This window comes from Zootoca vivipara, chromosome 6 (assembly GCF_963506605.1).
Source record: "Zootoca vivipara chromosome 6, rZooViv1.1, whole genome shotgun sequence".
Classification (NCBI taxonomy): Eukaryota; Metazoa; Chordata; class Lepidosauria; order Squamata; family Lacertidae; genus Zootoca; species Zootoca vivipara.
Window position 1 is genome coordinate 44,634,731 of NC_083281.1, and position 225,686 is coordinate 44,860,416.

The 225,686-nt window shown below is 45.1% G+C and overlaps 5 protein-coding genes across 18 annotated transcripts; 4 read left to right on the top strand and 1 right to left on the bottom strand.

Moving 5' to 3' along the window:
* The first annotated feature begins 5,493 nt into the window (after positions 1-5,493).
* Positions 5,494-22,897, top strand: CETP (cholesteryl ester transfer protein). Its single transcript, XM_035118272.2, has 16 exons — positions 5,494-6,533; positions 6,720-6,834; positions 9,291-9,425; positions 9,726-9,796; positions 10,050-10,137; positions 11,887-11,956; positions 12,699-12,759; positions 13,343-13,434; positions 15,245-15,424; positions 16,499-16,549; positions 16,774-16,944; positions 18,215-18,282; positions 18,812-18,854; positions 19,608-19,677; positions 21,033-21,118; positions 22,181-22,897. Exons 1-16 carry the CDS (start codon positions 6,410-6,412, stop codon positions 22,253-22,255), a joined length of 1,500 nt encoding a protein of 499 aa, XP_034974163.1. The 5' UTR covers positions 5,494-6,409; the 3' UTR covers positions 22,256-22,897.
* Positions 22,898-23,971: 1,074 nt separating this feature from the next.
* NLRC5 (NLR family CARD domain containing 5) lies at positions 23,972-82,791 on the top strand. Of its 7 annotated transcripts, none has more exons than XM_035118264.2 (49): positions 23,972-24,259; positions 29,599-29,748; positions 30,954-31,263; positions 32,573-32,638; positions 34,033-34,107; positions 34,781-36,536; positions 37,240-37,323; positions 38,725-38,808; positions 38,903-38,986; positions 39,384-39,473; positions 42,056-42,106; positions 42,899-42,961; positions 43,335-43,418; positions 43,941-44,024; positions 45,394-45,483; positions 46,446-46,511; positions 46,844-46,915; positions 48,416-48,499; positions 48,802-48,885; positions 50,449-50,538; positions 51,119-51,166; positions 52,139-52,222; positions 53,136-53,219; positions 53,925-54,008; positions 55,417-55,506; positions 56,236-56,298; positions 56,585-56,668; positions 56,984-57,067; positions 58,326-58,415; positions 62,802-62,867; positions 64,758-64,841; positions 64,968-65,051; positions 66,514-66,600; positions 67,470-67,550; positions 68,691-68,774; positions 69,314-69,397; positions 70,399-70,482; positions 70,967-71,047; positions 73,131-73,214; positions 73,690-73,773; positions 74,197-74,280; positions 74,445-74,528; positions 75,144-75,227; positions 75,479-75,562; positions 76,081-76,167; positions 77,232-77,315; positions 78,841-78,924; positions 80,584-80,667; positions 81,534-82,791. In XM_035118264.2, exons 2-49 carry the CDS (start codon positions 29,740-29,742, stop codon positions 81,613-81,615), a joined length of 5,697 nt encoding a protein of 1,898 aa, XP_034974155.2. In that variant the 5' UTR covers positions 23,972-24,259; positions 29,599-29,739; the 3' UTR covers positions 81,616-82,791. The 7 variants fall into 7 exon arrangements, with proteins under 7 accessions (XP_034974155.2, XP_060131869.1, XP_034974157.2 ...); XM_060275886.1 differs by having other exon boundaries at positions 34,781-36,371; XM_035118266.2 differs by having other exon boundaries at positions 29,622-29,748.
* Positions 82,792-86,214: 3,423 nt separating this feature from the next.
* CPNE2 (copine 2) lies at positions 86,215-172,524 on the top strand. 2 transcript variants are annotated; one of them, XM_035117135.2, is made up of 16 exons: positions 86,215-86,884; positions 114,362-114,558; positions 130,536-130,715; positions 133,036-133,110; positions 143,327-143,398; positions 145,352-145,435; positions 147,994-148,083; positions 148,708-148,806; positions 152,233-152,319; positions 153,928-153,987; positions 156,259-156,392; positions 158,788-158,842; positions 166,831-166,882; positions 168,512-168,645; positions 170,484-170,720; positions 171,946-172,524. In XM_035117135.2, the coding sequence occupies exons 2-16, from the start codon at positions 114,391-114,393 to the stop codon at positions 172,051-172,053; spliced, it is 1,635 nt and encodes a 544-aa protein (XP_034973026.1). In that variant the 5' UTR covers positions 86,215-86,884; positions 114,362-114,390; the 3' UTR covers positions 172,054-172,524. The 2 variants fall into 2 exon arrangements, with proteins under 2 accessions (XP_034973026.1, XP_034973028.1); XM_035117137.2 differs by lacking the exon at positions 86,215-86,884 and adding an exon at positions 106,373-106,597.
* Positions 172,525-173,366: 842 nt separating this feature from the next.
* On the bottom strand, positions 173,367-185,892 carry PSME3IP1 (proteasome activator subunit 3 interacting protein 1). Of its 5 annotated transcripts, none has more exons than XM_060275888.1 (7): positions 185,802-185,892; positions 182,973-183,113; positions 180,027-180,125; positions 179,451-179,573; positions 177,292-177,424; positions 176,720-176,793; positions 173,367-174,178 (listed from the first exon to the last, which is right to left on the bottom strand). In XM_060275888.1, exons 2-7 carry the CDS (start codon positions 183,100-183,102, stop codon positions 173,958-173,960), a joined length of 780 nt encoding a protein of 259 aa, XP_060131871.1. In that variant the 5' UTR covers positions 183,103-183,113; positions 185,802-185,892; the 3' UTR covers positions 173,367-173,957. The 5 variants fall into 5 exon arrangements, with proteins under 5 accessions (XP_060131871.1, XP_060131872.1, XP_060131873.1 ...); XM_060275889.1 differs by having other exon boundaries at positions 185,691-185,810; XM_060275890.1 differs by lacking the exon at positions 185,802-185,892 and adding an exon at positions 184,760-185,000 and having other exon boundaries at positions 176,726-176,793.
* Positions 185,893-186,248: 356 nt separating this feature from the next.
* RSPRY1 (ring finger and SPRY domain containing 1) lies at positions 186,249-223,596 on the top strand. Of its 3 annotated transcripts, XM_060275892.1 has the most exons (16): positions 186,249-186,461; positions 192,023-192,100; positions 199,527-200,021; positions 204,346-204,398; positions 206,532-206,644; positions 207,191-207,317; positions 208,390-208,448; positions 209,954-210,020; positions 211,018-211,149; positions 212,181-212,296; positions 213,340-213,483; positions 214,509-214,620; positions 216,829-216,931; positions 218,642-218,794; positions 219,905-220,009; positions 221,258-223,596. In XM_060275892.1, exons 3-16 carry the CDS (start codon positions 199,675-199,677, stop codon positions 221,352-221,354), a joined length of 1,728 nt encoding a protein of 575 aa, XP_060131875.1. In that variant the 5' UTR covers positions 186,249-186,461; positions 192,023-192,100; positions 199,527-199,674; the 3' UTR covers positions 221,355-223,596. The 3 variants fall into 3 exon arrangements, with proteins under 3 accessions (XP_060131875.1, XP_034973418.1, XP_034973419.1); XM_035117527.2 differs by lacking the exon at positions 192,023-192,100; XM_035117528.2 differs by lacking the exons at positions 186,249-186,461; positions 192,023-192,100 and adding an exon at positions 194,664-196,981.
* The last annotated feature ends 2,090 nt before the right edge of the window (positions 223,597-225,686 follow it).

The window sequence follows — 225,686 nt, forward strand, 5'->3', positions numbered from 1 at the left end:
CACTCCTGTCTTGCACTGCCTCCCGCAGTTTGGTCAAACTCATGTTCGTAGCTTCGAGAACACTGTCCAAGATGGACAGGTCATAGTGGAGAGTTTTGACTAAACGTGATCCACCTGGAGAAGGAACTGGCAAGCCACTCCAGTATCCCTGCCAAGAAAACTCCATGGACAAAGACAACCTAGTAGATTAATTTATATTAAAAAAACCCATGATGTGGTTACTCACCCCACACAATTGTTGGGTAGCTTGTCTCCCACTGAAATCAGTAGACCTCCAAATGTTTGGCTATGTGGGTGTACAATATGAGAAATATTATCCTCCAGCCCTTTCTTCTGTAACTATATATATATATATATATATATATATATATATATATATATATATATACAGTGTACAGTGGTACCTCGGTTTAAGTACACAATTGGTTCCGGAAGTCTGTACTTAACCTGAAGCGTACTTAACATGAAGCAAACTTTCCCATGGAAAGTGGATTAATCCGTTCCAGAGGGTCCGTGGAGTACTTAAACTGAAGCGTACTTAACATGAAGCAAACTTTCCCATTGAAAGTAATGGAAAGTGGATTAATCCGTTGTAGACGGGCCCGCGGAGTACTCAACCTGAAGCATACTTAACCCGAAGTATGAGTGTAATTGGTTCTGGAAGTCCGTACTTAAACTGACGCGTACTTAACCTGAAGTGAACTTTCCCATTGAAAGTAATGGAAAGTGGATTAATCCGTTCCAGACAGTCCGCGGAGTACTTAAACTGAAGTGTTCATAAACTGAAGTGAACTTTCCCATTGAAAGTAATGGAAAGTGGATTAATCCGTTGTAGACGGGCCCACGGAGTACTCAACCTAAAGCATACTTAACCCGAAGTATGAGTGTAATTGGTTCTGGAAGTCCGTACTTAACCTGAAGCGTACTTAACCTGAAGTGAACTTTCCCATTGAAAGTAATGGAAAGTGGATTAATCTGTTCCAGACGGGTCCGCGGAGTACTTAAACTGAAAGTACTCAAACTGAAGCGTACTTAAACCGAGGTATGACTCTATCTATCTATCTATCTATCTATCTATCTATCTATCTATCTATCTATCTATCTATCTATCTATCTATCTATATGAAATAAAAGTAGAACCCATAACAGAATTTGCTGCATTGAATAAAATAAACTGTCCTGGGATTATAAGGACCATATGTAAACTCTGTCCTTCAAACCTCCAAATTCACTGAAAGATCGGGTCCCTTCTTTAGTGATGTGAATGTCCGGCAGTAACCCTTGAAAAAGGTATCTGAGGCCATTCACTCTTTCAACTCAGGATGTCTGCTTTCAGAAGCAGAACAAAAAGGAAAATGCTGGAAAGCATTATTGCTATTTTTAAAGCTGCAAATTTTATAGCCAGTGGCTGGAATCCAGCTAAAGTTACTCACGGTGAAGATACATCAATGGGAGAAGTTAGTAGTTGCAACCATCTCATGACCATCTTCTACAGAACCTGTAGCGAAATCCTATGCATGTTGACTTGGAAGTCTATCATAACCAAAGAAATGAGCATAGGAAAACAGCCTTTGGGTTCCTCCAGATGTTCGGTTTACTGAGTACTCATCCTGATTTCATTGACCAAAGCTTTTGTGGTGTTTAGATTAAACCTCGTCTTTATGGAGCATTCATTTAGATTTGTTTGCAAAGAGTTTGTCCAGCAGTGAGTGCTCACCCCAAATTTATGCCAATTTGCATTGGGATGGGATTATGAGACTTCTCAGTAATTGTTCATTCATTACACACTTTTTGGTGACCTTCCTATAACTTTTCCAACTGCAAAAAGTCAATATTGAGTCTGAGGTGCCTTTAATAGTGTCTCTCTAACGGCTTATCCACACTTCCATTTGGTCTGTGTTTCATTGCCTTCTCCCGTGCTTTCTCTTTTTAAAAAATTTTTCTTTAATTTTCCAAATAAACAAATTACATTTCATCTTAAATTCGCCCTTCTCAATCCTTTCGCTCTGTCGAGCTTGTGACTTCCCTCCCTCCCGCCATTCAGATTTATTGCTCCTCTCATCTCGCAGTTCCTTTTTGTAAAAATTAACAAGTTCACATCGTAGGATTTATTTCAGTCCTGCAAGTGTCTTCAAACTTCTACAGTTCTTCTCTATATAGTCAATAAATTTACTCCATTCCTTCTGGAACTCTGTCTCTCCCTGGTTTCGGATCCCGCAGGTCTACTTTGCCAGTTCAGCATAGTCCATCATCTTCGTTTGCCACTCCTCAATCGTTGGTATCTCCTGTGATTTCCACTTTTGGGCTAGTAAAGTCCTCACTGCAGTTGTAGCATACATAAACAGTCTCTGATCTCCTTTTACAATTTCTTCTCCCATTAAACCTAATAAAAATGCTTCGGGTTTTTTGGGGAAAGTATACCTAAGCTCTCCCGTGCTTTCTCAGCATAGGTCAGAGAGATTTTTCTTCTGTCCTGTCGCTTTCCCCGGGCAAACTTACTGTTTACTGCTGAATCAGAAGAAATGTCAATATGCAAAAACCCGATAGACTTTGTTCTGATTCAGAAGTAAATTTCAGGTTTTCCCAGGGAAAGTGACAGGACAAATGAAAAAGCTACAAAGCACAGAACGAGCAGAACAAGTGTGGATGAACTCTAACTTTTCTTTGACTTGGACTTGGACCCAAGGGTTAGCTTGCTTGCATTGATTAGTGCAGGGGGTAGGCAAGGCTTACCAGGCATGGGCCAGATCACTTCTGTGGAGATCCTCCATGGGCCGGGCCAGCACAGCACAACGCCGGAAATTGCATCTGCCCATGCCCAGATGCCGAAAATCGCGCCTGCGCAGAAGCAATTTCCGGCATCTGGGCATGTGCAGAAGCAATTTCTGGAGCTGCAGAAGAGAGTCCCCGTGCTGTGCCACACCGCTTTAGCGCAGTACGCAGGGACTCGCCGAGCAGGTGGCTCAGTTCAGGGGTGGCTCATGGGCCAGTTAAGCAACCCTCATGGGCCGCTTCCGGCCAACGGGCCTTAGGTTGCCAACCTCTGGATTAGTGCGTCAGTCCCCAAACTCTGTCCCAGGAAAGGCCTGCATATCTATAGTGAGATACTATTCAGTTAAATACAGTGGTACCTCCGGTTACGAACTTAATTCGTTCCAGAGGTCCATTCTTCACCCGAAACCGTTCTTAACATGAGGCATGCTTTCGCTAATGGGGCCTCCCGCTGCCACCGCGCCGGTGGCATGCAACTTCCGCTTGCATCCCGGGGCAAAGTTCACAATAAGGCACATCTATTTCCGGGTTAGCAGAGCTCGTTACCAGAAGCAATCGTAAGGAGGATGGTACGTAACCTGAGGTTCCACTGTGTTGTTGTTGTTGTTTAGTCGTTTAGTCGTGTCCGACTCTTCGTGACCCCATGGACCATAGCACGCCAGGCACTCCTGTCTTCCACTGCCTCCCGCAGTTTGGTCAAACTCATGTTCGTAGCTTCGAGAACACTGTCCAACCATCTTGTCCTCTGTCGTCCCCTTCTCCTAGTGCCCTCAATCTTTCCCAACATCAGGGTCTTTTCCAAGGATTCTTCTCTTCTCATGAGGTGGCCAAAGTATTGGAGCCTCAGCTTCACGATCTGTCCTTCCAGGGAGCACTCAGGGCTGATTTCCTTCAGAATGGATAGGTTTGATCTTCTTGCAGTCCACGGGACTCTCAAGAGTCTCCTCCAGCACCATAATTCAAAAGCATCAATTCTTCGGCGATCAGCCTTCTTTATGGTCCAGCTCTCACTTCCATACATCACTACTGGGAAAACCATAGCGTTAACTATACGGACCTTTGTTGGCAAGGTGATGTCTCTGCTTTTTAAGATGCTGTCTAGGTTTGTCATTGCTTTTCTCCCAAGAAGCAGGCGTTCCAGTACAGGTTCCACTGTACTGTACTTCAATTTCATCCAGATGCTTTCAGGGCCAGGTTATAATACCATTTCAGTCCAGGCTCCGGGCATCTTTTCCTCCACCCTTTGCTAAGCCTGAGGGAGCCAGTTTCTCCACTAAAAGGTTGCCAGGAGTCATTCACCTCTTTTGACTCCGGATATCTTAGCAGAACACAGCAACAATTGGAGCTGGATCTGCATGGAGAGCTCGTCCACCCTGGACTCCAGGGACAATGGAAAGGCTTTGCAGGAAGATGGTGGCAGATTTATAAACACCAAGCAGGGATAATCTGAAACTCTCAGTCAAGTTAGCACTCAAGAAGCCATTGATGGCAGGAAGAGAGATAAGGGTATTCTTGTGCAGGCCTTTTTTCTGCTGGAACTGAAAGTGCTTTTTGTCAAATCACATTGTTGAAATTCCTGGAAGTTCCCAATTGGATTTTTTCCAAGAGAGAAATGCTAAGCAATCCACATGGCGTGTCATTTATTTAGTGTGCTGCTTTCCATCAGAAGTGACCCCAAAACAGTTTGCATACAACAATAAAACACCACCAACAATATACATAAAATACAATTAAAAATAGCAAGAAAATAATAACAATCCATATAAGGATGTAAAGAAGGGTGAAACTGAACTAGGTTTTGCCTCCAACGCTTGAGAAACAAGTGAGTCTTCACCCTTTGAGGCAAGCCCATTAGTATTGTAACCATTAGTGTTGTAGTCGAGGGAATCCCACAACTGGGGTGCTGCCACAGAGAAGGCCCTGTTCCACGTCCCCACATGACACACAATATCCACTGGTGGAACCATAACTAGGGCCGCTTAGCTGACCTCTGCTCTAGGCTTTTGGTTCTCAAATAACTGGAGCAAACATGTTTACAGATAGAAGAGACTGGCTGCTGGATCAGACCAAGGCAGGCAAGTCCCCCCCAATGCTGGCCGGGAAGCCCTCACTCTCCCTCCTCTCTTAGCTCCTGCCTAGAAAGTGGTGTGCCAGCCCATAAATCACTGTTCCCCTCTCCTGGGTCACTCTCCTGTTTTCCTGGCACACAGTCTTCGGACTCCTATCAGTCCCTGACTGCCTAGTGGATTAACCCTTTGGGGTCCTCCTGCAAGATGCAATGAGGACTAGCTGTGGATGGGTTTGCTTTAGTGTAGGAGTGGGAAAGGGACGCGGGTGGCGCTGTGGTCTAAACCACTGAGCCTCTTGGGCTTGCTGATCAGAAGGTCGGTGGTTTGAATCCCCGCGATGGGGTGAGCTCCCATTGCTCGGTCCCAGCTCCTGCCCACCTAGCAGTTCCAAAGCACGCCAAAAAAAAAGTGCAAGTAGATAAACAGGTACCGCTCCAGCGGGAAGGTAAACGGTGTTTCTGTGCGCTGCTCTGGTTTCAGTGTTCCGTTGCACCAGAAGCGGCTTACTCATGCTGGCCACATAACCCGGAAAAACTGTCTGCGGACAAACACCGGCTCCCTCGGCCTGTAAAGCAAGATGAGCACCGCAATCCGGACCGTTACCTTTTTTGTGAGTGAGAAACTCAATTCACCTGACTTGGAAGTGGGATGTGAATTTCTGTAGAGCTGTGTCCATGGTGAAAGCATAGTTGCAGCTCACGAAATATGATTGCTGGGAAGCTGCTGATTTTGTCATTGTGTGTTATTTTGATTCATTTATTCTATACATTGAACTTTTGTTGCATTTTACTTTTGTTTTAATATGATGTCCATGACTCTGTGGGCCTTTGGACCAGAAAGCAGTAAATAAACAAACCATAGCATAACATGCACAAACGGATGTTACACAAACCATAATTTAAGAAGGAAATTGACAACCTTTGTTGCCTGTTCTAGGGACTTCTCATTGAGAGATCTGGTTGGCCACTGAGAGAACAGAGTGTTTGGCTTCCCCAACATAATGCCCTCCAGATGTTTGGGACTATAACTCCCATCCGCAGCAGCCAGCATGTTGGGTTGAGGGGAGCTGACACCCAAAACATCTGGAGCCTGCTGTAGAGACTTGGACGAGATCCACATCGTGCCTTTTAAGTACAATACTTAAGTACAAAGAATCCTGGGAGCTGTGGTTCCCTCCTACAGAGCTATCATTCCTAGCACCCTTAACAAACTACTTTTCCCAGGATTCTTTGGGGGAAGTCACATGCTCTCAATGTGTGTTGGATGTGCTTTTAAATGTATGTGGTGGATCTGCCCTTGCACAGATTTTAGTTAATTCACATTCAGCTCCAGATGTCTCTGGACAGGCAAAATCATGGTTCTGCAGGGGTTAAGTGGGCTGCAAGAACACGAGGAAAGCAAAGAGGCTGGTCTGGAGCAAGGAAGTGGGTCATGTCCTGCCTGAGGAGGAGTAGAGCCATGGGGAGTACAAGGGAGGCAGCTACCTTTCTGGTGGGGACAGTGGAAGGCAGTCGCTCTTGGGGTTTGCAGCTCGAGGGCACCCTGGCTTTGGCAAGTATCAGAAAAGGATGGCAAGAATCCTGATTATGTTAGTGAGTCTGCTCAGCCACTCATTGGCTTGCAGTGCTGAGCCGTCGTCTTTCAGGGACACGGGCGTTGTCTTCCGAATGACGAAGCCAGCTGTACTAGTGCGTAAGTCGTTTAGTTACCTTTGCTCTTGCTAAAGAGCAGCTGTCCCCAATCTGGTGCCTTTTGACCGATGACTCTCACTGGCCCCAGCCATCTCTGGAGGCACAGTGTTAGGTCTGGCATGCTGGCGCTGAATAGTGGGGCGAATTCACTTCTACTGATAGCACTGTTCTCATCCTCTCTTGGCAGTCAATGAGAAAACTGCTCATATCATACAGACAGCCTTCCAGCATGCAGACTACCCAGACATCAAAGGGGAGAAGTCGATGCGGTTTCTTGGGAAGATTGCCTATGGATTGAAAAAGTAAGTGTGGCTCTACTTAAGCTCCCTTATTTATATCTCTCCCGTCGCAAACCTGTTTAGCTCCGTTTTGCTGAGTTTCTCATTTTCTTAGTCTCAAGTTCAGTTCTCCACATAGCTGCATCTGTGTGCCATATTTTTTATTTTAAAAAGTCCAGATGATTATTTGTCAACATTTTAGTATGATTATCTTAAAACAAAATTTTATACACACTTTTGCCTTGCATACATATTTTGCAAATATTTTTTTCCAAATATAATTTATTTATAAAAATGATTTAAATAATAGAATCATAGAATTGTAGAGTTGGGAGGGACCCCAGGGTCATCTAGTCCAACCCCCTGCAATGCAGGGATCTTAACTAGATCATACAATACAGATGCCTATCCAGCCTCTGCTTAGAAACATCCAAGGAAGGAGAGTCCACCACCTCTCATGGGAGTCTGTTCCACTGTCGAACAGCTCTTACTGTCAAAGTTCTTCCTAATGTTTAGTCAGTATCACTTTTCTTGCGACTTGAATCCATTGGTTTGTGTCCTTCCCTCCAGAACAGGAGAAAACAAGCTTGTTCCATCTTCCATGTGACAGCTCTTAAGATATTTGAAGATGGCTTTCATATCTCCTCTGAGTCTCCTCTTTTCCAGGCTAAACATGCCCAGCTCCCTCAGCCATTCCTCATGAGGCTTAGTTTCCAGACCCATAATCATCTTGGTCACCTCCTCTGCACACGTTCCAGCTTCTAATATCCTTCTTAAATTGTGGTGCCCAGAACTGGACACGCAGTACTCCAGGTGTGGTGTGACCAAGACAGAATACCACTATTTTGGGGGTGGGGACAGAGCTGTTTATAACAATTATATGTAAAATAATACCATGAAAACCATTTAAAATGTTAAAATCAGAAACCAGCTCTTATGCACTTTATCATGCACTTTTATATTAAAATGCATTTTTTTTGTACGTTATTTTTACTAACGTGCAATTGTGTGTGTTTGTGTTTGCATTTTTGCTCTCACTATTTGTTTGGAGAACTGTATTGCAAAATTCGTAAAACTGCAAATCCTGAAGGATGGGTCTGGTTTCGGTTTGCATCTTGTTGCAGAAAGTGCACATTTGGTAGATTTGCCTTTAAATATGAACTAGGTCCAATTTCTCTGCCAGCCTTCACCTTGCCTTAAAATAGGGCTCTTAAAATGCCATATCCCAGGTCAGACTATTTGCCAGATAACAGTGCTGTATTTTCCAACTGGCAGCAGCCCTCCAGTTCCTCAAGCAGAGGCCTATCCCATCTGCTCCTCTTTGGTCTTCAGCTCCTAGGTTTGATCCCCTGGTTTGGATCACAACAGCAGCAGCACCTCATACAAATGGATAGTAAAAAAAGAGAGAAAGAAATGAGTCCCCAATCTCCTTCATGCACAAATACCTGGTAGCATTTTACTAGCTGATGTAGGATGGGAACTGCTGCCAAATGGAAAACTGTTCAGGTCTGCCTTTACAAAATTGGCTTGCTATGATTTGGGAGGTATCTTTAAATGTTTAACACAGCATGGCATAGTGGTAAGAGATCAAGCTACAACAAAACAAAACAAAACCCCTTTGGTGCTACCTGGTTTCTCTTCATTTCCTATGCCAATAAATCTGCATTCCCAATTAAACCACCTGCAACACAACTACCCTTACGGAGAGATTTTGTATCTTAATCTATTTTAGTACCGCATACTGAAAACTATGGTCCATGGGGTCACGAAGAGTCGGACACGACTAAATGACTAAACAACAACAACAATACTGAAAACATGTCTATTATGTGGTTGAATCATGGTACTCCACATTTTGTTTGCCTTTAATATATGTTTACTGAAATTCAATGCAACACATATTTTTTTAAAAAAGGGAGAGAGAAAAGAAATGTGCCAAGTCTGAGCTGGTTGCTTTGCTGGAAGAGAAGGTGTAATAGCTTCAGCCCCACCTATCCACATTTTGACTTATTTGACAATAAATTTCTGGATTGAGTAGAGCAGCCTGTCCTGGAAGAGTGACACCGGTGGGGTGGTGGTGGTGGTTTGCCTCTAGGGAAGAGGAAGCTCACCAAATGCAGGAGGCAAACACTTGGAAGAATGTGACACTCAGAAGCAGAAGCACTTCTTTGCTAGCTGGGTTTGATGGGAGGTGCAGTCCAAAACATCTGGAAACTCAGGGAAGGCTGATGCAGAAGGCTATGATGAGATGTGCAGGGCTCTAGATCACAACCGTGTCACTTCTATATATGATGTGTTGTGTGTGACCCACAGCTAAAGCTACCATGCAGGATTATGCTAGCAATGGGAGGGCTTGGATGTGGTCAGTGAAGGCATCTGATCCCAAGGGGACCTGGGGATGTCTATGTGCCTCTTCCAGCGAAAAAGCCCAGCCGGCTTCAATTGTACTAAGCCAGCCATTCTTTGCTTCCCTTCTGCAGCATCCATATTGGACAACTGACGATAGAAAACACCACAGTTGACCTCAAGGAGGACGACGCCATTGACATCGGAATTCAGAATGTTTCTGCTTCCTTCCAAGGAACCCTCAGCTATGGCTACGTGGGTGGCTGGGTGTGAGTATTTCCAGAGAAGTCCACACCTGCCAGTTTGGTCCTTTTTTGGGTGGGGGGGAGGTGATGCAGGTGTGAAAATGGAAACACCAGCTTTGCATTTACCACACAACCCCCGACTGCATCACATCCAAACAGCACAACATTGGCTGGCACAGAGCCTAAGGTGTGCAGCAGCGCGTGTGCTCTGTTCCAAAAATGCCATCCGTCCTGGTTGATTCCACGTGTTCCCAAAATATCACACTGACATTCTATCTAAGAGCATCTCTGCAACAGATATCATTGTTAAAAATATTGTCACAGGGTGAAGCTCATCCATTCTATTGACTTCGAAATTGAATCATCCATTGATCTGCAGATAAACGTTAAATTGTGTAAGTAGTTGTGGAATATCCTTGGCTATTGAGACTGGTTAGAACGAGGGCTTAATATACGCAAGAGGCAGCAGGTGGGTGTGATGAGATGAGATTCAGGGGGAGGGGTTAAGGAAAGCCAGTTTCTCCTGTGGTGTGAAGTCTGGTTTATTATCTCTGGTTTATTACCCCCTTCCTGGAAAACTAGGGAAGGGAGTACCCAACTGACTCCTGGTTCCTAATAACCTGAGCCATTTGCTTCTCTATTGGACAGTGATGGACGAGGGGCGTGTGATAGTGGACACCTCGGACTGTTACCTGACTTTCCACAAGCTGACCCTGCATCTACAAGGAGACAAAGAGTATGCTTTATTATTTGAAATCCACACCAGGGTTTAGTAGTGTCTGCCTTTCACTTGAAGGACTCCCATATTCATCAGGCTAGAAACATAAGAAACTGTGTTATACTGAGCCCAGACCATTGGTCCATCAAGCTCAGTGCTGTCCACCTTGACCAGCAGCTCTCAAGGGTTTCAAGCAGAGTTCTCTCCCAGCCCTACCTTGGGGACTGAATCTTGAACCTTCTGATGTGCTCTATCACCAAGGTACAGTCTTTCTGTATGTAGTCTTATGTAGCTGCTTTGCCACTATCAACATCCCATTTTGCTGACCCATGAAATCAGAAGCCTAAAAGCCAAACTTCCCATAAGGTTAAGCACATCATTGGCAGTTAGTTTCATTGAATAACCTGTGCAGAGGTGTGGGAATGTTGTGGACAGTAGGAGAGAATATACTGATGAAATATTATCCTTTCTCACTCACGCTAGTGAGTCAGTAGCAGAGTACATTCCCCAGTATATTGCAGGAAGCTAGTTGGTAGATTCGTTTGAATCTCTTTACTTAAGCAATCCAGTCTGGCTTGTCCAGATTGGGTTTATTCCTGGTAAATCCCCTTTGTTCAAGCTTAAAAAGGATAAAGACACAGCACTTCTTTCTTAAAAGTAATGATAAGAAGTTTACTTACATTCAGTTCACAGTAGGTTCCCTGAAGGCAGACTTTAGCTTGAAGTTACAGAAGAGAGTTTGAGTTCATCCCATATGGGAATGAGCCCATGTGCTGCTGGCTGAGATTCAGCACACAGCAAAATAGCATCAGTATCAGAAGAGAGCAGCAAAAGAGGAAGATGGCTGTGTGACTGGCCCTTTTACAGGGTCTCACAGGGTCACACCCATCTACCTGGTCACATGCAGGGGGAGGATGCTCCAGACAGATGTGACAGGAAGTCCTCCTGGCTGGAGTAACATCCCCCTGTGTGTCCACTCTAGGCAAACAGGAAATGTTGTATTTGACTGCTACAGTGATGTTACAGTACATCCCACAAGAGGGGCATTTTCTTCATGATCCCGTTGCATGGGAAGGGGAGGTTTCACACTTACAGGCTGGTCCTGGCTGAAATTCTGCCTCAGAATTGAGGGTTCCACATTTGCTACTTGAAAACAAAAACAGAGCTGTTCTAATTTTTTGTGTTTAGCAGTATGTCAAGTTTGGCCTTGAGCATCTTTTAAGATAAACCTTATTAAGAAGGGCAACCCAATACATTTTTCTGCCCGGAGCAAAGTACAAGATGGCAGCCCTTCCCAATCCCAAATCCAGAAGTCTACTAGACTGACAGTTGAATCTGACCTCAACACTATTGATGGGCCCGCATTCACCACCACACCTGAGGCAGCAGGCTAGTTAAGTGGGGCAGGCCCAGGTTGTGTCTCATGGGCAGCGGAATGTTTGGGAGGTGGCTTATGAGGAACCTATCCCCATAGCTTCTGTCACCTGAGGCAGGCGCCTCACTTTGCCTAATGGTAGAGCAGGCTGTACCTTGCAAGGCTTTACTTGCTTGCCCTGACTTCTAATCTCCAGGGTGAATTAGGCTTTGGAAGCTTTAAGATGAAAGGTGCTCTTAATTGTTAGCATTTTGATCATCTTTGCATTTAGAATTAATGTTTAGATTTTCTCACTTAAGAGCCCATAAGATATAGTAGGACAAAAAAATCCAAATCCAAATGTGTTGTAATAATCAACTTCTCGAGCTCACATCCAGTCTTTCTCCATGCAGCCCAGGATGGCTAAAACAGCTTTTTACAAACTTCATCTCATTTACCTTGAAGCTCGTTCTCAAAAACCAGGTAAGAGACATGGAAGGGTAATTGACACAGGACTGATGGTGTCTGTTAAATGTCAAGCATGCTGTGCAATTGATTAATCAGGCTGCCCTATGGAAAATGAAGATATGGAAATACCCAATTTACATGATCTTAATGAAGCAATCATTTATCTGGCTTTCCTTTAAAAAAAGTGACTCAGGCTTTAGCTTTCAAGTCCTTGGGAAACAACAAAAGAAGTGTTGTTTCCTCACAGACTGCAGTCTCTGCCTCAGCCTCCTTTTAAACTAGGGGTATTTTTCCAGGTGAGTTTCACAAAAATATGCATATTGCCATAGCACTGCATTTTTTGTACACATTGATTGGAGAACTGCACTGCAAAATCTTGAGAAGTGTGAATTTTGGAGGCTGTTTGTGTTTCACTTTGCATGTTGTTTTGGAAAGCGTGAATTCATAAATTCGTGTTTAGATGTGAACTGAATTTAATTCCTCCTCAACTCACGCAATACTATTCAACGGTGCTGCTTCACACATCCATCCGTGAGCCACCCAGGAAACTGCCTTATACTGAGCTAGGTAGACCATCTAGCTTAGAATTGAGCTTAGTGCTGCTTACAATGACTGGTAGCAACTTGCCAGGATTTCAGGTAGGGCTCTCTCCTAGTCCTAGCAAGAGATGCCAGAGACTGTACCTGGGATCATCTGCTTGTTGAGCTACAGTCTTTCCCCAAACAAATGTTTGAACATCTTTTCCCCTCTTTTACAGGTGTGTAAAGAAATTAACTTTATTTCTCAGCTACTGGCAGATTATGTGCTTGAGACGTCAGGTAAATCTCCAATCACTTTTGTTGCTGTTCCATTTTTAAAAATTATTATTATTATTATTATTATTATTATTATTATTATTATTATTATTATTATATTTATACCCCGCCCATCTGGCTGAGTCTCCCCAGCCACTCTGGGCGGCTCCCAATCAAATATTAAAGCAATACAGCATTAAATATTAAAAGCTTCCCTAAACAGGGCTGCCTTCAGATGTCTTTTAAAAATAGGATAGCTGCTTATTTCCTTGACATCTGCCTTCAGGAGGCAGTGATGGCAACCAACCTGGATGGCTTGAAAAGAGGATTAGACCAATTCATGGGGGAAGTGGCTACCAATGGCTACTAGCCAAGATGGCTGTGCTCTCTGCCCCCACAGTCGGAGGCAGCAATGCTTCCAAATTTCAGTTGCTGGAAACCACAGGAGGAGTGGAGAGGGCTCTTGTGCTTGGGACCTGCTTGCGGGTTTCCAACAGGCACCTGGTTGGCCACCGTGAGAACAGGACGCTGGACTAGAAGGGCCATGGCTCTAACTTAGTAGGCTCCTCAACATGTTCTAAAAGCACACTCTTTAATTTTCTGGTAGCCAACTTCCTTAAAGATGCAGATATCGGAATAGATATTTCTGTGACCTCATCTCCGGCAATCAAAGCAAATTACATAGAATCGCACCACAAGGTAAGACAATTCCCACAAAATAAACTTCCCTGTGTGAAGGAAAGGGCAATTGTTGATGACACAAACCCGGCCTCTTTATAGTTGCTGCAGGTGAGAGCCAGGTTACCTCCACACAATGGCTTCCCTCAAGAACCCTGAGAAATGTAGTTAAGGGCGCTGGAAAGTGTAGTTCTGAGGGATAAAATGAGTTCCCATAATTCTTGGGGAGGGGAGGGGAAAAGCCATGTGCTTTAAATGTAGGGTGTGAGTGTTGACTAGAGGTGTTCTTAGGCTTCTAGTTAAGGACAAATGCTGCTACTAATGGAACTTAAGTGCTCATTTTAATATAAAACACAATTGAGGACTAAGATGAGCTGGGCCAGAGGTAACAGTGGGTGGAACAATGGATATCAGAGGTTTCTACACATACACCTGTCTGCCCTCCATCAAGGCAAGCAAGAAGGAGGATTGCAGTGGAAAGGCACATCCTGGCGAGGCAGAAGTCCTGGAGGAGAGCCAGTGTGGCTTAGCAGAGACCTCCCCACCAGGCCAAACAGAGAAGCCTAGAGGGCCACATTTGTCCTCTAGGACTGCGATTCCCACCTGTGGGCTAAAGCTTCTAGCCTTCTTCTCAGTCACAAGAATGCAGGAGTTCCATGCAATTCCTCTAGAAGGTGGATAATTCCATCCTACGATTCTGAACTCGTCATTCTCCTAGTGCCTTTCTGTGTACAATGGCCCCTTTCAGCAGAAGTCCTGGTGTTTCTACCAACCAGAGCTGGCCCACCCATTGGGCCAGGGTCCACAGGGGCAGCAGATCCCAATCTAGATATTTCTTTCCCTCTTGTTCCTGGTGTCAATATTCACTCACCCCTTCTTCTCTGGCCAGGGGGGAGGACCATTTTGTGGTTTGCCGCAGGTGCCAAAATATATTGGGCTGGTCCTGTCACCAACCAATATGATGACAACAGCAAAGTTTCTTTACAGCAAACATACTTATTATGGCATAAGCTTTTCTGGACTATTGTCTGTTACTTCATCACTTGCATGAGGCATTATCCCCGGGTGCTCTAAGTACATGGGATTTTAATGAGGTGATTAGTGATCATGCTATGTGATTTTTATAAATTAAATACCAGGTGAAGAGGGAACAGTTGTTGCCAAGATTGCCCACAGGGTGCGAGGAAAGGGAGGGTTTGTACTTTGTGTGTGATTAATTTAAGTTTGTGTTCACTTCTGCTGTTTTTCTTTATATTTTTGTCCTTGCATGGTATTGAAGTGTCTTGTTTCAAATAAAAATATTTTAAAATTTCAAAACACAAGTAAATGTGTTGGATGCATTTTCCTGCATGGAGATTGTCGGTCCCTCCAGAAATCAAGGTGTTTATATGTGATTCCCATATTTCAATAACCCTTTTGCACTTACAAACATTTTTTTTGGGGGGGGCATACCAATTCAGTGCATGTCCCAACACTTTCTGCTGAAATCGCAACACTTTCTGTACTGCAAATGTTGGGGGCTGTATGTGTGTCCCCTGTTTTTGTTGCTCCACTGGAGTTACCCCTCCAGATGGTATTGATGCTGGGGAAGTATTGCAGAAGAACGAATACAGCAAAATGATGTGTGGAGGGTCCAGAATGAATCCACTGCTAATGCACTATTGTTGTGTTGGTGAACTGTTGCAGAGAAACTCCAGTCTGGAGGAGCCCTGCTCTTTGCAAGAAGCAAAGAGGCATTAGAGGCAGAGTACCTATCCTCAGAGGTACTCAAGGAACATCTGCAGTTGGTTTTCAGTTCATAAAGCCCACTCACATTTTCTTCTCTTGAAAGGGCCTCGTCGTGTACCAGAACCATTCAGGCATCTTCCATGACTCTGCATTCACACCGTCTCTGCTGACAGATTCCAAAATGGTCTATTTCTGGTTTTCAGACCAAGTCCTCAATTCTCTGGCCTTGGCAGCTTTTCTAGATAAGCGCCTGGAGTTAACACTCACAGGGGAAAAATTAAAGGTAATTTTTGCAGGTGGCCATTTGACTTGGCTTCAGTTGTGGGGTTCGGGTGGCAAGGCATGGTCATCTGCTGCTAGCGAGAAGCATCAGTTACACCCAGTTGGTTGGGCCAGGGAGCTTTTTATAGGGGCGGGGGATTCAGGGCAGAGCACCTGACCCACTCTGGCCTATCAGGGTCTCTCTTGCTAGTGTGGATGACCACCCTGTAGTTCCCCCTCTTGGTCAGGTGGTGTTGCTTGGGGTCAGTTGCTGCCTCTAATCACCCAGGTTGCCGATTTAGTCCCTTTCGCCGGCTCAAATCTAGATACTTAAAAGTGCTCGAAAGGGGCTCCCTTTTAAGGCGGGCAGAACAAACAAACAAACAAACAAACAAACAAAAGTTCATTCAACTCATTGCTTTTCCCACCCAACCTTCTATATATGTTATTCCACGTGTGTAAGACAACATACAATTTCCTCTTGTGCTTGGGACACATAAGCTGTGAATTTCCCTTTTTATTGATGTGCATTGGACATGTTCGTTGTTTAACTTTTGTTGTATGATGGAAGATTCACCTCTTCACCTTGAGCTTTCCGTATGTGTGTGTGTACCCACCCAATTCGTGATTGAATATTGTTTTCACTTATTTTAATTTTGTATTTTTATACATTGCCATAACCTACCCTGGTGGTGGTGGTGGTGGTGGTTCCATGCATAGAAGTAGAACTTAGTACAGTGGTACCTCTACTTACGAATGTTTCTACTTACGAATGGAGCTCCGTCCGCCATCTTGGATGTAGTTTAGATAGGATTTTTTTCTACTTACAAATTTTTAGATAGGGTTGCTTCGACTTACGATTTTTTTCACCCAATGCATTCCTATGGGATTAGACTTACAATTTTTTTCTACTTACGAATGTGTGTTTGGAACACATTAAATTCGTAAGTAGAGGTACCACTGTATATCAGAACTGCTGTGATTCCCACAATGCAGGGCTTGAACTAGATTGCCCTTTGCACCCTTTCCAACAGTTCTATGATGCTAGGGAATAAAAGTACATTTTCCTCCTTCATCTTTTGTGTCTTTCTTAAAGGAAATGTTTGAAATTGAAGAGCTGAAAACTCAACAGGAGATTGTGCAAAAGGTAACTTTTGACCAAATCCCAACCTATCATTTGACGAATAGATAACAGATGGTACCTGGATATTGCTTGAACTATTTTCAAGTCGCCGTCTTCTTCTTCTTCTTCTTCTTCTTCTTCTTCTTCTTCTTCTTCTTCTTCTTCTTCTTCTTCTTCTCAAGCTCTGTTGCTTGGCATCAGTGGCATCAGCAGCCACACTACTGTATGTCCTTCTTTATGTCCCCTAGATTTTTCGGGGTGCCTCCTACAATGTCTCCCTGGCTAAGGTGTGGAGCCTTGACCCTCCTCAGATTATCCTCCAGCCCGAAGGAACCATCGTGAAGTCATCTGTGGCTGTGGAGCTCAGTGTTCCTCTGCAAGGCGAAGGTCCCCCCTCTGTAGCTTTGTATTCTGAAAAGGTGAGTGAATTTGCATTTTGCATTTTGGAGACAGGAGCCCAAGACCCTCTGGTCATAAATCAGCCACCATAGGAACATAGGAAGCTGCCTTATTGAGAGCCAAACCCTTGGTCTATCCAGCTCAGTATTGTTCACACTGGTTAGCTCTCTGGGGTTTCCAGAAATAACAACAATAATTATAATAATAATAAATTTATTATTTATACCCTGCCCATCTGGCCGGGTTCCCCCAGCCACTCTGGGCGGCTTCTAACATAATATTAAAATACAGAAATCCACCAAACATTAAAAGCTTCCCTAAACAGGGCTGCCTTGAGATGCTTTCTAAAGGTCTGGTAATTGTTGTTCTCTTTGACCTCTGGTGGGAGGGCATTCCACAGGGTGGGTGCCACTGCCGAGAAGGCCCTCTGCCTCGTTCCCTGTAACTTGGTTTCTCATAGCAAGGGAACCGCCAGAAGGCCCTCGGCGCTGGACCTCAGTGTCCGGGCAGAATGATGGGGGTGGAGACGCTCCTTCAGGTATACTGGACCGAGGCCGTTTAGGGCTTTAAAGGTCAGCACCAACACTTTGAATTGTGCTCGGAAACGTACTGGGAGCCAATGTAGGTCTTTCAGGACCGGAAAAATCTCCCTCGGTCTTACTTGGAGGTGCCTTAAATTGAACCTGGGACTTCCTGGGTGCAAAGCAGATGCTCTTGCATGCAGCTATGGCTTTACAATTCTGTTAGGCTGCAGGTGGGCTCAGAGCATCAGGAAGAGAGCACTGCTGGGTCAGTCAGCTCAGGAGCTCTGCCATAAAGAGAACATCTCATAGAATCATAGAGTTGGAAGAGACCACAAGGGCCATCCAGTCCAACCCCCTGCGAGCAGGAAACATTGGGAGAGGGACAGTGGGAAAAGGGGCCCTGTGAATTCTCCTTGATTTCAACTTTTATTACTCCAGCACGTAATAAAAACCCTAAATTCTTCAATAAATCAGCTGTTGGGTTGTCTGACTTGTTCTAACTTAATAGGTCAGTTTTTAAATATCTCCTGTAAATCTGTAATCGTCCATTCATCAAGAGAGGTGATTTATTCCCTGTCCCACACACAATTCTTACTAATAAACATAAGAGCAGCTATTAATAAAATTGCCATCATTTCTCTGTCCTCTTATAAAGCAATTTCCTTGATGTAACCAAAGTTAGTAATAAAGTCATGATTTCTAATGCATTCTATGTTTCTTCAAATGCACTCACAAACCTTTCTGTTCTGCCTTTCCCTCCCTGCAGGAAGTCACCGTCACAATCCAAGCTTCGTATATGCAAAAAAACCTATACCTGCACCTCTCTGAGGCCATGTATGTATTGCGCTTCCATTGTGCAGAGAGAGGATGGGGGCTTCCAGGTGGTCACTGTTTAGAGGTGGGATCCAATCACATACTGGCAAACTCAGGTCCCACAATTAAAGTTGGTTTTGGCACCCGCAAAAGCAGACCTTTTGTGATGAGAGAAGTGCCAGGGAAATAGCCTGGGAAGCCTGGAATAACAATTGCTTGGCATAAGGGTGCCATAACCTCACAGAAAAAGCTGACTAAACAAGCCATCTGGAAGTTGCTAAGGGAGATCCACATCATGCATTTAAAGTATACCAAATGCACATTTAAAGCATGCGACCCCCGCCCCCCAAATCCTGCGAACTGTGGTTTGTTAAGGGTACTGGGAACTGTAGCTCTGTAGCTATTGTAGTTCCCTGGATTATCTGGGGAAATCATGCGCTTTAAATGTATGGGTGTGGCTTTGCCACTAGAGCTCCTACGTATGCAAAAGGGGCTGGGAAAGGCACCTGCTCATACTTCTTTACACTCTTGGCTTCTAATTCCCCTACAGGATAGAGATCAAAAAGCTTAAACGTGTTGCAGATATAGCTGTGGTGAGTATCTAGCATTCATGCTCCTGAGCTTAAAGTGTTGTTGATCTGAAACTATGGTAATCTTCCTCCTCCCACAAAGCTAATTTTTGCTCCACGAATTTCCTGTCAAATATTCCCTGGATGTGCCATCACCCCAAGATGTTGCAGTAGCATCAGTACTAAGATAAATACCGAGAGAGCTCTGTCCAATCTGGCAGGGTTGTTGTGAGAATTGCTGAAAGAATATATGGGAAGGGTTTTAGCATTTCAACGCAATGCACATGCCAAGTGTCACAATTCTTCTGCCTCCTGCTGCTGGGAAAATTGGACAGGGGTTCACTCAAGATAAGCCCAGTTTGGCAAAGTAAAATAATCTTCTGCTTTAACAACCAAATTTGTCCAGGGATTGAAGCATTGGGAGATTTTTGCATCCCCCACAGCACATAGCCTTTTGCAGAAACGCAAATCATATTTTGTTTCAGCTACTGTATTATGTTTTGTTTGTATAATTAACAGAAAGCTTCATTAAGGATATGCTTATACCTATATTTTAAAAAGCATAGGGTTGCACAGTCCATTATCTACAATCAATTGTTGGCCCTTCCTTCCTCAATCTTTACCCCAAATATTTTGCGGCACAGCTTCCATCAGCCCCAGGAAGCATGTTGCAAAAGGCCACATATATCAACGGCAGGGGTAGAAATAATGAACTAGTAATAAGAAGGTGAAAGACTTCTGCAATTCATGACTTTGCTCGCAATGTTTTCATTTCAGAATGATGAGACTCTAAAGCACATTTTGGAGAAAATCGTCTTAGCTGCCGGGATTCCAGAAGTGGTATCAAGTGAGTTTATTTGCTAAGTGTCAGTGTAGCAGCTCTGATTCCTGTGGAAAGCAAAACAAGTGTGTTGGTGAGGGAATTCACTTCAGTGGAGCTTGGCTCAGAAATGACTTTCCAGGGCTCTTAAGGAAAAAAAACCAAACCCATGTTGCAGGCTTTTGAGCCAACAACATACCCCTGTTGCTGGGTTTCTGAGATCTCTTGCGTGAACATGGATGACTTCTCCACACTTCCTCTTGTCTTGCTGCTTTCCCCTGGGGGAAACTGCTCCTTAGTGCTCAATCAGAGCAAATGGTAATTCAGGTTTTCTCTAGATGGATGTTTGCTCTGATTTAACACTGAAGAGCAGGTTTTCCCTGGGAAAAGAGAGGCAGGCTCTTCTCATGCCCCATCTGGCGATGTCAGGGACTGAATCTGAAACCTTGTGACACAAAGCATGTGCCCTTGCCCCAGTGGCAGACCTACATTTTGGGGGCCCTGAAGCTTGGCCTGTTACGAGGGCCTCTTCACAACCAGCAGTGAGGTCTAGGAAACCATTGTTCTCTTCTTTGGTGGGGTTGTTTTTACCACAACCTCTTCAACATCTGTGCTACTGACTATCAAACTTTGGGATTGTTGAAATATATACAACAACAAAAGAATCAATTTGAGACATGTGACTCAAATTGTGTCTACTAGATCCATATTTTTTTAATTAAAAAAAGCAATGTGGTCTAAAGTCACTTCTCGGGTCCCTCCAAGATTAGGGGCCCTGAAGATTAAGCTTACTTACCGTAGTTTCATAGTAGATTCCTGCCCCTGCCTTCCACTCCATTATGACCTGGCACATCTGGCCAGAACAGAAGAAGCTTCCTTATATTGAGTCAGATCAATTGGCCCATCTAGCTCAGAACTGCCCACAATGACTTGCAGCAGCTCTCCAGGGTTTTCGTAACAGAGTTTTCCCCAGCCCTTCCTGGAGGTGCTGGGGATTGAACCTGGGACCTTCTGCATGCCAAGCAGAGGCCCTACCCCTGAGCTACAGCCTTCCCCAAAAGGGATGCCACTTCTGTAAAACTAAATGGTGGTGGTAATTCCATTTCTTGCCCACCATTCACCAGGAGATTCTAGGGCAGCAATTTTAAAATACAATATTAGAATTAGTTTATTTTGAAACAAATTACAATAAAAAGACAGGCTAGGGCCTAAATTATATACATCTCAGCAGAGCATGACTTTTTTTCCTCATTATGTTGCACAAACTTCACGGGAGGCCAGAAAACTTCCCCGCCCAAAACAACAACCACTACTTACCCATTGCTGCAAACCATGGCTATTACTGTGACATCAGACAAATCTGGTTCAATTTGGTTTCACAGGATTTGAGAGGGGCATAAGTTCCCTGTTGAACAGCAGAGGACTCTACCATTTCAACATCATTGATCCTGAGATAGTAACCAAAAAGGCAAGTACAGCTTGATGTATTGGGGCTTATATATCTCCCAGCTCTATGTCAGTGACCAAAGAGCAAAAATAATTTGGGCTTGGCCCTTCCGTAGCAGTGGAAAATTCAGGGCACCCATAAAAGGGTTGATTTTATTTGGAAGACAGATTCCTGAGCCAATATTAAAGTGGGGTGCACAATCAAGTACACTGGCCATGCCAGATTTATAGTCCAAGTGTGTCAAAAATGCCTCGGCCCAGTATACCTGAAGGAGTGTCTCCACCTCCATCATTCAGCCCAGACACTGAGGTCCAGCTCTGAGGGCATTCTGGCGGTTCCCTCACTGAGAGAAGTGAGGTTACAGGGAACCAGGCAGAGGGCCTTCTCGGTAGTGGCGCCCGCCCTGTGGAACACCCTCCCACCAGATGTCAAGAAAATAAACTTTTAGAAAACATCTGAAGGCAGCCCTGTTTAGGGAAGTTTTTAATGTTTGATGTTTTATTGTGTGCTTATTATTATTATTATTATTATTATTATTATTATTATTATTATATGTCCCAGGCTGTATGTCAACTGTAGGGCTGGCCCTGGATGTTTTTCCATTAGAGGCAGAACAAAAATTGCTGCCCCTGCCGCCTCATTGCCATGTGCCCACCTGCCACACACCCACTGTTATGTGCGCACACGCCACCAGGCACACAGCACAGGAAAGTGGAGGCTGACAAGCACAGCAGGTGAAAAGCAACACACTCCTTGGAGACTGGATCTGCTGCCCCTCCCAGCCATCCAAAGCCTGCCACCCTGAGGCAGCTGCCTCACCTTGCCTCGTGGGGTGGCTGGCCCCGGCCAACTGATTTAGAAATGTTTCTTTGAGGCTTCTACACTACACTGAGTTTGACACTTTTGCACTTTTGATGTCTACAGCTTCCACAGCATTCCCTGCCTGAAAACTGGGCTGGATGTGTCTGTTGTTGCTCTACCAGTTGTTGTCCTGCTGGTAGGCAAAGATGTGTCCTGCCATCCTGTGTGTTTTCCATTGCAATTCAGTTTGCCCACTTCATCCTGCACTTTTCTTCCACCTAGGGACACTTAATTCTCCAGATGGACTTTGGCTTCCCACACCATTTGCTCGTAGAGTTTCTGAAGATTACTTTGTAGAAGGAAGAGGAGAAAGAAAATCAAAGGTGATCCAGGTGTATGAGCGATCTGGATGCCCAAGAGAGCTGGCAGCCCATTTAGTTCCATCTCCTTCCCTGCGATCCCAGATGGATTTCCTGCCAGGACTGAGGCTCTGTCTGTGAGTTTTATCCTTGTCTCCTGCAGGATAAACACTCTTGGAAAAAGCTCTGGGAATCCCTGGCTTTCAGTGTGACAAGAAGCCGAGTCTCCACAGCCGGAGCACAGTGCTTCAAAAAGGGATCGACATCCTCCCTACAAACAGTGTTGAGCCCATCTATATTGGATGTGTGATGGCTTTGATCAGCTTTCTCCAACCAGGACAACAGCTCCCATAGGGGGAAAGCATGAGCCTGGCTTGCTGGCTTCCATTTTCATGGTGCCCCCAAACCCCTTTTGGGAGTCAGTTTATGTGCATTGCTTAACTGCCACAATGACAGCAAGCTTTAGGAAATCGAGAATCGTGTCACTATGCACCTGAGTGTCTTGCCCTCTCAGACCACTCTGGGTCAGAGAAAGGACACCTTTCCACCAAATTCTGAAAAACTTTCTTTCTTTTTTCGTTTGAATGCCATGTGCTTCTTTTGCTTCCTAAAAATAAACCTGGTTTTCTGTTTTACTGCATTGCTGTGCCTGTTGTTGTCTAAACCTCCTTTTATACTTAAAACCCCCTGTAATCCCTGGTACTGACGAGGGAAATTTAGGTACCTCCAAAGGCCTAAAGGGCTGTTTAAAAAGTCCTGATTTTGGGGGGGGGGTTGGCTAGGTGAGCTTTCGGGTCCCTTGCAACTCTACAGTTCTGCGATTCTATGAGGTTACCTGACTCGTCTTGGTGAGCGCAGGATCAGCAGAGGGAATTACAGTTTTGGAGAGCTTTGGAGTTTTTTGGGGGAACTGGTTGTAGATACAAGAGGAGAAAGCTAACTGCAAAATCAAAACAAAAGCACCCCGCTACCCTGTGTAGTTCTGACTTTCCTACCAATATATCCTGCTTCAGAAAAGAAAGATTATCAGCTTTCCTTTTTCACATTTCCCCTCCCAAATCCACACAAATAACAAATACCTCAGTCCTTGGTCTTAAATAGGTCCTGCTCCAGGGAATACTTCTAGATCCCCCTACAATTTGAGAAACCCAAACTGGTGTTATTTGATACGTTTCTAGATAGAAATTTAAATATCATTCCTAAAGATCTAAGTCTGTTGAGTCATTTCCTTCTGACGGCACGAGTGGGTGCAGCTCAGAAGTGGCAGTTGCTTCAGAACATAAATATCGACCAGAGGTACCAAAAGATTTGGCAACGTGATCTTTTAGAGAAATCAACACAAATACCAAGCGGTAACCAGGGGGCAAAAGATAATGGAGCCATTCAAGAAAACATGGAAGACGTTCATTGCTTACACAAGTATAAAGGATGGTGTCTGCATTCTGCCCCAATGTAACTCTTGATTATGGAACTTTTGAGTTATTTTCTCTCTTCGTCTACAAATCTTAAAAAGAAAATCTGAAGCAGAAAGAAAGTGTTAAGATTATCAGCAAGTAGAGTGACTGAGCTGTCTTAAGCCTGTCAAGTTAATACTCACCTTTTGCATGTTTCCTATATATATACCCAACCTCAGGAAGGTGTGCTGATGCGTGCCTGGATAAGCCTACACTGATACAGCTGGTGGTTGCATTGGTGTGCATTGACTGGGCTTGCCTTAAATCATTTAGAGATGCTGAGCTGTAGGCAGCCTGGGCTGCCTTACAAACACATGATTTCCTAGCAATGCCATGCCTATTTCTGGCTAGACCTTTCAACTGTAGCCACAGTGAAGTTTCACTTTCGAATTCAAGGCTGCTCTTGCTGCCAGGCTGACACGCAGCTGGGGCTGGCTGCTTTGCAACTGCGTTGCACCTGCCGCGCCGAGGCATGGAGTAGACTGATGAGAGAAAGTGGGTGCTGCTGACCGCTCCGAAGGAGGATGACTGTCTTCTTACTGTCGAAGGTATGTAGCAGCCTCGGAGAGAGCGAAACAAGCGGACTGAGTTTCTGGTTTTTCTGCAGTGGTGGGATTTCTCTGGCCACGAGATGGCGCTTTTGTCTGATTTCCACTCGCAGGGCTCCCTGGCGGCTTTGCCTTTGCTTCTGAGCATATTGGAAAATTGCAAAGGAAAGGAGGCGCGCGGGCTCAAACCTGGAAAGTACTGTCTGTCTGAGGAGTTTAATGGGAGAAATGCAGAGGTGCAAAGGCTACTTAATGGAAGGTCCTACCGACGCAGGAGGATTTTAATTTGTAGAAAGAGCAAAAGGGGGTTGCGTGCCTTGAAATCTTTAAACTTCTAATCCTAGATATGTAAGTCTTGTACTGAGGGAAGCGTGCACGTGGTCTGCTGCTATTGAAACCGCCTTTGCCAAACATCCAGGTGTTTCCAAGTATCCTGCTAGGGCTGAGGGAAGCACAGCTGTGCTGTCTGGTACTGATGAGAACAGCGATGGGGTGCTCCGGCGCCATGGCGGGGGCACACGAAGACCCCTTACTTTTTCTGCTGCGCTGCCTGCAAGGTCTCGGTCTCCAGTGTCCTCGGGCCGCCCAAGAAGCAGAGAAGAGGAGCTTTTAGACACTGTTTATTCTCCAAAAGCTAAGAGCTGTTCGACAGTGGAACGGGACTTCCCTTCCATGGAGGTTTTTAAGCAGAGGTTGGGTGGCCATCTGAGATGGATGCTTTAATGGAGATTCCTGCATTGCAGGGGGCTGGACTAGATGATTCTATTCAATGATAGGCTGTCATCCTCTACAGCAAGCTAGTTCTCTTTATTTTCTAGGTGAAGGGACTCCCTCCCCCCTCTCTCGGTATGAACATTAGACGGGAAGTGATAGAAACCCACCACCTGGGGCTGTCTCAGGTGGCATAGTGCCCAAACAAACGCAGACATCCTCAGTGCCTTGGTTACTGCACCTGCTGCATCTTTCTCACAGGGACTCCCTTTTGTTATAGCACTTTGCACATGCCTTGGAACGTAACCACCAGAGTTCTCTGCAATCCTACATTATTATTATTATTATTATTATTTATACCCCACCCATCTGGCTTCTCCAGCCACTCTGGGAAACTCCCAACAGAATATTCAAAACACGATAAAACATCAAACATTAAAAACTTCCCTAAACAGGGCTGCGTTCACACATATAACTATTCTCAGGGCAGGCCATATGGCTGTTTTCGAAATGCTGAAATGCTGGGCCTGCCCAACATCGTAATCTTGTAGGCAAACGAAGTGGAGTGTGTGTCTGAACTGGTTTAACCCAGAGATGGAGGTGGCCCTCCAGACTTCTCTACCTGGCCTCAAGGCTCTCACTAAGGCCACACCTGTCACCTGTTCTTTGGTGCGCCCTCTTCCAATGCTTTCCTACTTCTTCTTGTATTTTTTTTTATTAAAGGTTTTATTGATTTACAGAAATATATGCAATGTCTCTCATAACATGTTTACAAATCAGTTTCGTTTGTTGAGACATTGGGAAGAAATAGGGGGATAGAAGTAGATGGGGGGTCAGGTGACGGTGTTTCTATTTAACTTAATATAGGGGGGGTTGTCAGCGTCGCTTGTGCAGGTTCTCTGCTGTTCCCTTGTGTTTTTTTGGTGGTGAGAGAGGTTGGGGTCGGCCTGATCCAACACACCCACCCACCCCACTCACGAAACAAAAACCACTACAGCCAATCACAAATGAACAACCATACTCCAATGCTTTCCTTTGGCCGGAATGTGTCCTTGAACTCTTCTGATGCCTCCATCCTGCTTGGATGGAGGAGAGGAAGATATGTGCATGGTGGGATGAGAAGGTGCATAGAAACCTTGGACTTCTCCGTGACTGGAATAGAGTCTAGTGTACAAATGCAAGACACAGATTTCTTTACCAGTGATATGGTTGTCTTCCTGAAAGGTAGGAAACAAAGTCTAGCCTCCCAAATTGCCTTGTTTTGTAATTTTTTATTTTGTGGTGGTTTTTTTTTAACCTTTCTGTGTTGCTTTGAGGGTTTAGTTTAGCTGAAAAGCAGCAAACAGATGGATAGAAATGTAATGCAATATAAAGAATATGTTTGATTATTGAGTTAACAATTATATTAAATAACATAATTCAATTCAGTTCACATTTAAAGGCAACCCCACCAAGTCCACACTTTCCAGAACACTACACAACTTGAAGCACAGCCGCCCTTTTAAAATGCATATTCTGGGATGTGCATAGAAATATGTTAAGGAAAATAAGATGCTGAATGCATTATATTACATTAGACAAAACTGCTTTGCAAAAATGTGTAAATTAGGCAAGCTTGCATGCAGAAACTTGTACGTTAGAAGAAATTCACTGATGAGGTTTCATGAGGACTTTAAAAATAAATCAAAAACTGATATAGAAATGGGAAGAGCTGAATCCACTGGAAAAATGAGAAACTGAGAGAAACCAAAATTGACAGATTGGGCCATCCCTACATTTGAAATGTACAGAGTTTCAATACTGGAACATAGCTAGTTTCAAAATATGGGTTAACAGTGATAGGAAAACAGGAAGGAGAAAGGACATTTGCATTGTTTTCAGTCAGATGGGACTCAAGGTGACAGGAGCTGGTCTCTCCTTGAACATACTGAAGGGTATGTGTTTGTTTGTTTCCTGAACTTTATACACCACTTTTTCTTTTAAAAAAATACCCTCAAGTTTATAAAAGCTAGAACAATAAAACCAGGAAATTTTTACAACCTTACTCTAAAACGTACAAACATTAAAAATGCTAAACTAGATTGAAATTACCTCAACTTTCCAAGTATCTGGGTAGGCTTGTCTAAACAGGAACGTTTTTCGCAGGGGCTGACAAGGGCATGTGTTTGAATATTGTTCCGCCCACAGGTAAAATGGAGGGTGGAAGGATCAGTCTTGAACCTGCAATTGAAGAAGCTTCTGTGTTAGTCGATCGGTCGCATTAATCTGATCTTGCAAGCTGGCAATCTAAAGATGTTTGTTTCCTTGCTGGGGAACAGCAAGGAGGGAAAGGGTTTGAATTGTAGCTGGATCTGCAACACAGGTGTTGAACTTTTCAGCACATTCAAAGCCGAGGCCATTGCTCTGTGTTGTGGGATTTTAAGGGGAAATGATGCCCCTGGGTAAAGATGGTGGTGACTTCAGAGGTTCCTGGGGCATCGCTGGCACTGACCCTCGCAGTGCCTGCTGCTTCGTGAGCTCATTTTGCCTGATTGCTTCAGTCTCTCTGCAGTTTATGGCGGTTGGTCTTTGCACAACTTTCTGTAATGAGATCGGATGTGGCGTTTGTGTTTCTGTGTGGGAGAAGAAGTTAACACACTGCCTGGCTAAAAAATTGCTCCCCTGGTTAGAAATTACCTAAAATTGCCAAGTTAGCTGTGGTGCAATGCAGCAGGACAAAGTTTTGTTTAAACTCCCATTAGTTACCCATTTCAGTCTGATAAAGTTGTTAACTTTGTGCCGTAAAGTTTGGGGAATTCCGGGCACTTTTACTTTCACTTGGTGCCAGTCCCTTGGCACAGGCAGGCATGGAGAACATTTAATTGCCATGTTTCGGAAGCTTCAAAGAGAAAAAAGATGAAAGAGGCAAGAATCAGCTCTCCTTCCCTCGTTTCCTTCTCGTTTCCGTGGTTTTGCTCTTTAATGTCTGCAGATTTCTGGTAGGTACCCAGTTCTTGGCCTGTCTGTCTTTGTTTAACGAGGTTTTATGTCCTACGTGACAAAACAGAAATCTTCCACTATACATCTCAGCAGGAACACGAGCAAAACACCGGTTGGACCTTGGTAGTGGTCTTTTGATCGCTTCCCTGCTCAACTGGTTTTATATAATTGCAGCACTGACATGTTGCAGTGCTGAGTGCCTGTGTTCAGGATCTCAGCCAGGCAAGTTTTCTTCCGGGATATTCCATTCAACTGCTCCCCCCCCCCCCGGTTTTCTATCTACCCAGCCACAAGAGACACTCCGTATTCTGTAGCCACTGAGTACACTCAGCCCTCATTGGTGTTTTGGGTGGGTCTCCCCTCTTTTAGCCTGTGTTTTTCTTGCCAAATATGTTTAAAAATGTTTATGATGCATGTTCAACAACAACCGCTATAACAGGGCGGTCCAACTTTTCATACTGAGTGGGCTGCAAGAGTACTACAACACAGAACACACACTGAGTAAAATTTCCCTATCGCAAATTTAATATTATTTATGTATAATTAAATAAACAATAAATTTAATATACTTAATTATTCAACAAATTTAATGCACAGATGAATGCGCTTTCGTTAACAACGCATGATGCAAAAAATAATTGTTTAAGGGTTTATGATGTTTTTTTCTTGAATGCTGCTGAGGGCTGCCAAAAAAGACTTTATGGGCCACATGTGGGCTGTGGGCTGTGGATTGCACCACCCTGAACTACAGTATAGCATTTACAGAGGTAAATGCATTATACATTAAACTAAATAAAAGGTAATATCAGTGGTTTTTTCTTTTAAAAAAGTGTTTAGGGGTGCTCTCATTTTGACTCAAGAGAACCACCATTTTATAGTTCAAATTGGGGGGAAATAAATACAGTAAATGGACAAAAGTACAAAGATTCACAAATGTTTAGGGGTATTCATACCGCTGCGTCCCCCCAGAAAAAAAGCACTGGGTAATATCACCAAAACTTTGGAGTGGAGGGTGGCGACTGAGAGTAGTCCCAACAAGGCATGTGGATTTATGTTTTCATGCATTGTGTTGCACTTAGTGCACAACAAAAAAGGTCCACTTTTAAATAGATTGATCACAATCCTGCCTATCATCTCTTAAATGTAAAGGGACCCCTGACCATTAGGTTCAGTCGTGACCGACTCTGGGGTTGCGGCGCTCATCCCGCGTTATTGGCCGAGGGAGCTGGCGTACAGCTTCCAGGTCATGTGGCCAGCATGGCTAAGTCGCTTCTGGTGAACCAGAGCAGCACATGGAAACACCGTTTACCTTCCCGCCGGAGCGGTACCTATTTATCTACTTGCACTTTTGGCATGCTTTCGAACTGCTAGGTTGGCAGGAGCAGGGACCGAGCAATGGGAGCTCACCCCGTCGCGGGGATTCGAACCGCCAACCTTCTCATTGGCAAGCCCTAGGCTCTGTGGTTTAACCCACAGTGCCACCTGTCTCTTACTTGAATCATATTGGTCAGTTTGCCCATACAAATACTTTAACTAGCCAGTCATCTAATGTTGGCAATCAATTCCTACCCACTCCCTGTAATGAGCAATAGATATACAGGCTGCACCCAGTAAGTAACAAACCATCTCCCTCTTGTCTTTTGGAACAGACTCTCTTCCTTTTCATCCCCAGGAAGTTTCAGCTGACAGAACATCTCTCTGCAAATGGCAAACATTACTCCCTGACACAGATAATATGAAGACCACAATGTAACATTCCTACTGAGCCCGGACACTCCAGCTTTTGCAGAATGACAACGGTAGGAGGGGCCAGCTTGCTGTGATTTTCTTAGGGGTGGTAGTTAAGAGAATCACAGGGAATGGAAGAGGGCGTAAAAGGGGCCACAAAGGCATTTTTAAAAATCTCTTCATAGAACCATAGAATTGTTGAGTTGGAAGGGGTTCTCAAGGGCCATCTAGTCCAACCCCTGCAATGCAGGAATCACAGCTGAAGAATCCCTGACAGGTGGCCACCCAACCACTGCTTCAAAACCTCCAGTGAGGGAGAGTCCGCCACCCTCTGAGGGAGTTCATTCCATGGCCAAACAGCTCTTATTGTCAGATCAGTTTTCTGATATACATATTTGCACGAATTGTTAGCTGCTCTAGATGAGTATAAATCCAATTATTTAATTACAGTTTTTCAAACCTACATTCACAGTGTTAACAAGAGGGTTTTTTTTTAAAAAACTAGAGGTTCTTTAAATTTTATTTTTTATTTGTTAAAGCAAACACTATTGTTTATTGCCTTGGGGTGCATTTGAAGGAAGGGTGGGTCTGACATTTATGGTGTTATGAGTTTGTGGGGGGCCAGATCCTCATAAATTTCTGGGTCTGATAAAAGTTAAAATTAATCAATGCTTGGAGGGTTAAACTGAAAGTTAGACTTTAAATAGCTGGACTCAGCCTTCCCTCTCCAGGAAACTGCCTGACAGAAGACCCATCAAAAGATAATAAGGAATGGCCGAGTCATTGACCAAAGACAAGACTAAGCAAGACTAAGACACTATATGCCCCAGCCTGCTCTCTGACATCAAATCAAGAAGTGGTTTTCACACAAATCTTTCACTCAACTCATTTCTGTGTAAAGATAGCTTGTGTTCAGTGTAATGTGTGAACAAGCCTTTCATTTTGGGCCTTAAAGTCATGGCAGGGCTTATGTACTAATACAGTGGTACCTCTACTTATGAATAACTATACTTACGAATGTTTCTACTTACGAACGGAGCTCCGCCCGCCATCTTGGATGCGGTTTAGATAGGATTTTTTCTACTTACGAATTTTTAGATAGGGTTACTTCGACTTACGAATTTTTTCTCCCAATGCATTCCTATGGGATTCGACTTACAATTTTTTTCGACTTACGAATGTGCGTTTGGAACGCATTAAATTCGTAAGTAGAGGTACCACTGTATTTGCTTCAGCAATTTGCAACCGTTTCATCTTTCTTCTCTTTTCCTTCTAGCCTCCAGTCTGGATGGATGATGCAGACGTCCAGAAGGCCATCAGGAATGCTTGGCCGCAGCTGGTGCACTTCCTCAGTCAGCATCCAGAGTGGGTCCTGGGAAAAGCCAAGCAGCTTCTCCCAGGGGTGGCCTTGAATGAGATTGAGGGGACAGCCAGTTCCCACGAGAAGGTCTCACTGGTCCTGGACATGTTTCTGAAGGCTGCAGATCTCAATGCTCCCGTCTTCAAAGCCTTCGTACAGAGTGTCTGCATGGAATGCAACCTCCCCATGGATCTGGAAATAGTCTTCATGAGTGTGTCAGGAGAAGGTCAGAAGAGGGGACAGAAAGTGACATCATGGGTTGTGTCTCGGTGATGCTTTGCGTGCTTTGCATTACAGAAAGCCCCAGGTTCAATCCCTGGTGGCCTCATGTGCCTTCTGGCCAAGCTTTTCAAGCTTTATCCCTGGGCATTAGACCCAACAAATTAGACATTTTTTTTATCCCCACAAAAACAAATGAATTTTCGTTCAGAACCAATGTGTCTGAATTCCCATTCATTCATTTCTTTTCCATACGTTCTTAAGGCCAATGCACACATGAGATGTGAAGCAGGAGATGTACATATTGTCTCCTCCCAGCTTTTAGTTTAAATTTAAAGCAGCTGAGAAGTCATCTCGGCCAGTAGTGGTCTGGGATCATGGAGAGTCAAACCCCCATTACTTTTTTTTGCATCAAGGTTTGTGTCTCCAGCTTCCTGGTGCCACCCAGTCTGTGGAAGGGGAGCTTTTTAGCCCCTGTGTGCTGGAAAACAAAGCATTTAGGGACATGGAAGAAAGACACAAGAAGCTTCAGTTTCAAGTCAACAGGGTGCCAGTTTTGTTACATCCAATGCAAATTCATGGGAAACACAGCTTAAGTAAAACTGCCACAAAATATTGAAGCGCTCCAAATCATTTTCTCTGGGACCCGCGCCAAAAATAGTAGATCTTGCTCAAGCTGCTTTTCTCAGTTAAAAAGACACTGGGTTCCAGATCTTCTCTCCTGCAGAGATAAAAGTGCTTGGGGGTTTCGTTCCATGCTGGATGCTCAGAGTTTTCTCAGCAGATGAGCCTCTAAACACAGATAATTTGAAAAGTACTGCAATAGTGAAAATGCCTTGTGGTTCATGCCCTACACTGAGCAGAGAGTTGGCTGGAAGACCTTCCATGTCCCTTTGATCAGCTCTCCAAATGCTTATACTGCTTTTAATTGCTGCTGCTTTTAATTGCAACTGAAAGGGAATTCATGGTGGTCCTTGGGGTCATGGTAGTCTAGCTGTGCCAAACAAGGAACGACCACCCTTTATATAAGCAATCCATCAGGTGTTGGCCTGGTGTGGTGGCTCCAGTGGTGTCTGGTGCTCATTGGTGCTGGTAGGGCGGAAGGCATGGAGCCCAACCATAGGTGGCGGCAGAGCCAGTGACAGGCAGATAATTGGGCAGGACTGAGGTAGGTTGGGCCGCGTTTCCTTTACCCTAATGGGCCAGCCCCTTCATAAATCTGGTACTAATGCATACAGACACATGTGCACAAATATACAGAATACACCTTGTTATGAAATACTGCCTCTTTCGCTGATTTAAATTGATGATTCCAGGTCATGTGACACAAGGACAAGAGGATTTGAAAGGAGCTTCAGCTTGGTTCCCGTCGACACCAACAAGTAAGATTGCTCTTGGTGAAATGCAATTGGTGGTTTGAGCTAGGAGAGCTGTCCTGGGATGGGCCCAAGTCAGCCTTGGAGCAGAATGCTTGGGCTCACTCCTCTTGAGGCTCCAGGCCCACTTCATTCCTCTGGCGGTGTTGGACTCCTGCTAAGGACCCTTTCGTTTTTGTGTTCCTTGAGAAAAGCAACTGTTCCTGGTCAAGAAACAACCACAGAGTGCACCCCAGTGTACTTTACAGTGGTGCCTCGCTTAACGAATGCCCTGCTTAACGAAATTTCCGCTTAACGAAAGGATTTTTCAAGCGGAGGTTGCCTCGCTAGACAAATTCATTTTATGAAAAATTCGTCTAGTGAATCGCGGTTTCCCATAGGAATGCATTGAAATTCAATTAATGCGTTCCTATGGGCAAAAAAAAATTCAAAAAAAATGGGATTTGCTAAACGAATTTTTCGTTATAAGAAAAGACCTGTGGAACGAATTAAATTCATCTAGCGAGGCACCACTGTACTGTATTTTATTTTATTTATTTCACTGATGGGTTTCAACAACCCTCAACTGTGGGTTCCTCCCCTGCTACAGATTAGGGAATGAGACAGAGACAGTAATTAATTTGGGAAAACTGGGGCCTTCCTAGGGGCTGATCCAAGACTTTGAAACTCCCTTCCTAGAGCAGTTAGACTGGCTCCCCTTTGTGTCCTTTGGCCAGCAGGTAAAGACTTCCTTGTTCCAACAGGCTTTGGGGAACTGACAGTTTTTAAGGAAAGGACTGGTGCTCCGATGTTTTTATTGTAATTATCTGTATTCTTAATAGATCCTCTCTCTCCCTCTCCCTCTCCCTCTCCCTCTCTCTCTCTCTCTCTCTCTCTCTCTCTCTCTCTCTCTCTCTCTGTGTGTGTGTGTGTGTGTGTTGCTTTTAAATTATTGTCTTTTCTATGGTTTTAGCTCTTTCTATTTTATCTGTAAGTCACATTGAGTCATGGGCTACGAAAAATGCAGAATATAAATTAATTGTGTGTGTGGATGCCCAATGATTACTTAGTTACAAATCAATCTGGCTTCTAAGGCTGCATACACACTCCACCCCCAAGGATCCTGGGAACTATAGTTTACTTATAGCACTATAATTCCCAACACTCTTACAAAGTAGAGTTCTCGGGATTCTTTGTGGGAGGGTTTGTGTGCTTTAAGTGTGTGCTGTGGATACATGTGCTGTCCCTTTGCACATTGATGATGTCAATGTGTTTTGCTGAAATTGTGATCGGGGCATGAGCCAGAGAGAAAGTCTCTTGCTGAAGCCCAATTCCTATGAAAGGGAGCTGGTCTCAGGCCCCTGCCATCTCCAAATATGTGATGCCGCCGTAATGTCCCTGTTGCCTTTGTCGCCCTACAGGACTTGAACGACGCCGTCCATGCAGCAGCCCTGCCAACAACAACAATGGGAAACAGTCCAAACAGCAGCGGCTAGGCAAGTTGTTATTTATTCTCATCATCATCATTAGTTATTAAATTTACAAGTCACTTTTTCTTGCTAGGGCAACCCAAAGTGACTTACACGAAAACCCCAACCCCAACCAACCAACCAAACAAGCAAACAAAAAACCCTCCACATACATACATTAAAGGGGGGGGGGCAGAAAGCATTAAGAAGTGTGCATTTTATGAAAGAAGTATGCACAAAATGTGTACTCTCAGGCAGAATGGGGTAGAACAGAACTCTGACTGAATGCCAGCAAGGCTTCAACAAGATGGAATCAGGTGCTCAACCCAACCCTTAACTCTTTGTGGGTTTTGGTCTAATTCCCAACATTCTTTGGCAGAAGCCATAGCCAGGAGCATAGGAAGATAAGGGCGGTGGGGGTGGGTCCAAGGGGCGCCATCGCGGGCACCCACCCCGACCCCAAAATACGCGCCCCACCCGCGGAACACGTGCCACGGTCCTCCGGGAGGCGCGCCACGGCCCTGGAATGCACGCCCCGCCCCTCTGGGATGTGCGCTCCGCCCCCAGAATGGGCGTCAGCCCTGCCCCCACCTCCGGTGCCGGAGCATGAAGCTCTGCCACTGGCCATAGCAACAAAATTAGTTTTTGTGTAGTGTGGATCTATATCTGCTCCTTTTCTCCCTCCTCCATGTTTTATCAGATTCTGCTGAAAGATATAGGCAACTCATTACCACCTCGATGCTTCAGAGATACGGAATGAGCAGATCAGCAGAAGCAACGGAACCCAAAGCTCAGCCGTCGCCTTTCAGCCAAACCTTCGTCAACCTGGTGATTCGTCAGAGCAAAGGTGGTCGGATGAGGGAAAGGGGGGAGAAAGCAAAGGAGGCTCCGATAGCTCCGCATGATACAGAGGAGCACAGGAACACCACCCTGAGACTGTCTGAGCTTTTTGAAAGTGTCCACATGGGGACCACCAAGGTTGTCCTTCTTCTGGGAAAACCAGGGATGGGAAAGACAAGGCTCATGCACAAGATCTGTCAACAGTGGGCAGAGGGAGACCTTCCACAATTCCAACTGATCTTCTTCTTTGAGTTCCGACAGCTGAACCTGATCCAAAGGAAACTCTCTCTCCAAGAACTTCTCTTCGACTTCTTTCTCAGGCCAGAAGATTGTCCTGATGCTGTGTTTCAGCACATCCTAGAAGACACCCAGCACACACTGGTGATATTTGATGGGCTGGACAAGTTTGTTGAGAATGTCCAGCTCCCAGGTCCTCCTCACACTTGCTTCCCAGATCCTCTCAACCCTCTCTCTGTATCAGACCTTTTTGCAAGCCTTTGCCTTGGGAAATTCTTGCCAGGCTCGACTGTGCTGGTCACGACCCGTCCAAAGATAGTCCCAGGTGCTTTATTGAAAACGGACACCCTCCTGGCAGAAATCTGGGGCTTTGACCGTGAAAAGGTGGAGGAATATGTTGGCTATTTTTTCCGCCAGCATTCCCTCAAGGAGAAAGCAATCGCTCACCTGAAAAGCAATGGCAAACTCCTGAGCATGTGTTATATCCCCGCCTTGTGTAACATCGTCTGCATTTGCCTGGAGTATCTGCTCCTCCACGATGCAGGGAGAGTCCAGCTCCCTCAAACCATGACCCAGTTCTACATCAAGATGCTCCTCACCTTCATAGGCAAGGATCAGAAGCTGAGGACTTTGAGCGAAGAAGTTGACTTGAGTCAACACGAAGCGACTCTCGTAGGCCTCTCTGAGTTGGCCTTCAAGGGCCTGGAAGGAAATAAGATGTTGTTTTATGCTGGTGAGGTCCCAGAAGACGTGAAGGATTTTGCTTGCCTGTATGGGCTCCTGGTGTCCTTTGAGGTAAAGACCAGCAATGGACACACACAGGTTGGCTACACTTTTGTCCACTTCAGCCTGCAAGAGTTCTTTGCAGCCCTCTTCCTGCTGACAAGCAAAACAGTTGATGGCAACTTCCTGAAGCAGAAGTTCTTCCTGAGGTCCAAGTGGATGATGAAGAGGGAAGCAAGGGTGCCCTTCACAGAGAACTGCCATGTCTTCCTGTCTGGCCTCTCCTCCCAAGGGTGCCAGAAGTTCCTCAGCTCTTTAGCCGGGCATTGCGAGGACCAGGTCCAGGAGCGTCAGGACATCATTGTGCAGATGCTGAAGAAACTGGGGGATGCTTCTCTCACAGGACCTAGGATAGCTGAGCTGTGCCACTGTGTGCACGAGACACAAGACCAGGAACTGGCCCGGCATGTCGGGAAGCAGCTAAACTTCAGGTATCAGTTCAGAAACTTCCGGCTGATGCCGCTGGACATGGCTGTCCTGGCTTTTGTCATCAGCAGCTGCCACCCTCACTTGGTATGCCTGGACTTTGTGGGATGCCCCATGGAAGTGGACTATCTGGATGTCTTTGGCAGCTGTGAAAATATAAAGAGCCTGAGGTAAGAAGCATAGGCCACCCTGACACGTCAGGCTCTAAAGAGGGTGAGGGATCAGGGCCTCTCCAAATGTTGCTGGACTGCAGTTCCCAGCATCCCTGACCATCGGCCACGTTGGCTGGGGCTGTTGGGAGTTGAAGTCCAACATCTGGAGGCCAACAGATTCTCCATCCTTGCATAGATGGATAGGTGCACACTAGTCTTTATTATTATTATTCACCTCACTTTTAATTTGTATACTTTCTTTCTATATTACCATACATGTGGTGGTTTACAGCCTGAAGAAACAAAATAGACAGCAAAGATTTCTTCCCCACCCACCAACACGAGCTCCCAAAGTGAGTCACATTTTAACAGTGTAAAAACGCAATGCGAAAAATCAGTTAGAAACAATTTAATAGGATGAAGTGTTCTTGCACTCAGGTCCTGCTAGCAGGTTTCCCATTGGTGCATCTGGTCAGCCACTGTTTGAACAGGATGCTGGACAAGGTGGGCCACTGGCCTGATCCAACAGGCTCTTCTTGCGTTCTTATGGATACAACTCGTTAAGTCATTTGAAGCAAGTCATTAATATGGAGCAACCATGGGGAAAGATGCTAGCCGCCTGCTGCAAGAATCAGGTGCTGAGCTCCTTATCCAGCTAGCCTGGAAGGGAAGACTGGTTGCTATTTTACTAACCACAGTTGCCTTTTGCTTTTATTCTTAGCTTTAAGAGCAGGAGATGTGGGAATGAGTTTGCTGCTGTCCTGTCCAAGACCCTGCCGAAGATCAAATGCCTGACAACTTTCCAGTAAGCATTGCCCCAATGTCACATGCCCTGTTTTTGAATCTTTTAGTGCAGTTTTTAATTCAAACCACCAGCTACATTTTGAGCAATAGCGTCTGCAAAGTAGAAGTGAAACTTCAGTGGCCCTCCATAAGCTTTAGATTGGCTCACCCAACAGAGCAGAGCTCATGTGTTGTTTCAGCAACAGCCAGTTCCAGACTGAGACTTATATAGGAGTGACAGCTTCCTTTCAGTTGCCAGCTCCGCCTTTGGTGGGAGGAGCCTCTCCATTTAAAGGGCTGCATAAGCCAGCATAGACTCTATAAGATGGTGCCTCCTCAAGGAACCTTCATATTAGCCAATTGTAGATGAGAGGGGGTGGCTATTTCTGATTTTTTCCCCTATGCTTCTCCCCCACTGAAGAGCTATTATTATTATTATTATTATTATTATTAAATTATTGTTTATTAAATTAGGAGCCCAGGGTAGTGAACTTGAAAATGTTTAAGCAGCACAATGAAAACAGCGCTTAAAAAAAAACTATTTAAAAAACCATATAAAAATATTTTTAACAGCCAGGGATGATGAAGTTTTCAGACTAGGACCTAGGAGACCTGGGTTCAAATCCCCGCTGAGCCATGAAGCTCACTGGGTGACAGACGCCAATTTGTGAGGGCGATGGGTGTGTGTGTGATATTGCCACTGAACTGGGGGCTGCTTCTCCCCCTCCCCTCTATGGTAGGAAGAGAAGGAGGCACTAGTCATTGAAACCACACTGTTGCCTCATTCCTGACTCCTCTGATTTGACATGACATTTTTAACATTTGGGGGGCTGCGCCTTCAAATAAATAAGGGGGCAAAAGGGTTCAGCCCCCAGGAGTTGGCACCCCTGCTGCGTGACCTTGCGAGCCACTAACAGGCTCTCAACGGGACCTGCCTCACAAAGTTGTTGTGGGGATTAAATGCGGAGGGAGGGGAGAACCATGTAGGCCACCTTAAGTTCCTTGACCAGAGAGTGGGGGGGGGGAAGGTGAGATACAAATGCAGTAAATAAATAAATTAATACATTTAAATGGACTCATGCACCCTCACAGTTGTTAATTTCTTGGTTGCCACAGCCAATTCCTATCAGCCATCAAATGTTTGGGAAAACAGGAATGTTTCTAAATTTCTCCTGAAAGTCAAAGTGAGGGAGATTGATGCACCTCACCGGTGAAGGTGCTCCACAAATGGGGAACCACCACTGAAAAGGCCTTGTCATGGGTCAATGCCAACTGGGCAGTACCTGGGTGGGACCACCACTGACAGGACCTCCTCTTCCAATAATGGGGCCTGAGAGGGTTGATACTGAGGGAGGTGCTCCGTTAGGTATCTCTCAAACTGTTTGTTGACATTACTATAGTGGTGTCACATTTGGTTTTTCAGGCTAGCCGGTGGAAATATTTCAACCCCAGGACTTGAAGATCTGATACGAGCTTTTCCAAACTGCCATCAGCTGGAAGACATAAAGTAATTTCACCTTTTTTTGTCAAGGAGAAAGTTGGCCTGTTTTATTAATCAGATGAACATTTGGGAGGCATATTAACCAGTTGCTGCATTTTAGCTTGCAGGACAACAGACTGAAGGGGCAGGAAATGATCAAGACTACAGAAATATTTTCCACTGTGGCGAAGCTCAAAAAGCTGGAGTAAGTACATAATAAAAAAGGAAAGGGGGAAAATGATTCTAAAAAGGAAGTTTCAAGTAATAGTAATACTGATAACAGATTAGATCAACGGACCTAGAAAACAAGTAGACCTCATAAAATTACACGTCTGGCTGGGCATCCCAACCAGTACAGTGAAGACACTTGCCTGATGTCAATAGGCAGGGAGTTCCAGAACACAGGAGCTGCCAGTCTTAAAGACTGATGCTGTAAGAGGCTTAGTGGATGAGAAAAATCATCACACCCATTGCAGACCATCTGGGTTTTAATCTCTGTGGCGGGGATGGAGGGAGGGAGGAAGAGTTAGAAACCTGTATGCCTGCATAAAAGACCTTGCTTGAGGCATAGCAACCCCAACATTGTGTTTTCTCTCAAACAGCTTAAGCTACAACGAGCTTTTAGTGAGCACCGTCCTTGCTTTTTCCAGAGCTGCTGCCGGTTGTCCAAATGTGACCGAGCTCCATATCAGGTACTGGCTGCCAAGCGCTGCAGAAGAGATTTTTCTCATGTCCACACCTTTTCAAATGCCCCTTTTCACTTCTGCAACATTGAAGCTAATCTGTTAATACTCTGCTGTAATCTGTAGAACCTATGACTAGGTAAAGGTAAAGGGACCCCTGACCATTAGGTCCAGTCGTGACCGACTCTGGGGTTGCGCGCTCATCTCACATTATTGGCCGAGGGAGCCGGCGTATAGCTTCCAGGTCATGTGGCCAGCATGACAAAGCCGCTTCTGGCAAACCAAAGCAGCACATGGAAATGCCGTTTACCTTCCCGCTATAGCGGTACCTATTTATCTACTTGCATTTTGGTGTGCTTTCGAACTGCTAGGTTGGCAGGAGCTGGGACCAAGCAACGGGAGCTCACCCCGTCACAGGGATTTGAACCGCCGACCTTCTGATCAGCAAGCCCTAGGCTCAGTGGTTTAGCCCACAGCGCCACCTGGGTCCCCTCAGAACCTATGACTAAGAAGTGAATAATCTGGGCCCATTTCAGTCTGGCTTCAGGCCCAGTTTTGACCCCCAAGAGCCTTAGCTGACTTGGTTGATGGACTTTATTGGGAGAGAGAGAGAAGGGAGAGTGTGACCCTCCTGTTTTCCCTTAGTCTCTCAGCAATTTTGGACACCACTGATTAGGGTATTCTCCTGGAGCAGTATGGTGGGTTGTGGGAATGAGGGACATAGTGAAATGGTGATTCCATTCCTACCTAACACTTGAACCAACTTCTAAGAAGAGAATGTATAATACAATGATATTGGCAATATTTCCCAACATGTAGCATTTAAAATGCTAGCTGGTTTCACCTCATGAAAGCATTGGGGAGTATAAACCATCTATTACGTTCCATTTTCCCCTGCTCTCTCCTCTTTCCACATGCCGCCCAAATCTGCTCCTCACTAGGAGTGGTGGAAGACTTTGATTCAGTTTGCATTTCACAGAATCATAAAATCTTAGAGTTGGAAGGCATCCCAAGGGTCATCTAGTCCAACCCCCTGCAATGCAGGAATCTCTAAAGCATCCATGACAGATGGCCATCCAACCTCTGTTTTAAAAACTCCAAGGACGGAGAGTGCACCACCTCTTCCCCTGCTGAACAGCTCTTACTGTCAGAAAGTCCCCCTTCCCCCCGAATGTTTAATCAGAATCATCATTATTGCAACTTGAAGCCATTGGTTCAAATCCTACCCTCCAGAGCAGGAGAAAACAAGCATGCTCCCTCTCCCATGCGGCAGCCCTTAAGATATTTGAAGATGGCTATCAGATCTCCTCTTAGTCTCCTCTTTTCCAGGCTAAACATACCCAGCTCCTTCAAGCACTCCTCATAAGGCATTGTTTCCAGACTCTTTATCATCTTGGTTGCCCTCCTCTGCACATGTTCCAGCTTGTCAACATCCTTCTTATATTGTGGTGCTCAGAATTGGACACAGTATTCCAAGTGTGGTCTGACTAGGCAGAATAGAGTGGTACTATTACTTCCCTTGATCTGGACACTGTACTTCTGTTGATGCAGCCTAGAATGGCATTCTGTTTTGCACTTTTCAAAACATCATGAGGATTGAAACACAGCCATCCTTCAAAATTCACATTTCTCCAAATTGTCCAAATCAGTTCTGCATCCGACTAAATCTGTACAAAAATGAAGAAGGTAAAATGTGCATAAAAATGTATATATTACTGGGGAAAAAATTTAGGTTTGTGAGAACTAATTGTGAGAACACATTCTAAAGCATATAGATATAAATATTATAAATATAAATATTAGGGAAAATGTGCTTCATAAAAATGGTCATATTAGGAGAAATTCCCACTAAAACACTCATGACTTTTCATGAGCTCTTTGCAGTCAGTTACAGCTGGAACAATGAGAAACTCTGAGGAACCAAAATTGACAGAGTCACCCATTGCTACTCCTGAGAGTTTGAAGCTCCTCCAGAATGACAAGTGATTTGGCACAGGGGCTATATTTTCAGGGGATGGAGAGGGAAGGAGTTGATGAAAGCAAAGATTGCAGTCAGAACTTGAGTCACTGGCAGAGAAACTGCACATTTTGGCATTGTGGTCAACTCAGTATTAATTAGAAATGGAAGGATCTGTCCATTTCAGTTCTGGTTTCTCATTTTCCCAGCTTTAAATTCAGCTCTCCACATTTTGCAGCAGTTAGTTTTTAAACTCAGTGTTTTATTGTAAAGTTAGCTTAACAAGGATATTTCCAACATGCAGACTTGACTAATGTGCACATTTTTGCAAGCTATTTCTCTTAATATATTACTGTATGTTATTTTCGGTCATATCTTCAATTTTCCCCTAACATGTGCATTTTTGTGAACATTGTTTGGCCTCCGAGCTGCATTACAAAATTCAGATAAGTGCAAATTTCGAAGGATGGTTCCATTTCGGTTTGCACATTTCACCCCCAGAATTTCTGAATTTGATAGTTTGGCTTTGAATTGATTTTCTCCTCCAATCCTATAATAAGGTTACTGCTTTCATCTGTTTTATTTGAGGGAGTTTCAAGCATTAATTTTCCATTTATTCATTATTTGTTTACAGGAAGGATGTTTTGACAGTCTCCTTCACCAGCCAATCCAGTAAAAGTCAGAGGTGAGAGAAGTGGCTTTTCAGGTGTTCCCAGAACATTCTGAATCATGCAGTGGGATTGGTTTCAGGGAAAGTTTGACTGGGGTGAACATTGCAAAGGCACAAATGAAGAGGAGACAAGAACTGCTGTGTGGGTTGCTCTGGAAACTGGAACAAAGTGGGGGTGGGTGGGGTCAGTGGAAGGAATCTCAGAAGAAGGAAGAAGAGAAAGTACTGGGATCTGGGTGAAAGAAGTTACAAATGACCCAGCAAGGTCCAAACGACATTAAATATGCCTTTGCATAAAGTTCTGGGTTTTTCTGCAATGCAAATTGCATCATGGGGGGCAACTAATGGGGATCGGAGCAAATGTGGGGGACAGGGAAACTGAAGAACATAGAAAGAGACATGCTTGGAATTTAACCTAGGCTTCATCAACCTTGGCCCTCCAGATGTTTTGAGACTACAATTCCCATCATCCCTGACCACTGGTCCTGCTAGCTAGGGATCATGGGAGTTGTAGGCAAAAAGCATCTGGAGGGCCGAGGTTGAGGAAGCCTGATTTAACCCTTCCTTCCCCTGCTGTGGTCCTCAAGAAAAATATTTCCTCTGAAGATGGTATTTGCTTTGGGGGTGGGGGGTGGGGTGTGAGTAACCCATTGGCACCACTAGGGGGGTTCCAGCAGTGCAGCCCACCTAATTCAAGATGGCAGATAAGGCAAGTCCACCTTTTATCAATCACCACCATTGTTGTTTTGACATTTTGGTGCATGCAAGACCAGGAAAACAAATTTATAAATGTGTTCTTGATTTCAGGTTGAAAAAAGAGGGAATAAAAGAAGAGGAAGATGTTCCTAAGCCTAGCACTTTAATATTACGGTAAGTAAGTAAGTAAGTAGATGAATTTAAGTTTGTGAGGAGCAACTGATACACATTGCAAAGTATAGGAAGGGAGCCTGTGGACCTCCAGATGTTTCTGAATTATTGTTATTGTTCTTTATTAAATTTCTATACTGCCCTTCATCTGAAGATCACAGGGCAGTTTGCAATACAAAAACACAACAATATATGACATAATAGCAAATGAAAGCAACAATGCTCTGCCCCAGTTTAAAAATATGGGGAGAAGTGGTCCTCAGGTGCAGTCCCTACAACTCCTATTGGCCAATGTGAGTTGGGAGTTCAGCAATGTCTGGAGGGCCAAAGGTACCCCATACCCATCTTAATGGATGTCTTATATCCATATATACAGATTGCAGGATTGCCAGTTCAATTCCCAGTGGGCAGAGGAGCTGGCTGAGGTTCTCCAGAGCTGTTCCCACCTTTCCGAAGTTGAGTAAGTTCCCTCTTCCTCCCAACTGTCTGCTAACTGAGTGAGACCTTTGGATCAACCATGTACGTTTCCGAGCACAGTTCAAAGTGTTGGTGCTGACGTTTAAAGCCCTAAACAGCCTCGGTCCAGTATACCTGAAGGAGCGTCTCCACCTCCATCATTCTGCCCGGACACTGAGGTCCAGCACCGAGGGCCTTCTGGCGGTTCCCTCGTTGCGAGAAGCCAAGTTGCAGGGAACTAGGCAGAGGGCCTTCTCGGTGGTGGCGCCTGCCCTGTGGAACGCCCTCCCAACAGATGTCAAAGAGGAAAACAACTACCAGACTTTTAGAAGACATCTGAAGGCAGCCCTGTTCAGGGAGGCTTTTAATGTTTAATAGATTATTGTGTTTTATTTTTCTGTTGGAAGCCGCCCAGAGTGGCTGGGGAAACCCAGCCAGATGGGCGGGGTATAAATAATAAATTATTATTATTATTATTATTATTATTATTATTATTATTTATTAAACTGTGGGAAACAAATGTCAGTTTGTCAGGTAACCAACTCGGTGATGAAGGATGCAGCAAGCTGATGAAGATGGTGCCCAGAATGTGCATTTCTGGCCCTTTGAAGTAAGTGTTTCCTGCGAGTTTGCTTGCACCAGGCTGGGAAAGGCTGCCTTTGTCACACAAAGTCTGTGTCCTGGGAGACATATTGAATGTAGCAAACTGCCTTAAAGCAGGTCAGATTGTTTGCCCCTAACCCTTCAGTTAGGCTGGGTCTTTTGCGTCTGCTTGCACTAAAAATGTCATCTCTGTGTCCTTGGTGAGGGAAGTGACATGACCGGCCCCAGAGAGAGAGAGAGTATCCCTCATATCTGAACGTTCTTTCATATGTGGCGGACTTGTAAAAGGGTAAAAGAGTATTGGGAAATGATCCATAATGAATTGGGAAAAAATGTTTAAAATTACGTTTCCAAAAAACCCAGAGTCCTTTCTGTTGGGGATAATTCAGACTGAAATTCCCAGGTGTCAAAAAAAGGTTACTTATGTATGCTACTACTGTGGCCCGTGTTTTGTTAGCCCAAAAATGGAAAATGAGTGAGGTCCCAACCAAAGAAGAATGGCAATGTAGGTTGACAGAATGTGCGCAGCTTACAGACTTAACTTACAGAATAAGAGAACAAGAAGAACATACGTCTAGAGAAGATTGAAAACGTTTATTGAACATATGGGATATAATTGTGTACAGCTGGAAATTCTGGCAGCATTAAGATAAATTCAACAGTGTAAATAAGATTTGATGGATCCAATAATGGAATACTAAATGGTATAGTTTTTGTAAAATATGCAGGGATTTATTATATGTAAAATGAACCATGGAGAGAGAAGAAGGGGAGCCCTTGATATCTTAAGGATGTAAAAATGAGTATTTTAAATTGTAAAACAGAAAATTTAATAAAAATTATATGAGAGAGAGAGAGAGAGAGGATTCCTCTGGCAGTCCACTCAGTGCCTCCTCTGGCCCCTCCCAGCCTGCTAGGCCCCTCCCTGGAATCCAGTTCCTCCAGTTCCACATTTTTATCCCACGCCTGCTCCCCCTCTCACCAGCCTTGCTAAGATGTCTTCACAGGACTCACCACAACTGAGAGGACTCACCACAACTCAGCACAGGACTCACCACAACTGCATTCAAAGCATGCGCCCTACCTCTAAGCTATGGAGACTCCTTGGAGCAGATGAAGCTGCATTGTATTGGCTCAAACCATTGGTCTGCCTGTCTTTCCAGGGTCACCAGCAGAGGTCCTTTAAAAAGGAAGCAGCAGCAGCAGCTCTGCTACATGCAATTATTTTAAAGTAGCAAATCAAGAGACTTAATCTAAGAACATATAGCATATTCTACCTTTATGTTATTAAGACCTCCAGTAATGTGGTATTTATTGCTGCAGGACTTTCCTGAAGCTAATGTGTTTGGGGTTTTTTGTGATTTTATTTCCTGCAGTTTAAACAACAACCAGCTGTCTCTGAAGAGCATCTTTTGTCTCCTGAATTCAATGAGTCTTTGTCCAAATATAGTGAAGCTTAAAGCCAGGTAAGCATACATTCAATCAAGAAAAAGGTGCTCATCTCTTATTGACAACACAATCTCTCTCTCTCCCCCCCCCACACCAAGTCATTGTGATATTCCATGGCATGTAGAAGCAACTTTTAGGAGGCAGGGTGTAACAGCTCTCTTCATTTCATGATATATTAAATTCTGCCAGCCTGAGTGTGCCCATTTAAAGCTCAGACCCACACACTGAATGTACTTTTGCCTGGAAGGAAAGTGTGCTTCTCCTTAAACAGATAGTCACCTTTAACCTTGCATAAACCACTACACCACACTGGCTCTCCTACTGGCTAGTTGGGGTGGAGAGATCTTTAGGGATCCTAACAGTCTTGCCAAGACCAGGGATGCTTGGTTTGCTTAAGGAGGCTGCAATGCCTTTAATGAAGCCAAGAAAACCCGGGGAATGCTGGGGGGGAGGGGAGGACGGAGTTTGTGTTTGGTCCCTCACCTTCCACCAATATCCACTGGCCATAGCCTCTGCTCATTCTGAACGATCTTGTGGCATTTCCACATGGCTGAAATTAGGGCTGTCATTCAGTTTAAAGCAATCCTGATGGATTTTATCCATTTTTGTTGTTTGATATATTACAGTGCAGTCATAACCATGTCTCCTCAGAAGTAATTCCCAGGGAATTTGGTGGGGTAAAACTTCCAGATGAGTGATGTTAGGACTACAACCTTAATTAATCCTAGAATCGTATGTCACCATAAAAGCATGGGACTTGCCCATGTTGAAGGGAACAGGGGCAGCAGCAGGCATGATCCCAAACTATCTTCCATGCAGACATCCCACCCCGATACAAACTTTGCCCAGGGCTAGGAAAGGACACCCCCCCCCCCCGGTTTTACAGTCTTTTCAGCCTCCTGTTCAGCAGGCAGATTTGGGGTTTGTGGACAATTAAACCAGGTGTGGCATTATGGAAATCTCTCTCTCCTATCTTTAGTGTTCATCACGAAACTGCAATCTTGACCCTCATTGGCAAAGACATTGCTGGCGGTGCTCAGCCCAGGTACATCATCATAAACCTTGCTTGTAGCTTTTCTGGACCGAGAAGGATCACAAGCCCAACTTCACGTAGTTCAGTAAGCCAAGCCAAGGCTTTGCACACAGCAGAGCAGGAAAAGGTCTGGAGGAAGGGCAAAGCCTCGATGATCTCTTCTCTTGCTTTCTCATTTGCAATAAACCAAGGTTTGGCTTAGTCACTCTTGCAGACTTGGTCAGTTGTGCATGTTCATATTGCCACTGTTAGACAGTTATGTCCTGTCACAAACCTGTATATTTCCTTCCTTCCCCTTCCCCATCCCCCTTTAGTAATGCTTTCCCATTTTGTCCTTGCTGCAGGAGTTCCTCATTTATCACTGCGCTGTCAAGCACAGGTGGACATCTCTTGGGGGCAACAGCAAGGAAAATATGGTACGGTGACCCCAGTTGCTTCTGCTTACAGTTTATTTCTTTTAGGGGTATAATGGCTCACTGCATGTTAACATGATTGCAAGGCAGGCACTGGGGGTCTTATATCAGGGACATTGGCAGACGGATCCAGAAGCCTTTTTCCTCTGCCTTAGCATGGTAGCTTTTCCTGAGAAGGGAGCTGTTGGCTGCTGGACTTCAGCACCACCACCGAGGATGGCCAGAAGGTGGCTTTGCAGTTCTCAGTTCAGCAGACGCCAGGTGGTACAAGGGGCCATGGTGGTTTTACCTGGCCTTATAAAACTCTTGGCTGTGATCCAACTCCTCGGTCATTCAGACATTGGAACACCTGAGACTGCCCATCTCTGCCTGCTGGTCTGTCGGGAGGGATGGACAGATCAGTTTATTTCTGGGTCCATGTCCATGTTGCATGTGTTCACTTGTAAGTTTGTTTCATTTCTGTATTAATGTGCAATTTTTAAAAAATCAGTATTGAAGTCCACATGTTTCATTTCTTTATTTTTTTTATTTAAATCATTTCAGCGCCACTTTACCTCTCCAAAGAATTCTAAAGCTGTTTACTTAATTCATCAGAACATCTGTGGGATGCTGTCCTCATGCAGACATGCCTGGAGCCAACTTTGAAAATTTTTCAGCATTTCAGTGTCAAATTCTCCCAATGAGCATATTTTTGTGTATGGTTTTGACTAATGCACACATTTTTCCAAGCAGTTTCTCTTAATGTAATGCATTTCTTTTGTTGCTTTTCACTAACTTATTCGTTTCTATGCACCTTTTCCTCCCAATACCTGCATTTTTGTAAGCACTGGTGGGTTGGAGAGCTGCATTGCAAAATTTGGATAAGTGTGGATTTGGAAAGAAGGCTGTGTTTTGGTCTTTGTAGAGATTTGAAAAGTGTGAATTTCGGTTTGGCTTTAAATGCAAATGGAATCAATTTTCACCCACATCCCTAAGCAGGGCCAGCAGTAGTTAAGGTGTGATGGGAGCTGATCTCTAACAACCTATGGAGGGAAACCAAGTTAGGCTGGGAATGTCCCCCGCCTGAAATCCTGGAGAGCAGCTGCTGGTCAGTGCCAACAGTACTAAGCTGGACGGACCAAACACTCTATGACTCTGAGGCTAGAATCATAGAATCATAGAGTTGGAAAAGACCACAAGGGCCATCCAGTCCAACCCCCTGCCAAGCAGGAAACACCATCAAAGCATTCCTGACACATGGCTGTCAAGCCTCCGCTTAAAGACCTCCAAAGAAGGAGACTCCACCACACTCCTTGGCAGCAAGTTCCACTGCCGAACAGCTCTTACTGTCAGGAAGTTCTTCCTAATGTTTAGGTGGAATCTTCTTTCTTGTAGTTTGAATCCATTGCTCCATGTCCGCTTCTCTGGAGCAGCAGAAAACAACCTTAGAGCAGCTTCCTGTGTCCCTGGTGAAAACACACCTGGTTTTAGAGCACCTGGAGAATGATTTGCCTTCTCTTCCAGCTTGACGGACAATAATTTTCAAAATGGAGATCTGAAGAACTTGTGCTTGGCCTTGAGGAGGTGTACTGGTGTAACTGAATTAGAGTAAGTTCCTTTTTTTGTAATTATGCCTTGCACTGAATAACCAGGCTTTGGTGAATGTTGACATTCACATGCCAACACAAACAATTCCATGTAAATGTCACAAATGTCTGAAAAGGGTGTACAGGCATCTCTCCTTTTGGGGTTTGTTGGTGTTCCTCTTGCTGTGAATCATTCCGTCTTCCATGAGGAATGAGGGAAATGAAAATAGATTGTACCTAATTTAATTCATCCTGCCAGAAAATCCATATTATAATGTATAAATACAAAGTGAAAAAGTAATTTTGCCTTCCTTTCAATTGCAGCTTGTCCAAAAATTCTCTGGGCGACCCAGGTGTCTTGAAGGTGGCTGAGCTCCTTCCTCATCTGAACGAATTACGTTCTTTAACGTAAGTGAAAGTCCAGATTCTCTGTATTTAATCGACTGACAGGAGACAAATTGATGCAAGAGGAAAAGGGCCTTTTTGGTGACTTCCCCCAAACTGTGGAACTCCTTGATCTGATTTATTAGATTCATATTTTGCTTTATACTAAAAGCAGAAGTCTAAAATAAATTTGCAATGTTTATAAGACAATAAAAATACTAAATAATAACAACTTATTAAACAGCACACAACTTCAGTAGAATAACAACTTGTAAAAGGACATCTGGCCATGTCTAGATTGAGTAACTGTAACCATTCAATCAAAGTTGCCCATATCTCTGGGAGAATAAAGCCATTATTACCTGGTGCTGAAATTACAGTCCAGCTGGTGCCAAGGGTGTATTCCTGGGGAGAGCGTCCCACAGATGGGAAGAGCTTTTGTGGAGGAGTCCTCAGGAGGCTCAGCTGGCCCTCATTCTTGCTATTTTTCACCAGATGGTGAAGACTTTTAAAAAATCCTGGCAGGCTTTTGTTCTGAGTACATAATGTTACTATCTCATGATTCTGTTTCATCTGCTGGGCCTGTCTGTTTTCTTTGACGTTTTATATTTGATGGAGTGTATTATATTACTGTATTAAGGTTGCTGACATAATGGTTGGTGGAGGCAGTGTGTGCCCATAGAATTCCCTGCACATAGAAACGAAGCGTTTCATGGGGAGAAGGCAAGGCTGTGAGCCTTCTCTCTGAACTGCTACTTTTCTCCCTGTGGGGTATAATTTATTTATTTATTTGGTATGGAGGACCTTTCAGTCATGTGCAACCCAAACGTCCAGGCTGAAGTGGGATGGCCCAAATTATTGCCACCTCAGTGAGAATCAGGACTCCAGGGGTACATGCAAGGTTTTTATAAGGATGGTAATGGGAACTCTTCTACCATTGAGCGATATCCTAGGTTTGCCACACTCTGAATAGCTCTAGAGTGCTGAGTATGATTAATTGGACATCACTTGTTGTGAATTGCAGGCATAGGGTTTTTTTTTGACTGGGGTTGTGGCTGGGGTGAAGTTAGTTAGTTTCTTGCATTTATATCCCAGCTTTTTCTCTCCATGAAGCTCAAGTTGGCTTACATGTTGCATTTATACTCGCAACAGCCCTATTGGGGAAAGCAAGAGCTTATCAAATAAATCCCCACCATTATCCAAGCTACAGCTTATGTAACAAGACCAACAGCACCCCATTTTAACAATCCCAAGAAAACGAGAAACTGTAGCTCATTTTGGAAATGCATCCCTTAGAACAACCTTTCTCAACCTTAATGGGTCCCCAGATGTTTTTGGACTACGACTCCCGTCATCCCTGCTGGTCTTAATGGGCACATGCCACCACTAAGTGAATCTCCAGCCACTAACAGGAGTGCTTTTGTGGAGAACTCAGCTAGCCTGGAGCAGGGGCCTTGTAACAACATCTGGGGGTTGCAGAGTGAGCTCCAAGGTCTCCCCACACAGTACTACCAACCTCTGATATGAGCACTTTCTATATAGCAGTTTTCTTCTTCTGCAGACTTGGGTCTCCTTCATACTTTCTAGGCTGGATCATAACAACATGTCTATGGACGGGGCCTTTTGCTTGGTGCAATGCTTTGCTGACTTGGAACATATGACCTCCATGGAGCTATGGTAGGTCCAGCAGCTGTTTCTCCTGCCAGAGAAGTCTGAAAAGTAAAAACATTCCTGCATTTGGTCACAGTATTGCTCATTTGATCCCCCTTCTTCTTCTTTTTTTAAAAAAGAATAATTTTATTAAATTTGTAGTAAAAAATACACATGCATTTAAGCAGAACAAGCAATAACCGTAAGCAATAACAACCACAACAATTATAGGACTACCCCTCCCCTCGGTACGCATTTTTCCTTCATATCTTCCCAACAGCTTGCAAAATATCTCCAGTAACATGAAAACATTTCTATATCATTTTAGGAAAAGGCACTATTGAATATACCTAATTGTTGACTAAAATGAAAAATGACTATATCTGTGGTACAAAACAGTAAAATTTAATCCATTCTTAAAAAAAGAAGACTACAATACAGGGGTTCCTAGGGAAATCCTGTTTGCAAAGATATTGGGGGAAAGGTAGCTTATTTAAAACAACAGCAACTGTATATCCAATTTACCAAGGTATTCTAACACATGTAGTTAAAACAGATTCAAATTCATGAATTCCAAGTTGATATTCTAATCTCTTTCTCATTACAGTTTGGGAAGCACCCAGAAAATTCTCTTAACATTTGGGGAAAGAATGAGGTAAAGGTATTGCCTGTTGGCACATCTTGGGGTGGAAGACCATTGACCAGTGGGGATTCTGTCCTGGGCCTAGTGCTGTCCAACATCTTTATAAATGACTTGGATGAAGGAAGGAATAAAGGGGCTGCTCATCACATTTGCAGATGACACCAAACTAGGACGGGTAGCTAACACCATAGAAGGTGGAATCAGGATTCAAGATGACCTTAGCAGATTGGAGAACTGGGGCAAAACTAACAAAATGAATTTCAGTTGGGACAAATGAAAAATTTTGCGCTTAGGCAGGAATAATCAGGTATACAAATATACGATTGGCAGCTATATGTGTGAAAATGATCCAGGGGAATAAGCAGACTACAAACTTAACGCGAGTTGACAGTGTGATGCAGCAGCAAGAAAGCTAGTTGTATTCTAGGCTGCATCAATGGAAGCATAGTGTCCTGATCAAGGGAAGTGATAGTACTGCTCTATTTTGCATTGGCCAGACCCCACTTGGAGTCTGGGCACCACAATTTAAGAAGGATATTGACAAGTTGGAATATGGGCAGAGGAGGATGACCAAGATGATAAAGGGTCTCGAAACCAAGCCTTACGAGGAAAAGTTGAGGAACCTGGGCCTGGTGTGTAACCTGGTGATATGGCAGTCATTTTTCAAATATCTGAAGGGCTGTCACACGGAAGATGGAGGAAGCTTCTTTTCTGCTCCCCCAGAGAGTAGGACCCCACCAAATGAATTCAAATGACAAGGAATGAAATTCCTAATCAACGTTAGGAAGAACTTTCTGCAGGTAGATGATATGCTACAAAAACCAGTGATTGACAATGGAGCGATCGAGAAGAATGAAGGATTCATAATACCAGGGCACTCAGATTTCCAGTCTTCCCCAGGGGAGAAATCCAAATGAGGAGAATATTGGAAGCATAATCCAAATGTCTCTTCAAGTTGACTAACTTGGTAGTTTTTCTTTTCAGTCCCCAAATGCTCAGTGTGACTAGTGAGCATCAAAGGGAGCTGCTGGATTCGGTACCTAACTCAATCCATGACCGCTGCTTTTGGTAAGGTGCTTCTCTGTGTGTGTGTGTGTGTGTGTGTGTGTCAGTGTGTCTGTCTGTCTCCCTATCCCTGTGTTAGGAGTGAAGCAGCAATGTAGTGTCTGCTTGATGGTAATCAGCATTTAGCCAGTTGTCTCCCTTTCTTCCTTCTCTATTGCAAAACTGTTAACATGGTGCACATTAGCAGGGAAGGTGTTGCCTCCCCCAGTCTCTACTGGATATCTCATTTGGAAACACAGGGAGAGTCCAGCTACAAGAAGACCATCTCATGACCACTGGTGCTCATTGGTTCCCACTGGACGACTTGCCAGGAACCTGACAAAGGAATAGTCAGCTAGCTGTTCATTTATACTTTCAAAAATATTAATATTTGTGTTCTGCTTTTTCCAAGAACAAATGCTGAGCTCAAAGCACCTCACAATAATCACAGTAGCATTTAAAACAACAACACTGCAATTACTGTAATATCAAATGCATTAGCATCTAAATAAAGCAAACAAACAATATTCCTGTCTTCCACTGTTGGAATCCTGCACAGACTTACAGAAAATACCTTTTTGTGTTTTTAACAAAAATAAAAAATGATGGTCTAATGCTTGGACTTCAGAAGTTAGCCTGGGTCTTAGTGAAGATGATACTGTTTCAGCATTTGTTTTTTTCTATTTTTACTTATAGGTATTTTATATTGCTTCAACATTTGATTACTACTAATAACAATAATACAATTTGTTTCAACATTTCCCCCCACAAAATAATTTAATTGCATTTTGCTGATGTTACAGGTTCCTGAATAAAGGACATGCACGATCCCTCAGTTTAACTCATCTCTTTCTCCAATAGACCTATCAAATAGAAATAAAGCTGTGGTAAACTTTGATTTAAATATTCGAAGTGCTAAACAGGCTCTGTGTTTCAGTCTCAAGGAATGTATGATGGACCTAAAGGATGTTGACCGATTGTTTAAACGTCTAAGTACATGTTCCGGACTGACCAAGATCAAGTAAGTGATCAAGGTCAAGAAGGCCTTGTGTGAATGAACCATTCCTATTCATTTAAAGCCCGTAGTCCTGCTCAGTTTATGTAGCCAGATTAACACAATAAGAACACAAAGCTAAATTCCTATTGGTATTCAGTGTTTTAATGCATAATTTTCCCATAATGCAATTTGGGAATAAGCTGCTCTTCGGGAGGAAGAAATAATGCAAGTGAGTATAGGATGAGCCTGCCTAAGTCCTCAGATTTTCTGGAGACGTCCTTCTTGCGGCTCTGTCAATTTCTAAGGCTCATTTGGCAGGGACACGAGGCAGGGCCTTCACAACGGCTGCACCCAAAGTTTGGAATTCCCTCCCTAAGAAGGCCCACCTAGCTCCTTTTATGAAGCTATTGGGCATGGCTTCCCCCCATCATACATGTTCATAGTAGACTTCCTTCTTCTAACATGTTTGTTGAACATGTGGCATAGTGATTAGAGTGTTGGCCTTGGACCTGGGAGACAAGGGCTCACGTCTATACTCAGCCATGTAGCCGAGTGACATTTGCTCAGTTGTAGTATCTCAGCCTGGCCTACCTCACATGGTTGTTGTGAGGATCAAATGGAGAAGGGGGAAACCATGTACTCCACAATGTGTTATGTGGAAGAAAAGTGGATATACCGTAAATGTTCTGGTAATAATAATGTTTTGAATTTTCCACCCTGGCTATGCAGCTTGTCCGGCAACTCACTGAATGATCAAAGTGTTGAACGACTTCTGAAATTCCTGCCCTACCTCAACAGTGTGGAGCTCTTAAGGTGAGTCTGGGAGCCTCTGCCTTTTTTTGGCAGATGGGAGCCTCTGCCTGACACGTTGGAGAACCGCTACCAGTCAGAGTGGACATTGTTGGGCTAGGTGGCCCAGCAGTCTCACTCAGCCCAAGGAAACTTCACATGACAGTGTTAGCATAAATCCTCTACATGGCACAGATGCTAACATGTGACTGTATTGTTTACTTTATGTGACTGTATTTTCCCCCACGCAGGAGCCTGGATGTAACCCGACTCCTGTCATGTGATGTTCTTTGTTCCTCACTTTGCTTTCACTTTTGACCGAGGACAGATGGCAGCTTGCATCTGTCTCTTAATAAATTAGTTTTGCAACTAATAAAAATGTGTGCTGCTTTCTGTCACGGAGGGCAGTCACATCACAAGAATACTGGGCTTTCCACTCCAGTATTCTAACAGACAGATCCCCAGGGATGACCCAAATACGATTATTGCTGTTTTTCCCTCTCACAGTCCAAGGCTGCCAGAGGCAAATAAACCCACAAACATCTTTCCTATTCCCTGGCAATAAAAATAAAATCAGTAATAATAAAAATACCTGAGAAGATTCAGAATTCACTGCTCTTTCATGACACGCAAATGCAGCTTGCTGCCTGAGGAGGCCACTGCACTCTGTCAAATGATAGGGCCTGCCCTTCTATCGTTTAAAAGGTGTTGGTTTGGGGGAAGGATGTTATGTAAATATCATGAGGATCTGTGCCTTGGAACGAGGGGTGGGGGAGAATTGGGAAAATGAGAAACTGAGGGAAACTGAAGTTGACAGATTTACTCATCCCTACTTGGTTGGAATTGATGGGAATTGTGGTCCAATTGTAGCCCACTTAGAGGACACCACATTGGTCAAGATTGCCCAGGTTTGCTACATTATATTCCCGATATTGGGAAACACTTAAGTATGGGCTGATTCACTCTAACCATTTTTACCTGGAATTTTCCGTGGTCAACCCTAACATGTTGACCCCCTTTTTTGATACACTGTCTCGTTTAGTGAGTGTTCAGTTCTTTGAGAGAGAATGACTGCAACTCAGCCAACATTTAAGAAAGCTTCTTGGAGATGTTGAGATGCCACCTTGGTGTGTCTTCTTGACACACTCACAAAACCCCCCATCATCACCTCCCCCCAAGAAGTAAATATGTTTTTAACTTGGTATCAGGCATGCTTTCAGACTTATAAGTCACTTTAAGACCTCTTTGTAGTAAGTGATAAATAAATGTAACAAATAGTAATAGAAATAATGAATTGCTGACCTTGCTGATTAACTGCCATATTTTCAATGGCTCCATATGCGCAGTTGATCTATTGCCGATTTGTATCCACGGACTGATTTTTCAACTCAACATTTGGACATTTCTGCTTCTTCCTACCTCTCTCCTACAGCATAACAGAGAGCAAGTTTTCATCACATTGTGTTTGCTTGCTGGCCAACTCAGTAAACCAATGTAAGAGAATCTGCAGAGTGGAAGTCAGGTAAGAGGGTCAAGGCCCCAGGAATTTCAGGACATGGAGAACCTTTGACCTCCTCTCCCCTTCCAACTTAATCCCCAAGAGTCAAAAGAACAGAGCCTTCACTTCTGCTGCAATTCTAGGTGAAGAAGCTCCATAATAGGTAACCCTTAGATCAGTGAAACCATCAATGGCTACCAGGCACAATGGCTATGTTCTGCTTCCAGTGTTGGCAGCAGCCTGCCTCTGAATACCAGTTGCTTGGGATCACCAGGGAGGAGAGCACTGCTGTCGTACTCAGGTCCAGGCTTCCCATACACATCTCCTTGGCCACTGTGAGAACAAGATGCTAGACTACACAGGCCATTGGCCTGATCTAGCAGGACTCTTCTTAAGTTACTATGTTCTTAATTCCATCCCTTTATTTCTACTGTTTTCCTTTTCATTTCAACCACATTGCACCCAACAGCTGCAGAAATTCAGTGTTGACTAGAATACACTGAACGGCAGATGTTCTCCTGTGCTGGGATGGGCAATTGGATGTGCATCTTACTTTTTTAGTCCCTCCAAAGAAAGTGAAGTGGGTGGAAATCAGAGATGGGGGAGGCAGGGATCTGGAATAACCTTAACTTTAATCCAATCAGCCTCAGCCAGAATAGCCAGTCACCTGGGAGGATGTGGGTTGTAGTGCAATAACGTCTGGATGAAGGCTGCCTCAGTTCCTAGTCAAGGTATTTCCTTGTGTGTTTATAGATCAAGTGAAAATGCTTTCCTGCATTTTGTGAAAAGTAAAGAAAGCCAAGAAATATGCTGCAGGTATGTGCAAACCGATAATCCTTATTTCATGGCAATTTTGCTTCCTTCAGACATGCTGGGTTTTTCCTCCTGGCCATTTGAAAATCCTCCTGGATTGTTGGCTTTGAGCATGTTGTTCTCAGTCCACCTAAATAAATAATGTTCATGCTCTTGAAGGATGGGATAAACTTCACCAGCCATTATCGTTTTCCTTTTACATTTCCATCATTTCTTTCATCATATTATTATTATTCTTAATTTTTAAAAGACTAACGTCTAGCTTTCTTACTTGTCTGCCCTCCAACAGACTAACTGATTGTGGCATCGGCAAGTGCGAGATCACAGAGCTGTGTCCCATCTTCAAGAAGTGTGACCGTCTTGCAGAACTGGAGTAAGTGTGATCTCCATTGTGGCTATGAATGCATCAACCATGATGAGCCAGGATCATGCCACACCTTTGCTGGAGGCTTTTGAACTGAGGTTGGGTGGCCATCTGTCAGGAATTTTTTTAGCTGCAATTCCTGCATTGCAGGAGGTTGGACTAGATGGCCCTTGGGGTCCTTTCCAACTCTGCAATTCTGTGATTCTGTTATTCAGGCATTGCTGGGACACTAACTTTGACTTGCCATAGAAATGTATAATGGACTGTTGTGGTGGTTTCTGTATACAAATCCAGGAGAGCTCTGTCTGCTTATTTCCTTTTCAGCCTTTCTGGAAACCATCTTGGCAATGAAGGATTACGTTGCCTCTTAGAACATTTGCCGAGGACCCACATTCCCTGCCTGATTAAGTAAGTGGGTGCAAGAGGGATAGCTATGGGATTGGGGGTGTGGGGTGGGAGGTGCCCTAAGCCCAATTCTGGCTCTTTAACTTGCACATCAGCCCTGAGTGCTCCCTGGAAGGACAGATCGTGAAGCTGAGGCTCCAATACTTTGGCCACCTCATGAAAAGAGAAGAATCCTTGGAAAAGACCCTGATGTTGAGAAAGATTGAGGACACTAGGAGAAGGGGACGTCAGAGGACAAGATGGTTGGACAGTGTTCTCGAAGCTACGAACATGAGTTTGACCAAACTGCGGGAGGCAGTGCAAGACAGGAGTGCCTGGCGTGCTCTGGTCCATGGGGTGATGAAGAGTCGGACAACGACTAAACGACTAAACAACAACAACAACTTGCACATACACACTGACAGCTACTGACATTCTCAAACCATCCCGTAATGTGCTTCCCATCATCTGGAACAAACTTTGAGCTAACAATAAACCTTGCTAAGCACCTTCAAGGGAGAGCACAGTACTTGGAAAGCTTTGCGCTTGTTTTCCATAGGTTTGAATCTCTAAGGAACATCCAGCCTGTGAGGTGAAGGGTTGCACTGTAACATGTAGCCGCCTCCTATGTTTCAGCCACCCCCCAATTTTCTGGTATCCTATCCCTGGTGGAACATCATTCCAATGTTCAGGCTGTGAGTGCCATTCCATATGCAGCCAAAATTCTACGTCATTTAGGGGGAGGTGTCTGCAGGCTTGGAGGAATAACAAGGTTCTCAGAGCATATGAAATATTTAGGGGGGGCCTAACCTAAGGGAACCCCCAAAACAGCCTAAGGAGCAATCAGTGTGTTCAAGGGCCTGGAACACTTACTGACTGTTTGCAGGGTGAAAATAGGCAGTGTGGGTGTCTAAGTATATTGACGACCCTCCATCTTCCTGTCAAGATTGAGTACCTGAATGTCATTAGGTTAATGACTGGCACCTGGGAGTCATGGGACCATTGCCCGAACAGGAGTTAGGATGGTGGATATAATCTCAGAAAGGGTATAGAAACACCATTTACATTCTGCTACGTTGTCCCCCTTTCTTTCTGCTATCCCTCTTGATCTGCTTTACAATGGGACAATGTACAAAGCAACTTTTGCCTTGGGTGGGAGGTCCAGGCTGTTGAGCAGGTATCTGACAAGTCTTGGAGTGGAATGGGAAAAAACTGCACACACTGTTGTAGACCACACTGAAAAATAATCTGCAACATTTTCCTCTCCCCCCCTTCTGCATAGAATCAACCACAACGGGGTCTCGCAAGATGGCATTCTCCATCTCGCTCATGTCTTTGCCACGTGCCAAAATGTGGCTGAAGTTCACGTGAGGTATAATTGCTTGTAATTTATCTCCCCCAAGCCCAACACATATAGCTTGTCCCTTGGAACTAAACAGGAGATGGAAAACAGAGAGAGGGAGGGAGGGATGGTTGGGGGATAACTTAATGTGAAAGGGTTTTTAATGTGGATTCAGAAAGGGGTGAACTTTCAGATATGGAGCAAAGTTTACAATTGCACCTAATGAGAGCATGGCAGAAAGCATAAAGAAATGGGTGGGAGATAGAGGGAGTGGCTTGATTGACTAGCATCTAGATCAAGGGAAGTAATAGTACCACTGTATTCCGCTCTGGTCAGACCTCACCTGGAGTACTGTGTCCAGTTCTGGGCACCACAGTTCAAGAAGGATATTGACAAGCTGGAACGTGTCCAGAAGAGGGCAACCAAAATGGTTAAGGGCTTGGAAACGATGCCTTATGAGGAATGGCTTAGGGAGCTGGGTATGTTTAACCTGGAGAAGAGAAGGTTAAGGGGTGATATGATAGCCATGTTCAAATATATGAAAGGATGTCATATGGAGGAGGGAGAAATATTGTCATATGGAGGAGGGAGCAATGGATTCAAACTTCAAGAAAGAAGATTCCACCTAAACATTAGGAAGAATTTCCTGACAGTAAGAGCTGTTCGGCAGTGGAATTTGCTACCAAGGAGTGTGGTGGAGTCTCCTTCTTTGGAGGTCTTTAAGCAGAGGCTTGACAGGCATCTGTCAGGAATGCTTTGATGATGTTTCCTGCTTGGCAGGGGGTTGGACTGGATGGCCCTTGTGGTCTCTTCCAACTCTATGATTCTATGACTGCTGTGCATGTGTGGAATGAAGAGACTGGGCGCTTTGAGGGCTGGGGCTCCCACCATTCATACCATGCATTTAAAGCATTGTGATACCGCCTAAAGCAATCATGGCTCACCTCAAAGAACTATGGGAGAGGTAGTTTGTGAAGGGTGCTGAGAGTTGCCAGGAGACACCTATTCCCTTCACAGAGCTACAATTCTCAGTGTGGTTTAACTTTTTTTATATATAAATAATTTTTATTCATTTTCCATTAACAACATAAAAGAAAAACATCGTGACCAAATTACACACATTCACATACAAAGAGAAAAGACAAAAAGAAAAGAAAGAAAGAAAAAAGATTTTGAAAAGACCAAAAAGAAAGAAAAAAAGAAATAAAATAAAATAAACAAAAACCTCTTAATTCAAACCATTATCATAACAATTTGGACTTCCCCGACTCCCCCCACTCTGGGTTCCCTATTTATTATCAATTAAGCAGTTTTCACATTATTATTTTACACCTTTTTGATACTTACAATTAACTTTTCTACTTTACACATAACAATTATATTTATCTATTTATCTATTTGTTTTTTATTCTTCCATTTCCCAAACTTAATTCAACTCTATTTTTCGATTCTTATATCTTATAATTCTTCCCTTAACTTATTATTCTTTACCAGGAATGTATTATATTTCAATTCTTGAATATTCTATCCTCCTTCCTTCTTGCTAGTTATTTAGACTCATCCCCCCTACTGCTGTAGCCAAATCTCCTAGACATTTCAATGAATTCCATTTGTCATACCCAGATCGAACCGTACATATCCATCCATTTAAAATATTCTTTAATTATTCATCCTACTCCCACCCTTTCCCAAATCCACCCCAATATTCTTTCCACAGCTTCTGCCACCCCTTCATAACTACACCTGTTGCCCAGTCCATCCCTTCTTCCTTTGCACTCTTTTTTCTCTCTATATATCGAAACCAATTCTTTACATTGTCAATCTCCACACCAATCTCTTCCCCCCCTTTTCTTTCCATTTCCCAGTGTTTACCCTGAACTCCCCCTCTCACTAGGAGTTCAGCAGTGTCCACTGTTTCTTTTTTGAGGACCCCTTGAGATATGTCTAAGTCCTGCCCCACATCTCCCACTTGTGGGGCATTATATTCTTCATGTTCCTCTTCTTCCAAGATTTGTATTTGTACATCTTTTGCACTGTCTCTATCTCTCCATAATTTGTTAGTCTCTTGCAGCTGTTCTTTATTTTCCTTTAACTCCTGTTTGATGTCCAGGAGCACTAGAAAAATCTTTTGCAAAACAAGGTCTTGTGGTGTTGCTGTGGCCACGTCCTTCTCAGGCATCTCGAATTTCATATGCATCTAGCTGCTTGAACAACCGGAAATGGCAGGGATCAAATTCCAACTCACCAATCGCCATTTTTTTTGGCTGAACTGGGTGTACTCTTCCTTCTTTATTTTTGAAGACTCCATTTTCTGCACATATCTCATAGAACCTTTCTCCATATCTTTGCAGCGCTTTTTAAATACAACCAAATTGCTAGTTTCCAGCTCCAATATATTAGTCCAATTCTTTATTGATTTATTATTCTCAAGTCCATTCACTGGGACCCGGGTCCAGCTTTCAAAGGGACTTTCTTTTACCAATGTCACTGTTTTACAGGCAATTCCATTAAAATCAGTCCTCTCCCCTGTGCCTGCTACAGAGGAGCTTTTAGGTCCACTTCCAAGTAAATTGAAAACTTCCGTTCCTTTTGACAGCTAAGGGCTAATTCACTGCCTTGCTGTCTCTCAGAGGGGGGAAATCGACTTCCTTTTTAAATTACAACCTGTTGCCAATTCTTCTAATCAGCATCATTTTTTTTTCCCAATTTCCAAATGATCAAATCCTTACTTTAGAAGAATCCGCCGCTCTCCTCCGCCGGCTCAGAGCTTCACCCCGCGAGGGTAAGCTGATGCTCAAAATGGCTCCCGCATCGCCTGTCTCTACTCTCTCCGGGGCTCTTCTCGAGCTTACCGGGGAGTAAAGGGGCTGCGGACGGAGCACTGCTGAGCTCTTCATCCCCAGAAAGCACTATCTGGGGCTCTTTCGGGGGGCCGCGTCACTCTCGTGGCTCCCCACCCCTCGCGAAGCTGGGCTGCCTCGGAGCTTTAGGCGCCAAACCGGAAGTTCCTCAGTGCAGTTTAATAGCCAGTCCCTCTTCTCAGGGAACCCTGGGAATTGTAGTTCTGTGATGGGAATCTGGGGGGCTCCTGACAGCTCTCAGCACCCATAACAGACTACAGTTCCCAGAATTCTTTGGGGGAAGAAGCCATGACTGTTTAAAGTGGCGCCATAGTGTTTTAAATGTATTGTGTGACTGCGGCCTCACACCTTGCTCTAATCCAGGGGTTCCCAACAAAAATTTCTCGAGGACCCCTCATCGAGCCGCTATTGTGACAAGGACCCCCATTAATTCCTAATCCTAAAATTAAAAAGTGAGAGCCAAATTAAGAGTCTTTTTATATTTTATATTTATACGTTTTTTTTACAGTTCTTCCTCTTCATCTGTAGGCCTTTGTCGTTTTAACGAACCACTTTTTAACCAACGGTCCATTTTTAACTACGCGAACTGTAGCTTCCACGAAAAACAACGCTTTGTTTACAAACACTACTGTTTTGCAAAGAGGCAGCGCGCGCCAGGGAGGAGGGAGGGGAATGGAGAAGACAGGGTACCTGCGCAGTAGCGCACAAATGAAGCCGACGCACGCAAAGCATCTTGGGGAGGTGAGCGTTAGTAGAATGCACGCGCTGCCTCTTTGCAAAACAGTAGTGTTTGTAAAGCGCCACCTAACGGCATACAGCAGAACTACTGCCTCTATCTAATTCTAGTTTTGCGCTAGACTCTGCTCATGCAGGAAGCGGCCAAAACAAAAAATCTGTTATCATACGAAATATATTTAATATATTTTTTTATTCTAATAGCATCTTGTGGACCCCTCTGGCATAGCTCGCAGACCCCTGGGGGTCTGTGGACCAACTGTTGGGAACCACTGTTCTAATCAAAAGCAGTGGGTAGGCTTCAAATGTGTTTTCTGATATGCAGTCTAAGGTACTACTGTATTTGATTCAGTCAACTTTGCAACGATAGTTGTCCCAGTGCACATTAATGTTGCAAATGCCTCTGCTGTTCTGCATGAACAGGGTTACAGTAAATAGTGTCAAGAGATTTGTTGTTGTTGTTTAGTCGTTTAGTTGTGTCCGACTCTTCGTGACCCCATGGACCATAGCATGCCAGGCACAAGAGATTAAAACATCATAAAAAATTTCCCTAAACAGGGCTGCCTTCAGATGTCTTCTAAACATCAGATAGTTGTTTATTTCTTTGACATCTGATGGGAGGAAAGACTCAAGGAAAGACTGGTGTGGAAAGCTACTCAGAGGTTTTGCAGAAAGGGAAGTGTTGGAATAACAGAGAGAGGAGTAAGATTGTTTCAAAAGGATGTTGAAATACCAGAGAGTAAACATTGGTGGAACAACATTTAAAGCTGCCTTCCACCCGTTTTTGTTTTTCTAAAAATGTGTGTCTTTCTCTTTGCAGTTTGTGCTCTGAGGCAACACTGCTGATCACCCTAGTGAGAGAAGATAAACCTCAAAAGATCCTGAGGTAATTATTTGAACATTATTCTACTCCCCTTGCGAGATGGAGCAGGGCAGTCTTTACAGCAGGGGCGGAGAATCTTTTTCAGCCCAAAGTCTGCATTCTATGGAGAGCTTTCTAGGGGCCACATGTCAGTGGTGGTCAGGGGCCAGAGGCATGACTAAACTGCTAGCCTGCAGCGAGAAGTAAGTTAATGAACTCCGTAAGCCCAAAGCATCCATGGAAGAGGGAGCATGCTGCTTCTCTGTGTGGTTTGCTTCTTTTGTTCTGCTATGGTTGAGTAATTTACTGTATTCTTGCATCAGATGTGTTTCAATAACCCAGTCACTTCTGATGCAGACACACAGTGGAGGTTAACTCAGATGAGGTTGCCTGTTGCCACCCTCTGTGAGTTGCTTCTCTCGGCTTTCCGCCTTAGTAGCAGGAGTCATGCTCAGAAAAGAAACTTGATTGACAAATAAACCAGCAAAAACAAGGGTGGGGGAGGCTTTTCTGAAGGCTCTTACACACATAATAACAGAGCATGAATTCAATTTTATTTATATTTATAAATGCTGCCTTCACTTGTCAGGTGCACTGTGCCATGAAGTAAAGAATCTACCATAGATGGGAAAGGGCTGTAGCTAATGCTAGATATAGAACCTGGAACAAGGGTGGAAGGACCTGCCTATTTTGGTTCTCTCAGTTTCTCATTTTTCCAATATTAAATTCAGTTCTTCAAATTTATGAAGCAATCTGCAAATTATTTTAAATCATGAAAATTCTTCAGCATTTATGGGCAATTTTTTCCTAATACAGTGGTATCTCAAAACAAAATGAAAAAATTCCTTCCAGTAGCACCTTAGAGAACAACTAAGTTTGTCATTGGTATGGGCTTTTGTGTGCCTACACACTTCTTCGGATACCTCTGAAGAGGTATGTACACAAAAGCTCATACCAATGACAAACTTAGTTGGTCTCTAAGGTGCTACTGGAAGGATTTTTTTTTTCATTTTGTTTTGACTACGGCAGACCAACATGGCTACCTACCTGTAACTAGTGGTACCTCGAGTTACAAACGCCTCAGGTTTCAAATGCTTCAGGTTACAAACTCCGCTAACCTGGAAGAGTTACTTCGAGTTGAGAACTTTGTCCCAGGATAAGAACGGAAATCGTGTGCTGGCGGTGCAGCAGCAGCAAGAGGCCCCATTAGTGAAAGCACGCCTCTAGTTAAGAAAAGTTTCAGGTTAAGAATGGACCTCCAGAACGAATTACTGTAAGTTCATAACTAGAGGTACCACTGTAATCACCTTTTTATATGCAACTTCTCAAAGCAATTTCTCCCAATAAAGTGCATATCTGTATATTTTCATCAATATATTCATTTTGATGCACACACACACACACACACACACACACACACACCAATCTATGCATTTTTGCAAACATTATTTGATTGGAGAAGTGCATAGCAAAATTTGGCGGAGTGCAAATTTTCAAAGGTGGCAGTGTTTTGTTTCTCATACTGTTTTAGAAAGTGCAAATTGTATCAATTTGCTTTTAACTATGAATTGGATTTCTCCCCTTCCCATGCCTAGGATCTTCTGTATGCAAAGCAGATACTCTTAGTGAGCTTTGGCCCTCCTTCCAAGTCATCTAGAGCAGGCATCCCCAAACTTCGGCCCTCCAGATGTTTTGGACTACAATTCCCATCTTCCCCGACCACTGGTCCTGTTAGCTAGGGATCATGGGAGTTGTAGGCCAAAACATCTGGAGGGCCGCAGTTTGGGGATGCCTGGTCTAGAGGATCTCTTTAGAAACATTGTGTTTCTAAAGATGGACTGCCTTTAGAAATCACTCTAAGTTCTTGACCTACCCCACAGGAGCTCACTTGACTCGATTCCTCCTTTCTTCCAGCATGAAGCAGTGCTGTTTCCAAGCAAAACATCTGGCGCTGCTGTCCACTTCTCTGAGCAAGTGCCTTGCTCTGAGCAACTTCACGTGAGTTTTTCTACTTCTGTCATAAATGCTAGTCCCATTCTGATTGACGTGAAACACTACTCTGGTTCCTTTAAGAACAGAGTAATAATAAGACCCCCTCAAAAGATTTGCTATCTTTGCTCTTAGGTCAGCTAATAATGGCATGATGCTCAGCAGTGCAGAAGATCTACTCAGGGCCTTAAGGAAATCAAAGGGCATGCTAAGAATAGGGTAAGCATTTCTCTTCTGTCATCCAGTTGAATTCAAGCTGTCAGAGATTCCACTCTGCTTCTAGTCTTTTGCTTAGGGTGTATCTAACAGTTACATGGGGTGCACAGTCGCTGCAGCCCCTTGTCTCCCTAGGAACCTCTTGAAAGCATGTTCTAAGATGTCGTATTTGGAATTTCTGTTGCTCTTGCAAATGTCATGCTGCATCCTATTATTCAGCATAGCTGCCAAGTCTCCCGTATTCCCCGGGAAATCCCCATTTTTCCAGCCGTTTCTCCCTGGCAGCCCGGATTTTAAAAAAAAACCGTAAATCCCCTGGATTCTTACTGGCCCGGGGAGGCTCCTTCTGTGCACGTCTGGAGTCTCTGGACATGCGCAGAAGCGATTTCTGGCACTACGGACATTTTGGAAATGGGCAGAGCATGCATAGAAGTGACTTCCGGTGCTGCTCTGCCCAGTTCCAAAATGGCATCAGCACGACTTCTGGTCGCGGCGCGACTTCCAATCCCGGATTTTTCAATCTGGGAGTTGGCACCTATGTTATTCAGCAAACACAGGTTCCCCTCAGCAGATCAGCAGACATAGTCCATTCAGTGGGATTTGCTCCCATGCAACTGTAAGGACACCAGAAGAACCTGCTGGATCAGGCCAAGGGCCCATCTGGTCCAGCATCTTCTTCTCACAGTGACCAACTAGATGCCCATGGGAAGTCCATGAGCGCAAGCCTGAGCACAACAGCATTCTGCCCACCTGGTATTTAGAACCACTACTGCCTTTGACAGGGAAGAAGGAATGTAGCTGTAGTGGCTGGTAGCCATTGATAGCCTTTTCCTTCCATGAATTTATCTAATGCACTTTTAAAGCCACCAAGCTGGTGGATGTCACTGCATCTTGTGTTTGTCTGAGTAATTGTCTTGGAGACCTAGCTCAAATCTTAGCTGGGGGCCAAATTCCACATTATGGGTGGGGATGAAGCACCCACCAAAACTGGGTTGCTTTTGCCTTTCTCCACATCCATTGTCATATCTGAGACCAAACTACCCAGTACTTACCTGGGAATAAGAACAGTCAGGTCAATCTCTTTCCAGCCTTCAACATTATTTTTGTATGAATATTTCCCACAAAACACACACTTCTACATGCATTTTTACCTAAATGCCATTTTATATGCATTGTTATACATTTTGGGGGCCAAGAACTATATTCAGAAAGTGGAAGGAAAGCTGCTTTTGTTCCATTTATTAGTCTGGGTAGTGCAAACCTAGTTGGTTTTGCTTCTAAATGCATATAAAACAAAACCCTCTGGCATCCCTGCTTGGGAATAAGCCCCACAAAACTCAGCAGGATTCACTTCTGAGTAAGTGTACATAGAAGGTTGCACTGTATTTAAACAAAAAACAAGCAAACAAAACCAGGTGAGCCAATCTTCAAACAATGCAACATATGTGTGTCCTTTACATTGCAGCATCGAAGAGCCTTGGGTGAAAGATGAAAGCATCATTATCCTTCTGAAGTTGGCTGCAGAAGTCCAGGGAAACATCACAGCCATCACGTAATTAGTTCCTCTGTGTGTCTGCCGCCTTGAGATGTTCTTTGAGGAATAAAATACATGGTTGGCAGAAAAAGATGGTGAACAAATCCTGTGAAAGCCTTAAAGGGAGATAATTTTCTCCCCAAGAACATGTTTCTGTATTTTAACATGCACCTCAAAGCAAACTCTGGATCAGGGATGGGGAACATCTGGTTGGACTCTTAACACCCAGCATCCCTGAGCACTGACCATGTTGTCTGAGGCTGATAGGAGATGTGGTCCAAAACAGGTTAGGCTGAGAATGGGGAACTTGTCGGCTGGGGCTGGTGAGAGTCCAACAACATCTGGAGGGTCCTCAGGCTCCCCGTTCCTTTGCTAGGTGCAGCCACTGTGGCATATGCTCCTCTGTGGTTGTGGTTGTGCTGGCTGGGCTCTATAGTTTAAAACCTCTGGAGCTGCCTGGCTGTCCTATGGGAAATGAATCCAGATCAAAAGGCCACACAGTGGGTTGAAAAGATCTCCCTGGGGAAGATGGAGCTGAGTGTACCATACCTCTTGTCTTACCTCCAGTCTTTGCCAGTGATTCCTGGATTGCAGGGGGTTGGACTAGATGGCCCTTGGAGCCCCTTCCAACTCTACAGTTCTGTGATTCCTTGCATTCAAGCCCATACAATGCAAAGATGTCAGAGGGAGGGGCAACTTAGGTATCCAACGTTGGAAGTGGGGTGAAAGGCCCCATTCCACTTTCTCCACACATTTCCACTTTCTTCTGCTGTAACCACAAGTAAAGCGCAAATAGCACTTTGTTCTTCAGTTTCTGTTGGGCAGCCTCTACGAGGCAGGGCAAACTTGTTTCAGCTTTCCTGATTTTTCCTTCCATTTTTGGCTAGGCTAAGGAGAGACCAGGCCCTCTTCGTAGTGGAACAGGAATTTCCTCGTCAGGAGGAGAAAGTGGAGTCTGTGGTCAGCCGGTGAGGAAGTCATTGTTCTTTGGCTGGTGTGATGGTTGCTCATTGTACTATACCATGATCCCAGCGCTCATGATGAGGCTAAACATTTGTTCATTCCAATGCACTAAAGTGGCCAAATGACTACAAAGAAACCCTACACGAAGGTGGCGGTGGTGGAAATCAATTTGCGTGGTCAGGCAGAGTCCCCCAAAGCCCCAGGCAGCCCCCGAGCGGAATGATGACACAAGACCACGTTCTATGGGATTAAAATTGGCCACAACTTTATTAAGAATTCAGATGTAGGGAGACCTTGGCTTAGGCATTGGGCATATATCCTTCCCAGCCCCCAGCCAGGGATCTGGGTAATTTCAGGGTTATCCAGCATGTGTGGGGGTTGGACTAGCTCTGGAGAACATATGTTCAAGCACATAGCCCGCCCCCCCCCCGATCGCAGCCGCTGGAGAGGGAGGGCAATGACAGCCTATTGCGTATGGTCAATGCCTCCCCCTTAGCCCCATTTACAGGAACCCTGTTATTGCCGCAATTTATGTAGATGACTAAAGGATTCCACCCAAGGCCTGCATCCGCCAAAGTTGTGACGAATTGCTATGGGAAAGGCGAAACCTGCCAATGCAGGGAAAATTCCTTTCCGGCCCTTCAACAGCAGCCTTGTCGTAGCAGCGCCTGCGTGCGTGTACGCCTGTGGAAGAAAATAACTTGTAATGCAATTATTAATTTTTTGGGGGGGAGTGGAGGGTGGGAAAGCTCTGGAGCCATCGAATGCTTCCCAGGAATGACTCTGCTTCAGCTGTGTTCAAGGTAAGGTTACCTCCTCCTACCTGGCCAATCCCCCCGGCAACGTCTCCCTGAGCTGGATTGGACAGGTAACTGCATGGGCGGAAACTACCAGTATCCAGCCCAGGAAGGCAGTGCCGGCCTCCGAACTTCAGGGCTGCCCCAGGGATCCCAGGGGGCTGCACGCGACTGCACAAAATGCACCTCCCCTTTTATGTGGGGAACGGTCATTTCAGCTTAATTTGAAAATCTTCCACTCAGGGACCCTCCCAGTTTCCACACCCTCTGTCCATGCACAGGCAACACCTGCTTAAGTTGCCCTTCTGTGTTCTCTTTGTGCGTTTTGTCTGTGTGGGGGGCCTGCAGGTTGCATCAGTGTGAACTGGAAGCCAAAGGAGTCTGCTTTCTGCCGAAGCTCATTGAGAAATGTAGACAACTCTGGGCGTTAAAGTGAGTGTGAAGAGTGGGGTGTGTGTGTCTCTCCCACAGTGGGGTTTCTTTGCTTTTTGTTTCGATCACAGAGAGCTGCTTGCTGTGGTGCTGGCCGCAGCCAGACTTGAAATCACCAGACATTGGACACATCTCCATGGGGTCTCTCTAGGGGTGGGTGGCATGGGAGGGTGTGAAGCATGGCCTTGCCTTAGCACAGGCATCCCCAAACTTCGGCCCTCCAGATGTTTCAGACTACAATTCCCATCTTCCCCGACCACTGGTTCTGTTAGCTAGGGATCATGGGAGTTGTAGGCCAAAACATCTGGAGGGCCGCAGTTTGGGGATGCCCGCCTTAGCACTTAACCCTTCACAGGATAGGGGGTGACGAAATGAGACTATTCTGATGTTGTATGGCTTCCCACTTTAAAAATATTGTTCTACATAGGCCCCCAACGACACATGCTTTAATGTAACAAGGCTGCCTTATTGATATATCGCCTTTTGCTTTCCCAGTGACTACTTGTGAATGTATCACACCTGTCCTTTTGTCGTTACAGCTGGTCTCAGGTACAGTTCACTAATGCTGAAGCAGAAACCATCTCTGACACACTGCCACATTTTCCATCACTGAAGAAACTTGGGTAGGTATGAATCACTGCGTGCTCTGGATTGTGTGCCTGTTGTGTGTCTCTGACTGGCAGCTTCCAGGATTTGAACCTCTCTAGCGTCACACGCATCCCCTCTTTATTGTGAAATGCTTTCATTTTCTATGCTGGGCTTTTCATACACAATTCTCTTTCGTGATCCAGGGACGCTTGAACGCACGTTTTTTGAGTTAAATACCAGTAGTGTAAACTTATGCAAAGTCTCTCCAGCTTGACAATTCAAAATGGGTGGAGTTACGTATTATTATGACTTTAAAACTATCAAGTAGTCACTAAATAATATATTTAGATGGAAACCTATTTATGAAAAATGGTTCAGTGTCTCTAAGGGAGGGGAATGGCACAAGTCCAAAATGGTGGGTGTAATTTACTATACACAGGCTAAACTTTGCAGCATTTCTTAAAGTTCAGCAGATTTATCAGCACCCTCATCAAACTAGATTTCCCAATATTCCTTTGGTGAAGCCATGATAGTTAAACTGATATAAAACTGGTTTAATCCAGACTCAGAGAATGAATAAGTTTCTAATGGTATATAGGAGGGGGCTGGGAACGTACGACTCACAAAAGCTGTCAAAATTGTACTTCTCGAACCATAATGTGAACCAAAACACAGCTCTCCAATTTGTGCAGGGGTTGCATTCCTGGCATCTGCACATGTCAATAAGCATGAAAAAGCCAGCCCTGCCCCGCCCCTGTTCCGCCCTCTTCCAAGTCCCAAACGACCCATGCATTGGTGGCGGCCGCACATCAGTTGGACGTGCGCAAAATGGTCATCGCTTGTGCTCTGCATTAAGATTGAGTGTTTATGTTTGTTTATGCCATGGCCTCTTGATATTTTATAGCCACGTGGTGACATTTTACATTTATGTCTCATTTGCCATCCTGTGGTTGCAAATGACTGGGCCGGGTTACATTCAGTGGAAAGAAAGCTGCTGACTACCCTAAACCTGCAATGGTTGGTTTTGAATTTCCAGGTTAACCTGTTGCAGTTTCCTTCCCCCCGGAATGGAGCACCTGGCTGAAGCATTGCATCAATGCCACACTATTGAAGACATTGAGTAAGTTTGATATCCAGTATGCGAGTGACTGTGATGGGCATCTCTTTTTACCCCTGGGTAAAATAAATCACAGGCCTTCTGAAAACTGTCTCTGGAAAGACGGCGGCAGAGGGGTCAACAAGCAAGCTAACACACCCACACCCATAAAAGGAAGGAACAAAATCAGTTTTGGCAAACTTCTGGGCAACCACGGAAATCTTAACCTGATACCAAAAAGATGGCAACATCGGTGTCAGATGCATCTCCTTAAAGAGAAAATTCCAAAGTCAGGACACCACCACAGAAAAGGCCCTTCCCTTAGTGCCTACACTAACCTGCCCCTGCTTCAAAAGGGGCTTGGAGAATGGCCTCTACAGAAGCCCTTGACCTACTGGAAGACTGGTATCTGGGCCCCAGGCTCTTATTGCATTACTTCAGGTTGCCATTTCCTCTCCCTCCTGCACAGTTAGCTGCAAACTGAATATGCAACTCTGCTCCTTTCTAGCTTTTCCAAAAGTGAAGTTGGCATGGATATCAGTGCTCTGATGAACGCTCTGGAGGGAAAACTTCACCTGAAGAGCATAAAGTAAGTGGCCTTTCAGTTGGCCTTAGGTTAGGAGTGATGTGTAATGTGATCCTGTATTCTCTGGGGATCTGGAGCTCTCCCCAGACCCAGCCTCCTTCAGTAGTTTTGCACAGCTGGAGTGGGTTCTTGAACTCTGGTTGAAGGATAGAGAGGGGCGTGTGTAGAAACTAGCCTGTTCTACCAAGGTAAAATGGCTTTGCCTACTTTTGCCTATAGCTTAGCCCACCAGTTGCACATGGCTCTCAGAAGGCTGCCCAGGTGGGGCTGTGTCCTTCATTCTCCACTTCATTGGGGTATCTTATTGCATATGAGTTACAGTGTGGCATAATGCCACGTGGATAGAGAAAAGTTTTTCTCCCTCTCTTATAACACCTGGAACTCATGGACATCCAATGAAGCCGAATAGTGGAAGAACCAGGCCAGATAAAAGAAAGTCCTTCTTCACACAGTAGAGAGTTAAATGATGGAAATCACTCCCACAGGATGGCCACCAACCTTGATGACTTTAAAAGAGGATTAGACAAATTCAGGGAGGAGGAGAGGGCTGTCCATACTCTGCCTGCATGGCCTGGAGGCAGTGATGCTTCTGAAGATCAGTTGCTGGCAACCACGGGAAAGGAGAGTGCTCTCGGGCTCAAATCCTGCTTCCTGGTTTCCCAGAGGCACCTGTTCTGCCACTGTGAAATATGTGGGCCATTGGCCTGATCCAGCAGGCTCGTCTTATATTCTTAATGTTTGTGGAGTAAAAGGTCCGGGCACAAACTGGAATTCTGGACCTTGAACAAAGACCAGGGTGTAGATTCAGGACCACGGACAGTGGTCCAGCAGGTGAGGCAGAAAATCTCACAGCAGTGCTTTGGAGCAACTTTATAGCCTGGGCTGGGTAGTCAAGATGGAAGCTCTGCCCCCTGAGGGCAGCACCTGACCAGTTAAAGAGCCAGCACTCCTTTTCTGCTGCCATTGGATTCTTTTTGGCATTGAGGTTCCAAGTACCCCCTTGGGAAAAGCCACTCCTGGGCAGCAGGCTCTGATTCCAATTGATTTGCATGGAAAGGAATGAATGATGGCTCTATCTCCTCATTGGGGAGTGCTGTGCATCGAAGGATTCCTGGGCCGGGGCTTGGCACTGTTTGTGAGAGTCAGTCTCTTTGTTGCCCAAGATGACAAAGGCCGAGTTAGCAGTATATATTATTTTCCAACACTAGTCCGTGCTTGGATGATGCTGTAACAGTATGTGGCTTATACATGGAGGGGTTCCTACTTGCGAGTTTCCAGGTTTGCCAGATTTTTTTTTTAATGATCTAACTTCCTCCCAGGATAGTTCCTGTGTTTCCAGCTGGGCTGCCCAAATAGCAGAGCTGCTCCCAGAGGGGTTCAGATATGTCATTTCTAGCACTTCCTATTCCTATACAAGACATTGCCACGGGTCCTGCAAGGTCTGCTCCTCTGGCCTCTTTCCACCTGGCCTAGGAGGGCTGGGCTGGGGGTGGGTCTTTGACTGACTGTAGCCACAAGAGCTGCTGCCGGAGGGTCCAGAGGCCCCCTTAGATGTGGGTCCTTGCAGGACCTGCTGCTCAGGATGCCTAGAGACTCTTGGGCGGGGGCTTTGTTTAGGAGTTTATGTTGCAGTCAAGATTTAACTGTGGATATGCTCGGTTTTTGCTGCTGTTGGTATTATGCTTTTGCATCTTTATTAGGAATTATGTGGAGGTTCTTTTATTGTATGCTTATTGAGATGTTTTCATTTCTTGTTTGTAACTTCTTGAGTTTTGTTAAATTTTTGTAATTATGTAAGTTTTTTGAGCATGGTTGACTATGAAAAGGTTGCATACAAATAAATAATTTGCAGCATTTGTATCAACAGGGACTAGCTACAAAGGCTATGTTCGACCTCCACAGTCAGATGCATTATGCAATATCAGTTGCTGGGAACTTTAGGTGGGCAGAATTCTGTTGCACTTCTGTCCTGCTTGTGGGCCTTGCAGAGACACCCGGCTGGCCACTGGGAGAACCAGATGCTGGACTAGACAGGCCATTGGCCTGTTCTAATGTTCTGACAATGATATTCTTATTTACATCTTAGCCTTGGCTCTCTGAATCTCAGCAACGCAGATATCCTCAATCTGACCTCCAGACTCTCAGCAATGCCTCTCCTGAAAAGACTTAGGTAAGTATGGCTATGGGTAGAGGTTCGATGCAACAACAAAAGATATTTATTTTGTCACTGTTCAGACCTGCCAGTTTCAGTGGCTGGCAATATGCAAGAGAGCTTTGATTTGCCCAGACCAAGGAATCGGGTAGCTTCTTACCTGCAGCTGGAGCGAGTGCTGGGCCAGAATCCATCATCCAATTTTTCAAAAGTTTTCTTCCCCTGTGAAAGGGGCTTCTGTTTTCTGACCTCAGTCTCAGGGTGCTTTAGAATTTATTTAGATTAAAATAATAATAATTTTGGAAGGCATGGGGTTGGTCTAAGGAATGAACACAGAAGAAATTGATGTGGATAGTACATTGATGAGGACCCATCCATTCCTGCTGTGAAGGCCACTTTTACCCAGCATGAAACAGGTGTCCTGAGAAGCTTTCGCCTTTGGGACCATTCAGAATAATTGACTCCTGTTTCATATTTTATGACTGCTTTCCAGTTTGAACAAAAACCGCCTTGGTGGTGAGTCCTGTTCACACCTTGCACAAGTTTTGAAGAATGCCGTTCACATGGAAAAAATTGAGTAAGTTCATGTTTTCTGCTCATGTCTGCCACTTTAACACATCCCCTCCCAATGTCCAGCTTCATTGTCAGAATTAATAACGAAAGGAGAACATGTCTTAATTAATTTTCTCTCTTTGTTCCAAAGCAGTGGTTCCCAAAGTGGGTGGTAGAGGGGCACTGGGGTTACCTAGGCAGCTGCTAAGAGGCAAGGGGGTGGCAGTGGGGCACTGGAGGTATAAGTGACTATCAGATGTTGAAAAGCAGGTATCACTAGATCAAGTTGCTCAATTTTGTTGCATTTGTTAAACTAAATAGATTTAATTGGGTTTTGAAACAGTGAAATGTTCTCTAAAGCTCGACATACATGAGCCCATGACACAATGCCATGAACACGGTGGATGTTTTCTTTAATCTTATGAGCTGTTGGGGTTTTTTTCCAAAGTTTGAGCCACAACAAGATTGATGATGCTGGCATGAAAGAAATCGCTATGGCCATTCCAGAAATGCAGAGCGTGAAGCAAATTGAGTGAGTTTCTTGTGTCTGTATCAACCCAGTGAGGGACTATGGATTGTAGTCTGGCCAGAGGAGGAATTTCTGGTCCTCTGCCCACCCCACCAAATCCAGCTATGACAGATTAGCTACAGTTCTGTGATATGAAGCAGCTTCCTCTGTTGTTGTTCCTCTTTCAGCCTCTCTAACAACAGCATTGGCTCTGCCGGTGGACAGTGTTTCGTGGAGGCTCTGGAGCACAGCGAGAACCTGGAGGTGCTCAAGTAAGCTCAGAACTTCTCCTGGGGATTTTCATCCATTCCCTTTCAAAATAACCAGGTTCCTCAGAAATGCATTTCCCCAGGCTGTTCACATTTGGGGCTGGCTGCTGAAGAATCCATGCCCACACCCATGAATATTCTGTGAAATGGCATGCTCCTTTCTCCTACAAATGCAGCTGGTGCCAGTTCCAGGTTTGTGGGATGGATTGGGGCAAGGAGCCCTCAGTGGGCTCCCTCCTCCTCCTCCTCCCACCCACCCCTAGCTCATGTGTGCTGTCTTTCTCTGGGCCAGAGTGCCTGAACTCTAGCAATGGTGCGCAGAAGAGCCTGCAGGACCAGGAACCACAATATCAAAATGTATCCTCGGTTTGATAATCTGATAATCCTCAATTTGATAATCTGATAATTCTTTAATTGGACTTGGTTGTTTTTTTAACCCATGTGCAACCGTTACTCACTCTACGTAGCTATTTTATAGTTCAGTTTCAGTTTTTCAACTTTTAATTTTAATATCATTGTTCATTGTTATCATTGTTCTCTCTGTTTTATATACATTATACAACTTTTTTTTTCAAAAAAAGTTTTCTCAATAATGTTTTACATTGCACTTCCTTTCAGACTATCTGGGAACAATATTGGAAATGAGACGCTGGAGAAACTGGCTCCAGTTCTGCCCAACTTGCACTGCCTGAAGGTCCTTCAGTAAGTATCCTGGTTCAGGATGGACAGATCGGACCAGTTTTCACCTGTTTCAGAGTTTGGGTTTTTTCCTGCCTTCCCTCGTTTGGTCTGCTCCATCCAGGATGTTCTCCACACTCAATTTTCAGCAAGTGTACAATCTGTGAGCCCACGTACACAAATAGTTGAGCTGTACAAAGCAACATGTGTTCACCCTTTTCACACAAACACTAGGCAAGGGCCCTCCCCACTTAACCATCCTCTTCTTTCCTCAGCCTGGCATCCTGTGGCTTTGACTCAGAGGGAGTGGTTTGTTTGGCCAGAGTCCTCTTCCATTGTCCACAAATAGAGGAAATAAGGTGAGTGCAGCTCGTAGGGAAGGAAATGAAAACAGGAAGGAAAAATCAGTAACTCATGGGCTTTTGACATAGAGTCATAGAACTGTAGAGTTGGAAGGAGTTCCCAAGAGTCATCTAGCCCAACCCCTCTGTAATGCAGGACTCCTAGCTAAAGGATCCCTGAGAGATGGCTGTCCAACATCTGTTTAAAAAACTTCTGAAGAACTTCCCACCAACTTCCAAGGGAGTCCATTCCACTGTCAAACAGCTCTTACCATCACAAAACATTTCCTAATTTTTGGTTGGGCTCTCCTTCTTTGTCATTTGAATCTATTGGTTCGGATCCTACCCCCCAGAGCAGCAGAAAGCAAGTTTGCTTTGTCTCCCATGTGACATGTTTTGGAGGTCATCTGCCAGTCAAAAAGCAATTGTGAATGTTACCCTCCAAGTATTATGTTCTTAAAACAAGCAGCATGATTTTAAAATAAAAATAATAAAATAGTTCAATCTGATCACCTTTCCTGTTTTTTACCTTGCAGTTTGTCCGAAAACAGCATTGGGCACAAGGGTGCCATGGCACTCGCAGAACACCTGCCGCAGCCCTCTTCACAACTCAGGAAGATTGAGTAGGTCCACGCCTGCTTTCATTTGGCTTAAATCTAACTAAGTCATCTGCATTGTGTTTGTGTGTGTGTGCGTGTAAGCTTTTTGTACACTACAGTTTTGTGGGTCTTTGACTGAAAAGCAGCAGATAAATAAATAGCACCATAGCGAAGGAAGCAGACTTTATATCAGGTTAGGCCATTTATCCATCTAGCCGAGTAGTATATATTCTAAGGAGCCCCTCATCCAAGCCTTTTAACTGGAGATCATGCCAAGGATTGAACCAGAGACCTCCTACATGCAGAACAGATGTCTTGCTGCTGAGCTAGTGCCCGTTTCCTATCCAGGTTTCAAATCCTTCTTTAATATGTCCTGTTTCTTTCTTTCTTTCTTTCTTTCTTTCTTTCTTTCTTTCTTTCTTTCTTTCTTTCTTTCTTTCTTTCTTTCTTTCTTTCTTTCATCTTTATTGGCATTTGTTGCCAAGTATACAAAAAAATAAAATATAAAAACCAATCAGAACACTCATAGTCCACCAAGCCAAATCAAAATGTAGACTGGATGTCTCCCCACAAACTCTGGCATTACAACAAAAGGAAGAGAGTTGGACATCGTTTTAGAGACTCAAAATAAAAATTAGTAGCACCGTTGAAGTTTAATGTGCTGTTTTTGCCTCGACGTTTATAGTTTTCAGGCCAGCAACCAACAATGCTTGGGGATTGTATCCAGCCACATCGATTTCTGAGAGGCAGGTGGATTGCAAAGGTTATGAGAGGGCATCATCAAATTTTCAGTTCGACGCCCCTCAAATGTCTGGTTCCCCCCCCCCAGCCCCATTAACTTTTGAGCTACAGCCAAACTTTGGTCCACCTGCCTTTGAAAGAAGCAGCCCTGTTTATGAATACAAAGTTGTGCTCAATGTGAACTGAGGAGCAAAGCTGATCTGTTTTAAAATAATAAGGAAGGGTGGACCAGAAGAGAAGTTTCCCCTCTCACGAATCTGCTCTTTTGAACTTTTCACCTAGGAAAGCCACAACTCTAAAATTAGTGTTAGGGAACTGGTTTCCATTTTGCAATGTGTTTTTTCTAGACTGAAGGTCTGCGGCCTCAGCGACTGCACTTTTAGGAGTCTTGCCCTTGGTGTCAGCCAGTGTCCCCTTCTGGAAGAGATTATGTAAGTACTAGGGGCTGCTGCCCCTGCTTCCTCCACTTACAAGCCACACCTGCCCTCCAATCCCTTTGCCAGCCCTCTTTCCCCCACACCTGGCCAACCCCTCCTCCCTTTGCACCTCACCCTATTTGCCTATCGCCTCCCAGGTTGTCCCAAGCTCCTCTTCATCCCTTGCAGCTTGCCACAACCATACCCTTTTTAAAAGAGGGGGGAGATGCTTCAGATGATGGTTTTCTGAAGTCCCTTTGTTAAACCTGCCTACAGCCATGTTAAAAATATATTTAGCGTCTCTCCCCCCCCCCAAGCTGCCAAATACCCCGTTTTTCACGGGAAACCCCTGGATTTTAATCCATTTTCCGCTGTTCTCCCGAATGGAGAAAAATCCCAGAAATCCCCCGGATTTCCTACCTGCCAGGGAGCCTCCATTTTGGGTGCTGCTCTGACCATGTGTGGGCACTGGAAATAGGGCAGAGCGGCACCGGAAGTTGCTTCTATGCATGCCCAGCGGCCATCTTGTTGGTGGCCACATGGTGGCGACTATCACCAAGATGGCCGCTGGGCATGCGTAGAAGCGACTTCTGGTGCTGCTCTGCCCTATTTCCGGTGCCCACACATGGTCAGAGCGGCCCCCGGAAGTGCCGCGCCACTGCTGATCCCACATTTTTTAGCGGGAGACTTGGCAGGTATGCCCCCCCTCCCATCCCAGCTCACGTGGGCCACCTGCCACAATGTCGTTATACTGGAGTTGTTGTGGCAACAGCCTTACCTTTGTTTGTATATAGAAAGATAAACAGACTTGTGGGTGTGGCTCATGGCCCAGAGTTGCCGACATGGATGCTCCTTTTCATGTTCAGCAGCATCTAGATCAGGCGTGAAGAACCCCAGCCCCAGGCCATGCCTGAATTAAACCCAAACAGATCCACCTTCAGAGGACTTTATTCACTGCTTCTCTTTGTGCCCCCTAATTGCCCAATTGATATTCACCAGGAATATCACAAAGAAAACATTTGTTTGACACAGTCTTGCCAAAACAATCAGAGAATTTATTAAACAAACGCGTTTGATTCAGGCCTTGTCTAGGGAAGAAAATATTCAACCGAATGATTAAAATTACATGTTTCAATTTAGAAAGGCATCAGAAATTGATAGGAGGCAAGGGCAGAGCAGCGGCTCATGCAGAGACAAACAGGCAGTTACCTCTGTCGGTAGATTATTCTCCTATGTTTTGGGAGTGGTAGAATGATCTGGCCACACCCAATTCAGACACATGGCAGAATGACCCACTTCTAGCAGAGCTGACTGAAGGAAGGCAAGATCAGAGCAGTGAATCATGCAGAGAAGCAGCAGGCAACTGTGATTCGGTGGAGTCACGGAGAGCCTGTGTTTACTTTATTTCTCTTGCAGTATGCTCATGTGCTGCTACAGCATCTTCAATGTGCTTGATCTTCAGGTCCCCACTGACTCAAGCACCTATTGAATTCATGCCTAGTTGGGTTTTCAGCTGTTAAATCATTTCCCCCATCTTTAGCCTGTCCTGGAACAAACTTGGTGATGAAAGTGCTTTGGAGCTGGCCAAGGTTCTCTCTCGGATGGCAAAGTTGAAAGTATTGGAGTGAGTACAAGGAATCGTCAACCCAGAATCCTTCACCAAAAACCAATTAGAGCCTAGCTGAGCTTTCTTTTTTGGGGGGGGGGATGTTGATAGTGGGATGAAAGTTTAGGAGGGGAGATTTTCCCAGGGGGCAAGAAGAAAATATTGGGTGTGGCAGTGGTCTCCAGGAGAGCAACAGTATTCTTCTTTCTTTTGAAAAGTTTTTCTTTAACTCAGTTGCTCTGCTCTCACCTGCCAGAGGCAGAATAGCACTTGTCAGAAATCTTTCAGCATGGCAGTAAATAATCTCTGGAACTCCCTGCCCCTTGATTGTTTGTTGAATAGTTTTCAACATCTGCTAGAAATGTTTTTGTATGTGCAGGTCTATCCAGATGTGTACTTTTATTATGTGCATTTGTTTTAAAAATTCATGGATTTTATCTATGTTCTGATCATTTTTATTGCCTTCCTTTTAAAATATTTTTATTGCTTTTTACTTTAAAAAATTGAATATTATCCGTAAACCACTTAGAGATTCTTTCAATTGAGCAGTGTATAAATATTGCTAAATAAGGAAGTCAATGGTGCCTATTTCTCCACCAGTCAAAGCACTTAGTGCCTAAGCCCATTCCAGATACTTTGGTATCCCAGGCACACACACACACACACACCCAAAATAAGCACTTGTCCTCTTCCCTGGCAGTAAAAATACAACAATAATAAATGAAACAACTCACACTTGACTGCCTTTTCATGACACCCCATATCTACCGTACTTCCTGGTACAGCTGCCTCACCCTGCCCTATGAGAGTGACCTGCTGTTTTCCTGATAAACTGAGAATGAGCTTTAGTAACCACCAACCCATATATTTGGGATCCTCTCCAAACTGGTGTCAAAGTTTTGTACTCATTTTGTGCCATTCTGTAATGCAAACCCTGCATTTTGTACCACCCCCCCCCAACTGAGTGATTGATACTTACAAATCTAACATGTTGGATTTGGGGGGTATTACCAGGGTTCATAGTTAACACGCAAAAACCCAACATGGTCAGATTCATAAAGCTCTGAGAATGGGCACCTGGTTGACCCGAGTGCTGGACCAGATGGACCTTTGGCCTGATCCAGCTACAGGCCTCTTCCTATGGAGGAGGAGGAAAGAGACAGAGCACCCTTTTGGTCCTGAGAGATGGGGATGCGTCTTGAGGTATATACCTTGTATAGGACAATGGCTTGAATGTTTTTTCCAAGCCAAATTGCTGGAGGTGGGGAGAGTGACCATGTGTGTATGCTGTATATGTGGGGTTCTGAGTGAGTGGCATACCCACTTTGGTCTCGGCCATACCCACTGCTGACATGCAGTCCCATCCCAGGAATTGGCCAAGAGTAAAGATGGTGAACCTGTGGTGCTTGGGATGTTGTTGGATTCCAGCTCCCACCATCCATGACTGCTGGGAATGCTGGCGGAGTCTAACAATGTCCGGAGAGCCAAAGGTTCCCCATATCTGGCTAAGAAGGGATGCAGGCATTGGGCCCAGAGGAGTTCTCCACCCCTGCCCTTAAGCGGCACTAAATAATTTCTGACTTTTTTGTTCTGTCCAAGAGAGGAGAGGCAGCAGTCAGTTTCCCATGACACGTAGCCTAGTTATATCTTTGCCTTTCTTTGGCTTCTTTTAAACAGTCTGGACAACAACTACATCACTGCTTGTGGTGCCAGAAGGCTCACAAAGGAACTTGCACAGTGTCGAGGAATCCAGATAATACGGTGAGTCCTCTGCAAAAGTTACATCAGCTTCCTAACCACTAGGAGGTGCCGTATTTATTTATTGTGAGCAAGACTAGCAGGCTCTCTGGATTAATTGCTTAAAGCTCATAGTTGGATCTGGAGACCCACCTTTAGTCCGAACAGGATTATTACTAGTGTTAGTATTGCTTTGATTTATTATCCACCTTCACAGCTAGCGATGATTTATCTCACTGGAAAGCTGCCGGAAATTGGGGAAGTGTCCAACTTTTTATTAAGTAACATTTTTATTTAACAGGGTTTATTTACGTGTTAGGGAGAGAAAGACCTCTAAGCAGATTACAACACAAAAATATTTGTTAACAACCCCCAATAAAAACAAACATTAAAAAACCAACTACATTTTAAAAAAATTAAGTGGAAATGCTAAAATTACATGTTGGTAGGGCAGCTTGCTAAGGGACACAGGTGGCGCTGTGGTCTAAACCACAGAGCCTAGGGCTTGCCGATCAGAAGGTTGGCGGTTCGAATCCCCACGACGGGGTGAGCTCCCATTGTTTGGTCCCAGCTCCTGCCCACCTAGCAGTTCGAAAGCAAATCAAAGTGTAAGTAGATAAATAGGTACCACTTCGGCGGAAAGGGAAACGGAGTTTCCGTGTGCTGCTCTGGTTTGCCAGAAGTGGCTTAGTCATGCTGACCACATGATGAGCGCCGCAACCCCAGAGTTGTCCGCGACGGGACCTAAAGGTCAGGGGTACCTTTACCTTTAGGGCAGCTAGCTAAAACAAAAAAGCTTTTATCAGGTGCCAACAGCATTCCAGCAAAGGTGCCTGCCTCCTGTCAATGTGCAGGGAGTTCCATACTTTCTCTCTCTTTGTCTTTTCTAGTCTGTGGCACAATCAGATACCGAGCGATGTTGAACAAAAGCTGAGGAAGGAAGAGCCACGGCTGCATTTTGCCTTCTTTTGATGAACCAGCAGGAAGGGAATCTGGCTCCTGCCAAGCATGGTTTTGCTGCTGGCCAAGGAAAAGAAGGAAACTCAGCAGGATTCTGGGCTAGCACATAGGTACTGCAACTTCTAAAGAAAAACAGAAACTGCATGATTATACTTCATCCTTGTGGCCAGAAATGAGCAGCTGCTCCTTCTTCCTCTGCTTCTTCGGTGACCACTCGTAGCCGAGTAAGATTGTCTTCCATGAACACGGTCTCAACAGTGAGTCCGTAAGTGACTGTGGAGGCCAATTCTGGATCCCCACGTCCTTTCACAGTGGGGACATAGGTTTCCGGGCAGGAGTTGGTCATGGTGAGGGTTTGCCGAATGTAAGCAACAGCTTACAAAAGAGTAGAGCTCTCACTTGGAAAAGCAGGATCTTTGCTTGGCCTGATTGATGGGAGCATCTTGCAAGAAATCCCAAAATTTTCATCTGTGGCAAGGCTGAGTCTGGGCTATGCTTGTTTGGCACTGAAAATACCACCGTCTTCCATCAAGGTGAATGCTGATTAAGAAAAACTGGCTCCTGCAACATGTATTGTGGACTCTTGTTTGGTTTTGCTTTATTTATTTCACTGATTTTTATTTGGCTTGCATGGAAGAAAGCTGTGGGGGGGGGCAGACTGCCCCTTCAGCTAACCTTCTGACTTTGGAGACTTCACCAGAATGAACCCAGTTTGATGACTGCTGTCACAAACATAAGGACTAGAAACTTGCATGGCATTTCAAAAATGAAAATAAAAGCAGATATCGCCAGGAAACTGGATTCTGTGCCTAATATCACCTTTTACACTTTTCCTGCACGTATGTAGAATTCCATGCCTTCTTAGTTTTCAGGACGAATAGGGAAGAAATTCAGTTCTCTGCATTTTGCAATGCAGTTCTCCAGCCAAGCAAGTTGTACGGAAATGAATATGATTAGGGTAAAGTGTGCAAGGAAATGCATAAATCGGTGAGAATGCATTTTTGCTTTGCAAAATTGTGTATGAACATGTATGTTAGGGAGAAACTGTTGATGAGTTTTCATGAAGTCTTTAAAAAAAAAAATCAAATGGATTTAGAAATGTGGAGAACCAAATTTAATACTGGAAAACTGAGGGAAGCCAGAATTGACAGTTTTCACAAATCACAACCATGACCATTCATTACTGCGACTCTTACTGCACAGTAAAATCTCTGAATGGACCCCTTCCTGTTTTAAAGATCTTGCAAACAGAGTTGATGGTGAGCAGAAATCTACAGATTCCTTCAGTCTCTTGACTCATTAACTAGATATCCCCACTAGAGGGCACTGTGTCCTTATGGAAATGCCAGAATTTTCCCAGTTGAAAGGTAGGCGTGGTCCATAGAGAAGAAAACCTCAGAACTTGATGCAGTCTCAAAATCAGCGCTGATGCTGGTGTCACTTCTTCGTAGGCAGTGGAGGTGGGAGGGCAGGTGGGGGCAACGATAAGGCGACACTTCCTGTTTCGCCTCAAGTGGCAAAACGGGACACACCGCCCCCAATTCCGATGGTTTTGAGTTCATTTCCAGCCTATCGGGTTTTGTCTGTAGTGCCTTATCTGATGTGAGCCCACCCACAGCAGGTTACACGGGGTGGCTAACCTGTGGCTCTCTAGATGTTGTTGGACTGCAACCCGCCTGCCCCAGGGGTCAAGGATGGTGGCAGGAGCTGTGGTCCGCCAGTGTCTAAAAAGCCACAGCTTTCGCACCCTGCTCTAAAACCTTTGACATGCAGGTTTCCTATAGATGCAGCTTGGGATGTGTGAGAAAACCCTGAATTCCCAGCAATGCGATTGAATCCCTGTTGCGAAATGCCAACAGCCAATAGATGTCAGATATATCCTGCGCCTTATTTCCTTTTGCCCTTTCTACTGGCTACTGGGCTACAATTCTGTACCAGTTGCTATTCTTAGTCTCCACTTTTGCCCTTTTCCTACACAAGCATCAAACACATGCTGGATGCTTGGACAGTGCCTACAGGCAGGCAAAGAGCACTGTGGGTTCTGGCCTTTCAGCCTCCGTTTTGTTTCTGATTTGCTTAGGCAAATGCTGGAACCAAACTTTGCAATACAAAGAGTTGGTGCCTGCTTGGCTACCTCAAGTAGCCGCATCTTCTAACAGTGCTCCAAGGACATGACAGGTGGGGAAGTATCATCTCTCTCTGTCTGTTGAGCTGGGAGCTGGGACATTGCATTACAAACCCTTGTTTGCATTTGTGGCCACAATTTGTGGTGCTGCATTTGTGGTGCTGCTTCTGTTCAAATGTTTCGTGCCAAGGAAAGTGGTAATCAGCACTAGAATTTTGTGCCACAGTTCCCTGCAAGAATTTCCAGATAAGTCTATTGCTTTGAATAGGTTTGGCAGAAAGATAAAAGGGGGAAATGCATCACCGTCTGGAAAGTTTACAAAGATAGGTGTCAGTAGACATCATGAAGTTGTTAAAGTAGGTGCCACATTATAACAACAAAAAGAGGTGCCAGTACTGTGTACCCCTGAGTATCCCCTAGGAAAAAAGCACTGATTATATTATGTATTTTGTGTTTTATGCTGTGAACTGCCCTGTGGGCTCTTGATGAAGGGGAGGGGAATAATTACAAATAATTCACTTACAACTGAGCTAATGCATTTGCTGAACAAATACAGTCAAACCTCAGTTCTCAAACAGCTCCATTTTCGAACGTTTCGGCTCCCAAACACCGAAAACTTGGAAGTTAATGCTCTCATTTTTAAACTGTTTTTCAGACCCTGAACGTCTAACGCAGCTTCTGCTTGAGTGCAAGAAGCTCTTGCAACCCATCGGAAGCCGTGCCTCGGTTGTCGAACGTTTTGGAAGTCAAATGGTCTTCCTGAACGGATTACGTTCGACAACCGAGGTTTAATTGTAGACATTTTTGGTGGGACTCGCTCCCTGCTGTTGTTTGCATCTATCCTGAGAGACAATGGAGTGTGCCTCGGGGTGGGGAGTGAAGTCAAACCACTGTGTTAACAGCTCTGAAGTGACCTCCCTGGGGCACAAGCCTGGGCAGTTTGTATGGAGGACCTGGGCTGCCCAGATGACAAGACCCCACTCTGGGACTCTGATGTAGTCTAAAAGGCATACTCAAACAAGTACCAGGTGTTATGACAAGAACTTCAACAAAACCAAGACCAGGCATCCCCAAACAGCGGCCCTCCAGATGTTTTGGCCCACAACTCCCATGATCCCTAGCTAACAGGACCAGTGGTCAGGGAAGATGGGAATTGTAGTCCAAAACATCTGGAGGGCCGAAGTCTGGGGATGCCTGACCAAGACCATAACACCAAACCGGCTAGCAAATGCCAAAGACAATTTACTCAAGAAACCATATTAAAGTGCAATATGCATATCAAAGCCTGCAAATGCAAACTCAAATCATTTTCAGAGTGGGCCTTCTGTTGAAAATGCTGAACTAATGGGGCATCAGTGCAAACGTTGCGTATCCTTGATCTGTGCTCTGAGATTCTAGTTCTAATAGCCCGTGTGGTGCTTCCTATGTATAAAAGCCCACATGCAGAACGAATGCAATATATGCAGTTCTTGGTTGAACAATTAGTGAAATGTTGTAAATTAATTTTTTGCCCATTAGTAGTGTTGGTGAATGATTTTACGGGAAGTGCAAATTTACAGCATATGCAGTGGCCACACCTGTAATGTCCCTTCAATGTGGTATTTGAATTATCATGATGGTGTGTCAAAAGGTCTCTAAATGATCTTGTTCGTCTCTTACCCAAGATGGGCATGTTTTCACAGCCTGGAATATGGGAAATAACATACCAATGGCATTTTATAATTCTTTCTATGGAGGAAGTCAAAACGTTGTATTCAAAAGAGCCAAAGATTATTTTTGGATTTGTTTGTTGTTGTTTAGTCGTTTAGTCGTGTCCGACTTTTCGTGACCCCATGGACCATAGCACGCCAGGCACTCCTGTCTTGCACCGCCTCCCACAGTTTGGTCAGACTCATGTTGGTAGCTTCGAGAACACTGTCCAACCATCTCGTCCTCTGTCGTCCCCTTCTCCTTGTGCCCTCAATCTTTCCCAACATCAGGGTCTTTTCCAGGGAGTCTTCTCTTCTCATGATGTGGCCAAAGTATTGGAGCCTCAGCTTCACGATCTGTCCTTCCAGTGAACACTCAGGGCTGATTTCCTTAAGAATGGATAGGTTTGATCTTCTTGCAGTCCATGGGACTCTCAAGAGTCTCCTCCAGCACCACAATTCAAAAGCATCAATTCTTCCGCGATCAGCCTTCTTTATGGTCCAGCTCTCACTTCCATACATCACTACTGGGAAAACCATAGCTTTAACTATACAGACCTTTGTAGGCAAGGTGATATCTCTGCTTTTTTGGATTTAGGTACCAGCAATTTTGATCTTGATGTTCTTTGAGCCCTTGCAAATGCTGTTTGTATGATTTCCTGTGGGTAACCCTGTTTCTTAACAAGAAAGGGATGCAGCATTATTTAGGATCAGAGTTTTCCTTCTCCTATATGGGCTACCGCTGCTTAACTGCATAGTTAAGCAAAGCAGGGGGCCCTGCGCCGAAGTTACGCGGCCTTCTGTACTCGGGAAAAGTCCGCGTCTGTTGCGCCATCAGAGGAGACGTCCCGCTCCTCTAAGGAAGGAAGCCTCTCCCCGCCAGGCTTTCCTTCCGAGTCCCGTTCCAGTTGGGCTCCGGCGGGCTGGTAACTACGAGCGCTGCTTGCGCCGCCCCGTGGGGCTGCCCTCCTGGGGCCTTGATCGGCGCAGAAGGGGAGTATCCCGAGAGGCGGAGGGAAGGCGGGACGGGCGGCACGAGATTCCGGAGATTTTGGCGCCTCCGCCCCCCGGGAGGGGCCGAGCTCCAGCCCGCCCGCCTGCTTTCCGGGTGGGCGCCGTCGACGCCGCCGCCTGGTGCACTCGGGGCTGACCGGAGCGCAGCGCCTGCACAGGGACGCGCCTCCACCTCCTACCGCTGCCGCTGCTCGCCGACGGCTCTTTCCCGAGGGCTCCTCCGCCCAGGCGAGGCAGGGCGAGGCGGGAGCCCAGCTGGGAGGAGTCGCCGATTCCGCTGTTGCTGCTGGTGGTTGGCGCTCGGAGAGGGCGACAGGCAGTGGGCGAGGGAGCGATCTGCCGGGCAGCGGCGCTGCTCTCCGCCGGGAGACTCCGCTGAAGCGCGCTCGGCTCCCCGCGCCGAGGCAAACGGCCGCTTGGGCTCGCCCTGCCCGCGGTGAGGAGCGCCCGAGCGGTGAGTACGAGGCAAGGGACGAGGGGTGGGGTGGGGGAGTGGGGACCCCCTCCCTGAGCCAGTGCACCGCGATCCCTTCCCAAGCTTGCAGGATGCCTTTTTTTGCTGGTTCTTTGCTGCTAGGAGTTCTGTTCACACGTGCCCCCGCACCAGACTCGAGTTTGCCACGGAATGGGCGCTCGTGGAGCCCCCTCCCCATGCCGTAGCTAGCTGACACACGTGTTCGGCGAACACAAGTTTTCCCCCACCTGTTGGTGTCGTGTTTCCAAGGCCAGTGTTTTAAAACACAGCTTATTGGGTTCGTTTGTTTTCTGAAGAACGGGTTGCGTGTGCGCCGAGACGCGAGAGCCGCCTCTTTTGGTTCGGGGTGAGCCTGCAATTCTTCATGCTTCTGCCTTGGGAGATGCTGGTGAGAATGGCTGAAAAGTGGGAGAGAAACGTTGGAGACAACGAAACAGAACCCTGGAGCAGAGACACGTTGGAGACAAGGAGGCAGGAATCCCAAAAAGGGCGTTTCTGTGTGAGTGCAGAGTGCCTTAAACACAGCCAGCCCACACATCGCTGGGGTCTGGGGGAATGGGCTTCCAGGTTAAAGAGAAGCAAGCAGACTGAGGAGCTAGCATCTGCCATTTTTAAAGTGGGATTTTGGGTGATCCCTCTCCCCTTTTCAAGCACACCTGGTTGGTTAGTTGATTTTTGCAGGGAAGGGGGTGCTCTCTTGGCAGACTGTGGAAGGCTGCGCTGTCTTGGGGGAACAAAAGGCAGGATAGAAATGCAATAAATATTTCAAAGAAAAATATTTCAATAATTTGTATTCCACTTAGTTACAGTCCTAATTAATTACAGCAGTTAAAAACAGCCTTCTAAAAAGCAATTAAAAACTCCCAGAAGCAATTGCTTACTCTCAAACAGTCTTCAGTCTTGTTGCCAGAATGCAGGAGCACCCTGCAATGTCCCAGATGTGGGGGGATTTTCTTTCATTCCAGGGCTGAAGCTCAGTCTAACCCAAGACTATGGCTTCAGGTGTTGTCGCTGGACTCCCATCATCCCCAGGTAGGATGGCCTGTTGTTAGGGATGGTGGGATTTGGTTCCAACAGTGCATGGAAGACCACAGGTTTGCCCCTTCCCACTTTACGACCTGATGTTGTGGCACCCTGAAGCACCTGTGCACAGTTTGCTCATTCACACCTGTTAACAGGTCTCCAACAGGTGTAAAGCTTCAAATCAGTCTGCCCCCATCTAGTTTTCTCTGCATGTTTTGGACTACAACTCCCATCAGTCCCTGTAGCCAGCAGCACCAGTGGTCAGGGATGATGGTAGTTGTAGTCCAACGGTACCCAAAGGGCCGCAGGTTCCCCACCTCTGGCCTAACCTAAAAAGGTTGTTGGGCAACCCTAAAATGCACTTCCCTCCACTTCCCTAGGCCCTCTCACCACAAGAACAATGGCAGCTGGCCTGGGGCCCCTCTTCCATTGGGTTTTCAGTGGGCTTTTATTGATATGGTGTCCTGTCTATGGGATGTAGTCACCAGTGCCACTTGTGATCCCCCCTCCCCTTTTAAAAAAAGGTACTCCACACACCTGTGCCAGCAGGTGGTTGTCAATATTTAGAACTATATCTGCTATTACCCATTGCTCTTTGGTTTTGTAGTATTGGGGGTTTGAAAACTAACTTTAGAGAGACTTTGTATTGTGGGGTTAAAAAAATTATATAAAGTGGCTTACGTAAGGCAAGATAGCTCTTTTAAAATAAGGAATATACAATTCAGTGTTGACTGCTTCATTGAGTAACTGCAGCCGAAATATAAATGGAAACTAGTGTTAAATCACACATTTCAACATCCCAATGGCTGCAGTTGTTACTTGCTTGTGTGAAAATGTTCTAATTCATCTCCTTGGAACACTACTTCATCTTTTCCTTCGTTGGAGGTTTACTATCGGAGGTCTATTATTATTATTCAGTGAAACGATAGCAAATCTAGTAACTCTGTACGTCCTGAAATGTCCCAATCAGGGAGCTTCGCACAGGAGTCTTGTGGGCCACAGTGAGAACAGGATGCTGGATGAGAGCGAACTCCTGTGTCCTGACCCTGCAAGTCTCTTTTTGTAGGTTCTTATGAAGAGCGTATTCTATTCCTTTAAAAAAAGGGAAAAGATTGGGGTGGCAGGGGAGTGTAGAAACAGCATCCACCAGAAAGAAACAAAAGTGGGGAGAGGAGGTCTACATGAGAGGAGAGGGGAGAAAATATCATAGTGTATAAAGATAAATGGTGTTCTGTTTTAATTAATTAGCTAACTGAATTATTAGGAAGAACTTTCTGGCAGTAAGCTGTTTGACAGTGGAACAGACTCCCTCCAAAGGTGGTGGACTCTTCTCCATTGGAGATTTTTCAACAGAGGTTGGGATGCCCCCTCTGTCAGGGATGCTTTAGTTGTGATTTAGTTCAAAGAGTTGGTGCTGACCTTTAAAGCCCTAAATGGCCTTGGTCCAGTATACCTGAAGGAGCGTCTCCACCCCCATCGTTCTGCCCGGACACTGAGGTCCAGCACTGAGGGCCTTCTGGCGGTTCCCTCGTTGCGAGAAGCCAAGTTGCAGGGAACCAGACAGAGGGCCTTCTCGGTAGTGGCGCCCGCCCTGTGGAATGCCCTCCCATCAGATGTCAAAGAGAAAAACAGCTACCAGATTTTTAGAAGACATCTGAAGGCAGCCCTGTTTAGAGAGGCTTTTAATCTTTAATGGATTATTTTATTCTTCTGTTGGAAGCCGCCCAGAGTGGCTGGGGATAACTAGCCAGATGGGCGGGGTATAAATAATAAATTATTATTATTGTTATTATTATTGTGATTCCTACGTTGCAGGGAGTTGGGTTAGATAACTCTTAGGTACCTTTCCAAATGGACATGGAGTGGTGACAAAAAGATGTGTCGGGGAGCTCCCACAGGGTCCACGGAAGAAGGTGGAAGGGAGATTGGGATACAGGGATCCCCGGCCCCGACTCTCCAGTAGTACCTCTTCCAGCTGGGAAAGCAGCAACGCCTCCAGTGGTGAGGAGAGGGAGGTGGTCAGCACAGGGAGGAGCCTGGAGGGCTCAGAGAGGGAGACGCCACTTCCGTCGCCCCAATTATGCAGGGGGCTCAAACGCAAAGAGGGTAGGAGAAGACTGGGGGTGCCTAAGATTTTCTGCTGGGATCGTAACCGGAAAAGGGCACTCCCGGATTCTGCTATTGACTGAGATAGACATGAACTCGTAGCTCTGCACTGTATGCACAATAAACCTGTAAATAGTCAGGTTGGAGTTTGGTGTTGTTACTTGTGAGCAGGCATCCCCAAAGTTCGGCCCTCCAGATGTTTTGGACTACAATTCCCATCATCCCTGGGAGTTGTAGGCCAAAACATCTGGAGGGCCGAACTTTGGGGATGCCTGCTCGTGAGCAACCACCACACGATCCTGACAAGATGGAATTAAATATATAAAGAAAACAACTTGAAATATTTAAAGCAATGAAAAAAAACACCCTCAAACCATTAAGAGCATCCAAAAACACTTAATTAAGATCAGTCCCATACCACCATTATCCTATGGCCGTGCTGGCCTGGGCTGGTGGGAATTTTATTTCCAAACACCCAGAGGGCACCAGACTTGGGAAGGCTGTTCTCAGCCAATAATGTCCAACCTGCAGGCCTTGGAAGAGCTGTCCATGTGCTTTGGTACAGTAGGTGAAACTCCAGTGAACTCTGAAGAGCTCATCTGTAAATGAGGATCCCCACTGCATCTCTGCATGAGTCATTGCCCTGGTAGTTTTGCTGCATCTCGGAAGAGGTTTTTTTTGTGTCACTGCATGAACTCCTGCTCGGGAGTTCAATAGTATGGGGCTCCTCTGAGCATATAGAGCTGCTACATACTAAGGCAGTTCATTGCACTGGTTTCAGAGTTTGAAGCCAGAGTCGTGGCTGTATGGCCGGGGATTGAGCCTTCTGTGTGAAGAACCGATGCTCTACCACCTTCCCTGATGGCTTCTCAGAGGACCTGTGACTTACACCTTTGGAAACATGAAGGTGAACCATAGCTATCAGAAGTTGGGACAAGCTGTTGCAGAGGTTGGTGTTCCAGTCTTCCTTGGCACTTGGCTTAGTTCTGGGAAATCCACACGCACACTGTTCTCCTCTGTGAGAACTCCCCCTGCTTTGTTCTTCTTGTTAAGTTCTGCCTGGTACTGCATTGATGTTTTGCCTGTATAAACTCAAGTTCCCGTCTTCACCTGTTCTGTGTGTGTGTGTGTGTGTGTGTGTGTGTGTGTGTGTGTGTGTGTGTGATCTCCTTTTAACCTTTGCAAAGCCATGGCAGGGAGATGGAGGCTGGCTCTGTTTGCAGCAGGTTATGCCCTGGTGCAACTCAGTGGCACTTGCGCTGTCGAATCAGGGGCTAAATGAGATCCCGTAACCCCATTAATCCATCCCGATTTTGCATTTGGTTCTGGAAAATTGCTGTAATTACTGTGTCCTACTTGTTTCACTCACTCTCTCTCTCTCTCCCCCTCCTGCTATTGAATAGATAGTGACTCGCTCTCTGCAGCAGTTATCTGAACAATATATTGGCACTTCCCCAAGATAAGTGGCTGGATCTCTGAAAATGTAGCTGTATAGAAAAAGTTCATTGCTTACAGTTGAGCTGCCTGTTCCTTTTTCTTTTTCATGCCTCCATTCAAATCAGATTCCATCTTCCCTGTCAGAATGCACTTGATCTCTACCAGCTTCTGTGGCTTACAGTACCCAGCTTAGACATTACACTTCCATAGATAAGGTTAAGGAAACCTTGGTTGGGCATGATGTCTGGATGGGGAAACTGTGGTTACTGCCTTTATTTCAAGGGAACCCTGCAGTGGAGCACTGAGCAGCAGCACCATAAGACGAAAGATTACTCGAAAGCTGCAGGTCTGGAAGCTCAACCCATTGTTTGTGTTTTTAACCATGGTTAGCCCAAACTGTGGCTTGGGATAATGTTGACCTGATGTGGCGTGGCTGATGTTCCTTGCACTCATCCACTGTCAAAGGAAGGCTGGAAAGGGCTCAGAGGTCGGTCAGCTGATCCAACCCTGGTCTGGGAGTAAGGCAAAAAGGTCTAAGGGTTAGAGACTTTTGCCTGTCCAGGCCCATTGTGAAATGAGAGCACATCCACCAGTGAGATTTAAATACTTCACTCCATTAAGTGGGTAGTTCTTCTGATTGCTTGTGTCTTGAACTGGGCGTGTTCCCTTGGCTTCTGTTTCACCTCTGCCCTTGGAGGCAAGCTCAGGCAGAGAAGGGAGGCATCACTCAAGGAGCCACTGAGGCCCCCCCCCCAGCCCAATTCCAGGTAGAAGTTCATGCTTTGCATGTAGAAAACCCCAGGTTCAACCCCCACCAGCAGCATCTCCAGGTAGGGCTGGGAATGTCCCCTGCCTGAACCCCTGGAGAGCCCCTCCCAGACAGTGCAGGCAGTTCTGAGATAGATGAACTCGTGGTCTGACTTGGTATAAGGCAGCTTCCCATATCTTTCTTTGAAGGGAGAACAAAAGTGATCAATTGAGCCTTAGAGGTCCTTTTAATGAGCAGGCATTGAACTCAGGGAGACAGCACTTGGAGCTTCTGAAAGGCCAGCTCTTTCTAACAGTTCCAGGTCAGAGTGCTAGGGCTCAGGTGTGCCGGAGATATTTGGGCAGATCTGACATTCTGTTGCTACCATGTTTGGGGGAAGCTGTAAAAGTTGTTATATGCTCAAGATTCTCTTGGCCCCTGAGAGATCTGGCAGGGGTGTGAGAGGCTCCACACCAACCCAGAACTACAGCTTGCTCCTCTGGAATTTCTGGGCTTCTGTGGTTGCATTAGGAATGCATTCAGAACGCAATGCAAAAGGCTTCGAAGCAACTGGTAGTTCCCAGTTCCTCCACTGTGCTCTCTGTCTTTCGAGAATGAGTAAGCTCTCCACTTTTAAAAGCTGTTTTTGGCAGGTTGCCCTCAATTCTTGTGGGTGAGGTTGTTGTTTTTTTACAGCAGTAAGCAGACTTCTTCCAAATGTCAGAAGTTGTCAGACTGCTTATCCTTCCAACCTGGCAGAAGCATTTGAGGCCTGGGCAAAGAGGAGAGCCTCTCTCGCCCTCTGCTCTCTGATCCTTTTAACTAGAGACCCTGAGGATTGACTCTGCGACCTTTGCATGCCAAGTGGGTGCCCTGCTACTGAACTTGAGATGTTTGCCAAGGCGCAAAAGATGAATCCTTATTAAACGATGTTTGATAAAGGTTGCTAGAGCCTCTAAGGCTCAGACCATGAGACAGGTGGAATACAGCTTGGTGGGTCTGGCTGTGCTTGGAGGCTGAGGGGGTGGAGCTTGAGCTGGGGGCGGAGCTAATAGCAAAAGCTCTCAAACTGAGCAGGACGTAAACAAACAATCGTTTCCCAGCAGGAAATAGTCTTCAGCTTATTTGGCAATAATGTGGGTCAGGAAGGTGTAACACCTTTCTAGCAAATGGATCTGTTGAACAGAGAGAAAGACCTCACCTCAGATCTGCATACCAACCTCTTATGGCCAAGTGCTGCAAGACAACTCAGTTGGACAGAAGCTCTCTCTCCTGGGGACTGACTGGGCTGGGCACGTGTGTGCTGCCTTCTTTTTACTGGCAGGCTGTTAAACATGGCCCTGCAAGCAGAAATCTAGCAGGAAAGGCTTCTTCCATCACTGTGATGCCAGTAAGCAGCTTTGCTTGCACTCCCAAGGACATGCGTGGATGGTGTAGATTTGGCTGAGGCTCCTGGATGTGCCTGAGGTGTGTTGCCAGGCACCCAGTGTGACTCTCAATCATTACAGGGGAGACCTGTGTTGAAAACACAGGATGGTTTCCCTTCCCCTTTCTTTGGCTGCAGCACTGCCCCCTCCCCTCAAACCATAGGCTATGTTCTTAATGTTGAAATTGGATTTGTTTGTGAGCTGGATTGGATTTTGCACTCACAGCTGTAATTATAAAGGTTGCCTGCTGCCACAGGAGAGAGAAGTGGGTGTGCTTGTGTATGTTTCATTCATTGATGCCCATTGAGTATACACAAAGGTACAGCTGATTGCCACTGCCAAATGGTGTTGTGATCTGCGTGAGAACAGCGGTGCCACGTTGGAGGGGGGTGTCTTTGAGCACGGCCAATCATGTATCTCTAGTCAGATGTAATGGGTTATACTTCCATTCCTGGAGGGTCTTTTCAAGACAGGCCCAGAGTGGTTTAACTGCCCATTCCTCTTCCAGGGAACATTGGGAATTGTAGCTGTGGGAGGGGAATAGGGGTCTCAGCACCATTAACAAACTACGTCTCTCAGAATTCTTTGGGGGAAAGTCATGATGGTTTAAAGTGGCATCGTGGTTCTTTAACCGTACGGTGTAACTGTGGCCTTGGATAATTTACTCTTTGTTCAGAGAACTTTGGTCTCTTTCATTCATTGGAAAGTGTAAGCAAACTGGAACTCACTTCACTTCCGGGGTGGCTGGTAGCATTAGCAGCGCTTTAGTAGTCATTTTAAAATGATTATTTAAGAAGAATTTTTATCAGAGTAGATGAGCCATGCCAGGACACTTTTTTCCTGTTTCTCCCCCACTAATCTGAGCTGTTTGACAGGCCTTGCTGCGTATTTAAGCTCTGAGCAGGATTTATTTTAGTTGTATGTTAATATTTTAATAAATTTTAAAATGCATTGGTATCCTTCTCTAGGTTCCAGGGATGGGGGTGGCAAGAAGTTTGATAAATCGTTCATGCACCCTCTTCATTTTTGCAGTCCACCCCATTGGCTCACAGCAGATAACACATTTGTTGCAAAACTCCATATTGCCTTGCTTTTTAAACTCCAGCTTGCTTGCTTTTTCCATGGCCACCAAAAGTCAATATGAATTGTGGTCAAAGTTACAGGTACCGGTAGGTAGCTGTGTTGGTCTGCCGTAGTTGAAACAAAATAAAAAAATGCCTTCCAGTAGCACCTTAGAGACCAACCTTAAGTTTGTCATTGGTATGAGCTTTCGTGTGCATGCACACTTCTTCAGTCAAAGTTTCAGTCCAAGTGGTCAAAGTTTGCTTTGTTTCTGGAAGAACCCTGTCCTTGTTCCAGGCATGCTTTGGAATAAGCCGACAGAGTCCTGACAGCACCACCTAGCCCTGGACTAAACCACCTCAGGTCAGCGGGGGAATCACATTTTTAAAGCACTATCAGTGGGAAAAAAACCCCTGTGCCCACAGGTCCAGAACAAAGACCTCCTTCCTAGTCTAAAAAACAAAACCCTGCAAACTCCTTGCAAATAGAAAAGTAGTGCAACAAAGGTCTGGGATGGATTCCTCCCCCCCCCTATTTTACTTTTGGGGAATCATGACTGATTTGTTTTGTTTTAAGCATTGGAAAACTGTATGTCCCAGTCTGCAGTCTGCAGTGGTAACGTTCATTCTGCCGCTGCAAGACTCTCCCATCTGACTCTCCTGCCCCAGAGCCTCACATGGCCTGTCCCCATCATCTGCATGTTGCTTGTGACAGGACCCTCTTGTGCACTGGATCTCCAAAAGAATGGGGACTCTGGGATTGTGCAGAGCCTGTATGTGTAGATTCCCCTTTTTACCTGTCTCACTGAATGTGAAGATCTCGCAGGTAGGGCTCATAGAGGCTGGGGGAGGCGGTTCTCTTGTCCGTTTCAGGCACTGTATGTTCACAGGGAGTGGCCCAAGTAAACATCCTTCTAGAACTTGTGCTTTGATGAGTTTCCAGGTAATGCCCTCCTGTATCCCCTTGTGGCCCCAGTTTGACGCACCAGTTACAAGCATGGCCAGGAGTGGTCTCTTAATCTCCACTGTCATGTGCTGACATAACGATGGAGGCAATCTCTTAGACCTGCTGGGTCCAGGGTGTTTGTGTTGTGTGTGTGTTTGTTTGTTTGCGTGTGTGCGCATGTTTGTGTATACACATACAATCTCTGTAATACATGCATCAAGAAGAGACTGGAGCCTGCTCTGGCTGGCCAGTGTCCTTTCCCCCCTTTCTCTGGTCCCATCTGCTGCAAACTGCCTTGTGGACGGGAACATCGGAGGTCAACCCCTCTTCCAGGAGGCCTGGCTGCTTGATCTTCCTTTTAAGTGTGTAAACTTTGGTATATCCATTGTATCTTATCAATGTTTTGGCATCAAGCCAACAAACAAGATGCAGAATGACTAAATATATGGCACAGGTAAAATATTTATTTATTTTTTGCACTTCATATGAATGGTGTCCCCATCTTTCCTCCAATCAGCTTGTGGTAGCCTGGTCCCTCCCACTTCATTCTTCCCCCTCCCAACATCCCTGGGAGGTTGGTTAGGCTGACATGGGCGTAGGCAGGGGTGGGCAGGAGGGGGCAATTGCCCCCCCTAGAAGCAAAAGCCTGAGGGGCGCAGGCGCGGCAGCCTCAGGCTCCCGCTCCCGGCGCGAAGCTCCAGAGGCGCGCGGGGAGCGTATCGGAGGAGCGCTAAGCAGGAGTGGGGAGCGTAAGCGGAGGAGGCAGCCACAGGGTCGCGTTCCCCTCGCGCGACTCTGGAGCTTTGCACCAGGAGCGGGAGCCTGGGGCCGCCTCCTCGGAAGACCGGGGAGGCGCGGAGGAGGCAGCCACAGGCTCGTGTTCCCCGTGCGCCTCTGGAGCTTCGCGCCGGGAGCGGGAGCCTGGGGCCGCCTCCTCGGAAGACCGGGGAGGCGGAGGCAATGTAGCCCCGCCCACATTCCCACTGTGGCCCCTCCCCTCCCGCCCCTTGCCCCCGCCCCTTGCCCCCCCTAATTTTTATCCTGGGTACGCCCCTGTCCAAGTCACCTAGTGAGCATCATGGCCAAGTATAAATTTGGAGCCAGGTCTCCTTGGCCTTCCTGCAGTGTTCTAGCCCAGTGGAGGTGGGGAGATGGTGCTCATCAAATGCTATTGGGTTCCCAACTCCCATCAACCCCACAAGCATGGCCAGTGGACTCAAGGATGATGGGAGGTGTAGTCCTCCAGCAACATGTGGAGGGCTAGAGGTCCCTTTCCCCTATGCTAGTCCTTACCCTAGTCCTGGCTCTAAAGTAGACCTGGAGCTCCTTTGTCTTCAGTGCTGGCTCCAGGGGATCTTGGGCAGGATGCCCTCAAAGGATTCCTTCCACCGCCATTGGTGCCAGCTGTTGCTTGCTAGGCAGAGCCAAGGAAGAAGCAGACGGTGGGCCTGCCCCTCTTTCTTGACACCCCTGCTGGTGTTTTCTTGCTCTTCCCCTCTGGGCCAGAGGGAGCAGGTTGCAGTCTTGAAGGGGAGGAGGAGGAGCTGGTCCAGGGGGCTCAGGTCAATGGGCCCCTCTGCTGGGGTGTGGGGCCATGCCAGCCCTTGGCACCAGCGCTGTTCACCTTGACCAAATGAGCATCAGATTCACTCTGGGCATCTGCCCTATTGCAGTTTTGTGAAATGGACTTCTTAAGGCCTTTGCTGCGTTCCTTTCTTGCTTTAGATTGGGGCTGTTCTTAATTAGCTTCACTCATTAGCTTTGTTTGGCTTGCTGCCTTGCATAATGGCAAAAAAATAGATGGCAAGGTGGAAAGGAGTGATCCAAGATGCATCACTGTAGAACAAGATTCCTGTCCACTCTCCAATCACCTGCTGAGGATGGGCTGAAAATCGAGGGAGATGCTTTATTTAATGGATCTGTTTAAGAAACAGCCCCAAGCTCTTCTCTTTGGTCTGGCTTTCATGAGCTGGGCTCTCTCCTTCCTGTTCTCAGCCCCTTTTGTACGGACCATGTGCATGTGGAGCAAGCTTGCTTTCTGCTGCTCCAGAGGGGAGGACCTGAACCAATGGCCTCCAATGACAAGATAGGAGATAACAACTAAAGGTCAGGAAGAACTTTCTGAGGCTAAGAGCTATTTGAGGACTGGATGGTGGAGACTCCTTCACTTGAGGCTTTTAAGCAGGGGTTGCGTGGCTTTCTGCCAGGGGTTCTCAAAGGCAGTGGTAGTGAAGGCTCCATCTTCCAAGAACTAGGGAGCTTCACAGGTACTTTTTGCTCGATGACTAAGTGTGACCCGGCAGCTCTTCACCGCTCGACAGGTGGTTGGGTCATGGCAAACAACTGAGGCAGATGCTCCATGGCTCTGATTCTGTGCCCTCTAGTAACACTTAAAGTGGCACTTGCTATTCTTCTTACCTGCAGCATGATCAATGACCTCTGGAGGCCACCTGCAGCTCCCAGATCACTCTGTGGGTGAGATTGGCAAGTGGTATTAATTGTGGGAATCAGAGGTGTGAGGTCCTTCCTATAGAGATCACTGTGTCCCACTGGTTTTCTCCATTCCACATCTATTCTACCATGCTCCCTGTATCAATGCCATCCTCTTAAGACAAAGCACTCCAGTTCGCCATATTGTCTCAGAGGCTTCTAGCATTGGTGTATAAAACACTTGCATATCATCTCTCTCCTAGTGTCTTTGGCACTTGTGGCTTGCTGTGTAGTGCTTTGGCCTCTCTCAATTGCTGTCCCGTGCGCCTGTAGCCAAAAAGCCTAGTTCTCCTCCATCCCCATTTAATTTAATCATCTTCATTTTCATACCTGGGGAGAGATTCATTCTGAACCTGATCCTCCTCGGCTCCTGATGCTGAAGCAATCAGCCCTGCATCCCTTCCTTCCTACCTCCCCTGCCTTGTGGAAATGTCCAGCCAGTTTGAATGCATGCTGTGATGTCATTGCAGCTCCTTTACTCCACATCACCGGTTGCCATTTGGAATTGGGGGTGGGAGGCACAAACCTTTGACACATTGATGTTACGTCTCCTGTAGTTGCTAGATGTTGCGGGGAGTAGGCGGCAACCCTTTGATCTTCCTAAAAAAACAACCAAGTGTCTTGTCACCCTTTAAAGATCAACAGATTTATTGTGGCATAACCTTTTCTGGGCTAGAGGCCACTTCACCAGGCCCATGCCAGAACAAATCTACCGGGCTTGTTGCTGCCACAAGACTGTGCTTGCTACCACTCTATAAATAGTTACCACTCTGCGTGTAGCATCTCATCTTTGCCATAGCGAATCATCTCTGCCTGACCTTTGCTAAAGGAAGCATCTCTTTGGGGGCGAATAAGTGTACTCAATGCACCTCTCTTTGCTGAGAAGAGATTCACTTCTCCTGGGTGAGTGTTGAGTCGTGGGAAAGATGGATGAAGACACAGCTCTTAAAACCACCAGCTCTTTATTTCAGCTCTGAGTCCTGGACTGCACAATAGCTTAGCCAGCTGGCTTATATAGTACTCAATAACTTGCAACAGTAACAGACTTCCCCTAGTTACCCAATCCATGAACAGCAGTCTCAATTCTTCATTTGCATGTTGTGGACCTGAGTGAGAACTGCAGCCACTGTGGGCAGGGTAAGAACTGCAGCCACGGTGGCCAGAATGAGTAAAGGTAAAGGACCCCTGACCATTAGGTCCAATCGTGACCGACTCTGGGGTTGCGCGCTCATCTCGCATTATTGGCCGAGGGAGCCGGCGTATAGCTTCCAGGTCATGTGGCCAGCATGACAAAGCCGCTTCTGGCAATCCAGAGCAGCACATGGAAACGCCGTTTACCTTCCCGCTGTAGCGGTTCCTATTTATCTACTTGCATTTGACATGCTTTCGAACTGCTAGGTTGGCAGGAGCTGGGACCGAGCAACGGGAGCTCACCCCGTCACAGGGATTCGAACCGCCGACCTTCTGATCAGCAAGCCCTAGGCTCAGTGGTTTAACCACAGCGCCACCTGGGTCCCATGAGAATGAGTACTGCAGTCAAACTAAATACATAATATGTAACAGTGAGCAAGTTCCTTCTTCCCAACTGTGAATAAACTCTACAGCACAGAAATAGGAATTAGCAACAGGGCAGTCCACATGTGGCTGGCTTGTGTGAGCTGGCAGTGGAGCCAGGAAAACTCTTACTAGCTGTTGCTTCTCAACTGCAGAAAGCACCTGTCTCCTTTGTGGTATTTTAAATTGTGCGAGAGAATTTGCAAAAGCGCTTATAAGCATGGCATGCGGAGGGTGGGAAATGGTCAGAAGTTCTGGATGAGTTCAAACATAACAGGAAGCTGTAGTTTCCTACACGGTGTGCCTCAGGCTTATGTGCTTTCCCCTCTGCTCCCAGGGTCTTTTATACCCTGGAAGGAGGTATAGATGGATACGTGCTTCATAACCTGAACCCTGTGCTCATCATCTATGGCCATTCTTCATGTGCCCCATCCAACGGAGGTGTGGGGTGTGTGTGTGTGTGATGTGAGAATGGGGCCTTTTCAGTGGTAGCTCCCCATTTGTCAAATTCTCTCTCCAGGCCTCTTGAAATTAACGTAAGAAGAGCCTGCTGGATCAGGCCAGTGGCCCATCGAGTCCAGTTCTCACAGGGGCCACCCAGATGCTTCTGGGAAACCAGCAAGCAGGGTTTGAGCACAAGAGGGCTCCCCCTTGCGGTTTCCAGCAACTATTAATCAGAAACACTCCTGCCTCTGCCTGGTTAGTAGTTATTGATGGTCTTCTCCTCCGTGAATTTGTCTAATCCTGTTTTAAAGTTGTCTAGGTTGGCGGCCATCACTGCCTCCTTTGGGAGGAAGTGCCATAGTTTTATCTCTGCACTGTGTAACTAAGTAGACTTTAATGGACCTAACTTAGCCATAATAAATTCATTAGGTCTACTCTGAGTAAAACGTAGTTGAGAACACCCCCTCGTTTTTAATTTGGAGGGTTGTTGGTGCCTTTTCTTGCGCTCATTGTTCAAGCTGGGTGAGCAGGACATGCCGTTTTTAAATATATAGTCAGATGAGTGTTTTAGTCTGATTTTAAGATAAAGAACCATGGGAAGGGGGGGTGGGAGCCTTGATGTTTTCACCAACACCCAGTGAGCAGACCCACAGGTCACCTGGTTGCAGCCTCCCATACGATACTGAGATGCCCTGTAATTATAGCAATTGTTTCTAAATTTGGATCTACACATATATGAATCAGCTTATGCAAATTTTGTACAAATCTCTGTCCTCATTTGTCCTTTTTTATTTTGTGTGCATGTTTCCCCCCCCCCTTCTTGACCCTAAGATACAAACTTTGACAGAGGTTTGTATATTAACCCAGGCAGCTGAATAGCACAGTCCTAATTGTGTTAGGACCCAGGTGGCGCTGTGGTTAAACCACTGAGCCTAGGGCTTGCTGATCAGAAGGTTGGCGGTTCGAATCCCTGTGACGGGGTGAGCTCCCGTTGCTTGGTCCCAGCTCCTGCCAACCTAGAAGTTCGAAAGCATGTCAAAATGCAAGTAGATAAATAGGAAGCGCTACAGTGGGAAGGTAAATGGCATTTCCATGTGCTGCTCTGGTTTTCCAGAAGCGGCTTTGTCATGCTGGCCACATGACCTGGAAACTGTACGCCGGCTCCCTCGGCCAATAATGCGAGATGAGCGCACAACCCCAGAGTCGGTCACGACTGGACCTAATGGTCAGGGGTCCCTTTACCTTTAATTGTGTGACAGTGCCCATGGCACCTCTGATTAGAAGCACAATTTCTTTCCCAAAGGTGATGCTCTTACTGACTTCAAAGGGAAAGGACTCTCCTGTGCATCCATGTACTTAAGATATTGTCTATCAAAGTTGGTGAAGCTATTCCTCACCTACAGGGTCTCTCTATTTAGTGCTTGGCAAATTTCAAATGCTGCTGGAAAGTGTCCTGGAACTCTGACTATGCCTCTTGCTTGTATGGGTGGTGGATATACAATAATGATGATAATTTATTATTAATACCCCACCCATCTGGCTGGGTTTCCGCAGCCACTCTGGGCGGCTTCCAACAGAAGTATTAAAATACAATAATCTATTAAACATTAAAAACTTCCCTAAACAGGGCTGCCTTCAGATGTCCTCTAAAAGTCTGGTAGTTGTTTTTGACATCTGGTGGGAGGGCGTTCCACAGGGTGGGAGCCACTACCAAGAAGCCCTCTGCCTGGTTCCCTGCAACTTGGCTTCTTGCAACGAGGGAACCACCAGAAGGCCCTCGGCACTGGACCTCAGTGTCCAGGCAGTACAATGGAGGTGGAGACACTCCTTCAGGTATACAGGACCGAGGCCGTTTAGGGCTTTAAAGGTCAGCACCAACACTTTGAATTGTGCTTGGAAACGTACTGGGAGCCAATGTAGGTCTTTCAAGACCTGTGTTATGTGGTCTCGGCGGCTGCTCCCAGTCACTAGTCTAGCTGCCGCATTCTGGATTAGTTGTAGTTTCCGGGTCGCCTTCAAATGTAGCCCCAGGCATGTGTGTGGAGGTAAAACGAACATTTGTTGCTCTGCCCACCTTTCCTTCTACCTCTGCCCCCTCCTTGTCCATGGCCTTCTGAAAATTGCCCAGGTAGGAATGCAGCTCCTTGGGCTGGGGAAAGTTCATTTCCGCTGACCTGCAGGAATCCTGCTTCCAAGCCTTTCTCCAGCAGCTTGAAGTGGTGCAGCCCAAGGAACGCTTTCCATTTCACCCTGCCAGTGGTCATGCGAATTGGCCCCAAGTGCTCTACAGTTGCATCTCACGTGGGGGTTCAGTTCCAAGGGTTCTCCATCTACGTGGAAATTGTGTACATCCAAACCAGTGGAACAGCCCTGTGGCTAGCAGGTAAGGAAGAGAGAGAGAACTCTCCTGTACTCCCAAGACCCATACACTGAGCGGGCCTCGTCCCTCTAACCCCCCCCCCCAAAGCAAGGCAGGGAGCTTAAAATCTCGACACTGGAAAACATTAAAAAGATCTGGCACAAAGAGAGCTTTTAAGCTTTCTGTCTTGCTTCATTTAAGTGGTGCAGTTTCAACTGGCCGGCCTTCAGCCATGTAAGTTCGAGATCACGCAGGCTAAATGAGCATAAGATGCAATTGTACTGTAGTTGCAAATAAATCTCAGCACCCCCTCCCTACATTGCTGCTGGATCCAGCTGAGCACATGACCTCTGGATTCCCCCCCCCCAAAAAAAACAAAAATCTGTCTTTAACCCTACGGTGTGTTATTAGTACAGTTGGAAACTCCGTGTTGCCCGTCCGCAAGTGGTGATTATCTACTAGAGCTCTGCAACTCAGCGTTTCCACTCCGTGAGACTCACTTTTCTTTTAATTGCACCTTTTGAATTGTCCTGTGAGTCTCCTTCCTCTTATCTCTCCCCCCCATCCATTCTGCCAGGCTCCTTAGCTTTGTGTTAGCCAGGCCTGGTTTCTCTTGCATTCCACCGACTCTCTTTCCGTTCTGTTGGCGTAAACTGATCCAAAGAATCCGCACACGAGATCAGGATGTGTTCCATCTTTAGCTTGCAGAAGTCTATTGAGATTGAAGGTGAGTATTTGGGAGCCCCTTTGACCCTCTGCTCTGTCTCCAGATTTGCCCCCCTCTCTCTGCTGGCTCGGACTTCTCTCTCTCTTTCTCTCTCTCTCTCTCTCTCCTAAAATCCCACCTCATATCTTCCCCCCAGAGGCAGACACCAAGGACTCAGTTCTAATCCCTGGTTAAGTCTACAGGTTTGTCTTTCTACAAAGCAGACACTGTGGAACTTTTTCTTTGAGTCCGCTGTACAATTTGAAGTTATTTTTTCTTGGTGCATCTGTGTTTTTATCACCGGTGATGATGATGTGAAAAATGCTTGGTATTTAAGTTGCTTTCGAAAACTGCTTTGGAGAACTGTTCACCTTCCCTTTGAAACAGCATTTCTAAAGCCAGGGCTGTTTTAAACGTATGCGGCGCCGGGGTGCAAAGATCTGCCCAGCAGCCCCCCCCCCCCGATTGTCCAGTCCCAGGCGTGCAGGAGGGCTTAGTCGCCCCCGAACTTGTGGTGCAGAGCCGCCCCCAACAGAAGAGCTCGCCGCGGCACACCAACCGACAGGAAGGCTCTTCCCCAGACTCAACTCTGGGGCCCCAGACTCTTGTCCTGGTGCCCCTGAAAGCCTGATGCCCAGGTGTCCCGCACCCCTAGTGCCTATGGGTAAGATGGCCCTGGCTAAAGTCCTGCTGATGTCATTGTATATGACAAATCTTTGCTGGATTACAACCGCTTTGAATTACAGCCACGTCAAACCCGGAACTGCATGTCCCTTTCTTTTGGATTACAACCCATTTTGGGGGGGAGGCCCCATTGGCGAAATCGCGCCTTGGGTTACAGCCTGTTTTGGTTTACAACTGGGCTTCCGGAATGGATTATTGTTGTAAACCAAGGTTCCACTGTACTAGAGAATCCACTTCGATTAATTCTTGCTAGAGAATCTCCACTGGTAGGAACTTAACTCCTCTCATGTATATGAAGCTTCTTCACATGGAGAACGTCACATTGGTTCCTCTAGAGTAGACCTTCTCTATCCAGTTGCCTCCAGAACTTTTAGACTGCAACTCCCATCATTCCCAGCTGGCAAAGCTGAGGCTGGTGGGAGTTTTGAAGCCAAGATATATGAAGGGTAGCAGGATGCTTTGCCACCTGACAACTTCAGTCCTTTTTGTCCCTCGCAGGGTTCTGCACGCAGTCGTGCTGTAAACCTAGAGTGGGGAACCTGCATCCATCCAAGTGTTTTTGGACTACAACTTCCATCATCCCTGACCATTGGCCATACTCATTGAGGCTGATAGGAGCTACAGTCCATGATTAAGCCACCTTTGTGTTAGGATTGTAGGCCCTTAAAATTGGGACATATTTGGTGTTGGCCCCACACCTGGCTGGTGCTGTTGGATAGGGGGAATATTGTTGGCCTGAACTATGGATGAGGGAGAAATTCAATTCAGTATATGGTTACCAGATTTTTTCCAAGGAATCTGGGGACACTTTTTAAAAAATAAAATAAAAAATTCATGCTTTATTATTTTAGGAAAGGGTTACCCAGAGTTCTTGATCTTTTTTGGGGGGAACCCCAAACTTGTCAGGTGCACACCTTGACACAAGGCAGGCGGAGAAGCCCATCTACAAACACACAAACGCCCCAAAAAAGAGGTTGGGGGGGCGGGGCGGAGAGATCGAGTAAAAGTGCTCACTGGTCTTGGGAAAACACACACCTGTAACTGCAATATTAATAACTTCTATTCGTGTTGACACATTAAATGATTTATAGAACTAGAAGTGAGGCACTCAGACTATATCCTTGTTCTTCCTGTGTGTGGCAATTATTCTGCCCGTGGTGTTTCTTCCTGTCCTTGTAAAATGTTATGTCTATTTTTCCCCGGTTGTCGCTGTTACCCGTCATGCCTTGGGCAGAGCTGATATCCCAGGCAGGGTCCTTTCTTCCCTAATTCTACAAGTAACTTATAAGGAGGGATGGTTGTTCAGTGGGAGAGCAGGTGTTTGTATGCAGAAAGCCCCACTATAAATTGGCAGTATAGAAAAGTGGTCCCCGACTTTTTCACACCCCTGCCTTCTTGATTCCACAAACTCGTCCCCTTTCCATCTCACCCTATAAAAAACATTATCCACACTAGCGATTTGCACGTCCCACTAAGGAAGATAATGGCACAATAAAATTCAAAGGAAGCGAAAATTAATTTCCCAATTTTTATTCAAAATCCAATTAAATCTATTTCATTCAATCAATCCAACAAAGCTGATAAACTTGATTCAGTGATGCTAGCTTTTCAAAGTCATTTAGCAAGAACGTTAGATGCCCTGCTTAGTAAATACACTTCACTGTTCAGTAAATGTTTCATGCAATGGTTGGGTTTGATGAAGTGATGCCAGTCTCCTAATGTCTTAGCAGCAGTCTTAACTCGCCACTTTCAGTGCCGCCCTTCCTCTTAGCACCCCCTAGGTAATCACCCCACCGGGGATGATATTTCCCCCTTTGGGAATGTCAGGAATAGATCAACATCTTGAGACTCTGGAGAGACTCTGCCAGGCAGTGTGTGGATCTGAGGTGTGAAACCTTAGGCCTGGGGGGGGGGGGTTGTGTGTGGCTTTCCTGGCCTTTATCCAGTCCTGAAGACCCACCCTGGCCCACACCCCCTGCCTTGCCTCTTCCCAGCCCATGACCTGCTCTGCACCGTCTTTGAGGGTTTTTAATGGCTGTATTGTGTCCTCAGACTCTGATCATGCTGTTATTTGTTTATTGCATTTATATCCCACCTTTTTTCCTCCAAGGAGATCAAGGTGACGTACCTGGTTCCTCTGCTCTCTCATTTTATCCTCACAACAACCCTGTAAAATAGGTTAGGCTGAGAGACAGTGACTGGCCCAAGGTCACCCAATGAGCTTCATGGTTGAGTGGGGATTTGAACTCTGGCCTCTTCAAGGTCCTAGACCAGGCATCCCCAAACTGTGGCCCTCCCGATGTTTTTGGCCTACAACTCCCATGATCCCTAGGTAAGAGGACCAGTGGCCAGGGATGATGGGAATTGTAGTCCAAAAACATCAGGAGGGCCGAAGTTTGGGGATGCCTGATTTATACTTTGCTCCCTGCATTTTTGCTTCTGGCCCTTCCCACCTCTAGCATGTGCCCCCCCCCCCCCCGAAACTTCCCAAGGGACAAATGCAGCCCACCCATTTCTGGTGAAGACACTGCTGGGTTTGATGGAGAAGATGGTCTGACTTTGCACTTCCTGTTTTCCCTGCATACATCCAGAGAGCTATTTTTAAGTGTGCCTGGAGGACTCGCAGGCACCCAGCAAGACTTCCACAGCCGGCCTTCATGTGAAGCGTCACTGAACCAGTTGCTGCAGAGAATATACTCCAGATGGGGTTGGTCACATTTCTCCATAGTACTCCAAAAATAACACAAATGAAGTATATATATATTAAAAAAGCAACATTGGGCTGCCTGTGGAGGGGGCTGTTTTTGTTCCTTGTGCAAAATGGTCTCACGCTACCATGGTCCAGGGAGGCTTATTATTATTACCACTATTATTTTATTATATATATGCCACCCATCTGACTGGGTCACCCCAGCCACTCTGGCTGGCTCCCAACAAAATATTAAAACCACAATAAGACATCAAACACTGAAAACTGACCTCTCTTTCTCCCTCTTCCCCCCCTGTCCAGAAACAACAGAGCCCAAACTGCTTTTGAAACTCCATGGCTTGCCATGCCTGGCCCTGGAGAATGCTGCAAGGCTTAAAGTCTTAGTGGCCTTGTGCAACTCGGAGTTTGGCTCATTGTGCCTACAGAGAAAGGACATTAAATAAAGTAACAAAATGAGCTCATCTTTCTTCCATCGGAGCAAGCGGGGTGGTTGGGGCCATGTGCGTGACTAATGGAGAGGGGCAAACCAGCAAGCTGCAAGTCTGTCATTAAAACCAGGTGCAAGTTGGAGAACCCGTCAAGCTGTGCATGGGGAAAACACTCTGCCTTGTTGTTGTTTTTAAAAGATGATGAAGGAGCAGCGCAGAAGCTTCCTGTGGCTTGCTCCTGGAAATCTGGGTGCCCCATGAGTGCCCTGGAGCCAACCCAGTGCAGATGGGTGCAGGAGCGAGTGTGGGTATCGGATCTGGTGGGCACTGGAGACCTTGGGGCTTGAAAGTCTGCATTTGACTTGCTGAAATGTGCAGGATTCCAGTGGAAAAGTAACTAGAATAGCATGGAACAGTGTGGATGAAGAAAAAGAAAGGGACCCATGAATCTGTGTCCTGCATACTGGAAAAAAATGACTTTGGGCCAGTCCAATGGACATTCCGTTTCAGCCGTATTTGGAGCTGGCCTCTTAGCTTTGGAGCAATCAGTGTTATAGTTCAGGCTGCATTGCTAGTTTCCTCCTGTACTCCTGGGGCTGTTGTGGAGTGAAACATGCCTACCTTATCACCCTCCTGGTGTGAGGGTGAACTGCTATGGATGTGTCTCCAGTGCAACCAGTGACTAAATGTCTGCAGTCTGTACTTGATCCTGCAGGTACAGGTTGAGCCACTCCTTCATTTTTATTTGTCTGCTGCTTTTCCACAAAAGAAATCGTGCTCCAAGAAGCTTAAAACAAACAAACAACAGGAGTATGTTGCAAATGAAAGCAATTTCATAATAACATAGCAAAATAACATAGCAACAGTTTCACAAAAACAGCAAGGCAATAACATCGTAACTGTTTCATAATAAGATTTGCAAATTAATAGCAAATCTAATACTACATAAATAACATGCAGCATCCTCTAGCAAAAACCAAGGGGGCTTCACGGTTTGACTGTAACCTTAGGAACACCCTCCCCCCCGCGTGATGTTGCTCACAGTCCCTTTCCTGTAGCAGCAGCTTATAAGGCTTCCAAGAGCAAGGGGTGGAGTAGTATTTCAGGTGTACATTTTGCAGGTCTGATGCCTGATGCAAGAGCATGGGGCCTGAAGGTTTATCCTCGCATGTGTGCTTTGCTTGATTTTAAAATGCCAAGATGTCAGTATCTGTTTTTACAGAAAGGCTCAGAATTTGCAGGTGTGCCAATAGCATTCTTTAGCTGTGATTCCTGCACAGCAGCTGGGTTGGGGTTCCTGCCAACTCTACAGTGCTATGATTCTAACTTAAACACTTTTTAAAGGCTTGTCTTTCCTCTGCCAGGCTTAGGCCATCTCAGCCAGCAGTAGCCCCACTCCTGAGCGGAGTTTGGATCTGGTGTAACTTTGTTGTTGTTGTTTAGTCGTGTCCGACTCTTCGTGACCCCATGGACCAGAGCACGCCAGGCACTCCTGTCTTCCACTGCCTCCCGCAGTTTGGTCAAACTCATGTTCGTAGCTTCGAGAACACTGTCCAACCATCTCATCCTCTGTCGTCCCCTTCTCCTTGTGCCCTCAATCTTTCCCAACATCAGGGTCTTTTCCAGGGAGTCTTCCCTTCTCACGAGGTGGCCAAAGTAGCCTCAGCTTCAGGATCTGTCCTTCCAGTGAGCAGCATAACTTTCCACAGGTTTAATTTACTTCAGCTTCTTTCTCCCCCAGTGGATGGGCCTTTGAACCTAACTTGCATTTTCTTCCCTCTTAGTCTATCCCTTCAGAGCTAAGGCCTGTGCCAACACAGCCGTTGCGAATTTGGTTTTGGTGTGGAAAAATGATATAAATAGAACAAGATTGCTTATTTTAAGGCTTTGGTTGTGTGGAAAGTATAATTTTATTTTTTTAAAAAAATAATGGTAGGTGGAAACACTTCATTCTAGTCTGGACTTTCTCTCTCTCCCTCCCCCCCTCCTTAAAAAAGGTTTTTAACAGGCCTGTAAAAACAGAGTTCTGAAGGTTTATCTAAATTGGAGGGAAGTGGATGATTAATAACCCTGAAGTTTATGACCTCGGGACTTTTCCCCTTCCTGTAGACTTCCCTATATAGCTAGTTTTTGTTTGGTCCAAGTCACACTCTTAACAAACCAAAACACCTTGCAGCATGGGGAAACGTGAGGCTGGATTCTAAGGCTGCCTATGCCCTAGACCTTTAAGTGCGTTCTCCACACGCTCACCCTACTGATTTTGCATTATAACAATTCAAAACATGTATGCAGTGCAACAAATAAACATTAGTTAACATGAAATAACCATAATGTGTCTGCTTATATATATACACCTTTAAAGCACATTTGAAGTACCTTCTTTCCCTCAAAGAAGTCTAGGCATAATAATAATAATAATAATAATAATAATAATAATAATAATAATATATATTTATACCCCGCCTATGTGGCTGGGTTTTCCCAGCCACTCTGGGCAGCTTCCAACCAAGTATTAAAAACACAATACAACATCAAACATTAAAAGCTTCCCTAATCAGGGCTGCCTTCTGATGTCTTTTAAAAGTAAGTTTACTATAGTTTACTCCTCACAGAGTTACAATTCACAGCAACCCTTCACAAACTACAGTGCCCAGAATTCTTTGAGGGAAAGAATGTGCTTTAAAAGTTTAGTATGTGCACAGCTTAAGGCTCAAGATATTAAGCCTTGGGTATTGGTATAATAGGGCCCGAGGCCTATGTTATGATAGATTTCCATTCCCCTCCCTCCAACCTCCCCCTCTGTCCTCCTTGGGTGCTCACATTTAGCCTAAGTGTTCTGTATAGCTCTGAGCCTCCTAGGTGGTTTTCTACTTAATGCTTGTTTACTAGTACAGTATAGGAACCATGGCACTATTAAAATGATGTCCATTATTCTAACAGAGGTGTGGTTATATTAATGTGGAAACGCCCAATCCATGCAAGCAGCTGAGACGAAGAATTGGCCTACCAAAACACAGGCATTAAAATATAAAACATCTGCCATCAAAAAATACCACAAAACAATCCCATTAAAAGATTAAAATATAAACACCCAAAGTTAAAATGTAATCATAAATGTAACTGGAAACCGTCATGTAACGGGAAATATAAATACTTTAACAAAAATATAACAATTTCAGATATTAAAAATCATATATAAAAACAATTACAACAATAAAAACAATTTCATATCCAATACAGATACAAGTGAGGATTAAAAAAAAACTCCCCTCAAAAGGTTTGTTGAAAAAGGAAGGTATTGAATAGGTGCTGAAAAGACACAGAGATAGTACCTATCTCATGTATATTAGTATTTATGTATTCAGTTTCAAAGTACTTAACACACATGATCTTAAACTACAGTCCTAAATACTTACTGAAGCATAAGCTCCACTCTGTGCAGTAAGACACACTTCAGAGCAAACATGCATATGATTGTGCTATTAATCTTTATGACAGTTCTGCAAGGCAGTATAGTAATTAACTCCATGTTGCAGTTGGGAATAAAGCTGACTGTTCTTAGACCTCCTGGAAAAGAATCTGTGGCTAGGGCAACATTTGGGGATGATAGATTTTCTCTAACTCCTCCTACTTTGCCCAAAACCCTTTTGAAATTATGATTCGGTTTCATGACAAGGATGAACACGAGGGTATGGATGCTTTCCTAAAAAAACAAAGTATGTCTTTTTTTGTCTTTCAGAACTATTGTTTTTCTTAACACGCAGTTTCATTTCAATGTAATTGACTACCCCTTAATCTATAACTAAGCCAACAAAGGTTTTTTTTTAACAGCCTGACCCTTATTTAAAGGGACCCCTGACCATTAGGTCCAGTCGTGACTGACTCTGGGGTTGCGGCGCTCATCTCGCGTTATTGGCCGAGGGAGCCGGCGTACAGCTTCCAGGTCATGTGGCCAGCATAACAAAGCCACTTCTGGCAAACCAGAGCAGCGCACGGAAACGCCGTTTACCTTCCCTCCAGAGCGGTACCTATTTATCTACTTTCACTTTGACGTGCTTTCAAACTGCTAGGTTGGCAGGAGCTGGGACCGAGCAATGAGAGCTCACCCCGTTGTGGGGATTCGAACCGCTGACCTTCTGATCGGCAAGCCCTAGACTCTGTGGTTTAAACCACAGCGCCACCCACGTCCTTATTTAAACAACTACAATTACTGCCTGAGCATGACACCCGAGGGGCTGCAAGATGTCTCCCGCCTGTCCTTCAGAGAAATTCAAAAGACTCTAGTTGTTTTTGCTGCAGCGAATGGAGTAACAAAGCTACCTGATAATTAATTTGCTCTAAAATGCCCTGTTTTGCACTGACTTCCAAAGCAGGGGCATGCTAGCAAATGAATCACGATTTTCCCCTTCCCCCAATAATAATAAAGAAAATTTAGTGAAATGCTTTGGTTGGTTGGTGCAGCTGATTGTATTTGCAGCTGCAACTCAAAAGAGAAAGTTTATTTGGGAGGGGGTACATGTTTTGTGTGCAGCGACAGTTTTCATCTGTGCACGCGGGCCTTGATGCATGTTCAGTGTTTGCGCACCCACGCACTCTTAATTCCTAATAATAATAATAATAATTTTATTATTTATACCCCGCCCATCTGGCTAGGTTTCCCCAGCCACTCTGGGCGGCTTCCAACAAAATATTAAAAATACATTAAAACATCAGTCATTAAAAACTTTCCTAAACAGGGCTGCCTTCAGATGTCTTCTAAAAGTCAGGTGTTTATTTCCTTGACACCTGAAGGGAGGGTGTTCCACAGGGCGGGTGCCACTAGGAAAGGGCCCCAGAGCTAACTTTCCTAGTAGTGGCACCCTCCCTGTGGAACACCCTCCCTTCAGATGTCAAGGGGATTAAGAATTACACAACTTTTAGAAGACATCTGGAGGCAGCTCTGTATCTGGAGGTTTGTAATGTTTAATGTTTTTATTAGGTTGGCTGGGAAAACCTAGCCAGATGGGCAGGGAATAATAATAATAATAATAATAATAATAATAATAATAATAATAATAATAATAATAAAATAATTTTCCCTCCCAACTTTTCAACTCAAAGTTTAAAATCACGGCAAAATGAAGACTGCAGGAAATAGGAACTGCGTAGGATGTATGTATGAGAGCCAGGATCTCTGCAAGCGGCTGCAAGTTTGTGAAACAAAGACTCTGAAGTTTAACACACCCTAATACCTGGTGCCCTCCAGATGTTTTGAACTACAGCTTCCATCTGCTCCAACCAGCATGGCTTTTGGGGGGCAAAACTCCTTAGAGAGATTCTGTTTCTGTAGCTGGTGTCATTGATTCTCTCTGCGTCTGCAAGCAACTTGGAGTAGAGGGGCCCCCTGAGCATGTGCAGAGCTCTTCCCAGCCAGCTGCTATGCCTCTGTATTCAGGAGCAGTGGTTGTAGGACAAGCTGTCTTTCTGCAGATTGAGCCCTCCCTCCTAACCTGGCTGATGATGTTCTGTCTCTCTTACGAACATGGCTGGCCTGCCACCTTCTGCCCAGGACTTGAAACTGTCAGGAAGATGTGACATTTCTGTTGGCGGAGAAATTGAGATGCAGCTGAAAGGGCCTGGGGCCAGGGGAGCTTGGAGAGATGGCTGACCCTGAACAGGATGAAGAACGCAGCTGTCAGCAGCTGCCCACAGGAAGAGGCAGCAGAGCCGTCACCCGTGGGCAGTCATGCCTTTTGTGAATTAAAAAAAGAGAGGGCTGTGAATTAGGTTTTAATGCTCTCCCATAGGGAAGCAGATGCGGTCCACCGAACTGGGGGGAGGATGCTGAAGCTGGAGGGAGTGGCAGTTCCAAGGATGTTCACCCAGGTGGCCCTCGTTTCAGAGACCGAGATGTTGAAAGCATTGTGTTAGTTGGGGTTGGTCACTTGTCTGTCCAGATAGCTGCACAGCCAGGGCGGGGAAGTCTGTTCAGCCCAGGGATTGCACTCCCTATTAGGGGAACCTTCTGGGCACCAGAAGGAGCCAAGGATGGGACTTAACCTTTGTACAGCTGGCTGCATTGCAGCCGTGCAAAAGCCAATTGCATCTACACACATTTAATTCCACTGCATTATAGAATTGTAGAGTTGGAAGGAACCCAAAGGGTCGTGTAGACCAGTGTGTGTGTGTGTGTGTGTGTGTGTGTGTGTGTGAGAGAGAGAGAGAGAGAGAGAGAGAGAGAGAGAGAGAGAACAAGAGGCATTATCACAGTTCAGTGGCATGTTCCAGTTAGGACAAAGCACTCAAGGAGGCTGTGGAGTCGAGGTGACGAGGGGTCTTGGGGGAGGTCCGGAGAGCCAGATTGAAATGCTTGGATGGCCACATTTGTACTCCTGTGTCATTGCGAGAGTCACACCCATTGTTCTTGCCACTTTTGCCTCTTTCAACAGCCACTGTTCCTCTCTCGCGTGGCCCCTGGAAGATTCTGCATCTGTCATATAGAGTCCCTCAAAAATCGCAATAGATCAAGCCAATAAAAACCTTCAAAATAATATTATTCAAAATAATATAGAAGCAATAAGAGAAGCAGTGAAATGGGGAATTAAGAGCAATGTGCAAATTAAGAGCAATACGAAAAGCAGTGAAATAGCAGCAAAACATATTAGCAATAAATAGCAACATCCAATTTGGCACTGTACCATTGTATTGAATGAAATAACTCATCGCTAGATCAATGAACAGCAGTGAAATATACTTGCCAAGGGAAACCAATTTGCAGCAAACCTGTCTTAAATGTTTGTTTGAAGGGACTTATGGTCCTCACTTGGAATTGAGTTCCATCAGTGTGCATCTTGGCACATCACCCTATTTTGTTCTATATTTTATTATACTTTATGTTGAATTTCTGAAATTATAGAAAAGCAAAACTTCAGGATCATTCTCACAACGACCCAAATTGGGGACACAATGAAAATGCTAAGCATAAGTGATATTAAATCAAGCTTTCAGCGGTAAGGAAAATAAAGCAAAGACCCAAAACCACACCTCTGTTAGTTTGATGAAAGAATAAAGTTGTAACAAGTTGCAGTTTAACCATAAACACAACAAAGTTAAAACTAAAAGCAATGGGGAGGGCAGCTGAAGCTGAGAAGAGGGAATCTGCAAGGGAGTGAGTACACAGGATCGATATGAATTTGAACTCAGAACTTAGCTCACGCGTTTGGCCAGTATGTTACATGGGTGGTCAAAGCACCAGAAAGACTCCTCTCTCCTTGTAGCAAATGCCTTTTTTTAAATGGGGAATTTATAAATTTCATCCCTCCCCTTGTACTAATAAACCTTTCTACCCTTGCAGATTGCCAGGAATTGTTGCTGCCTGAGCTGATGGCGTACACAACCAGCTCCAGCCCTTCCGTGCCAGTGGGGCCCCAGTACTGCGTTTGCAAAGTCGAACTGTCTGTGTGTGGCCAAAACCTTCTGGACAGAGATGTCACCTCTAAATCTGACCCCTTCTGTGTCTTATTTATGGAAGTCAACAGCAAGTGGACAGAGGTAAGGCCCAAAATGTTGCCCTGTGGATCAGGAATGGCCACCCTCCATTGGCCAGTGGGTGCGAGTTACAAAGTGGCTGCCACAGGAGCATGGCATAACACAAAGCGGTTGTTGTGGGAGAGTGGTATAATGGATTCAGTGTTGGGGAGGCTGAGACAGATGATCAGTTAACAAGAATTTTGCCATGGACTGGTTGGATGCAGAAGAGTGATGGGAGGCACTGGCTGTGGAACCCCCAAGGGAAGAAGGCTCAGAGCCCAGGGGTTTGGTGGTGGGACGACAGCGGGTGGTTGGAGAGAGAAGAGGGAGCAGACTGGGAGGAGGTGGTGTCAGAAGCTGAGGAGGCAAGAGGGTTTAGTTAGCAGGAAGAGTCTGTGGCAGAGAGAGGTCCAGAAATAGCTGCAGAAAAGGAGGTTGGAGAGGTGCGGGGCCAAGAGGCAATCTGCTCCTGGCAGAGGAGTGAAGGCAGTGAAGGTCCTGTGTGAGTGCCTGGAGGCAGTTAGAGGATGGATGGCGGCTAACAGATTGAGGTTGAATCCTGACAAGACAGAAGTACTGTTTGTGGGGGACAGGAGGCAGGCAGGTGTGGAGGATTCCCTGGTTCTGAATGGGGTAACTGTGCCCCCTGAAGGACCAGGTGCGCAGCCTGGGAGTCATTTTGGACTCACAGCTGTCCATGGAGGCGCAGGTCAATTCTGTGTCCAGGGCAGCTGTCTATCAGCTCCATCTGGTACGCAGGCTGAGACCCTACCTGCCTGCAGACTGTCTAGCCAGAGTGATGCATGCTCTAGTTATCTCCTGCTTGGACTACTGCAATGAGCTCTACGTGGGGCTACCTTTGAAGGTGACTTGGAAACTACAACTAATCCAGAATGCGGCAGCTAGACTGGTGACGGGGAGCGGCCGCCGAGACCACATAACACCGGTCTTGAAAGATCTACATTGGCTCCCAGTACGTTTCCGAGCACAATTCAAAGTGTTGGTGCTGACCTTTAAAGCCCTAAATGGCCTCAGTCCAGTATATCTGAAGGAGCGTCTCCACCTCCATCATTCTGCCCGGACACTGAGGTCCAGCATCGAGGGCCTTCTGGCGGTTCCCTCGTTGTGAGAAGCCAAGTTGCAGGGAACTAGGCAGAGGGCCTTCTCGGTGGTGGCGCCTGCCCTGTGGAATGCCCTCCCAACAGATGTCAAAGAGGAAAACAACTACCAGACTTTTAGAAGACATCTGAAGGCAGCCCTGTTCAGGGAGGCTTATTGTGTTTTATTTTTCTGTTGGAAGCCGCCCAGAGTGGCTGGGGAAACCCAGCCAGATGGGCGGGGTATAAATAAATTATTATTATTATTTATTATAAGTATATTAAAGTCCATTTAGATAGAGAACCAGATTTGACACACATTCAAGCCTTTACAAACCTAATCCCATTCAAGAGGGTGAGGGCTGGTCAGCTACAGGCATGCTTGGAGGATACAGATTCTCTATTTAAAAAATAATAATAATTTAGGTTTTCACATAATACATCTTAGGAACACGTTATATTACAATTCTGATTTTTCTGTGACTTCCCATATCACTCGCTAATACGTTATATCTCCACTTTCTGAACTGCCCATTTGTGATGATGTGGATTCTCTCTATCCATCACAATCTGGCTTGAGGTCTGGGTACTGCTCTTTGTTGGGGAAGAAACAGAGGGAGCTACATATAATCCAATATTTGTTAGCTGACCCATTGGCTTTTTTGTGTGATGCCCCCACCCTGGAAATAGTGGATTCTTGCAGTCCTGGGTGTGGTGAAAGGTGGTGGACTCTCCTTCATTGGAGGTTTTTAAGCAGAGGTTGGATAGCCAGGGATTGTCTAGCTGTGATTCCTGCGTTGCAGGGGGTTGGTCTAGATGACTCTTTGGGTCCCTTCCAACTCCACAATTCCATGCTTCTATGAAAGTCTGTGAATCTGTGGCCCAGGAATCAGTTATTCTCTGGGCAGAAACCTCAATGGCCTCCTGCTTGCTTTGGTCATACATTTCTGTTATCTCCTCTTTGCAGACGCCTATTTTGATTAAATCTGCTGGCAAATTGTTCCCTTTCATAGACTTCTTAAAACGTTGTTATAGCCTTATCAGGAAGTCCAAAGAGCAAGCAGTTAACCCGAGGAGCAACGGTCAGCAATCACTCTGCAGGGATTCCTTGTTGTCTGTTCAGCTTACCCGCAGTAGATTGTCTGCCATCCTCTTATTGACTTGTGCCAACTTCCCACAAGCTCCTGAAAAAGGAACCAAAAGGAGGAGACTGCACGCAGGCTGGCCAACAAGCCTGCGTATGAACCCTGCTGCCTCCATCTCCATCCCTGGAAGACCACTAGGTTCTAACCAGTGTCAGTCCTCCACAGACCCATGGGACATAATCATTCCAATCAGCCTACTCTGAGTATAATAATTAGGACCGCAAGTAAGGCTGATAAAGCTAATAGAGGCTAAAAGGTTAAAATAATTAAAAAATACAAAGAGGGTGAAAATAGAGGTGGGGGTTGGGTGCAGAGCAGGATTTGCCTTGCATTTGGTCTTGGAGCTCAAAACCCTGCATCAGCTTCGCCGGCCATCTTCCCCCCTTCCAACCTCATGACTGATTTCAGAGTTTTGCTCCAAATGATGTTCTTCACTGCAATAGGTTATATCCTGCAGCACCAAAGATCCTCAGGAGGACTTGACTCAAGGAGGAAGAAAGGACAAAGAGCCCTACTCTGAGTACTACTTGGATACAACCCAGAGTCTAAAACCACCCAACTGCCCCACTGTTAAGCAAGGTTTTCTATAGCAGTTGTTCACTCTCCAAACAGATACTACTGTTGGCTTTCTTTGACAAGAAAACCGCATGCTGTGTGAAATGGAGTACGGACACACACACACACTGACTTGAAAAATGGTTCCTCTCTTCTGTGCTAATATATTCAGAGAGAAGACACGTCGTACTGCCCAGCAGCTGGGATTTGCGTGCTCTTGGGGTTTATTTTGTGAATAACATTTTTTTTGCCCATAAGGAAGAATCAGCCCTGGTTTCTCAAAGCTGACGGCAATGTTGCTTTGGACGATATGGGGGGGAAGGGGTAACAACTCTGTTGTGATGAGAGGCAGATGGACACAGGAAAACAGCTGAGTTGTAGAACTGCCCAGGGAAGGAATTGGAAGCTTGTTTACACAGCTTTGTTTACATGATCAGAAGCTGCCGGAAGGTTCTGCTCTTTCCCCTTGTAGTCTGCACTGGAGTCATTTACTCTGCAATCACTTCTTCTGCCAAAAAGGTATCGGCCCTTTGGATGAAACAGTGTGGTAGGGCAAAAGCAAATCCACTGTGATGTTCGTGTGTATGCATTTACATGCATGCAAAACCAGATTGATCCATCCACCCCTATGGAAGGGAACATAACTTATTTTGGTTGTGTACACATCATACATTTAAAGTACATGCCCCCTCCCAAGAGTCATGGGAACTGTAGTTTGCTAAGGGTGCTGGGAAATGTAGCTCTGTGAAAGGCTAAAGGATTTTATCTTGGGGTTGGGTCGGGGAGGGGTGTTGTGTGCTTTGCATATATGGTGTTTTACGCAGCATGTTGAAGCGGTGAACCCTGAAGAATGACAACTCTGCCAACCTAGTCCGAGCAAATTTTGAGAAGGCCAAAGGGGGAGGTAGTGAATTTACCAAGAACCAGAAAATACAGTGCCTGTCTGGTGAAGGAGTGGGTAGTAACTTGATGCAACCAAGCAGATAGTCTGGAGTTGAAGGGGGAGCCAAAATACAGTATATTTGTGGTTCCATGTTTCTCTTCAGCTGCAGGGGACAGCGTGGTACAATTTCATGGTGAAGACTTTAGGTGCAGAAGGTTCCAGGTTCAGTCTCCAACATCTCCAGGTGGGCTGGGAAAAGACCCTGCCAGTCACTGTAGACAATACTGAGCTAGTTGGAGTAATGATTTGACTTGGTATAAAGCAGCTTCCTATATTGTTATGTTCTTCCAATGAACAGTATTGTGAGGCAGGGAGGAAAGCAGATGGGAGTAAGAAAAGTGTTGGGGCAATTGATTTTGGAGCTAAGGAAACAGGGATGGCGAACCATGCTTAGTAACATAGGCAGCTGCAGGGCTGGGACTAATGGGAGTTGTAGTTCAAAACATCTGGAGGGGGCCAGGCTGGTGAAGGTTGGTGTAATAGGCAGCTTGTTCCTGAATGAGAAAGATTCCCTTTCCTCCGTTTTGTATTCTGGTGATTTTTCACTGCCCTGTTGCTCTGAGCTCCTTCTCTGTTCCAGGGTTTTCATCAGAACTGAAGTCTATGTGTTTCTTTCTCTCCCTCCCTCTCTCTGTAATGCCAACTTTTCAGATGTGTGGTTTTTTATTTTGCCTGGGTTATTTTTGGACATTTGCTTCACAAAAACATGCGGTGCGGAATGTAAGAGAGAGGAGTCTTCAATGGGCAGTCTGTGAGATGCAGGCTGTTGCTTGCTGCTTCGATTCTGAAGGGAGGTCAGAGGATTGTCTGAGCTGGCAGCGGGTGTGGAAAAGGGGGGGGGGACATATTTTCAGCCTTCCCACCAGAACAGGGGGCAGCCTCCAGATAGATGTGAAACAAAGAACAGACACCGAATGTAAAAGTCTCCAGTGGGGAAGGCTTGCTGACACCAAGAAATCAAAATTGAGGCATTTTTAGGTCAGATAATAGTGGTTTGGGGGGAGAATGTGGCCCACTAGGGAACAAGAGGGAGGTAACAGCTTGCTGAGTGGGACCCCCAAGGTTTCTGAAAGTACAAAAAACATCTACCTGCTACAAAACCCTCATAGGGATGACAGTGCTCAGTAGCAGTGGAAAGTTGGGCGTCAGCTGGAAAACAAAAATAGAAAACTGAGATGGGATATGGAATGGAGTTTCTGAGGTGCTCTGAGCAGAAACACTTCTGTTAGGAGATGGGAATATATTGCAAAACTCTGTCGCAGGTCCCACTTGTTTGTGATCTGCAAGGGAAATGTCACAACTTTGCGCGCTCTCTCTCTCTCTTTTCCACATTCCTTTGCATGCCATACCATGGATGGTTCTATGAATCTATAAAGAAGGCAGTAAAAATGTTATTAGGCAATAATTTCTTATTACTTTTTTGCAGATGTGTGTATAGCAGCCTTTTATGGGGCAGGACACGCAAATGTGTGTGGATAAAAAATGGGCTGTGTTGGGGTGTTTATTTTTTTGCTATTTGCTACCTGTTCTTTTCTTTTTATATAGTGAAACATCAAACGTTAAAAACTTCCCTCAACAGGGCTGCCTTCAGATGTCTTCAAAAAGTCAGATAGTTATTTCCTTGACCTCTGACGGGAGGGTGTTCCACAGGGCAGGTGCCACTACCAAGAAGGCCCTCTGCCTGTAACCTAATTTTTCACAGGGAGAGAATTGCCAGAATACCCTTGGCACTGGACCTCAGTGTCTGGGCTGAACGATGGGATTGGAGACGCTCCTTCAGGTATACTGGGCCGAGGCCATTTAGGGCTTTAAAGGTCAGCAGCAACACTTTGAATTGTACTTGGAAACGAACTGAGAACCAATGAGGTCTTTCAGGACCAGTGTTATATAGTCTCGGCAGCCACTTCCATCCATGGTGGCCAGCCACCATTTTTATTTATTCAAGATGCATGGCCCTGAATATAACAAACATTGTTCCTTGACCTTCCTTGGAGCCATATTTGGATCTGCAGTGCCAGCCTTTTTGTGGGTGATGACTAAAAGCTGGAACAAGAAGCAATTAACTCTGTAGCTATGCAAAGGATGTTCAATTCCCTCTAGTTAATCAGTGTTGGTGTGTACAAATTAACTAGACATTTTTCAAAAAGATTAAAAAGATCTGCTGAAATCTGCAGTTTCCCTTAAATCTCAGCCAGGCTGGGGGGTGGGAAAATGAGCTGGGATCCTAGGTTTTAATCAGACCAAAGCCAAGAAATCGCATCTTAGATGGGTGAATCATTCCCAGACATACAGTCAAATGGACTTATTTGTACAGCCTGCAGTTAAATGGGGTTAGTAGTACAACTGCCCGTCGTGATTTAGCAGAAACATAGGTATAAATGCAACTGAAATATAAAATAAATTTACAAATGAAACAAAAAAATAGAGTGTGAAGCTACAGCATACAGTGCCACAGTGAAACATATCATTCAGTGCAGAGAGAAACCACAATCTACAATCAATTCGGAGTTTCAAGGTTGTGCTATGTAATTACTACTAATACGTAGCTGATTATTTGATTGCCATCCTCCCAAACGATCGTGTAGGAAGCTGTTTTGAGAAGATAATATTCCTTTTCTGCTCTCCCCCCCCCCCCGACAGCTGGTCCACAGTAACTCGCTGTTCCATTTCCCTTCCAACCTCCCCTTGTATTTTTAGCAAAATTACCATATTGTTGATGTGCATTTCCAAACATTTCTCCCATTTTTAAAAATACATTTCAGCAGAGCTTCTTTCCCTTTTCCCCTCTCCCATCGTGCTCACCATTTTTGACTCCCCCCCCCCAACACACACGTTGTGTACCTATTTCTAGCTTTCAAATGTTCACAGGTTTTGTTAATATCCTTTTCCTGTTTGACTCTGGCATCTATGTGCATTGGCAGGGTGGAATGTTGGTGTGCCTAAACGAAACACGAGGCGTGATGGCGGGCAGTAATTTTTGATACCTCTAAAAGGAGATTCAAAAAAATATCTGGTAAAGAAGTCTGTCAAAGGATACTAGTCATGATAGCCATATTATGAAGCTTAGGGTTGTGCAGGACAGGGCCTACTCTGTGGCAGCCCCAGAATTGTGGAATCCCTTCCCAGCAGCAATGCGCCAGGCACCTTCATGATACAGCTTTGCTGAAGTTGCACCTTTTAAGACCCTGGCCTTTTGAAACGTGTATGTTTATTGTTTTATTTATTGCATTTGTATACCGCCCTCCATCCACAGATCTCAGGGCAGTTGACAACATAAAATTACAATATAAAAAAAACGCAAAATACGGATTAAGAACAAAGAACAAATTAAGATTAAGAAAATAAGAACAAAAACAAAGCCCTCCCAGTTGAGAGAGATTTTAGGAGTTACTGTGGTTTTTATTGTTGTATTTTAAATTGTTGTGACAATTCAACCCTGGTGATGAAGGGCAAGGGAGGAGGAGAGCAACAACGACGTTAAAAGAGCCTGCTAAATCAGACCAATGGCTCATCTCGTCCAGCATCCTGTTCCCACAGTGGCCAACTAGATGCCCATTATGGGAAGCCGGCAAGCAGGAATCGAGTTTAAGAGCACCCTCCCCTCCTGCGATTCCTAGAAGCATCCTCACTTGTGTACGATCGGCACGTGTGCGACCGTGTATATGTGCAGCACCGGCAAATAAGTAAATCATTGAATTCATACCCAGAAAGGGAGGGAGAATGCTGGAGAATCCTTGTGGCTTGCGAGGAAACCCTCCCCAGAACCCAAAGAGGACTTTGGTGAGGGCAGAGAAGAGACTGGAGGTGCAGTGGGGCTTTGTTGAGGCTGCTCAGCCTCCCTGGCTAACAGCTGGTATGTAGGGTAGCACAGCCTACACTTTCCTGCCCGTCCTGCAGCCTCCTGTCAGCCCCAGAGCTTCAATACTACCGTAGTCTATATCAGGGTCCCCAAACTAAGGCCCGGGGGCCGGATGCAGCCCAAGCACTTTCTAAATCCGGCCCGCGGATGGTCCAGGAATCAGCATGTTTTTATATGAGTAAAATGTGTCCTTTTATTTAAAATGCATCTCTGGGTTATTTGTGGGGCATAGGAATTCATTCATTTTTTTCCCTTCAAAATATAGTCTGGGGACAGTGCACCGGCCCCCTGCTGAAAAAGTTTGCTGACCCCTGGTCTATATATACAGTCAAACCTCGGTTTGCAACCGCCTCTGTTTGCGACCACTTAGGTTTCCGACCACCGCGGACCCGGAAGTGTTTACATCCGGGCTCCACGGCGCTCGATTGCGCAGAAGCAATCTGTGCAGCTCGCACATGCGCAGAAGCGCTCTATCGGTGCTTTGCACATGCGCAGAAGCGTGCTTTGAGGAGCGACGAACTCGGGGTGCGACGAACTCGGGGAGCAACTGGCTCCCCAGAACCAATTGTGGTAGTAAACGAAGGTATGACTGTATAAAAATATAAACTGGGTATGTTCCTTCGTCTCCAATGTTCAACAAAACCGCTTGACCAATTGAGGTGAAATTTTGACACATCACATGTGAATGTCCAAAGGCTATAGGAAAGTTTGCTAAGACAGATGCCACACCTCCGCCAGGTGAAACCCCCCAAAACCCCTGTTCCAGAACGCACCACTCAGCTGAAAGTGCATGGTGGGAAAAGAACCAGGTTGAAAACCAGTGCCCTCTAGCGGCAGCTACACTGGTACTGCACCTATAGAACCTTCCCTCTCAACAGCACCTTGGCTGCCATTTACATACTAGGACGAAGCCTTTATAGACTAGGCCGAATGGAGGTGCTGACTCGCCTGGGTGGGGGTTGGGGGGGAGGAGGGGCTGGGATAGGTCAGGGCATGGTGGGTCCAGTCACAGGGATGACCCAGAGGTGGGGGGAAGAGGGGGCGGGATACATCGTGGATCGATACAGGGTGGTAGCAGTCACAGGGATTAGCCACGGCAACGCGTGGCAGGGCTAGCAAGTTATGTATATTTTTGGTACAGTATTTTTTATTTTTTGGAGAGGAGTATGGTAGAGAGGGCATTTATGTGATTTTCACTTTTGCTTGTGGGGCGCCAGAACGTAAACCCCCCCCCATAACTGGGGAGTCACTTGCAGTCCAGAACAGGTTGGCAAATGCTAATATAAACTCTCATCATCAGAGTTTATTTTATTTTTTTAATTTTTTTTTTGATTTAAAAAAATACTTTATTGAAACATTTAAAAATCGAATACAACATAAAATAAAACATTTCCAAAATACATAACTTTACACAAAAAGAATTATTACATTTGCATTCTTGTCTCTATTTATTATTAACTAAAATTAACTTCCCAACTTGCCCACACCGCTTAGCTATACTATACTCCAATTTCTTGCGTTCTTAATCATTCACAATCATTTCACAATTCAAACCTATAATATATTTCTTCCCCCTCTACATCACTTCCTCTAATTTTCTCCGCGCTACTTCAAAGTAAACAGATCCTTAGCTCCGTTTTAATGTCCTTTTTCTTAAAATAATCCTCTACAAGTTCCCATTTCCTACTTACTAATTGTTTCGGTTTATTCCTAATTGCTGCGGTCATTCTATCCATACTCATAATATCTATTAATTTAATCTGCCAATCTTGTAATGTAGGAACCTCTGCTTTTTTCCATTTTTGTCCTATCAACAGCCTAGCCGCTGCGCACGCGTAAAGAAAAATGCTCTCCCTATCCTCTGGAAAGTTTTCAGGAATTAGACTTAACAAAAAGTATTCTGGGTTTTTCTTAAACGTAAATTTCAGCATCTTTTTCAATTCTTCGTACACCTCCCCCCAAAATTTAAATATCTCTTCGCATCCCCACCAACAATGTAAATAGTCTCCTACCTTATTTTTGCATTTCCAGCAGTTTCTGTCTTCACTTTTATAAATTTTGCCTAGTTTTTCCGGAGTCAGGTGCCACCTATATAACATCTTCATCATGTTCTCCTTTATCCCGGTACAGGCCGTAAATCTTAATGTTTTTTTACATAATCTGTCCCATTGGACTTTATATATTGGCCTCCCCAGGTCTTGGGCCCATTTAGTCATATCATCAGAGTTTATTGTGTGTGAACAAGTTTGTTTAATCTACAAATTTTTCATGTAGAAACAATCTTTTATTATTCTTATTAGTAGTTGTTGTGGTTTCAGCAGCAGTGATTAACCACCTTTCTGCCCAACTAGTGATACAAAATACAAAATGTATACAATATTAAAAACAACAATACAGATAAAAACAATGGTTGAAGCAGAACAAAGCTGTGACGGGGCCTTGGGGGGGGGGAGCGGAATGAAATTTAAAGCCCATCAAAAATCAGGCAGAGTTTTTACTAATGGCATGCTAAAATGTTCCACTGTGTTTTCATTGAACATTGCGGATTGATTGATGAGAAAAGGAACTGCGTCTGAGAACTTTCAAATAGGAGGAAAATGTTTACTGGAAAGAAAAATAGACATAAGCACATAAGAAGAGCCCGCTGGATTAGGCCAAAAGGGCCTCATCTAATCCGGCATTCTGTTCTCACAAGGGCCAAACAAATGTACCAATGGGAAACCAGCAAGTAGGATCTCCCCTCCTGTGGTTTCCACCAACTGTGGAGACACAAAGCCCAGCCATTGTGGTTAGTAGCCATCAATAGCCCTCTCCTCCATGAATTGGTCTAATCCTCTTTTCAAGCCATTCGGGTTGGTGTCCCTCCTGTGAGAGCGAGTACCATAGTAAAACCATGCACGGCATCCCCTGCAACCTGACATCAATGGAGTCGGCTCAAAACCCCACACCCACCGAAACACTCGAGGAATTCTCAGGTGCCCTGACGAATAGACAGGGAAAATGGAAGACCCTTTCATGGGGGAAGCAAACTTCCACAAAACCATGCTAGTTTTATTCCATCTAAGGCTTTTGGTAAAGATAGGGCCAACCGACCTCCTTAGCGAGGAAGGTCCACAATTGGGACTCCTGTGCGGAGGTTTCTAGGTGAGGAAGGGCACCTGAGGTGACAGTGGCGATCTGGTGAAAGGGCAGCCTCCTTGACCCAAACTCCTTTCCGAGTTTCTGTTCTGACAGTCCCAACATTGTTTGCTGCTGGAGGCAAACCGACAGGTACAGAAGGGAAATTGTAGGGGGGAGGGAATTCTTCTTCTGAGAGGCGAGGTGTGCATTTAAGGGCTTGCACTTTCTCTCCCAGGAGTATAATTTTGCGGGGATGTGTTGCCAGGACAGCAGGCACCTCATGCCCGCCTGATTTCCATAATCCCTAACAGAAGCCCCTTTCAGAGTTAAGGAGGCATTAGCACATAAATGCTCCATTTGAGGTCGAGTGAGCCTCAGAAGTGTCAGCGTTTTCCAGGGCCTGTGGCCAAGAAAAGCGTGTCGGGGCTGGAGCCGGGCCCTGTGCACGTGCGGGCCCTGGGTTTCGGCTCCAAAGGCAGCGCCTTTAATCTGAGAAACATTGCAGGACACGCTGTGCGCCACTTGGCAGTGAATTCTCCCAAGACAACCTGTGTCTCTTCAGGTGGCTTTTAACGCTTGATACAATCACTCCTGCAATTTTGAGTGGTTTTAAAGAGCTTTATCTTGGGATAATTGGAGCTGTGTGGAAACAGGGCCTTCTTGCGTCATTTTTTCCCTCGGAGCTTTTTCTCTGTCTCTCCCCCCCCCCCCCTTTCCATGTAATTCAACAACAAGGCATGGAATCCAGGCTTAATTTGTAATTAGAAAGGTGCTGAAAAGGTGTGTTCCTCATTGAGAGCTGTGCTCTTGGACAAAAAAAGCACTGTGACTTAGGAGCAAAACCTCCCCCAGTGGTGGTATAGCGGTTAGAGTGGTATAGCGGTTAGAGTTGGACCTGGGAGACAGGGCCGTCTCAAGCATGTCGGGCGCCCTGGCGCTGTGGTGCGGAGATCGCTCCGGCACCCTCGCCCTGGTGGGCAGGCGCAGTACGGCTTCCACGCGGCGCCCCCCTGCCGGCCCGGCGCCCTGGCGCCCCGTGCCACCCAACCTACCCCTAGAGCTGGCCCTGATGGGAGACCAGGGTTCAAATCCCCACTGGGCCATGGAACTCCCAGGTGACCTTGAGCCAGTCACTCACTCTCAGCCTCACAGAGTTGTTATGTTAAATGAGACAGAGGAGAACTATGTAGGCCACATTGTGCTCCCTGGGGGAAAGGTGGGGAATTAATAAATAAATGGGCTGATAATCTGGAGACTCTCATCATCATTTCCCCTATTTCCAATGTGCAGGCAGTGAGTGTCATACACATCCCCACCCAGGTACAAGAGGAAAGTATTAGCCGGCTTTGGAAAACACCAGAGTTTGCAGAAGTAGAGGAATGTTTAGCAGTGGGGAGGGAGAGCACAGCAACAGCCCCATGCTCAGTAGCCACTGAATTTGGACTTACTGTTGGGGATGGGGGGGCAGACCAAAAACCATAAGAAGAATGTAAGAAGCTTCCTGATATTGGGTCAGGCCATTGGGTCCATCTAGCTCAGTATTGGGGTTACCAGCAGGGGTCTCCAGTGTGGTGTAGTGGTTAAGAGTGGTAGACTCATAATCTGGGGAACCGGGTTCGCGTCTCCGCTCCTCCACATGCAGCTGCTGGGTGACCTTGGGCTAGTCACACTTCTCTGAAGTCTCTCAGCCCCACTCACCTCACAGAGTGTTTGTTGTGGGGGAGGAAGGGAAAGGAGAATGTTAGCCGCTTTGAGACTCCTTCGGATAGTGATAAAGCGGGATATCAAATCCAAATTCTTCTTCCCCAGCCCCCCCTTGTGTCATGGTGCTGTCAGGCAAGGAAAGTCAAGAGTGAATAATTAACTCTTTATTGCCAAAAGTACACTTACAAGTTAGGAAAAGGCATGCCCATTAGTCCTGTGTTTCTCAGCTGCTCCCAGGTGTGAACCCGATGAGGCAGTTGCCACAACAAAGAGGCCCCGCCCCCCGCTTATGTATCTCCCCAACCTGAGCTGTGCGCAAGCAGGTGAAAACTACACCTGCATGTAACCTGTTTCTGCTCCTCCCACTTCAGTCCTCCTGGTCCAGGGAGACAGTGGAGGAAGATAGGTGGGGACACGAGGCGGAGGTGTGGAAGCCCGTGACTCTACACCAGCCTGACCTTGCCTCTCTCTCCTGCTGCACCTGTTCTTCACTCTCCGATCCTGCAGCTTCTTTGGTCTCTCACTCTCATCGCCTGGCTGTCACAAGCTCCCCCAGTTCACTGATTCCTTCTTCCATGTCAGTCTCCAATCCCACTTCTCCCCCCACCCAGTCCCTAACTCATCAGTATCCAGCCACCACTCCTCAGTGTCCAGCCAGTCCCCGGCCACTGGAGATGCTGAAGATTGTACCTGGGGCCCCCTTTTGGACCTAAAGCAGGTGTACTGCTTTTGAGCTTCCCATGTTGCTTATGGGAGTGAAGATACCTTAAAGTTGTAGTTCAGGAGACTGCTTGGATTCTTTGTGAGATAAAGGGAGAATGGAAAGGAGAGGTGGAATTCGGTGAAGAGGCTCTTATCTCGGGGTGCAGGCAGGGCGTTCACTTTCTGCTTCAGCGTGGCTACTGTTTTTTCTGTCAGGTTTCTGCACACCCACCCACAGATGTGGCCTTTTTTTGAGGGGGCGTGGCCTGGGAGAGTTCTGGGGGCCAGATAGTGTTCCCTACAGGGCCACATTCAGTCCTGTAGGCCTGGCATTCTACACCAATTTTGACGAATACTGTTGGCGATCTGGAACAGGACCGGGAAGGGTCATGTGCCCTAGAGAGTGTCCTGAGGGCCACATAGAGAGCTCTGCAGGGCTGTATTCAGCCTGCATGTCTGAGGCTCCCAACTCCCATGAAGAGTACCATTTTATGTGCACCTGCAGAGTCCTACAGTCATCTGTCCCAGGCTTCTTGCAGCTGTCTAAACCAGGGTTCCCCAAACTGGAGTTTCTATCTGTTTTTGGACTATAATTCCCGCAATCCCTGACCACTGGTCCTGCTAGCTAGGGATGATGGGAGTTGTAGTGCAACAACAGCTGGAGACCCAAGTTTGTGAAAAACTCACGTTCCGATTTTCTCTTTCCTCCTTCCGCATCGGCTCTGTCATGTATTATGACATGAAGGCCTGCACTGGCACAGGAAGCACAGCTGAGAGAGCCAAAAACCTGCCATTCTCTTCACTTGGGCTTTTTCTAGGAATGCAGATTTCATTAAAGAGCACAGCCAATTATGTGAAAGTGAAAACTTCACTGCCGCTTCCTTCACCCCTCATAAGACTTGCGAGTTTGAATGGGTGCCAGCGAGGCAGATGGAGCAAGTTACATTGGTACCAGTCCCTAGGAAGGAGGAAAAGAGGCCCCACTATTGATCCCTGCAAAATATGTTGCCATTTCAACATGGCAAGATGTGGGAGGTGTGAGGGAGTCTTTGCTCCTTCTCTTGCATCGGTTCAATTTAAAAGTGAGCATGCAAAGAGAGAGAGAGAGAGAGAGGAAGAATTCCGTCTCTTTACTGAAGCAAAGAAAACTGATTTGTGTTGAAGCACACATACAGTATATTGGCACCCAAAGCAGTGCTGGCACACCCACTCCCCAAACTGGGGATCCTTTTTCAGCTCGAGGGCCATGTTCCCCTCATGGGCAACTTTCTGGGGGCCACACACCAGTGGCAGGTATGGAAGAAGTAGGTGCTCTCTCTCTCTCTCTCTCTCTCTCTCTCTCTCTCTCTCTCTCTCTCTCTCTCTCTCTCTCTCTCTCTCTCTCTCACACACACACACACACACACACACACACACACAAAAAAAAAAAAAACACTCGCCACTCTATATTTCATCAAGGCAAGCAAGAGTTATTATCACAGATCAAGGACACATCCAGCCAAGTAAAATCACCAGAAGAGGCCACAAAGCAAGGCCAGGGAAAGCTGTGGCTCAGGTGTGTGTGTGGCCTAAGCAGTCTCTCACCCCTGTAGTGATTCTCTCACCCCTGTAGTGGATTATCTTGATGAATTCTGAGCTGAATTTTGGAATTGTGGGCTCATTACACTGGCTCCAAAAGCCTACAAAACCGCAGCACGGTGCAGTAAAACAACAGGACCCCCCCCTCCAAAAAAAACCATGGACGTGCACAGTAATCACTATTATTATATATTAAATTTTTATACTGCCCTTTATCTGTAGATCTCAGGGCAGCTCACAACATAATGTTCGGGCTGCTGCATAAGCAGGTCAGCACTGCTGTGGTCTGAGTCTTGCCTGTGCTCGATCTTCTAGGTTGATAGGCCACAACCACTGAGTGGCCCCCGAATAAGGAGTCCCAGACTTCAGGCAGTTCTGTTGCCTACACTGGTGCAAATCCATGTAGTTCCTCTTCACAGAAGTTGCTCCAGAACTGTATGGAGTGCACCTTTCGTTTTTCCCTTTGAGACTGGTTGATTTTTTTGTGGGTTGATGCGGGGAGAGGTCTTCCCTGTGCAACATGAATTTACCCATGAAATCCTCTGGATTTTGCATTTTATATATCTGGCGCCTGCCTTTTTAAGTGAACTGATGTATTGCACACTTCCTGGTCTAATCAGAGAGCATAATAATATTTTGGATGTTTCACTTCTTTGAAATTTATGATACAGAACATGGGCTTAAAAATGTACCATATGCATTAAAATACACATTTTCTGATTAAATATGTTTAGAGATCCATAAACATATTGAATAAAATATGTACTAAATATTATTTTGTATTAAAATGCTTTTTTAAATATGTGTGCCATATTTTTAGTTTTTTAATTGCAGAATGGGTTGAAAACAGAATGTAGCAGTATTATGGATAAACACATGTGAAATTGATATGGGATTGCGTCTGATGTTAGTCATACCCAGAGAAATGGACCTATGTTAGTCATGGCCATTAATTTCAATTGGTCTCCTTGTGACTATGGCTAACATTGGATACAGCAGATTGGCTGTAAATAGATGGATACCACCATCAATATTATGACCTTATCAATACATTTTTGGAATGATTTTTTTTTTAAGTGCAAAACTGCCCTGGAGAGTAGAGGGTGGCAACATCTCATGCTCTTGCCAGTCAGTGCTGTCCACAGGCTGCTTCTGCTGCAGACTTGTAGAATTGTGCCCCCAATATCCTAAAAATGTTCCACCTGTCTTCACCGTTATTTTTCAACGAGAGCTGTACTACTGTCTAAAAGACTCGTTGATCGGCTCACTTTTTCAACCTCATTCTTTATTTGTAGATCGACAGGACAGAAACAGCTGTGAACAACCTCAACCCAGCCTTCTCCAAGAAGTTTGTCATAGATTATCGCTTTGAGGAGGTTCAGAAGCTGAAATTTGCCTTGTTTGACCAAGACAAGTCGAGCATGCAGCTGTACGAACATGACTTCTTGGGAGAATTTTCCTGCACCCTGGGAACAGTGAGTGTTACTACCTCCTTAGTGGGGTCCCTAAGTTTCTGCTTCCAAAGTATTGCCAGCCATTGGCAAATTGTTGCTAGTTCTTCAGGCAGTGAAAGAGATTAGAAGGCAGGACAGGGAACAGGAGCATAAGCAGGACCCTCCAGAATTAGATCATAGCTCTGTCCAGCTGTTATGCTTTTGGAAAGCCCAGAGCAAGACATTAAAGCTAACACTGCCCCACTGTTGCTTATTCCCATCTATTCTTGTTTACCACCATTGTATGTGAAGGTCCTGTTTCACATCAAGCCTATTCCCCATTTAATAGACCAATCACCTGTGCACTGATTTATCTAATGCTTTTAAAAAGCTCACCTAAGTTGGTGGCCATTACAACATCTCGTTGCCTAAATTACGTGCTCTGTAGAGCAGTGCCAGTCTTTGTTTACTGTGCCGATATCTGAACCGCTAGGTGACCCCCTCCCCAAAAAGCCTCTGTAGGCGTCTTCCAAACATTTCCCCAAACATTTATGAGATTGCTTTTCAGATATAGGCAACCTCTCAAAGCAATTTACACTTAACAGCAGCAAAAGGTCAGGGCAGTGTTGAAACTAGGTGGTTAGACTAAAGAACTGAGAATTAGGATGGTGGCGGGGAAATCTGCCCCACAGAAAGTGTGAAGAATTTGTCGGCCTTGCCTAACCATGGGGAGAATTGCATTTCAGGAACAAATGTCCCAAGGACCATAGAGAAGCCGTTTCGGGGTGACTGTGGTTTCTTGCTCTCAGTCACATCCCTTGGATCCTCTTTCTTCTTCTTTCTCTCCTCTATATGAAGATTCTTTCCATCACCTGGTCCACTTAAAGCTAGTGATGCAAAAGGATACCGGCACTCGCAACAGGCCCCACTTTGAGTGCAGATCCCAGCTGGCCTTCTGTGAGCCCCACTCAGCCACTCAGTACTTAGCAGGAAGCCTGCTGGAATGTCCTCAAAAGTCTTCTCCTGGGCCCAACTTTTTATCCAAAGGCACGAGCAGCCCATGAATAGCTTTGGAAAGGAGCTGCCTGAATTGCATCTGAGAATGCTATTAATTTCACTTTTACGTCAGGCTTCTGCTAGCTTAGTTCGGCTAGACTGTTGCAATGCACCTGATCAACCCTGTGGTTAGATTGAATGGAAAGACTCATTCTCTTTGTGACCCCCTAGCAACCTCGCTAGCCACGTAAACTTGAAAACCAAGGAGATAAATCCCTTGGTTTTAGGCATGAGGTGCATGCATGCTGAGATCAGGAACACAAGTCAGATCCACCTGCTGAGCCGCTCTCTGCAAATGCCCTCTCCTGTTGTGCTTCCGTCTCTTTCTCTCCTCAGCAGTGCTGAGTGTTTTCCGCAGGTCCAAGGCAGGATGTGAGCAAATACGAAATTTCACCATTCAGCACGTTGTTCAAGTGCATGTTTGGACAGCGATCTTAACTCTGTCCAGTATTGGTTTTTTGGTTTTGGTTTGTTTCGGGGGTAAAGATTTTTTTGTTTCATTTTATAATATATAATATATATTTTATAATATATATAAAACAGAGAGAACAGTTACAACAACAGATGGAAATTAAAAGAGGAAAAACAAACTATAAAATAGGAACGTAGAATTAGTACAGTCACACATGGGTTATAAGTCCAAGTAGAGGATATTAGTGTTACTGTATCTGATTATCAGCTATCATTCCAGATCTGTCCAGGCCTGTGACAAGGGTTGCCTTGGAAATGATGGTGCTGTTGTATATGTAATAAGGAATGCCAAATAATATTAAAAGTATCTGGCGCTTCTGGTCCTTGTCAGAATCTCAAATTTATGCATCATTTCTTCCATTTTGACTAGATTCCAGAATGAGTGGTACCAAGTGCCCAGTGTGAGGTTTTGGGCTGTTTCCCAATGAGTTTGCAATTAATGTTCCAAATGCCAAGATAATAAACGAGGCCGATTCTTTTGGCAAGTTGGTACCATCAAAAACATTAATTTTGGGCAACAAACAATAGTTTCTTTAGTAATTTGTCAAAAGAAGTGTGTCTGAAGAAGTGTGCATGCACACGAAAGCTCATACCAAAATATAAACTTAGTTGGTCTTTAAGGTGCTACTGAAGGAATTTTTTTATTTTGCTTCGACTCAGACCAACACGGCTACCTACCTGTAACTTGTCAAAAGTAGTATCTGTCAAAATTGAATCCCTCAAATCCTGCAACAACTTAACATTCCCACCCATAATAATAATGACTACATCCAGTATTGTGCTCTGTCGGATCATTGCTACAGGCCCCTCTTTGTTTTCTGTTCTTCTCCCTTAGATTGTCTCAAGCAAGAAGATGACAAGACCACTCCTGCTGGGGAACGGGAAGCCAGCTGGAAAAGGAATGATAATGGTATGGGGGACATGAAAGCAGTGGTATGAAGAGGGCAGGGGCTTGGGTTCTGAAATTAAATCCCAGTTCTGTATTGGGGATATAGCTGGGATCCTTTTTAAGCCCTTGGTTTTTTAATGACTGATGTGGGAGCCACCCCTGCTAGTCATACCACTCCCCAAGATCTACACCCCCCCAAAAAAGAAAACACACACACACGTACTTTTCTAAGGAACTGGAGTTAAAGCTTGCTCCAGTAGAATTGATCTGACCCCTGAAAAGAACAGAATTGAAAGAAGTGGGAAAGGGAGCCACTCTTCCAGATTCCTTCCTTCTTTATAGAATAGAATAGATACTTTATTGTCATTGTACACAGTACAACGAAATTGAATGCCATCCCATAAAAAACAATATAAAAGCACAATTACAGCCACACACACACACACACACACACACACACACACACATTCCAACTCCCCGGGATCATATTATTTAGCTACAGCATTTAAGATGGTTATAGCTCTTGGATAGCAACTGTTTTTTAATCTTACACTTTTCAAGAGAGAGAAAAAGTTAACCACCCTCTCATTTAAAACAGATTCCTCTTCCATCCTTCTGTTTTACCTTATTTTTTTTTATTAGAAGAGCAAAAACAACAACCAAAGGGCACAGGGCAGCCAAACTTCCAAGTCCCGATTCATTCATTTCTATAGCAAAGCTTAAGCAGAAATTTCAGTGCGTGCTTAAACCTCTCACCCTGGAAACAAAGCTTCACTTGGACTGGATGGCATCCAGGTTTTTAAAATGTTCAGTCTTATGTCCATATGAAACCATTTGCATAAAAATGCATGTGCCATGCTCTCCTTTATTTCTTCTGCAAATCTGTGCGAAATCTGCAAACCCATAAGCGACATGCAAGATAAATCAGGATAAAAGGTTTGGTTTATGGGGATGAGTAGTGTTAGTGGTAAGAGGAACAGGGCTTACTACTTAGCAACAGGTTTCTTAGCAACAGTTTTTCCTCTCCTGCACACTTGTGCACACAGAGCAATGCCTCTCCCATTGTAGACATGTCTGGCTAGTTTTGCAAATAAAAGGAAGTGATATTGGCTTGCATTGCTCATCTATAATTATAAATTGGGATGAACTGTTTGCTGCACCCTTGATGCCTGTACATCATCATGATGTATCAAATGCATGACCCATGCTGTGCATATTATCGGGTTCACCAATGCTGGTTCCAGCTATGCTTTCAATGCCTTCAACCATGGTAAACCCACTACATATTGGGGTGTTTGTGTGGTTACATTCCAAGGAGTGTGCCTGAAGCCAAAACTGAGTATAGTCAAAACCCATTTGGTTCGATGGCAAGTGGAATTGCCAGTCATTTTTCCTGGAACCATTTTGCCCTTTCCACCCACTTTCTGCACCTTTTAATTTTTTTAAAAAATGTTTTGCCGCATGCATAAAGCTGAATGTGCAGAAGTTAAATGTGTGTAAGTTGTGGACTTATTGTATGATTCCATATTGGAAACAGGAGATAAAATGGCAAAGAGCCAGAGGTGTCTTTGAAGGGTGTTTTCCAACTTACATTTTGAAATGTAACCTGAAAAGTGGCCCCCTCTTTAGCAGCAAGAGCTGCTACAAGAGAAACCCACAAACTCTCTGCATGTTTCCTATCCCAGGAACCTTGTTCCTGCTGAGCAAAGTTGAATCTATTTTTTAAAATTGAGTTATTACAGAAACAGAAATAACAAAGAAAAAATGCACCCTTTACACCTGTACAGTACAGTACATCTGTACTGTACAGAAAATTAATATAATCATTGCAAAATCAAATACAAAACACAAATGACTTCCCATCTACTCCTTAATTCAGATATAGAAAATTTGTTGCTGATACAAACTATTATCATGATTAAACTGCGTCCTCATTAATATTGAGTCTCACATTATTCTTGAAGCTGCTACTGAAATTAAGTGGTACCTCTACTTATGAATTTAATGCGTTCCGAACACACATTTGTAAGTCAAAAAAAATTGTAAGTAGAATCCCATAGGAATGCATTGGGAGAAAAAATTCGTAAGTAGAAGCAACCCTATCTAAACATTCGTAAGTAGAAAAAATCCTATCTAAACCACATCCAAGATGGCGGACGGAGCTCCATTCGTAAGTAGAAACATTCGTAAGTAGAGTTATTCATAAGTAGAGGTACCACTGTAGTAAAATGCTGCAACAGAATTTAAACTCCTATATTTATTTTTTAATACATTTTTAAGACTTCCCATTTTGATACGAATACCTGTTTTGGTTTATTCTTTATTTTTTCAGACAAACTATCTAATTCTGCGTATTATTCAATCAATTTTTGAATCCATTCCTGCATTGATGGGAGTTTGTCAGATTTCCAATTTGCAGCAATTAACATTCTTCCTGCAACTGTGGCATATAAGAGGATATCTTCGTTTTTGGTGTAAGATCCAGACCTGTAATCCCCAGAAGATAAGCTTCTGGTTTTTTATTAAAAGAGATTTTTAGTAATTTTTGCAATTCTGTATGGATGTTATCCCAAAGCACTTCAATTCTCTTGCACTGCCACCACATGTGGTAAAAAGTACCTGGTTTTTCTGCACATCTCCAGCAATCGCCTGGGACACTTCCTTAAAAAAAAAAAAATTATTACAGTTTTTCAGAACACACAGAAAATACCGACAAAAAAGAAATACAAGAAACACTACAAACACTACAATGAAACAGAAAACATAACAAAGAAGGGGGGAAAAGAAGAAAAAATTCCTAAACTTGATTTCCTCTCACATTTTGTATATATGGACCCCCTCGGGCCCCCATCCACTGTGGTTCCTTAACATACACTATTTTAGCAATTTATATACCAATTTGTTCACCTTGTCATATCTTATTTTATAATTTACATCTTACATATTCATCATCTCCACAGTTTAATTTCAGCCTACTTCTGATCTTAATATATAACTTGTTGTTGTTGTTGTTTAGTCGTTTAGTCGTGTCCGACTCTTCGTGACCCCATGGACCATAGCACGCCAGGCACTCCTGTCTTCCACTGCCTCCCGCAGTTTGGTCAAACTCATGTTCGTAGCTTCGAGAACACTGTCCAACCATCTTGTCCTCTGTCGTCCCCTTCTCCTAGTGCCCTCAATCTTTCCCAACATCAGGGTCTTTTCCAAGGATTCTTCTCTTCTCATGAGGTGGCCAAAGTATTGGAGCCTCAGCTTCACGATCTGTCCTTCCAGGGAGCACTCAGGGCTGATTTCCTTAAGAATGGATAGGTTTGATCTTCTAGCAGTCCATGGGACTCTCAAGAGTCTCCTCCAGCACCATAATTCAAAAGCATCAATTCTTCGGCGATCAGCCTTCTTTATGGTCCAGCTCTCACTTCCATACATCACTACTGGGAAAACCATAGCTTTAACTATACGGACCTTTGTCGGCAAGGTGATGTCTCTGCTTTTTAAGATGCTGTCTAGGTTTGTCATTGCTTTTCTCCCAAGAAGCAGGCGTCTTTTAATTTCGTGACTGCTGTCACCATCTGCAGTGATCAAGGAGCCCAAGAAAGTAAAATCTCTCACTGCCTCCATTTCTTCCCCTTCTATTTGCCAGGAGGTGATGGGACCGGTGGCCATGATCTTGGTTTTTTTGATGTTGAGCTTCAGACCATATTTTGCGCTCTCCTCTTTCACCCTCATTAAAAGGTTCTTTAATTCCTCCTCGCTTTCTGCCATCAAGGTTGTGTCATCTGCATATCTGAGGTTGTTGATATTTCTTCCGGCAATCTTAATTCCGGCTTGGGATTAATCTAGTCCAGCCTTTCGCATGATGAATTCTGCATATAAGTTAAATAAGCAGGGAGACAATATACAACCTTGTTGTACTCCTTTCCCAATTTTGAACCAATCAGTTGTTCCATATCCAGTTCTAACTGTAGCTTCTTGTCCCACATAGAGATTTCTCAGGAGACAGATGAGGTGATCAGGCACTCCCATTTCTTTAAGAACTTGCCATAGTTTGCTGTGGTCGACACAGTCAAAGGCTTTTGCATAGTCAATGAAGCAGAAGTAGACGTTTTTCTGGAACTCTCTAGCTTTCTCCATAATCCAGCGCATGTTTGCTATTTGGTCTCTGGTTCCTCTGCCCTTTCGAAATCCAGCTATATAACTTACATTTTTAAAAAATTCAATTTAAAATCTTTCCACTCTTCTTCTATCGCTTCTTCCCCCCGGTTACAGATTCTTCCGGTCATCTCATAGATTCTAGAAAGCTTCCAAGGTGTTAAGTACCATCTATGTTGTATTTTTAAAAAAATCTCTCTTAGGATATAACAGGTTGTAAACTTCCAATTATTTTTCCACAAACTTTCCCATTGGGACATATTTATTGTATACCCAAAGTCTTGTGACCACTTAATCATAGCTGCGGTGACCTCCTCCTCCTTGACCTCCCAATCAAGGAGGAGTCGGTACACTTTGGAAAGGGTTTTAGTTGAATCTAAAGCAAGCAAAAGGGTGGCGCTATGGTCTAAACCACTGAGCCTAGTGCTTGATGATCAGAAGGTCAGCGGTTCGAATCCCTGCGAGGGGGTGAGCTCCCGTTGCTCGATCCCTGCTCCTGCCCACCTAGCAGTTCAAAAGCACGTCAAAGTGGAAGTAGATAAATAGGTACCGCTCCGGCAGGAAGGTAAACGGCGTTTCCGTGTGCTGCTCTGGTTCGCCAGAAGCGGCTTAGTCATGCTGGCCACATGACCTGGAAGCTGTCTGTGGACAAATGCCGGCTTCCCTCGGCCTATAGAGTGAGATGAGCACGCAACCCCAGAGTCATCTGCGACTGGACCTAATGGTCAGGGGTACCTTTACCTTAAAGCAAGCAATGTGTTGCTTGAATTGCCTTCACTGCAGTAATCTTGGTGTATGGTTACCAGTTTGCTGAGATGTGTGGGCAGAGGAGGCTGGTCTATGAGGTCAAATGGGGAATTGCCCTAAACAACCCCAGTCTGCCCACAGCCAGTCCCTGGCTACCTGCCTTCTTTCTTACAACCAGTTCAAGCTGGAGCTAAACAAGAACAGTCACACAAATTGCCCATGAATATATGGGAGAACATAAGAAGGTGCCTTCTACCAAACCAGACCATTGGTCCATCAGTACTGTTCACGGTGACTGGCACTGGTTCTCTGGGTTCGCAGACAGATGCTTCTCCTAACCTTACCCAGGGGGTGCAAAGGGGTCAACTTGGACCCTTCTGCATGCAAAACAGATGCCCTGTCACTGAGGATTCTCTAGCTGCGATTCCTGCTTTGCAGGGGATCAGTCTAGATCGCTCTTGGGGTCCCTTCCGATTCCACAGTTCTATGATTTCCTGCATGTTGACCAAGAAGGCACTCGCCAGAGAATATTTTCATCTTGAAATGGAAACAGCAGGATCCTCAGTTGTTGTGCTTCCTGAGCTTTGGTGTATGCAATTGTGCATACATTTTTCTAGTACAGGAGAGGTCACACTACTAAAGGAAGAGCTTGGATAGGATTGGCCCAGCACACTTTGTTGCTTGAGGCAAAGGGCAAGAATACACACACAAACACATTCCACACACAAAAGCTAAGCATTTGGCTCTGATTTCAGCACTGATGATGGGACAGCGTCCAAGTGAGGACAGCAGGCTAGTTCAAGAGGGTGCATGCGGTCCACACAACCTCTGCCTTCCAAGCCCTCACTGCCACTCAGAATGTGCCACCCAAGGCAGCTGTCGCACTCAGCCCAATGGTAAGGCTGGCCCTGAGTTTGGCTGCTAAATCCCTGCATGGCAAAAATTGTGAGCAGCAATTGACATAATTAAGGCTCCATTAATATTGTCTGTCCAACAGAGATAGGAAAACAGGCGTCGTCCAGCTCCTTCAAATTAAAACAGCCAGATGGACCATCATTAAAATGGGGAAAAAAAATAAATATATCGCTATTTCCTGTGTTACAGGCTGCTTTAAGCATACTCACTGATGTGGGCAGTTCCTCCCCCCACCATAGGAACAAATATATTTACATAGCTTGGCAAAATAGTTATAGGAGGAGATGCAGGATTAAATGGGTCACTGACCTGATCCAGCAGGCTCTTCTTATGTTCTTGGGAGCATTTAGCCATGCAGCTCCCACTGGTGTGCATGGGATACATTGGATATCTGTACATAAAACTCAGAAATATCTAAAAGATGCCACACCAGCCCAGATTCTGATTAAAGTTGAGTGAGAAGGAAAAGGTATTGGCAGCAGGCTTCCATGTGAAGGCACCCTCCTGCTCAGTACCCTGGGGAGATATCCCTAAGGACTTCCTAATTGTGAGACATTGACTCCCATTGATGAAATGTCTACCAGCTCTCCTGGCCCAGGAGCCAGGAGCCAGGAGACTGCAACTCCCTTCAGCCTCAGCCAGTGGTCAGCAATGGTAGGAACTGCACTCCAACAATATCTGGAGGGCATCAAGTTGGAGAAGGCTGTTCCTAGCACTCAAAACTGCCCTGGAGAAAGAGGTTGAGCTCAGAGCTTGCCTTTTCAGTTCGAAGGGCTGGTGACAGCAGCTGCTTTATGATGAAAATTGCAGTCTCCTCTGATTTGGCTGCACCATGGCGAGCTTTCACCTCCCTCGGCTGATCAGGTGTGCTTGATTTTAATGCCATAGGATCTGCTGAAGGCATCTTCATCTGTGCTTGCCCCCCCCCCCATGCACTCAGCCAGTCACCAATCAAGCAGGAAATCTGTGCAAGGAAACTGACAGTTGATTTAGAGAGGGGAACTGTGTAACTTGAACACTCTGTGTTCAAAACTGGCTGCTCACAGGGCTGTTGTGAGGATAAAACAGGGAGGAAGAAAACTAAGCACACCACTTTGAGCTCCTTGGGGGGGGGGGAGTGGGATATAAATGCAATGAATGGATAAACAAATAAAATGGTTGTAAATGGTGCTTTGCGAGGAATTAAAAGGACAGGGCCTCTAAGGGGCATACTAACTAGACACAGACCCAATATCTGTACCAGGCAGGCTAGATTTTACAGGAAATGTTAGGGGCTTAAAAAATAAAAAGAGCAGGGATACAGGTGAGACCTACACAGGCAGGAGGATGCAGCTGGAGAGAGTTTCTTGAAATGGTCACATTGGACTGGTGGTTTGGTGTTGCAGTGCCAGGAGAAAAACTGGAGTGTGGGGGGGATGTTTAACCGTTCGAGTGCAGCAAATGGCAAACTCCCTGGAGATGCTCCATGCTGGAACGAGGCAGTGGGGCTGACCGACTGCCAGCACGTGTAGGTGGCTTGAGTTGTGCATGAAGCAAGCATGGCTGAGGCCAGCCGGATGAGGCTGGCAAGGCAGCCTCCTCCTCCTCCTCCAGTGCAGGGTGCGCTTTCTGTGCTGGCAGCCACTTGCCTCTGCTCAGAGGGAGCTGTCTTCCTCCCACAGAACAAGAAACGTAGTCTTTCTTTCTCTGTGCCAGGGGAGAAGGGGAGCCTGAGGCCTGAATGTGGGCCCTCCTGGCCTTACGGGAGGCTTTTCCTCAGCCACTGCCCCTTCTCCCCAGCCCTGCCCTGGAACTCTTCCTGAGTGTTTTTGCCCAGCTGGACTGTGTGCTTGATCTGGGGGTGATGCTTCTTGCCTGGATGGATGGATGGATGGATGGATGGATGGAGTGGTGTGTGTGTGTGTGTGTGTGTGTGTGTGTGTGTGTTTTCTCTCACATAGAAACCTGTGAATTTTGTGTGTCTGAAACACAGAGAGCCACAGCTATTGCTCTTCCCATTCTTGCCACTTCCATAAACCTGGAAGAGGAAAGTGACACTCTTTCCCACTTTCCTCTCTTGACTCCATGTGCTTTTCCTGCACTGCAGGGGGTTGGACTGCATGACCCTTGGGGTCCCTTCCAACTCTACAATTCTGTGATTCTATTATCTCACATTTTTTCACTTTGTGGTTGGACCTGTGTTCCTAGAATTCTGTGCTCTAGCCTAGGCTAAATCTGCAGAATTCCTGGACCAGAAATGCCAGGGATGGAAGCTATAATCCAGAACGTGTGGAGGGCACCTAGTTTGGTGAAGTCCATGTTGCTGGGCCCTCAGCCCTTATTCTGGTGAAAATAAGGCTCCTGTGTGAAAAATTAAGATGCGGGACTCAACCTCTGTTCTGGCTGCAGCCATTGTGCTTAGGAGGAGAGAGAGGGAGAAAGAGTATGAAGAACATTTGCAAAAAAGGGGGGGGAGCAGCCTTGGCATCTTCTCTTCCACCCACAGTGCCTGGAACCGCCTCTCACTCCTATGTTCCTTTCAGCACCTGTTCATGCAAAATAAACCCCAAAGCAGAGCAGCCGCAGGGAGGCCAGTGACAGACATCTCTAGGCACCAGGCTCTGAGACAGGGATCCCCACTTGTCGCACATGGGCACCCTATTGCTTGGATTAGCAGAGCTGCTGGCTGGAGGATGGAACCACAGGCAGTTCAAACCAGGATACTCAACACTAGATCGCAGTCCCAGGAATCTGGTGACTCTGGAAAGCCAGTCCCATGCCATCGACAGCAAGGCAGTTGGGCAACCCTGTTGCTCAACTTCAAAGCTATGTACATTTGGATTTTTGAGCAAGGGCTGCGGTCACTTATCTGCTGGCTCTCCTGAATCAGCCTGCCGAAGATGCAGAAAGCACACACACACACAGTGCACTTTCCCAAGGGATATAGGGGTGGAAGCTGGACTGCATAGAATCGCAACTATAGAATCCTTGACAGATGGCCATCTAATCACCATTAAAAAACCTCCAATGAAGGATAGTCCTCCACCTTCTGAGGGAGTCCGTTCCATTGTCAAACAGCTCTTACCGACAGGACGTTCCTAATGTTTCATCGGAATCCCCTTTCTTGCCATTTGTTGGGGTCCTACCCTCTGGAGCAGCAGAAAACAAGCTTTCTCCATCTTCCATGGGACAGCTCTTTAGATAGTTGAAGTTGGCCATCACATCACTGCTCAGTCTTCTCTTCTCCAGGCTTAACATCCCCATCTCCCTCAGCCATTCCTCAAAGGGGGCCTTGATCATTAACCAACTCGTCTTGTGCTCTCGCCACCAACAAAGGCTCTTTCTGACTCACTGCTTTTTATTCAGATCATGCTGGAGAGTAAACAGCAGCCCAAAGGGAAGAGCTATTTCCAGTTGTGGTCAATGTCATTTCCCCCCCTAAGCAAGATCTGAATGGGGGGACCAGAGGAGAGACACCCCCACTGGCATGAGCAGCTGCAAGGGGGGAGCAGTTGCCCCTCCTTGGATGAACCATATCATCAAGTTCCCAGTTTTCTTTCCTTCTTTCTTTTTGAAAAGTGCATTTCTAACATTTGTAGAACCCAAGGAAGCAAAATGTGCAAGCACTCTTTTCTTTCTCTCTTTTTTTCAGAATCTACCCTCCAGATGTTTTGGACATTAGCTGGCATCAGCCTTTGCCAACATGGCCAATGGTTAGGGCTGATGGGAATTCTAATCCAAAATGTCTGCAGGGCACCAGTTTGTTCTGTTCCATTTCTCCTGCATCCAGTTTTCCAGGGGGTTTTCTGCAGCAATCTATGTCAGCATCCTGTGGACACTGAGCCAAATTCATTCCACCTTAGACTGTTTTTGGATCCCACCCCCCAAAAAAAAGTGTTTTCCCCCCTTCAAATAAAAGAGGTTTTAGCTATGGTTCCCTCAATCCTGTCAGATACCCCTCTACTCTGTATGGCTGTTGTTGTTTTGGCTACATAGGCGGCGGCAGCAGCACCCATAACTGAACATTGGGAATAAATGGAATGATTATTTAATTAAAGCATTTCTACCATGCTTTTCAGCCAGAAAAAAGACTCTCAGAGCAGCTTGCGAATGCCAGTGATAAGACAGTTCCTACCCTCAGGTTTAGAACCTAAAACATATGACACAAAAAGAAAAGAGATTGGGAGGGAGGAGGGGAAAAAAAAACCTCAGGCATGATTTCTTGGTTACAAAGATCCGATGATGAGCAGCTGGAATGGGGGAAAATATAAGGAACCGAAGCGCCAAAATGTGCTGGTTTTTCAGCAGAGCAAATGAAGTTCTGCCATCTCATCCCTCTCCCATAGCTGTGTTTTTCCACAAGCTATGTTTTTCTTCATTTTGGGGGGTTCAAACATATAATGTGTGAAGCTTGATAAGAATGACTGGAATTTTCTTTGTCTTCCAGATAGCAGCTCAAGAGCTGTCGGACAACCGTGTGATCACTCTTAGCATGGCAGGCAGGAAGCTGGATAAAAAGGTGCGTGTTTGGGGTCCTGCTTCTCCCCCCTCCCGAATAAATTCATACGGAGGCAACGTGTAGCCAGTTAGGTGATGCTACAAATGCTTGTTTTGACATTGCACTGCACAGTGTTGAATGCAAGGCAAGCGCCTGGTCTTCCAGTGTGGTGCAGCAGAGACCACGCACGGACACGAAAGGGCTTTTCAGGCAATGTTGAACAGTTGGCAACTGTGCTTGGGATGCAATAGAGGTAGGTCAAAGGAGCGTAGGAGCCAGCAATTTTAATAAGGCACACAAATTCTCCCCTTTCTCAGACCTGTTCATTTGCCTTCTAACTGTCTACCCTGCCTGCATGTTTTCATTCCATGAGGTCTAGAAACTTGCCAAAGGAAATGGAAGCAAAGAGCCTCAAATAGCCTTTTCCTTTCTCCTGGAGGGCACAAATCCTCCTTTAGTTGATTAGCCTCTGGTTCCTACCCAGTTCTACTTTCAGCATAGCTGCCAAGTTTTCCCTTTTCTCACGAGGAAGCCTATTCAGCATAAGGGAATTTCCCTTTAAAAAAGGGAGAACTTGGCAGCTATGACTTTCAGTTGCCAGAAACAGCCTTTTATTTTCCTGAGCTTTACCGATGCAACTTTAATCCTGCTGACTGTTTTATGTTGCCGGTATGATTTCATAGCTTTTATTTTACTTTTTTTAAAAAAAAGGTATTTGCTTTTTAGGGTTTTATTTTTGTAAGCCTCCCTCAGATTGTGAGTGAAGGATGATATAAAAGAGACTTTGAATTTATGCATAAACGAAAGAATCGTTCCCTGTACCAATAGAGATTCACACCCTGCATGGACTTCTGAGAAACCCCTGTGCATCTATAAATAAAGTATGTAAACGGACTGAAAACAAGCAGCCCTTGAACAGGCAAAGCTCTGAAAGGCTCGTTGAAAGAGACTCAGCCCTGGAACTCTGAGGAGAGACAGTTTGTTTTCAGGGTGGTGCAAGTCAAGGTTGATGGCTCCTTCCACAAGCGTACTGCCTGGTGCTTTTTTTTGATCTGCATTGCATATATTTTTTCCTCTGAGATGCCTCTGCTCTTCATGTATTCCCCCGCCCTCTAGTTCCCTAGGATTCATCTTGTGAATGCTCATCGATTCAAGAACACATCTCCAACTGAAGGCTGCCTGGGATGCCACTGCAGTTTCCCAGGGACAATAGTAGCAAAGGAAAAGGGTTTAATAGACCCTCTTGCCTGCTGCTCTTCCATTCCTGACTGCAGCCTCCATTGCTTCTTTTACAGCAGCTTAAACTCTAAAAGATTAGTCGTGATCTCTCAAGTATCATTTAGTTTGGGCCATGGCTGTTGGGGAGCCCTTTAAATATAAGAATGGTTCCAAGAGTTGGCCTGGTTGGGCATCTGCTGGGGTGTGTCCACTGACAAAACCCGCTACAGTGAGACGGTAGGGGGTGCAAGTCCAACCGCCAAAGTCTCCGGCAACCCTGCTAAAGTTGTTGAGGATTTGCATTTCGGTGCGAGCCCCAAGAGACCGTTTCGAGCCAATAATATTTGATGCTTTTCAGACCATCTGTGGATGCTACTGTTTACCCTCTGCTTAGATGTTTTAAGATTTACAGGCCTTCATTTCTTATTCATTCAAATTGTAGCACTGGGAGGACCCTGCAAGACACATTGGGTGCCTCTGATTTATAGCCTAGAGCAGGCATCCCCAAACTGCGGCCCTCCAGATGTTTTGGCCTACAACTCCCATGATCCCTAGCTAACAGGACCAGTGGTTGGGGAAGATGGGAATTGTAGTCCAAAACATCTGGAGGGCCAAAGTTTGGGGATGCCTGGCCTAAAGGGAAATACTTCCTCTCCCTTCCTAGTGCTACATTACCTGGTGCTGATTTGAGGCAGCTGAGCTGGGGTAATTGTATAACAATTGCAATTATTTTTTCTTCTTTCATTCCCCTTGCAGGACTTGTTTGGAAAATCAGACCCATTTTTAGAGTTTTATAAACCAGGAGACGATGGGAAATGGATGCTAGTCCATAGGACAGAGGTAAGCAGGGTGATCTGTTAGCATCAATGAACTCCCCCTTTGAGAGATGCAAATATCAGTGTTTTGCAGCAAGATCACATAGAATCATAGAATCATAGAGTTGGAAGAGACCACAAGGGCCATCCAGTCCAACCCCCTGCCAAGCAGGAAACACCATCAAAGCATTCTTGACATATGCCTGTCAAGCCTCTGCTTAAAGACCTCCAAAGAAGGAGACTCCACCACACTCCTTGGTAGCAAATTACACTGCCGAACAGCTCTTACTGTCAGGAAGTTCTTCCTAATGTTTAGGTGGAATCTTCTTTCTTGTAGTTTGAATCCATTGCTCCGTGTCCACTTCTCTGGAGCAGCAGAAAACAACCTTTCTCCCTCCTCTATATGACATCCTTTTATATATTTGAACATCCTTTTATATATTTGAACATGGCTGTCACACTCTGTCTGTGTCCCATGCTGCCAAGGACCAGATATTTTGGGTGATGTTTTTGAATAAAGTGAAGCTGAAGTGTCCCCCAAACACCTAGAAAGCCTTGAGTGGGTGTGTCTGTGTTGCAAGGGATAACAACTGGCTTTTGTGAGTTTTAAAAGCAGTTTCAAGGCAGAACTGGGGATCAACCAGAGGGCCACATTCTCTTCTGGGCAACATTCTGAGGCCCATGTGCCAGAGGTGGGTGGGGCCAGAGACAAAAATAAGTGGAACATTGAATGTAAATGTTGTGCTGTAGCCTAGTTTCTACACATGCACACACTTCAGCCCTTGATATGGACTAGCATCCAGTTCAAGGGCACCTTCCAGCCCAGAAAAATTATGTGGGGTACAAAGCAGGGCTGGTGGGGGATGTGGCTGGGGTGACTTCTGAGAGCCAGATAGGGACGTTTGGATAGCCGCATTTGGCCCCTAGCTTGAGGTTCCCGTCCCCAACACAGAATGAGTTGCATTGTAGAGGCAAAATTCAATATGGCCCAAGAAGAATTATGCAGTGCTCTTCATACTGCAACAATTAGTCTAAATGAATAATGTAGAAATCCATGTTCCAAATCCTTCTATAAGGGGACATGGTAGTGAGAAAAAGAAAAAAGACCCAAAGCAGACACAGCTCCTGTGTGGGACAGAGCAGGCAGATAGCAGTTTCTTTAAAAATATAGCTCAGTTGGTAGACATTGAGACTCTCAATCTCAGGGGCATGGGTTCAAGTCCCACATTGGGCAAACGATTCCTGCATTGTAGGGGCTTGGACTGGATGATCCTCGGGTCCCTTCTAACTTTACAGTTCTTTGATTCTACCCAAGCCCGAGCTTTTACAAACCACTGTGCCACCTTCTTTTGCAGGCCAGAAAAGAGACAGACACTCTCAAAGGAGACAGTTATCAATACAAATTGTTTTCTTCTTCTGTGCCAATCCTAAATACATTACGCAGAAACCAGTGTCATTGATTTATGAGTTCCTTAATGTTGATTTCCCTTCTTATATGATCCTTGAAATATTAAAGAGCTCTTGGCATGAAGGCAAAAAATGGCTCATTTTGGATATAATGCACCATTTAGCATTACATAAGTGACCATAAACTAGCCTTGGGCTCCCATATTCCCTGCTCCCCCTCCTCTTCTCTGGAGGGTCCACAAGGTGGAGATGGGAAGCTTTCACTTTCTGCAGGTTTTTGCTACATCTGAAATAGGGGTGGAGGAGGGAGGGAATCAGGTCACCTTAAAGCGCAGTTTCTTGACACAAGCCAGGACCAGCATCAGAAGTGTTGCACGGTGTGGGGTTCAGAAGTCCACCTTGCACCAGTGGCGGTGCACTTGTGCAGGGAGGGACAGTGTTGTGTGGAAGAGCCCTATCCTTGACAGTTGATTTGTGTTATTGTTGACTGACACATTGTGTGATTTTCTCCCGTGTTGGGTTGTAAGTGTGCATCCTTGGAGACTCCCACACAGTGCTCCAGTGTCTGACAGCTCTGCACAGGGAAGTCTCAGTTTTACATCGCGGTTTCTCTTTGATCCTTTCCACTCCTTTGCAGGGAAGCGTTTACAGTCATGTTAACATTACCACTTAATCCATGCTCTAACTGGCAATGCCAGCCCTGCCTCACTCTTCAATGCAAAGCCGATCCTCACTTACTGATGTGAGTTCAGAGACAAGGCTACCTTTTTTTTTTTTACATCAAAAAAGCAATTATATTTGTAAATCATTTAGGCTTTGCAGGTTGAATGGGGAGCATCGTTGCAGGGGTAGGAATAGGGGAAGGTAGAAGAAATGCATTTGTAAGCAAACCAATTTCTGGTACATGTTTTGAATAACCCATGCTGGTGGGGGGGTTGTCTCCTTCACCTGATGAGAGGCAATAGGACAAAGCAGGGGCCCCAGGACAGGCAGGACTTGGGAGGAGTGCCCAGGAACTGCTGCTGCTGCTTCCCACGGGCGTCTACCACCTCGAGGCAGTTGCCTTGCTCTGCCCAATAGTGGGGCCGGCCCTGGTGTCTAGCTTGGCCCTTGGTGTGTTGGCCTTGATTGTGAAATGATCTCCCCCTGTGCTTCTCCCATCTCTCCAAATTGCAGGTGATTAAATACACGCTGGATCCTGTGTGGAAGCCGTTCACTGTGCCTTTAATATCTCTGTGTGACGGAGACGTCGAAAGGCAGATAAAGGTACCAAGGGCCCAAGTCTCCCTCTATTTCAATGGCTGTAAACAATTTGGGGTGCAGGAGGGCATTTTGGAATTTTGAGATAGTGCCAAAGGTATTGTGCTAATAATGGCTGCCGCCAGGCTTGAAATCTAACAAAAAATGTATTCTTTTTGTTTGAAAACCTTCCTTTGTTTCCAGACATTGTGAAGTTGGATATGCACAGCATGTACTGGTGATTATGAAATCATGGACTCCACTCCTCCACAGAGCAATTTTACAACATTTTAACAATGGTTTTGTTTTTCTTTTAAGGTCTTCAAATGGGAATTTCTTGGAAGTTTCTGGAAATAGCGAAATTTGTTACCCTAACCTTCATCTTTATCCATTAATTGGATCTGTTCCTCTGTAATTACTATTTCTAGACAGCATCTCATTATTTCTGACACCTAGTTCTAATTCTCGGGAAAAAATAAACTATCCCATTTCTGAGAAAGATGAATTTCTTTGTCAAAAAAGTGTGCAGCTCAATTTCGGGCTTCTTGGACAGGCAGCGCAGCAATAGGCAACATGAGGACACCTGTTTGCTTTTGGGGAAAACAACAACAACCCCACTCACTGCTCTGCTTCTCCCCTTTCTCCCGCCAGATCATATGTCATGATTATGACAACGACGGAGGCCACGATTTCATCGGGGAGTTCCAGACTTCCGTTGCCAAGATGTGCGAAGCCCAAGATGCCTTTTCGGTAAGCTCTAGACTAGAGAACCACTTTGGATGTGAAGAATATGGCTCTGGCCTGAAGGCATTGTAGCTGCAGGTAGGGCTGGGAGAGATTCTCTGCCTGAAATCTTGCAGAACTGCTGCCGCTCAGTGTAGACAAGACTGAGCTAGATGGACATTACAAGGCAGATTCCTAAATTCACCTTGCTAAGCAGATTTGGGGCTTGTCAGTCCCTGCATGGGAGACCACCTGAGAATTACATGTTGGGTTCTGTGATGTAAGAAACATGGTGGGATATGTGTATTGTAATAGTAGTAATAATAAGAACAAAAATAGAAGAAGTCTCTTTATGCTGAGCCATTGGTCCACCTAGCACAGTAATGGCTTGTCTGGTAGTGGTTTTCTGATGTGTCAGCAGAGTCCTCTCCTAGAAGGACCGCCTCTCCCCATATAAACCAAACTGGACGCTGCCTTCATCATCCAAGGCCTTCTTTTGTGTGCCTCCTCCCAGCCAGGCTGATGGAAGTGATCCTTGCTCTCTCCCTGCTCTGAGGCAGGGTGGTGGTTGTGCAGGCCTGCAGCAAGGTTTCGGGAAGGGCCATAGCGCAGCGATGGGAGCATACATGCAGACACAATTGATTTGTATGGCGCTTTTCCATGGTTTAAACCATGCACAAAGCGGTTTACAGCATGAACAAATGTACATCATTACAGATGTAACAAAAGTAGCCATAAACAAGAAGGAAAACACATCAAAAAGTGCACAACCAAATAGCCAAAAAGATCACTCACGGCACCCCCCCCCCAAACAACAACACCCCCGCGTGGGAGTTCAGCATCTTCAGCTTTTGCAGCTGGAGTCAATCACAGCCCTGCCCTCCTAGGCCAGGTGGATAAAGGCCTGCAAGGCAAGAAGCAGGTCTTACAGGATTCACAGCCTTCACATGCAGAAGGCTCCGTCTCCAGGCAGCTGCCTGAAACTCTGGAGAGCCGCTGCTGCCAGTCAGTGTAGCCAGTACTGAGCTAGATGCAAGGGTTTGACTCAGTATAAGGCCACTCCCCCCTTTTGTTTTGTACTGCTATCCATGTGGATGCGTAGCAAAAATCCAACTAGATCATTAAAAAACAAAACAAAACCTGTTGCTGCCTCCATAACTCACGTTCCCCATCACTACTGCATTGCCAGGGAGGTTGGACTAGATGACCCTTTGGGTCCCTTCTGGTTCTATGATTCCATGATCCTGCTTTGTCTGGATCGATGTGCCATCTTTGTTCCTTTACTTGCACTCTCTTGGTTTGTTAGTTTCATTTCTCTCCCAACCTCTCACTCATTAGCAAGCCTTTACGTTGACAGTCAAAGAAAGTACTTCCCCCCACACACAGCGCATCGTTTGACTAATGGAATTTGTTCCCACGTGAGGTAGTGTGGATTGTTTTAAAAAAGGATTAATGGAGGAGCAAGCTATCAATGGCTATGTCAGTATGCACCTGGATATTAGTCACTAGGAATCACAAGTGGGGTGCCCAGGCCCTGCTCGGGGGCTGCCCACCAGGGCATCTGGTTGGCCACTGTGAGAACAGGATAGTGGGCTCTGCTATTATAATTTCTCCTACCTATGGCACACTCAGTTATATAAGGGATCGGGTGAGTGTTAAACTAAGAACAGGTTTTTTCCCCCTAAGGCCCAAACATTTTACCTTTTGCAGAATGGGAAAGCCAGATTAAAGGGTATCCCTAGAAGTCAAGCTGGATTTCGTAATTCTCAGACCCTTGAAGGTCTTATTCACTTCATACGTGAACGTGAAGTGCATGCAGATTTCATTTTTTAAAAAATCTACCCATTGCTACTTTTGAAGACGGACTTTCCGAGATAAGTTGCTCTTCCTGTCAGAGACACTGATAAATATGCTACATTTAGAACAGCAAAAATTCTCACTTGGGCACTACATGATCAGTGGAAATTCTGTTGATTATTATAGGGATGACAGCTTTCTTCTGCATTATAATGTGATATTTTTAAAGGGTTTATTTTATTTTATTTTATTTGTATCAGTCTCTGAAATGTTATTAAATGTGTAAGGTTTGCTTAGTTGACACCTGGCCAAATGTTTGTAATGGCAAGTAATTATATTACAATTTTTTTTAAAAAAACCCAAAACCCCTCATCTGACCTGTTTATCAACCTTGTGGGATTTATTGAAATGTTTGTGAACATTCTCATAGCTCAGAGCATGTTTTGCATGGGGAAAGTGCCTTGTTCAATCGCTGGCAGGTTCAGGCAGGGCTTAAACCCTGGAGAGCTGCTGCCAGTAAGTGTAGTCAGTACTGAGTTAGATGGCCCAATTTTCTCTCCTGGCATAAGGCAGCATCTTAGATCTCAGAGAAAGTCTATAAAAGGCCAATAAAGTGCCAGTTTTCCCCTATTATGTTCAGAGACCTATTATATTGAAGGACGAGAGAGAATTCTCTTCCGTTTCAGGTAGATCGGACTATCTAGTAGTCTAAAGCTTATGTCATTGGTGTCACCCAGAGCAAAGTGAGCAGTAGAGATTGATCTGTGAATTGATAAAGTCCCAGTAGGTCAGGTTCACAATTGTTCACAATCATTACATATTGACTTCAGAACCTTCCTTTTTGCCTCCTACGAATGCATGCATTTTTGTCGACATGCTCCAGGTGGAAAGAAAAGCTTCTTTCAGCGAGGCAGCTGGGGTGCTTCTACATAAAAGCTTAAAAATAAAATGGGAACACACGTTTGTTTACCTAATGAGTAATCAACACCCTTCACCCCCCCCAAAAAAAACCACACACACATAAAAAAGGACTTGGAATACGGCTGTGTTCATTTGCCATTTCCACTTTTGTTTCTGTCAAGTGCTGAGTGCTTCTAAATGGAGTTACCTGCTGTCAGAATCCCAGCAGCTCTTTTATTCAAAACACCGGGCTCTAAAGACCAGAAGTGAATGGCTTCCTCGGCTCCATCGTCTGGGTGCATCCATATCAGTAGCTAATGATGGTTAAGAAATTCGATTAAGGGAGCATTTTAATGCAGAAGCTACTAGGAGAGAGCATTCCTTGCCTTAAATCTTGGAGAGCTGCTGCCATTCAAGGTAGACAATGCTGAACTAGGTGGATCAGTGGTTGGTCTCGGGCAGCGTCCCGTGTTCCGATGTGGTTTGCAGTTTCCAAATTGGCAAGCAGACCCAAATGCGGCTAACCTTCCAAAGGTGGACTTTTCTGTGTTGAGTGGTGCAGTTCCCCAACCTAACAAATCGTGGCTCATTCTGGCATTTTGCTGGCATTGAGAGAATGAGAACCGGCTCCGGGCAGGATTTCTGCATGGCAGGGACACTTGTGGTCCCTTCCAACTCTACAATTCTATAATTCTATGATTCAGGATCTCTTGTGTTTATTGTGACCAGTCTTCCTTCCATTTCATTTTTAAATAGGTAGAATTTGAATGCATTAACCCCAAAAAACAGAAGAAGAAAAGGAGCTACAAGAACTCAGGAATCATCATTGTGAAATCCTGCAAAGTGAGTACTTCACACAAAGCATCTGTCACCAACCATGGTGCCCTCCAGATGTTTTGGGCTACAACTCCCATTGCTCCCTACTGAGACCGAAGGGAGAGGTATCCCATGGGCACCCCCAGACTGTTGCTTTTGTGGGGGTAGGATTCTATCACATACCAGCAAATCTGGGTCTTGCAGTTGTAACAGACTGGGAGGTCATGTGCAACAAACCCACTTCCTCAAAAAGACCAGTATTCCCCCAATAAGGCATGTGACTGGGAGGGATGGGAAATATGCTGGAAAACATTGGACAATGCTTTGATACAGCGTTGTCCAGCCTCCCTCAAGCAAATCAGGGGAATGCTCATTAAACAGGTAATCTGGAAGCGATTCCAAACATCTGGAGGGCGCTGGGTTGAGTGAGGCTGTTGCAAAATGTGTTGCTGCTCAAAACACATGTATGAAAACTCTTGCAACTGCTTCTTGGAAGGAAAAGCTGGTGGCGTTATTTTCTTAAGAGGCGGTGAATTGGAATGGGGAAATGATGGTGTGTTCTTTTCTCCCACAGATTTGAAAGCAAGGCAGGGGAAAGATTAAGCTCTCCTCCCCCCCTCCCCCCAGGTGCTTTTCCCTAGAAGACATGTATTATTGTATAATCTTTAAAGTTGCAGTTATGGTTAGTTCATCCTAACTTTAAAAACAACCGTTACTGAATTTGCATAATGTTGTGACCTAAGGAAAGGGAAGCTATCAACGCTGAGCTTGAAGGGGAGGAGAAGGGATGAGAGAGGAGGGGGATGAAGTAAGACATTGAGATTCTTGTGAGGTTCTGGAGATGCTAGAAAAAAAATGGGAAGCAGGCAGATGGTGCTTCTAGCTCAGCATTGTCTACACTGACTGCCAACAGCTCTCCAGGGTTTCAGGAAGCGGGACATTATTAGCCCAGCTTAGAGACTGAACCTGTGACCTTCTGTATGCAAAGCAGATGCTCTAATATGACCCCCTCCCCGTCCATCCAGTAGGAGTAGCCAACGTGGTGCCCTCTAGGCATTGTAGGACTACAACTCTTTTCATCCTTAACTATTTGCCATGCTCGCTGGGGCTGATGGGAGTTGTTGTAGTTTTACAGCAACAAGTGGACATCCCCTTGGCGCCCTCTGCTATAAGTTGCTATTGGCTGTGGCATCTGGTGGATGCATCTTTGCATCACACTGTGTGCTGCTTCACGTATTCTATGCAAATGTTATCATAGAAGCAGCAAACGTGCTTGCCAGGATGGTCCTGATGCAGGAGGTGTGGTGAATACATACTCAGTATTCTTGATGACTGCAGTGTTCAGCAATCTTTTGCATTTCGACTCGCCACAGATAGAACTTTGAAGGCAATGGAGTTAGTTTTTGCAGTGCACACATGGGCAGTTTCTCTTTGATGCTTACTACCAGCCATCATATTGCTTCTGAAGTTTTGATGGTCAACAGGACGTTAGTTCCATAGAGACAAACGGTCAAAAGTGCCTCATAATTTCGAAAGTTTTTCTTTCTGCTTACAAATGTTTAGGGATTTCTGAAAATGCACTTTTATTGCTTCCCTTCCTTCCCCCCTTTCTAACCATTTTAATTCCCTTTTCAGATCACCAGAGATTACACCTTCCTGGATTATATCCTTGGGGGCTGCCAGTTAATGTTTACGGTAAGGATCTTTGCCTCTTCGTACACAAAGCGCTATAATAAGCATGAAGTGAAGTGAATTCGTTTGGGAACATGCCATTCTGCATCCTCTCCTCACTTGGACTTAATCAAATGACAGGCCTAAAAAGATCCCGGGTGATCAGGGTAGCCTTGAGGAGTCTCCGACTCCGGTGTAAGCGCTGTGGATCTGAGAGCAAGCCGCCTGTATCAGCCCCTGGCTGCAATCACAAATGAGGCATGAGGTACAGCAGAATGAATGACATCAATCCAGCTCAACGGGGCACAAGGAAAGCAACATTGCAAAGCAATGAACACATTTCATTTGGCCGAAAACCCCCAATGCCGAGTGAATTTTGCAGCACACATCATCAGTTTTTGCCTCAGTTAGAATCTGTATTGGATCTGAAATTGTTACTGTTGATTCTTTTTTTTATTTTAAAAAATGGTTGATTGCTTCAAGATGCCTTCATGGGAAGAGATTCAAAAACTTAATTTAATTAATCATCAATTTCCCCATGAATCCAAGTTCATTTTGGGCCACTTTCTGCCTGGGCTCATTTTGCAGGCTTGCTTACTAACCTCATTTCTTGATCAAATGAAGACTGATGCCTCAGTCCGACAGGTCTGACCCAAGACATATTGCCTCCAGAGACAGGATATCTGAATTCTCAGTTTAAATACATGCATCTGCACACAGATACAGTGGTACCTCGACTAACGAATAACCCTACCTACGAAAAATTCTACTTACGAAAGATACAAATTGGGGCGCGCTTACAAATTTCTTCGACATCCGAAGGCCGGATCGGGCCTGCTGTCGCCACTAGCCGCCTCCGCCGCTCTGCCCAAGGCCGAATCAGGCCTCCACCGCCGCCACTAGCGGCTTCCCGCCACCTCCGGCGCTTGGCCCAAGGCTGGATCGGGCCCCGTTGTCGCCACTAGCGGCTTCCCGCTTTCCCACTGTTCTGACCTGTATTAATGTTCCTGAGACCTCTGGGTTAAATGTTCCGTGTTTCTTCACCTTAGACATTTGCTGGTGTATAGGCAATGAAAGACTTTTCATTCATTCTGCACAGGTGCGTTTGTGGAATCTTTATTTCAGGAAGAGTGGAGGGCCTTGAAATTCCACTGTTTCATCCAGTGTATCAAACACTTATCCCCCCACCCCCAGCTGCTTCAAACTCCCCCCCCCCCCAGTACAGTGTCCAAGAATGTTGTGTCTATGCACACAAACACACAAATGCAGGCTGTATTCTTTTTTCCGTATTGGTTGTTTTGGTCCAAAGGGACATAAAGAGGAAGGGAGGAGGTGTTGCCATAGGAACGGGAATGAGTACAAGCATGTTACGCACATAGCTGAACTATTGCATAAAGGTTTGCTGGCACAAAGGAGGAAATGGTTCATTTGGAAGCCAAATAAACCAGCACAGAGGGCTGGAATCATCTGTTCAGAACTTGACTAGCTGGACGGGCTTCTGGTTTTCTCCTGATGCTCGTCTAGCAGGTCTTGAGTTGTGGAATGGCACCGTCAGGATCCACCGAGTAACTGATTGCTTTCCATTGGATGTCATGGGCCAGCAGTTGGTTGTTATTCAGACAGGGCCACCAATGCGCACAGTGCTTTGCAAAATAGTAGCAGAGAGGTCCATGCCCCAATGATCTTACAATTTAAAATGCAGCACAGTAGAGACATCAGAGGAAGCTGAGGGAGGCAGAGGAGAGGATGGATGGGGAGAAGGTGGCCTTGTTCAGACGTAACGCTAAATCATGAGGACCTCAGGGTCTGGGAAGGTTCATATCAGGAGAGGTATCAGAAGGTATTGGGGGACCTGTGCAATGAAGAACCAATACTAAGAAATAGTATTGAAAATACCAGTTTTTGCCCTGGCCAATTAGCTGTGGATGGACCCAGAAGCCCTTCGAAGAAGAAATGGCCACTCTGTCGAAGTGGAGCCAAGCCACACCTTAGGCATTCCAGGTGTGGTGAACCAGTGGCTCTCCAGATGATGTTGGATTCCAACTCCCATCAGCCCCAGTCAGCATGGACAGTGGTTAGGGATTCTGGGGGTTGGAGTCCAGCAACATTGGGAGAGCCCCAGTTTCCCTGTTGTAGAAAGGGGGGGGGGGAAATAAATAACTTTTCCCCAGGGAACGCCACTTTCCCGGTCTGTTTTTTGGAACCCGTGGAGCAGAGGAGCCTTCTCCAACCCCTGTGGCCACTACTACAGGAGGGTATTGCTATAGTAAAGGTGGTGCTGATCTTCCATTGCAGGTCGGGATTGATTTCACAGCCTCCAACGGGAATCCTCGGGACCCCACGTCTTTGCACTACATCAACCCCATGGGAACAAATGAATACCTCTCAGCTATTTGGGCAGTGGGGCAGATAATACAAGATTATGACACGTAAGTGCTGCTTCCCTTCTGAGGCTGTCTTGAAGGGGTGATCTAAATATTGCTTCAAATGTGTTATGTATTTTAAAACAAAATTCGTGGAGAATAAATCAATCAAGAGCTGTTAGCCACAACAGCTAGGTGGAACCTCCAGCTCCAGAAGCAGTACACCTGGGAAACCCAACCAGATGGGTGGGGTATAAATAATAAATTATTATTAGCCAAAAGATGCACACAGAGAGGGAAAACAGCAAAGGTCTATCAACACAAGGGCCACCAGTCAGTGGTAGAACAACTGTTTTGTATACAGGAGGTCCCCGGTTCTAATTCCAATGGCAGATAAAAGACTTTTTATGTATGCAATAACGGCAGCAAGAATGCAAGAATGCTACTAGATGGAAGGAAGGAGAAATACCAACAAAAGAAGAATGACAGATGAAACTGATGGAATATGCAGAAATGGCGAAACTGAAGGGGAAGATCCAAAACCAGGAAGATCAAGTATTTTCTAAAGACTGGAATAAATTTGTAATTTACTTAAAAGACCACTGTAAACAGTTAAAATCTTGGCAGGGATGTAAAGACACTTGTAATGTGTAATGTTAAACCACAGAGCCTAGGGCTTGCTGATCAGAAGGTCGGCGGTTCGAATCCCTGTGACGGGGTGAGCTCCCGTTGCTCGGTCCCAGCTCCTGCCAACCTAGCAGTTCGAAAGCATGTCAAAATGCAAGTAGATAAATAGGAACCGCTACAGCAGGAAGGTAAACGGCGTTTCCATGTGCTGCTCTGGTTTGCCAGAAGTGGCTTTGTCATGCTGGTCACATGACCTGGAAGCTATACGCCGGCTCCCTTGGCCAATAATGCGAGATGAGCGCGCAACCCCAGAGTCGGTCACGACTGGACCTAATGGTCAGGGGCCCCTTTACCTTTACCTATGGTTATATAATAGCTAGAAAGGGGTAAAAGATGCAGTGAATTTAATCTTAAAGATGGGACCCATGGAAGAAGGTCTAAGAGTTCAAAAGAACTCTGTTTTTTTACTGTTTGAAATTGCTATTTTATATGTATAATTTTTTCAAAAACTACACACACACACACACACACACACACACACACACGAATACCAATGGCAACTCCACACAGGGCTACGCAAGACTCTGCCTGAAACCCCAAAGAGCCACTGGCAGTAAGTGCAGACATTACTGAGCTATACAAACCAATAGAACTAACTCGGCAAAAGGCAGCTTTCTACAGCCCTGTCTTCCTGTGCCACCTTCATGCCTTGCTTGTGATCTTTCAGGTTCCCCTAGCGGCCCATTTGGGAAATGGGATGTTGGATTAGATCAGGCATCCCCAAACTGCGGCCCTCCAGATGTTTTGGCCTACAACTCCCATGATGCCTAGCTAACATCTGGAGGGCTGAAGTTTGGGGATTCCTGGATTAGATCAACCTTGCCCTACCTCGAGGCATTCCAGATGTTTTAGATTATGGCTCTCAGCAGCCCAAAGCATCTGGATGGTGACAAGATGCAGAAGGTGGGACAGGGAGCTTGCTTTGAATTATCCGGGCTCTTCTTAAATTTCCCCTGGAATTCTGCAGATTGTCTCAAGTCAGGGACAGATTGCCAGCGTGGGGCAAAGTGCCCTTTCCAAAACAATGTGTTTCTTGGCTTATGTATTTCTATCCCACTTATTAGGCATGTTTGGCTCCCAAAGGAGCTTACAATTTAAAATTCTTTAAAAGGGGAGAGAATTAATGCCTGCATGTGTCCATTCCATGTGGCTTGTGTAATTCTCTGTCAGCTAAAGTTTGTAGTCCTTGTGGTGGTAGAGAAACACATTGATCTGGCAGGTGAAATTTGACCTCTGCCAGGGGTCTTGCAAGGCTGGTTGTTGAGCCTTGCAAACACAACGTCTTCTGGAACTTTTTGCCTAGGGCTTTGCAGGCTCATCAACAGTGCCTGCAAACCCACCCACCCCTTTTACTGAGCCAGGTTTTGACCTTGGTGTGTGTGGCTTGGTCAAATGAGGTGGCCTGGTAGGCCTAATTTGGCCCATAAGAAGGAGGTTCCCCTCCACTCCTGGTTAACAGAAAGACATATAACCACTGCAGAAAGGAACTTGGAATGGATGCTCCTTGTTGTATAACTTCCCAGCAAAAAAATCGGAAAGAATGCACAATAAAAGACTGAATATAGTCTCACCTCTGCATAAGCTTTGTTGTGAATCAATCAGGGTGAATGCTCAGGGAGAAGGAATCTCTCCTAAGTAGTTTTCTGCAAATCTTGTTGAACCAATATCGTTTATTTGGGTTACAGAACCGTGCTGGAGATGTGCAGCCTTGGCTAAGTCCATACTTACTTTCTCCCGTGCTTCCCCCTACCCCCCTTTTCTGATTATTTTGCAGAGATAAAATGTTTCCTGCTTTGGGATTTGGCGCCCAACTCCCCCCAGACTGGAAGGTAAACCTGATCCTGTTGTTGTATACGTTTCCATGCTTACAGTGTGTGCATATATCATTAGGTGGAACAAAGCTTTCAGGGTTTCCTTCTTGATTCTAACAGTGCAGTTCTATACTTAGAACTAGTTACAGGTAGGTAGCCGTGTTGGTCTGACGTAGTCGAAACAAAAAATAATAAAATTCCTTCCAGTAGCACCTTAGAGACCAACTAAGTTTGTCTTCTCATACCTATGACAAACTTAGTTGGTCTCTAAGGTGCTACTGGAAGGAATTTTTTGTGTGTCTATACTTAGAATTATATCCCATTGAGTTCAGTGGGGCAGACTCCTACATAAGTGTAGGAATGGAGCCTCAGTCAAACAGCTGGCCCCATGGCAAGCATTCGGAGCATCCTGGGGAACAGAGTCTGAAATGGGGATTCTAGGCAGGAGTGAAAAGAAGGGGGGGATAAGGAGAGAGGAAGGTGTGTTTGCTTGTTCATAGGTTTAGGCTAGAGCATCCATCGGCTACAACTACAATTCTGCCTCAGTCCTCCAAGTATGGATGGGTGGGGAGCAGTCCATGCCATTCACTGCTACAAGTCTGTACTGCTGGATATCAACTTAGGCTGATATCCAGAGTTTCTGCAAGATTTCCCTCTTTCTCATCTCTCCCCTGTAGCTCCTGACACCTTCCCCACCTGCTCTTGATGGAACCCCCCTAACCTTTTGAAACATATTTGAGGGTGTTCCCAAGGGGTGGGGGAGAAGAATCCCATTACATGAATGAAAGTCCATTCTGCTAACGGATGGGCACAACTGGGTGTCACTCATGTGGTTGGGAATGACTGCAATGGCTGTCAAACGTTAGGAGTCACTGCCAACCCTAATAAAAAGGGCATGAGTGTCCCGGTTGTCCACACAACAACTCCAAAGACAGAGGTGTGGTAATCCACGACCAGCCAAAAAGGAAACCTGTGCCATAAAATGCAGGTTAGGAACCGAAATCTTTTCTCTGAAAGCCAGACTACAAAATGTTACAAGACTGCAAGAGCTTATAAGATGCTTTGAGGGCATGTTATTGCTGGAAAGTAAAAATAGATTAATGAAATAAATACATGGCCAAATAAATGGTGTGACAGTGCTATTAGATGTTTATGTATATGGATTTTTGTTGTGTGGAATCTAATATTTTAACCTGCAGTATTGATAAACGGGAATAAGCGCTGCCCATAGAGGCATCTAGAGTGTGGCTACTAGCCATGGTGGCAATGCTGTACCTCCACAGTTGGTGTGAATCCTGCATGCCCTGTTGGTGCCCAGGCATGGTTGCTGATTCTTGGAGCCTTTTCACTTGGTCTCAAGTGCTACCTTAATGATGAAATATTCCAGTAACTCTCCCACTGTGCACATTATTCTTGCCATTAATACAGTGGTGCACACCCTGTATCGAGGTGCCAGTGACATGAAGTGCAGGTTCAGGCACTCGATGTGCTGCTTGAGAGTGAGTCATCCCCCTTCTTCACCATTAAACATTACATTTGTCTGTCATTTCCCCCATTACAATGAATGCAGTAAACATCTTTTGGTTCTGAAGGTGAGCAATTTTGTTGTTCCCGAGAGCGGGAGGAGGAATCAAATGCTGACATTTTAATGGGAGGAATTAGGATGGATGATGTGCAACTTTGCTTCTGTGATGGATTCCCCCCCCCCCCAGATGAAGTAAGTTAAAATGGCAATCCAAAGGTTTGCATTTTGGGGTTGTTGTTGTTTTTACCCCTGAGCAGAGTGTTGGGTGAGTCTCTACTTTCTAGGACTGCAAGCTTCGGTGTTATGTCTGAATAATCACTGAAAGCTTTAATAAACATTTGCCACCCATTTAACTGGAGAGACTGGAAATAAAAACGCCAGGCCTCTGAACACTCAAGAGGTCCACCGCTGTGATGAATACATGGGCGGGCAGCTTCCTTTCTCTTGTACCACATCACATGTGGGATCTGTTGTCTAATGATTTAGAAAAAGGGAAAGTGATCTGTTGGAACCCAATTAATAAAGTAAAAGAAGAAGTAGACAGTCTAGCAGACATTAAAACAAATTCAGTGCAAAAAAACCCCATCCTTAGATATCTAAATTCATAGTAGCATATAACTAGACTATGTCATTGGTAAAAGCCAAAAGACCTTTGCAGACACTTGCTTTAGTTTTTGCATTATTCCAGTGTCCTAAGGACTGACTAAATGTAACAACAACACAAACAATATTGGTTTACCCAGCCACTCTGTGCAGTTTACAGCAAAATATAAGCACCCCAGGCTGTGGGGTCCCAGATCTGTGCTCTGTGATGTGGACTGAATGGAGCCACTGGAAACATTAATTGACAGGCCTAATTGCCATCTATTTGAAACAAAAAATTTTAAAAAATGCCTTCCAGAAGCACCTTAGAGACCAACTAAGTTTGTCATTTTCATTAGTTGGTCCACAGAGTCTAGGGCTTGCTGATCAGAAGGTCGGCGGTTCGAATCCCTGCAACGGGGTGAGCTCCCGTTGCTCGGTCCCAGCTCCTGCCCACCTAGCAGTTTGAAAGCACATCAAAGTGCAAGTAGATAAATAGGTGGGAAGGTAAACGGCGTTTCCGTGCGCTGCTCTGGTTCGCCAGAAGCAGCTTTGTCATGCTGGCCACATGACCCGGAAGCTGTCTGCGGACAAACGTCGGCTCCCTCGGCCTATAGAGCGAGATGAGCGCCGCAACCCCAGAGTCGGACACGACTGGACCTGATGGTCAGGTGCCCCTTTACCTTTTAAGGTGCTGTTGGAAGGAATTTTTTTATTTTGTTTTGACTACGTCAGACCAACATGGCTACCTACCTGTCATCTATTTGGCTATTGTAGTTAAAACTCCCAACCCTGTAGATCTGGCAAGCACAGTAGCTCTGTGAAACTAGGCCTAAGATTTATGCTCAGAACCTGTCAATAGGACACATAACCATAGCAGTCAACTTTCAGATTTGAAAATAAGGGATCAGCAGCCTCCCCTGTCCCAGGGACAGTCTACGGCAGGCATCCCCAAACTGCGACCCTCCAGATGTTTTGGTCTACAACTCCCATGATCCCTAGCTAACAGGACCAGTGGTCAGGGATGATGGGAATTGTAGTCCAAAACATCTGGAGGGCCAAAGTTTGGGGATGCCTGGTCTACGGTATATCTAACAATCCAGGATAGCAGTGGGAAACGGCGCTGGAATAAGGGAATTTCCAGCAAAAAAGGGAAGGCTTGAAATAAGGGAGTTTCCCGCAAAAAAAGGGAGGGTTGACAGCTATGCACATAACTTCCATTTGTTCCTCATGTTTCAGGTGGGTCCAGTGATTGATACAATTTTCTAGGTGTTTTTCCCACCCACCAAACAAACAAGCAAAACAACTGTTTGCTTTTCAGAGAGGCAGGTCTATAAGCAGGTCTATAAGCCTGATTTAGTTTCCAGCCAAAGAACAGGATGACTCAATACCTTTCCATGCAGGAAACTGGACCACCATTCAGGAGGTTTAGGTTTATTTTAGCTTCGGAAATCTCTCACATATAACAATGCTTGTGACTTTGTGGGGGATCTGGCCAGGGATGGGGGAGAAATGTGAAAACCTACCTCACAATACACAAACTGAAACACAGCTACATTTCAGAGTTCACATTTCTCAAAATTTTGCATTGCAGTTCTCTTAACCAAGTAATGTGTGCAGAAATACATAGGCTGCATAGAAACACATGTATTAGTGAAAAGAACATACCAAAAGAAAAGAGAAAAGATAAATATTGGCTGCTTTTGAGAATGTCTGCTCTTAATTTCCACCATATCTATAACCAGTTGGATGGTGATCTACATTTTCCATGGACTGCAGATAACAAATTGCAAACATGGCTATTGTTAGTGAGGACTGGAGCAGAAAGCAGAGATGACTATTAAAGATAAGAGACATAGAAATCATGCTTTGTTCTCCCGATGCTCTTGTTGCCATGGTGCCATGGGATGCTTTCAAAGGACTGATATGAATAAGATATCCAGCACATAAAAAAACCATGTTGGAAATGTCAGAGAACATCTTGAAATGCAAAGGGCTCTGCGAAGAGGACCTCAAGAAGTCTCTTCTGTAGAGGATGTGAGAGGGAACGAATTCAAATCCCAAAGCACTGGATGGGGGGGGCACCCAGGAGGCTGTGGCTGCAGTCATCTGTTAAGGTCCCTCCTGTGTGCAAAGCCCCTCCCACACTTTTGGTGGTGGTGGTGGGGCTATGTCAAATTATTCATTGTTTGCTCATGGGGAGAAAGTGCCCTGTGTCGTTTATGGAAATCACGAGGCTTTGTATTGGGTCACCTGAGGACCTGTCCCCAGCCCACTTGCTAGTCTGGAACAGGATCCCTATGGTGTTGATTGGGACTTGCAAGGTGATGGGGAAGCAAAAAGAAGACTTTTTTGGGTTGTTGTTCACACATTCCTGAAGGTTTTTCCTACTATGCTATATGGCAAAAAAAGGGGGGGGGAGTTCAGTCCTGAGACCTTTTTTTTTTGCGCTATATGTAGAGGGGGGTTCTAGAGAGTCGGGAAGGGGGTGATCCCCACCCTGAAAAAACCCCTCTGTACATTGTTGAAATGAGTGTTTTTAATGGATCATATCCCTTTGGCCCCAATGCCCACTCTTAGGATACAGCTGTAATAAATACTCAAAGATGGACACTAAAAGTTCAATACTGTTTGTTTGATAGTTATATCACTCTTCCCCCAAACTGGGAGCCAAGCACAGTGTACTTAAAACAGTAATCACAAAGAAACTATCGCAGCATAATTTCCATTTTCGGAGACAGTGATGCTTCTGAATGGCAGTTGCTGGGAATCTCAAGTGGGGAGAGTTGCTGCTGTTCTGCTTACACTGTGAGAACAGGATGCCTGGCTGGATGGGCCCCCTTGGGCCTGATCCAGCAGGGCCTTTTTTACATCCTTACAATCAAAGAACGAAAAGACACAAGCCCAGCAATTGGCTTCTCTTTTCTCTCCCTTTCTTTGGAACTGACCCACTCAGTGCTCAACTGCCGTCCACGTTCCATAGAAGCCACAAAGGGACAAATTTGTGCCTATTTGGTTCATTCATTCATTTCCTTCTCATTCATAAACTAGTCTTCTGGATACCTGAGAATCCCCCCCAAGTATGCAGGAGCCATACCTTGCTTTGGGGTGGCCCATTTTACTTCCAAACAGAGAGGCACAGGACTACCCGAGTTTGGCGTGGGAGGGAGCAGCAATGATGATTACAGACCGAAATGCAATGCAGTGCAATGTGATGAGAGCCGCCTTCAGGGGACAGTGCAGAGGTGTTTGCATGGCGGCTTTTGCCACCTTCAGTCTGACACTAAAGTTTAGTCCCATGAAAAAGGAAGCTGATGCATTTATTTGGAGCATTTGTGCCTTCAGCCAGAAAGGTTCCCAGAGCAGTTTGCGTACAGACGGTTGAACCAGGCATTCCCCGCCCTGCAGGCTCGCAATCAAAGACACGATGACGACACAAAAGGGACAGGGAGGGTAAACAAAGCCCAGTGCTTGTGCTTAAAGTTTTTGTTTTGTTTTTTAAAATACTTTTTTTATTCATTTTCCAAATACAAAGTCACAAAAACTCAAAACAAAAACAAACAAACATAAAAAAGAAATCTGGTATCTGACTAAGTGTGCATGCACACGAAAGCTCATACCAAAATAAAAACTTAGTTGGTCTTTAAGGTGCTACTGAAGGAATTTTTTTATAAAAAAGAAAAACATCTCAAATCTTATATTATTTACTTAACATTGTTGACTTCCTCAACCCCCCCCCCCCTCACTGGGTCCGTTTTAAAGTTCCAATTAAGCAGTTTTCATCTTGTATCTTAAATTATCCTAACACATTTTATCATTAATACTCAAATATTCTATTCTAGAATCATCATCTATTCTCCACCAATAATTAATCAATTTATCCAAATCAAAAATTATTTTCCCTTCCTTCTATCTTCTATTTCTCCCCTTAGCCTAAAGTTTTTTTACCAAGAACTTTCCATAAATTTAAATATTAATTATTCTATCATACTAACATTTAAACACATTAAAACAAATTTAACCCTCCTTCCCCTGGACTCAGGGTCTCCCAGATTCTTCAGCGAGTTCCATATATCATTCCAGTTTCGGACTATCTAAATCAGGGGTTCCCAACAAAATTTTCTCGAGGACCCCTCATCGAGCCGCTATTGTGACAAGGACCCCATTAATTCCTAATGCTAAAATTAAAAAGTGAGAGCCAAATTAAGAGTCTTTTTATATTTTATATTTATACGTTTTTTACAGTTACAACAGAGTACTCCATCAGTATACAGTTAGTTTTAATTTTCAGTTCTTAATGAGATGAACCACTTTTTAACCAGCGGTCCATTTTTAACTACGCGAACTGTAGCTTCTGCGAAAAACAACGCTTTGTTTACAAACACTCCTGTTTTGCAAAGAGGCAGCGCGCACCAGGGAGGAGGGAGGGGAATGGAGAAGACAGGGTACCTGCGCAGTAGCGCACAAATGAAGCCGACGCACGCAAAGCATCTTGGGGAGGTGAGCGTTAGTAGAATGCGCACGCTGCCTCTTTGCAAAACAGTAGTGTTTGTAAAGCGCCACCTAACGGCATACAGCAGAACTACTGCCTCTATCTAATTCTAGTTTTGTGCTAGACTCTGCTCATGCAGGAAGCGGCCCAAACAAAAAATCTGTTATCATACGAAATATATTTAATATATTTTTTAGCATCTTGCGGACCCCTCTGGCATAGCTCGCGGACCCCTGGGGGTCCGCGGACCACCTGTTGGGAACCACTGATCTAAATCAATCAAGAGAGTTACATCCATTATTACCCCTCACCCTACTCCCACCCTGTCCCAGCCTACCCACCATTCTTCCTCAATCATCCCCTGATGCCTCCCCAATTCTTTAAATACTGTAGTACAGTGGAACCTATACTTACGAATTTAATCCGTTCCGAATGCACATTCGTAAGTAGAAACATTCGTAAGTTGAAATGATGTTTCCCATAGGAATGCATTGGGAATGGATTAATTCGTTCCGGAGCCTAGGAAAAAGACCCTTTAAAAGAGACTTTAAAGGCATGCACAGCAACATGACCTTTCAGTGCAGGGAGCATGGGCGGGTGGTGGCGAGGCAGCAGGTTAGTGGTGGCAGCGGGGGCCTGATCCGGCCGTGGGCCGGGGGGGGGGGGGCGATCTGGTGGGAGGCCGGCTAGTGGCGGCAGCGGGGCCCGATCCGGCTGTAGGCCGAGCGCCAGGAGGCCGCTAGAGGCGGCGTCGGTGGGACCCGATCCGGCCGTAGGCCAAGCGCCGGAGGTAGGCCCTAGCAGCGGAGGCGGGGCCCAATCCGGCCGTGGGCGGAGTGTCTGAGGTGGTGGGAGGCCACTAGTGGCGGCAGCGGGGGCCTGATCCAGCCTTCGGATGTCAAAAAAATTCGTAAGCGAGCCCTAATTTGTGTCGTTTGTAAGTATAATTTTTCGTAAGTAGGGTTATTCGTTAGTCGAGGTACCACTGTACAAAATGTGCTTAAAGTTTTTGGTCCTTTCAGTGACTTGCTAGAATGGAAGCTGCTCGAGGGCTGGAGGCCCTGCCTGATGCAGCTGGTCCTCTTCTCACTTCTCCCACTGAAGCAAAAGAAGAGGCCTGGTGGAGCTAGCCCTGGGTTACATGAATTGCTTGCTAGCTCCATCATTACCCTCATACATTCAGTAGACAAGCAGGAGTTGTGCAAAAATGGGTGCAGTGCCCTTGTGGCACAAGGCAGTCTTTGGGGAAGGGTGGAGAGAATGGGCTCTCCTGGTTTTAATGCTCAGGTGAATCTTGGAGAAAACACATCCTGAAACTTGGGTATCAGCCACATTGTGCAATATGCTTGGGTGGAAAGAGGAGTAAAATTAATCCCCGCTGCTTCTTTTTCAACCTTATTCTTCCAGGTTTCACACGAATTTGCCATTAACTTCAATCCTACAAACCCTTTTTGCCTCGGTAAGTGCAGAGTTCATTTTATTTCTGCTGTCTTTAATTCCTTGGCTTTTAAATTTCCATGCTGTTTTAAAATCTGTACTATGTTTTATATTTTGTTTCTGTACACTGCTGAGGCGTTTTCTGCATGTAGAGCAATATATACATTCTGTCTTAAATGCAGCAGGTGCAAAGCTGAGTTTTTTGGGGGCGGGGGCACGCCTTCTGAAAAGACACAAAAACTTCCTCTTGGTAGCTTCTACCACAGAAGTATCCAGCCTAAAATAGCTCTTTATCTGGGGTGTACAAAATGCTTAGAGAAGAACCCCAGTTCAAATCTTTTAATGACACGAGGCCCCGGCTGGCTGGGACTGATGGAAGTTGTAGTCCAACAACTTCTGGAGGACACCAGGGAAAGCTGCCTTAGATGTTCCAACTAGGGATGTGGAAGAGATTTGATTCTGTTTGCATTTCACTAAGAAGCCACCCAATTCGCCCTTCCCAAAACAATATGCATATCCCAACATAACTATCCTTCAAAATCAAAATGCACTCTCCTCAAAATTCTGTGAGGCCATTGACCAACCAAATAATGTGTACCAAAATGCATATATTAGTGAAAAGTACATACAGAATGCATTATGGTAGGGAAAGTTGCTTGCAAAATGTGTGTATATTAGTAAAAATTAGGAGAAATTCATGTTAAATATTGACACATTTTCATTGGGAACAAATCACTCCAGACTGGAAAAATGACAAAGTGAAATCGACAGATTCCTTCATCTCTAGTTCCAATTGCCTTTTTGGATTAGTGTGAAGCCTCCTGCTTCCAATACCAACTAGCCAGATGCCTTCTTGGCAGATGCTGCCTCTAGTTAGCAGCACTTGTCGGGAGTCGTCTCTGAATCCTCTCGGAAATGCAACCAAAGCAGCCTCCACCTCACAGAGACGTGAAGCAGCCTGGGAGAGTTAGTAGGTGTTCGTACACATTGCTTCGAGTGATAGGTTAGAGGGTCACCTGAGTTAACGGGGCGAGGAATAAATAGCTAGGATGCAGAGACAGAAAACCCCACACACTTCCGGATGGAGCTGAGCAGGAGGCCCCCTGCAAACAGCTTGACAAGAAGCTTGGAAAGGTTGTTTCTTTTATAAGATTCTTTCCCACCACCACCCAACGATAAGGATGAGACTGTCTCAAGTCATTAATTAATTACTGTACATTCCTGCATATAAGACTACTTTTTAACCCAGGAAATCTTCTCAAAAGTTGGGGGTCGTATTTCTTATATGGCGTGTGTATCCCAAACTCTATATTTTAACTAGAAAAGTTGGGGGTCGTCTTATACACCCAGTCGTCTTATACGCTGGAATATACGGTACCTATATGTAGGGCTACCCTCCAATTAGAGAAGTCTTCGTCATTTTGGGTGAGTTTTAGGCCAGGATCCTCTATGCTCTTATGTGGGGATGAGTCCCAACTGGACTTTCTTCTGAGTAGACACATGCATGATGGGATTGTGCTGCAAGGCTATTTCAGGAACACAAAGGTTGCTAAATCAAAACTTTGGGACAGGAGTTGGGGCTCACACCTGGACTTGTGTGCATTTGGGGGCCTGCAGCACTGACCACCCATTCTCTTACTTTGCTCTAAAGGTGTAGAAGGCATCGTCCAAGCCTACTCCACGTGCCTGCCTCACATACGCTTCTATGGACCAACTAACTTCTCCCCCATCATCAACCACGTGGCTCGGTTTGCAGCCCAGGCCACCCAGCAACAGTCTGCGACTGTGAGTTCAGGCGCCTTTGCCATTTGTCTTCGGATAAAGTGTGTTTGGTGGGGGCACTGCTGGATCTGTAATAATAATAATAATAATAATAATAATAATAATAATAATAAATAATTTATTTATACCCCGCCCATCTGGCTGGGTTTCCCCAGCCACTCTGGGCGGCTTCCAACAGAAAAATAAAACACAGTGATCTATTAAACATTAAAAGCCTCCCTAAACAAGAGGGCAGGGGCTGCAAGGAAGAGAACTGTTAGATCAGTGGTTCCCAAACTTTTCGGGCCACCACCTTCTTGGTTCCATAAACTCGTCCCCAGTGCCTCCTACCCTATAGAAAGCATTTAGCAGTTTGCAGGACCCACTATGCAAGAAAATAACACAATAAAACTCAAAACAGTAACAATCAATTGCACCTTTATTTAAAATCCAGTTAAAACTATTTCAATTAATTAACTCAACAAAACTGATGAACTTGATCAAGTGATACCAGCTTTTTGGAGTCTGAGAGTCATTTACACCTCTAGTGCACCCTGCCACCCCCACTGCCTCCTAGCACCCCCAAAGGTAATTCCACTGCCCCCAGGGGGGCCATAGATTATACCTTTACCTTTATACCTTAGATCATAGTATTGGAAGGGACCACGAGAGTCTAGTCTAATCTCCTGCAATGCAGGAATCTTTTGCCCAACATGGGGCTTGAACCCACAACCCTGAGATTAAGTGTCTCATGCTCTACTGGCTGGTACTGCCTACTTTGGGAACCACTGCATTAGATCCTGCAAGTACACAATAATGCTACTGCAGTACTGAGCCCCTGGATGACGTCCAATGCACTACTAGCTCACTCTGCTCTGAAAGCTCATAGATTGGATCACCCGCCATTAAAGACTTGCAGAAATAAATGTGTGCTTCGGAGAGAATGTTTGTGTTGCTATTTTGGTTCCACAGTTTGAGCTGCAGAACAGGAGGAGGATTAATTTTATAACTCCAGTGTGTTGGTTGGAAATACTGTACACGGGAAGAGATGTACCCCAACTGTCCTCATATACCAGGAACATTCTATAGGGGTAGCTGATCTGGTGCTACTCTCCAGATGGGGTTGGATTCCAACCCCCATCATCCCCAGCCAGTGTGGAAAATGGTCAGGATGATGGAAATTGTAGTCCAGTAACCTCAAATGTCTACCCCTTCCATCCCCTGCTGTGGTCCTGATGAAAATCGCCCTGCAAAGCCTCACACCCCAGAAAGTTTCCATTGATATTATTTCTTGATGTAGATAGGCCCTCTTTTAGGAAAATGTCGTGAACTCTGATGGGGGCTTAGCACAAACCTCTCCTTCTCCTACACTATTCAGTTGAGACGTCCTCCTGTATTAAAATATTTCCTAAGGCAATATTGTCCTGAACCTTGTCTGAGGACAAGGGGCCACCCTGCAGGTTTCGCCAAGGACCAAGGAGCGCTAATCAGGTGTCAGTTGTGTCTGTGCTTTGGCACTAATCATCAGGAAATTTTAATAGATAACATGCTAGAAGAGAATAGATCTTCCATGAGGAAGCCTAAGCTAGAGCTGGTCACATTCCCCAATCTAGTTTCTCTTGGTTTGGGGAAGAAGCAGGGTGCCCTTTGGATGTGAGCCATCTCTGTCTTCCCCTGCCATCCCACTGAATCACCCCGACACACACCAATGTCCCAGTGTCAGGCCAGGTGACCCTCCCTCCTTGCAACTGAGCAGGACCATCCCAGCTCCTGGCTCATCGTCTCAAACTGCTCACGCTCCACCTATGTCCCCATACCCTGGACCGTGTCTGACATTTCGCTTTTTCGCCCTGCTTCTTCAGCAATACTTCATCCTCTTGATCATCACCGACGGCGTCATCAGTGACATGGACGAGACGCGGCATGCCGTTGTGCAAGCCTCCAAGCTGCCCATGTCCATCATCATCGTGGGAGTGGGGAACGCGGACTTCGCAGCCATGGAGTTCCTGGATGGAGACAGCCGCGTGGTCCGGTCTTACACGGGAGAGGAGGCTGTGCGTGACATCGTCCAGTTTGTGCCCTTCCGGGAATTCCGTAGTGTGAGTGTGAAAGGCTTTGCCAGCCCTAAGCGCTATGATTTTTATTTATTTGTTACCCACCCTTCACCATAAGCTGTGGTCTTCTCAGGATGCTGGCTTAGGTTAATGTTTGTTCCAATCCACCAAAGCTTGTCTTCTGTTCTAATCACCACTGGGACGTACTGCCTGTCTTAGGGTCACTAAACAGATATATGAAGCTGCTTTCTGCTCAGTCAGACCAACATTTTGGACTACAACTCCCATATCGGCCAGGGGCATCGCTACAGGGGGGTGGGGTGGGGTGGGCCGCCCCGGGCACCGCCCTGGAGGGGGTGACAGACACTTGCCAGGACCCCGCCCCCGCGATCGGCAACTCAGCCAATCCCAAAACCTTGCTCGGCGTGAGGCGGCGGCTGGCTTGTGCTTGCTTTCTCGCTCTGCCACTGCCTGTTCACGCTTTCCTTCCCACCCACCCCCCGCTGGGGGTGGAGCCGCACTCTGAGGCGAGGGGCGGGCCAGCGAGGAGGGGCGTCACACCAGCCTTAAGCGTGACACCTCGCTGGCACGCCCCTCGCCTTCGCACACTGCTCCACCCAGGGCCCACCCCCAGCCGAAAAAGAAAAAAAGAAAGCGTGAGCCGGCAGCGGCAGAGCAAGCACAAGCCAGCCACAGCAGCACGCCGAGCAAGGTTTTCGCCGGGCTCAGCTTGCTCCCTCCCTCGGCTGACATGCACTCTCCCTGGACAGAGCCGAGGGGCGGGCCAGCGAGGGGCATCACAAGCATCTCCTCGCTGGCTCGCCCCTCAACTCCACCCAGGGAGAGCGGCGGCGCGCTCCCTGGGTGGAGTTGAGGGGCAGGCCGGCGAGGCGGCATCACGCCTGCATGCCATGACGTCACGGCGCTGTGGAGCAGCGCCCTGCCCCTGGGGTGCCTCTGCGTTTGCTGCCCCGGGTGATGGAGCGGCTAGCAACACCCCTGGCCAAGGCTGATGGGAATTGTGGTCCAAAAGATCTGGAAGTCACTGGATTGGGGAAAGCTGGCCTAACCCCACCACCTCAACTGACCACAGCTCTGTGGTGGATGCCTTCAGGATACAGAGAACAGGCATAGTTATAGTTATACATTGCTTTGACATCGCGGCAACTGATGAATGTGTGAAGTGGCTTCAGTGAAAAGCCCGAAACTGTATCTACTTATTTTATTTCATGGTGGAGAAGCTTGAACTGCACTGGCTTTCTTCTTTCAGGCACCGAAGGAAACCCTGGCCAAAGCTGTCCTGGCGGAGCTACCGCAACAAGTGGTCCAGTATTTCAAGCACCAGAATTTGCCGCCCATCAACTCAGAACCTGCCTAGGGCCCAGCCTACAAGCTGCTCTTTGCCTGCATGTGCCCCAAACGTGTCAATGGCAGAAGGTTGCATGTCTTATGTGGTTTCAAACAATTTGTACTTTTTAAGATTTAATTTAAGAGACGCAACAGAAATAATCGAAGAGCCCTGACCACCCCCAAAAGTGCAACATGGGAAGCCACCGGGCCTGAGATTCCTGGGCCAAGGAAACCTTTGTCAATGCAGGACATTTTCCCTTCCCAGCCCTGAGAATCAACTTTTAAGTATTTGAATGTGCTTTGTATGATTTTTTTTGTGGAATGAGAGAAAATTTTTACACCCAGAACTTTCCAAGCTGTGAAGTTCTTGATATCCCATTGCCCAAAGAAATGTGGACAGTTCATGGATGTGTCATACTTCTCATGCTCAATGTTCATTTTTATACTGTGTACATGTTATATTTGTTATACTCAGGTTAATAAACCACCATGGACTCTTTGCAGCTTCATGAAACCCTGGCGTGGTCGGTTTGGAGCTCTGCAATTCAGGTTTGACAGCTGTAGCCAGTGGCCTAGAACAGGGATGGGAAACTTGAGGGCCATATAACCTCTTGGCCAGTTCTTGGGTGTGGTGTGTGCATGCTAGTGGCAAGTGTGGCCAGTATGTGCATAGCACACAAAGGCATATACACACACATTTTTTTTCAAACCTGTCTCCCAAACCTCCCTGCTCCCTGGAAGCAACTTCTGCTTCATCCCACACCATTCCTGGGCTTTGCTGCTTGCTTCCCCCTCCTCCTCCATTATCTCTCTGGCTCTACACCATTCTGCTCTCTGTCATTTTAAAGGTATATAACAAACATGCACGATATCTGAATCTCAAATTTGCCACAGCACAAGCTTCCCATATTATATATGCTTCTTAGCCCTAGCACGCAGCATTGGCAGGTAGCAGCTTTTAATTCTATTCTCCATCATTTCCTTGAATTATGGCTTAGGTTCAAGTTGCTGACACCCTGCAGCATCCCATTAAATATAAGCAATTTGCAGAAGACTGAGTACAGTCAAGCTTCCAAGTTTGCTCAAGTGCTTTTGCCAACCTGGTGCCCTGGCTTACAACTCCCATCAGCCCAAGCCAACACTGGTGTGATCTGTGGTCAAAAGCATATGGAGGGCACTAGGTTGGCAAAGGGTGCCCTGAAGATGCCCACACACATACTGCTTGACAAGGAATTTGGGCACCTGAGATACACCTGGTCAGGAGCCTCCATTGAAGAGAAAACAGCTAAGTAAGGCATAAGAAGTGAATAGAGATGGCAAGCTCCAAGGTAAAAATAATAATGCATTGAGGAGTTCTTTAATCAGATGCAACACTAAAACGTCGTTACAGTGTCATGACAATCCACATTACCATCTGCTCGATTTTGCACTCTCTCCGCAACAAAACCAATACTTAAAAGCTAAAGAGAGATCGAGAGCCAACCCATATGTCAGCACTTGCCAGACAGCTACACCCTAAAACCGCTTCTTTGTAAAACCAACTTGAAACACCCCCAGCAAACAATCTTTTCATTCATGGAATCTTTTTAAAGATACAAGGAATTTCCTGTCCTCATCTGTAAACCTCAGAAGCCTCAAGTCTTTTGTTGCTGTTGGTACAATGGATGCTTTTCTGGATGGAAGCTTATTGAAGATGTGGGTCTCCCCCAATCTGTACTCCCTCCCAAACTGAACACAAGTCTTGGAGCGGAGAGAAGGACGGGGGATAAGAAGAGAGACACGCACAAAGACTGATTCAGTACATTATTTTGGTATTCTCTGGAGAATAAAAGAGACAGGAGAACAGTAGTTGCGAGTCTAGGGGATGGTTGGGATGGAAACAGAGAAATGACGAGCATCCCTACCCATGCTTCTAAGGGGCTGGGGAGACGCCTACAGCGGAGCATCAAAGAAGTTGCTTCCCCGAAACACGGAGGAGACGATCTTCCCGGTGGAGTTGATGGTCCCTTCGCTGTCCGAGCTGGACTCTGAGTCGCTGCTCCCAGAGTAGGCCCCGAGGCCCGGCAGGATCCCAATGCAGACAGCAGCCGAGGGACAGTGGAGGGCAGAGCTGCTCAAGGAGCCGCTGCTCAGAGGAACACAGGGCGGCTTTTCTGGAAGAGAGCCGTGGAGGGGGGTTGGGAGAGGAAGATTTGAAAATAAAGCTGCCAATCTATGGAGCGAGCACATTTGGAATACTGTGTATGGTTCTGGTCGCCTCACCTCAAAAGGTTCAGAAAAGAGCAACCAAAACAACCACAGGGATGTAGAGATTCCCCTGTGGGGAAAGGCTGCAGCTTTTGGAACTTCTTAATTTAGAAGAAAGGTGAGTAAGAGGTGGCATGATAGAAGTTTATAAAGTTGCTAGCTGGCCTGGCCACGTGTTGCTGTGGCTCATCCCTGAGATTCCCCCCACCCAGTCCCAATCCATGACATATCCTTTCCCCTCCCCCCCCGGCTCATCCCTGTGATTCCCCCCACCCTGTCCCGATCCATGACATATCCTTTCCCCTCCCCCCCCGGCTCATCCCTGTGATTCCCCCCACCATGTCCCGGTCCATGACATATCCCGCCCCCTCCTCCCCCGCACCCCCACCCAGGCGAGTCCCCACTTCCATTCGGCCTAGTCTGTAAAGGCGAGCCGAAGTGCTATGGAGAGGGAAGGTTTTCTAGCTGCAGTACCAGTGTAGCCGCCGATAGAGGGCGATGTTTTATAACCTGGTTCTTTTCCCAGCATGCTCGACAGGGTCTCCTGGCTGACTCTTTAGGTCCTAAAAACGGTTTTTTAGCTTGCGCAGGTGTGACATTTGTATACCCCATGTAGCTCGCATAGTGGCATGTGACGTTGTGTCCAAATTTCATCGCTATCGCTCAAGCAGTTTTGGTGAAAAGTGAAAACCAACGGACATGGCCAGTTTACATTTATATATATATAGATGCATGGCATGGAAATGTGGCCAGAGGAAAGGTTTTCAGGACAGATTTTTAAAAAGCACTTATTCACAGTGTATAGTTAAATTATGGCACTTACTTTCACAAGAGGCTGTGATGGTTACCAACATGGGTGGCTTTAAAAGAGCATTAGACAAATTTAGGGAGGAGAGGGGTATTGATGGCTACTAGCCATGACAGCTATGCTCTGCTGCCACGGTTGAAGGCAGCAATTAATCTCAGCATTGTGGATTCAAGCCCCACATCAGGCAAAAAGATTCCTGCATTGCAGGGGGTTGGACTAGATGATCCTCGTGGTCCTTTCCTACTCTGCAGTTCTGTGCTCCTGTTGTAGAGTGCTCTTGTGCTTGAATCCTGCTTGGTGTTTTCCTACAGGCATCTGGTTGGCCACTATGAGAACAGAATTCTGAACCATATACTGGTTTCTCACTGAGTGTCTCCAATGGCCTGGGGAGGGGGGGAGGCAAGAAAGAGAGAGAGAGAGAGAATTCCACCCCCCAAAGTTCATGGCATCCTCCTTGTCATGTTGCCCCACTTGTTTAATTCTGATTCACAAGTGCCACTACAGTTTCACGAAGCCTGGGACCCCATGACAGTTGGCTACCAGAGGGGCAAGTGGGGTGAAATTCCCTAGCTGTTAGTTCCTGTGTTATATTTGCTCTTTCACACAACGTAACAGCCACTTCTGGAAATCTAGTGGAAGATAGTCCTCCTTTCTATGTTACCTGCAAACAGATTTTTTTTTTTTTTATGGAAGCAAATAACATGGAAATGAGCACTCATCTTATACCATATTCTGCTGGATTTCTGAAAGCGGCATTTATGTATTGTGAAAGCTGAGACAGAAACTAAGAGGGAAGCAGAATAAACCAACATTCTGGTGGTGCCGTTTCATTATCCTGCTTGTATTCCCCCACAACTGGGGTTCAGAGGGAAGCGAGTGTCCCAGATACCGGAGATGATTCCCAGCCATCATGACCAGCAGCCACCGACAGCCTTACCCTCCATGAATTTGTCATAGCCCCATGAAGATATATGCCCTTTAACCCAAGCCCTCACAACATGGGGCTGAGCTTTAATTTACATACATTTTTCTCCCACCCAACCCTTTTTAAAACAGATCTTTGATTTTCTCCTCTTCTGGAAGGAATCCAGAAGCTTGGAGGGGGGGGGGGGATTGGTGCTACATCTGCTACCCATGAGGTGTCCAGACCCAATCCACTTGCGAGCCTGAACATGTCAGCTTAAGACCAATGCTCTAGGACAGAGGCCACTGAATTATCAGCTCATGACGTCACCATTGTTTTGAGAAGACAAATGATATGTACTCCACAGCCGGGAGGCGGTAATGCTTCCAAATACCAGCTACTAGGAATTTCTGCAGGGGAGAGGGCTCTTGTGCTCATGTCCTGCTTGCGGGTTTTCAACAAGCATCTGGTTGGCCACTGTGAGAATGGGATGCTGAATGGGATGAGCCACTGGCCTGATCCAGCAGGCTTGTCTTGGGTTCACTGCAATATCAGGAGCCACTTTTCCCCAGGAAAGCCGCCTGATGGGCTTTGCCCAATATTCTGCAACAGGATGCACCCCTCCTTCACTCCACCTCCCCCCCATCGACTGATCAGATGTTCAGGAAGGCAACATGACCAATGCACGGCAGGTGATACAAGGCCTAGCATAACCCACCATGCAAACACACCTACCGGTACCTGGAGTCTTGTCATGGTCAGGATCCGGATCGAGTTTCAGTCTTTTCACGCTGTTGGCACCTTCTGAACTGAAAGGAAACAATGCAAAGTCAAAAAAGAGGACTGGAACCACCGGGGGGGGGGAGCGCACTGCAAGTTGTTCTGTAGGTCACTGAGTTGCCATGACAAAAAAGCACTAATACCGTATTTGGTCGAGTCTTAATGCACCATTGAATCTAACGCGCACCTCAATTTTCAAAACCTTGAAACCAAAAAAAGTATTTGCTGGCAAATGTAAATGTGCCATCAAATCTAATGTGCACCTTAATTTCTGCAACGTAATTTGGCCAAAAAAGGTGAGCATTAGATTCGAGTAAATACGGTAAAAAAAAAAAATTAAAAAAACAACAATGGGCTTTACATCTCCTATTCAGATGGGAAAGCCTGGGATATTTCTGCCTGGGTGATTTCAAACCCCAGAATCTACCCCATCTCACATGCCACACTGCGACGTCAATTTTAAGCCTCAAAGGGTTAGCTTGTCAACTTTCCATCAACAAGGCCCCTTCATTTGCCTGGGAACTTACCTCCGATGTTTCACAGCTCCCGCCAACAGCTTTGCCTGTGAGAACTTGCTCTTGTTTTCTGCCGATTTCGCTGGCAGTTTCTTGTCTGCCTCCTTCTTCAGGTCAGCACTGACCCCCACCTTTGACAAAGTGCTGTGGACTCCAAGGTTAAGGATCAAGTGGAATCGGAGGACTGATGGGTGTGCAGGAAATCCAGAGCAGCCAAACTTGCCCTTAGATTGGCGCCTGTAGTCCCAGTCCTGCCAGGCTGCAGGGGTATCATTAACCCCAATACCTTAGAAGAGGCAATGTGTGTGCACTCATTAAGACCTGCATAGGGGGAGATGGAAACCAATCTTTGTGAATTTGTTTTCCATCGGGGCTCTAAACCTTTCCATCAGGAACACCAGTGAATTTGAGCAATTATTTACTCAAATAAAATCAGTTATCAAATAAATTAAGCACCAGTGGCTTTTATAGTAATTGGCATCATTCAGCTGCCCAGATAAAAATCTAACCACCCCGTCACATTCCTGAGGCACCTTCCCCACATTTACTTAGGGCCACACTAGATGTGACATTCAATGTGCAGGCTTGCATCCAATCCGAGTCCTACTCAGAGTAGACACACTGAAGTTAATGGACTTTACTAACTTGCACTTCCCAGTTTCAATGTTTACTCTGAGTAGAACTTCGTTGGATACAACTTTCTATTTAAAATGCATGCTTTTTAAAAATGCTAATAGTAATCCCCCTCCAAACAAGCTAATGCTGACTGCATTTTAAAAATACAGTATGTGTATTACTGGCTTTATTTTATTGAGATGCTCAACAGTACTGCTAAAGGAAGCTCTCTGGCACCATCTGGTGGAGAGCCTCAAATACCAAACATGCCTCTTGAACTACTATTGGGTGGGTGGGTGAGCGTTAACACTCACACAAATCCCACCCTATTCCAACAGGGCCAGGGGTGAAATTCACACCATTCAAGCACAGAATGGGGCACTCTGACCAACTTTACCCACCCATTAAAGAACTCAGTAAAAGTTACAAACTGGTAGTTCATGCTTAGAAGCACACAATATAAAAAGTTCAATTTCCAGCATCTCTAGGTGGGGCTGGGGAAGGATCCACACCTAAGGCCTTGGAAAGCCCCTGTCTGCCAGTGTGCGGAATACCGAGCTAGGTGAGTCACTAGCTTCACTCCGTATAAGGCAGCGCAGTCAACATTTGAGTTTCTGAGATGGTTCCCAGGTCAAGACCAGAGAAGTTCAGTGAAGAAACTGATGGGTTCCAATGTGGAGAGGGGTGATGGGAAAAGTTGGAAGAAAGAGGTGGTGTGAGGGAAGGCTCTGGAGCAGAGCCTAGGAAAAGTACGGTGGACAGGGCAACACATAGCCTGGGAGGCTCTAGGCTAGGCATCCCCAAACTTCGGCCCTCCAGACTACAATTCCCATAATCCCTGACCACTGGTCCTGTTAGCTAGGGATCATGGGAGTTGTAGGCCAGAACATCTGGAGGGCAGCAGTTTGGGGATGCCTGCTCTAGGCCTTGCTGATCTCCCATCAGCCCAAGTCAGCACTGCCAGTGGCAAGGGATGATGAGAGTTGTAGTCCACAGCACCTGGAGGCTGCCCACCTGATATCCACACTTAGAAGAATCGGCCCAGCTACCAGAGCCACAAGAGCTTCAAGCCCAGATGAAAATTTCAGTTCCAAAGTCTCCAAATCTGGTCACCAGCAATGCCTGCCCATTCCCTGGATGCCAAGCACACAAAAAAAATCCTTTCCGATCTGTGAACAAACTCACAAAAGGGATGTGGAGGGGTCAGGTGACCCCCAAATAATGGCAGGCCACCCAAACAAATGTTGTGGGGGCCCTGTGCTAGTCACCAACCTGTTGCCACATCTCCAAACGCCCTTCTCATTTCCACTTGCAGCCAGATAAAATTACTGAAGAAGTATAACACATCCTGAATAGCAAACCCACAAGCTCTGTTCTCAAATTCATCCATAGCAAAGCGAGAATACAGCTCTAGTAAAAAATGAAATGGGCTGAGGAAATTAAGCTCCAGCTCTTCAGATCACCACGACACCCCAAACCGCACCTGAGTGCTAAACAAGCACCTGCCCCTTCTTACTTCCGACTTTACAATAGGAAGTGCTTCAGTGCAAAGGATATTCTGTACTCATTCAGCTCCTTGAGATCCTCTTCTCGCCGCTGCTTCTCTATTAGCGCTTGCTGCCGAGAAACCTCATCGAGGAACTTGGTCTCCTCTTCGTCTAGGCCTCTGACCATGTTTTCTGAAAGAGGAGGAGACAGGAGAGCAGACTTGGATAAGCCATTTAGCTGCAAAGCCAGCACCATCTTGCCCTTCCTCTGCAGCACGTTCCTATTCTGATCCACATGACACTGCTGTGCTTTAACAGGAGGTCTTCCTGCCCCAAACTCTGGAGCTGGGAACACACGATCTCTTCTAGCCTCTAGAGACAACTGGACAGGTAGGCAGCCATGCTAGCAATCGCTCAGCTATGTTACGGGACTCAGAACATCCCCTCTTCTGCCAGTACCTTGGCAGACAGGCTCCTGTTCCTTCTCCTTGTCCCCCATAAGTTGTCATGTTCTCAAAATTCTTCAAGGAACTCAGAGATATAGGGACCTGCTTTGCTCAGGACAGGGTTTTCACAAAAGGTACTGAAGCCGTTCAGTGCGGCTTCCCTGTGTCAGGATTCACAGAGATGCTTACTGGAACTTACTGAACTTGAACTGCTCCTCAAACTCCTGCTGCTTCTTGTCCTTCTGCTCCTGGAGCCTTTCGTAGAGCGAGCGGGGGTCGTACACCTCCTCTGGGCATTCTGGGAGATGGAGAAGAAAGAAGTTGTACAGGTGGCCACTTTGAAAGGTATATGAGATAAAATTTGCTCCCAGTACAGTCTCTGGCAGCCTTGCCAATAATCTCAGAGACATTCCAGGAAAGGAAACAAGAAGGAACTTCTGTGAAGATCCCTTTATTTGTCACCTGAAAGAGATTCTGGCTACAGGCAATAGGCAAGTGGCTCTTTACAAGCCAGGTTCGTCAGACTTCGCTGATAGTTTCATCGGCAGTTTATTTGTTTGACTCTCATGGTAAGTCATGCTCAAAGTGGCTCCAACTTCAGAAAAGTTTATACAATAAAATACAGTAAAGTAACTCACAAACAATTACAAGACATAACAAAATTTCTGTAATCATACAAATAAGGGTAAGGAAAACATTGTATAAATATGCACGCAGATTAAACAACTCATTCATAGCAAGGCCAAGAATATACAGTGGACCCTCCGGATACAAATTAAATTCGTTCCGGGGGTCTGTCTGCAACCCAAAAAGTCCATAGGCAGAGGCGCCGCTTTTGCGCAAGCGTGCGGCGCGACTGAGCACTTCTGCACATGCACTGAAACCCAGAAGTATACACTTCCAGGTTTGCCGCGTTCATAACCCGAAAGTTATGTATCCAGAGCGGTACGTAACTAGAGGTTCCACTGTAAATGCAAAAGCTTAACCCAAATGAGACTAACAATAATGTATCTTCTCCAAATCAAAATGTTGCCCCATCAACAAACCCTCAACAAGAACTCGCTCTGATGAACTTTTCCTGAATCACAAGGGGAGCAAAATGCAGCCACTTCTCCATCCCTTATGCCAGGCATCCCCAAACTGCGGCCCTCCAGATGTTTTGGCTTACAACTCCCATGATCCCTAGCTAACAGGACCAGTGGTCGGGGAAGATGGGAATTGTAGTCCAAAACATCTGGAGGGCCGAAGTTTGGGGATGCCTGCCTTATGCTCTACTGTTTTCAAGAGATTGCCTTGTGCAAGGCTGCCCCTCTCAGCACATCCAACCGCTTATGCCTTCTTATTAGCACAGAAGCCTAGGAAGCTGTCAGACCATTGGCCCATCAGCTCAGTATTGTCAACACTGACTGGCTGTTGCTCTCCAGGATTTCAATAAGGGGCTGTTGTGAGTCCTATATGGAAATGCCTCTAGGAATTGAACCAGAGACCTTCTGCTTGTGAAACAGATTTTCTAACCACAGAACTTCCAAAACATTGCTCCATAACCCCCCCGGCAAGCTGCTGCAGCAATGTGGCTGCAAAGCTGAACAGCAAAGCAAGAACCCTGGATTCAAATCCCACATCTGCTATGAACTCACTTCGTTCTGGGGGCTTTAGGCCTTGGAAGCTTTTTTAAAAAAAAGCAGCCAGGAAGAGGCATATACTGGAGGTGGGCAGGGTGAATGTAAGCAATTGACCCACCACCAACTACACCCAACACCACTCCCCCTTCCTTCCCTGCAGTCTCAGTGAAGGTCCACTTCATATTGCTACAAAACTTTTCCTCAAATTAAATTGCAGTGTCCCAAGATTGTCATTGAAATGGGGAGTGGGAAAGTTAACCCAGGCAACCCCTTCCTGGTATTACCCATTTGGTTGGTGGTGAAGAGAGGGGTAGCTGTGCCACTTCCACCACTCCCCATTGCTCTGCTGCTCCTGCCAATCAGGAATGCAACAGATCTCTTCAGCCAAAGGGGGAGGGGAGGAACTTGGAGAAGGGGTCAGGCTAGATGGAAAGGCAACCCATGGCTCCCCATCCCTGCTTCAGGCAAATGGCTCTTAACCAGTTTCAATGTCCCGTTCCCCCACCCCCGCTGCATTACCAAAATGGTGCTGACCTGCTTCAGAGTTGTTCCTTTAATATTTACATAACAAAATATTACATGCTTCAAAAATTGCAACACGTTCCTCATATTATCATTGCTGTGCTAAAAAGGAGCAACTGAGTGTTTGAATCATGCCTAAACAGTTTTTAGTCTCCGTTCGATCATACTCTGTCCCACTAAGTCCTTAGAAGCTCTTGCAATTTGTTTTTGTATACAGTGGTACCTTGGTTCTCAAACTTAATCCGTTCCAGAAGTCCATTCCAAAACCAAAGTGTTCCAAAACCAAGGCACACTTTCACATAGAAAGTAATGCAAAATGGATTAATCCTTCCCAGACTTTTAAAAACAATCCCTAAAACAGCAATTTAACATGAATTTTACCATCTAACGAGACCATTGATCCATAAAATGAAAGGGAATAAACAATGTACTGTAGTCACACAATCAATCAATCAGTAGCTGAACTGGGTTTCACACAGTCACCAAAACAAAACAAAAAAGCCGCAAAAACAAAAACGCAAAATAGCAAAAACAGGTAGACCTCAGCATAACACTCAAAGCGGAAGTGTGGCACTCAAATTGGAAGCGTAACACTCAAAACAGAGCACGTTGGGCTTCCGAAAAAGGTTTGCAAACCAGAACACTTACTTCCAGGTTTGCAGTGTTTGGGTTCCAAGTTGTTTTGAGTACCAAGGTGTTTGAGAACCAAGGTATCACTTTACTACGGATTGTTGAAAAAGGTCTGTCTCCTGGAAGCCTAAGATGTTCTGGCCCCATTTCACTAGAGGTAAAATATCCCACGACAACGACAGATAAGCTACCTGTCGCAAGAAAGGAAAAGGTGAAGATGGATAACTTCCAACTTCCAACAATCTCGCATGTGGAAGAGTTTCAGGTAGAGCAGGTTTTGAGGCTTTGAGGGATTGATCAGTATTGTAATGGTAGTCTGAGCTCTCCTACTACCTCTCTGTTCAGCAATTCCCCAACCTACAGTCAAATACCTTCAGGGTCTTCGGGTTTCCGAACCTTCTCCCATTCTTCCTGCCTTCGCTTGCGCCGCTCTTCTATCTCCGCTTCAGACACAAACCTTTTGTTAATCACGAGGTCGGCACTACCTTCTCCTCCATCCATTGTGCAGCAGCCTGTGCAGAGAAGAGAGTTAGGAGCAGGACAGTTTCTATTCCCTACATATACAGAGACACGCTGAACTCTCTGGCATAGAACGGGCCATGCAGTGCACCGCCATGCAAATAATTCTTAACCCAATATAGGAATTGGGTTATATAGGAATATTGGAATAATGTAGGAAACCAGTTTTCAGGTAGAAGGCTTGGCTAGACTCCCATCTCCCTGACACACAGTTTTCTAGAGGGAGGTACATTTCACATAGAAGTATTCAGTAAAGTAAATTCCCACCCTGCAATGGCACAGTCCAGATACATTGTAGACCATGTTACAGGTAGCTGTGTTGGTCTGCCATAGTCGAAACAAAATAAAAAAAATTCCTTCCAGGAGCACCTTAGAGACCAACAAAGTTTGTTATTGGTATGAGCTTTTGTGTGCATGCACACAAAAACTCATACCAATAACAAACTTCGTTGGTCTCTAAGGTGCTCCTGGAGGGAAATTTTTTTATATTGTAGACCAGGCATCCCCAAACTTCGGCCCTCCAGATGTTTTGGCCTACAACTCCCATGATCCCTAGCTAAGAGTACCAGTAGTCAGGGATGATGGGAATTGTAGTCTAAAACATTTGGAGGGCCGAAGTTTGGGGGTGCCTGTTGTAGACCATCTCAGTGAGAAATAAATTTAGAGTCAGATGCATGCCTACAATATCTCTGCCTACATCTACTATGCTGTGCCACTGCTAATTGCCCCCAACTCAAAAGACCAGAGGCAAAGCACAATGAATTACTGGAAGGCATGAAGGAGGCAGTTTATGCGCTATACAAGCACTAAAGTGGTACTGTCTCCTACCTGGACTTGACATGTGGAGCATTTGCCACAAATGGATTGTGGAAGAAGTGACCCCACAATGCTGCTAAGTTTCCAGACATCTGCTGCCTTCGATAGATATGGAAAAGAGTATGTGTCCTGGGGAAAATTTAGTGGAGGACCTGATACATTCCCTCTCTGTTCTATGGACTGAAGTGCTAAATTCAGCCTCCTACTTTTCCCATTAATCAGAAGCAGGAGTTCCTTCTTAACAGAAAAGTCAGGACTATCACCTGTAAGCTTACACCATTTGCTGTTCACAGCAACAAAACAGAAGGACATGTTTGTCAAAAACAGACAGCATTTAGTCTCTTACAGGGTCTGCATAGCAGTCATCTCTATGCCATGTTTTTCTTCATACATATTACATGAATTGCATTAAAGAGCCTTGCGATATGAGACTAAAGTCATATCTAGTCCAGCATCCCATTGTCCACAATGGCCAACATGATGATGCCTCTGGAAAGTCAATAAGCAGGATATTGGAACAAAAGCTATCTCCTGCTATTGCTCCCCAGTAACTGTTGAGACACACATCATCACAAATCTTGGCAGCAGTATATAGTCATCATGACTTGTCGTGATTGACAGACCTCTTGTTTTCTACTGAATTGTCTAATCCCCCTTTTAAAAAAGTGGTCATCACCTCATCTCACTTCCATGAGCAGCAATAGAATTTTATTCACCATTATGCGAAAATGGAAGCTGAGCTAAATTACACATATATTGAACAAAACAGCACAGCTTACATCATTTATTTTTCAGTGCAAAATTTATTTTATCTTACATAGACCTTGGAGTTTCAGCAATGGATCTGCAGGTGTTGCACACAGGATAAAACAGCTTTGTAATGAAAGAAAGGAGCTGAGCCAGCATGCAGTTTTTAATGTCAGGATGCAGCTGCTCTGAGCAAGCAGGTGACTCCAATCATGAATTAAGTCAACCAGTGCTTGCACCTGAGAAAAGGCTGTCCTACTGGCTCCTTACAGACCCCTTTAGCTAGAATACCTCTCATCAATGTGAATTATTTCACTCAAATTTCTTCACACTTAAAAAGCCCCCCCCCCCCCGCTAGAAAAGACTGCAATGAGTGCAATTACTTGCCCCCTTACTGCTCACAACCTGAGAAAGGTACAGATGTCACAATGGTTCCCTCTTAAACAAACAAGGTGCCTTACATATGTAACACTCCTTGCTTGCAAGCTTTAAAAACCTTTTTATATCAATCTGCTTTTAATTGAAATTAGAAGCTGGATTTTAAACTACTCCCCATCTGAAACAGTAATATAACTTTTTACGAGAGCGAGTGCAAAAGGCTTTTAAGTTAAATCCTGTTTTTAAGTTGAAAATAACTGCAGATGTTGCTTCTTAAATGCATATCCTATTAACTAGAGGCCACCTCGAGAAAACTTATTTTTAAAGAAGTTTTATATATTGCTTTAAATAAATTTTAAAGTAGTAGCATTAATAAACAATGGCATTGCTATCAGCAGCATTTCATCGGTATTACATCAATAATATTCATCCTCATTGTGTGGGTCCAGACATTCGATTTTAAGAAAACTGTAAGGACGAGGGCCCATCCATAAGTTGCTTTTAAATTGTGTTTTAATGCTGTAACCTGCCTTGTGGCCTAAGGGTGAGTGGCGGGCAATAAATAAATAACAGCACTACTACTACTACTATTACTACTACTAGGATAGAATATCTTGTTAATAACTTACTTTAATTATCATTCATTATTAATAAATAATTTCACTATTCCAGTTACCATCCCCGCACTCCCCCTCCTCTCAACGGCCTCCTAGAGCCGGAGGGCGGCCCGCAGCACCCACCTCTCCGCCATGGACCCCTCCAGCGGGGCCTTCCTTCCTCTTCCTCCCGAGCCCACCTTTGTGGACAGAGTCCCGGCCGCACCAATGACAGCCCCGCCCCCTTTACCCCACGGTCTCTCCGCCTCTTCCGCCTCCGAGTCACCCAATCGGACGCCGCGTTCCTTTTCCTCACCCATCGATCCAGCCAACCGAGGCCTCCGTCGCAAACAAACCAGCGAGTCCTGAAAGCAGTATCTGCGACTGGGTTGGTTAAAATAAAATAGGGGTGGGAAGGTACAGGCGGGCGCTTAGGATAGGCCAGCCTCCCTCCGAACGGCGTGGGCGGGGCTTCGCTCCTAGCAATTTGAGAATGGGCCGCGTGAGTGGAAGGCTACGAAGAGGGGGGCGTGGCTAGTTGCCTTGGGGATACGGAGCGAGGAGCGGCGGCGGCCTGGCGGGGAGGTGGGCGGAGCCGCGGCGCGCTCGCTCTCGGAACGGGGAGGGTCCGCGGAGGCCTCTTGCTCTGCCGCCGCCGCCTTTCCTTCCCGCCGCTGGCTGAGGAGAAATAGGCGCGCGGTGGCACAAAGAGGCCGCTCCGCCACTGCCCGCCGCCAATACGGCGCTTCTCTTCTGGCCTTGACGGGCTGAATGGAAGGTGGCAGCCAGCGTGGAGTGGCCGAGGTGAGCTGAGGGGAGGGGCGCCTGGCGGGGAAGGAGAGAGAGGGGTGGGGGCCGGGGAGGAAGGGGCGGGGGGAGGGCAGGGCCTGATCCTGATCCTGATCTTGAAGTAGGAGCGAAGAAAGGGCCCTGCGGGTGGATGGGCGAGTGGGGAGAAGCCCAGCGCACAGGGGATGATAATTTCTCTTAAATTGTTTTTTTTAATATTGTGTCTTAACTCTGTAACCCGCCCCAAGGTTTAATTCATTAATTGTGACAATGATGAAAGTCCTCGCAGTGGGGCTGAGGGTGGGAAGGAGCCTACATTTGTACAATGCCTTTGTGCGTGTGTGATCTATTTAATCGCTCTGTCTCTCTATGATAACAAATGTGCATAACTGATCCACACATGTGTATGTATGCATATACATATATACACAGGTGATAGTGACACAAGTGTTTATATACATATCATACATATGCAAGGTCTTACATGATTTTAGTATCTAAAATGGGTGACTAGCCCTCAGATTGGGGACCTGATCTGCTCTCCCCACCACCACCACCACACTCAGCAGTTTTTTCTCTCCCTCCCCTCCCTAATTTGAGTGGTGACAGCAAAAAGAAAACTGGGACTAAAGTAGATGCAGTACTAAAGTGGGTTGAGCCTTGTGTGCCTGCAAATCCTCAGGCTTTTCCTCAGGTGTCAGATTGATGGGTGTAGAAATTGACAGTTTGGTATGGATTACCTGAGAAGGGGTGGCTGTGTGCGTGAGGGTGCACACACTTACAAGAGTGTGGGGTGGCCACACCCACCACTGCCATGCAGCCCTCAGAGGGTTGGCCGAGGGTGAATGTGGCCCTCAGGCCAAGAAAGTTGAGCCACATCTGACTTCCATGATAACACACATGCATGCAATTAATACATAGTATTATTGTTATTGCTTACATTAGGATAACAGCTTTCTGAAGGGTAGTGGTGTTGGACTGTTGCAGAAACAAAATAGCCTTGTGGTACCTTTAAAGACTACCAAATAGTGTTGCTGCAGCACAGTGATACCCTCTAAGGTGTCGTTTGCGATGATAACGGTAATCATAATTATGATGTCATTAATAACAGTGAGGAAAGCTACTGTTTTAAGTGCAGCTCTTTAGGGCACTTTGCATGCATTTATCTCAGTAGGCAGGTAGCATTTGACAGCTCAGAGTCCTCCAGGACAGCAGCCCAGAAGGTCAGAAATGCTGGCATTGACACGGCTGTTATTTAACAGCACCCAGATAAATGTTTTAAGGGAGGGCGAGTCCCCTTTCAAAGAATGCATTGAAATTTGGTCGGGGGGGGCAGGGTATAACACAGAGTAAAATATCCCTTCTTACAAATAGACTCCCTTCTGTGAAATATGGCTTTCTATTACATACACATTAATACTCTTTCCCCTAGCTAGCACATTTACCTGGGTTCTGCTTCATAGTAGCAGTGTTAATACTGACATTTCTTGCCTCTGGGTTGCTGTAGTAGAGGATTGTGAGCTGCCCAGTTTCCTCCTTCTGAAGGACTGCCTACTTTGCTTTGCTAAGAAAAATTATGTGAAATGGTTTGAATGCTCTAAAGCACTATAAAGTAGCAGCAGTTATCATTTGTAATGATGTAGCTATGGACATTGATGCGGCTTATTTAGGCAATGATAATGGTCTTTATCATTTTTGTGCCTGAGGTTTAAGAAACGGGAATCTTTGAATGTGCAGTATCTGCCATGGGAGGGGGTGAAGCAATGTCTTCCAGCACAATGTAGCTGTGGCTTACCCTTCGCTAGTTCAGCACACCTGCCTACTCCTCCTTGCTTGCATGTGGAAGAAGCAAACCATGAACCCAGGCTGCATAGTTTGTTTCACTCCCAACAAATCGTCATCTGTAGCCTAGGTTTGTTCTTGGCTTGCTTGGTATGTTTTGTTGGAGCAAAGTAAATCACAGTGATCACTGTTTTTTTATGTAATACTAAACCAGGGATCATGGTACTGTATACCGTAGTTCCTCTGCATGCTGGTAGGAAGAAGATAAACAACATTCCACATGGACCTGCTCTTTATTATGGTCCGTGAGCTGGGCCAAGCTTAAATCTGTGGTGATTACAATTTTCTTCTCAGTTTCTTCCTCCAGTATGAAACAAAACTAAGCTCACTTTCACCACTCCTCTGTCCCAGTGATAGGTGCAACCAACTGAGTGAGGCCGATTGTTGCTCCTCAAGGAATAACTACTCCTGCCACTTTTCTGTTGCCAGACATAATAGTGTGTTGAGTACAGAGGGGGGAAAGCATGACTTTTACTAGCCCTTAACCCTCTTTGCTAATATTGATTTGTTTGTTTGTTCACTTGTTGAGCTGTATTTTTAAAGTTATAATTATGGTTTTGAGTTTGCTGCATTCTGTTGGAAGTGTTTTAAAATAGAGGGTTTTGTTTGTAATCATGTTGAATGATAACTTAAAATTTGAATGAATGAATACATGGATTGGTAACATACTGTGTAACAAGGATGGGGAGTATGTGGTCCAACCATTCACCTTGCTGGCTAGAGCTGATGGGTGTTGGCAGCCACCATAATCTGCAGGGCCACAGGTTCCCTATCCCTGCTATATAATCTTGAATACGTTTGTCTAGAAAATGAGATTTCCTTAGAGTTTAAAATAGTAGTTTGGAGACCTGGGGATGTACTGGCGATGAGTAAGAGATTCCTGGGGACTAGGGCAAAATTGAAATAAAATGAGGAATGGCATATATGAGATAGCCTGAGGACAGGAATCTTCCTGTGAAGATAAGATGATACTGGTAAGCCATGTGGAGGTTGTCTGCTAAAATAGGGTGGAGATGAGGGAGGACGGCAGGCACTTCAGGTTAGAGTGAGTGTTCTGCTGTGTGATGAGCCAGGCAGTTTCTAGGGGAGACTAGCAGCTGATTTCCTCTCGCTTTTAAGATTAGTTATTCCCAAATCGTATGTGTTCTTTCATAATTATAGAAACCTTTTTGAGAGCCCAGAGTGCCCACCCACATAAAGAGACACACAGAAAGCAGTCTGCATGATCCATTGAAGGGAGGCCTCTGGCTTTCCGTTTTCCACCTTCTGTGGAGGTGGGTAATTCTGCCTCGTCTTTGTTTGGATCATTCAGCCACTTCTGATGCTGCAGAATTATCTACCTCCAAGGATTGCTTGAAGAGGTTGGTTGCCTGTTGCATCCCTCCACCAGTCAGTTCCCTGGGTTTGCTGCCTGACTAAAAGCAAGCCCAGAGGCACAATTCTTGCAGGAATATGCTGCGCTACAGGTAGCGTAAATCTTACTCTAAACCTTTTGAAGTTTGATGATTAAGTGTGTTTCTTCATTTTAAACTCAGTAAAAAAAATGTACTTCTATCATCAAGAGTTTAGAAATTCATTCTTTAGATGAGCAAGGCTATTTCTGAGGGAGATTAGTGGCTGGCTGCCTAGATCAGGGGTTTCCAACAAAATTTTCTCGAGGACCCCTCATCGAGCCGCTATTGTGACAAGGACCCCCATTAATTCCTAATCCTAAAATTAAAAAGTGAGAGCCAAATTAAGAGTCTTTTTATATTTTATATTTATACGTTTTTTACAGTTGCTTGAACATCAAACACATTTTCTTCCTCTTCATCTGTAGGCCTTTGTCGTTTTAACGAACCACTTTTTAACCAACGGTCCATTTTTAACTACGCGAACTGTAGCTTCCGCGAAAAACAACACTTTGTTTACAAACACTACTGTTTTGCAAAGAGGCAGCGCGCGCCAGGGAGGAGGGAGGGGAATGGAGAAGACAGGGTACCTGCGCAGTAGCGCACAAATGAAGCCGACGCACGCAAAGCATCTTGGGGAGGTGAGCGTTAGTAGAATGCGCACGCTGCCTCTTTGCAAACAGTAGTGTTTGTAAAGCGCCACTTAACGGCATACAGCAGAACTACTGCCTCTATCTAATTCTAGTTTTGCGCTAGACTCTGCTCATGCAGGAAGTGGCCAAAACAAAAAATCTGTTATCATACAAAATATATTTAATATATTTTTTATTCTAATAGCATCCTACGGACCCCTCTGGCATAGCTCGCGGACCCCTGGGGGTCCCCGGACCACCTGTTGGGAACCACTGGCCTAGATGGTAGGGGCAAAACTGTGTTCTGCTCTCACATTTTATGAGACGGAAGGCATGCTGCTCAGAGTTTTGAATGGTGCCTCACTCTGCACATGATGCTAAGCTTCATGCTAAACCATGGCTTCACATCAATGCATGGTCCCCAGGCCTCTAGTGCTACTGTGAGCTAAGCCATATTTTGGCTTGGCAAGTCATCTGAACTGGGTTGGTGGTTTGTCTTATTCCAAACAAAATAGTTGAGTGAGATTTTTTATTAGTTTGTCTGGAGCATGCCTTCTGCCCCTCATGTTGGGTGTCCTGTTCCTTGTGAGAGGAACCCTCTCATTCAATTGTGATGTGTGAACAGAGTATGCAGAGAGGCACTGCATCCTTCCTCATAGATTCTTCAACTATTCACATCCTTGCTCCAAACACACTTTTCACCTATAGTGATATCGTGGGAAAGCATCATCTTTGTTAATTAGTCTGAGGAATGCTCTCTGCTGATGGTTATGAATAAAGTGGGGCGGGGTTGGTTGTACAGTGGGGAGAGTCCAGGATATAGGCCCAAATGAGCAATATTTGTATAAATAAGGTTTCCAGTCTATATCTTCTTGCTCTTGAGTCACAGGAACAACTTTTTAGTCATGCCCACTAGTTTGGTTTGGTTTGGTTATTTGACCAATAAATTTTGTACTGTGTGGCAGAAGTGTTAGGGCTTCCCCTGCCATTACTTGAATAAATAAGAACTTAACAATTGCTCAGACAGAAGCATTTTTGCCATAGGGACTGGGTGGTCCATTGGCCTGGGCACAATTGATCAGTTCGATATGCAAATAGATTCATAACTCATAAAGCTCAGACTGTGTAGTTGGTTTTGTAGCCTGTGGAGCTACTACACCTTAAATGACTAGGGGGAAGGGTAGGAAATCCATCTTCCTGCCCCAACCAGGATTAGCATTGAACAAAGCTGTAGTGGTGAAGCTTGACCTAATAATAATAATAATAATAATAATAATAATAATAATAATAATAATAATAATTTATACCCCACCCATCTGGCTGGATTTCCCCAGCCACTCTGGGCGGCTTCCAACAGAATATTAAAATGCAATAGTCTATTAAACATTAAAAGCTTCCCTAAACAGGGTTGCCTTCAGATGTCTTCTAAAAGTCTGGTAGTTGTTTTTCTCTTTGATATCTAGTGAGAGGGCGTTCCACAGGGCAGGTGCCACTGCCTGGTTCCCTGTAACCTGGCTTCTTGTAGTGAGGGAACCGCCAGAAAGTCCTCGGCACTGGACCTCAGTGTCTGGGCAGAGTGATGGGGGTGGAGACGCTCCTTCTGCCTGCACCTCATGAGTCTAGCCTTTGCCCAAGTGAGTCAGTCACTTGGCTAGAACCTCCTCCCATTGAGGAAGCTATCACCTGAACTTTCTTTCCTGGTCTGTTTCAGCTCCTAGCAGTTGGTGCGGTGCCGGAGATTGTGTGCCCTACCCCTTTGTATCAGCTGCCGACATTGAGGATAAGTGAGGTAACTTATTTTTCACCAATGCATTACTTCTTTCTAGTCAACTTTCCAGCATCATTCAGATACATAGAACTCTGATGACTCATAACAAACCAGTGCTTGGAGGCTAGATGCAGGCCAGTAAATTGAGGGTGAATCCTGAGAAGACAAAGATGTTGTGTGTTCTAAACAGCTGAATCTAGGAGGTTGGAGATTACCTGTTCTGGATGGGGCTGCACTCCCCTGGAAGTAGCCGGTTTATAGCTTGGCGGTGCTCCTAGATCCACTACTGCCCCTGGAGGTTTAGGAAGCCTTGGTGACCTGGAATGCCTTTTTTCCAGCTATGGCCCCATTTGGAGAGAGATGACCAGTGTACTCTACAACCTGATACTGTTCAGACTGGACTATTGCAATGGGCTCTGTTTGGAATCCCTTGAAGACTATTTGAATACTTCCACTGGTCAGAAATGCAGGTCCAGAAGAGGGTGCTCTCTGTGGCAGGCCCTAAATTATGGTGTTTCCTTCCTGCAGAAATGTGTCTGGAGTATTTATTGTACAGCTGAAGATGCACCTCTTAACCCTGAGTTTTAATTCTTCTTTGTGGGACATACCTCTTTTGTTGAATTTATATCATTCTGCCCTGTTTTTTTGTTTGTTTTTTAAATGGTTTTACTAGTTTTATAATTATAGCAATTTTATCCATTTTTAACTGTATGTTGTATTGTTTTAACTCTCTCTGAGACCTTATGGTGAAGACTAGGTAAGAAATTAAATCAATCAATTAATTAATTTCCCCACCTTTTCTTAAAAGTATGTCATATGATTGTGACCCCAAACTTGAGAATTGGCTTCCATAGGAGATTTAATGAAATTATAATCTTCTAAACCTTTGAGCTCCGTTTCATGTTAATGTGTGCCTGGTAAGGTGGAATGATTTGCATAAGGAAATTTTCTAATGCCCTAGACTAGAGATGTAATTCTCTTGCTTATTTTACTTCATTTAGAAAACAAAGTTGGCGAAATGGCCAAGTTTTCCTTACATTGTGTTTGCTGTACTTGTACTTCCCACTTCCAGGACAAGTACTGCAAATACATTTCTCCATTTAAGAAACCCCTCTGCAATTATGACCTACACGTCAGCAAACCCTAAGTTTGGATTGTGAATCAAACTGATGCCAATCATACATGAAAAATGATTTGCAATGTTTGCTTACCATATGTGCCCCATTTCTAGGAAGTAGGATTTGAAGAGAGTAACCCCAAATATAATCTAAGATTTAGACTGCACCATTCTTGGCCATAAATCAAATGAATAGTTGGTGTTTTGTCAGTAGGTCTAATTTTTGTTTTAAATGGAGGGTCTGGGGAAGCTTGTACATGGGGACCATTGAGTCTCCATGGGGGCCATTAAGTCTCCAAAACAGAAACTTCTCAGGTGCCAATTGCAAAGTTATACTTAGAAAAACAAAAATTAGGTTCTTATAATTGCATATTACTGTTTGGTTTTTAAACAGTAATTTTTACACTTTGGAAAATTGTCAAGCTCTTTCTGATTCAGGCAAGTTTAATAACAGAATGTAAAGAAATTACTGGCATAGTATGATAGTGAGGTTTAACCAGACCCCAAATCCAGTTTACACATGGGCATTCTTGTTTTCTTTGCAGAAACAGTCAAGCCACATTTTCTCTCTCTTTGAAATGCAAACAGTATCTCTGTCTTAACTTTTTGTGAGTTGGTTCTCTTGGAGCTATGGGTTTGATGTATTTACGATGGGTGAGGAAAAAATCCAGCTATTACTGAGTTAAGACTGGAAACTGAAAGGTTGAAGTCATCCCTGTATTCAACTTTGGCTTCTTGGCAAGAATTCAGAGTGGGCAGGGTTTTTCCACAATGAGGTGATTATGGTTGAGTTTAAGGAAACACTTGAGGCTGTGAATCATTTATTCCTTCCCTCCTTACTCTAGAGGCGCCTGGGCTCAAACCATTTCCAGCCAAAGTTCTTAGCTCTGCCGAGTTGTTTGGACCAGGAAAATTTGGTGGGATGATCATATACTGTAGATGTCGTACGTTACATTGGAGAACATGTTAAAATTACAAGCGTGGATGTCTTTTAATTGGAGACCTTCCCATAGAAATAGTGCCTGTGGAGCAAGCCTGTTCAGCTTTTTATTTCAGGCAGTGCACAAGGGGAAATGTGCATTCTACAGTTAGAATGGTTCAATAAATTAAGGAACCAAATTTGCATGCTTCATATTCTGTTGCAAGTGGTATACACCTGTGTTTGCAGAAGCTAGAATTCTGCACTTTTTAATATTACGAATTGGAATATAGGGGGAGGCTAGCTACCGTGTTTCTCATATTATAAGACATGTCTTATATTTATTTTTTCCTCAAAAAAACACACTATGGCTTATTTTCAAGGGATGTCTTATTTTTTTCCTCCTCCTCCTGCCGCGGCCGGCATTGCTGCTGCACCTATCAGTGTGTCTTATTTTCGGGGTATGGCTTATATTCCTTGAATGCTTAAAAATCCTGCTATGGCTTATTTTATGGGTATGTCTTAAAATATGAGAAACAGGGTATTCAATAAGGAGACTGGGTTTTTTCACAAAGGGTGGTGGTTCATTCCTAGAGTTTCTGAGAAATTAAGTATTGTGCAGAAAAATCAAGTTTTCTTATAAGTCTTTATTTTGTTACACTGGCTCATAGTAGGCATTCTGTGTGTGTGTGTGTGTGTGTGTGTGTGTGTGTGTGTGTGTGTACGCGCTAAGAAAATGAGAGTATCAGGTGTCAAAAGGTATTTATTTCTAGTGTTGTGCCTGGAGCCCACAAAAATAGAACTCTTGCTGGAAGAATTTGTGTCTGATGCAATCAGTTGGCAAACATGTTGCTAAAAATACATGTACTGTAGTACGTAGTTAACAGAGAGCAGCTGAAAGAGGCTGGTAGTTGGGAGTCCTCGTGCTGCTTCCTTGATTCACAGAACTAGCAGTAGCCAATTCTTGTTTTCATCAGTATTAGCACTTCCCAATGTGTGTGTTCCTCTGATAAGCAGAGGTGACTAAAAGCATGCTGGCTATTTGAAGGGAGTTCTTGAACTGTCTGACAGGCAGACCAGGCAAGGCCTGCTGATAGTAGGGCCAAAAACCATTGCTATGTCCGAATTAAAGCTTGGAAGTTGCTTTTTTCTTCCCCTAAGTTGTACTGTGCAATGCTTTCCAGACCTGTGAATGATACCCTTGGTTCCCGACGCATTTCTTGGCCACTAACACACTGGTTTGTGCATACAGCAAGTTACAGCAACTACTGTACCGTATTTTCCCCCTCTATAAGATGCCCCCATGTATAAGATGCCCCCTATTTTGGGGGACTCTGATTTAAGAAAATGGGGGGAGATCTATCCGTGTATAAGATGCCCCCCTAATTTTGGTCATTATTTTTTAGGGGGGAAATCATGGAACAAATATGGTATGTAGGGCTGTGATTTTATTGGCTGATGGTTTGGAAATTATTTGAGCGAAATTAAGGCTGCTATATTTCTAAATTTCATAAATATATAGAACAGCACAATTTTATGTGATGTAAGTTCCCGTATACATAATGGGTTGTATCCAGCATAGCACTACATGAACAAAGTGCATTGGATGGACGGTGTTTAACTACCTCGTCTCATCAGTGCAAGGATTTCTGCTTGCGCAACAGAATGTTATGCCCCCTCCCACTATTCTAGGGTTTCCCCTAACACTCCTGAGCAGATTTGGCAAGGCCACAGGGCACACGAGGGGGAGGAGGCAGGGAAGTCTTATTATGCAAACAGAAATCCTTGTGCTGATGAGACAAGGTAGTTGAACGTTATGAGTGCATTTTGTTCTCTTACAGAGGTAAAGTAACAAAATAAAAAAAAAATCCTTCCAGTAGCACCTTAGAGACCAAGTAAGTTTGTCATTGGTATGAGCTTTCGTGTGCATTTCTTCAGATACTGTTCACTGAAACAGAAGTCACCAGACCCTTATATCTGGTGAGAGGGTGGGGAGGGGTATTACTCAGAAGGGTGTTGGGAATGGGAGAGGTAGAGTAAGTTTAGAGCTGATAAGGAAATGTGTTGCATACACTTCAGTTTCTTCCCCTGCTCCCCATGTCTTTTCACACGGGACTGACTCACAGCTTCCACATTGCCAGAAATGTTCTGTCTCTGTTAGGGGTAGGGGGATATGTGGCATATGTGAAACAAAGCATAAACGAAAAACTAGAAATTGGCTGGCAGTGCTCTTTATAGATTGATGTACTTAAGTGAAAAATACAGAAAAAATACAGGCTTTGCCTCTGCAAAGTCAGTTCAATCAAATTAGCTTTTCTAACTTGTATACAGTATATCCAAAGTGCATTAAGGTGGTGCGACAGCTGAGGGTTACATAGACTGTTTACTGTGAGCTGTAAGATGGCTGGTGCACACTTGTTTATGTATTGAGTGCCCAACAGAGCAGTTTTGCTTTCTGTAAGGGCTACTTAACTTCGCATTTGCAGCTTATCTTTGTTTTTGCAGCATGTGTAGAACTTCTTTTTCAGGAAAAATAGCCTGGCAAACTGAGGAGAGTGATAAGCTCCCCCTTGTTAGTTGAGAGTCTCCATCCCAAGTACATAGTGTGCTAATTCACTGGTTTTACACCATGAGCTGGCTCCTCATGATTTTAAGAGAAACTTGGACATTGTGCTTTGAAACCAAATTATGCATGCTGTTGTACAGCCTGTATCAGTTTAGGAAAAAAATAAGGCAGAGGAACAACTTTAATAGGCTTGCATCAGCGTACCTTCATCCTAGGTGCACAGTCATTTCATGGGTTGTTGTAAGTTATGAAGTTTCAAGATGATTGACTTGATGCTTCAGCCTCTAGGAATCTGTGAAGGTGAGTTCCTCCCCTTCTGCCTAACACACTGATGTGCTGGATGATCTAAATATACTGACTTTCAGGCTGTGTGATTATATATATCAGTCATAGATGAGAATGGCATATCTCATGTATGATGACCATCGCTTACTTTCTGTATTTAATCAGTAGAGCATTTATTTTCTCCCAATAGAGAGTGGTAGAAATTCTAACTGTAATCAACAAGTGAAAAATTAGTTCTCATTCTTGTTTAGAAACAAGTTATTTTAAGAGTTTTAGATTTTATTTGCCAGCTCCAAATCACTCATAGTAATTCCTTAATAATTCGATATTAGAATAGCTTTATAGGTGGACAAAACAACAAGACAGGCATGGAACCTGCTGTCACATGAGTGTACAGTATTGGCATGCAAAATATCCCAGGTTCACTTCCCAGCATCTCCAGGTATCGCTGGGCGAGATCTTACCAGAAATTGTGAAGAGCTGCTGCCAGTTAATGTAAGCGATCCTGAGCTATATGGACCAATGGTCTGACTTGGAATAAGACAGTTTCCTGTGGAAAGCTTGGGTTTTAGTCATCACGGGGCAAATGTGAGTTTTCACATAGATTAGTACTTCCTACACCTTACTCAGGCTGGTTCAGGTAGGCTAATCATCCAGGTAAATTGTACCTTGTTCCATTAAACTGTAGTTTTCATATTATGACTAAGCTTTTATAAGTGGTGGTTTCACAAAAGCAGGTTATTTTGATAGTTACAGCTATGCCACTCGCAATATAGCGGTGTGAATTGGTTTAAAGGAAGAAAGGACCAACCTACAGTATGTGGAAAGTTCAGCTCTCAGTATCACTCTTCCCTGTTGTTGTTTTTTTAAAGATTTACAAACATCTTACATTTTTTAATTAAGCCAGTTGATGCATTCCAGTCATTCACTGTGGAGGGCCATGTGTCATGAAGTCATGAAGTTCCATCTCTTCCTCCTTTTGCCACCACTTGCTCAGAAGAGCTTTATGGTTGCCCAAATATGGCAGCCAACTTAATGCCAGTGCCAGCATCTGGCTTACTTTTGGGAGGCAAGTTCCGAGCCCTCCACCATCCCCATCACTCTCCTCCCTCCACTGGCCTGGTCTTATTTATTTAAGGTGTTTCTATGCTGGTTTTCAGACAGACACAAAACAGTTTATATAAACATTATTACAATAATAATAACTATTTTTTTTTAAAAAAAACAACAACAACCAAATGCAAAAGGCAACTGTTTGTTTAGAAGAAGCTGTGACTGTAACTTCTTTTCTACTCTGCTGCAGAGTGAGTGGTTCTGCAAAGATTTCCTGGGTGACAGTTGGAGGAGAGAGGGGCCACCACTGGGAGCTGGACCTGGGCAGCTTACCAGACTGTGGGTTTCATCTCCACTCTCTTCAGAGCAAGATAATTCTTCATAGACCTTTATGTGCCATTTTCCCCATCGGTTGACAAGTTGCCATTGACTGGGCAACTTGAATTGTGTGTGTGTGGGGGGGGGTTACTCCACTTTTTGATAGTTAGGTAACATTTTTATTTTTGGTAAGCTGTCTGGAATATCAGAATACAGTAATACCTCGGGTTACGAACGCGATCCGTTCCGGATCGCAGTTCGTAAACCGAATGCGATGGGCAGCGCCATTTTGCGCATGCGCAGACCGCGCGCGGCGAAAACACTTCCGGGTCTGCGCAGTTTGTAACCCGAACTGTTCGCAAACCGAGGTGTTCGTAACCCGAGGTACGACTGTACACCTGTTTTTAAATAAAGCATAGTAGTAGTGTTTATATGGAGGGCTAGGCAGAAATCCATAGGTGTCTGGCTCCTCGATTTATTTATTTATTTTTAATGTCCACTTAGTAAACTGATCCTTTTTTCTGTTTTTTTTACTTGAGGCTGGCTCCTGGAGAAACAGAAATATTTTTCTAGCTGGCTTTGGACTCACAGAAAGGAGTGGGAAGGACTTTACTACTGGTTGCCTCAAGAAACCTCACATTGATCATTTGTTTTAGGATGGTGGGGATCTGGATGCAGTTTGAGCCTCCCCTAGGAACTGTGTGTACATGCATCTCTCTCTCTCTCTCTCTCTCTCTCTCTCTCTCTCTCTCTCCTTCCTCCTCCCCCCCCCCCCCCCCGCTTCAGTTTACTTTGAGAACTCTGACAGCATGTCAGAATGCTTCAGGTTGGGGACAAATTGGAGAGAATTGCAGTTGATTAGCATTTTTGTAGCCCTGGGTATCTGAACGGGACAGAACTGCAGTATTGGGTGCCTTAGCAGATTTGAGGATAAGAAGCAAGTTTTTCCTCTTTGTGGTATCAGCTGTAGGGTTTCAGGCAGGGTTGGGGAACCTGGCTGGGATGGATGGGAGTTGGGAGTCCACCAGCATCTGGAGGGTACAGGCTCCCTTTCTGGTGCAGGGCACGAAGGTATGCCAAAGGGGAAATTAGGATTGTTTGCCTGCTTGCAAAGGAGCTTGTTAGCTAGCCACATTATTTTACAATTTCAATCCAAGTTGATGGGCTTGTATTTTTTCTTACCCTCCAGGCCTCCTTTTGGATGACCAATGTGTATCTTCAGTGATGATGCCAGACACTAACCCAGCCATTCCCTGCCCATTCCAGTTGTTACAGACTCATATGACGCAAAAGCTGCAATTCAGGATCCAAAAAACATTGCTTTTAAAACTGTCTAGATGATTGTCGTTGCTTTGGTTGTGTTCTATGCAAGCAGGAGCCTTCTCCAAGGTTTACGGCTGACCCTTGAACAGCACATTCCCTGTTTGCTGCAAACCTTGGGGGCTAGCAGCATGGGCAACTCCTGTGTTTGTCGGGAAGACAGTGGGGTAGAAGACAATGCAGAATCCAGAAGTCGCCAGACAGAGAACAGCAGAGTGCCTGTATCGGACTCCAGGAGCCACCCGAGGGACCCAGTGAGGCCCCCCCGGCGGGGACGGGGGCCACATGAACCAAGAAGGAAAAAACATAATGTGGATGGATTAGTACTTGACACGCTAGCAGTAATTCGGACGTTGGTAGACAAGTAAGTACTTCCTGAAGAGAAATAATGCCATGGGTGTACCTTTCCTTCTCTTGTAAATTGCTGTGCTGCGATCTGTGGAGACTGCTCTAATGTCCCCCTCCAGTGGCATAAAAGTGGACAACTTTGTGTTGGAATTGGAAATGTCTACAGATGTTTCTGGAACAATCCATGAATAAGACAGTAGATTCCTCTTGGTTTCTCCTCGCAACACTTGCGCTTTTTGAATACCCCTCCAGCAGTTCATTTTGACATCCAAAGTTTGTTTCAGTGAAATTCAACTCGGTCCTGTAACCTTACACTGCCTGATTCCGTTGAGTGGCAGCCACTGCGATGCCTACACCAGTCGTGGGAGGAGAGCCAAATGGCAAACTGTCTTTATGTCATGTTGAGACTTCTGCAATTTCAACAGACTCAAAAGCAATATACAAGATGCTGCCTAAGGTCTTTGAAGGCCAGAGGTAGTTCTGCCACCTTTGATGGCAGAAGAAAGGTTTCCTCTGGGACGGAAGGTGACACCCTGATGGTGCTAGTAAGTGCTGTTGGGATTTGTTAACCAATTGGACTTCCTTAAACCAAATTCCCTTTGTGTGTTGGCAGTGGATTGTAAGATTGGGCAGTGCATGCTAGGGAGGCAGTTATTTAGGGAGGCTTTTCTCTGACCCCTTTCCCAACTCAGCAGTTGAAGATGTCTTCATGGAGAGGTGGGTGGCAGCAACTTGTGCTTGTCCCCTGTCTTTGAGTTGACATGCTTCTGCAGAAGCATGCATTGGAGTGGTCTGTTGGTCTGCCCCTTCCAAAACTCCAGATTGAAAGGAGTTTAAAGGAGTAATAGACATGAAGAGCAGTATAGAATTTTTATTTTTATTATTTTTATTATTCATAGATAATAAGGCTCCCAGTGGCTACCAGTCATGATGATACTTTCAGAATCAAATAAAGCCCAATTTTGCCCATTGCTTGGAATAACGGCAAGAAATGGCTGATTCCCTTATCCTGCTTGTGGACTTTCCATAAGCATATGGCTGAGCACTTTGGGGAAACAGGAATTGGCTTGGTCTGGTCCAGCAGGGCTGCTCCGGTGATCTATGTGCTGTGCCAATTCTTACAAATGTTTACATAATGGTTAATGATGAGTGGAAAGATTCTGAGTAGGGTGAAGCAATAAAGCCACTTTCAAAGAAGTGATGCCTGGGTGCATTCTCTGGTGGCACAGCTTGTGATGTTGGCTCTGGATATCCCTGTTGAACCATGAGCACATTGGGAGTGGTCGGGGACAGCGGGCTACAGACAGGCAAAGGAAGGAATATCCCAGGCAAGCAAAGTTTATGTGAGGAGGGAGAGAGAGATGATCACAGCCTTCCACTGGCAGAGGAGCTACTGCCACATATCATAGCAACAGCACCAACAAAATTGTCCTTAATGCTTCCTTTCCTGATTAAAATCGTCATTATCCGTTGTCAGTTTGAGTTATCTTTGTAGTATCTTAAACCTCAGCAAGGGTGTTGACAGTTTCCTTCCTGCTTTATTATCTGAGCTGCTGTCAAAAATGCTCTTTCATAACTCCTTAAATAATCACTTCATTCTTTGCTACCTGCCAGCTCCAAACGTCTGAGGCCCTTTTTGGCACAGACTGGAGCTTCTGTTTGTCCTAGGCCACAGTCTGAAGGCACTTTGTTGAAGCAAAGGGTCTGGGTCTGATTAGGGTCTGACTTCAAGACTGCCTGGGAATCCTTTGTGAACAGCCTTGCGTTTTGTGGTGGAGAGAAAGACTGGGTATTTATGTAATGCATAAACAGAAGCTTCTGGGCACAATGGAATGCATTTCCACCTCTCTTCTCAAGCATTATAATTTACTTGGATTGAACCTCAGCAGTTCAATGCTTCTTCTCCTATGCCACTTCTTTGAAGTTAATGACGTCTGTTCCCACCCGCCTTGTGCTGAGAACAAAATGAATGACTCTCCCACTTGCACAGAATACAACAGTGTGGGGCAGTGGGATGGGTTCAATTGCTTTCAGGACTATCTTGTTCAACCATTATTGGTTATAAACATTGTATTGTTTTAACTTGGGGGGGGGGGTGCTGACCTGAATAAACTAACAGACAGTTTTCTACTAAAAGAGTAGGCTATTTGGGGGGATTTTCTAGCAATCGTAAAAGTTCATTCTGCCTGGATCCTATTTTTCCTTTAAGGGGCTCAAAGTAGCATCCAGGGGTTATCAACTGGCCCAAGGCTACCCAGTGTGCTCAATGGCTGGGCAGGGGTTTGAACCCAGGTCTCTCTAGGCTAAGTCCCAAACTCTGTTTCTACTCCCTTACCTGGGCACTGGAAGGGGCATGTCTACTAACAAGTTACTAGGGAAAGCTACAAGTTACTCAGTAGAATTCTTAGCCAGTGGGAATTCAGTCCTGTGATAGAACATATTGCCAAACACAAATGGTCACATTATAGGTGAAAAATAGTTTTGTGATTCTTCTCCCCGCCCAGCTGAACACACACACACATACACACACACACACCAGGATTGGATCACAAGCGTTCTGTTGCTTCCTTCCATGCCCTCTGTCATTCAGCACTCCACAACATCCATTCCCTTTCATGCTATGTGTGTAGCAGCTGGCCTTGAGCCAGAGTGCAAGGTGCTCTGTCTTCTGTTCTGAATGGAGGACTCTGCTCCTCTTCCCTCTTGTTCCTTTAATTGTTTTGCCTTTTATATTTTAGACCTTGGGTGTGGACCTCTGTGTTTTTATACTTTTATAAAAGCACTTGGTATACTTTTAGGAATTGTGGCAATAATGAAAAGATTCTACAGTCATACCTCATGTTACGTCCGCTTCAGGATGCGTCTTTTCAGGATACGGATGGACCAAACCCGGAAGTCCCGGAATGGGTTACTTCTGGGTTCAGCACATGCACAGAAGCGCTAAAACGCTCTTTGCACATGCGCAGAAGTGCCAAATTACGTCACGCGCCTGCGCAGACGTGGCGCTTCAGGATGTGGCCTTTTCATGTTGCGAACGGGCCTCCGGAACGGATTCCATTCGCAACCAGAGGTACATTAATGAGAATTTGGATTATTGCAATATCCTCTGAGGCAGTGAGAGTGTGAGTGGATGCTCATCAAAGTTTCACAACAGCTGATTGTACTGGTTGCCAATTTATTTCCAGGCAAAAATCAGTGTGCTGATTATTACCTTTAAATACCTAAATGGTTTGGGCTCAGTCACTTTCCTTACCAACCTGCCTGCTCCATTAGATTTGCTGGGGAGGTGGTTGTTCTTCTTCCAAGGGTGGGTGAGATGCAGCTGGCTGGGATGTGGCTTTTTCTTCTTCTATGGATAACGGAATTCCCCATCTTGGGAGGTCCATTTGGCCTCTATACTTCCCACCACATGACCAAGAATGTTGTTCGTTCCAGTAGATGTTTGGCCTGCCAGGTTCTAGTTTTAATGACAAACCCCTTATCAGCTTTCTTGTTTGTTCTAATAGGCAGGGGAGTGCCTTTTGCTGGAAGGCTTCCAACCGTCTCTTAAATTAATGATACAAATGAAGGGTTTTGGCCATTGAACCCTGGGGTATGGTGCTGATTATGGGAATTGTCTAGAGAAGCCCTGTTGTGTGCCATAAGAGTTTTTGTATGCCAAGTCAGGGTCTTTGTTTTCATGTTCACTCTCTATGACTGCACAAAACTGTTGTGTTCCCCACATTGTATAAAGTTCTACTTCTGGTTTTTTGTAGGGCTGATAAACGTCCTTCAGGCACATCTGTACATGTAGATCCCTGGATTTCAGTCCCATGGTTCTGTACTTGATGATGTGACTGTGGCCTAGCAAACATTTTCTGCTACACCAGTATGGGGAAGTAGTGAAGAGAGAAGGTTCAAAGTCCCTATCAGCCACAGTTTGGCTCAGGGTTACCATGACAATCACTGGCTCTCGGCCTAACCTCCCTCACAAGGTTGTCAAGAAGATAAACAGGTGGCCGTGTATGCCCCTCTGAGTTCCTTAGAGGAAGGGTGGCATAAAAAACCTATTCAGTAAACAAATATGATTGTTATTCTTCATTATAGATACTGTATGAGACTATATCCAACCAGGTTCTACTCAGAATAGACTTATCAAATTTCATGGACCTAAATTAGTCATGTCCAGTCGTTTCATTGGTTCTACTCTGAATAAAATTAACATTGGATAGAAACCGTGAAACTTAGTTGGCTGTTAAACAATCGTGGACCTGCTGCATTGCTCTTCATTGTAAGCTGGTATGAGTGTGCCAACTTTGATAATGATTAACGTAACCTTTTTGTCTTGTGTTTTCTTCCAGTGATCAGGAACCTCCTTATTCAATGATGACTTTGCATGAAATGGCTGAAACAGGTAACTCCCTGCTCTTGTGTGGCACTCCAGTTGCAATCTACTAAGAAACCGTTTAGCTCTGTAAAGAAGCTTAAGAGTCGCACTGCATGTTTATTTCCAAGGGTTGAGGCAATTTTCCAGTGATTACCCAAATAATACTGCTACTTGACAATGAGCTTGGTAAAACTGTAATTAGTTTAATATGTGTACCTGTCTAATCTGGCTAAATTTATGAGGTATGCTGTTGCGAAATCAGCCTGCCAGCTGCCACGAGGCTCAAGCTAACAGGCTTATTTTGGTTTTACAGTGAGCTAGTAAACAGGCCTTGGAGTAACTAGGGGAATAGTTTGCTTTCAAATTAAAATGAAAATGTTAATTAAATACTGAGAAACCTTGCAGGAGAAGGGAGGAGTGTCCCCAAATGTGTGTTGATATCTCTAGACCAGTCTTCACCAACCTAGTGCCCTCCAGATATTTTGGGCTAAAGTTATTGTCATCCCCATTCAGCATACCAGGTGGGTGAAGTTGGCTCCGGACAACTATACCTTTTAAGCATTCTTGCCTCGAGCAACTATAGATGTCTGCATTCCCCGGTTTTAGAGCTGCTTAAAATACCACACCTGCTCATGCATCTGTGGTTTTAAGGAGCACAATTCCTAAAGATGTAACTGAAGACTTGAGAGTAGCTCTTTAGAACAGCTAGAGGCAGATCAATTTCATGTCTGATGCGGTGGATTTCCATGACACAAACAGTTTATCATCCTTTATTTTCCTTATAAAAAAATTATACCCCTTTAACGCTGAAAAGGACTCGAGATACATTTCCCCTCCTTTAAATTCAGTGTCCAAAGTCCAAGACTTTATTACATGTAATTCTTCTAAATTGGTGCTGTACTTAACATGTGGGAAACGAAAAAAAGCATCTAGACCAGGCATTCCCAAACTCCGGCCCTTCAGATGTTTTGGACTACAATTCCCATCTTCCCCAACACTGGTCTTGTTAGCTAGGGATCATGGAAGTTGTAGGCCAAAACATCTGGAGGGCCACAGTTTGGGGATGCCTGATCTAGACAGTAATGTCAATTGTGGCTCTGACGATGCCTTGCTCTGCAATGCAGCCTTTAGGCCTCAGTCACTTTGACTTTCCCCTGCCTTCCTTGGTGAGGTACTTGAAGAAAATGTCACTAACTGATCAATTAAAATGTTCCTCAAGAGCAGAAACTTGTGAGAGTTTAGATTTTCCTGTTTCATTAGCAAGTTATAGATGATCTTCTTTATACATACCATAAATGATAGGAAATACAACAGCCTATACACAAATTCCTCTCTGTGTCCTGCTGTTGGAGAAGGAGACTGCTGGGAACCAGTTTGGGAAAGGCAGTGTGTTACCTTTGTTGCATTGCATCTCCTGTGTGCCTTTCTTAAACTTAAGCCATAGTTTGAGAAGGAAGGGTGGCGTGTTTCTGATCTTTTGCCTCTTATAAAATAACTCTGGAGCTTGCTTTGCAAGAGATAATGTATTAGACCTCCACCCTACCTCACTAATCATTACCTATAAAAGCCAGTTCCTACATTCTGTTACAAATCACTGTTCATACCAAGGGATGGAGGTTTTGCAGAGATGGATCTGGTTCAGTCATTAGTGGCTCCCATTAACTTAGTGGGACATAGTAAAGGAACTTCAGAGAGGGGGCAAAATCTCACCTTATTTCTATTCTGTAGAAACTCATGGCATTGGTTGTGCATAAGCATCATGTTACAAAATGCAGCTGAATTCTTGACTTGCCTTCACTGAGAAGTGTTAATGCTCAGTGTTGGTATTATTATTATTATTATTATTATTATTATTATTATTATTATTATTATTTATTGTACTTATGAGTCATCACTAGGTATTGCAGTTGAGTAAGAAATATGCTTGTGTGAACTTGTCCTAACCTTAATCCCTGGAGCTATGAATATTTGACCTATCTCCAGGACCTGAGTTTGTCCTGCTATTGCAATCTAGATTAGCAGCTGCTTGTTAACTGTGATGTGTTGTTCAGATAAATTGTTAAAATGCTATTGAAATCATACTTGTGATTCATGTATGATTATTGTCTCCATCTATTGTTACCACTCTTAAGACAGTTGCCTCTGTTTTGTGATTGACAGATGAAGGCTGGCTGGAAGTTGTCCAGTCCTTAATTAGAGTTATTCCATTAGAAGATCCCCTGGGACCAGCTGTTATAACTTTGCTTTTGGATGAGTGTCCATTGCCAACGAAAGTAAGTAAAGTAAATGCATGTAGACTTGGTAACCTTATTAGAACAGCGTGTAGCATCCCCTACTGTCGAACTGATTCTGACCAAACTTTTTAACAATGCACCTCTTAAGAAACAATATTACAATGTGTCATTTTCACATCAACAATTTCCTGAACAAAAGTTTCAAAACACAACTGATTGCAGCTATATATCGTTTTACAATGAATTACTTTTTAAGAAGGAAGAAGTATTTCCTAACTTATTAAAAACCTGTGACTACTATTTTAGTGTCTTGATAATCCTTGCAGTTTTGTGGATGCGAGTTGCTGTTTTTCTAACAGAATCTGTTAAACAAGAGGTTTTGAACATGCAAAAATAGGGAGCCTATGTTTTTTCCAGTGGTTACAATTTTTAACTTCCTGAATCAACAAATAACTTAAATTTTAATTAGAGTATCGTGGAGATAATTGGAGTATCTTATGGTTCTGTCTGGAGCTGAGATAAAGAGAAGGGACTGTGTCTCTCAGTGTTCTACTATTCAGTAGCATTTTAACTTGTCTTGTTTAGGATGCATTGCAGAAGTTAACGGAAATATTAAGTTTAAGTGGAGCTGTTGCTTGCCAGGATGCCTGTCATCCTGCCAAACACCGGAACACAACAGCAGTACTGGGCTGTTTGGCAGAAAAACTTGCAGGTAAGGCGGCTTTTTAATGTTTTTATGTAACTGTGGGGGTTATTAACTTAGGCACCCTGCTTTGTTTTGCTCTAGATTCTCTCCTCCAGTCTCTCTGCTAAGGCCACAGGTGATCTGGTGTAAATACGTTGCGTGTAACTCTCATAATTATCAAGAGTACGCCCTCAATATCCTGGGGCAGTGCTTAGAACATTAACTCCCTGATTGAAATAAACGAGTCTTTAAAATGTTTTGTTCAGCTGCACCCAGGTACCCACAGCTGTGGTCTCCAGATCATCAGTGGTGCCCAGCAGGGTGTCTCCAATGTATTCCTCTACAGTAGGCAACATATTTTTTAAAAATAATGCTGGCAACTCCAGAAAGCAAAGGATTTCTCTTTGAAAGTAGTGTCAGGCTGTATTGTTTTGCTGGAATGCACACTTACTGTTATAGGGGGGGTGCAATACACCTCCTGCTCCTCCTCCGTTTGCATCCCCCTTACTAGGGGCAATAAATACAAGGGGGGTGTATATACTTTGTGTAGCAGGGTGTGGGAAGTGTCCAGTAGGAACAATACTTGGCTGTCACACCTAGAGAAAATTTGTGGACTCCTGCCTGCATCCAATATACAGCTGACTGCTGGAGGTTAATACTAACAACAAGGGGATGGACATTACCTTCATGGCACCTTGTGAACTTATCTGTGGAGTCTAGCTTTCTGAGATCCTTTTAAGCACAGTCCGATTGCATCTTACCCAAACCCTTGGAACTGCCCCTGTACAAGCACCCCTTGCCTTCTGGAGCCAGCACGCTGAGTAGGCTTTGCCAGCTATGGTTGAAATTGCACAAGTTACATGTGCATAAGATGCCAATGTTTTTTTTAAATACAGTAATATTGCTTTTCCTGCTTAATTTTTTTTAAAGAAAAGCTAAACTAAATATACTTGGTTTCTTTCTTGCACAATGCCTTCTGCCTATAGAGCACAAGATATCAGGGAGGACAGAGTTGTACATTAAACTCTTTGGAAGTGACTTTTTAAAAATGTAATGCAGCAGCTTCCATGCACGTGTTTCATTTTTAGTGTTCTTGCAGGCCCTGCAAGTGTAGGTTTACTCAGCCAAGGGATCTTGGAATACTTGCTGCAGAGCTTGGTGAGTATCACAGTTTAATCCTCCTCTATTGTTGTTCCTCTTTAAATGCTATGTCTCTTGTGTGTGACTATCAGAGGGATCAGGGTCTTGCATTTCATCCTGTTACGTTTTGGGAGGAAACAGCTCCCAACATGGGGTCAAGCGTTCATCATTGCTGCTGCTGCTGCTGCCACCACCATCCTCCTTTTTCAGTAGTGAGTGTGTGTTGAGGGGATCCATAGAAATGGGGAGGGGCATTGCTGAGAGGTAGAGCACATGCCTTGAATGCAGTAGCTCCCCAGGTTTATGGTTAGGTGGACCAATTATCAGAATTCACAAGGCAGCTTCAGAAGTTGTTCATGTGGCGACAGAGTCATGTGCTTACCTGCACATTTTTTCCTCTGGGCAAGCAGTGAAGAGTAATGTTCCCATCCCACCATTTGTGGCTGGTGGTGTGGATTTGCCCCTTTAGGAGCATTTATAAACTTATGGGCAACTTATTTATGTTTTTCAAGAAAAAAAGCAATGTACAGTCAATGTACTTGGGTTGCGTTAGTATTTTCAACTTAAGAACGCAGCGGACCCGGAAGTGTTTACTTCCAGATTTCACCGCGCATGCGCAAAAGCGTTCTGTGTGCTTTGCGCATGCGCAGAAATGCTCCACCGGGGCTTCGCGCATGCTCAAAAGCGTCGCTCTGGATGCATACTTTTCGGGGTGCAAACGTCACCCCAGAATGGATCAGGTACATATCCAGAGGTACCAGTGTATAAAAAGTCTTAAATTAAAACCAAAATTGTAAAATCGTTACATTGTTCTTTAGTACAATGGAAATTAATAGAAGAATAGAATTTAGAGGCCTCAATTTTGTCTGGAAAGCTTTGAAAGGTTAAAAGAAAGCTTTTTATAATGTGTTGATGGAAATGATAAGAGGTAGAGTATGTCCTCCCCTGCTAGACTTAATAGGTGGGAAGGAATTTCTTATAAATTTCATCCCCTCTGTGGCCCAGTTCAGATGCCACAGTCCTGTCCTCCAAGCCATGGTTTGGAAGATCAGCAACAGCTCCACTCTCCTCAAGTCTCTCACACTCATTTCTTGCTGTGCTTTGGCCTCTAGTTATAGTTTGTTCAGATTCCTAAATCAAACAGTCCATGATCAGCAGTAGCCTCCAAGCCACAGTTGCCAGATTTGAACATTACAGCAAACCACAGTTAGAGGAAGCCTGTAAATGAAGGAGGCGGTGTGTGGGAGTCAGTGGCTTGTTTTCCGATCCTCTGAGCTGAGCCGTGGATATTTCCCTAATCCAGAACAGCTTCCTTCTTCCTTCTGCATAGGACTTTGTGTTGGTGCTTGGGTCTCTAAAATAAGCCCTGTAATTAGACCATTCGTCTTATGACAAGACATGAATGTTTTAGCCTTGAAAGTGCAAAGTTCTTCCCTGTATTTGACAAATCGGCTAAAGTTTGATGTTTTCGGGGGATCAGTTTAAGGGAATACTGTATCCTTTAATTCTCTTGTTTATCTTAGGAGTTCCAGTCCCACCCAACCGTAATGCTTTTTGCACTAATAGCCCTGGAAAAGTTTGCACAAACAAGTAAGTGAGTTAGCTCAAAATCTATGGGAAAAACACAAGATGGCTCCTAGTAGTCTGTGTGGTGGACTCTTCCCCCCCCCCACACACACACACTTTGTTCATAAGCATGCATGTGGCACTGACAAGATGGCTTAGGCTTGCTCCAAGTGCTATGGAGTTCTTTATTGTGAACCTTCAGAGTTCTCCCTCCTCTGCTCTCAGGCTCCACCTGAGATTTGGAGGGTGTTCTTAGTTGCCTGGAAACAGCTGGGCAGTATGTCTGCTGCTGCAGCTTCCTCTAAAGAGAACACCAAATGACTGTGTGGTGTGGCAGGACTGCTTAGTTGTGCCTGTGGTTTTGCATGTCTGCGCATGGTGCTGCCTACAGTCCCAATATCCTGACAAAAGTTGCCTTGTTTTTAATGGAGGAACAGGCCCAAGTGATGCCCAACCAAGGGCGATCAAAACAAGTTTAGCCTTCAAACATAGAGTAGAGGTGGGGAGCCTCAGGCCTGGTGGCCAAATAACAGCCCTCCAAGCCTCTCTATGTAGCCCTTGGGCCTCTCCCCAGACCACACCCCCTTTCTCCAGCCCTGCTTTCCACCCTCCTTGAGTGCTTTTGCTTGCCTGGGATGCATCTTTGAACTGATAAAGCCTGGGTGGAGAATGGAGAAGGGTGTGAGTGTGTGTAGGATGTTGCCTCCTTGGGCTGAAAAAGTTACCCACCTCTGTCAGATAGCAAGGGTGTGGTGTTAGGAGGGCAGGGAAGAAGAAATGGTGTCTGCAGGGGCCCTCTTGGATGCTTGGAAAAGGTGCTTTGCTTAGCTAATCATCACATGGCCAGTGACGTAAGTTCCACTGACTGCTTAAATGTTGCCTGGTTCCTCTTTGAGAAAGGCAGAAGCGAAAACGAATGTTATTGCTTTTGGATACTTAGAAAACGATATGTTTAAGCATGAACAAGCTTTATTTCTGGTGAAGATTTTTTGACAATCATCACTTTGTGTTACCATTTTAGGTGAAAATAAAATGACCGTTTCTGAAACGTGCATCAGTGACCAGCTAGTCTTGTTAGAGAAATGGACAGATAATCCAGACTACTTAAAACGCCAAGTTGGATTCTGTGCCCAGTGGAGTTTAGACAATCTATGTAAGTAAGAATTTATCTGCGAGATGGGGGCGTCGCTGGTGACATGCTCTGCATTCAAAAATGCAATGTTTTATTTGGTATTTAAGCAAACTTTTACTGGTGCAATGTAGCTTTCAGAATCCGAAAGCGAAAACTTCCTTAATAAAACCAGCTGTGTTATGTGCATGTACTGCTGCTGAATTTGCGTCACTTAACCCAGAGGCAGGATAACTCAAAGGTGGAGGAAATTTGGGAAATGCCTTGGGGTAGCTGCCTAACCCTTTAGGGGGCCTTTGAACACTCAGAGAACTGATTCTGCCTGCACTTCACAGTGTAGCAGTTTTGTACGTTTCAGCCTTGAGGTCAGACAAGTCTGTCAGAGCAATTTTCACAGAGGGAGCTAAGTGAGGTGTACAATTATTATGGGTGTAACTTGTCATGACTTGCTGTGGAGAGTTTATGTCCCCAAGCAAACATCTGCCTTGCATTGTCCTCCTTCCAGCAGGAAGTGCACTGGTGAAAACTTTGTTTGTTGCCCAGACACTTTTTTAATCAGTTCAATTTAGCCATCCCTTTAGAAAAGTAGTGGGAGACTGTGGCCCACTTCACAAGTTGACCTGAATGTGCTGTTATGCAACTCACCTTAAGCGTGTGGGTGGAAGTTGCAGAGGCCACCGGGAGTGATATGGAAGCATCCACCAGACAGCAGTAACCACATTGCTGTGGGTAATATATGAAATAAATCCATGGTGATTATAGGCATCTTTGACAAGTGTAGCAAAAATTCCATTTAATGAATGAAGTATAGCGACAATTTAATTTATTATTTGTATAAATTTAGCTTTATTCTAACTGGTAAAGTATCTAATGTGTTCCCTGATTGGGAACTTCCTTCTCGGTCATATTCCAGACCATTTGATCAAATTGGTTAACTAACATTCTATAGTAAGAGTCGTATCAGGTGAGCAGATACATTTGATTGCTAGGTCCATGTTTTGCAATATTGGGACTTCTACCACAGTTACAACTTCTAAATATGTATCTTTTTACAGTTTTGAAAGAAGGCAGGCAGTTTACATACGAGAAAGTTGACTTGACCAACATAAATGCCATGCTGAATAGTAATGATGTCAGTGAATACCTTAAGATCTCACCACGTGGGTTGGAGGTAAGTTTTGGTGCTTAATTCCATCATATTTTTATGTCCTCTACACTTCCCCAAACAGTAAGAAGTTTCAGTAGTACTGTAGCACTATTTGGGTTTCATTTCCCTTTGGAAGAGAGGACACTAGAGACTTCACTCTCTTTGAGATAATATAAGCCGTAAGTCAATCCAAGCCATTTTTTATTTTATTTAATTTTTTTAATAAACCCAGCTGAAATAGCAGAAAGAGAGGAAGTTTAGCAAGAGGTTTTAATCAATAATTAATAAGGTTGTGAGATCAAAGGGGATACAGTAAGACTTACAAATCTTTAGAGACCAACTCAAGTTTGTTCTAGGTATAAGCTTTCGTGTGCATGCAAACGAAAGCTTATACCTAGAACAAACTGAGTTGGTCTCCAAGGTGCTACTGAACTATTTTATTTTATTTTAATTTTATATATTTCCACTGCGTCAGACCAACACGGCTACCTACCTGAACTTACAAATCCTGTTTCAGAATGTAACTATTGGTGATCCTGGTGAACTTATAAAAATGGACTACAAAGCTTGCATTCAGGATCTGGAATATACATATCACAACCCTGTATCACTTGCTGTCAGTTTGGGAAATAATTACTGGTTTGCATTATTTGCAAATATGCAAACAAAGCATAAGGGAGGGCAAGCAGGAGCCCCTCCTGCAAGGCAGCATTGGATTCCCAGAGAGTCATGTGCGTAGCACACGCAAGGCTCCACCTGACTTTGTAGCAGACTCCAGACATAAATTCTCAGCTGTCTGTGTTTGCAGAACAAAATGACAAAACAAAACAAAAGCAAGCCTTTTTCAGACCGCACCTGCAGGTCACTTAGTCTCACATCTTCACCCCTGCAGGTGAGTTACCTATTCAGTGTTAAATGTAGAATCGGTTTCTTCTGAAATATGAGCCTGTTGCCTCAAAATGGAGCTGAGAACTTACAAGGATTTAAATTCCTCCTGCTAGGGCCAGGTAGCTGCTGTCTTTTGGAAGGCAAGCATTTATTTATTTTTCTTTTGGTTTGTTCATTAGGCCCGATGTGATGCGTCGTCTTTTGAAAGCGTTCGATGTACTTTCTGTGTGGATTCTGGAGTTTGGTACTATGAAGTCACAGCCATTACTTCTGGGGTGATGCAGATAGGATGGGCTACCAAAGACAGCAAATTCCTCAATCATGTAAGTGCCACTTTCTGCCATAGGAACCTAGTCATTAAGTTGGGTCGGCCTTGGAGTCTCTTTTCTGGGTCCCTGTCACCTTTGGAAGAGACGCAGATGGGAGCCAGATAGAAGGCCTTCACTGGGGCACTAAACTTGTGGAACCAACCTGCTTGGAGAGGTTTACTTGGTTCCGACAGTGACATCTTTGCAGAAGCCATGTGAAGATTCTGGTTTTTCTTGCAACTTTTGGTTTAAATGGGCCCTCCAGAAGTTTTGGGCTGCAGCTCCCATCAGCCCCAGTCAGCACAGGTTGCAGTATACAATTACAGGGAGGGTGTTTCACTGAAGTAAAAATGTTGTACAGGGTTAGATGCAAATACCTCGATATAGTGGGGAGAGTTGGCGTTGCTGGAGAAGAAGGGTAGATGAGAGGCCCTCTTCACCTTCCCTAGCCGCACAACTGTACATTCAACTGTATTTTAGTTATCAATTATTGCACAGCACTTTGATGCCAAAATATGCACTGGTGTTTGGTGCAATGACTGGTGCAGATGGGATTTTCTTAACCTTAAGCAAGAGAGCCAGAATATCCCACCTGTTTGCATGCTCCCTCCTTTTCTCTCCTGCACAAATCCAGCATAAATTCAGTTGTAGCATAGCATTTGCACCAAATTCAGCTTTTGACTAGGTTTTAAAGGTGATTTTGCAATTTCAGAGAGTGTCAGGGAGCTATACACAACAAGGAAGCCATAGCCTGTGGTTCTTTCCCCTTCTGGAATTCACTCAGTGTATGATCTCGGGGTGAGAGAAGCCCTGAGTCTGTACCTGCAAGAGGGCATAAATATGCCCAGTGTAGTCCAACAGTGGACCACATATTCCAATCTGCATTCAGATCTCACCCTTGTTAAGAAAGAACATACAGTATTGATACCCCACATGTGCCCATAGCTATGCAAAATGGTTGAGAAGCTTTAAAAACAAGATTCTGACAAGGATTGTCATGTCTCAAGAAAAATAAATTCTGTATTCTTTCTTCCCTGAAGGAAGGTTACGGTATCGGGGACGATGAGTACTCCTGTGCATATGATGGCTGCCGGCAGCTGATCTGGTATAATGCCAGAAGTAAACCACATTCCCACCCGTGCTGGAAGGAAGGTACTCCATCCATCTTGTTGCAGTTGTTGCTGTTGTCTTCATTTGCTGGGAAATTGTTCTAGCACTCCCCAGAGGGGGAGCAAATGTTCCAGTTTAGTAGCCTAGAGTCCCTTCTACGCTGTCTCCTACCATTGTAGGTCACTGTAAGTGAAGAGTCATTTTCAGCCCGGGGGGCATGTTCCCTTCGCAGCAGCCTTCTGAGGGCCACATGCCATTGGTGGGTGAGGCCAGAAGCAAAAGTGCAGTAGGCTAACTTCTACACACACACACTTCTCTCTGTCGTCCATTCGGGCAGGCCATAGTCCCAAGGTTCACCAGGGTTCAAGGGCACATTCCAGCTAGGCAGAAACACTAGGAGAGCATGGAACAAAGCCAGTGAGGGCCATGGCCTAGGGAAAAGAAGGTATGGCTAGCACATGTGTGTGGCCTGCAAAGAGTCCCAAGAGACATGGAAGAGGGTCACATTTGGGCTTCCAAGGCCCTAGGTTCCTGTCTCCTGTTGATGTCAGATTGGAAAGGCTAGGCTGCACACTTTTTTCAGTCTTCACTACATGCAGGAATGGTTTTGTATGGGGGGGGGGAGACATTCAACTGTCCAGTTCCCCACCTATTACCTGAACTGGTACAACCTAGGGAAAGGCTTTTATTGTTGGACTCTGCTGAACTAGTTCTAAGTTGGGATCCTTCCATGCCATTGAAGGAGAAACAAGTGTAGCCAGGAAAGGAGCTTGACCAGGCTTCCTCAACCTCAGCCCTCCAGTTGTTTTGAGGCTACAATTCCCATCATCCTACTGGTCCTGCTAGCTAGGGATTGTGGGAGTTGTAGGCCAAAAACATCTGGAGGGCCGAGGTTGAGGAAGCCTGATCTTGACTGAAATTGAATTTTTGGACAATGGAGCAGATGGCCCAGGGATCCAAGGGGTCTCTTTCCCAGGTGATTCTTTCAGGACATGTCTGTACATCTGCTTCCTGTGCTTTTAGCCCAGTGCTTCAGCAGTAAACTAGAAGCACAGGAAGCCTTTCCCGGAAAAACCAAATGTCCCCTCTTCCTTCCCTCAGACCCCACCCCAGACACTCTTAGGTATTGCTGCTCTCACACTGCCAGTCATGCAAATTGCACATCCAGTATTGAGATCAACATGCTCTCAGGGGTAAAAACTGCAGGGGAGCAGCATGATATGTACATGTTGGTGTCTGCACTGCAAACTCAAGGCACAACTGCATTTTTCAGCGCATATTTGCAACAAGTTTACTTTTGTTTCTGATGTGCATCCAATCCCTGGGGTCAATGTTTTAATGTGCTTCTGTTCTCTTGATCTTCTCTGCATTATGTGGAATCTGCAGCATCAATTCATCCTGCATTTGGGTAAGGAGGAGCACAAAGTTTCCTTCCTCCAGGAGTCGGCCTCAAGAACCTACTTATTTTTTATTTCATAAAATGTTTACACCCCTTGATCATAAAAACAAAACAAAAACTCAAAGTAGTTTACAAAAAGGTTCTTAAAAAACCAATAACAATTCGCAACAATAGTTTAAAACTTACAAAAAGTTCAAATACTGATGTCTGCTTCTTTTCCCTCCAGTGTGAATTCTCCCCTCTGCAACTTTAACCATAGTTTAGAGTTACAGGTATTATAACCCTACTTGGTGCTAACCAGAGTTCCCCTCTTAACCAGGGTTTGAAGAAGGTTTACCAGCCCTGGTTAAGATTGAGCCTGGTTTTTGTTAACCATTGTTAAGGATAGTATAGATGAAACTGTAAACCATAGTTAAAGCTGATGAGGGAAGCGACATGGGATTCATGTGAGGGAGAAGCCTCTGTTCCCAAAGTTGGTTTTCAGTTTGCAAAACACAGTGTGCTGAAATCAGTGCTATATCCTCATCAGGTCTTTCAATACTTGTTGCAAGGTTTCAGGGTTGCAAACAGGATTAAAGATAACATAAAGGAGGAGAGGAGGCATTCAAACAGAGGTTGGGTGGCCCTCTGTCAGGGATTCTGTAGCTGTGATTCCTACATTGCAGGCAGTTGCACTCGATGACTCTTGGGTAACTCTACAATTATATGAAAAGGAACTGATGTAAGTTTACTCACATGGAAAGGTTGTTCCGCACCCACTGTATATACTAAGTCACTATTTGGGGGGGGGGGTGCTAGACAGATATCCAACAACCCCATGTTTGTTTGTTTTTTCTTATATATGACTTCAGGTGATACAATAGGATTTTTGCTGGACCTACAAGACAAGAAAATGATCTTTTATTTAAATGGGAATCAGCTTCCTGCTGAGAAGCAAGTCTTTTCTTCTGCTGTGTAAGTATGTGGCCCTTGTGAAAGCAGGGAAAATTAATAGCAAGCTTTTAAGACCCATATAACAATAAAATTAAGTCTAAATGGCCTGGGGAACATAAGCCACACTTGCGAGATGCCATAAGAACAACAGAATAGGGTTCCAGATGGACCTCTTTGTAGAGAGCATTCCATAACTGAGGTGCCACCATTGAGAAGACTTTCTCTCTGGGAGGCCCTCCAGATGTTTTGGACTACAATTCCCATCTTCCCTGACCACTGGTCCTGTTAGCTAGGGATCATGGGAGTTGTAGGCCAAAACATCTGGAGGGCCGCAGTTTGGGGATGCCTGGGTTAGATACATACAGAGACAGGTGGCTCTTCATATATCCTGGTACTAAGCCATAAACAGCTTTAAAGGTCAAAGCCAACATGTTGACTCGGCAACTGGATGCCAGTTTAACTGGTGCAACACCTGTATAATACAATTGTAATGCCAGTTTCAGTTAGTAATCTAGCTGTCACTAGAACTTAGCATTTATTTATTGCACTTATATCCCACCTTTCCTCTAAGGAGCTCGTAGTGGCTTACACATGCTTCCCACTCTCCATTTTATCATCACAACAACTCTGAGGTAGGTTAGGCTGAGACAGAGTGAATGACTCAAGGTCGCCCAGTGGGCTTCATGGCTGAGTAGAATATGAACACTGGTCACTCACATCCTAGTCTAGTACTCTAACCACTACACTGCTCTGGCTCCAGCATTGTTTCCAAAAAGTCTTCAAAGGCATCCCTACATGGAGTGGGTTACAGTAGTCTTAAATTGTAGATTGCCAGAGCATGGATCATAGATGCTTTGCTATCTCTGTCCAGGTACATCAGGCCCACCAGCCTAAGCTGATAAAAGCCACTCGGTGCCACAGGAGCAAACTCATGGATCTCAAGCAACCTCCCCAAGCTGTCTAACCATGTTGCTTCGGGGGAGCACAGTCCTGTGTATTACAAGATGAACATTGCTCCCCTGATTTGATATGATTTGATAATAGACTGTTTGAAACTATACCTCTTCCTTTCATCCAAGCATTGTACAACTGCTATAACCTTGGAGAATGCTCACAAACATTCTAATTGCTCAGGAGGAATGCGTTGACAAATCTGCAGCGGTGGGTTGACCATGCTGGAAACTAGAGTAAATCCCAGAAGCTGGATAGTTGAAATAGTAGGGACAGAGTGAGAAGTATGCTCATAAGCAGAGATGTTATGTGAAGAGGTTTGAGAGGCAGATTATGCAGCGGACAAAGAAGTGGAAATCTGAGTGAGCAAGGAGTGGAATTCAGGCTGGGTGTTGGAGGCAGGTGGGGAATAGATGTGCAAGGTCATCTGAAGCTGCATGCTAAGGATCCAAGCAAACCTGGGAAGAGGGAGTGTTCTGCAGTCTGCAACCCATCTACTTGGGCTAGCCAGCCCTTCCTATCCCTAACTAGAAAACAAGCCATGACTTGTAGTAAAGACAGCATGGTGTAGTGGTTAGTGTGTTGGACTAGGTCTTCGGAGACAAGGTTTCAAATCCCCACTCGGCCATGAAGCTCACTGGGTCACCTTGGACCAATCCATTCTGCACACCTGGATGATTCTACAAGTCATGAGTATTTCTCAGTCTAATAGAAAGTGGCACTGTGTGTCAGATGCTTTGCATGGTGGTGCTCTAATATTATTCTCCCTTGACTTTGCAGGTCTGGCTTCTTCCCTGCAGCTAGTTTCATGTCTTATCAACAGTGTGAGTTCAACTTTGGAGCAAAACCTTTCAAATATCCACCATCAGCTAAATTTAGCACCTTTAATGACTATGCCTTCTTGACAGCAGAAGAGAAAATCATTTTACCAAGGTAATATTTTCTACTTGTCAGTGCATGGAACTGAAGGCCGAGATTACAGTCTTGTTCTTTGTAGGTTTTGACCCATCTGGATATGATAAATTCAGTGGTACTTCGGTTTACGAACTTAACCCGTTCCGGAAGTCCGTTCTTAAACCAAAGCTGTTCTTAAACCAAGGCATGCTTTCCCTAATGAGGCCTCCTGCCGCTGGTGCCCTTCCACTGTTTGGCTTCCATTCGTAGAACGAGGTAAAGTTCGCTAACCAGAACACTACGTCCGGTTTTGTGGAGTTCTTATACCGAATAGTTCGTAAACAGGGCTGTTCTTAAACCGAGGTACCACTGTAAAGGAAATGCTGTGAAGTTTTTACACATGTGAAGTTTTATCAAAAGCCTGTAGTTTCACACACTGCAGCCTTTCACAATTGAAGAACCACTTAACCCTAGGACTGTTTTGTGCATTGATTGTAGAAAATGCGGCTTGAAAATGTAATATGGGACATGCTGGACACCTGTCATTCTGAGAGTTGTGTCCGGGGCAAAATTAGGTGCAGATTATTCCATGCGAATGAATCGTGTAAACAAAAGCCAACTTTCATGGATCAAATTAGTTTTGTGCAATTTATCCAGTTTTTGTGATTCAGATTTTTGAATAACATCTGAAGTTTTGTTGATTGGTTTCTTAGGGGAATGAGAGAAAGGTTAGTTAAGAGGGGGAGCTTTCCATATTCTGCCTAGACCCTCCCCAACTATAAGGGGTAACCACTTCTTCCACTGGTGGTGGCTTTAAACAAGAAGTTTAGATCTTCCAGATGCCCAATTTCATGCTTGGTATCAAATCTGTGTGCTTGTTTGATAAACTTGTGGATATGCAGAGCATTAATTCTGCAGTGGCCTTAGTTAACAGAACTGAATAAATTGTTGATTGAATTTGTTGTTGTTTCCATAGCTGTGCATACTAATTCACAGATATTAAACAGATTCATTGTTGTGTAAGGTGATTATGTCCATAGTCAAATACATGTGATATGAGCAGGATCCCTTGAAACTGTTTCTTTGAACTGAATTAGTGATGTATTCAGTAGAAATAGTATTTTTCTCCTGCTGATTTTTCCTCTTCAGACATAGACGACTGGCCTTGCTAAAACAAGTGAGCATTCGAGAGAATTGCTGCACTCTTTGCTGTGATGAAATAGCAGACACAGAACTCAGGCCATGTGGTCACAGGTATGGTGGATAATTATTCCTCTTATTTATCATGGTTTTGTAGTAAGTATCCTCTGTCTTAAGTGCCCTAGTATGATAAACTGTAATTGGTCTTGGGGGGATATTATTTATTTATTTATTTATTTAATTTGTATACTGCCCTTCATCCAAAGTTTACAGTGTTCACAACATAAAAATTCAAAATGAGAAGACAACGTACACAATAAAACAAAAACAAACCAATAAACACAAACACATTTAAAAGACTATATAGGATATATATTCTAAAAGGTGGATTAAAAATTACTCATAACATCATTATTATTATTATGATTGATTGATTGATTTTCTGTTTTGTAAAGCTTTACGATCCAGGTTAGGCCTGGTCTGCATATGCAGTAGGATGAGGTGGTAGAAGGGATTCTGCCAGTTCAGGCTGCAGGTGAGGAATGTAACTTTTGTATGTTCTTCCTCATCAAGAGGGAAAGTCTGCAAAGAACAAAAAGCACAGCAAGGAGATGTTCCAGAACAGCCTGTTTCCTGCTGTACTACCGGTAGGTTTCTACTTGCAGGGATTTTTATTGCTGCTGCTGCTGTTATACCTGCAGTCTGACGTGGTACTGTCCACTCTTCTTCCTCAAGATTTTACCACCCACCTCATTCCCCACTGCTGCATGTGTACACAAGGCCTAAGTTTTGAAGCAACAAAGAACATGGATCTTATTGCTCAGAATATGTGCACTGTCTCTGTACTATCAACTGTCCACAACAAAATTGGCATTGCCAGACCACGCAAGTTGTGACACACCCACCTGCCCATTCAGTGTTCCCGTGGAGAACTACATGACATAAGTTGCATCCATGCTCAGAGTAGTCCCATGAAATAAATAGGCACGACTAGCTTTGGTCCATTATTTTCAGTTGGTCTACCTCAGGCATCCCCTCCAGATGTTTTGGCCTACAACTCCCATGATCCCTCGCTAGCAGGACCAGTGGTCGGGGAAGATGGGAATTGCAGTCCAAAACATCTGGAGGGCCAAAGTTTGGGGGTGCCTGGTCTACCTGGATGAAAAGCTATTTGGATACAGCTCCATTCCCATGATAAAAATGAATGGACTTGTTTGTTTGTTTGTTTGTTTGTGGGGGGGAAGCGCAAAAACATTTCTGTTGTTCCTAATGAAGAGTTCTGTGTAGCTTAAATGTTTGCATACTATTGCCTGGACAAAGGTTGCCCTAGTAACGCATCTTGTGTCGTTGTCCTTCTTTTAGTGACTTGTGCATGGAGTGTGCCTTGCAACTAGAGACCTGCCCTTTGTGTCGACAAGAAATACAGACTCGGGTCCGACAGATCGCTCACATTTCATGACACGTGGGGAACTGTATCTTGTGAACTTCCCTCTGATCCATTCCATTCAGTGCTAGAAGGGAAAAGGGCAGCTCTGACCGAGCCACACACAAGCTGAGAGCCCCAACTGTGGCCCACTTTTATGCTGAACAGTAGACGGAAACGTGTTAAGTCACGCTGCTGCCTCAGAGCTGTGGAATGTTCTTTTAGCAGAAACGAAAGTTGGCGGTGAGACTTGAGCTACCTGTTGGTTCGTCTCTGATCAAGGTGGCTGGAAAGTCTGCCTCTTAAGTTTGTCCCCTGTCCACTCGTCCCATTTTCCTTTCTTCCGCTGCTCCTTCCTCTTGCCCATCACATGTCAACAGTTTTGCACTGGAAACATAAGGCTCATAATCTCCTCTAATGGGGGCATATCTGTCTTCTAAAGCCTTTATTTCAGCAGCCGTCACACATTTAAAAACAACACCAATATTTCTTGGTCAATGTAGCTTCCTGCTGGTCAGAGACCCTCTGTATTTTGGACTGTTGACCTGAAAATGTTCAGACTTGAATTCTACATGAAGAAACTGATTTGTAAAGGAGGTGTTGAGATTCTAGAAGAATCCAATTTTTTTTATAACTCTGTGATTCCAAAGAACATTGATTCTTCCACCACCTTTTTTTTAAAACTGCAGAAAACTGCATTTTCATTCATAGTGTTTCTAGTTCCTTCAATTTCAGTACCTACATTGTTGTCAAAAAAGAAGTGATTTTAAGGAGGGATTCTTATAACAACAGTGCCAGACTGGAGATAGCTTGTTATTCTGGGTATTTTAAAAGGTACCATTGATTTTTCTCTCTCTCTCTTTTTAAATTCAGTATTTGTTCTTGCAAGTTCTGTACGTTTTGAAAGTATTGAGCTATAGAACTCAAGATCTGGAAAGAAAATGTGGAGAAACTGTATTAATATTGTTTTGAAAGAAATACATGTTGTTTGAATAGCAAGTCAGTCTAGGTTGACTAAACTACCATTTCATTTACGTAGGCTCTAACAAACCTAGTCTGCGAAGCTCATGCCTATCCACTTGGCAAAACATGTGGGAAGGAGGGACACACTGTGCAACTTCTAGGGTTGCACAAACCAATATCAAAAAGCTCATAGGGGCAATGTGCATATTGTGCCTCTGTGCAAGTGCAGAAAAATCACTGAAATCAGCTGTGTGAGAATCTCAGCCTTAAAGAAAAGAAAGTAAGTTTCTAGTTACGGTTGCAAGGTACCTTTGGAAGGATATGTGAATAATGTCTGTTGAATTCTTAAGATGTCTCGACATTGTTGAATCACATTTCCAGTGGTTCAGGATGGGGCTTCAGTTTCCCGTCTTAATTTATAGAGTGCTGAATCCAGCTTTTCTTGATTCATTAAAAAACAAAAAGCAGTTGCAACTATTATTTATTTTACTAAAATCTGCTACCCGCTTTTCTTTATAAAGGAATTCCAAAGCTGGGTACAATACCAATGAAATACAATAAAACCATAAACTGGGATAGCTCAGTTGGTCAAGCATGATACTCTTCTCAGGGCTGTGGGTTCGAGCCCCATGTTGAGCAAAAGATTCCTGCATTGCAGGGAGTCGGACTACTTGATCCTCATGGTCCCTTCCAGCTCTACAATTCTATGCAGTAACGTCAGATGAGAGCACATAGACTGTTTAATAATACCTGTTTACAAAGTGTAGCAACACAGATACCCCCAAACCTGGTTGAACAGTAGATCTTCAGTAGTCACTGAAAGCTGACAACTCAGCGCCAGGCAAGTCCACATAGTATTATCCATGGCCCTACCCAGTTTTCAATTAGTAATTTGTACCCCTAAATATGTTTCTTTGGAAAAGAGCCTTCAGTTGAACTTTCAACTAATAGACTGGGGTCCTTGCAAGTGGTTCTGTCTTCTCAGATGGGTTTTGGTCTTTCATCTTTCTGAACCGAAACCCTTCTCATTAGGTGTCAAAACACTAATGAACTTGCAAGGAATTTTAAAAGCTGTGATAGGAAATGCCAAGTTTTGATAGATATTTTCCTGATGGACCAAGACAGTGAGGAAGCGTAATTTCCTGGGCCCTGTGGAAGATTGAGTTCACCTTAGGCAAGAAGTCAGGGTCGGGTCATAGGACCATATTGCCCAGGTGGCTGATACTGTATAGAGTCCCTTCCAGACCAAGAGGACCCTGAGTTTCCCCACTTTTGTTGCTGAAGTTACTGCTACCAGGTGAACTCCCTGCAGTAGATGGAGGGAGCAAGTCAGTGGTTTGAAGGGTGAGGCCACAACGGCCTTGAAAACGAGGACAAGTTCAGCTCTGGAACCCAGGCAAGAGATGAGCAGAGCCTCTTGGAGGAAACATGCAACCTGTGAGTGTTTGGCCTGCAAGGAGCCTCCCTGTGCTGCAATAACACTACCCAGAATGATGCCTGCTGCTTGAGTGTGTTGGGGGGCAGGCCCTGGTCTAGCCTGTAGGAATTCAAGAACACTGGGTGTTGAAGACTTTCTATGGCATCTTGAAAATTTGATTGGTGGAGACCCATTGAGAGGCAAGGATAGTCTGTGTCACCCAGGGGAGAGCCACAGCTTAGTGGTACAGCATCTGCTTTGCATTCAGAGGGTTGCAGGCTCAATCCCTGGCATATCAAGGTAGGACTGGAAGATATTTCTGTCTGAAACCTGGGGAGCCGCCACCACTCAGTGTAGACAATATTGAGAGGGACCAATGGTTTGGCCTGGCGTAAGGCAAGTAGCTCCTTACGTACCTTACCCAAGTATCCTCCATGTCTTGGCATGTGCCAGTCGGCATCCAGATCCAGCATTTTCATCTCCATATTAATCCAAGAAAGTACCTCTAGGTGTATTGGGGGGGGGGGCTGTCGCCCATGATAGCTCTTCATTGGGCTACCGGCCTGACGGGCTTTGTTTGGACTGATGTCCCTGATTCAAGACCACTCTCCTTAGCCCCTGCCCAAGCCCCGGGTTCTCCCTCTTCCCACATTCCTAGCAGGATGCAAAATGGTGCACTTGCAGAATCACTGCCTCCCACGTGGTTCCTGCATAGTCATCCTTGGAAGAGGAGATAAGATGGTTGTACAAAGTTCAGGGCTTTAGAATCTGGTCTCACCTGAAAGGGTGAGGAAGGTGTATGAATCTTCTAGTGGCCTCTCTTTTCCCAGCACTGTGGATCATTCACCACATCTTACAGTCGTGCATCTTCTGCTGGCTTACTGGCCCTTGGGTCTGTAAGCCTGCAAAGTATTCTACTGCTTTGTGTTTGAAGACGTGTTGCTGCCTTTCACTCTCTTTGCCAAGCAAAGATACTGAGGTATGTCTAGGCAGCTCCTTAGGTGGGTGACAATTACCTGCTGTACCAGACAAGCTGTACCTCCCACCCAGGGGTTTATTAGGTTGGCTGCAGTCAAAGGTTGCAGGCCGGGGGTGGGGAGTGCGCACAAAAATCAGCAGCCCTGTGGGACCCCCTCCCCAGTCACTCTGTGACATTATTAGACAAAAAGCAAACTTTTTTGAGTTTCTTGTCCATTGTCTCGATGGCTTCAGAGGCACTGATACAGCCCCTTGCCAAGGACATAAGGGACAGGGGGCACTGATACAGCTCCTTGCCACTTGCCCTGGCTATGGTCTTAGTGCCTAAACAGCCCCCCATTCCAAGAAGAGTAGAGTTGGGCCCTTGAACAATGGGTGTGTAGGGGCTGCTGGGCTGAGGGTGGGTCAGAAAATCAGTCTTCTGTGTGAGCTTTCTTAAATCAACTTGTTAACTCATTTTGAGATATTTCCACCTGTTCTTAAGGATACCTTTTCACAGGGGAATGGAGGGGAGTGGCAAAGTTTTATCTTGCAATTCAAGTAAGCACTCAAGTCAGGATGCTGTCATATTGGCAAATCTACCAGAGATCAACAGCAATCTAACGGTTAGTGTTAAAAGCAAGCCTTCCTCTCTGACCCTACCATAAAAATCACATTATTTTGTGTTATGCTTGTGTAACAAGCAAATTATTGTGGGTCCTCAGTTTATGACTACTACCGTAAGTCAACAATGTCAGCTGACACGTTTATTATGATTCTGTCCTAGCTTGGCATGTGGCTCCTGACAGATGGGTGGGTGGGTGTGAATGTTTTGCAAACAGGCAGGAAAGCCCTTCAATGTAAGAGAGGTGGTGTCATCCCATTTCACTGGAGAGCATGAAAGCAAACAAGAAGCTAGTCAGGATGACCCTCTTAAAACAGATTATCTCAAGAAAGATAAACACACACGCCCACAATGTGAAAGCTGCTTTCTGGAGGGGTGCTATACTACACAATTGCCCATGTTTGGT

Coding starts and splice junctions, on each gene's coding strand:
- CPNE2 (XM_035117135.2), top strand. CDS start 114,391: ATGGCGTACACAACCAGCTCCAGCCCTTCCGTGCCAGTGGGGCCCCAG. Junction 145,436..147,993: donor TGCTAGTCCATAGGACAGAG/GTAAGCAGGGTG, acceptor TCCAAATTGCAG/GTGATTAAATACACGCTGGA. Junction 152,320..153,927: donor TCATTGTGAAATCCTGCAAA/GTGAGTACTTCA, acceptor TTCCCTTTTCAG/ATCACCAGAGATTACACCTT.
- RSPRY1 (XM_060275892.1), top strand. CDS start 199,675: ATGATTGTCGTTGCTTTGGTTGTGTTCTATGCAAGCAGGAGCCTTCTC. Junction 206,645..207,190: donor AGTGTCCATTGCCAACGAAA/GTAAGTAAAGTA, acceptor TGTCTTGTTTAG/GATGCATTGCAGAAGTTAAC. Junction 216,932..218,641: donor CAAGTCTTTTCTTCTGCTGT/GTAAGTATGTGG, acceptor TTGACTTTGCAG/GTCTGGCTTCTTCCCTGCAG.
- CETP (XM_035118272.2), top strand. CDS start 6,410: ATGGCAAGAATCCTGATTATGTTAGTGAGTCTGCTCAGCCACTCATTG. Junction 12,760..13,342: donor TTATGTGCTTGAGACGTCAG/GTAAATCTCCAA, acceptor ATTTTCTGGTAG/CCAACTTCCTTAAAGATGCA. Junction 21,119..22,180: donor CTGAGATAGTAACCAAAAAG/GCAAGTACAGCT, acceptor TCTTCCACCTAG/GGACACTTAATTCTCCAGAT.
- NLRC5 (XM_035118264.2), top strand. Junction 51,167..52,138: donor ACATTTGGGGAAAGAATGAG/GTAAAGGTATTG, acceptor TTTTCTTTTCAG/TCCCCAAATGCTCAGTGTGA. Junction 54,009..55,416: donor AACAGTGTGGAGCTCTTAAG/GTGAGTCTGGGA, acceptor TCTCTCCTACAG/CATAACAGAGAGCAAGTTTT.
- PSME3IP1 (XM_060275888.1), bottom strand. CDS start 183,102: ATGGATGGAGGAGAAGGTAGTGCCGACCTCGTGATTAACAAAAGGTTT. Junction 176,794..177,291: donor GGAGCTGTGAAACATCGGAG/GTAAGTTCCCAG, acceptor GTTTCCTTTCAG/TTCAGAAGGTGCCAACAGCG. Junction 174,179..176,719: donor TGACAAGACTCCAGGTACCG/GTAGGTGTGTTT, acceptor GCTCTCTTCCAG/AAAAGCCGCCCTGTGTTCCT.